The 285,181-nt window shown below is 46.5% G+C and overlaps 12 protein-coding genes, 1 long non-coding RNA gene and 1 other non-coding gene across 31 annotated transcripts; 4 read left to right on the top strand and 10 right to left on the bottom strand.

Moving 5' to 3' along the window:
• Positions 1-19,106: 19,106 nt before the first annotated feature.
• PSMC4 (proteasome 26S subunit, ATPase 4) lies at positions 19,107-27,727 on the top strand. The gene is made up of 11 exons (XM_006177933.3): positions 19,107-19,261; positions 20,182-20,280; positions 20,406-20,592; positions 22,021-22,167; positions 22,249-22,358; positions 22,462-22,555; positions 26,402-26,569; positions 26,649-26,725; positions 26,870-27,038; positions 27,252-27,307; positions 27,495-27,727. The coding sequence occupies exons 1-11, from the start codon at positions 19,226-19,228 to the stop codon at positions 27,606-27,608; spliced, it is 1,257 nt and encodes a 418-aa protein (XP_006177995.1). The 5' UTR covers positions 19,107-19,225; the 3' UTR covers positions 27,609-27,727.
• Positions 27,728-29,937: 2,210 nt separating this feature from the next.
• LOC116665700 lies at positions 29,938-33,349 on the bottom strand. 2 transcript variants are annotated; one of them, XR_004322340.1, is made up of 2 exons: positions 33,144-33,349; positions 29,938-30,735 (listed from the first exon to the last, which is right to left on the bottom strand). It is a non-coding gene; the product is annotated as an uncharacterized LOC116665700 (long non-coding RNA). The 2 variants fall into 2 exon arrangements; XR_004322341.1 differs by lacking the exon at positions 33,144-33,349 and adding an exon at positions 32,357-32,473.
• On the top strand, positions 32,382-45,948 carry ZNF546 (zinc finger protein 546). Of its 4 annotated transcripts, XM_032486036.1 has the most exons (7): positions 32,382-32,580; positions 33,305-33,379; positions 36,059-36,138; positions 36,687-36,774; positions 38,296-38,422; positions 39,532-39,627; positions 40,937-45,948. In XM_032486036.1, exons 4-7 carry the CDS (start codon positions 36,766-36,768, stop codon positions 43,051-43,053), a joined length of 2,349 nt encoding a protein of 782 aa, XP_032341927.1. In that variant the 5' UTR covers positions 32,382-32,580; positions 33,305-33,379; positions 36,059-36,138; positions 36,687-36,765; the 3' UTR covers positions 43,054-45,948. The 4 variants fall into 4 exon arrangements, with proteins under 4 accessions (XP_032341927.1, XP_014408995.1, XP_014408996.1 ...); XM_014553510.2 differs by lacking the exon at positions 36,059-36,138 and having other exon boundaries at positions 32,485-32,580; XM_014553509.2 differs by lacking the exons at positions 36,059-36,138; positions 36,687-36,774.
• TRNAT-GGU lies at positions 36,898-36,970 on the bottom strand. Its single transcript has one exon. It is a non-coding gene; the product is annotated as a tRNA-Thr (tRNA).
• A 12,149-nt stretch (positions 45,949-58,097) lies between the features above and the next one.
• Positions 58,098-67,422, bottom strand: ZNF780A (zinc finger protein 780A). Its single transcript, XM_032487403.1, is given in 4 exon segments — positions 58,098-58,543; positions 58,626-58,725; positions 58,808-59,666; positions 67,334-67,422. Coding segments are annotated over 4 exon segments (1,494 nt in total).
• A 57,112-nt stretch (positions 67,423-124,534) lies between these two features.
• On the top strand, positions 124,535-139,691 carry MAP3K10 (mitogen-activated protein kinase kinase kinase 10). The gene is made up of 10 exons (XM_032486035.1): positions 124,535-125,248; positions 128,801-128,981; positions 131,892-132,040; positions 132,497-132,672; positions 133,292-133,538; positions 135,080-135,196; positions 136,993-137,170; positions 137,282-137,394; positions 137,721-138,401; positions 139,193-139,691. The coding sequence occupies exons 1-10, from the start codon at positions 124,567-124,569 to the stop codon at positions 139,513-139,515; spliced, it is 2,847 nt and encodes a 948-aa protein (XP_032341926.1). The 5' UTR covers positions 124,535-124,566; the 3' UTR covers positions 139,516-139,691.
• A 280-nt stretch (positions 139,692-139,971) lies between these two features.
• On the bottom strand, positions 139,972-142,184 carry TTC9B (tetratricopeptide repeat domain 9B). The gene is made up of 3 exons (XM_006177931.3): positions 141,762-142,184; positions 141,021-141,203; positions 139,972-140,181 (listed from the first exon to the last, which is right to left on the bottom strand). The coding sequence occupies exons 1-3, from the start codon at positions 142,174-142,176 to the stop codon at positions 140,072-140,074; spliced, it is 708 nt and encodes a 235-aa protein (XP_006177993.1). The 5' UTR covers positions 142,177-142,184; the 3' UTR covers positions 139,972-140,071.
• A 2,399-nt stretch (positions 142,185-144,583) lies between these two features.
• CCNP (cyclin P) lies at positions 144,584-149,981 on the bottom strand. The gene is made up of 7 exons (XM_032487402.1): positions 149,955-149,981; positions 148,303-148,575; positions 146,788-146,877; positions 146,555-146,710; positions 145,804-145,962; positions 145,561-145,712; positions 144,584-144,823 (listed from the first exon to the last, which is right to left on the bottom strand). The coding sequence occupies exons 1-7, from the start codon at positions 149,979-149,981 to the stop codon at positions 144,658-144,660; spliced, it is 1,023 nt and encodes a 340-aa protein (XP_032343293.1). The 3' UTR covers positions 144,584-144,657.
• A 3,781-nt stretch (positions 149,982-153,762) lies between these two features.
• AKT2 (AKT serine/threonine kinase 2) lies at positions 153,763-198,940 on the bottom strand. 3 transcript variants are annotated; one of them, XM_032486033.1, is made up of 14 exons: positions 198,784-198,940; positions 180,302-180,431; positions 173,250-173,378; positions 171,714-171,825; positions 163,117-163,270; positions 162,527-162,658; positions 160,995-161,060; positions 159,878-159,946; positions 158,964-159,086; positions 157,781-157,909; positions 157,354-157,568; positions 156,805-156,892; positions 156,593-156,695; positions 153,763-155,464 (listed from the first exon to the last, which is right to left on the bottom strand). In XM_032486033.1, exons 2-14 carry the CDS (start codon positions 180,345-180,347, stop codon positions 155,385-155,387), a joined length of 1,446 nt encoding a protein of 481 aa, XP_032341924.1. In that variant the 5' UTR covers positions 180,348-180,431; positions 198,784-198,940; the 3' UTR covers positions 153,763-155,384. The 3 variants fall into 3 exon arrangements, with proteins under 3 accessions (XP_032341924.1, XP_006177988.1, XP_032341925.1); XM_006177926.3 differs by lacking the exon at positions 198,784-198,940 and adding an exon at positions 181,069-181,205; XM_032486034.1 differs by lacking the exon at positions 159,878-159,946.
• Positions 198,941-206,273: 7,333 nt separating this feature from the next.
• Positions 206,274-230,181, bottom strand: C9H19orf47 (chromosome 9 C19orf47 homolog). Of its 8 annotated transcripts, none has more exons than XM_032486031.1 (11): positions 230,054-230,181; positions 228,562-228,666; positions 226,083-226,134; positions 222,743-222,830; positions 222,516-222,630; positions 220,985-221,066; positions 220,250-220,405; positions 218,598-218,750; positions 217,389-217,459; positions 215,416-215,764; positions 206,274-206,749 (listed from the first exon to the last, which is right to left on the bottom strand). In XM_032486031.1, the coding sequence occupies exons 3-11, from the start codon at positions 226,099-226,101 to the stop codon at positions 206,694-206,696; spliced, it is 1,089 nt and encodes a 362-aa protein (XP_032341922.1). In that variant the 5' UTR covers positions 226,102-226,134; positions 228,562-228,666; positions 230,054-230,181; the 3' UTR covers positions 206,274-206,693. The 8 variants fall into 8 exon arrangements, with proteins under 8 accessions (XP_032341922.1, XP_032341920.1, XP_032341923.1 ...); XM_032486029.1 differs by lacking the exon at positions 206,274-206,749 and adding an exon at positions 213,351-214,758; XM_032486030.1 differs by lacking the exon at positions 206,274-206,749 and adding an exon at positions 214,484-214,758 and having other exon boundaries at positions 218,598-218,747; positions 220,268-220,405; positions 230,054-230,180.
• A 112-nt stretch (positions 230,182-230,293) lies between these two features.
• Positions 230,294-247,636, top strand: PLD3 (phospholipase D family member 3). Of its 3 annotated transcripts, XM_014553498.2 has the most exons (13): positions 230,295-230,451; positions 231,284-231,450; positions 240,232-240,323; positions 240,423-240,497; positions 240,586-240,728; positions 241,192-241,375; positions 242,728-242,848; positions 242,930-243,057; positions 244,159-244,359; positions 245,621-245,760; positions 246,343-246,508; positions 246,989-247,088; positions 247,180-247,636. In XM_014553498.2, exons 3-13 carry the CDS (start codon positions 240,297-240,299, stop codon positions 247,365-247,367), a joined length of 1,473 nt encoding a protein of 490 aa, XP_014408984.1. In that variant the 5' UTR covers positions 230,295-230,451; positions 231,284-231,450; positions 240,232-240,296; the 3' UTR covers positions 247,368-247,636. The 3 variants fall into 3 exon arrangements, with proteins under 3 accessions (XP_006177985.1, XP_014408984.1, XP_014408985.1); XM_006177923.3 differs by lacking the exon at positions 231,284-231,450 and having other exon boundaries at positions 230,294-230,451; XM_014553499.2 differs by lacking the exons at positions 230,295-230,451; positions 231,284-231,450 and adding an exon at positions 239,553-239,661.
• Positions 247,637-248,605: 969 nt separating this feature from the next.
• HIPK4 (homeodomain interacting protein kinase 4) lies at positions 248,606-254,715 on the bottom strand. The gene is given in 5 exon segments (XM_032486024.1): positions 248,606-248,785; positions 249,304-249,315; positions 249,317-250,150; positions 251,121-251,477; positions 253,964-254,715. Coding segments are annotated over 5 exon segments (1,848 nt in total). The 5' UTR covers positions 254,429-254,715.
• A 1,267-nt stretch (positions 254,716-255,982) lies between these two features.
• PRX (periaxin) lies at positions 255,983-276,394 on the bottom strand. Its single transcript, XM_032486023.1, is given in 10 exon segments — positions 255,983-257,902; positions 257,904-258,704; positions 258,706-259,257; positions 259,259-260,875; positions 261,485-261,681; positions 264,310-264,466; positions 266,558-266,683; positions 266,810-266,908; positions 266,992-267,035; positions 276,379-276,394. Coding segments are annotated over 7 exon segments (4,197 nt in total). The 5' UTR covers positions 266,585-266,683; positions 266,810-266,908; positions 266,992-267,035; positions 276,379-276,394; the 3' UTR covers positions 255,983-257,056.
• Positions 276,395-277,281: 887 nt separating this feature from the next.
• SERTAD1 (SERTA domain containing 1) lies at positions 277,282-280,108 on the bottom strand. 3 transcript variants are annotated; one of them, XM_006177921.3, is made up of 2 exons: positions 279,951-280,108; positions 277,282-278,333 (listed from the first exon to the last, which is right to left on the bottom strand). In XM_006177921.3, exon 2 carries the CDS (start codon positions 278,331-278,333, stop codon positions 277,617-277,619), a length of 717 nt encoding a protein of 238 aa, XP_006177983.2. In that variant the 5' UTR covers positions 279,951-280,108; the 3' UTR covers positions 277,282-277,616. The 3 variants fall into 3 exon arrangements, with proteins under 3 accessions (XP_006177983.2, XP_014408979.1, XP_032341913.1); XM_014553493.2 differs by having other exon boundaries at positions 279,960-280,105; XM_032486022.1 differs by lacking the exon at positions 279,951-280,108 and adding an exon at positions 279,603-279,835.
• Positions 280,109-285,181: the final 5,073 nt, after the last annotated feature.

Below are 285,181 nucleotides of genomic sequence, written 5' to 3'. Positions count from 1 at the left end.
CCCCTAGACACAGCTCTGCCCACCAGAGGGCCAGGACTAAGCTCCATCCAGCAGTGGGCCTGCATCGACCCCTCTTAACAGGAAACCTGTGCAAGCCTCTAATCTGGCCTCACTACCAGGGGACAGATACCAGAAATAAGAAAATAACAATCCCAAAGCCTGTGGGAGGAATTCACAAACACAGGCCAGATACTAACCTGGGATCTGCTGACCCTGGCCCTTGGGTGACAAGAGAGGAGTGCACTGCTGGGATGCATAGGACAAATGTCTCCCACAGAGGGCCACTTCTCCAAGGTCGAGAAATGTAACTACCAATCTAAAAATACAGATAGAAATTTAGACAATATGAGGCAGAGAGGAATATGTTCCAGGCCAAGGCACAAGATAAAATCCCAAGAAGAAATAAGTGATGAGGAGATAGGCAATCTATCCGAGAAAGAGTTTAGAGTAATGAAGGTGAAGATGTTCAGAGAATCTGGGAGGAGACTAGATGCACAGAGCGAAGTTTTTAGCAAAGAGCTAGATAATATAAAGAATACCCAAACAGAGTTGAAGAATACAATTACTGAAATGAATAATATACTAGAAGGAACCAAGAATAGACTAAATGAGGCAGAAGAATGGATCAGTGAGCTAGAAGACAGATTAGTGGAAATCACTAGCACACAACAGAAAAAAAAGAAAAAAGAATGAAAAGAAATGAGGATAGTTTAAGACACCTCTGGGACAACATGAAGTGCACTAATATTCACATTATAAGGGTCCCAGAAAGAGAAGAGAAAGGACCTGAGAAAATATTTGGCAAGATAATAGCTGAAAACCTTCCTAGCTTGGGAAAGGAAACAGTCACTCCAGTCCAGGAAGTGCAGAGAGCTCCAGACAGGATCAACCCAAAGAGGAACACACCAAGGCACATAGTAATCAAATTGACAAAAATTAATGATATGGAGAAATTATTGAAATCAGCAAGAGAAAAACAACAAACAACATACAAGGGAATTCCCAAAAGGTTATCAGCTGATTTTTCAGGAGAAAGTTTACAGGCCAGAAGGGAGTGGCACAATGTATTTAAAGTGATGAAAGGTTCTTGTTCAGATTTGATGGAGAAATAAAAGCCTCACAGACAAACAAAAGCTAAAAGAATTCAGCACCACCAAACCAGCTTTATAACAATAAAGGAACTCCTCTAGGTAAAAAAAGAAAAAGCCACAACTAGAAACATAAAAAGTAATCATGAGGGGGGAAGGTATGAATTCAGGGTATCCAAAATGCATCTGAAATTAAGAGTTCAGCAACTTAAAACAATCATGTGTATGTGTATGTGTGTGTGTGTGTGTGTGTGTGTGTGTGTGTATATATATATATATATATATATATATATATATATATACACACATATATAGACTTCTATACCAAAACCTCATGGTAACTGCAAACCAATGTAACTCTACAGTCATCAAATCACAAGAGAAGAGAACAGAAAGAAGAAAGAAAAAAAGGCTTACAAAAACAAATTGAAAACAATTAACAAAATGGCAATAAGAACATATGTATTGATAATTGCCTTAAAAGTAAATGGTTTAAACATTCCAACCAAAAGACATAGACTGGCTGAATGGATACAAAATAAAAGACCCATATATAAGCTGTCTACGAGAGACCCACTTCAAAGCTAAAGACACATATAGGAAAGTGAGGGGATGGGAAAAGACATTCCATGCCAATGGAAACCAAAGAAAGCTGGAGTAGTAATACTTATATCAGACAAAATAGATTTTAAAATAAAGACTGATACAAGAGACAACGAAACACACTACATAATGCTAAAGGGGTCAATCCAAGAAGATATAACAATCATAAATATGTATGCACTCAATATAGGAGCACCTCAATATATAAGGCAACTGTTAACAGACATAAAAGGAGACATCGGCAATAACACAGTAATAGTTGGGGAACTTAACACCCCACTTACATCAATGGACAGATCATACAGACAGAAAATCGATAAGGAAATACAGCCCTTACATGATGCATTAGACCAGATGGACTTAACTGATATTTATAGAGCACTCCATCTAAAAGCAGCAGAATACACATTCTTCTCAAGTGCACACAGAACATTCTCCAGAATCAATCACATGCTGGCCCACAAAGCAAGCCCTGGTAAATTTAAGAAAATTGAAATTATATTGAGTATCTTCTCCAACCATAATACTATGAGATTAGAAATCAATTACAAGAAAAAAAACTGCAAAAACCACAAACACGTGAAGGCTAAACAACATGCTACTAAACAACCAATGGATCACTGAAGAAATCAACTTTGAGACAAATGAAAATGAAAACACAATGATCCAAAACCTCTGGGATGCAGCAAAAGCAGTTCTAAGAAGGAAGTTTATAGCGATACAATCTTACCTCCGGAAACAAGAAAAATCTCAAACAAACCACCTAACCTGACACTTAAAGCAATTAGAGAAAGAAGAACAAACAAAACACAAAGTTAGTAGAAGGAAAGAAATTATAAAGACTACAGCAGAAATAAATGAAATAGATACTAACAAAAAATAGAAAAGATCAATGAAACTAAAAGCTGGTCTTTGAAAAGATAAACAAAATTGATAAATCTTTAGTCAGGGACTTATCAAGAAAAAAAGGGAGAGGGCCCAAATTAATAGAATCAGAAATGAAAAAGGAGAAGTTACAATCGACACCACAGAGATACAAGTGATCATAAGAGGCTACTATGATCAACTATATGCCAACACAAAGGACAACCTGGAAGAAATCAACAATTTCTTACAAAGGTACAATGTGCCAAGACTGAACCAGGAAGAAATAGAAAATATGAATAGAGCAATTACCAGTACTGAAATTGAATCTGTAATTTTAAAACTCCCAACAAACGGAAATCCAGGATTAGATGGCTTGACAGGCGAATTCTACCAATATTTAGAGAAGAGTTAACACCTATTCTTCTGAAACTGTTTCAAAAAATTGCAGAGGAAGAAACACTTCTAAACTCATTCTATAAGGTCACCATCACCCTGATATCAAAACCACACAGAGATATCACAAAAAAAGAAAATTACAGGCCAATATCACTTATGAATAATACATGCAAAAATCAACAAAATATTAGCAAATCTTCTTTATAAGATATGGTATATTTATACAATGGAATACTACTCAGCCATAAAAACTGACAACATAATGCCATTTGCAGCAACATGGATGCTCCTGGAGAATGTCATTCTAAGTGAAGTAAGCCAGAAAGAGAAAGAAAAATACCATATGAGATCACTCATATGTGGAATCTAAAAAACAAAAACAAAAACAAACAAACAAACAAAAACAAAGCGTAAATAAAGGACAGAAATAGACTCAGAGACAGAGAATACAGACTTGTGGTTACCGGGGGGTGGAGGGTGGGAAGGGATAGGCTGGGATTTCAAAATTGTAGAATAGACTACACTGTATAGCACAGGGAAATATACACAAAATGTTATGATAACTCACAGAGAAAAAAATGTGACAATGAGTGTGTATATGTCCATGAATAACTGAAAGATTGTGCTGAACACTGGAATTTGACACAACATTGTAAAATGATTATAAATCAATAAAAAATGTTAAAAAAATATTAGCAAATCTATTCCAACAATACTTTAAAAGGATTATACATACATCATGATCAAATGGGATTTATCCCAGTGATGCAAGGATTTTTCAATATCCACAGATCAGTCAATGTCATACATCACATTAACAAACTGAAGAATAAAAACTTTCTCTAACACTTAAACAAAAATAAACTCAAAATGGATTAAAGACCTAAATGTAAGACCAGATACTATAAAAACTCCTTGAGGAAAACATAGGCAAAACACTCTTTGATATAAATCATAGCAATATTTTTTTTTGAACCAGCTCCTAGAGTAATGGGAATAAAAGCAAAAATAAACAAATGGGACCTAATTAAACTTAAAAGGTTTCGCACAGCTAAGGATACCATCAACAAAATGAAAAGAAAAACCTACAGAACGGGAGAAAATATTTGCAAATAATGTGACTGATAAGGGACTAATTTCCAAAATATAAAAACAGCTCATACAGCTTAATATAAAAACAAACAAACAAACAAAAAACCACACACACACAAAACAAGCAACCCAATCAAAAAATAGGCAGAAAATCTAAACAGACATCTCTCCAGAGAAGACATCCAGATGGCAAACAGGCACATGAAAAGATCACTAACTGTGATCAACATCACTAATTGTTAGAGAAATGCAAATCATGACTACAATGAGGTATTGCCTCTCCAGCATTTGTCATTTGTGGACTTCAAATGAAGGCCATTCTGACTGGTGTGAGGTGATACCTCATTGTAGTTTTGATCTGCATTTCTCTGATAATTAGTGATATTGAGCATTTTTTCACGTGCCTATTGATCATTTGTATTTCTTCCGTGGAGAATTGCTTGTTAAGGTCTTCTGCCCATTTTTGGATTGGGTTATTTGTTTTTTTTCTTATTAAGTTGTATGAGCTGCTTATATATTCTGGAGATCAAACCTATGTCAGTTTCATCATTTGCAAAAATTTTCTCCCATTCTGTAGGTTGTTGTTTTGTTTTACTTATGGTTTCCTTTGCTATGCAGAAGCTTGTAAGTTTAATTAGGTCCTATTTGTTTATTCTTGCTTTTATTTCTATTGCTTGGGTAGACTGCCCTAGGAGAACATTTTTGAGATGTATGTGAGATAATGTTTTGCCTATATTTTCTACTAGGAGGTTTATTGTATCTTGTCTTATGTTTAAGTCTTTGATCCATTTTGAGTTTATTTTTGTGTATGGTGTAAGGGAGTGTTCTAGCTTCACTGATTTACATGCTGCTGTCCAGTATTCCCAACACCATGTGGGGAAAAGGGAACCCTCCTACACTGCTGGTGGGAATACAGTTTGGTGCAGCCACTGTGGAAAAGTACACAATATGGAGATTCCTCAAAAGACTAGGAATAGACTTACCATATGACCCAGGAATCCCGCTCCTGGGCATATATCCAGAAGGAACCCTACTTCAAAAAGACACCTGCACCCCAATGTTCATAGCAGCAGTATTTACAATAGCCAAGACATGGAAACAGCCTAAATGTCCATCAGCAGATGACTGGATAAAGAAGAAGTGGTATATTTATACAATGGAATACTATTCAGCCATAAAATGATAACATAATGCCATTTGCAGCAACATGGATGTTCCTGGAGAATGTCAATTCTAAGTGAAGTAAGCCAGAAACAGAAAGAAAAATACCATATGAGATCACTCATATGTGGAATCTTAAAAAAAAAGAACATAAATACAAAACAGAAACAGACTCATAGACATAGAATACAAACTTGTGGTTGCCAAGGGGGAGGGGGTGGGAAGGGACAGACTAGGAGTTCAAAATTTGTAGATACTGACAGGCATATGCAGAATAGATAAACAGGATATACTGTATAGCACAGGGAAATATATACAAGATCTTGTAGTAGCTCACAGTGAAAAAGAATGTGACAATGAATATATGTATGTTCATGTATAACTGAAAAATTGTGCTCTACACTGGAATTTAACACAACATTGTAAAATGACTATAACTCAATAAAAAAATGTTTCAAAAAATGAGGTATTGTCTCACATCAGTCAGCAGGGCCATCATTCAAAAGTCCACAAATGATAAATGCTGGAGAGGGTGTGGAGAAAAGGAGACACTCCCACACTGTTGGTGGGAACATAAATTGGTGCAGCCACTATGGAGGATAATATGGAGGTTCCTTAAAAAAGCTAAAAATAAACTTACCATATGGCCCAGCAATCTCACTCCTGGATGTATATCCAGAGAAAAATATAATTTGAAAAGCCACATGCACCCCAATGTTCACAGCAGTATTATTTACAATAGTCAAGACATGGAAACAACCTAAATGTCCATCAATAGATGACTGGATGGTAAAGAAGTTTTGGGATACAGACACACACACACACACACACACACACACACACACACACACACACACACAGTGGAATACTACTCAGCCATAAAAAAGAATAAAATAATGAAACATGGATGGACCTGGAGATCATCACTCTAAGTGAAGTAAGCCAGAAAGAGAAAGAAAAATACTATATATTATCACTTATATGTGGAATCTTAAAAAAGGACACAAATGAACTTATTTATAAAACAGAAACAGACTCACAGACACAGAGAACAAACTTATAGTTACCGGGGAGAAGTGGGTGGGAAGGGATAAATTGGGCATTCAAAATTTGCACCTCTTGAGGAGGAATGGAATTGTTAAGTGTCTCAATTGTGGTGGTAGTGTAATTGGTGTATACATCTATCAAAACTCATCAAATTGTTACATCTGAAATATGTGTCATTTACTGTACAGAAATTATTCCACAATAAAGTTATTTTTAAAAAAAGAGGTAAAAAAAACCCCAGTTTTACCAAAATTAATCTTTCCAGAGACATGAAAAGCCAGAATAAACCAATTCCCCTTTATATTACAGAACATTAGTTTTAATAAAATTACTTCATAAAGCAATATGACTGTAATAAAAAACTAATAGAAAGCTAATGCTAATGATATATATTACAATTGAAATCATTAAAATGAAATAACAATGAGTCTTAATTAAACCATTCGGTGACCTTAAAAAAAGATAGACTTGAGTATCTGACAGAGTTTTTCCTCAAAAAGAACAAAGTTAGCCTTCACTTTAAGGAAAATAACTGACAAATTAGTGACAAATGATAAAATCCAAGCCTTCAAGGGAAAAAAATGCATCTGTCACCATATGCTTAACAACTTCCTAAGGTTTTCTGATGAGATCAATGTAGAGACTTATGACTATGATTTTTTTGATATTATATAAGGAAATGTTTCAAAATTTTGGGAAAGTCGAATAACTCAGTGAACCAATATTTTCCAAATGTCTCATGCATGGTGTTAAAAAAGAAACAATGAATAGGTAAAAGATCTATTCAAAGTGCAAGATAGATCAACAGATTTTTAGAAGTTTGTTGATATGGTTTCAGACTCCACCTTGCAACTAACCTTTAAGAAACTACCATGTGTAGAGTTTTGCTGTAGTATTAAAAAAGAAGATTTGCATTTATCTAAAAAGACTGTTACTTATACCCCTATATTATAATTGCTTGTATATGTGAGGCCAGATTTTCTTCATATACTTCAACCAAAACACACTGAGTGCAGAAGCAGAAACAAGAATCCAATTGTTTTCTACTAAGCAGGACATTAAACATGTTTGAACAACTCAAAACAATGTCAATCTTCTTAGCAGATTTTTTGGTGTGTGTGTGTTTGCTTATGGTTCTCATTAGGATTGATTAAGCCTACTATATGTAATCTCTCACTGATTACAACTAAAAGCTCTGGCCAGAATACATAAAGCAACTATATGAGGCCACTGAAAAGTAATTGAGGGCAGGCAGATTGGGGAAGGAAGTCAACATCTAAAAATTACTATTAATACAACATTGTAAATTAATAATACTGCAATAAAAAAAGATTGCTGACATGGCAGTAAAGTTTCTGTGGTTTTTTTCCCCTCTTATATCTCCCTATTTTAAACAGATGGTGATCCAAATCCCAGACAATAAATAAATTAAAGCAGCAAATAAAGACAGAAAAATTCTGAGAAACTTTCCAGTCAGAGGACAGGGAAGGATCATCTATAAGCAGAGGACAGGGAAGGATCATCTATAAGACCGTGTGTGTGTGTGTGTGTGTGTGTGTGTGTGTGTGTGTGTGTGTGTGTGTGGCAGGTTGTGGGGAGGTTGTTGGGGAAGCCAATAGAGAAATTAAATGGAAAAAAAATCAAACCCAAAAGAAGGCAAAAGAGGGAAAGATAAGAACAAAATCCAGAGGGAACAAAGAGAAAAATTATAAAATGGTAGACTTAAGTCCAACTTATGAATAATTACATTACAAGTAAATGGTTTAAGCATACCAATTAAAAGGCAGAGATTGTCAAGTTAGATTAAAACTATATGCTATCTGACTTTAGGAGTGACTACAGCATCATGTCTGCCCTCTTCAGTCCACAACCAGTAAAACATCCATAACTCAACAAAGGTGCCTCTATCCAACACATTAGGATGCTGGAGAATTCCTCACATCTGTACATCTAAGGGTGAGTGGATTGGAACACATAGAGGAGGCAGAATGGGGGTGGGAATGGCAGAGGTGTTTCATGACCTGATCCCTGGAACTCGGTCATGGTGGTTGATCCTGCAGCCCCAGAGACCCCAGTAGTATCAGGAGAGGCAGTGGGCATGACCTCAGCCTCCTAGCTTCAGTAATGCCCACAGCCACATGGCACTATGCCACAGCAGCAGTAGCAGAAGGGCCTGTGACCCTGCCCATCTAGCTACAGAGGCACCCATAACTCCAGCTCCTGCCTTGCTCACAGCAGCAACCCTGGTCATAACAGACTCCTGCCACCCTGGCTCCCATGACACCCTGAGACAGAACCTGCCACCCAAGAGATCCCAGATATGGTGGAGGCACCCACCACCCCAGTGCCTCAAGTGGTGATGCCACCATCACTGGCAGCAGCAAGGCACCAACGACCCCAGAGGCACAAGTAGTGACAACTAGGGCACTGAGGGACTGACAGAGGCAGTAGAGGGTGGGAAGTACCCAATCCGGAATGTGTATAACCAGAGGTAGCACAGGTAAGAGAACCCAAAAGCTTGTGCCAGGGCGCCACCTACTGGAAAGCAAAAGAAAGGCCTCTAGTTGCTAACCTATTGAACCCAGAATCAAGGGGTTTTTTGCTTGTTTTTGTTTTTTTAAAGCTTTACCTAAAGAAGAAAATTGTTCACTACTCGAAATGCACCAGCTGAGTAACAACTTATAAAGCACCATGAAGAACCATGGTAACATGGTATCACAAAAAGAAAATGACAATTCTCCAGAAACCAAACTTAAAATCACAGAATATTGCAATCTGAGAGAATTCAATAGCTGTCATGAAGAAACTCAGTGAGCTCAGGAATAAAATTAATGAACAGAAGGAATACTTTATAAAAAGAGATTGAAACTTTAAAAACTAACCAAACAGAAAGTCTAGAACCAGAAGAACTCAATAAATGAGATGAAGAACCATTAGAAAGCATTGGAAATAGAATAGACCGTATGAAAGAGAGAATTAGTGAGCTTGAAGATAAAAATCTAGAAATGACATAGGTAGAAGAGAAATAATTAAGATATTTAAGGAGCTATTCGGGGTTTTGGGGTCTCTCCCATGTGTACATGTTCCTAAACTTTGTTTGATTTTCTCCTGTTAATCTGTCTCATGTTAATTTAATTCTTAGACCAGCCAGAAGAACCTAGAAAGGTAGAGGAATATTTCTTCCTTCCTGCTTGTCCCAGTTGGCAACAAGGATGGAATGCAACTTCACTGGCTGAACACTACTCATCCTAAGGCTACTGCAGTTAAGAAATCCTGGGATACCTAACAAAAGCCAACAAAAGGTAAGAATTCTTATTTTGTTAGTCAGTCTCCCAGATCTCTGCCTGAGAGAGGTTCTTTAGGAAACAAGAATGGTAAGAGTTTTTCTCTCTTTTAAAAATTAGATTCACAGGGGAAAATATTTGTAGAGCTAGCTCCTTGGACTCAGTGACTCTTGGTTTGAAATTTGGTAGGGTACTCTTGGTTTGCGGATCCTTTTCCTCCCTTTTTCTCCCATTGTTTCTCTTTGTCTCTGTCTTTTGTGTCCTTTGTCATAAGGAGGAAAACCATTGGTCTGACTAGGTGTTCCTTTTGTCTTGCTGTATGTCCCAAGAATCTCACTTGTTGACCAGTGAGAATATTCTCTCTGGTCTCTGCCATCCAGAAATTCCAGGTACCAACACACATTTGGTGGTCAGTTAAATAGACTGCATTTCCAAGCTGGGAGTGTTCTTTATCTAACTGTGTCAGCTCCCAAAGCAGTTTTTCATCAGGATCTCAGTCCATAAGGGGCCTCTCTGCATGTCAAATTTTGTTGTTTCTGCTTGTACAATGAAGGTCTTTGTTTACACTGTTTTGGGGAGTGCACTTTCTGGATCTTGTGAGGATTGCATCCTTTGAACTCTCTTGTGGGGACACCTCTTGTATCTTATTGGTTTGAGTTGCTATTAAGATGATGGATCCTATGAACTTGAAAATTTTCCAAATTGGTAAATTTTTAGAGAGTTCTTATCCTAAACAAGCGTATCTATTTAAATTGGTATGCAGAAGCCCCAAAAGGCTTCAAAATTCCAAAATAGATCCATTGAAGGATTTGTCATAGAGAGCTAATGAATGATTAAAGGTATAAAAAATACATAAAAGACCAACATAGCTTCTACTGCTCCCCTCTAGCAGAAATAAATGAAATAGGGACAAAAAAGACAATAGAAAAGGTCAATGAAATTAAGTGCTGATTCTTTGAAAAGATTTACAAAATTGACAAACCTTTAGTTAGACTCACTAAGAAAAAAAGAGAGAAGACTCTGATAAATAAAATCAGAAATAAAAGAGGAGAAATAACAATGGATACCACAGAAATACAAAGGCTTATAAGAAAATATTATGAACAGCTATACTCCAACAAATGGGACAACCTAGAAGAAATGGGTAAATTCTTAGAACAATACAATGTCCAAGACTGAATCATGAAGAAACAGAAAATATGACTAAACTGATTACTAGTAAGGAGGTAAAACAATAATCAAAAATCTCCCCAAAAAACAAAAGTCCAGGACCAAATGGCTTCACTGGTGAATCCAACCAAATATCTGAAGATTTAATATTTATCCTTCTCAAACTCTTCCAAAAAATTAAAGATAAAGGAATGCCTCCTAACTAATTTTATGAGGTCTGTATCACCTTGATATCAAAACCAGACAAGGACAATACAAAAAAAAAAAAAAAAAAAGAAAGAAAACCAAAGGCCAATATCTCTGATTTACATAGATGCAAAACTCCTCAAAAAATATTAGCAAACTGAATACAATAATACACGAAAAGGATCATACACCATGATCAAGTGAGATTTATCTTAGCAATGCAAGGATGGTTCAACATCAGCAAAATAAATCAATGTGATACAGCACATTAACAAAATGAAAGATAAAAATGGTATGATCATCTCAATAGATGCAGAAAAAGCATTTGACAAAGTTCAACACCTATTTATGACAAAAAGAAATATCAATAAAATGAAAGGAATGTACCTCAAGAGAATAAAGGCCATATATGACAAACCCACAACTATCATTCTCAGCGGTGAAAAACTGAAAACTATTCCTTTGAGATCAGAACAAGACAAGGATGTCCACTCTCATCACTCTTATTCAACATAGTATTGGAAGTCCTAACCAGAGAAATTAGGCGAAGAAAAAGAAAGAAGTCTAAATTGGTAAGAAAGAAGTAAAACTGTCACTATTCATGGATGACATAATAGAAGACTATAAAGACTCCACCAGAAAACTATTAGAAATAATAAATAAATATAGTAAACCTGCAGGGTACAAAATCAATATACAAAAAACAACTGTTTAATTTCTATACACTAACAATGGGCTAGCAGACAGAGAAATTAAGAAAACAATCCCATTTACAATTGCGGCTAAAAGAATAAAACACCTAGGAATAAATTTAACCAAGGAGGTGAAAGACTTGTATACTGAAAAATATAAGACATTGTTGAAAGAAATTGAGAAAGACACAAATAAATGGAAAGATACTCTGTGCTCATGAATTGGAAGAATGAACATTGTAAAAATTGTTCACATTAACTAAAGCAATCTATAGAGCTAATGTAATCCCTATCAAAATCCCAAGGACATTTTTCACAGAAGTGGAACAAAAAAAAAAAATCCTAAATTTTATATGGAACCGCAAGACCTTGAATAACCAAAGCAATCCTGAGAAAAAAAGAACAAAGATGGACACATCATACTCCCTGGTTTCAAATTATATTGCAAAGTTGTAGTAATCAGCACAGCACTGTATTGGCAGAAAAACAGACATATAGATCAATGGAAAAGAATTGAAAGCCTGGAAGTAAATTCACCCATATATGGACAATTAATTTACAACAAAGGAGCAAAGGACATATCGTGGAGAAAGTATAGTCTCTTCAATAAATGTTATTGGGAAAACTGGACATCCACATGCAAAAGAACAAAACTAGACCACTATCTCACACCATACAAAAATCAACTCAAAAGTGGACTAAAGACTTAAATGTAAGACTAGAAACCATAAAACTCCTGGAAGAAAACATAGGCAGTACGCTTTTTGACATTAGTTTTAGCAATATCTTTCTGGTTATGTCTCTTCAGGTAAGGGAAATTAGTAAGTGATTTTCACAAGGTCACAGGATAATATGCAAAAGTAAATCGTAATTCTATATACTAGGAACCAAAAATTGAAATAAAAAATTTAAATACCATTTAAGGATTATTAAAAATAGGAAATACATAGGGATAAATCTGACCAGACATGTACAACATCTGTACACTAAAAACTAAAAAACAGTACTGGGAGAAATTAAGAAATACCTAAATATAGTGGAAAAATATACCAAGTTCACAGGTTGGAAAATTTAATGCTAAGGTGTCAGTTTTCTCCAAATTAAATGTATAGAGCCAATGTGTTCCCAAATCCAATCCTGTAAGGATTTTTTTTTTTACAAAAATTGAAAAGCTGATTCCAAAATTCTTATAGAAATGCTAAGTACTTAAAATAGTCAAATAATTTTGAAAAAGAAGGATAAAATTGGAAGACTTCCACAACTAAACTTTCAAGATTTATAAAGCTAAGACAATGTGATTTTGGTGTCAAGATAGAAAAATAGATCAGGAGAACAAATAGTCCACAAATGGATCTAAATATGCATAGTCCACTGAATTTTGACCAAGTTTCAAAGCAATTCAGTGAGAAAAGAGTTTTTTCCAACAAATGGTGCTGGAACAACTGGGTATCTATATGCAAAAAGATGAACTTCGATCAATACTTTGTACCATATACTAAAAAAAAAACCCCTCAAAATGAATCATAGATCTAAATGTAAAATATGAAACTATAAAATTTTTAGAAGAAAACATAGAGGAAAAATCTTTGTGAATTTCCATTAGGCAAAGAGTTTTTAGATACAACACTGACAGAATGATCCATTTAAAAAATGGATAAAGTGGATTTAAAATCCAGAACATCTTCTCTTCAAAGATCCTATTCAGAGAATGAAAAGGGAAGCCACGTAATGGGAATATATTTGTAAATAAGATATCTGAAAAAGGGCTTTTTTTTTTTTTTGCACAAGATTCTGGGTCAGATATCACCTTTAAAAGTCAGTAAATATCTAATACTCCAATTAAAACACATTTTTACTTGTTACGTTGAAACGTGGGCCTACAACCTGATGCCTATAATTGTGAGATGCTAAGAAAATTAAATTTCAATTGCCCACTTTACTTTTCTTTCTTTTACTTAAGCATCACTTGTTATTGGGCATAAAAATAACTGCATTCCTTTGACAAAACTCATAGAATGTACAACATCAAGAATGAACCTTAATGTAAGCTATGGACTTTGGTTGATAATAATGTGTCCATGTTGGTTCATCGATTGTACCAAATATGCCACACTGATGAGGGATGTTGAGGATAGGGGAGTATAGATGTGGTGGGGGGAGGGCTGTGTGTGAACCCTCTGTATTTTCTGCTCAGTTCTACTATGAACCCGAAACTGCTCTAAAAAAATAAAGTCTATTAATAAAAAAACTGTTTTAAAAAGAATGTCAGGTATGGATGAGATCAAGTTACAGTTTTAGATTTTATGTTTAGCTTATTAATCTGGGAGCTAAGCAAACTAGAAGCAGAACAGGCTTTAAAATATCTGACTCACTATTATAAGTAATAACTGTTACCCAGCCCATTCCATTTACCTTTTCCTCAATGAAATTCTCTATAATAAAGAAGCACTCATATACTAAAACAAAAAACAAAAACCAAAACCTGCATTCCAATTGTTTCTGGAAAGCAAGACTGTTAATGGACAATTTAGGCTGACATGAAAAAAATTGTTTCTCTGTTGCTTTGTTGTATCATACTTATTCAGGAGAGTTAAAGTTTTGTCAGCCTCAAGATTAAGTGTTTTTAAGAATGTAAACATATATTTTTGTATTTTTATGGTAATTTTGCATACTACTTCTAAGAATTGTTGAGTGTCATGGACTGAATGTGTCTGTCCCAAAAGTCATATGTTGAAGCCCTAACCCCCAGCGTTACTCTATTTGGAGACAGGGTCTGTGAGGAGGTGTTAAGGTTAACGAGGGTGAGGTCTTAAGCCTGGGGCCTAGTGCTATGAGGATTGTGCCCTTATTAGAAGAGAGAGGGACACCAGAGCTCTCTTTTTCCATCCTGTGAGGACACAGTGAGAAGCAGCCATGTATAAGCCAGGAAGAGCATCCTCACCAAGATTCAAATTGGCCAGCACCTTCATCCTGAGCCTCCAGAGCCTCCAGAACAGTGAGGAATAAATTTCTGCTGTTTAAGCTACTCAGTCTGTGATATGTTACAATTACAGCCCAAGCAGGGTCCATAACCAGGATAAATAAGGAACTCTTGAAACTCAATAATAAGGAAATAAATAACACAATTAAAAATGGGCAAAAGATTTTAAGAGACACTCCACCAAAGAAGATATATGGGTTGTAAAAAAAAAAAAGGTTCAATACTATTAGTCATTAGATAAATTAAGATTAAAACCACTCCTATTAGGATGCCTAAAACTGAAAAGATAGATGAGAGGATCAGGGAGTATTTTGTGAGGATGTGGAGCAACCAGAACTCTCACACTGCTAATGGCAATGTAAATGGTACAGCCAGTTTGGAGACCAGTTGGGCAGTTCCTTAAGAAGTTAAACAGCCACCTACCACATGACCCATTTCACTCTTAGATATTTATCCAAGAGAAATAAAAGCACATGTCTGACTTGTACATGAAAGTTATTAGCAACTTTACTTGTAATAGCCAAAGACTGTCAATCAATACAGGGGAATACTCAGCAATAAAAAAGAATGCACTACTGATACATACAGTAACACGGATAAATCTAAGAATAATGCTGAGTGAAAGAATACATACTGTACGATTCCATTTACATAAAATTCTAAAAAGTGCAAATGAATGAGAGTTTTCTGGAATGGAGGCAAGGAGAGGGCAGGAGGCAGTACAAACAGACATGAAGAAACTTTTGAGGGTAATAGATATGTTCATTGTCTTGACTCTTGTGATGGTACTGTACATGTATGCCCAAACTTATCAAATTGTATACTTTGAATATGTGCAGTTTTTGGTATATCAATGGTACCTGTTTTTATAAAAGTCCTATTTTAAATAGCTTGAAAAAATGTAATAGGTATAAATCTACCAAAATATGTGCAGTATCTGTATACTGAAAGGGACAAACGCTAAAGAAGGAAATCAAAGAACTAAATAAATGGAGAGATATACTACTTTTATGGATGGAAAGACTCAATATTATTAAGATGCCAGTTCCCTCAGTATTTATCTATAGATTTAATGCAATCAAAATAAAAATCCCAGGAGTGGTTTAAAAAAATTGTGGCAGTGTGCATGTCTGTGTGTGTATATATATACACACACACATGGCTAGATATACGTATATAATGTATGTGTATACATACACGCACATATAAGAATGCATGTATAGAGAAAAGAGAATGGTAAAGCAAATGTGTTAAAATGTTAACATTTGGGGAGTCTGGGCAAAGAGTATGTATCATTCTTATAAGTTTTCTGTAACTGAAATTTCAAAATAAAAAGGGTTTTTGAAGGGTTTATAGTTTATTGCTTTGTCATCTTTCTCTTTTAGGTATTACTTATTTTGTGAACACATGGCATATCATTAAATATTCCACACCATTTTTTGAAACTGTGCAATAGCCTATAATGGATGGTTTTATTTAACCAATCAGTTATTGTCAGACATTTATATTTGCTTTCCCCTGCATTTAATACTTACATATCCTTTACTCCATATTCTTGCTGCCTTCTAAATGGTTCGGACCCCTCCCTCCACTTCTACCCTAGGAGTAAGTAAAGGTCTTCATTTCTGGGCCTTTGATAGTAATACTGGGGATAGGTGTCATCTATCTTCTGTATGAGGCCCACACGTGAGTTTTATTTGGCCTGCCTGGTGTTTTTAAGTGTTTGAATTTATTTTCAATACTTAGAAATTAGAAGACTTGACTTGAAAATCTGGATTCTTGACTTCTGTTGAAACATCAGATCTGGCAACAATGGGCCAGCACCCTTGGCATGGCTCTTGTGGCTGGAGTTGCGTTTCAGCCATTCTCTGTAGATGAGGAATAGGTTCTCTGCCACTCTAGCTCTCTTTCTTGACTTGTCTGCAGGCCCCTGAATGCACTTAGCCTCACGCAGGGCTATAAAGACACAGATTCAGGAACAGCCTCACTCAGAAAAGGAGCTGCTGGGGACTTTTGTTAGAAGGCAGCATAGCTGAGAGGAAGCCCTGGGCTTGAACCAGAGAGTTAAATTTTAGTCAGCTGGGCTGATCCTGGCTCTCATTTGCCCACTGTTAGATGACCAGATGTGTGGTTCTTAACTGGGAGGTGGAAGGGACGGGCATAATGATAGGGTGCAGGGAAAGGCGGGTCTAGCTTGCAAAAACTCCCTAATTGATCTGATGTCCTCCTTCTTGAGAACAACTAGCCCACCTGTCGAAGATCATCTGCAAATCCAAATGATAACTATCAGGTGAGGTTAAGAGCACAGGCTCTGGATTTGAATGCCAGTTTGACTATTTACTTGCTGTGTGATCTTTGGCAAGTGACCTCACCTTTCTAAGCCTGGTTTCTCATGTAGGTCCCGAGAAAGAAGGATGTAAGCCAACAGCTCCCACTTCAAATCCCACTTGAATCTGAGGTTAAATTATGATATGTGTAAAACACTTAAGCATACCTGGAACAAGGTAAGGACTCTGTATAAATGGGTACATTTACTACTCACTTCCTAAGGTTTTTGTGAAGATTAAATGAGATAGTGAGGTAAAATGTTTAGCAAATAACCAAGTACATAGTCAGTATTCAGAAAATGGCTGTTTATGACTATTCTCCATTAAGATTCCAAAGGGAAACATTGATTTACCATTGACAAAGGCTGCAGAGAGAATCTGGAGACAATTTGGGCTTGGGGGAATAAAGGCAAAGCTCTCACTTAGGTTAGAATCTGAAGTCTGGAAACTGGGAGAATAGGGAACAAGAGGCAGGGGGGCCGATAATGGATTCCACTTTAAGGTATAGGCTCTAAGGCTCAAGTAGAAATCCGGGATGCCTTTTGGGTGTTAGGTAGAGACCTGAAAGACAGAACTGAGAGTTGTCAACGCAGAGAAAAAAGGAAGGCGTTGTTGCCATTGTTTTCCCTTTTTTTGTGGAAATAAAGACACTGGGAACTTAAACAAGGAAGACAGGGACCAGATTTGATCCTGGGTTCCCCCTGCATAGGGCTGGGACTGAGCAGGAACCAATAATTCTCTTTGAGTTAGTGAAAGTGGCTTTCCCCTGTCTGAGAGTCAGTTTCCTCATCCGTAAAGTGAGGAAAAGCAAACCTACCCCTGAAGGTGTTGTAAGGATTCAGAGTTCATGGTTTGGAAATTGCCTGGCTAAAAGTAAGCGCACAAAAGGGTGCGACAACCCATCACACCCCCGAGAATGGAAAAAAAAATGTAAAGACAAAGAATATCAAATGTATGCTCAACTGGTGGGAGTGTAAGTTAGTAAGGTTTAACAGTGTCTGGTAAAGTTAAACACATAGCTGTCCTCTGACCAGCAATTCTGCTTTTGAGTGTATTTTTACGTTTACCAAAGAAATGTGCTAGAATATTCATAGCACCAGTATAGCCCCAAACTGGAAAATACTCAATTTTAGGCATATTCACACCACGCAAACCATATAGAAATGAAAGTGAAAGAACTATCCCTTACACACAGTATGAATCTCACAAACGTAATGTTAAGTAAAGGAAGCTAAATACTCAGTACACACTGTATGGGTCCATAGAGAGCTTAAAACAGACAAAAGTAATTCATGCTGTTAGAAATCAGGTAAGCGATAATTTCAGAGGGGATGAGGGTGGCAGAAAGAGTACGCGCGTAGGTTTTGAGGCCTGCTAATATTTGCTTTCTTATCTGACTATTGGTTATATGGGTGTGTTCACTTTGTGTAAATTCGTTGAACTGTACACTAATGATATGATATGAGTAAGTATGTATCTGTACTTGAATGAAAAGTTTACTTAACAAAACTGTAGCTGGTGCGATGAGCAGCAGTGTATCCCTGGGGGTCAGGCACAGGCTTTGGGGACAGACAGATGTGGGGCCCCGTGTTCTGGTTTCTTTCCCTTTAAGAGGGAACATAGTGTCTGTCAAGATTCAATGAGTTGAGCACGTAAGACAGGGCCTGGTATAGATCTGCAAGGTCTCCTGCATGACCCAGCTCCCAGCACCACTGCCTCACTTTCTCCATCCCTAGTGCGTGGCTTCTACTTGATTCCCGGTAATGGTGGGCTTGGGGCTCAGCACCCCCGGGATGGAGACAAGTAAGAAGTACTTCAGGGCAGCCCGGGTCTTCTCGCCCCCGCATGGGGGCAATTCTCTGCCGCAGCCCACGTGGAGACCCCCTAAAAGACCTGTTCTACGGAACCCAGCCCAAGGTATCTTCAGTCCCGCCAGTAAACAGGAAAGAGCACTTGGCCATCAGACTGAGATCTCTGAGAAATTCCTCAGTTGAAAGAACAATGAGGGCAGCACCGCCTGCTGGCGAGAACACGCGCGCTTGAGGATGCCCCGCGAGACGGCGCCACTGCGCGCTACTGCGCACGCGCGTCTCCCTCGGCCCTCCAACGCTCCCGCGAGGTACGGAGTGCGCAGGGGTGTATCTTAAGGGCGGGGCCCAGGACGCGGTCGCCCCTCCCTCCACCTTTCCGGCCCATCCGGCCCATCCAGCCCGCTCTCAGCGTTGTCTTAAACTACGTTTCCCAGAATCCACTCAGGCCCTGGCTTTCCGGTGGCGTCAGCGGAAGCGGTGACTGGATTAGGCCGGGCCACACAGAGGCCGGCTTGGTCACTATGGAGGAGATAGGCATCCTGGTGGAGAAAGCTCAGGTCTGGTGGGCCTGGCTCGTGGGGAGAGGGCGAAGCCTTCCTGAATGGGGTGCCGAGTGACCTCGGAGATCCAGGCCTGGATCTGGGTGATTTCGGAGGCCTCAGGGAAGAGCTTCGTGCCGTCCCGAGGCCTGGGCTGGGTGTCTGAGTGATGTTAGGAGGGCAGTAAGGCTTGGAAAGCGGGGCTTGGGAATGGATGACGTTAGAGGTGGTTTGGGACTGAATGATTTCAAGGTCTAACTGGGAGTGCTCAATGACATCGGTCGCCCCTCGGGATTGGGGATGGGTCGGGTAGTGAGTGATATATGGGACCCTGCCATGGGGCCCAGTGGTATCTGAGGCTGGGCTGGGGAGTTGACTGATAATCGGGGCTCAGCTGGTGTTGGAGGGCCAGGTAATATCTGTGGTCTGGCCGAGTGATGTTTGGGGCCTACCTGGGGAGATGCATGACATGAGGGCCTAATGTGAGTTGGAGTTCTGTGACATGAGGGGTCTTTTGGGGGTAATGGAGTAATGCCAGGGCTGTTTGAAGATATGGCAACTTCAGCAGTCAATTGAGAGAGCTGTATGACATTAGGAACCTGTTGAGGAGGGGTGGAGGGTATTGGGGTCTGGTAATGAGTTGATGACACATTTAGGCCCTAGTTGGGATTTGGGTGACATTGGGAACATGTTACAAGTAGCATATGATAACAAAAGATCTGTTTGGAAGGCTGGTTGACAGGGGCCTGTTAGGAGCTAGGAGACTTCAGGAACCTGTTTAGGGGGCTGAGAGGTTTACAGGATCTATTTAGGAAGCTGAATGATAGCAGGAGCCTGTTAGGGGCCAAGTGACTTCATGGTGAAGTGGGGAGAGGGATCTCAGATTCTTTCACGAGGGGACCCTCTTTTCCCAACCTGAGTTTCCCTCCTTACTCTAGGATGAGATCCCAGCCCTGTCTGTGTCACGGCCCCAGACTGGCCTGTCCTTCCTGGGGCCTGAGCCTGAGGACCTGGAGGACCTGTACAGCCGCTACAAGGTACATGCAGCCCCAGTACGGACCCTGCACAGGGCCTAGTATCCCATACTTCCTCTGCCTTCTACCACTCCCTGGCTCAGCAAGGCCTGGAGTCCATCCCCTACCTGTCCTCTCTCTGCTCACAGAAGCTGCAGCAAGAGCTAGAATTCCTGGAGGTGCAGGAGGAGTACATCAAGGATGAGCAAAAGAACCTAAAGAAGGAATTCCTCCATGCCCAGGAGGAGGTGAAGCGAATCCAGAGCATCCCACTGGTTATCGGGCAGTTTCTGGAGGCTGTGGATCAGAATACAGCCATCGTGGGCTCTACCACAGGTGTGTGGGAAAGAGGAGATGGGGGCGGGCTCATTCAGCCATCTGTTCACTCATCAGCTGTTAACTGTTTCCTGCCATGTGCCCGGAACTTACAGTGGCAAAGGATATAAGACAGTGTAATGGTGTTTTTCAGAACATTATGAGCCTGATGCAAAAGTGGAAATATATTTTATGTTCTCTCTCTTTCTCAGTGTGTATGTGTATATAACTTATATAATAAACCAGACGATAGTTGGCCTTACTATGTGTGACATGCCCTAATTAGTTTTCCATTCTGTTCTAGTCTGCTTTGTTTTAAACAATGTTCTGGTCATAATCTTCTAAATTGATTTCACAACTACTACTAGGTTGGGATCTACAAATTTGAAACTGTGGGTGAGGTGTTAAGAGACTGAGTTCTGGTGAGGACTCGATATACTGTAGCTACTTTTATTAATGTGGGTCTGGGCTCTACCTTCATGATGGCTGTTGTCCCTGTGTCTTGTCTGTCTTTTCCTGCTTCTGGCCTCTGCTCCTTTGGACCAAGCCATATTCTTGTAAAGCCTCTGGGGAAAGATGTGTGACTGGGCCTGGACTTGGACTGATGGTCTGGTGGTGAGGTAGTGAAGGGGGGCAGATATCTAAAATGAGGCCTGTGTCTTTGATCTGTAGGACTCAGGGGGACAGTGAGGCTATCCCTGAGATGGTGACATGGGCAGAAAAGTAAGTTTGCAGGGAGACAGTGAGGGCAGTGTGAGACACCACAAGGAGGTGTCTGAGAGGCTGCTGGACAGCCAGGTCTGAAGGTCAAGGGAGAAACTGAGGCTAGAAAGAGATGGGTGTCTCTTTTCAACATAAATGTTGAAAGTGGACTGGAGAGGTGAGACTGGAGGCTGGGTGAGCAAGGAGTCTGGTGCAGAGACCTAGCTGGGAGAGGATGGGGCTGAATCAGGGCAGGTCCCTGGGGAGGAGAGAGGGGATTGGTTGGAAAGATATTCAGGAGGCTGGTGGAAGGTCATAGTGACTGATGGGCTGTGGAGGGAAGTGGAGAAAGATCTAGGGGGAGGCTTAGGGCTCTGGCTGGTGACTGGGGACCTTGGTCCTCCCTGAGACAGAGACCCAGGGGAGCAGCACAAATAGGGGAAGGGTACTGAGAACAGAGTGAGACACAGTGAGTGAGACATACCCTAGGGACATCCTGGGAGATGAATTTCAGGAGGCTGCTGGTCACTCAGGGCCAGATCTCAGGGCTACAGACAGACGGGGAAGTTGTTAGCATGAATGTGGGGGATGGACTGGAGGAGGCAAGACTAGGGGCCAGAAGGGCCATTTGGGGTCTTAGTGAGCAATCTGGGTGGCCTGGAGGTGCAACTGTGAGGTCGGGGGAAGGGGACAGTTTTGAGGTTCTGGCACTTCTCACTTTCCCCCTCCCTTGTCCTCTTCGCAAAGGCTCCAACTACTACGTGCGCATCCTGAGCACCATTGATCGGGAGCTGCTCAAGCCCAACGCCTCGGTGGCCCTCCACAAGCACAGCAATGCCCTAGTGGATGTGCTGCCTCCTGAGGCTGACAGCAGCATCATGATGCTCACCTCAGGTGAGGGGGAGCCCAGGGCCAGGGAGGCCTGAAGGGACCCTGTGGGCCAGGCTGGGAGCCCCAGCTCTGCTCTCCCACCAGACCAGAAGCCAGACGTGATGTACGCGGACATCGGGGGCATGGACATCCAGAAGCAGGAGGTGCGGGAGGCCGTGGAGCTCCCGCTTACGCACTTCGAGCTCTACAAGCAGGTGCGGAGCTGGGGCTGGCAGGGAAGAGGGAGAGGCTGGCTCCACTGGGGCTCAGGTTGACAGACCCCTGGCTCATCCTTCTTTCCCCACCTCTGTGCTTCAGATCGGCATTGACCCTCCCCGAGGCGTCCTCATGTATGGCCCGCCTGGCTGCGGGAAGACCATGTTGGCAAAGGCTGTGGCTCATCATACGACAGGTGAGCCGCTTGGCTTCTCCCCCAAGCTCTGACCTTTGGGGCTTTTCTGACCTTGCTTTCAGCTCTCATCATCCTCCCCAGGAAGTGGCGTGGCCCAGTGGCAAGGGCTCTGGGGTCAAAGCCCCAATGTGCGTCTTACTAACTGGCTGTGCCTTACTGGGGAGGTGACTGCACTGTTGTGCCTCATCTAATAGGAGACTCCTTCACAGCATGATTGTGAGGAATTAATGAAATAATGCCATGTTTTTCCTACAGTAGCTCATGACCCATTAGTAATTATGAATTCAAATTCCTGGGTTGTGGGGAGGGTATAGCTCAGTGGTAGAGTGCATGCCTAGCATGTACAAGGTCCTAGGTTGAATCCCCAATACCTCCATTAAAAACAAACAAACAAACCTAATTACCTACCTCCAAAAAATTAAAAAAAAAAATCCTGGGTTGCAACCAGCATTTAAAAAAATGAGATAGAATAGAAAACCTCAGAGTCCACCCCACATAGTAAGAGCTCGTATTGTTTGTGAAACATAACACACACACATGCACACATGTATGCTGTGGTGGTTTATAAGTGTGCTTCTACTTGTAGGTTTCCAACAATGTGTCTGAAAATGTCTGAAAGTCACTGTGTGACTGCAAAGCCTAAGGACAGGGCTCTGCGCATCTTAAAATCTTAGCACACATAACCCAGGGAGCAGTAGAGAGCAGTGGGTTGAGCAGTGTGTTTTCTGGGCCAGGCTGCCTGGGTTTGAAATCTGGCCCCCATAAAACTGCTTATGTAAGTTAGTTTACGTAACTACTTGGCAAGTTAGCCTCTCTGTGACTCTCATTTCTTAATTTTCTGGATTATTCAGAGGATTTAATCAATATAGAGCTTCTAGAACCATACCTGGCAGGTAGTAAGTGGACCGTAAGTGTTAGCCATTGTCACGCTTATTCCTTTGCTTGAACTTCACTGAACTTCTGCTCTCCCAGGTGCTGGGATACAGTGATGAGTCAGACATGTCCCCTGCGTTGGAGACTCTCCCTGTGTGGCTGGGGAAAAAGGAAATAAACATGTAGAACTCAGTCATTCAGTTAATATTTATTGCACCTAATATGTACCAAGTTGTGTTCTGGGTGCAGAAGACATGGCAGTGAACAGAACAAAGTCTCCATTCCTCGTGGAGCTGATGTCTTAGTTGAGGAAGCACTTAAACAGATAAATAATTAGATTATATGTTGTGTGGTGCTAAATGCCCGAAGAGAACAACTAAGCAGGGCCGGGGGATAAGGAATTAACAGGGGTTGCAACTTGAAGTGCTGGTACTGGGGCTGGTCAGAGAAGACTTTTCTGAGGTGACATTTACATAAAGACCCAGAAGAACCCTTGAGGGAATAAGTCCCATGGACGTCTGGGGGTGGGAGTGTGTCAGGCTGAGGGACTCTGTGGTGTAAGGGCCTTGAGGCAGGAGTGTGCTTAGTTTTCCAAGAACAGTGAGGAGGCCCCTGCAGCTGAAGCCAAGTGAGCAAGGGGGTCATGGTTGGAGGTGAGCCCAAACGGGGACAGTCTGCAAAGTAGCAAATGCTCCAGGGAAGCAGGGAGGGTAGTGGGATTGCCCTAAGGAAGGCTGTCAGTCCATCCTGGGCCTCTCAGGTCGGGGTTCCCAGAGGAGGCGAGGCAAGAGGACTCTGTCAGGCACACAGTTGGGAGAGGGCATCCAAGACAGGGAATAGCCTGTGCAGAGGCCAGGGGGTGGGAAAGAACTCATTTGGGGAGCCCTGAGTTGACTGTGACTAAACTCCACAAGGGCAGGGATCTTGTGCATTTGTCATTTTTTCCCCAGTGCCCACCCAATAACCGCACTGTGGTTGGTGCTCAGAAAATAACTGTTGAATGGGCTGTGCAGGTCCAGGAGGCGAGGCTGAGGAGATCAGAAAGGGCGTGAACAGACATGGTCTTAGTGCTAATCCAAGAGACTTCATTTGATGTCCTGAGAGCAAGGTGGTTTTAGACAGGTAGGGTTCAATAGAAATATAGTTGACTCTTGAATAACAGGGGCTTGAACTGCAGGGGTCCACTCACATCGGGTTTTTTCACATGATCCCAAGTTGGATGGATCCACAGATGCAGAAGTGTAGCTATGAGGCCAGCTCTAACGTTATACCCGTTTCCTACTGCACAGAGGGTCGGCACCCCAAACCCGTGTTGTTCAAGGGCCAACTGTACACTGCAAGCTACACATATAATTTAAATTTTTAAAGTACTCATGTTTTAAAAAAACAGGTTAAAAGAAATAGGTGAACTTAGTCTAAAATAATTTTTTTATTTAACCAGCATACTCAAATATTATTTTGACACACAGCAGATACAAAATTTGAGTTTTCCTATAATTTTTTTAACATTTATCGAGTTATAGTCATTTTACAATGTTGTGTCAAATTCCAGTGTACAGCACAATTTTTCAGTTATACATGAACATATATATATTCATTGTCACATTTTTTTCGCTGTGAGTTACCATAAGATCTTGTATGTATTTCCCTGTGCTATACAGTATAATCTTGTTTATCTACTCTACATCCTGTAATTTTTTATTGCAGTAAAATATATATAACATGAAATTTACCATTTTAACCAACTTATAAACATTTATAAACAATGTTGTGCAACCACCACCTGCATCCATTTCCAGAACTTGTTCATCATCCCAAACTGAAATCCCATACCCATTAAACTAACTCCGTTTCTCCCTCCCTGCAGTCCTTGACGACATCTCTTCTACTTTCCGTCCATGAATTTGCCTGTTCTGGGTACCATATATGTGGATGAATCATACAGTATTTGTCTTTTTGTGACTGGCTTGTTTCACTTAGCATAGTGTCTTCAGGGCTCATCCATGTCATAGCATGTGTCAGAATTTATTTCCTTTTGAAGGCCAAATAATATTCCACTGTGTGTATACAGCACATTTTATCTACTCCATTCATTTGCTGATGGACAATTATTGAGATATATTACTTTTTTGGTCCTAAGACTTTTGAAATCTGGTGTATATTTCACATAGCACATCTCACTTTGGATCAGCCACATTTTGGTTGCTTAGTAGCTACATGTGGCCAGTGATCACCATATTAGAGACGGGCAGGGCTGTGACTTGCACAACTCCTAGTTTATGACATAAAACCACCAGGTCTACATAGTGGACTTTGTGTGTCCCTTCTCTATGGTAGCTGGAAGGAGGGTCCTGGAGGTTGCTCCCTGCAACATCCAGTCACTAACAAACAAGCTAAAATCTAAGAAGAATTAGAATGGAGAGGGAGGCTCAGAACAAACTTGTCTTCAACCCCATTGCCACTTGTTGATTATGTCCGAATAAGTACTTGTGTACTTGACTCTTGCATGATATTCAAAAGTGGGTCCTTATAGCAAATGGAACTGAGCTCTTGGTGAGGCAAGATGCTTTAGTGTATGGAAAATCTGCTTCTTATTGATTTTTCAAGCACTCTGGAAATCTACTTTTTTTTGTATGTTGGATTCCATGAATGTCTCTAGCTCTAGTTTTTTAGGCATATTGGAGCACAGACACATTTAAAAAAAAATCCTGATTTTTAAGTTCTGGGCAAAAAAATGACATAATTGTGGGCAGAATTTATTATTTGGGCTGCTGGGTCGCTGTGGGGTACAAGAGGGAGCTGGTCCTCCTGCCTGGATCTAAGACTCAGCCCAGGGCTTGAGAGAATGACCTGGCTCTTTGGAGTGGGTGTCCAAAGAAAGGGACATCCTCGGGGAGTTCTCAGTTTTGTTAAAGCAGCACCAGGCCCTGCAGGAGACCTGTCCTCATGTAACCCCTGTCATCCTGCCATCAGCTGCATTTATCCGGGTCGTGGGCTCGGAGTTTGTACAGAAGTACCTGGGCGAGGGCCCCCGCATGGTCCGGGACGTGTTCCGCCTGGCCAAGGAGAACGCGCCTGCCATCATCTTCATAGATGAGATTGATGCCATCGCCACCAAGAGATTCGATGCCCAGACTGGGGGTGAGTGATGCCCAAACAGGGCCTGGGGTCTTGGGCAAGCTTGCTGAGCTGCTGGCTGACCGTGTTACTCATTCACCAGCTGACAGGGAAGTTCAGAGAATCCTGCTGGAGCTACTGAATCAAATGGATGGATTTGACCAGAATGTCAATGTCAAGGTTTGGAGTTCAGGATGGGCAAGGGGAAGTGTGGTGTGAAAATCAGGGAAAGGTGGAGGCTGGCAGATGAGGAGGCAGGTACCACGATGGGATGGAGGGTATAGTGGGGACAGAGGTCTGAGCCGGCCTGTCCCCCAATGCCAGGTGATCATGGCCACAAACAGAGCAGACACCCTGGATCCTGCCCTGCTACGGCCAGGACGCCTTGACCGTAAAATTGAATTTCCACTCCCTGACCGCCGCCAGAAGAGACTGATTTTCTCCACTATCACCAGCAAGATGAATCTTTCTGAGGAGGTTGACTTGGAAGACTGTATCCTGCTCTAGAAGTGAGGGGAGGATCACAGCTGGGAATGGGGATTGGATCTTCATCTCCTCTGTCATCACCACCACCCAGATTGTGCAGGTGGGAGGCCAAGGTCCAGGGAGGAGTGGTGGTGACAAAAACACCCCAAGGATGACTTCTGGCTCCAGGCATTCACCGCATCCGATGCAGGGAGTGATTTCCTTAATTCACTTGCCACAGATGTGGCCCGACCAGATAAGATTTCAGGAGCTGATATTAACTCCATTTGTCAAGAGGTGAGTAATGTTTTCTCTCTGGATGGGGCAGAGGGTGTGAGAAGACCCTTCCTCCTTGAGACCACTCTGCTGCAATCCTTCTGTCCCTCCTTCCCTCCCTGGCTCTTGGGCTGAGTCTGTCTCTTCCTCCATCATCACTAGGGGCGGGGAGTGAAGGGAGTAGATTTTAACTCTCATTCCTCAACAGAGTGGAATGCTGGCTGTCCGTGAGAACCGCTACATTGTTCTGGCCAAGGACTTCGAGAAAGCATACAAGACGGTCATCAAGAAGGACGAACAGGAGCATGAGTTTTACAAGTGACCCCTCCCCTCACACCACAGGGGCCGAGGACTTCGCTCACCCCCAGCCTCTGTCCTCAAACCTAGTTTTCTTTTCTCTTTACCCAGGATTGATTTATTCAATAAACAGACAAGACTGAATCTGCGTAATTTCTTCTTAAAAGTTTAACTCCTTTGGAGAACCTGGGATCCTCTGCCCATCCTGTTCTCCTGGCAGATAAGCAGTTGACGTACAAGGCCTGGGTTACAGCTTGAGAGAGAAGCAAAGAATTCGAGCTAACTGACTTCACAAATTTGGGGAAAGGGGTGGAAAATGAACAGACTCCGACCCCTGACCATAAAATAAAGCCCCTGTACATCTATCTCCCCACCCCATTCCCTACAGGTAGAAGACCGTTAAGAGTCCTGGGCAGTTCCTGCCTTCTTCACACTCAGAGGGAGTATCAAGGACAGACAGCCCTGCAGAGTCTCCCAGAGCAGGGATGAGGGGGGAGGTTGATGCCTGGGGGTTCTGTGAATGTCTCTGCTCTTATCCATAGTCTTGTTGGGGCACAGATGCATTTGGTTGGACCAATTCTCACTTTCTCTTGAAATCTCCATTTAGACACTTCTCCCTCTGGGGAGCCTTTGCTGGTGCCGAGTCAGGAAGTAACCTTTCTGTGCTGCCCTGGCATCGTGCACACGTTCTGCTTGGCACTTCTTACGTCCCCGAGTGATTGCCTTCTCCAGACTAGAACCTCATGTGGAGTCGTCAGGGATTGTAGCTTGATCACAATTCAAGGCCCAGCACCTACATGTGGTAGGCATTCAGTTCATGTCCTTTGAACAAATATATAAATGTCACTATATATTTGGGTGTGAGATGGGAAGAAGGTATGAGGAAAAATAGTTGGGGAATCGTAGGTCCTTGAAGGGACGGGGTGATTCCTCAGTAGGTAAGCAGGTTGAGCAGAGAAGTTAATTCTTCCTTCCTCCTGGAACCTCACTAAAACCAGAGTAAGGTATAAATTCACAAGGACACTGGAGGAGAGAGGAGATGGCAGCAACACAATTTTGGAAGCAGGCTCACTGATGTAGCAGACCTGAGGAAGCGTGAACCTGAGCTACAGGGAAGCCCAGAAACAAACAGAGTCCCTTTCAGAAACCAGAGGAGCCAGGTTCTGAAGGTGAGGACTACCTGAAAGGCTATATAAAAACCAGGATTCATAATACATCAGTTGTGCAGGAAACAAATGAGCGGTTGTTACTCCAGGCCCTGTGACCTTTCTCCAACCTGGCTGAAGACCTCAGATTTACTCTGGAAAGGCTGGGCCAGCAATGTCTGGGCTGGAGGGCCTGGAGTATGGATGAGAGGAGTTGCCATGCTGAAGACGGAATGAAGTGAGAGCCCTGGGCAGGCAATTGAAGGATTCCTTCTGAGGAAACCAAGCAGCATGAGAGAAAAGAGAGGAAAGCAGGCTGTTAGGAGACATCTTTCGCATTCAGTAGCAGCTAATATCTAAAACTGGTGAGTGTACAAAAGCATATAATTTAGAAAGATGGAAGTAAATTTCAAAAGAAATGAGAGGATGGGAAGTCATTGCCTCTTGGAAGTAGACAGGGAACTACGGAGTGAGGGTGCCATGGGAATGCTTTTTGTTACACACCTTATACATAGTTGACCTTTCAAATTAGGTACTTAAAACAACAACAACAAAACTATAGGAGGAAAAAAAAGGATTTTGCAAGTCAGTTGGTATTTGGAAGGAGGAGGGTAAAGGAAGGAAATTGCTAAAGTGACAAAACATATCCTAAATATCAGCGATAAAGGGCAAAAAGTCTGGGAAGAGAACAGAACCATGTACCCCAGAAATGACAGCAGACCAGAGTGAGCCTAAAACTCTAACTGGCAAGAAGTAGCAGCCACTCACATTAGCTGGGAGAGGGGGTATTTGGTATATTTTGTGGGTTGCCTAGCAAACTTGTTTTTGCCTGTTCTTAGACAAAATTATTAAGTGGCCTCCCATCATTATGGTCTCAGAGTGACTTTGATGTTGGTGTTCTGTGAGACTGTTTATGTCCAACTGGAGAATAACATGGCCTAGCTGTGAGCACCAGGCCAGCTTTCAATACCAGTGAGGCCTACCTGTAAGTGTGAGGTGAGTTCCTGGATGTCAGGGGCTGCTTTTTTCTGTTCTCAATTACATGCTACTGTGTGAAGAGGGAAAAAGTAAAGCCAGTTTGCTGAACAGCCCAGGCACCAGTACATTTTGGAAGTGGAGTCTTTAAAGCAAGTGTTTCCCTGCCAAGGGAGACATGTATCCCTTTTCTCTGTTCCACTCTGCAAAGACAAGAGGAAGAAAAAACTTAAATATATGTAAATGTTTTTATTTGTTTTTAATTGTAAAAATAATACACATAAAAGTGCCCAAAATATAAATGTATGATGTAACAACTTATTATAAATAGAACACTTGTGTAAGCATCATCCAAAGAGCAGGCAGTAGGATTCCACTGAGAAGGAGATTCCTGCACAACTGTTTGCCCACAGGCAGTGATGATCCTTTGTGTGAATACATCTTCTGCAGTTACTGCCATGGTGAGTGAACCCCAGCTTGATACAGCAAAAGCTGGACACATGTCGATTGTTTCCCCAGGTTTCATGTATTCTTCAGTAACATTTCCTTTGAGGACAACCAGAATCTGTTAGCATATCTCAGATGAGACTACAATCTGTGTACTGCTACGTTGTTAAAAAGGACTCTGTTGATCAAAAATGACTCTGTACCAGTACAACAACATGACAAATGTCACCACTGTCTGCACAAACCAGAAGCCATGTCTGATGGCACAGACCACACCACAGCCATCCCAGGAGACTCAAACACCGTCTTCCATGTCAGCCTCAGAGGGAAAGGAAGATGATGAAGCAGAAGCAGCAGCCAGAAGAAGATGGTGCTCAACGCCATGATGACTGCATCACTTTTTTTTTACTTCTCCTTACAAATTATCCCTAAACATTACTTGGACATTTTGCCGTTTCTTCAGGATCTTAAGATATATATGTTGTCTTATGTGATAGGATTGGGGGCTCCAGTGGAACGCTCAGCACGCTGACTCCTGCTGAAGCAGGGACACAACAGGCCAGGCAGATGCTGGAACCCAGAGCCCTGAAAGGGAGAGCAGGGTTCTCCGCATAAGTGAGCTCGGTGACCTCCGCAAACCAGAACCTTCTTATTTTTATTTTTATATCAATCCATATAGACAATAGTGAATTCATACATTACAGCTAGTTTCAACCTACCATCACAAGGGTCACTCTAGTTCGCTCCTTTTCCATGTCTCTACTTCCCCGCTGACAGGGAGAAGCGGGCCTGCTCCCGCTGCCCTTCATATATTTACTAACTTGATAAGCACCTTCACCCCCATCGTGTATAACAGACTCCAATAACTCTGCCACCCCGCCCCCATGCTTTTTTCACCCTACTTGGGTTCTGACACTCATCGCCTCCTGTTCAACCAACATGAATGTTTCCAACACCCCCATTTAGGTTCCAACACCCAATACTGGACAGTACCCATTCCCAGAAGCCATCTTCACCCTGCTTGGGCTCTGAAATACCATTCAGAGCCTTCCTCCTGTGTGGACACCCTCCTTATCCTGGTTAGGCTGACACCATGATAGTCTTTTCCACCACTTGGAATGCCCCCTTAGTAAGCCTGGTCACCCTGCACCAAGCCATCCCTGCATGGACACCTTCCTCATCCTGCTCAAGCTCCAAGACTCTGCTCTGAGCCCACCTTATGGCTTTAGGACTGAATTCTTCAAAAAAGGAGAGGAAAAGCAAAATGTGTTATCATCTGACTTAAATTGTGGCCTATCCTACAGCACACTGCCTTCCCAAGCATAAAGCTATTTCCTCATTCAAGGTTCTCAAATTTATCTGCCAGGGACCCCTAACAGCACAGAAGAATGGAGAGGATTCCTTCATATTTTAAAAAAGTTACTATAATTTACATTTTTCTCCATGAAAAAATTCATCTTATTTCCTATAAAAAGGCAAAATTATTCGACAGATTGGAAATCTTTGGTCCAAATCTTGAAATAAAGCTGAAGCTGCAGGAAGATGCAACGTATTCTCATATGATAAGCCTATGGCTGCACACGATCACACATAGCACACACACCCAGTCATGAGGCCACTGGCACCCGTGATGTCCCACACGCATTCAGGATCACACAGATCCACCTTCACACGGCCTCGCTTGCACCTGGCAGCTCAACCACTCCAGTCACACAGCGCCCCGCACACGCCGCCCATCACACCCGAATCACCCGGGTCTCAGTCCCGCACAGCCACAATCTCCCACCGTGCCTCTCACCTCACTGCTCAGTCACGAATCACATTCCCAGGCTACTTTCTCTGGCCTCCCTCCAGTCAGGCGCCGCTGCAGGCACACACCGTCTCGCACCCAAAGAATTACACACACGCAGAAGCACGACTCACTCTCGGACAAAGAGGCGCGGTCGGTCCCGCAGCGCTCACACATACACACACGCTCACGAGGCCGGGGACCGAGGGCCACGCACCGTTCTCAACGGTACACCTGCAAAGCTCCCGCCGCAATCTAGGCGCAGGGACTCCCTCGGGGAAGAAACTGACAGAAGACACTTCGCACGCGCCCGGCCTCACGGTGGCACCCATGGGTGCACTGTGCGGGCCAGCCCTCTGGGGTCCGGCGAGGCGGCACAGCCCACACAGCCCCCGGCGGCCAGTTCTCTCAGCTTACCTTACTGCGCGTGTCCGCGGATCTGGCGGTGGGAGACGGCAGCAGCCGGGTCCGCGCGCGCCTGCGCCTGCGCACTCTGAGCACAAGCCCACCAGCCGTGGACTACATTTCCCAGAAGCCCCGGCGGTGTTAGTCTCGAACCCTGAGGGCCCCCAACCGTGCGTTCTGGGTGGCTCAGCCCCCGCCCGGGAGTTGGTGGAAGCCTGGGAAGAAGTCTGTGCTAGGTGAGCTGGAGCAGTACTCGTCTCGGGTAGGGATGGGATGGAGCTGCCATCCAAAGCGAGAAGCCCAGGGGGCATCGTGCCCGGAGCCTCAGGCCTGTGCGGGCAGGAGGAGCAGAGGAGGGGGATTGCGTGATAGGGAGTGTGTCAGGGTGTGTGTGTGTGTGTGTGTGTGTGTGTGTGTGTGTGTGTGTGTGCGCGCGCGCGCGCGCGCGCCCACGCTTGCCAGGACCGAGGCAGGCCTCCTGATGGTGGGCGCGGTTGTGTGGCTGAGGCTGGTGTTTGGCTCAGTGGTGGTGTCCCTAACCCACGTTCCTACTACCTTCCCTTCCCTCCCATCTCAGGTCCCAGTGTCTGCACAGAGCTATGTCCCCAAGAGGAAAGTCAAATGTTGAACCCTAGAATGAAGGTTCTCAGCAAGAAGGCAGAGTCCTGGTTTTGGGGTGGGACTTTTAGAGCTAGAAGTGTCTCCAACACAGACTCCTGGGACGAAATGATGGCAGGGCTCCCTACTTAGCGGCGCTGTGGGTGCTGCTACATTTTTCAGAACCTCAGTAGTCCCATACCTCTGATCCTCGGAATCTGCTGTGAATTCAAAGGCGGGTTCCAGCCTCCCTCTTCCATCTGGTTATATGTGCGAGGTCAGGACTGATGGGGCTCTGGAAGGGACATTCTCCGTCTGAGTCCCAAGAAAAGCCTGATGTCTCATGATTTTCTTCTACCCCAGTCCTGCCATTCTCCAAAAGAAGGATCCTGAGGAGGACAGAAAAATTGTTGTTGCACATCTAAAAGTACAGATCAGGTGAGTTTCTATTTCCTCTTTGTTCATAAGTGCATTTTTGTTTTTGAAACATGGAAACATTTGCTTTTATTTTCCTGAAATGTCCAGTGGCCTATTCTAGGCCTTCCTTTCCAGTGAGTGAGGGGTCAGGCAGGTGAATCCCTCTCTCATTCACTTTTTTGTAGTAATAAGAAATACTCATCCTGGAGTCTAAAGTTAAGCTTTGTTTTATTGAGATTAATATTTAGGTGGAATCACCTCATTCGTCTTCTCCAGAACCTCAGTTTAAAGCAATGCAGTATCAGAGGTGGTTTGACTGGTGTCAGTAAGTGAGTGACATGGGCATCTACTTTTTAAGGATTTAGAAACAGAAATGTGAATTCAGGTTTGAGCCCTGCCATCATGGGCAGGGATTTTTTCCAAGGAATCAATGGGTTTGGATTTACGTTTATAAAGAGTTTGTCAAAAGAAAAAAACACATGTATGAGTAAAGTAATATTCGTTGTGATGAACAATAATACTTAAATTTTATATGAATGTCATTTACTAATATTGGGGTTCAGAGACATTTTACAAGGGTTATATCCAAAGTGATACTTCAGTTGATTATTTAGTGGAGGAGAAAGAGAACGAAACACTGTTCTGTCTGCTTTGCCCAAATTTTATTTAGTTTGCAGATGCCCCTCACCTGACATGTCCGTTCAGAACAGAATCTTGTCAGTAAAAAGGTCTTATTGTTTTAAGAAGAATGTTCAAAAATTGGTAGGCTTTACTTATAATGGTCACATTGATTGCCTTACTATTCCCACACATGTCAAACTGAATGATTCAAGACTTTAAAATATTTTAAAATTGAGTATCAATTTATTGTATACTTAATTGGAATTAATGGTCATTTTTGGAAAAAAACAGTTACTCAGTTATATTACTTGAGGGACTTATTAAAAAGAAACTAAAACTAGCACCAGCATCATTATTAATATTTGGGGGAGGTTTATTTTAGCAAAATTTTTCTGTGCACCTGTGTATGTGCTTGTGTGTGGGTGTGTGTGTTTGTGTGCAGAATAGAAATTGTTCTAATTGAACATTTAAAGGACACAGACTATCCAATTCCTATTTAGAAAAATTATTTCTAACATAGTTTCTTTCTTTTCCTTTCTGGTGGGGGTCAGTTATCAGGTTTACTTATTTATCTTTTTAATTTATTTTTTTTTAAATGGCAGTACTGAGGATTGAACCCAGGACCTCGTGCATACTAGGCACTCTACCACTGAGCTATACCCTCCCCCGACCATAGGTACCTCCATGAATATAGGAAGAAGAGGAAAATGCGAATGAACCCCTCTAGTTTGATAAACCTTCCAAGTATTTACACCTCCAGATTTACACCATTTAGGGTTATGTAAATCAGTTAAGAGTAATTATTATGGCACAGTTGTCAAATAAGGTAGCCCTTCAGGATGACACTTTTCTAGATTTTTAAGGTTGCTTTCACAGGACATCACAATACCCTCCCCAGTCCACATATCTTTTAATGCAAGTAAAATTTGTAAGACAGATTTATAATAGTACAAAACAGAATAAGATGGTAATAACTATAAATATTCATGTACATCTTTACATAGGATGGGAGAATGAGATTGAATCTCTTATTAAAGTTCTCCATTTAAGGCATTATTAGGTTCTTTCTGTTAGTTTTATGTTGAAGAATGGTGTCTCGTCTTTGGTAGCTGCAGGGACAATGAGTGATTTCTTGGTTAGCTTTCTAAGAATTGTTTGGCTAATATTGTTAAAAATATTTGCATTTCCAAAATTGGCTCTAAAATATTTAAGATGTCCTTATAAAGAAGAGTGGGTTTGAGACTCAAATTTTACCATAAAAAAGAAAATAGAAAATAATTTTATCTAATAATATGTAATTCTTATTAAAATATAGGACATTACATGTCCTTTAATACTATCTAATTTAGTAATTATATGTCATTAAGTGGTATATATGTACTATCCCAATCTTCATGACAGCTGTAGGAGATAGGTGCTATTTTTACCCTTTGTTTATCAATCAATAAACTAACTGAAAAGTTAGTAGCTGTCAAAGATTCACATTCTACAAGTCTGACAGCAGAGTCTGTGTTATTAATGACATTATAATCCCTCCCATAGTTTTAGAGACTTCTTTAATTTGCCTGTATCAATAAGTAATTCATCATGATTGTCTTTCTCCAACAATAAATATGGACCAGTATAATCTGTATTAATAAGGCCTTAGAGTGCCATCACAACTGACTAGATTTATTTAACCTGTTGCCTCCTGTAGCTGTAGTTCTGTTAGAAATATAACCTCAGTTAGTTATTCTAACATCTTGTGCATGTATCTTAATGTGAGTTTATAGCCATTTCCTAAGAAAAAACTGCCTAAAAATGGAATTTTAGTCAAAGATCAGACATAAAGGCTCATAGTATGCTGAATCTTGTGATAGTAACTAGAGGAATACAAGCACTGAAAGCATCGTTACTGCCGTTAAGTTTCTTGTAATACAGCACATAATATAAAATCAGAATAGACTGAATAAGCATGAGATAGGAGGTAATAAAGCCATCTGGGGAAATTCAGGTCACATGCCTTGGGAGTTCATAGGAAGGAGATGTTATTTCTCTAGCTATCTCTGTCAGTTTTTGACCAAATTATTCTGAACTCAGGGGACCTCCGTGGCGATAAATGGATTTTATGCTGTATGCTTCATACCAGCTCTGTCCAGTAGAACTTTCTGTGATGATGGGTATGTTCTGTATCTACATTCTCCAAAATGGTAACTACTAGCCACATCAGCAACTAAAATGTGGCTGGTGCAACAGAGGAACTGAACTGAACTTTTAATTTTATTTCATTTAAAATTTGATTTGATTTAAATAGCCAAGTGTGGCTGTTGGCTATCATACTGGACTGCACAACTTCTTATCTTACAGTTTTTATTCTAATTATGTTAGACTCAAAGTGAGACTAATGGGACAGTTGCAGATCAACATCATCAGAAATTTGGGTGAACTAGAGACCCTTCTGCTAGAGTGCCTGGCCTGGCTGCATGCAGGAGGCCTCTGCACAAAAAGGCCTGTGTCTACACTGGTGCAGGTGGTTCCCTGTGGTATAGTGAGGACTTGGCTTCATCCAAACTCCCTCTTGTCTCTCCTGATTTGTATGTGGGGCACTGTGGGGATGGAAGTAGAAAGAAGGCAAAACAGGATGATATTAACTTGGATTATATTAACGTAAGTCATTTGGGGATTTCTGAGACACACCTGGTCACAAAGTCTCTTGTTCCTCCCTCAGCCCTGGCTTCTCTGTACTCTGTGCTTTTCCAGTGGAGAGAGCCCAAAGAGGACTAACAAGGTCTTGCAGGGCTATAACCATGGCCTATGTAAGTTCACATTTCTCCTCCTTGAAATGCTGTGGTTTTGAATTCATGTGATCATTTTCTTTTTTGGGGAGGGAGCGGGGGAAAGGTAATTAGGTTTGTTTGTTTGTTTGTTTGTTTATTTAATGGAGGTACTGGGGATTGAACCCAAGACCTTGTGCTTACCAAGCATGCGCTCTACCACTGAGCTATATCCTCCCCACCCCTTTGTGATCATTTTTATTATCCTGAGACTTCTTCCTAAGACAACCCTATTGCTGCAGCTGCTTGCTCGCTAGTTACCCCAATCACAGTGAAGGATGGTGTCACACAATCTAGTCTTCTCCTCGTTTGCCTCTCTTGTCTCTTCCTGTGTTCACTAATTCATCACCTCTCCAAGTACTCAGTCTCTCTCAGGAGCATTGATGGAGCTGTGATGGGTGAAGTTGCTTGAGTGAAATACTTGAATTTCCCTCGTTAGAGTCATGATTCCATGAAAGAGATGACAGTCCCATTAGACTTGAGACTTGCAGGTTGATAAGATGGAATTTCGTGTTGAGAGTTCTGCATGTGTGAAATCTCATTCCTTGAGAGGCTTATAGGACTAGATTGGAGTGTGATGGAGGGCCTGCTTGTGGGGATTTCAGGGATCTATCCAGGGGTACCCAGAGGAATGAACAACAGGACAAAGGTCACTTTTGTGAAGAGGTTGTGCTGGTCTCTGGTGACATCTTCATCAGCATCCTCCAGCTCCGGGTCAAGACAAGCATCCTGGGGGATGGTGGTGACAGCAGATAGGAGAACCCTCTAGATCCTGAGTGGGAAATGAAGAGAGGCTAACGTGTTTAGGGGAGCCCTCACACACTTTGTACAACCTAAATGCCTAAATGTGACAGAAAGATTCGTCTGACATAATCACAAGATAGATGATTAGCCAGATAGTAAATAAATTAACTAAAGGTTTTGTCACTTGTTTTTGTTTTTAACATTTTCTTATTGAGTAATAGTCATTTTACAATGCTGTGTGTCATTTGTTAAACAGGGAAAATGCTTATGACATTACATAATGATAAACCTGAATTTTGTTGAAATCAAATGTCAGTCAAGTCCTACTTTCTAGGCCACAGATTTTAGAGTGCTTTTGGGGAAAAACAATGCATTACTTCTTTTTAAAATAAAGTTTCTTGAAGGGAAAAGAGAATGGAACTCACGTTTATTCAGTGCTTAAAATGCAGGCATGTGATAGGCAATGTGCCTATTTATCTGAGTTAATTTCACTGGGAAACTTTGAAAACTACTTTATTCATTCCCAGAACCATGTTATCCCATGGTATACAGGACCTTTTGTTCATACCAAGAGTATCCTTTAAAAGCAGATAGCACTCCACTTTAGAAATAACTGATTTTCTTACTCTTCCCTGCATGTCACGAGCTTGAACCCCAGTTTACTGCTTGCTGTATTATTGCCTCTTTCCTGCAAAGTGGCTTTCCATCTTAAAAATACATTTAAAACAATGTTTACAATACATGGGTCTGTCATTTCAGATGTCCTTGGCATTCAAGGATGTGGCCATAGACCTCTCCCAGGAGGAGTGGGAGTGCCTGGACCATGATCAGAGGACTTTGTACAGGGATGTGATGTTGGAGAACTATAGCAACTTGGTCTCATTAGGTAAGGGTATCTGTGCAGATAAGTTACATCTGTTTTTTGGAATATCAGTTTTCTCCATTGTTGAATTTCAGAGCTCTAGCTGAACGTCTTTTAAAGTACAAGCTGAATGTCTGCCCCCTATTTCGAAAGAAATGGTTCCAACATTATTGGGTTGGAAATGGGCCCATGTGTTAAGCACCATCTTCCCCATCCTTCAGTGACCTTCACTCCTCTCTCTGGCCCTTCCTACAGTTGTCTCTTTTTCTTTTCTTCTTCTTCTTCTTCTTTTTTTTTTTTTTTTTGCTTAGGTTTGTCTCTTTTTCTAAATGATTCCCAGTCTACAACATTTTCAGAGAAGCCAGGTTTCATACAATGTGTATGCTCAGAATTCCTATAGCTGCTCTGTGTTCATGTCTGGCCCTTCTGCAGACAGATTAGCTAGTCTCAGGGTTCTGCATTTTTCGATCATCAAATGAGCCTCTACAGTTTATATAGTGGTGGACTGGGTTAACAACATCCATTTAAAACTCAAGCAAACACATCCCATCCTTAAAAGAGACATAGTCTCTTTAACCTACTTTGTGGTTGAAAATTCTAGTCTGAATTTTGCATTTTCTTTTGAAAGAATTCTAAGGAAGAAGTTGGAAGTATTTTAGGAAACAGTATTTTTCTTTTAATAAACTAATGAGAACAACAACCAAAATAATACTGCATGTTAGGCATCCTTGTAAGCCCTTACATATATTAATTCATGTAATTCTCACAAATGCCCTATGAAGTAGGTAGTATTTACATTTGATAAAAGCATAACACATGGAAGGAGTAACACCTAGTGGGTGACAGAAGACTTGAACCCAGGTCATGGGGCTCCAAGGTCTGTGTTCTCAACCTCTTTCTATACTGTCTTTAGACGCAGAGCAGACCTTTTCCCTCCCCTATCTGGCCTCTTTAGTCCTCTGATCATGAGTCCATCTAAATGTCAATATTCTTCAATGACCTTTTTCATTTTAAAATATACAATTCAGATCTACAGTTTAATATAAATGTAACCAATTCTAGATTAAGACATTTTTGAACTTACGTTTTCTTTGTTTGTTCTAAATCCTGTGACATTTCTTTCCTGTGAGTAGGATGTTCCACTCCTAAGCCAGACTTGATTACTTTATTGGAGCAAGAGAAAGAGCCCTGGATGGTAATGAGAGAAGGAACGAGAAGTTGGTACACAGGTGAGTGATGGCAAATCAGGCGAGGGGGATGTCGTCACACATTATAGCCCCCTGGGTCAGGGAGAGGCACGCCCCTGAGATGTTTGGAAAGCTCCTTTCAAAAGTCCAAGGCCTGTGGAGAGAAGGCCTGAAATGTGGGAAAACATTAATATCCTCCAACATGACCTCCCAAAGGCACTTCATCTTTACCCCCATCTGCCATGCTCCTTGTTTCTCTTCTGTTTCCCTCCCATTTCAAAGAGGGAATTGCCTTCTTTCTTCCCCATTAAAACCATTTTACCTTTGTTTCCAAGTCCTCTTTTATAGTTATACCTCTGTTCACTTCTCCATTGCCTATGATTATGTTATTCAACACTTATTTCCTATTTACTTGAAACCAGCACTGTGCTCAAGTCCAGGCACTATTGACACAGGTTTCTATTGTCACGGAGGTGTTGATATTGTAGGAAGGGAGCTAGGTAGTACAGATAAGTAAAGTAATATGTGATACTTTGTTTATCTGTGCTGATATGTTTGAATTTTATTCTAAGAGTAAAGAGAAACCTTAGGAAAAAGAATTAGGTACAGATTCTCAAAATGGTCTGCATCAAAATCATCTTATGAGAAAGATTAAAAATGCAGACATTCAGGACTTGATCCTATAGATTTTGATTCTGTTGGTCTGGGTCAGTGCCTGAAGAGCAGTATATGTAAGGAACTCGCCTACATCCACCCTAAGTAGGAGGACCACTGATTTAACTTGTTCCGCTAATCACTTATTTTACCTTCTTTTAGAGTCATATTATTTTCTGAAGTCTTATGCCTTCTTTCAAATTGCTCTACAATAATCTAGCGTTTTCTCAGTCAGATTCAGGCAAACTAAGGCCCATGGGCCAAACAGCTCACCATCTGCTTTTGTATGGCTCAGGGGCTAAAACCAGTTTTTACATTTTTACTGGATGAAAAAAAAAATCAAACAAATATTTTGTGACACATAAAAATTTTGTGAAATTCAAATTTGTGTCCATAAATAAAGTGGTATTACAACATAGCTACACTTATTCAATTACATTTTGTCTGTGACTGCCTTTGAGCTGTAACAGCATAGCTGAGTAATTGTAACAAACACCATGTGCCCTACGAAGGCTACAATTTTTACTCTCTGGCCCTTTACCGAAAAAAGTTTGCCGAACCCTGCTCTGAACCTTTACTTCTAATGTGTGTTGTTTTAGTTTGCCTTTCATTTCAACTATGAGATGCAATCCCTTATTCCACCTTCAATATAGAAAAATCCCATCACAGCATTTGTTCCTTTTTGCTTTTTTTTCAGACTTGGAGTCTAAGTATGTCACCAAGGAGTTATTTCCAGAAAAGGATATTTGTGAACTATATTTATCTCAGTTGCAGACAATGGACAAAAGTAAAACTTACACCCATGAGGACACCATTTTCAGAAGTGATTTGCAGTGTAAACATGAGTTGGAGAGACAAAAGGGACATCAAATGAAATGTGTTAGTCAAATGATAATCCAAAAACATACATCTCTTCCACTACATCAGAAGATTCATGCTAGAGAGAAATCATACGAATGTAAGGAATGTTGCAAGGCTTTTAGACAGCAGTCATACCTTATTCAACATCTGAGAATTCATACCGGTGAGAGACCCTATAAATGTCAGGAATGTGGGAAGGCCTTTTGTCGTGTGGGGGACCTTCGAGTACATCAGACAATTCATGGTGGAGAGAGACCCTATGAATGTAACAATTGTGGGAAGACCTTTAGACTTCATTACCACCTTACTGAACATCAGAGAATACATTCTGGTGTGAAACCCTATGAGTGTAAAGAATGTGGGAAGGCCTTTAGTCGTGTTCGAGACCTTAGAGTACATCAGACAATTCATGCTGGGGAGAGGCCTTATGAATGTAAAGAATGTGGGAAGGCCTTTAGACTTCATTATCAACTTACTGAACATCAGAGAATTCATACAGGTGAGAGGCCTTATGAATGTAAGATTTGTGGAAAGACCTTTAGGGTACAACGACATATTAGTCAACATCAGAAGATTCATACTGGTGTAAAACCCTATAAATGTAATGAGTGTGGGAAGGCCTTCAGTCATGGCTCATACCTTGTTCATCATCAGAAAATTCATACTGGTGACAAACCCTATGAATGTAAAGAATGTGGTAAGTCCTTTAGTTTTCATGCGGAACTTACTCGACATCATAGGATTCATACTGGTGAGAAACCCTATGAATGTAAGGAATGTGGAAAAGCCTTTCGTCTCCAAACAGAATTGACTCGGCATTGTAGAATTCATACTGGGGAGAAACCCTATGATTGTAAGGAATGTGGGAAGGCCTTTATTTGTGGCTATCAACTTACTTTACATCTTAGAGCTCATACCGGTGAGATTCCCTATGAATGCAAGGAATGTGGGAAAACCTTCAGTAGTCGGTATCATCTTACCCAACATTACAGAATTCATACTGGTGAGAAACCCTATGGATGTAAAGAATGCGGGAAGGCCTTTCGTCTTCAAGCAGAACTGACTCGACATCACAGGATTCATACTTGTGAGAAACCCTATGAATGTAAGGAATGTGGGAAGGCCTTTATTCGTAGCAATCAACTTATTTCACACCAGCGAATTCACAACAGTGAGAATACCTATGAATGCAAGGAGTGTGGGAAGACTTTTAGTCGTCGCTACAATCTCACTCAACATTATAAAGTTCATACTGGTGAAAAACCCTATGTATGTAAAGAATGTGGAAAGGCCTTTCGCTTTCAAACAGAAGTTACTCAGCATCACAGAATTCATACTGGTGAAAAACCCTACAAATGTCAGGAATGTGGGAAAGCCTTTATTCGTAGCAATCATCTTTCTCAACACCACAGAATTCATACTGGTGAGAAACCCTATGAATGTAAAGAATGTGGGAAGGCCTTTAGTCGTCACTATCACCTTACTCAACATCACAGAATCCATACCGGAGAGAAACCCTACACATGTAATGAATGTGGGGATGCTTTTATTTGTAGTTATCAACTTACCTTACATCAAAGAATTCACACTGGTGAGATTCCCTATGAATGTAAGGAATGTGGAAAGACTTTTAGTCGCCGGTATCACCTCACTCAACATTTTAGACTTCACACTGGTGAGAAACCTTATGGGTGTAAAGAATGCGGGAATGCCTTTCGTCTTCAAGCAGAACTTACTCGACATCACACAGTTCATACTGGTGAGAAACCCTATAAGTGTAAAGAATGTGGGAAAGCCTTTAGTGTTAATTCAGAACTCACACGACATCACAGAATTCACACTGGTGAGAAACCCTATAAATGTAAAGAATGTGGGAAAGCCTTTATTCGTAGTGATCAACTCACTTTACATCAGAGAAATCATATTAGTGAGGAAACCCTATGCATAATGTAAAAAGGATACAGTGGCCTTTAGAAAATGCCTTTTATAACAACAGTAAATACATATTTGATTTAAGAAAAATTTTGCTTGTTAGGGAACATGTGGGAATCCCTTTTGCTTCATGCTCAAAACTGAACTGAGAAATAGTTTTACACTATCTATCTATCTATCTATCTATCTATCTATCTATCTATCTATCTATATATCTATCTATCTAGATTTAAAGGGCTTGAAAAATTGTAGCATTACCCAGTCTTGGTTAACTTTTGCAGACTGATACTGGTACAGTGCACGCAAACCAAGATGAAGGATGTCCTCCCCCCAAAAAAACTGTTGTTGACCAATACTTTGATAAGAACAATGAAATTGGGTAACCATGAAAAATGAAATTGAAAGACAAACAGACGTACAAAATGAAAGTCCCAATTTTTTATGACTGGATTTAACAGACATAAATTAGTTCTGTTGTGTTTATGTAAATGTCTCTAAATGTTTGCTCTCAGTGTTTGTACCTTAACTCATGGCAGACCAGAAGCAAACAATCTGTGGACCAGCATCAGTACGTGGACCACACTTTATATAGCATTATAACAGAAAATAATTCTGTTAATGTAACAGATGTGGGGAAAGATGTTAGCCATAGCGTATCTTTACTGTAATTCTCATAATTCCACCTCTGCCTGTGTGGTATTGGCAAAACACTCCTCCCTTCTGTGCCTCAATTTTAAAGAGGTAACTAGAATATCTACCTAATAGTACTTTTGTTAAGGATGAAGTGTTAATAAAAAACAAAACCTATAGAAGAGAATGTGTTTATATGCATTATTTTTATCAATAGTGATATTAGGTAAATTCACGTGAGAGGATGACCCTATGAATGTAAAGAATTTGTAAAAACTGCCCGTTACCTTTTACTTCTTAAATGAATAATTATGGATAAAATCTAGTAACACAAACTTTCATTCCTAAAAACAGCACTCATTTCTGAAAACTAAGGTGAGAAAGAAATCTCCAGAACTGATGAATGTGGACATTAAGAGAGTAAAGCGTTTGAAGAATCAGGGAGAGCTGTAATGTTTTTTCTTTTATAAAAGAAACATGTAACATGTCCTTAAGCAGACATATTACAGTCTGCTTTTTCTGCCCCAAATTCATGATAAATTTGAAAGTAACAATGAAAAAGGCCACTGTCCACTTGGAAAAAAATAAAAGAATAGTACAATAAATGCTGGTATGCCTTCTCTAGATTCAGTTATTATTAATATGTTGTCATATTTGGTTTGCTTCTGTATATTTTTGATATATATTTGCTGTAGTATTTGATGGTAAATTATAGACATCATGACATTACACCTTTCTATATATATCATGCAACGCCTAAGAATAAAAGTTGTGTTCTACTTAATCACTATATAACTGCACACCTAAGGATATTAACAGCAATTCCACAATCCATAATATTACAGACAGATAACCAGTGCCTTAACCCAACATATCGGAAAGAGTGTCTCTGGGAACAGTAGTATTTAATGGTACTTAAAAAATGTTCTGTGCTCACGGACTTAGGAAGTTCTGAATACTAAAAGCCCTTCTAGGGGAAAAAAAATGCTTGTTTTCAGGCTATCAAAGGACTTGATCCCTACAATAAAGAAAATTTGTTGTTCTTTGTTTATCTTCTACTGTAACTCATACCTTACCAAGGAAGTCCCATTCACAATACCTAATACTGAAAATGCTGCCATAACCCCCCAAAAAGTGACCCCAACGGATGGACTGTCCAGATATCCTGGCAGATGCTTAGCTATGTTGAGAAAGGAAGTGCATGACATACTTCTCTGCTGCTCACATCTTCCTCTGCAGTCAGCTGCTTGCTAACCGAATGTAGGGCTGATACTTTTCTACAAAATTAAAACCCACTTGGTCCAGTTTTTTATATGAACAAAGCATAATGTATTTAAAACATCTTTTTTTTTTTTTAGTGTTTAGGTTTAGCAATTTTTCACTATTTCAGATATACTTCAGTGAATATCCTTGTCTGTGACCATTGGTTGGTGTGAGCTGGAATGTCTCTCATTCTATACATGTGGGAGTAGACTTGAGCATACATTTTATACTCTTTCCGTTATGTTAGATATTGCTGAATTGCTCATGGGTTACGTACACTTCCAGTTGTACTAGATATTGCCAGATAGTTCTCTTAGACTCCTATCAAATTGAGTATTCCAACATCCTCACCTTAGATATATGTTTTAATATATTTTTTCATAAATTTCAATTTTAATTGAGCGTATTTTTCAAACATGTTTCTTGGCCAATCATTATTTCTTTTCTTTGACTTTCCTATTCTTGACTTTCTCCATTATTTTTGTTCTTTTGTTTGTTTGTTTGCTTGTTTTCTAATTGACTTGAATGTCATTCTGGATACTTCATTTGCTATTTTGATGCAAATATTTTCTACATTTAATATAGCATTAGTTATGTAACCACTGAACACTCATTCTATTTTTATTGGACAGAATTTTAGGTTATAAGTTGTATAATCTACATATTAACAAATTTAAGTTATTTTTCAGTATTTATATTTGTTATACTGTTTACTCTTCTTGCAATAGCTTGAGAAAAGGTCAGATATTATGGTGATAGCAGTCATCAGTTTCTTCAAATTTAATGGAAATTTCCCAACATTTAATGATTTTCTACAGTGTTCACTCTGTGGATAAATTCTCTTTGTTGCCTCTACTAATCTCCTTCAATATATGTAGGGGACCAGAGGATACCTACTTTGGTTGGTAGTGACTGCTGAATTTTGCCCAAGACCATCTTGTTATCTGTTGGTATAATCTTATGATTTTCACTTTAAATTTACTGAAATATTGATTTGTTTATTAAATTTTAAACAATTCTTGTATATATTGTGATTTTTGTCATACTGCTGGAACCATTTGGTAATATATAGAATTTTTCTACCTATAATCATTTGTGAGACATTATTACAGTTTCCTTTTTCTTTTATTGGTAAGATTTTGGAATTATGATTAACTTCTTTAAAAAACAGAAGGAGCTTGTTTTTAAAATATAATGTGTTTTTGTATATTGGCTTTGTATTTTATGACCTTGCTATAAATTCACTTAGTTCTAGAAGGGTTCATTTTTTAAAAGATTACTTAGAGTTTTCTATAAACACAATCAAGACATATTTGAAGATAGTTCCTTTTTCATTTTCATTTTCTTTTACGTCCTCCACTTGCCTTATCACACTGGCTAGGACAGTGTTGCATAGAAGCACCCAGAGAGGACCTTGTTTCTGACTTTAGGAAAAAAGTATTCAATACCTTGGGAAATGTATGGTTATGCAGAGAGAAACTGGAAAGTTTTTTACAGTTTAGTATACCCACAGTTCCCTGGGGAGAATATAGCAGGTCATGCAGGATCATACTCTAGGGAAGCATCAGGGTCATACACAAGGCAGAGGGAGAGAGAACTGTGCATAAGCACCTTTATTGTGGTTTCTGTGGAAAAGAATGGACACAAGGTAAGGTAGTCATGCTTATGAATGCTACTTTGAATAATTTCAGTAAGCTCTGGGGACTACAGTCTGTCCTTAGTTGTCTAGTACCTGGCTTTAGGGCAATAAGGGCAAAAGGATAGTGGCCTAGAGTGTGAGAACCCAATAAGGGAAGTGGTTAGGGTGTGAGAATTCTACCAAACATTTAGAGAAGAGTTAACAATAACCCTTTTCAAACTATTTCAAGATATTGAGGAGGTAGAAATGCATCCAAACTCATTCTACAAGGCCAACATCACCCTAATACCAAAACCAGACAAAGATACCACCAAAAAACAAAAAGAAAATGACATCACTGATGAACAATATTACTGACGAACAGTTACAACAGATCCTCACCAAAATTAGCAAACCGAATTCAATAACATATTAAAAGAATCATACACCAGGATCAAGTGTGATTTATCCAAGGAATGTAAGGAAGGTTCAATATCTGCAAATCAGTAAATCTGTTACAATACATTAACAAGTTGAAAAATAAAGATCATAGGATCCTCTGAACAGATGCAGAAAAAGCTGTTCACAAAATTCAACATCCATCTATGATTAAAAAAAAAAAAAACTCTCAACAAAGTGGGTGTGAGGGGAACATACTTCAACATAATAAAAAGGCCAAAAAGACAAACCAACAGTCAGCATCATACTCTAATGGTGAAAAGCCAAAAGCATTTTCTCTAAGATCAGGAATAAAACAAGGATGCCCACTCTCACCACTTTTATTCAACATATATTAGAAGTTCTAGACATAGCAAGTGGACAAGAAAAATAAATAAAAGGAATTCAAATTGGAAACGAAGAAGAAAAACTGTCACTGTTTGCAGATGATGTGATACAATACATAGAAAATCCTCAAGATGCCACCAAAAATCTATTAGAACTAATAAATGAATTCAGTAAAATTTCAGGATACAGAAATCTGTTGCATTTCTATCTACTAATGTACTATCAGAAAGAGAAATTTGAAAACAATCCCAGTTACAACTACATCAAAAAGAAAAAATTCCTAGGAATAAATCTAACCAAGAAGATAAAAGACCTATACTCAGAAAACTATAAGACATTGCTGAAAGAAACTGAAGTTGACACAAACAAGTAGAAAGAAAATTGTTCTTCTCACGAATTGGAAAAATTACTGTTCTTAAAATCACCATACTCACCAGGCAATCTACAAATTCAATGAAATCCCTATCAAAATACCAATGGCATTTTTCACAGAATTGGAACAAATAATTCTGAAATTTGTATGTAAACACAAAAGACCCTGAATAGCTATAACAATCTCAAGGAAGAAGAATAAAGCCGGAGGTATAGCACTTCCTAATTTCAAACTATACTACAAAGCTACAGTATTGTACTGGCACAAAAACAGACACATAAATCAGTTGGACTGCATAGAGAACCCAGAAATGAACCCACACTTACATGGAAAATTAATCTACGACAAAGGAGGCAAGAATATATAATAGGAGAAAGACAGCCTCTTCAACAAATAATGCTGGGAAAACTGGACAGCTACATGTAAAAGACTGAAATTGGAACATTTTCTTATGTTCTAATTTCAACGAATACAAATACAAAAATAAACTCAAAATGTATTAAAGGCTTAAATGTAAGCCCTGAAACCATAAAACTCCTCAAATAGAACATAAGCGGAAGACTCTTTGACATAAATCATAGCAATATTTTTTGGACCTTTCTCCTAAGACAAAACAAACAAAAGAAAAAATAAACAAATGGGACCCAATTAGCTGAAAAGCTTTTGCACAGAAAAAGAAACCACTGATATAAAGACTATCTACTGGGGATTTTCTGGTCAAGATGGTGGAGTAGCAGGACCATGAGCTCGCCTCTCCTTGCAACTACAACAAAACTACAATTGACTGCTAAACAACCAATGAGGGGAAAAAGACTGGAACCTAGCAAAAAAAGATCTTCTTCAACTGAAAACATAAAGAGGGAACCACAGTGGGATAGTAGGAGGGGCGTGCTTGCAATATAATCAGGCCATTATCCCCCAAATGTGGGACCAACAAAGCTGAAAAATAATTAAGTCACAGAGGCCCTCCCACAGGAGTGAGAGCCCCACATCAGGCTCCCCAGCCTGGGGTTCTGGCAGTGGGAGGAGGAGACCCCAGGACATCTGGTTTTGAAGGCCAGTGGTGCTTAACTTCAGGAACCTCACGGGACAGAGACTTCATTCTTTTGGGAAATTTACACAGAATCTCACGTGCTCCAGGTCCAAGGGCAGAGGCAGTGATTTCATAGGAACCTGGGCCAGATCTGTCTGCTGGTTTTGCAAGGTTTCCTGAGGAGATAGGAGATGGCTGTGGCTCACCCAGGGTACATGAAAGCTGGTGGCAGATATTCCAAGTAAGTGTTCACCTACATGAGCTTTTCTGGAGGCTGACATCTTGATTGGATCATTACCACCAAGACCCAGTCCCACCCAACATCCTGTAGGCTTAAGTGCTGGGAAGCCTCAGGCCAAACAACATACTGGGTGGGAACACAGCCTCACTTGCCAGCAGATTTCTTGAGCCACAAACACCTCTAGACATGGCCTTACCCACCAGAGGTCTAGGACCAAGCTTTACCCAGCAGTGTGCAGGCACTGACTACTCCTGCCAGAAAACTGGCATAAGCCTCTAGTCCAGCTTCATCCACTAGGAGGAAGATACCAGAAATGAGGAAACAACAATCCCAAAGCCTTTGGAAGGAATCCACAAACACAGGTCAGACTCTACCCTGGGACTAGGCTAGACCCTGGCCCTTGGATGACAAGAGAGGAGTGTACTGCTGGGATGCATAGGATGTCTCCCACTGAGGTCCACTTCTCCAAGGTTGAGAAACATAACTAACCTACTTAAAAATACAAATAGAAAGATAGACAATATGAGGCAGCAAAGGAATATCTTCCAGGCAAAGGCATAAGATAAAATCCCAGAAAAAGAAATAAGTGATGAGGAGATAGGCAGTTTATCTGAGAAAGAGTTTAAAGTAATGATGGTGAAGATGTTCAGAGAACTCAAGAGGAGTACAGATGCACAGAGTGAAGTTTTAGCAAAGAGTTGGAAAATATAAAGAATATCCAAATAGAGTTGAAGAATAAAATCACTGAAATGAATAACACACTAGAAGGAACCAAGAATAGACTAAGTGAGGCAGAAGAATGGATCAGTGAGCTAGAAGGCAGATTAGTGGAAATCACTACTGCAGAACAGAAAAAAAGAAAAAAGAATGAAAAGAAATGAAGATAGTTGAAGAGAACTCTGGGACAACATGAAGTGCACTAATATTCGCATTACAGGGGTCTCAGAAAGAGAAAAGAGACAGAAAGGACCTGAGAAAATTTTCGAAGAGATAATTACTGAAAACTTCCCTAACTTGGGAAAGGAAAGGTCATCCAAGTCCAGGAAGTACAGAGAGTTCCATACAGGATCAACCCAAAGAGGAACACACCAAGGCACACAGTAATCAAATAGACAAAAATTAAGGATAAGGAATAAACATTAAAATCAGCAAGAGAAAAGCAACAAATAACATACAAGGGAACTTCCATAAGGTTATCAGCTGATTTTTCAGCAGAAACTCTACAGGCCAGAAGGGAGTGGCATAATACATTTAAAGTAATAAAAGGGAAAAACCTACAACCAAGAATACTCTACCTAGCAAGGCTCTCATTCAGATTTAATAGAGAAATCAAAAGCATCAAGAAATCAAAAACAGATAAGCAAAAGCCAAAAGAATACAGCACCACCAAACCAGCTTTAAAACAAATGTTAAAGGAGCTTCTCTAGTCATCAAACTGTGAGAAAAGAGAACAAAAAGAAGAGAGAAAGACCTACAAAAGGTTGCTTTGGCAATTTGGGGTCTTTTATGGTTACATATAAATTTTGGAATTATTTGTTCTAGTTCAGTGAAAAATGTGGTGGGTATTCTGACAGGGGTTGCATTGGATCTGTAGGTTGTTTTGGGTAGTACGGCCATTTTGATAATGTTGATTATTCCAGTCAGCACAAGATATCTTTCCATTTCTTTGTATCATTTTCAATTTCCTTCATCAGTGTTTTACAGTTTTCAGAGTATAGGTAACCCCCTTGGGTTAAGTTTATTTCTAGGTATTTTGTTGGTTTTGATGCAATGGAAATGTTTATGCCAGTTATAAAATTCTGGTTTTTGAATTAAAAAAAAGTGAATGTAGGGCTGCAAATGGCAAAATATCCTTCCTTCTTATGGACATGAGTTGTATTCCATTACATATATGTGCTATATCTTCTTTATCCATTCATCTATTGATGTGCACTTAAGATGCTTCCATATTTCGGCAATTATAAATAATGTTGCTTTTTTTTTTTTTTTAAAGAATCCTCTATCTTGCAAAACCGTCCTTCAAAAGTGAGGAAGAAATTAATACATTCTCAGGTAAACAAAAGCTGAAGGAGTTCATGACCAGTAGATCTACCCTGCAAGAATAGCTCATGGGAGTTCTGCCAGGTAAAATGAAGACACTGAACAATTAACTCAAATCCACAGAGAGAAACAAAGATCTCAATAAAGGTAAATATACAGACAATTATGAAAGCTAGTATATAATGGTTTATAGTTCTTTTTTTGCTTTCTGCATGATTTAAGACACATACACTTAAAGGAAAAAATTATTGGTATAAAAGCTAGTGAGGTGTGTCTGAGATTAAGCTTTCTGATTGCAGAGTAAGTGCCTGGCATAAGGCTTTTGATTGCTGAGGCATCTATTTCAAAGGACATTCATCTTGAATAAATATACTGTCAGCAGTTTGACACAACTACTAGCAAAACAACAAGATAAGGAATTAGGCTGCCCCACCCATGAAGTTCCCTCTTTCAAAAATTCCTGGGTAATCTAGATAACTGTCCACTTGAGTGAGCCTAATTCTCCCTTTCGGTGCCCTAATTTCTGCTCTTAGGCTTTATGTTAACCAACAAAGAGTGAACCTATGAAACCCTACACACTCCATCCTCAATCCCTAATAAAGGCAGAGCACTGGGTCTGCACTCTCTATATGCGATCTCACCATGTGGCCCTTGGACATGCCGTGCATCCTCTAGGACCTGTGAGTAATAAAACTGTTCTTCAAGGTTCCCTGATAGTTGTTGCTGAGGTGTGTACATAATAAGAACTACAAGCACCAGTCTAGTCACAACAGTAGCTCTAGTGGGGGAAATGTCTGTGAGGATTCACTACAAGTCATATGGGCTTCGACAAGTATCTCAGGTATTCTTAGCCAACAGTATCACTATCAATAGGCTGGGAATGACACAACATCTAGAATTATTGTAACTTTGGATTGTAACTTCGGATTGTAACTTCAAATCTTATTTTCTACATAATTTAAGAGACTAACGCATTTAAAAGAATACTAGCTTATGTTTTGGGGCACACAAGTATAAAGACATAATTATGTGACATTAGCAACTCAAAGGGGTGGAGCAGGGCTACAAAGGAGCAGATTTTTTTGTAGGTTAATGAAATTAAGCTGGTATAAATTCAAATTAGGATGTTAAATGTAATCCCTATGGTAGCTACAAAGAAAACACCTATAAACTATACATAAAAGGAAATGAGAAAGGAATTTAAACATTTCACTACAGAAAAAATCAACTAAACACAAAAGAAGACAGTAATACAGGAAGTGAGGGACAAAAAAGTTATAAGGCATATAGAAAGCAAATAGTACAATGACATAAGCAAGTCTCTACTTATCAACAATTACTTTAAATGTAAATGGATTAAACTCTTCAAATCAAAAGACAGGTATTGGCAGAATGGATTAAAAAACATGATCCAACTATATGCTTTTTATTAGAGACTCACTTGAGACCCAATGACACAAAGAGGCTGAAATTAAAAGGATAGAAAAAGATTTTCCATGTAAATAGTAAACAACAGAGAGCAGATGTGGCTATAGTAATATCAGAAAAAATAGACTTCAAATTTTAAAAAGTCACAAGAAACAAAGGACATTAATATATATTAATAAAAGGTTCAGTACAGAAAGAAGATATAACAATTACAAGCATTTATGCACCTAACAACAGAGCATCAAAATATATGAAACAAAAACTGACAGAACTGAAGGAAGAAACAGACAGCTCTATAATAATAGCTGAAGACTGCAATACCTTACTCACAATAATGGATAGAACAAGACAGAAGATAAGTAAGGAAACAGATGATTTAACACAATAAACCAACTAGATCTACCAGACATACAGAACAATCTGCCCAACAACAAAATACACATTCCTCTCAAGTGCACATGGGACATTTTCCAGGATACACTATATGTTAGGCCACAAATTAAGTCTCAATACATTTAACAAAACAGGTATTATACAAAGTATCTTTACTGACCACAACATGATAAAGCTAGATATTAGTAACAAAAAACTGGAAAATCCACAAAATTGTAGAAATTAACTCATTTTTAAACATCCAGTGGATCAAAGAAGATATTACAAGGAAATCATAAAATACTTAGGCATGAACAAAAACAAAAATACAACAGACCAAAACTTATGAAATGCAGCAAAAGTGATGCTAAGAGGAAAATTTATAACTAAAAACAATTACATTAAAAAAAAAAAACAAGAAAAATTTAAAATCAACAACCTAACTTTAAAACTAAAGGAATGAAAAAAAAGATGAACAAATTAAATCCAAAGCCAGAAGAAAGGAAATAATAAAGATTAATATAGATAAGAGAGAGATTTATTCCTAGGTGTTTTATTACTTTGGGTGCTATTTTAAAGGGGATTGTTTCTTTATTTTCTTTTTCTGTTGATTCATTGTTAGTGTAAAGAAATGCTACTGATTTTTGAGTGTTAATCTTGTAACCTGCTACCTTGCTGAATTGTTCAATCAGCTCTAGTAGTTTTTGTGTGGACCTTTTAGGGTTTTCTATATATAGTAACATGTCGCCAGCATATAGTGATACTTTTACCTCTTCTTTTCCAATTTGGATCCCTTTTATTTCTCTCTCTTGCCTGATTGCTGTGGCTGGGACTTCCAAGACTATGTTGAATAGGAGTGGTGATAGTGGGCATCTTATACACAGAAAACTATAAAACATTGATTAAGGAAATTAAAGAAGACTTTAAAAAATGGAAAGATATCCCATGCTCTTGGATTGGAAGAATCAATATTGTTAAAATGGTCACACTGCCCAAGGAAATCTACAGATCTAATGCCTATCAAATTACCCAGGACATATTTCACAGAACTAGAACAAATCATAATAAAATTTATATGGAACCACAAAAGACCTAGAATTGCCAAAGCATTACTGAAGAAAAAGAAAGAGGATGGAGGAATAACTCTCCCAGACTTCAGACAATACTGTAGAGCTACAGTCATCAAGACAGCATGGTATTGGTACAAAACCAGACATATGCACCAATGGAACAGAATAGAGAGCCCAGAAATGAACCCACAAACTTTTGGTCAACTCATCTTTGACAAAGGAGGCAAGAATATACAATGGAATAAAGACAGTCTCTTCAGCAAATGGTGTTGGGAAAACTGGACAGCAGCATGTAAAGCAATGAAGCTAGAACACTCCCTTACACCATACACAAAAATAAACTCAAAATGGATCAAAGACTTAAACATAAGACAAGATACAATAAGCCTCCTAGAAGAAAATATAGGCAAAACATTATCTGACATACATCTCAAAAATGTTCTCCTAGGGCAGTCTACCCAAGCAATAGAAATAAAAGCAAGAATAAGCAAATGGGACCTAATTAAACTTACAAACTTCTGCACAGCAAAGGAAACCATAAGTGAAACAAAACGACAACCTATGGAATGGGAGAAAATTTTTGCAAATGAAACCAACAAAGGCTTGATCTCGAGAATATATAAGCAGCTCATATAACTTAATAAGAAAAAAACAAACAACCCAATCCAAAAATGGGCAGAAGACCTAAACAAGCAATTCTCCAAGGAAGAAATACAAATGATCAACAGGCACATGAAAAAATGCTCAATATCACTAATCATCAGAGAAGTGCAAATCAAAACTACGATGAAGTATCGCCTCACACCAGTCAGAATGGCCATCATTCAAAAGTCTACAAATGACAAATGCTGGAGAGGCTGTGGAGAAAAGGGAACCCTCCTACACTGCTGGTGGGAATGCAGTTTGGTGCAGCCACTGTGGAAAACAGTATGGAGATTCCTCAAAAGACTAGGAATAGACTTACCATATGACCCAGGAATCCCGCTCCTGGGCATCAATCCAGAAGGAACCCTGCTTCAAAATGACCCCTGCACCCCAATGTTCATAGCAGCACTACTTACAATAGCTAAGACATGGAAACAGCCTAAATGTCCATCAACAGACTGGATAAAAAAGAAGTGGTATATTTATACAATGGAATACTATTCAGCCATAAAAATGACAACATAATGTCATTTGCAGCAACATGGATGTTCGTGGAGAATGTCATTCTAAGTGAAGTAAGCCAGAAAGAGAAAGAAAAATACCATATGACATCGCTCATATGCGGAATCTAAAAAAAAACCAAACAAACATAAAACCAAAACAGAAACAGACTCATAGACATAGAATACAAACTTGTGGTTGCCAAGGGGGCAAGGAGTGGGAAGGGATAGACTGGGATTTCAAAATGTAGAATAGATAAACAAGATTATACTGTATAGCACAGAGAAATATATACAAGATCTTATGGTAGCTCATAACGAAAAAAAATGTGACAATGAATATGCGTATGTTCATGTATAACTGAAAAATTGTGTTTTACACTGGAATTTGACACAACATTGTAAAATTATTGTAAATCAATAAAAATGTTAAATATATATATATATAGATAAGAGATAAACAAAACAGAATAGAAAAACAAAAGAGAAAATCAATAAAATCAAAGTTGGTTCTTTGAAAAGACCAACAAAATTTACAAATCTTTAGATATACTAAGAAAAAAAGAGAGACACTTCTAATTACTAAAATCAGAAGTGACTATGGGAACATTACAAGTGATTAATCAGATATAAAAAGGATTATAAGAGAGTATTATGAACAACTGTATGCCAACAAACTGGATAACCTAGGTGAAACAGACATATCCTAGAAACATACATTCTACCAAGATTGACTGTGGTCATAATTCATATGAAGAAATAGAAAATCTGAACAGACTAATAACAAGGAGATTGAATCAATAATAAAAATCTCCCTATAAAGAAAAGCCCTGGACCCGATGGTTTCACTGGTGAATTTAACCAAACACTTAAAGAAGAATTAATACCCATCCTGCTTGAACTCTCTCCCCCAAATTGAAAAGGAACATTCCCAAACTCATTTTACTAGGCCATCATTATACTGATACCAAAGTCAGATCAGTACACTACAAGAAAACTACAGGCCAATATTCCTGGTGAATACACATGTAAAAATTCTCAAAATACTAGCAAACCAAATTTATCAGCAAATTAAAAGTACCATATACCATGACCAAGTAAGATCTAGCCCTGGGATGCAATGATGTTTCAACATACACTGGGGATCAAGTACTGAATAATGACAAAACAAGGTTCTGGTCAAAAGAATCTTGGATTCCTGTATATACTTGAAGGATACAGATTTTTTACAGAATGCAGCTTCAGCCACATTCCATAAGTTCAATTATGTTGACATCTTAATGTCATTCATTCCTGAATAGTCTATTTCAATTTTTATTTCTGTTTGATCCAGGATTTAAATACACATGATTATAAATTTCCAGAGAGATGACAAAGTCTCTCCACACAAATTGCTTACCAACTGCAAACCACATCTTTACAATGGAGATCCAGAGCCATCATCTCAGTTTCACTAAGAATGGGATGGCCTGTCCTTAAATGTTTTCTGATGTGTTGCAGTATGACAAACATAACCTACAAAGTACTCTTCCCTCAAACATTTAATGTGAAACTAATGAAACCTCTAGACATAACTTCCTTTGTACAGAAAATAACAAAGGTCAGAGTAAGGCTAAATGACATTATAAAGAAACAAAAAAACCTAAGCACACAGTAGATAATTTTCCTGGATTTCTCAAAAAGTCAACATTATTTTTTAAAATGAAGAGAAATGTTCTAGACCAATGGCTCTCTAACAGTGGTGCCCATCAAAATCACCTGGAGAGCTAGTGAAATATTCAGAGGCTCAGAGTCACTGAGGTAGGATAAGGCCTGGACCTTTGTAGTTTACCAAGTTCCACAGGTGATTCTGATACCCAAGAAAATTTGAGAGTCACTGTTGCAGACGAAAAGAGGCTAATGAGAGCTAACAACCAAAAACAATGCAGAATCTGGAATTCATTCTCTCTAGAAAATAAACAGCTATAAAAAAGCATTTTAGACACCAATGAAGAAATCTGCATACAGAATAGTTATTATTGAATTATGGGTAATTTCCTTATGGGTAATTATGGTGCTATGGCTATATCTAAGACTGTCTTTATGTTTGGGAAATACATACTGATGTAATAAGGGGTACAGTATCATGATGTCTAAAACATATTCTCAATGGTACAACAAAAAATACACAGAAAAATAAAGATGTTAAATTGCTAACAACTTTGAATCTAGACAGGAGTATTTGGGTGTTTATTCTTTATGCGTAACAATTTTCATGATAAAGAGCTGGATAATACATGTGGATAGTTTTTATTTTTGCTGTTATTAAATTGTCTTTACTTCTGGACAGAGAACATAAATTACACATTTTCTGCCTGTTGAAACTTTTATAGGCAAATCATTTTAAAAACTCTCCCAGATTCTTCAACAGCTGTTATTTTCAACATTTTCCCATTCACAAAATCCACAGGGTTTCTTTCCAGCATTAACTTTTTGATGTAACTTAAGGAATGAGGCCTTACTGAGAATCCTCTCACGTTCTTTACCTTCCACTAGATTTTATCCAGTATAAGTTATTTAAAATTTAATTACAGATGAATGAATGTGGCTCTTCTAAACTACTCACAATAATACAATTTTCTCTCACATCAATAACAGTAATGCAAGTGAAACAACAAAGTAAAGCCATTCTTTATGAGTACAGGCATGTGCCAAATACTATTTCAAGGATCTCGTAAGTACTACAACACATTTATTCCCATAACTGTGCTACTAAGTACTCTTTATTGTTGCCATTTACCAATAGTGCAAAATGAGGATAAAACATCTAGCCTCATATCACACAGGCAGTGAAATGGCAATGATAATAAAGTATGTGCTTCAGGTAGACCTTTTCCTACATTTCTTCCAGTGAGTTTTTCTCTAGTGAATTTGAAGGCTTTTCCAAATTTATGAAATTAACATATCTAGTAAAATATATTTATGGTTAGTAAATTATGACTATGAAGGCTACCCTATATTCTCACTAGAGAATGTCTTTTCTGAACTCTAAGGTGTTTACTGTGACTGTAAGTCTTTTAACGTTACTTAATCTGACTTCTTACCAGTATGAATACTGCACTGTTGGGCAAACATCAGATCAGGATGAAAGGTGTTTCCACATCTTTTATAGTCATAGGATTTCTCACCAGTATGAATTCTCTGATGCTGAGTAAGTTGTTCATACCCAGTGAAGACTTGTCCATATTCCTTATATTCATAAGACTTCTGATGATTATGAATTTTCTGATGTTGAGTAAGCTGATCATTCATAGTAAAGGCTTTCTGGCATTCTTTACATTCATAGGGTTTCAGACCTGTACGAATTCTTTGATGGGCAATAAAAACTGAACTAAGTCTAAAAGCCTTACCACATTCCTTACATTTATAAGGTTTTTCACCACTATGAATTCTCGCATGTTGAACAAGGTTTGAAATAAAACTAAAGGTCTTTCCACATTCTTTACATTCATAGGATTTCATAGCAGTATGAACTCTCTGATGCACAGTAAAGACTTAACTAAGTCTAAAAGCTTTCCCACATTCCTTACATTCAGAGTTTCACACCAGTATGACTTCTCTGATGTACAGTAAGTTTGTAATTATTGCTAAAAGCCTTTTCACATTCCTTACCTTCACAGGGTTTCTCACCAGTATGAATTTTAACACGTTGAAGGTTTAAGCTATGACTAAAAGCCTTCCCACATTCCTTACACTGATATGGTCTCATTGGTATGAATTCTCTGATGTACTCTTATAAGGTCTCTACCATCAGTAAAGTATTTCCCACATTCCTTACATTCATAGGGGTTCTCACCAGTGTGATTTCTGTAATGTCTGAGAAACTGGTAATGGTGTTGAAAGGCCTTCCCACATTCCTTACAATCAAAGGGTTTCTCACCATTGTGAATTCTCTGATGCTGAACAAGGTTCAAGCCACAACTGAAGGCTTTCCCACATTCTTTGCATTCAAATGGTTTCTCATCAGTATGAATGTACTGATGTTGAGCCAGCTGTATCAGAAGACTAAAGGCCTTCCCACATTCCTTACATAAAAAGTGTTTCTCACTAGAATGCATTTTCTGATGCTGTATAAGGTTTGGACCATGATTAAAGCCTTTTCCACATTCATTACATTCATATGGTTTTACACCTGCATGAATACTCTGATGTTGAACAAGGTATGAATCATGATTAAAGGTCTTATCACATTCCTTATGCTTAAATGGCTTCTCGCCTATGTGAATGTTTTTATGATGATTAAGCTGGGTGGGAAGACTAAAAGCTTTCCCACATTCCTTACATTTAAAGGGTTTCTCACCAGTATGAAATTTCTGATGTTGCGTAAGTTATACATGAAGTCTAAAGTTCTTCCCACATTCCTCACATTCATATGGTTTCTCTCCCATATAAATACTCTGATGCTGCATAAGATTTGAACCATGACTAAAGTACTTCCCACATTCCTTACATTCATATGATTTATCTGTATTGTGAGTAAGAGAAGCATAATAAGTAGGCATTTTTTCATAGCTGCTTATCTTTTGACTGATGGATCCCTCTTGATGTCCCTGTTGTCTCTCAAATCTCCTTTTATATTTTGAGTTATTTCTAAAACTGAAGGCTTTGAGGCCAAGGGTTTTACTTACTTGCTTTATACCTTGTTCAAGCAAATTTATTTCATAAATCTCATTTTCTGGTGATAACTTCTCAGCTCCATAGTTTGACTCAAGATCTGAAAGAAAACACATATTTTCCTGTAACACACATACAAAATCCATTAAAGAATGGCTTAAACCTAAAATACTTTCAGAGAATTTGAAAAAAGGATTAAGAAGAGCTCTAATAACAAAGATAATTTATGTAAGATGGTGATGTTCACAATAGGGGAGCAGATTAATTTTGTGGAATTTAGCTGTTAATCAAAATCATTTCATAAACTTGTTACAGGTATTGATATTCAAGTAACTCAGATAAACAGAATAAGAACTTTTAGGAATAAATCTTGAGAAGCTGTATTTTTAACATCTCTATCAGATGATTCTGATGCAGATTAGTTTAAGAATCTGTATTTAAAATTGGTTTGAATGCTTCGTTTTTACTATAAAAATCCAAAACCTTTACCATGGATAATAAGAATTCATATCAAGCCACTGTGCCTTATGTCTTTCACGCTGCCTCTTTTTTGTACCTAGAACATGACACAACCTTTTTTCCATATCTTCATGCTTTGCTCAGACCGTTTCATCTCCCAAGAATCCTCTGGCCTGTGCTCTTTGTAAGAAACATCCTTCTTATCTTATAAGTCTCAGGGTAAATGTCTTCCTCAGAATAGCTGTACCTGCTGGGCCCTACCTAAATAAATCCCTGTCCTTTACTCTCTATTCTAGAGCTTCATTCCTTGCCTTCATAACTGTGTTTCAATTACATTTTCGTTCATTCATTCATTAACTCATTTCTTATTCTGCATATTGTCTTATCCCCAAATCCACAACGGCAGACACAATCCTAATGGCATTCATCACTGAATAATAAGTCCATAGCACATAATGTGCTAAATAGATTGGAGAATTACTGATAAATAAAGGAAATTAGGCTGACAGTAAAGGTTTATAATACAAAAAATAAGCTACTGGGAGAGGCTTATCATAATGAAAGAAAAAAAGACTGAAAAACAAATGAACACAGCAACAAGGACCAGGACGACAATAAAAAAAGTTCTGACATTAACATCATTAGCATCCCAGAAGAAGAGGCAAAATGTGCACAGCAGAAAAAAGTGTTGAAGAAAAGGGGCTAAAACCTTCCCGAGTTTGGCAAAACTCATAAACCTACAGACAAAAACCTCACTGCACCCCAAAGAGAATAAACCTAAAGAAATCCATACCCCTACTCATCATAATCAAACTGGTAAAAACTAAAGCAAAGGAAAAAAATACTTGAAAGCACCTTAAAAAACCCCAAACTCATTACCTATACAATATCCAAATAATGATTCAAATGACTCTAGGCTTCTCATCAGAAACCATGGGGGCCAAAGGGAAGTGGCACAACATTTTAAAGTGCTGAAAGAAAAATTCAACTCCAAATTCTATACCCTGAAAAAATACTGATCAGAAATGAAGATGAGATAAAGACATTTTTAGATGGTAGAAAACTTTGTCACCAACAGGCCTACTCTAAAAGACTTGCTAAAGGAAGTTCTTCAGACCAAAAGGAAATGATATCAGAAGAAAACGTGGAACACTAGGAATGAAGGAGAAGCAAAAGAAATGGTAAATATCTGAGTAAATTTAATAGACCATTTTTTTCTCTTGAGTTCTTTAGAGCATGTGCAATGGTTGAAAGAAAAACTGTATCATTGTGTGATGGGGCTTTCAATATATGTAGCTGTAATGCTACTATAGCATTCATATAAAACAAGAACAACATAAAGGGAACTATATATTGATATGTGATAACCACTGACTGAAAAAAGCAGGTTATAAAGCAACAATTTCAGTATGATCTCATTTTGCTCGACAGAAATAACTATATGTGTGTGTAAAGGTGTAGGAGGAGGGTGCTGAAGTAGTAATTACTAAAAAGTGTGATTGTTGGGGTTAAATTTTTAATTTGGACTAGTCTCTACCAGTTTTCTATAATGTACCTGTATTATGGCCATTATTATAAAGAGATATTAAATATTCTTATGCTCCTAACAAAATACAAAGGAAAATAGAGAGATCCATAAACTGAATGGGAGATTCTAACATACCTCTTTCAGTAATTTGCAAAAGTATGTATTTTTAAAAATTAAATAAACAAATTTACATAAAACACAAAACAAACCTGACACTACAAATACATGTTCCTTTTTCAATCACACACCACTTTATATAATTTGAACATACACTGCACTATAATATAAAGAAAGTCTCAACATACTTCAAAGGAGTAAAATCATATATTCTCTGATTGACCATAATATATTCATGCTATTATTAATTTATTTGGAAGTGGTTGATCAAAATTATAGTAATCTATACAGAGACAGGATATTATGTGATTCTTCACAGAATGCTATTGGAATTATGCATCCACCATGGAGTTTTCTGAACCAACTTAAGAGAAAATGTTTAAATCACACCAATTCAGAATGCCATGCTTTAAGAAAACTGGCCTGGATTTGACTGAAAAAAAAAAAGCCAAAGTAAAAGAAATAATAAAATAAAACAATTTTAAGGTACAAAAGTTCTTTAGATTAAAAAAGGACTAAAGAAACCTAACAATAAATCAATTCATGAACTTTGTTTTGACCCTGAATTGAAACATGCTCACATAAAACCAAAAATAATAGTAATAATAATAATAATAAAGAAAAAGGAAACAGGAGAAATTTAACTATCAACTATACTTTAGAACATAACCCTGAAAGAATAACTTTCCTAGATGTGATAATGACAGCTTGTTTAGTTTAATTAGGATAATGAAATTAATTAGGAATAATGAAAGGTTATTTAGGATAATGTCCTATTCTTAGGAGATGCAAGCTGAAGTATTTAAGTATCTGGTGTCATGACTTACTATCATATGGTTCAGCAAAAAAGGTTTAAATCATTTAGATACATAAGTACATACAGCAAATGTGGGAAAATGTCAGCAATTGGTGAATCTACATAATGGTTTTAAATGGAATTCAATTATTATTCTTTTAACTTTTCTCTAGGTTTGAACATTATCAATATAAAAACCTGGGAAATGAAAGAGTACTCTTGATTCAAAGAAATAATCATGAAAATTAGAAAATATATTGAGGGAAAATGAGGAGTTACTGGGTATGGGATTTCTTTTTGGGGTAAATGAAAATGTTTAAAAATTGATTACAGTGATAGATGCACAACTTTGTGAAAAACTATTTAATTGTACGCTTTAAATGGGTGAATTTTACAGTACGTGAATTGTATCTCAATTGTTATATTTAGAAAAAATAAGACTGCAAACTGTTATCAAGATACAAATACTCTGGGAATACTGTTCCTGTGACCACTTACTTCAGAGTCTAGAAGAGAAAAAAGTTCAAGCAACCAGACTGACTAGAGATACAATCACGCACACATACATTCGTACAGAATTAACACAAAATGAAGATTATTAACATGAGATTACAGTATATAATGGCTATTTATTTTGAAATGTAGATAGAGTAAAACTAGAAAAAATGGGAACTTGCAGGAAAAACTCAGGACTCTAATGAGTTCTTGTTTCTACTTACGGTTTTGTTTCTTTTATTTCCCAATCCTTGAACTAACACTAAGATGTCTATTTTTATCTGTTAGAATAATTTCTAGGAAAAATGTCTATAAGTCCATAAGCAATATCTTGTATGTGTCAATGACAGTCTCATTTGCTGCTTCTTTCATGTCTTCTTCACAAAGGTTTATTATGTTTCTGAACCTAACATTTTAGCTGCGATGTCCTCTTCACAACTGCTGAATCATCTTCTGTTAGGTCACTTTGCATCTAACATATTTAGAATTTCAAAGTAAGGTACAAATCCTACCACATTATTTTATTTAACTCTACAGAAATCCTATGGGCTTACTATAATTTGGTCAAAGTCTGGTGAATATAGACTAAAAAAAATGTCAATTTCCTGTAAACTCTCAAAGTATGATAGATGACTTTCTCTAATGGACTTTATAATAAATACTCTGCCATTCTTATTCAGATTTGATCTTCTTTGCTGGATAATAAGAAATTTAAATATGGTGGCAGTTTCTTTTTACTCATTACATCTTCCAAATATCACACTGCAAGTATCCACCATATTGCAGGTACCTGACCATCTTATGATTAACCCAAATTCCAATTCTAGGAATTTTCCATAGAAAACAGCTATGAAAGCACACATAATAAATGCACAAGAATGACCATCAGAGAATACTACATGATAACCAAAAATCAGAAACTTTAATATCTAATCAGCTGGCAGATAGTTAAATAAACTATGGTCTGCTATATGATGGCATATCAGGCCATTTTTCATTTATGATGTCCAAACAACTGATGAAGAAAAAAGTTAATGATGAATTACAAAGTGAGGCAAGCAGGATTTTAAAAGTATACCTAATTTCAGATATGGTACACTATCATTAGTAAAACAAACAAACAAATTTTGTTTTCGTATTCAGGATGTGAATCTGAACAAGGACAATTAGTAACTGCTCAGTGCCTGTTTCCTTATTAGGAAAATAAAAATAAGAGTAGCACAAAGGGTTGTCGGAAAGAAAAGTAAGAAAATGCAATTAAAATACATAACTACGTATTAGTAACTGCTTGTATGTATTATTATTATTGAGGATAAAGAAAGTCACATTTGTTAAAGAAACTTAATTCTACTATTTTCCTTTTTCTTATATGTCATATAGTAAAATATAGTATAAGGCCTGCTTTCCTCGAATGCTACACAAGAATATTCAGAGCCTTGCCTGGAGAATGCAATTCCTAAATAATAATATTAGCAAAAAGGGTTCTCACAGAGACTAGAGAAAAGGTGCCTTCTGGCACAGACGCTTCAGAGGGAGAGGCACTGACACTTTGCTCTTCTCTCCACAGACCCAGAAATGAATGAAAACTGTGACTGAATTGGATTCGTTTTTCAAACTGATTCTCACATATCCACACAGAAAATACAACTGGAAAAATATAAACCAAAACATCAATAATGACCATCTCTAGAGTGGGACTATAATACTAACTTTCTTCTTTTTAAGTTACTTAGTAAGAACAGCTCCACACTATTACATCATCAAAAATACACAATAAAGCTACTTCCAAGTTAAAAATAAGAACAGTTATCATGAAGTCAATACTTCCAACTATTAAAAAACTGAGCTTGTCACAAGGGTCATCAGAGAAATCAAAGTGACTTAAAGAAATAATATTAACCCATTCTAATATCCTTTAGTTGTATCTTACCAATATCATTAGACACTTTTATTATCAAGATTCTTCTGTGAAAGAATACAATGCAGTAAGTGGCATCTGCAGACTGAGTTAAGAAAATGCGTGAAATATATAGTATTTCAGTTCTCTTCTGCACTTAATAACCAATTAAAATATCATTTTGGATATCATCCTTACAGAATGCTTTATAAAACCCTCATTTAGTAAATAAGATTCAACTACAATGTAACATTTTCTTGAATACTATTGTTCATAACATGAATACTGCTTAACATTATATCAAATATTTTTTTCATGATTCCTTATAAACTTAATTTTATTAAGCATATAATATTCTACCACATGAGTCTAATGTGATTTGTTTAACTACTCAGTTTGTACAAGATCATTTTAAATGTCACCCCAGGTATCATAGTCTTTTGACTCTAGACTAAGATTTCTAAATCTTGGCATTACTGACATACTGAGCCCAACAGTTCTTTTTGGGGAGTTGGGGTGAGAGGGCTATTCTGTGCATTGCAGAATGTTTAGTAGCATCCCTGACTTCTACCCGCAGGATCCAAGTACCATTGCCCCCCAGTACAGCAACAAAAATTGTTTCTAAGTATTACCAAATGTCCCCTGGAGGGCAATCACCCCCGGTTGAGAACTACTAGATCACTGTCATGCACACTTTTGATATTCTCATGAAATTACTATATACTTTCTCTCCCCTCAAAACCCACATTTAAAATGTTCTAACCATGTCAATATACTATTTCAAGGGGTTTGTGGTCCCCTGAAACCATAAATAGAATCACAGGAACTCAGGTTAAGAATTTCTATTCTAAATCACTTGAGTATCTCACTCATTTTCTTAAAATGCAGGCAGCAATCACAATGTATCACATATTATTAATGTTCCTGTTGTGCAGAAAGTTGAGGGGAATATGCTAAAATCCCACTCCTGGGCATATATCAAGAGGAAACTCCAATTCAAAATGATACATGCAAAAAAAAATGATACATGCACCCCAATGTTCATAGCAGCACTATTTACAATAGCCAAGAAATGGAAGCAACCTAAATGGCCATCAACATATGACTGGATAAAGAAGTTGTGGTATACTTATACAATGGAATACTACTCAGTCATAAAAAAGAATAATGCTATTTGCAGCAACATGGATGGACCTGGAGATTGTCATACTAAGTGAAGCCAGAAAGAGAAAGAAAAATATTATTCATCACTTATATGTGGAATCTAAAAGAAAAAATGACACAAATTAGCATATTTACAAAACAGAAACAGACCCACAGACACAGAAAACAAACCTATGGTTACCAAGGGGAAGGTGGGGTGGAGGGATAAATAGAGGCCAGAATTTGCAGATACTAACTAATACATATAAAATTGGTATGTATTTTCTACTTTTTTCTAGATATATATTTTCTATACAATAAGGTCTTACCTTGTATAGAACAGGGACTGTATTTAATACCTTGTAATAGCATACAATGAAAAAAATATATACTGCTTTTCATATTATATATTATATATATTCCTTTTCACTATATATATAACTGAATCACTATGCTGTACACTAGAAATTAACACATTGTAAATCGATTATACCTCAATAAAAAAAATTTTTAATGGCCATACATAAAGAACAGCTAAAACTTACTATATGCCTGGCAATGCTCTAGGGGGCTTTACACATTTAACTTACCTAATGTTCATTACAAGCCTGAGATAGCTAGAAAGAGACAGAGCCATGATGCCAATCCAGATACTCTGGATCCACAGTCCCTATTCTTAACCACAGCACTGTACTCCTTCTCAAAAAGGCACATAAAAAAGAAGTCCAAAACATAAGTTGAGTTGCCAAACCTCAAAGGAGACCTGCACTACAAATTTAAACTGATGAGACTCCCTGGAAAAATCCTGCCTCCTACTAATACCAACTTCTGTGCTATTCCTTTCCCACTCCTGAGAGACTAACAGGCTGATTGAAATCATCTATCTCCATTCTTCATTTGCTTTGAAAAGTATGCCCTCAAAAAACAAGATATCTGATGTGGAATTCTGCCTAAACACTAATTTCCTCCTTACCAAATCAGGGTCTGAAACATAGCTTTAACATTCATCTCTGGCGGTTTATTTCCATATCATCTTAGAAAAAAATCAAGTGCACTGGAAGAGGTGAACGATTTGCCAAATGACTAAATTAACAGTTAAATGGAGAGATGAGGAATAATGGGGTACCACAATGGTGGGCTGCAAAACTTCTCATAACATCTATATTGAAAAAGTAAAAGCGCATTTCCCAAACAAAAACCAAGTATGAACTCACCCTTGACTTTCAGACGTGTAGCAATAAAACTCATCCTCTTTGGGGTTCTTTTGGATAATGGTACGACTGGAGCGGGAGAAGTCAAGCATGACTCCCTAGGCTTTTCTTGCAACCCAGACTAAATATGAAAGCACCTTCAGAGCCACACCTTCCCTCACATTGCACAAAATGGGACGGAAGTAAATAGAGGCATCGGTCCCTGAGTTCGCATCTGATTCCTGGGGACAGAGCTCTGAGAATGCTGTGGTTCTCAACGCATTGCTGTCCTCCTGGGGGACCCTCAGAGGCATTTCCAGCTCTTAAATTCCCGTCCCAGTTCCAGGTCTGTGCCTTCTTAAAAAAAACGTTTCATTCTAGGCTCAATATCTGACCTTCCTACTGGGGCCATTGCTCTCCTGCAGCCCCTGTGCCTGTGAGGGAAAAACAAAAGAGGGCCACGGGTCCCACTGACATTCACACAGCCACAGCAAAGCACGCCCAGTCTCCCCGCCACAGCAGCACGCGGGAACCCTGCACACCGCGTGTGGTGCACGATGTGCACTCTCACGCCCACACTCTGGTCGGCCACTTGGGAAGGCACGCTCCCCACCCCCGCCCCTCCTCTCCTCAGGGCTGCACGGCAGCACGGCAGCACTCTCCGTCATGCGTCAGTCATCGCCCCCGGCTCCTCCTCCTAAGCGCCCCTCTCTCCCAGCCACACTGACCGGTCTGTAGGACTGCAGAGGCCTCACACAGACACTAAGTTCTTCCTAGGACCTGAAGGCCTCACCTCACTAAGTCAACGACCATGGGGAGCAGAAGTGGGCCGCTAATTCAGCGCGGTGGCCACTGGGAAATACAGCCCGAGAGGACCGCCTCCCAAGCCTAGAACTGGGCTGGTCCGATTGATCCCAGCATGCAACTCGGGCCTGCCACGAATAGTGCGCAGGCGCAAGCTGCTACCACAGTGAGGCTCGCTTGTCTGAGAAGAGTTGCTCTTTCTTGAAGCATCGCCTAGCGTTGTTTTCTCTTAATGGAGAAAAAATGCACTTGAGCATAACCACTAAAGAAGAAAGAGCCTTATATATAGAAAGCCCTAAAAACTTCACCAAAAAACTGTTAAAATAAGCAGATTCAGTAAAGTTGCAGGGTACAAACATACAAAAATAAATTGTTTTTATCCATTTACAACAAACCATCTGAAAAAGAAATTAAGAAAACAATCCATTCTCAATAGCATCAAAAACAATAAAATACTTAGGAATAAATTTAGTCAAGTGTACACTAAAAACTAAAACACTGATGAAATAAATTGAAGAAGACACAAATAAATGGATAGATATTCCATGTTTATAAATTAGAATAATTAATATTGTTAAAATGTCCATACTACCCAAAGCAATTTACAAATTTGATGCAATCCCTGTCAAAATTCCAATGGCATTTTTCGTAAAAATAGAAAAAACAATCCTAAAATTGGTATGGAAAAACAAAAAATCCTGAATAGCCAAAGCAATTTTGGGCAAGAACAAAGCTGGAGGCATCACATTGCTGAGTTCAAATTATATGATAAAGCTACAGAAATCAAACTATAATACTGGCACAAAAACAGACATAATGGATTAGTAGAACAGAGAGCCCAGAAATGAATCCACACTTATATGGGCAATTAATCCATAACAAAGGAGGTGAGAATATACAGTGGGGAAAAGCTAGCCCTTTCAATAAATGGTGTTGGGAAAACTGGACAGCTACATGCAAAAGAATCGAACTGGACTGCTTTCTCACACCATATATGAAAATAAACTCAAAATGAATTAAAGACTTAAATATAAGACTGGAAACTGAAACTCCTAGAAGAAAATTCAATTAATAACAGTTTTCATCCTTCCTTTCCAACTTGTATGTCTTTTAGTTCTTTCTATCCTCTTATTTCAATGGCAAGGACCTTGAGTACAACGCTGAGTGGAGATTGTAATAGCAGACATGCTTGTTTTATCCTTAATGTTAGGGGATGCTTTTAACATTTCAATATTGAGTATGATGTCTTTTGTAGTTTTTTGTTTGTTTGTTTTGGGGGATATTCCTTAACAGACTCAGGAAATTACCCTCTAGTTCTACTTTGCTAAGAATTTTCATCATGAATGGGTCTTATATTTTGTCAAATGCTATTTATTTATTTAACATATCAAGATGATTGTATAATTTTTGTCTTTTTCTTTGTTAGTGGTAAAATGTACTAAATGTTAAAAAAAATTATTTCCTGGAATAAAACTCACTTGTTCATGATGTAGTATCTTTTTGTATGTCACTGGTTTTGATTTGCTAATAGTTTGTTAAAGATTTTTGCATTTGTGATTATGAAAGTTTGGTCTGTATTGTTTTCCTTAAATAGCCTCATTAGATTTTGGAAACAATTTTATTCTAGACTTACAAAAAAGTTAGGAAGTGTTCCCTTTTTATATTTTCTGTAGGAGTTTTTGCAAGATTGACACAATTTCTTCCATAATGTTTAGGCATAGGGTTTTCTTTATGATAAACTGTTTTTTTTTTCTTTTTTATATGATGAATTGTTAAACAGACCACTCACATTTTCAATTTCTTCTTCTGCTAAATTTGTCAGTTTTTTTACAATGAATTTGTCCATTCACCAGATTGTCCAATTTACCACCTTCACATTTTTCTTTTCTTTTTTTTTTAAACATTTTTTATTGAGTTGTAGTCATTTTACAATGTTGTGTCAAATTCCAGTGTAAAACACAATTTTTCAGTTATACATGAACATACGCATATTCATTGTCACATTTTTTTTCGTTATGAGCTACCATAAGATCTTGTATATATTTCTCTGTGCTATACAGTATAATCTTGTTTATCTATTCTACATTTTGAAATCCCAGTCTATCCCTTCCCACTCCTTGCCCCCTTGGCAACCACAAGTTTGTATTCTATGTCTATGAGTCTGTTTCTGTTTTGGTTTTATGTTTGTTTGGTTTTTTTTTTAGATTCCGCATATGAGCGATGTCATATGGTATTTTTCTTTCTCTTTCTGGCTTACTTCACTTAGAATGACATTCTCCACGAACATCCATGTTGCTGCAAATGACATTATGTTGTCATTTTTATGGCTGAATAGTATTCCATTGTATAAATATACCACTTCTTTTTTATCCAGTCTGTTGATGGACATTTAGGCTGTTTCCATGTCTTAGCTATTGTAAGTAGTGCTGCTATGAACATTGGGGTGCAGGGGTCATTTTGAAGCAGGGTTCCTTCTGGATTGATGCCCAGGAGCGGGATTCCTGGGTCATATGGTAAGTCTATTCCTAGTCTTTTGAGGAATCTCCATACTGTTTTCCACAGTGGCTGCACCAAACTGCATTCCCACCAGCAGTGTAGGAGGGTTCCCTTTTCTCCACAGCCTCTCCAGCATTTGTCATTTGTAGACTTTTGAATGATGGCCATTCTGACTGGTGTGAGGCGATACTTCATCGTAGTTTTGATTTGCACTTCTCTGATGATTAGTGATATTGAGCATTTTTTCATGTGCCTGTTGATCATTTGTATTTCTTCCTTGGAGAATTGCTTGTTTAGGTCTTCTGCCCATTTTTGGATTGGGTTGTTTGTTTTTTCTTATTAAGTCATATGAGCTGCTTATATATTCTCGAGATCAAGCCTTTGTTGGTTTCATTTGCAAAAATTTTCTCCCATTCCATAGGTTGTCGTTTTGTTTCACTTATGGTTTCCTTTGCTGTGCAGAAGTTTGTAAGTTTAATTAGGTCCCATTTGCTTATTCTTGCTTTTATTTCTATTGCTTGGGTAGACTGCCCTAGGAGAACATTTTTGAGATGTATGTCAGATAATGTTTTGCCTATATTTTCTTCTAGGAGGCTTATTGTATCTTGTCTTATGTTTAAGTCTTTGATCCATTTTGAGTTTATTTTTGTGTATGGTGTAAGGGAGTGTTCTAGCTTCATTGCTTTACATGCTGCTGTCCAGTTTTCCCAACACCATTTGCTGAAGAGACTGTCTTTATTCCATTGTATATTCTTGCCTCCTTTGTCAAAGATGAGTTGACCAAAAGTTTGTGGGTTCATTTCTGGGCTCTCTATTCTGTTCCATTGGTGCATATGTCTGGTTTTGTACCAATACCATGCTGTCTTGATGACTGTAGCTCTACAGTATTGTCTGAAGTCTGGGAGAGTTATTCCTCCATCCTCTTTCTTTTTCTTCAGTAATGCTTTGGCAATTCTAGGTCTTTTGTGGTTCCATATAAATTTTATTATGATTTGTCCTAGTTCTGTGAAATACGTCCTGGGTAATTTGATAGGGATTTCATTAAATCTGTAGATTTCCTTGGGCAGTGTGACCATTTTAACAATATTGATTCTTTCAATCCAGGAGTATGGAATATCTTTCCATTTTTTAAAGTCTTCTTTAATTTTCTTAATCAATGTTTTATAGTTTTCTTTGTGTAAGTCTTTCACCTCCTTGGTTAGATTTACTCCTAGGTATTTTATTACTTTGGGTGCTATTTTAAAGGGGATTATTTCTTTACTTTCTTTTTCTGTTGATTCATCGTTAGTGTAAAGAAATGCAACTGATTTTTGAACGTTAGTCTTGTAACCTGTAACCTTGCTGAATTCTTCAATTATTTCTAGTAGTTTTTGTGTGGACCTTTTAGGGTTTTCTATATATAGTATCATGTCATCTGCAACAGTGACACTTTTACCTCTTCTTTTCCAATTTGGATCCCTTTTATTTCTCTCTCTTGCCTGATTTCTGTGGCTAGGACTTCCAAGACTATGTTGAATAGGAGTGGTGACAGTGGGCAGCCTTGTCTTGTCCCAGACTTTAGTGGGAAGCTTTTGAGTTTTTCACCATTGAGTACTATGCTGGCTGTAGGTTTGTCATATATAGCTTTTATTATGTTGAGCTATGTTCCCTCTATACCCACTTTGGCGAGAGTTTGTATCATAAATGGGTGTTGAACTTTATCAAAAGATTTTTCTGCATCTATTGAGATGATCATGTGGTTTTTGTCCTTTCTCTTGCTGATGTGATGTATTACATTGATTGATTTGCATATGTTGAACCACCCTTGTGTCCCTGGGATGAACCCCACTTGATCATGATGTATAATCTTTTTTATGTGCTGTTGGATTCTATTTGCTAGTATTTTGGTAAGGATTTTTGCATCTATGTTCATCTGTGATATTGGCTTGTAATTCTCTTTTTTGGTGGTATCTTTGCCTGGTTTTGGTATCAGGGTGATGGTGGCTTCATAGAATGAGTTTGGGAGTATTCCCTCCTTTTCAGTCTTCTGGAAGAGTTTGAGAAGGACTGGTATGAGTTCTTCTTTGTATGTTTGGTAGAATTCCCTAGAGAAGCTGTCCAGTCCTAGACTTTTATTTGTAGGGAGGTTTTTTATTGCTAATTCTATTTCATTTCTAGTGATGTGGTTTGTTCAAGTGGTCAGTTTCTTCCTGATTCAGTCTTAGTGGACTGTATGTTTCCAGAAACTTGTCCATCTCCTCTAGGTTATCCATTTTGGTTCCATATAGTTTTTCATAATATTCTCGTATGATATTCTGTATTTCTATGTTATTTGTTGTAACTTCTCCATTTTCCTTTCTTATTTTGCTTATTTGTGCTCTCTCTTTTTTCTTCTTTGTGATTTTGGCCAGAGGTTTGTCAATTTTATTTACCCTTTCAAAAAACCAGCTTTTGGTTTGATTGATTTTTTCTATTTTTTTAAAATCTCTATTTTATTTATTTCCTCCCTGATCTTTACAATTTCCATTCTTCTGCTGACTTTTAGGTATTTTTGCTCTTCTTTTTCTAATTCTTTTAGCTGGTGGGTTAGATTGTTTACTTGAGATTGTTCTTCTTTTCTGATGAAGGCCTGTATCGCTATAAACTTCCCTCTTAGCACTGCCTTTGCTGCATCCCATAAATTTTGTGTGGTTGTTTTCACCTTCACATTTTTCATAGTAGCTAATTTATGTTTTATAAATTATGTTTGTAATATCTGTGTAATATGTGTTAATGCTTCATTTTTCATTCTTGATATTGCTAATTTGTGTTTTCATTCTTTTTGTTGGACTAATCAATTTCATAAATAACAGGATTTTTAACTTGGTTTTTCTCTTGCACATTTTTTCTATTTCACTGATTTCTGCTCTTTATTATTTCTTTCCTTCTAGTTTGTTTAGGCTTGATGGGATGATCATTTTCCAGTCTCATGAGATTTGGAAACTGAATTCTAAGTAGGAACATTTTTCATAGCCTGTAACTTATAATATGAAACTTAGGTTCTTTGATGTGAAAGAATTGAAAGCTGGCCTGAATTAGAAAATGAAAATTCGTTAGGAAGATATCACAGTAATTCAGGGCAAAAATAATGGGTTAGACGAATGTGGAAGTAACAGATATAGAGAAACTGATATAAGAAAGGTCATATTTTATAAATAAAGCCAAAGGCACTAGTGAATAAACTGGATTGTAAAAGAAAGAAAAGATCACTGAAATGTGTATTTTCCATGTGTCCCTCCAGATCTACTCTCCACCCATCTCTGCCTTGTTCTGTGCCTTCAAGGCTAATCATTATGGGCTCCATCAATAGGCTGGACCAGTTTAAGACTGGAGAGCAGGAAGAGTGAAACTGGATTGTATATATTCCCTGGCTCCCTCCCTACCTTATCAAAGTTGGCTTTGACCCCCCACCAAAGGTCACACATCTTATTTGAGGATCCCTATTTCCTCTGGGTCCAATAACTGCTCCTTGCTTTGCCTTTTCAAGCTTGGACACTATAATGGTTCCCTCATGATTGGAAGCCTCAGAAAACCATACTATGCTTTATTGTTTCACCTTAACCTGTCCACACATTTGTATATTGTCATTCTGTCAAATTCTCAGCAATCCTTTAAGACCTTCACTCACATAAGAAGTAATCAAGACTGATTTCTAAGGGATTTATTGGAAAAATGTATGGCTTCCTAGTGTCATTTGCTGAGATACAGGAGAAAGAGAAAATGGGTGAGGCTAGTAGAAAAAAATAATTCATTTTTAGATACATTACTATTAGACATCTGGGGGAGGGTATAGCTCAGTGGTAGAGTGCATGCCTAGCATGCTCAAGGTCCTGGGTTCAATCCCCAGTACTTCCATTAAAGATAAACAAATACATAAAAACATAGTCACCTCCCTCCCAAAATAAAAAAAAAAAATTTGTTAAAAATTAGAAATTCCATCAGATATCCAGTGAATAGCAAGTATTAAGCTGAAGAGAAAGATTACTGCAAGTGTTGTAAAATTCATTTACATATGGGAATGATTTGGATATTTTTTAAAGCCAAATAACCAGATGTGCACACACAAAGAGAATATGAAGCTACAGGCGAGGAGAACAGTCCCTGGTATAGTACAGAGTTAACAGATCTAGCTCAAAAGGAGTGGGTAGCAAAGTACAGTGGGAAATAGCCACCACTGGGGTAGGAAAGAACCCAGAGAAGGTGGCAATTTAGAAACTATGAAAACAAAGTGTATCAAGAATCAAAGAGTTGCCAGTTGTGTCATTTTGCTTCAACAGTAAATAATGTGAGGCCTGAGATCTGCAGATACTATCCGCAAACACAGCAGTCACTGATGATTTCTTAAGAGCAATTTTAGGGGGGAGGTATAGCTCAGTGGTGGGGTGTGTGCCTAGCACATACAAAGTCCTAAATTCAATCCCCAGTACCTTCATCAAATATAAAACAATCAATAAATCTCATTACCTGCCCCTCCAAAAATAAAAACCACAATGAAAAAAAAAATTTTTTAAGTGTTATTTTAGTGGAATGAGGAGGAAGAATGCTCAACTATAAGAGCATGAAGAGAGTCTAGTAAGTGACATGTGGAAACAATGACTACAAATTGCTATTTGAGAAATTTTAATATCCCAGAGTCTGACTTTTAGTTTCAACGAAACAAGTAGTTGTTCTTGGAATTATGAAAGTTATGCACTTACGGTCACATGGATTTACCCCACAACCACAGGGAAATACCCTATGATTCTTCTATTGTGGCTTACATAGTTTCCATACATCTAATTGATCTACCTCAGATATCTACCACGTGGGGGACCTGCAGAAGCTGGCACTCTGCCGTGGACTGCACACACACCTGGCCCAGCGCTAGGAGCCGAAGGAGGACACCGGGCAGGAGCCAGCGGGGCGAGTCAGCAGAGGAGCAGCCGCCTGGAGCCCGGGGCCCACACTGCCCTTCAGAGCATATGGCTACTGCTTCTCTGCTAAATTCTAAATATGGCGCCAATGTCACCTCTGCCAGCCCTAACCCAAAACCATTCAGGAGGGAAGTTCTTGGAAACATGGTTCCAGCTTAGCTAAATTGATACAGTATGACACTATCACCATCATTTGTTCCAAAAAAATAAATCTGATCATGTCATTCATCTGCTCAAAAACCTCTAGTGGTTCCCTTTCTCTTTTGGGATGAAAGTCAAAATAGTGACACTGCCTACAACACTTCACATAAGCTGGCACTTTTAACTCCTACTACTTGCTCCTCCCTGTGTCTCCCTGCAGCCACACTGGTCACCTAACATACAAGTAATGCTCCTTTCTCTGTCTTTCCTCTACTTGTCCCCTCTACCCTCTACATTCTTGCCACCAGCTCTGTGCCTTCATTCCTCCCTCAAGTCATTCTAGACTCTTCAAATATCACAGTTTCAGGGAGGGATCTCCTGACCAGATTATTTAAAACCAAACCAGCTGAGGCATTCCTGCTCCCCCGCCTTCCTATCCCTTACTTTTTACTTTCCAGCAGAGCACTTAACCATGAACTGAAATACTACAGTGTTACCTGTTCAACATTTTCTGCCACTCCCAGTAGAATGTAAGCTCCATAAGGACCATTATTTTTTTTCTAATATTATTTATTACTATATCCAAATTGCCTATAACAGTGACTGGCCTATAGTAGGGGATCATTGAATATTCTGGATAAAATGAAAAAATGAATTAATGAACTGAATGTATAGCTGTATGTTCTCCATCTGATCTTTAAATGAAGCTCACCACTCTCGAGTTCCCCTTTCTCTTATTTCAACCCTACCTAAGTTCCTATTACCAATATATGTTGTTGACAGCCAAGTGTGTATTTCCAAAGCAAACCTTCCATCTTTGTTCCACTCACATATACGTGTGCGTGAACTCTGATTAGACATGTGCATAATGCAGATGCCTTAGATGCCTTTTCAGCACTCCACGTGCTAAAAAGAATGTGCAATATCGTTAAACCCAAGCTACAATTCCCCTGGTTTCTTGATATCAAGAAATACCACCACAACCAATTCAGTTGCTCAAGTTTTAAGAGAATTGTAAGTTATTGTCCACACCAGCTTTAAACCACCCCTTATGACAGTCACTAAATTTAGTGCATGCTTCTAAGGAGGTGTGTCTCAAGTCCATGTGCTCCTCTTTTGTGTTTATTTTCATCATATTTATTAGAATCATCATCTTCTCTCATCTGGTTTGCTTCAAAAGTCTCCTAATTCTTTTTTTCAAGTTGACTCTTGCTCAATTCAATAAGCTATGTTCATAATTTTTAGGCAAACTGGATAATTTTTTAAATGCTCTCTTTCTCCTTGATAAAAAACCTTAAATCATTTTACCTCCTTGATAAAAGCCTGAAATGACTGTTGGGATTCATGGTACACATTCTTAACCTAACCTGTAAAACCCAGCAAACTGTCATCTGACCCTAACTCAGTAACCTCAGCTCATGCCGAATTCTCTTGTTCTTGGCACCTGAGGCACACGGGCTTTCTTTCAGTTCTTTGTATGTCCTATGTTCCTTCCTGCAAATGGCGTTCGAATGTGATTTCCATTTGCCAAGAACACCCGCAAAGCTGATGAACTCCTCCAAAATATTCAGGGAGTAGCCAAAGCTGCAGACACAAAGGGAAGCTTTCCAAGATCCTGAGATATACTATTCCGAATGCCTCATTGCAGCACCTGTACAACTACAATTACATAATTATTTGTGTAATTGTTTGTCCAATGTCTGGATTCCCCACAGATACCCTTGCTGTCCACCACTGTGTCTAAAACACGAGTGGTACAGAGAGGGTACTTCACAGAATGAGATGAATGGATGAATGAATATTGTGCAGTGCTGTCAGTAACTGGGTAAATTCTATAACTTCCTCAGCAGGAAAAGCAGAGGCTGGAGACATGGGTGTTACTTTTTAAGAGCAAAAAGGGACTGAAGGTTGGAAAACAAGATGCTAGGAGCACATTGGTGTTCACAAGCCACAACTGTAGATTGTCAAAAAGGTAAGTGTATATTTCAAAGGCAGAAGAGAGAGAATAAAATATGACAAAAGTGCTCACAAGTATCATGATGGATTTTGTGGCTCTAGCCTCTGGGGACATTTCTGGGGGTTGCCTAGTGCTATGAATGTATTGGACTTGCTGTTTGTGCCTGTGAAGAAAAAATATCATAGATCCACTGGCCCATATCATGAGTCCCAAACAAATAACATCAACACAGGAGTAAATAACTGAGCATATTGATTCTGTAATTGTGTTCATAAACAAACAGGAGCAATATCCAAAATTTAACTTCACACTGATGTTTCTGCTGTTCTTCTGTCCAATCATTCTCATGGGAACCATGACATTTATCAGCAAATGAAACAGCCAGCTCAGGATACATGGAGAATTGATATACTTCGGGGATTTGAATTTGAGTTCTGCCCACTTGGAGTTCATGGGGTTAATACTTAAGGCCTGGAAGCCACCCAAAAGACAGGTGGTGCTGAGGGAACTTCCCCAGGCCACTCTGTGAAAATAAAAGACAAGTTTACATCCTATATCATTTAGGAAATATTTCAATCCAAAGACTGCCATTGTTGGAGGGATTCCTCCACAAAGAAGGGTCAAAGTATTGACTAAAGCAAGATGGTTGATTATTTGCTCTAATGGTCTCAATCCATGCCTCCTTAAAAGACAGCAGATGTAATGACAAAGGAGTGAAACATTCCCCACAGTCCCTATTCCAGTCTGAGCGAGGATGACCATACCCATTGCCATGTCAACAGAAATCATTCTCTCGGGGGCTGAGGTATGATGATTTTGCTCAAATCCACAGAACCTGGGGAGAAACAGAACACATGTGTGAATTTCTTCAAGTCAAGTGAAATATGGTTCTCACCATAATTTCTTTAAAATCTCCTTTCTGGGACCCTAGTCTACTGTCATGCATAAAAATCCACCCCTAAAGTTTGTTTCTCTTAATCACCTAGTATATCTGTCATAATACTTATAACAACTGAAATTATCTCATTGGATTATCTTATTTTATTGAAGGATGACAATTTCCTCTGATAGAAACATGAGGGCCATGAAAGTAGGGATCTTGTCTACCTTGTTTTCAGTCCATGTCTAGGGTTGAGAACATTCCGTCACTAGTAAGCAGTCAACAAATATCTATTAGATGAATAAATGAATGGAGTCATTATTTTCATCTCAAAAGTTATTTTAATATGTCTTTTATGTTAATAGATTTCTTAACATGGAATGCAGATTCTCTACTTAATAATTTAAAAGAGTGCATTAAGCTCACTAATTGTGTTATTCAAAACTGCATATCCTTGCTTGGTTGGGAGGTTTTGTTTGTTTTTGTTTATGTAAAAGCGTGGTCTTCCTGAAAAACAGATGATCAAGGGTCTTATGCTGCACCGGATCCTATCAAATACTCTTTGTCCAAAGTTATCTTTCTATAAACCAGTTCAATCTTTGAATAGAACTTTTGAGTCAACCTAGACTGAATTGAGCAGTAAATCTTAATAAAAATACAACATAACAAAGATATTTTCCAAGACTATACATGGTTAATGTGACAGTGAACATTCAAGCAATCTCATTCCCTTAGGAAGAAAAGACTAACATGACCCCAGGCACACAGTTATTCAGTATTTTTCTAACTTGTCCAAAAACTTGGCAAGAAAAATTACTCCTCTTTGAAAACTAGATTACTTTCTGTGTTACATTCAAAGAACCAGCTGAAATACTTTAGAAGTAATAAGCTAGTAATTTGCCCAGATATTACACAAATATGCAAAATTTTAAAATAGACTGTGCATAAACACTTCAAAAATCTTAGGAATAAACTAGGTCAGTGATACGTTGGAAATATGAAAGTAAAAAAAAAATTAAATAGCGTAAAAGAAATCCTTAATGAGTGGAACTAAATTCCATGTTCTTGAATGGGAAGATATAACATGTTGTCAAGATTTGAAGTTTCCTCAAATGTGTAGATTCAAGTCAATATCAATCAAAATAGTAGATAACTTGGGGGGAACTAGGCAATTTGCCTTAAAATTTAACTATAATTGCAGAAGAAAATTCAATTCATTTTCCCCAATACTTTATTATCAAAATGTTCAAACATACAGAAACCAAGTCTTTTTTAAAAAATAATAATGATTAAGTGGACTGACCTACCCAATTTCTTAAAATTTAACACAGCAGTTAAAGTATATAGTACAAATGATAAACAGCCAATAGGCACATGAAAAAATGCTCAATATTGTTAATTATCAGAGAAATGTAAATCAAAACTACAATGAGGTATCACCTCACACCAGTCAGAATGGCCATCATTCAAAAATCCACAAATGACAAATGCTGGAGAGGCTGTGGAGAAAGGGGAACCCTCCTACACTGCTGGTGGGAATGCAGTTTGGTGCAGCCACTATGGAAAACAGTGTGGAGATTCCTCAAAAGACTAGGAATAGACTTACCATATGACCCAGGAATCCCACTCCTGGGCTTGTATCCAGAAGGAAATCTACTTCAGGATGACACCTGCACCCCAATGTTCATAGCAGCACTATTTACAATAGCCAAAACATGGAAACAGCTTAAATGTCCATCAACAGGTGACTGGATAAAGAAGATGTGGTATATTTATACAATGGAATACTACTCAGCCATAAAAACCGACAACATAATGCCATTTGCAGCAACATGGATGCTCCTGGGGAATGTCATTCTAAGCGAAGTAAGCCAGAAAGAGAAAGAAAAATACCATATGAGGTCGCTCATATGTGGAATCTAAAAAACAAAAACAAACAAACAAAAACAAAGCATAAATACAGGACAGAAATAGACTCATAGACAGAGAATACAGACTTGTGGTTGCCAGGGGGGTGGAGGGTGGGAAGGGATAGACTGGGATTTCAAAATTGTAGAATAGATAAACAAGATTACACTATATAGCACAGGGAAATATACACAAAATGTTATGATAACTCACAGAGAAAAAAAATGTGACAATGAGTGTGTATATGTCCATGAATAACTGAAAAATTGTGCTGAACACTGGAATTTGACACAACATTGTAAAATGATTATAAATCAATAAAAAATGTTAAAAAAAAAAGAAGTTGTGGTATATTTATACAATGGAATATTACTCAGCCATTAAAAAGAATACAATAATGCCATTTGCAGCAACATGGATAGATCTAGAGATTGTCATTCTAAGTAAGCCAGAAAGAGAAAGAAAAACACCATATGGTATCAATCATATGTGAGATCTAAAAGAAAAAAGAAGACACTAATGAACTTATCTACAAAACAGAAACAGACTCACAGACACAATAAGTAAACTATGGTTACCAGGGGGAAAAGGGCTGGGAAGGGATAAATTGAGAGTTCAAGATTTGCAAATATTAACTATTATATATAAAATAGATAAAAAACAAATTTCTTCTGTATAGTATAAGGAATTTATTCAATATCTTGTAGTAACCTATAATGAAAAAGAGTATGAAAATAATATATGTATGTATATGTATTTACATAGGAAACATTATGCTGTACACCAGAAATTGACACATTGTATGTAACTGACTATACTTCAGTAGAAATAAAGTATATGGTACATGTAAGAACAATCAAACACAATGGCTTAGAACGAAGTGTACAGAAAAATATTATAAATAGGAAATTCAACAAATGAGAAAATAACTGTTCAGTGTAAGAGATTGAAACTGGTGAGTGATTTGGAAAGTATAAAGTTGGACTGCCAAATCAAATCTTACAGACAAATAAATTTCAGGGCTGAAAAAAAAATCATCAAAAGAAGCAGGAGCCAGACACCTACACACAGAAAGAAACAGTAGCAGAGGTGCAACTGACCAAGAGAGTACCGTGGCCGATAATGAATCCTGTACAGTCTCTGTGCTTGAGCAAAAAGTGTGGCAAGGCCTCCCTCAAGTCTATTTACCTTGAGGTTTATCAAGATTTCATTAAATTATTAAATCCTTGTGAGCACTGACCCTGTACTGACCACTGTCCTGATCTGTCATATTTGCTTTCAAGATTTTTATGTTCCTCTGAAACAGAACAGAAGACAGGATCCACATCAGATGCCTGATTGTGAGACCAATATAATATCTCAGAACCAAGTCTTGGACCAAAGTATGCTATTTGGAATGAGAGACTATTCAGCTCTGAGAATATTCACTGGTAAACATACATCTTCTGTAATTGGGTTTGGCATTTATTTCAAGGTGTATTATTTTGATCTGAAGATCAAAATTTACAATAATATAATTCCCTAATGCACCAATTCTGATGAAAATTCAGACAATGTATTTACATCTTCATACAGTGGACACATAGAATTTTTCAGAGTAAACTAATTCCCCAAATTTAGTCTCACCCAGACGAGGTCCAGTGGAAACAAAAGACATAAACATTCATTTAAGATAGTCTGTGCACCAGGCCTATAATTTGCTCTATTACACATTTAATTCATCTTGACCCCATGCTTAGGGAATCTCAGACCAAGAAGGTTTAATCAAAGGACGCAGGTGAAAATTAGGACAGAACTAATGCAGAGGAAGACTGGAGATGACACTATAGGCACATGGATGAGAGGGAGAGAACCTCTGCAGGATCAGAGAACAGCCCTTCACCGGGGCTCTCTCAGGGACTCTTGTATATTCTCACGAAAAGGTGTTACTATCCAGACCTTGTGTAGATTCCCATTTTCAACTAGTCACTTCTTTTTTTCCCAGACAATTTCTAAGTCCAAAATAAAACTCCACTCACCTGAGTAACCTTTGTTCCAGGATGCTGGACCCAATGTTTACTTGATTTGTTGTGGGAGAGAAAAGCTGAACCCTGTTATAGTTTTGGTTTTCCTGACCTCATCTCTCTAGAGCTGTGATTATTATGTGTGTATTATTATGTTACTTTTAGCATCAATGACAGTGCCTCCAAGAAAAATCTCTAAACATTTTTTCTCAGCACTAATTATCTAAATTATAATTATAAGCGTTTAAAGCAACTATCCCAAGATGCTGTCAGAAGTAACTGGAAGAAAACATTTCTTCTGTACTCCCTATAGGGATGAGGTCAAATAATTGTGAAGCATAAAAAGTGAGACCTTAGAGAATAAACATATGACCTTGACTATGCTCTGAAAATCTCTGAGGGGTATATTTCCTGGAAGAGAATTCTTAGATTCCTAAATACCTTGATTAAATACCTATTAAAGATCTGGTAAGAAAAAAAGAGGCCTTCCCAAAGAAAGAGCGTGGGGGACATCTAAGTAAGGTAGCAGGTATTGACAGAGAATCCATTATAAAAGGTAAAATAGATAGGGCTGTGTGATGGAAAGTCAGCTTACTATGGACTCACAGTGCATGGGAGTGAGGAAATGGAGGGAGTACGATCATGCTCTCAATAAATGTAAGTGTAAAAGGGTAACTAGCACTTTATGAGGTAAAAGGAGACTTTAAATACTGATGGGTAAGAACTAGTAGATCAGGATTTGTTGAATTACGGTAAATATAAATTCAATACTCATGAGATCAAAGTCCATTATTAGCAAAATAAAAAAAGAGTGGGATCCATGCTCAAGAAATTAACCTTAGTTTTAAAAAGGGATCTATTACCAATTTAATATAAATTAGGGAAAAAGAATAGATGGAAAGGGAGGATTATTCTGAATTGTGGAAGGAAATGGAGGGATTTCTCAACAGATGGCTTCAGCTTCTTTATGATGCAGGAGACAAGCATATCTAGAAAGAGAGGGAGAAGATTAGAGATGAAGATAACTAAAAATATTTGAAAGCATAGCAATAGATAATGGCATAAAGAGTTGAGATATGAAACAGAAAAGATCTGTTGGGCAGAATCATAAGAGGAGTTCAGGTTATTAGCAATGAAATATTTACACTGACATCAATCTACCTAGTTGTGTATTCAGCTGCACAAAACTACCATAGTGTATCCATAGGGATAGAAATGGACACTACATTCAATTCATGCCGAGGTTTCTCCAGGTCAGGGTGATGGGATGAAATAAGAAAAGAATTAAGGCTATTGAAGGAGACTGAAAGGATTGACCAGAAAATTTCACAAAAGAGAGAAAGCAAGAAATATTGGTATAAATTGACATGACAGAAAAGTAAGAATATATATATTGGGCTCAAAAGGCAATGAGAGAGAATAGGGAGCTATGTAGAAAAAGAACTCCAGAAGTCTGCCTGGGGCTCCCTTGAGTCTTTGCTGAACACTAAGTTGTGCATGCATAGGGTGAAACTCCATAAAACTGCACATATACATACCAGGTAACTTTGAACTAAACAGTTTCCAGAGTTCATTCAAAGCTGGAAGGTATTCAAGATATGACCACCCAGAGAGCAGAATCTTCACTGATTACTTAGGGCATTCAACAGAGACACTAGAAGGGTTACACCTTAGTAGTTGGACTAAGTATCTCTATAAAAAGATTATTCAAACTCACTTAACAAAGCTTAAATGTAAGCTTTGAAAGAATCAAACTGAACCACAAGTAAATTAACTGCATATCAGAAAACAATCTAATACTTCTTTTTAAAAAGAAAATAAAAAATAAAACCCAGGCACTCAATGAAGTAAAATTGACAATGTCCTTCACCCAATTAAAAATTATTAGACAAGCCAAGAGACCAGAAAAATACGGCTATAAATAGGAGCAAAAATAGTCAATAAAACTGATCCATACGTTCTTTCTGTGTGTTGACTTAAGCATTAGTTGGGATTAATAATAGATTACTTGCTGGAGAAGAAAAAAATCAGTTAACTAGAAGAAATATCAATAGAAACTATCCAAAATGAAGCAAAATAGAGAAACAAAAAACTGAATCTTAAAAAAGTAACAGAGTTTCATTTATCTGTAAAATAATATTAAGTGGGCTAATATATACATAATTAAAATCCTAGAAGGAAAGGGGGAAATATATATACACATACACACACACACATATGTATATAATTTTCTAAGTTTGATGAAAACTATAAACTCACAGATCCAAGAACCACACTGAAGCTCATAAAAATTGAATCCCTGAAAACTAGAGTTAAACTTAAAATCTTAAAAGTGGCCAAAGAAAAACACATTTAGTAAAAGAGGAACAAAGATAAGAAATACTGATGATTTCTCATCAGAAATCATGCATGCATAGTATATCTTTACAGAGCTGAAAGAGAAAAAACTGTCAACCTAAAATTTTATACTCAAATAAAATATCCTTCTCAAGTGAATTTAAAATAATTTATCCAATGAACAAAAACAGAGAATGTATCACAGAGAACGCATCATCAACAGAACTTCACTATATGAAAAGTTAAAGGAATTTCTTCAAATGAAAGAAAAATAATACCAGATGGAAACCCAGACATACACAAATAAACAATAAGCACCAGAAGTGGGAAATATGTAGGTAAATGTAAACGTTTTAATCTTTGATTTCTTTAAAATATTATTTTTAAAATAAAAATTATAACAATTTATTTTGAGGTTTATAACATAGGTAGAAGTAAAATATATGACAATTGCATATGAATGAATGGAGGAATCGAAATAGCTTGTAGGGTTATCATATTATATGTGAAGTGGTCCAATATTATTTGATGGTAGACTATGATAAGTCATCTACTGTAAATCTTACAGCAGCAACAATAACAAAACAACAACAACTAATAAGCCAATAGAGGGGATAATAAGAAATCCTTTTAAAATACTCAATCCAAAAGGCAAAAAGGAGGGAAAATAATCAACAGAAGGGGAAAATAGAAAAAAAATTTTAAGGTAGATTTAAACAACAGTATCAATAATCAGATTATAAATGTTCCAAACACTCCATTAAAAAGTAAAGGTTGCTAGACTAGATAAAAAAAGGACCCAACCATTAGCTATACAAAGGAATTCATTTTTTAACTTCATAAAAAGATATAGAGAGCAATTCCACACCCATATGCAAAAAACAAACAAACAAACAAACAAACAAACAGTACTTGTACCCATACCTCACACATTATACAAATATTAACTCAAATTTGATCCTTGGACTAAATATATAAGTTAAAACTCTAAATGCACTAAGAGAAAATACTACTTCCCTGAGGTAGGTGTGGAGTTCTTAAATAGCACAAAAGAAGTACAAACCACAAAAGAAAAATTTGGACTTCATCAAAATGAAAGGCTTCTGTTCTTCAAAATTCACAATTAAGACAATAAAAAGGCAAATCACAGATGGGAATGAAATATTCACAATACTATATCTAACTGGTATACAGAATATATAAACAACTCTTGCAAATCTGTGAGAGTCCAAACAACTCAATTGAAAAATGAGCAAAACATCAGTCACTTTCCAGAGCAGATATATAAATGGCCAGTGAGCACTTGGAAAAGTATTCTACATCATCAGTCATCAGGAAAATACAAAGCCACAGTGAGATCCCACTATACAACCACTCAAATTGTTAAATTTAAAAGACAGATGAGAAGGAGTAACCGGACCTCTCAAATATTGCTGGCAGGAATGCAGAAGTTACAAGCACTTTGGAGGACAGCTCGGCAATATTTTATAATGTTAAACCTATACTTACCACACAACCCAACAGTTTCACTTCTAAGTATTTATCCAAGAAAAAAAAATGTATGTCTACACAAAGACTTATACATGACGTTCATAGCAGCTTTATTCATAATAGACAACAACCCAGGGAATAGACAAGCAAATTATGGTATAGTCACAGACTGGAACACTGTTCAGCAATGAACAATGATGTAATTGAATGGAATTCTGCTCAAGAATGGACAACTGATTCAATTACCACAGATAAATCTCAAAAACATTTTGCTGAATAAATAATCCAGGCACAAGAAGGTACATACTGTATGATCCCTTTTCTGTGAAATTCTAGAAAAGTCAAAGCTAATCTGCAGTGACCGAAAGCAGATCAGTGGTTGCCTAGTTGCTTGTAACTGGAGAAGGAGGTGGAACTGACTACAAAGGACCATGACAGAACATTTTGGGGTGATGGAATTATTTTATATCTTGATTGTAGTGATGACTGCATGGGTATATACATTGGTCAAAACTCAGTGACCTGTATACTGAGAGTGGTACATCTTACTATATATGAATTATACCACAATAAGGTTGATTTAAACAGAAAAAAATCAGAAGACATTCACGTTTGGGTAGGATGGAGTAGTTTGAAGCAAGTCAATGCTTCTGCTAAAAGCAACTGGAAAAGCCTTATCAAGTACTATAATCATATTTGAAAGGTATTAAAGAGCTGTGACAGCAGCAAGAGTTAAGGAAATAAAATTCCAGAGAGGGAAGAATCTTCAGACAAATGCTGAGGATACTCATGTCTCTCTAGGGTCCTTTGCCAATGTTGGGTATGGTCCAAAGGTGGTGAATCTGGGCCTCGTGCAGGGCCACTTCTGAAACATAGAGAAACCAGTAGAACTTCTGGAAGCTGTGTGAGGGTAGAGGGATCAACTGGAGATTTGAGAGGCTTCAAGAAACTGATTTCCTATTTAAGACATTTGCTGAATTGCAAAACTTGACCAGGCAGGAGACTAAATAACTAAACCAAAATCTCAGAAAACTGGAGTTGAATTTCTCATGGTATCAGGTACATAGAAGACAGTCCCATTACTCGGAGGGGCCTTGAGAAGAACAGGTGAGATGGGGAAGTTCTCTAGGGTGTGGTAAATTGCAACTGATGATAGACAGTGACTTTCTCTCTTGGATTACCTGCCAATCTAGACTCAGAAACAGGCTGAGAAACTGTGGTTTTTACTCCAGGCAAAAGTTTGCCTCCAGAATTCAAAAAGAAATCCAAGTGGCTTCTTCCTCAAGTTTCTGTATGAAATTTTTGCCTGGCCCAAGGCATCAACTCAGGCACAGCACACTCTGGCTGGGAAGCTGAAGCTGACCCCAAAGCCTTCCAGGGCTGAGGCAGTGTCAGGGCACAGCACACATGAAAAGAACCACCCCAGAGGGCACACATAGTACCCCTGGAAGCAGAGTTTACAATTGTTAGGGTGCCCTGAGCAGGACACGCATTGGTCAGGCAGAGGGGTTAACAGAGTCCCCTGTGTGGCCTCCTGCCCTGGGCCCTCCTGCTCCAGGGTTGCCAGTCCAGTCCTCACTTTCAGAGGGAATGCCCAGGCAGTCAGTTACCACAGTTTGCTTTTCCATTACGCCAGCTCATCTGCCTCATGAGTGTGGACGTCTAAAGATGTTTTGCATGGAACATGCAATAGTCAGGGCCACCTCCCATTGTCTCCTAATCAGCTGTCAGGTGTGTTCATAGGGTCCAATGTGAGAATTCAAAGCACATGAAGCACTTTGGAAAAAGAGCAGGGGTATTTTTCTTTAGGAAGGGAAAGTTTCCAGGAACAGTTTTGAAAAACAAAAGACCATTAATGCCCTCCCTTGCTCTCATGCTTTCCCCGGATGCTGGGATTTTGGAGGGTTTTTTCTCCTTCATTGATACAGAGTTAATGTGTCTCACTCCACAGTCAAAACATTACTTTTTTTTTTTTTTACTCCTTCCCTACTCTCACTCAGATCCTTCCTCTGGAAAAGTTGTGTGAAACAGAAACAAAAGTATTTTCATAGAAAAAAATTTTTATATAACTTAAACAGAATGACACATTTATGCAGCAATTGGTCAGGATAGAATCCTGAATTTTCAAAAATTTCAAAATTGGGTTACATATCCTCCTATCCCTTTACTCCTGACTATTTATTCAGTAAGTAATCTACAAAAGATCAATCCCTTTCTGAGATAAGTGCATTTAATAATCAAGCTGCCTTCCTTAGGGTCTTTGTACCAGAAGAAAGCTGAAAATGGTAGAGTTAGGCTATCAGTCTGTTGTTGCAAACTGCAACTAATCCAGAAAGCTGAACACAAGTGAACAGAAATGAGACATCCCCCAAGAGAGGGGTCAAAAGTTAGATCTGTCAGCAGTGGGTGGAGGGGTCACAGTTCTTGTGATGTCCTCCTCCAACATGCAGCTTTGGGGCAGGAATCACAAGTTCGGAAGTGATTACTCTGCATCAGAAATACAGAGCTGATCAGGAACCATTTCATTTAATTTCATTTTTCTATGGAAATACTAGGGATTAAACCCAGGACCCTCCTGCACGCTAAGCACACGATCTACCACCAAGCTATACCCACCGATCCACCACTGCTTGATCTTAATTTTAGATAGTCCTCTCAGAGAATAAGCCCTTTCCTGTGAGCACTTGTAAGTGACCCAGATGGTCCAGCCAGCATGCACAATGTTCTCACAGTTCTGGCTCCCACAGAGGGATGCCCTAAATCTGTAACACTCCTAGAGGCTGAATTCTATTTATTCAGCCATATCTGCCTTCAATTCAGCACAGCTTGTAGCAGGTTTTCACTTAGACACAGGACCAGGTTAAAAGGCTCTGTTGATTCAGATTTTTTAAAAGCCAGCAGGTTTTCTTCAGCAGCAGCAAAGACACTACAGGGCCAGACAGTCATGTTCCAGGCATGACTGACAAGGAAGATTTCCCTAAACCCTTTTTATATTGTCAAACTTTGAGTTCAAATTGATCCACTCAAAATGTGCACCTCAGGCCAGAAAACCATCAGCCTCCAAAAGTTGTCAGATATATGATCTCACAAGAGCTCATTAGCAAACTGAAAACTGCTGCTTAAAGCTCCAAAAGTGTACCTCCATATGGAGATTGCCTCTTTTTCCCTTAAATTCCAACAGGCAAAAATCATAGTAAAAATCATCACCTATGGAAATTTGTTTGGTTTCCAATACTCAGCAAATTTAAACCTAGTCCACCCATCAGTGGCAAAAAGGAATTTGTGTCCCTCAACACTTCTTTGCAGCTTTTTCTATAAGGATGATCCCTCTAGCATTTATGAAATTAAAATCATTTAACATTTTATATCAAAATTTTTCATACATCCATATACAAGAGTAACAAGACACAAAGCACTTAAAATATACCCCTTTTCTTTCTCATTGAAAGTTTACTCAAACCTCTAGAAGTACATGTAACATTTACAGGTTAATATTACAGCTTTCAGGAAAAAAATCATGGCTGGAATGCAAGTGGAGAAGGGGAAGAGAGGATTTAGGAGCCCTTTCTCCTCTTCCTGGAGGAGACAAAAACTAAAGGCATCACTCAGGCTGCATTTCCCCCCTCACTTCAGCCAGCATGGCCAAAAGCAGCCAGGGCATCCAGCAAGCCAACTGTCCTGGAGATGATCTATTTTTTCATATTACATAAGTAACTTTTACCTCTCATAACAGACTGCAGCTCAGTGCTGTTTCATACCATGGATGACTCCACAGTCACCCAGGAACCAAAGTTTCATCATGCTCCACCCTTTCATCTTCATTTCCTTTTCCCAAATAATGCTTTTGCTGAATTTCAGTGAGTCATGGGGGAATCTAACGAATCCCACTTCTGACACCAACTGTATCAGAGGTCCCCAAGACCACCACCCCTGGGTTCAACAATTCACTAAGAGGACACAGAGGATTAAGCATCTAGTCATACTCTTGGCTGTAATTTATTTTCCTCATTAAGGGATACAAAGGATACAAAGCAAAATTAGCAAAGGGAAAAGGTCTGCAGGAAACTACCTACAAGCTTATGAGTCTTCTACCAATAGAGCCACACAGAATGTGCATAATTCCTTCAGCAATGAGTTGTGTGATATACTGCACAGTAATAAAATGGATGAACTGCTGTTATATACAGCAAACTGAATGAGTATTCCACATACAATGTTAAGCAAATCCAAAAGAGTACATACTGAATGATATCACTTACATAAAGGTTAAACCCCAGCGAAACTCATCTAGGTTATTAGAAAATAAGATAAAGTTTACCTCTTAGAAGGAGGAAAGAGGTAGTACTGGAAGAGACACGAGGGGAGCTTTCTGAGATCCTGTTACTGTCCTATTCCTTGTTTGGGTGGTGGCTACATGGGTATACTCAGTTTAGAAAATGCATCAAGCTGTGCATTTATCAATCATGCATTCTTCTCTGTGTTACTTTTCTATTAAAAAGTTTCTTAAAAACAAAAAACTGTTAAAATTTCCATTATTTTTATTTTGTTATATTTTTCATCATGCAAAATTTTTGATATGCTGGTCATACATTTTTATTTTTATGAGAACGCTAATGAATTTACTGTACTTATAAGTAACTAAATATGAAAACTATACTATAGTTTCTAGTATCAGATCTAACTCCTCCAACTCAAAGACCTGTGATAACCTTCACAAGTGTAAATAAGAGGAAGTTCTGGCATAATTCTAAGTCTCCTTTTCTATGTCTTATACTGGGATTTTTCTACCAATTTGTGACAGGATGTCTCTATACACACCCACAAAACACACACACACACACACACACACACACACGGATTTTCTTTGTTTTACAAATGTAGTATTATATTATATACCCATCTTTTGATGTTGATATTCCCACAACACAACATAATGGTAATATCTCTACTTTGACTTGTATTTAACTCATTCTTTTATCTGTCTGCAAAGTATTTCATAAACTTGATGTACAATGATTAATTCAACCACTCATTAATGGTGATTATGATTGCTTTAGTGTTCTGCTTCTATAAACTCTGATATAATGAAAATCTTACACATATATCATTAAGTACTGACACTTCTGTCATACAGTAGACTCAGAATATTTCTGGATTGAAGGATATGTGTATTTTTTATTTCAATGTAAAATGCCAGATTGAAAATCTCAAATTTCTCTAACAAATCACACTGCCACCAGCAATATGTGAGAGGATCCTTTTCCCAGCATTCCAACCAGCACTCGCTCTATAAGTCACTTTCTGTTTTGCCAATGAATGGCTATACAACGATGATGTCTCATTTCTGCTTTAACTTCCATTTCCCTGGATACTAAAGACAGACCATTTATCGTATGTTCATTCACCTCTTGTGTTTTTTATTCTATAATTTATCTATTTATATCTTTTGCCCAATCTTCTACTTGGTTAGTATGCTTTTATTTGTACAACTATCTGCATTGTTTATGGTCATCACCTGCCATGTGATTTTTATTTTGTCAAATATATTAATATTGTAATATATGGACTTGAGCTTCCTTATCTTAGCTAAAGGGACCTGCCCATCACAAAATTGTATGTAAAATTTCTTCAGTTTTCTTCTGAGATCTTTACTGATTTTTTCTATCTGTAAATATTTTGACCATTTGGAGTTTTTCTGTACTGCATGATACAGGGATCATACTTTATTTTCTTCCAGTTATACCAGCAACATTTTAAAAATAAGTCATTCTCCTCCCAAATTCGAATACCATCTTTACGTGTGATAAAATCATATCTTTTTTAGGATCTATTTCTAATGTCCCTGATATGTCTGCCTAGTCACATGGCAGTGCTACACTATTTGCATTTCAATGGCTTTAAGGTGAGTTTAAATATCTAATAAGATTAACCTTCTCTCAGCTTTCTGTATTGTCATAATTTTCTTGCTTTTTATGAGACATCATTCTTCCATATAAGCTGTAAGATTATTTTACTCAATTAAAAAGTTCTTTGGGGATTTTAATTGGCACCATGTTGAATTTACAAATTATATGATTAAGTCATTAAGCTTCTTATTCAAAAGCATGACATGGCTTTACTTTTGTGCAGATTTTGTTTCATGTTCTCAGAAATTATTTCATAGAGTTCATTTCATGTGGGTCCTATAATGTCTCTTGTTTTGTTGCGGAAAAATGTGTTACAGCTTGGCATTACAACTCAGTTGTGATAGCAACATAGATCTGGGTGAGAGACCAAGAAGCACTTGGAGAGTTGGAGAACTCGGGTTTATTACGCCAGCACGGCCAGATAAGTTAACACTTCAAGCTCTGGACCCCGTCTGTAGGTTTACACAGGCCTTTTATAGGCTGCCCATTTTACACTTTGCAACATCATATGCAAATTAAGTATAACAGAAGTTGACCAAACAGGAACAAGCTTTGTAGAAATACACCAATCAGGAGTGAGAGAAATAACCAATCAGGAGTAAGAGAAATAACCAATCAGGAGTGAGCTCCATGCAAATGAAGTACTACAAATGGACCAATCAGAAGTTAGGGAAGTGGACCAATCAGAAGTGAGAGTAATAACCAATCAGGAGTGAAGGAAATAACCAATCAGAAATGAGCTCAGGGAACCAACAGAATTTTAAGGTAAGTTAGCCGCTTTAGAGGCAAAAAGTGAGATAGAGCCTCTGGGCCAGGGAACCAGACGGTGCTGGGAGGAAAGCAGTGGCCCTGGCTAGGGGTCCTGCTGGTCTTTTTATGGGGCTTCCTGCCTCAGTTTAACGTATTGAATTTTAAGTATTCTGCTGACCATTATTTCTTACTGCAGTTTATTTCATATTACTTTGCATTCTTTCAACACAAACCCACCAGGCACAAAGAACATGAAGAAATACTCTTCATGTCCACAAACAAGTATGCTTTTATCCACTTATGCCACTCAGGATAGGCTCAGTTATGCTGCAATAACAAATAGCTCCCAAAGTCATGGTGCTTTAACATAATACTAGTATATTTATTTGCTCATGCTACATGTCCACTATGGATCCACAGGAGGCTATATTCATTTTCATCACTAAAAGACCCAGTCTGATGGAGAGTCATCTCAAAACGTGTTTCCATGATCACTACAGCGATGGGGAAGGGAAGAAACAAATTACACATTGTCACTTCTCATATTTTATCGACCAAAGCATGTCAGTCGCTATGCCTAACAGGGTGTGAAGAAGGAGAAACTGAATAGTTAAAAAGCAGTCCAGATAACTACAATATTTTTCTGGAAGCATGTGACATTCTCATCTCTACTCTCATCACATTACACAGGGACAAGGATGCATATTAATATTTCTACATCATAAGAAAAATAATAGGAGTGGCATCAATATGAATGAGGAGTAAGGACTACCAAAACTTTTCTCCTCCATAAAATTAATGTGAAAATTTGCAAAAAGAAAAAATAGTTCAGAATCAGCCCTCTCAGAATTCTAGAAATTAATCAAAGACCTGCAGCAATATGGAGAGCATTTATTTATTCAAGAAAAATGGCCAGATCTCAGTAAGAACAGTGAGATTTGTAGCATTTCAACCTACCCTTGTCCCATCTCCTACTCGCCACCTACACAGTAGCCTTGAAAAACAACAGCCTTCATTCAGGGGGAAAACCAGCAGCCTTGCAATCACCAGAGGGAGCACAGCAGGGCTGGAGCGCTTATAAAGCCGCATTCACAAAGAGTTGTCATTATTCGACCTGCCTAGTGGGTCCCTGGAAGACCCTACTTGCAAGGCTGGCTGTATTTTACCTCACTTAGAGTTTTCTCAGTGAAAAAAGGGTTCTCACAGGAGGTGACATTTGTTTTAAAAAATATTACAGGCATATAGGCAATTGTTTAACTCCACGGTTGCCTGAAATTGTGGATAACAGTACAGGCAAACAATATACTAACCAAAAAGATTAAAAGGGAGTGCTGGAGAATGAGATGTCCATAGGAGCTCTGAAAATCTCTAACACATTCTGAGAAGCTTTCAATGCCATGAACATGCACTGAGTATGGGCATGCCCAAGGCTGTGTGCATGCTCAGGAAAGACCTGAGAAAGTCCTAAGCTTTCACCTTGTACTGACTTTAAGGCTCTGTGTAAGCAGAAAGTGAAGGCTAAGGCAGAGTTTTAAACTGCCTAACAGAGTTGAAAGCATGCCCCAAATACACACAGAGTCCCTCGGTAAAAACTGGAAGGCATATTGGTACCAGGCATTTCAGGAAATCTCTGTCCAATCATTAGCTGATCCATAAGCTAACTGAGCAGATATTTCAGGATCTACACACACCAAAGAGAACAGACTTTACAGAATTAGTTAAGAATAGTTGGAAAAAAATCACTAAACAAATAACTAATATAAAAAATGGCAACAAAAACAAACTTGAGGAAGAGGGCAGCATATGATTTCCAAAGTTACCCATTATAATAGTCAAAATGTTCAGTTTGCAACAAAAAATATTATAAGACATGCAAAGGAGTAAGAAAGTGTGGACTAGGGGAAATGTTAAGAAACTATTCAAAATATATATATACTAAAAAACACACAAGGAAATTAAAGTAGTACACTAGAAAAAATATATATTAACACAAAAGAAGGCAGTAATGGAAGGATAGACAAATGAAAAAAGACAAAAGGTATATAGAAAACAAATCAGAAAATGGCAGACATGAAGCCTACCTTTAGTAATTATAACAAATGCAAATGGATTAAACACTTCAATTAAAAGACACAGATTTGCAGAATGGATTTTTAAAAAATATGATGCAACTGTAAGTTGTCACAAAGAGACATACTTTAGATTCACAATACATATAGGCTGAAAGTAAAATAATGGAAATACATACAATGTAAACAGTAGCTAAAACATGCCTGGAGTGGCTATAATATCAGACAAAATAGGCTTTAGGACAAAAATCTTTTACTAGAGACCAAGAAGAATATTTTATAATAAAAGAATCAATCCATCCAGAAGACATAATATGAAAGATGCTCAACATCACTAATTATTAGAAAAATGCAAATCAAAACTACAATGAGATATCACCTCATACTGGTCAGAATGTTATCATCAAAAAGCCTACAAATAATAAACGCTGAAGAGGTTGTGGAGAAAAGGGAATCCTCCTACACAATTGGTAGGAATATGAGTTGGTGCAGCCACTATGGAAAACAGTATGAAGGTTCCTTTAAAAACTAAAAATAGAGCTACCATATGATCTAGCAATCCCACTCCTGGGTATATATCCAGAAAAAATGAAAACTCTATTTTGAAAAGATGCATGCACTCCAATGTGCATAGTGGCACTATTTATAATAGCCAAGACGTGAAAACAATCCAAGTGCCCATAAAGATGTGGAATATATGTACACAATGGAACATTACTCAGCCACAAAAAGAATGAAATATTGCCCTTTGCAGCAACATGGATGGACCTAGAGAATATTATCCTTAATGAAGTAAGTCAGAGAAAGACAAATACTATATGGTATCACTTACATGTGGAATCTAAAAATTATACAAATGAATCTATATAAAAAACAGAAAAAGACTCATTGATATAGGAAACAAACTTATGGTTACCAAAGGGGAGAGAGAGGGAGGGAGGGAGGGACACATTAGGAGTATGATATTAACACATACAAACTACTATACATCAAATAGATAGATAAGCAATGAGGATTTACTGTATAGCACAGGGAATTATATTCAATATCTTATAATAACCTATAATGGAATGTAATCTGAATAAAATAACTGAAACACTTTGCTGTACACCTGAAACTAACACAATATTATAAATCAATTATACTTCAATAAAAAGAAGACGTAACAATTATAAACATATATGACCTAACAAAAGAGCCCCAAAATACGTAAAGCAAAAACTAACAGAATTAAAAGAAGAAATAAACAATTCAACAATATTTGGACACTACAGCATCCTACTTTCAATAGTGAACAGAACAGCTAGACAGAAGATCAACAAGAAAACAGAAGATATGAATAACACAGTAAAACAACTAGACATAATAGACAACTATAAAACATGCCACCCACCAACAGCAGAGTACATGTTCTTCTCAAACATGCATGGGACAATCTCCAAGACAGAACCACTAGCTAGATCACAGAACAAACTTCAGTAAATATATAAGGATTCTAATCACACAAAACATGTTCTTCAACAACAGAATTAAATTAAAAATCAATGGCAGAAGGAAGTTTGGAAAATTCACAAAAATATGGAAATTAAACAACACACTCTTTATTAACCAATGAATTAAAGAGGGGAATTTAGTAAATACTTTGAGATGAATGAAAATGAAAACACAACATACAAAAATTTATGGGATACAGTGAAAGCAGTGCCCAGAAGAAAATTTTAAATGACTACATTTTTAAAATCTCAAATCAATAACCTAACCTTCCACCAAAGTCCATTCCTTCTCTATGATGGTTTCCTCTCCTGTTAAGTGGGATGGAAGCGGCCTCTAGGCACACATCATTGGGAAAGGTCCAGACCCAGACTGGGCATCCCTTCACTGCTTCCCAGTTCCAGCAAAGAGCCTGGGTTGAGTTGGATGCCATACACCAGCTGTAATGTGGCGGCAGAAGAACACACACTCCAAGCACTGCAAAGACTCAGGCCTGGTTAGAGGAGGGGAATTCTCTCCTGGACCACCCGGCCTAGAGCCTCAGGCTGGAAATCAGGTTGGCAGCCCTAAGTGTTAGCCCTCCTTACTAGTGACCTCGCTCTTGGGCTTTACCCCCTCTCAAACCCAGAGCCTAAGTGAAGGAAGGTGTTTATCTTGGAAGCTCTGCCATGCTTTTGTTTCTGATCCTTTTCCAGCTGCAGATGATTTGGGGCAAGAAAAAATCCTGTGTGTCTGCTAGCTGGTGTCCCTAGACAGTGACTTTTCCATCACTCAACAGCAGTCTCCTTTTGTAGAAAGTGATAATAGGGAGACACGCTGGGACTTGGGACCCTGGGCTGCAATGCTTGCAGGGCAATGAGCACCAGAATACAAAGAAACTATAAAGAGCTAAAAAAGAACTGTGTACATGCGCAGCTGGGGCCAGTTGTGAGAATAAGATACAAAAAGACCTAAAACCCAGCTGCTACTTTTGAGGTGTCAGGAGCAAAAGCAGGGTACCAGGAACAGAAGCAAGATACTGTGCATGGTCCCTGCACACAGCACCACCAAGGGGGTGGGCGGACCACCCAAACCACCCCTCCAGCCCCACACTTGTACCCGCCCCTACACTCACCCCATTTAAGGGACCAGCTGGGAGCAACAGGGAAGCTGTTACTTGTTTTCACCCCCTCCTGCTGCAGCACGAGCCGCAATAAAGCCTTGTCTGAATTTCTCGTCTGGCCTCTTATCAACTTCTATTGATTAAGAAGGCCAAGAACCCTGGTCGGTAACAATAGCGCCTGCCTGTTATGGTTATTACAAAGAATATCAGCTATTCTTGTTGGTGCAAACAACAAGAATAACCCGAATCAAATGGTTTAAAACAATAAGGGATTTATTTGGTTATCTCATTTATAAGCAGGCCATATGTAGGGCAGGCTCCACTATTTATAGTCAAAGCGGTCCCAGATGTATTTCTGTATGTCTTCCTTTTTATACAGAGTCGGGGGAAGGAATACACAAAAATAAGTTACCCACACTTTCATCTCTTTGTTAATTATGCAGAGCAAGAAGTGAATGTTTTCTGATCTCAATCCCTGGAGGGAATTCCTGCTTAGAATTTGTGGCTTATTTTTTCAGACATTTTTTTCCTACTCATCTACAGACATCTATGCGTGTTACAGAGAGAGAGACATGCAAGTATACTTTAACCAAAATAAAATCATGCTAATACATGTTGCTTTCCAAACTAGTTAGGATTTATCTAGGGCAGTGATTAAAAATTCATAATAATTTAGAATCCATTGGGTCAGAAAGCAGATTGGTGGTTGCCAGGGGCTGCGGGGAAGGAAAATTGGGAGAAAATGCTTAATGGATACCAGGTTCCCATTCAGAGTGATGAAAAAGTTCTTTTTTTTTTTTTTTATGGAGGTACTGGGGACTCAAGAATAAGTTCTAGAACCATCAGTGGTGATGGTTTATAACACTATAAATGTACTTGATGCCACTTTACAATGGTTAAATTGGTCACGGGTAAAATTTTATGTAATATGTATTTTACCACAATTTAAAAAAATGGTAGGCCCAAAAAGAACAGAGAGAAAAGGTAAATGGGCGAAGACAGACAGGCATAGGGTTAGGGGGAGGGTATAGCTCAGTGGTAGAGCACATGCTTAGCATGCACGAGGTCATGGGTTCAATCCCCAGTACCTCCATAGGAAAAAGAGAAAGTTAAAAAAAAAAAAAAAAAGACAGTTGTAGGGCAATAAAGAGGGAGGGGGACTGGGGAAAACTGAAAAAGTCAGGTTGGTGATCTCTACCCAGCTCTTTGAATTGGCACCATGGGGGAACGTGGGCCCAGTATTAACCAGATTTTAGAATTCTTCACAATTAGACAGAAGTGGGGCTTTCATGTGAAAAGGACCAATTTGGGTATGTGGCAAATAAATGAAGTATTTAGAAACAGTGTGGGCCTGCAGGTCCCCAACTTACAGCTTTGCTTTTTTTTTTTCCTTTTGTTTTATGAGGGGGAAGGTAGTTGGGTTTATTTCTTTATTTGGAGAAGAGGTACTAAGGACTGAACCCAGGACCTCACGCGTGCTAAGAATGCCCTCTACCACTTGAGCTATACCCTCTTCCCCTTCAACTTACAACTCTGGCAACAGATTACCCTGAAGGTTCGGCCAGCCTGCTCTAGGAGTGTGGTATACAGGGACAGGGACCAAGCGCAGGGAGGTGTCCTGCATGGGTGACACGCTCCTCCAGGGATATAGGTCAGCTCGCTGACTGTGGAAAAGGAAACCAGCCGCACATACACTGGAGGGCAGAATCCCTATGTCTGAGCCTCAGAATAGCACACCATTTCACATCCAGCTGGTTGTCAAAAATTTAAAAGACTTTCAATATCAGGTTTTAACCCATAGAATAAAACAAATGCCCATGGGCTCATGCTGATCTAAGTCAATAATCAAATAAGTAATGGGGAGAAAGGATGGCTCCTTTTTTCAACAGAATTTCAACTAATAAATGTAAAAGGAGAAAGGGACATGAAAAAATCACTGTTAGGCAAATGCCCCAGTAACAACTGTTCCAGACCAGATCCATCAATGGATGCTAAAGTTAGTAGGTACAATGTTGAGGAGAATCTAGATTTGTGTAGTCTGAAAAGTAGCTTCCCTAAGATACTTATTAATTGCAAAGAGAAAGACAGTACCTTTACAGTGGGGAAGTGCAGCACACAGTGCCTTAACCAACTGACCGAGGTCAACATTGCCTGTAATAAGATATACTGACATGTCTGATAGAATATGCACTGGGAAGGACACAACATGATTTGTGTGGTATTCCCGGCAAAAATGCCTAACTTTCTTTCAACCAGGAGAAACATCAGACAAACCCAAACTGAGGGACATTCTATAAAACCTCTGATCACTTCTCCTCAAAAGGGTCAAAGTCTTGAAAGACAAGGAAATGCAGAGGAACTGTCACAGACCACAGGAGGCTAAGGGCACCTGACAGCTAAATGCAGTGGGGGATCCTGGATTTGATCCTGGAACAGAAAAAGGACATCGACAGAAAAATTGTTAAAATTCAAATCAGGCTGGTAGTTAAGTTAATAATGTGGTACCAATGTTAATTTCCAGTTTTTGATCATTGTACTATAGTGTTAATATCAAGGGCATCAGGGTAAAGATACATGGGAATTCTGTACTACATGAACATTTTCTCTTAAGTCTAAAATTACCTAGTATTGCAGTTTCCACCTCGCTCTCTCTGGGTCCACTTGCTCTAGGAGGGGAAGCCAGAAGCATGTCATGAGGACACCATGGAGAGGGCCACATGGTGAGGAACTGAGACCTCCTGCCAACAGCCAGTATGGCCTTCCAGATGTGTGAATGAGCCACTTTGGAAGGGATCCCCCACCCCCAGTCAAGCCTTGGGATGAGTGAAGCCCTGGCAGTGAGGATGAGCCAGGGCTCTGAGCCAGAACCATCCAGATAAGCCACCCTGCAATACCTGACTCACAGAGTATGTGTGAGATGATAAATGTTTATTGCTTTGAGCAGCTTTTTTAGAGAAAATATTGCTGTTGTGAACAACGGCCACCAGATGGCGCCTGGATTCCAAAGATGCAAACAAAACGGCGGCCAACAGTATAAAGAGGTCAGTCTCTGAGATCACTTATAAATGTATCACAAGCCTAATAAAAATGTCATCGGGTATTTTTTTCCTAGAGCTAGACAACTTGACTATAAGGGTCATTTGGAAGTACAACAGGCAAAGATGGGGAAAAAACTGAAAAAGAAGGAGAAGGAGGAAAAAACAAGGGAATAGCTCTACCAGATATTAAAAAATAATATAAGGGGCAGGGTAGAGCTCAGTGGTAGAGCACATGCACGAGGTCCTGGGTTCAATTCCCAGTACCTCCACTAAAAAACTAATTAAATAAATATTCCTAATTACCACCTCCCAAATACATATATAACAATGTGTTATTGGTGCATCAATGAGTATACAGATCAAGGGAAGGATTAGAAAATCCATAAGTAGAAGCAATTACTTATGGAAATTTATGTGCTCATATAATAGTTTTTAATTTGGGAAGGGACTTTAGGGAAATTTTTAATTTAGTCGTGTTGAAGCAACTAGATAAATAAAAAGAAAAGCTTGAATCCATTCCTCGCATCGGTTACCAGACTAAATTCAAAGTGTATCAAAGACCTAAGTGGAAAATTACAACCTCACAAATAATAAAACATCCACGAGTCTCCTAATGACCCAGGAGTGGGGTAAACTTGCCAAACTGTTCATCAAAATCCAGAAGCAATGAAAGAGAATTTTGTTAAATGACCAAGCAAAAATGAAAACCTCTTGCAGGTTCGAAATGTTAGCCTACCATACGCAAACTAGAAACTACAGATGATAAAATGAAAAACAAATTTACAGTTATATCATAGACAAAGGGCTAGTATTCCTAAAATATAAAGAGCATCTAAAAACTGTGGCCAAAAAGACCAAGAAAACTATTGAAAGTGGGCAAGATCTATGAAGAGGAAGTTTACATAAAAAGGAATGCAAATGTCCCCTTCATATACAAAAATATGCTCAACCCTACTCATAATTTTTTAAAACCACAAATTCAAACCACACCAAGATCCTTTTTCTCACCTATCCAATTAGCAAAACTCCCAGCATTTGACAACACTCTGTCGGCAATGCTTTAGGAAAACAGGGGATCTCACACCTTGCAGGTAGAATGCAAAAGAGTAAACTCCATGGAGGAAGTGGGGGAGGGTATTGCTCAAGTGACAGAGCACATGCCTAGCATGCTCGAGGTCCTGGATTCTATCCCTGGTACCTCCACTGAAAAATCAAATAAATAAACCCAATTACCTCCCCCTTGCAAAAGAAAAGAAGAAAAAATTCCATGGAATGCTCCCTTTGACCCAGCAATCCCATGTCTGAGATACTATTGCAAAGACACACAGATGGAAAGATGAAATGCCCTAAGAACATGCCTCTTCATTGCAGCACTATTTGTAACAGCAAAAGCTGGAAACTATTGAAGCGGCCATGAATAGAGTGCTGGTTAAATCAACTGTGCTTCATCCACAAAAATAGAACACTCTACAGCTGTAAAAAGAAGTAAGATCTATTAGGAGTATACACATAAAGGGTGTGTGTGTGTGTGTGTGTGTGTGTGTGTGTGTGTGTGTGTAGTGACCTCCAAGATATAGTTAAGTGAAAAAAGCAAGGTGCAACTGGAATGCACAGTATGCTACCTTTTGTGGAATAAGGAGGCAAAAGGTCTCCCCTGGTTGTCTGGGACCTGGCCCTGGGGTGATTCGGGCAGATAGAGAGCGGCTGGAGTGTGCGAACCTGATAGAGGAGGTGAGGGGTTGGGGGGTGGGCTCTAGATTGGTTGGTTTGTATTTGGAAAGCATGTTCCTGGGTAAATTATTTGCTATCTGTAAGAACTGGCTAGTCCTGACAGGGGCAGTCCTGACAGGGTCAGCAAAGCCCCAGATGTCAAAGAGTCAGAATACAGGAGGGAAAAAGAGACCTGGTTAATACACCCCCTTGGCCTCACCACTGCGTCTAACCACTTTGAACCTCCCTCGGCCCTCACTTTCTGTAACTTCCCACCCAGCCAGCTCTCCTCCCACTAGCCTGCTTTTCCCTTCTTGGTGCGTCCTGGTCTCTAATCCTATGACACCTGGCTCGGGGTCCTCCTTCTCATGCTGCCTGCATCCTCAGGTAGGCTTATCCAGGCCCATGGCATTAGCTGACATCTAGATGCTGATCATTTCCAAATCTCACATTCAGACATCTCTCCTGAGCTCAGGAACCTATAGCCAACTGCTGATGGGATGTCCGCACCTGGGTATCTCTGTTGGAATCTGATCAAATCCAAAACCAAATCGGTCATCTCCACCATCATTCCCCCAACCCACCCCTCTTCCAATAGTGCCTGTATTTCGTGAATGGGCACCACAGTCCATCTGCAACCTAGGCTGGGAAACTGGGAGCTGTCCTAGACTCCTCCCTCCTCTCAAATAGTAACCAAGACCTTTTAAATATCTCCTATGTGTCACCTCTTCTCCACCTCACTCCCACCACTCTAGTTTGGACAGTTTCATCTTTAACTTGTATTATTGAAGTGGGCCCTGGATCAGACAGGGTCCAGTAAGGAAAGAGAAACCACACCAGTTACTTTAACAGAGAGAATTTAACATATAAACTATAATATAAAGAATTGCCAGCTTGGTATAAAGTAGTTATCAAGATAATTGAAAGAGAACTTTAAGGTAGGGATTCTTAAAGTTTAGCCAAATCGCCTGGAGGACCTGTTAAAAGGCAGACTCCAGAGTCTCTGACTGGTCTGGGATGGGGCCTGGAATTTTGCATTTCTAACAAGTTCCCGGCTGATGCTGACACTGCTGGTCTGGGGACCACACTCAGAACCACAGCTCTAAGACAGCACAGAAGTAGCAACTGTAGGAAGCAGGTGCCACACCTAGAGCTGGGGGACCAAAGAGGCAGAAGAAGGGGCACCAGCCAGCTGGTGCTGATGTTCCTGATGAAACTGGTTTTGCAAGTGTCAGAAAACTACAAACTGGATTCAGCAGCTGCTACAGGAAGGCAGTGCCGCTGCCGCCACCACCACCACCGCGAGAGCGAAGAAGTGTTGCTGGGGTAACACTTACAAGAACAGCAGGCAAGTCCCTTCTGCATAAGGTTCCAACCATCCTGAACAGAGGTTCCCAAGGAAGCAGAACTTTCAGTGCTAAAACTGGGGAAGTCCTGAGCCAACCAGGACAAGTTCATCACCCTCCTGCAGACTCCAACAAACCCCATTGCCGAGGTCTAACACAGAACCATCTGACAAAGCAGGAATTTCCCAGCCCAGCATCACAAAGCAAAGCCCAGAAGGGTGGGTTGGGAGCTCAGAAACAGCAGCTTCATCATCTGTGCTGACTCTCAATGATCTTCCTGGTCCTCTGCAACCCATCCTCAGGGCTGCCATCAGGAGAAATTTTATAAATAGGTATAATTGATCATTTCAAAGAAACAAATTTTTTTTGCCCAAAATTTCTCAACAGCTACCTGTGATATTGTGATTTAAAGTAAGAAGTATATATTTGGTCTTTGTCCCCTCTCCTGACACAGCATCTCTAAAACCCTGGAAAAACAATAAGAGTGACAAAAGTGAAATGAGTGTCTCTTATTATTCCTAATGAACCCCTTTCAAACATACCTCAGTTTAGAAAGCGAAGGGTTGGGAGCACGTTGCCAGGGAACCAATCACGTGATTAGAAGGTTGGAATTTGCAGCCTTACCCCTAGACCTCTGGGGAGGGGAGAGAGACAGAAGGTTGAGTTAATCACCAAATGCCAATGATTTGATAAATCGTTCCTAAGTAATGAAGCCTCCATAAAAATTTTTTAAATTTTTGAAAAACTAACTGAAAGGTTCCAAGAGCTTCCAGGCTGGTGAACACCTGTTGTTGGAGGTGCTGGGAGGGTGGCGTGCCGGGAGAAGGCACGGAAGCTCTACATCCCTCACCCCACACCTTGCCCTGTCTGTGCCTCTCTTCCATCCAGCTGTTCTAGAGTTGCATCTTTTTCTAATAAACCAGTCATCTAGTAAATAAACTGTTTTCCTGAGTTCTGTGAGCTGTTCTAGCAAATTATCGAACCTGAGGAGGGGCTTGGGAGACTCCCCAACTCGTAGTCAAGTCGGACAGAGGTTGCAGGTAACCTGGAGACCCCTTACTGGTGGGACTGAACCTGTAACCTGTGGGATCTCATGCTGACTCCAGGTAGGTAGTGTCAGAACTGAACTGAATTGTAAGACATCCACTTGGTGTCCCCAAAGACCTGGAGAATTTCTTGGTGTGGGAAAGACCACACTTTTGGTGACCAGCATTGAGAACAGAGTGGCAAGTAAAGGGAGAAATAGAGTTTTTCCTTTTCACTGCCTACCAGCCAATTAGGGTAAAATTCCTGCTTTTTAACACAGCATAAAAGGCTCTTCCAAAAAAATTTTTTTTGAAAAAGGCTCTTCAATGTTATCTTCAGTTATAGCCCAGTCTCATCTCCTTTCCCGAACTTTATGCTTCAGAAATATATAAATCTTTGAGTTTCTGAAAGCAAAACATATTCTCAAGTTGCTATCCTTTGAATACGCTATTCCCTCATCTGGATAAAAAGCACATAAACCCCTTTTTTAGAGGAAAACATAAGATCAGAATATATGCTTTCCCTTTAAGAATGGAAATTAGTTTTCAATCAATAAAGTGTTAGCTATATTTGAAGGCCAAAGACAATCTCAAAGCAAATGTATTTTTGAATTCTGCAGTATTTACTGTTCTCAAGCTTCTAACACCCAAGGAGAAAAAAGATAAGAACATCCCCAGTGCTAATGAAACTTGTTAGTTTTTCTTTCCTGTTAAAGATATTTATACTTGAATTCTTTTTAAGGCTTGAAACATTTTTAGACGAAATCCATAAATGAAAAGCAATGACTGCTGTAAAACTTAGGGATGGTTTATCATATCATATCAGATGATAAAAAAGATTTAGTAATCATTTACTAAGCTTGTTCTTAAATTCAAAGAATATTATGACCCTTATGTGGTTATATGGTTAAGACAGCACTTTTGCTTTTTTTTCTCTCTACTGTAATTCTTTTTTTTTTTTTTAAATCAGGCAACATGTGACCAGTCTTGTTTGGTTTTTCTCTAGCATAAATTCCCTTGTGAAGAAAGGCTATCGAGGCAAACTCTGGGCTATTTATAGGATCCCACTGGATTCAATACCTTCCTCCAGTGAATTGAGTTATAACTGTTTGCATGACTGTCTTTCCACTATGCTGACCCTCCTGTTAGGCAGTAACTGTGGGCTCTGGTCTTCAGACTCCAGATTTTTAGTCCTAGGGTGGACACTCATCAAACATTTGTTGCATGAATGTAACAGCACTTCTGACAAAACTGAATTCCAGTGCAGCCCCAGACGATAATTATTAACGCTGGACAAGTCTGTGGTTGCCCAAGTCTCTGATGACTTGCGGACGGAAAGCAGAGTGTAGCAGGCAGGAGTGAGCGCTCTGGAGTCAGAATGCTCTGTTTGGCAGCTGCCCACTCTGTGGACTTTGGCAAGTGACTGAACTGCCCAGGGCCTGCCTGCCTTTCATACAGAATAGGGATGGTAATGACGGTTCCTACCTCCTCTATCACAGTGAGGATTAAATGAGGTGATGCTTGTTAGGTCCAGAGCACAGTGCTTGAGACTTTAGAGCATAAATATTCACTGTTGGAATTATTTTCCTTGAAACGTGGTGAGTGGTGCTCACTTCACAGTGTTTTGTTTAAGGAGTAGTGTGTTCAGTGACTGGCAGTGATCTGGCACACAGCCAACACTCCTCCTTGTCTCCTTTACCTGTTATGGGCAGCTCTGTCTCCCTAAAAGGCACCTGGCTGAGCAGCTAGCTCTGCTACTTCTTGTGTATTGCCCAGAAAAAAGAAGTTCAAAGTCCTAAAGCAAGACCTGGCTTATGCCAGGAGAGCTAATGGAGTGGAGTTTAAGGGCAGCACCAAGGACTGGTGAGAGACAAGGTAGGTGTTAGTTTGCTGGGGCTGCCATAACAGAATGCCACAGACTGGGTAGCTTAGACAACAGCAATTTATTTCCTCACAGTTCTGGAGGTCAGAAGTCCAATGTCATGGTGCCGATAGGGTTGTTTTTATTGAGGCCTCTCTCCTGGGCTTGCAGACGGCCACCTTCTTGCTGCGTCCTCACGTAGCCTTTGCTCTGTGCACACGTGCCCTTGGCATCTCTTCCTTTTCTGATAAGGACACCAGTCCTACTGGATTAGAGTCCCAGGCCTGTGACTTCATTTAAACTGAACTACCTCCCTAAAGGCCCTATCTCCAAATTCAGTCACACTGGGTGGGGGGGTGGGTCAGGGCTTCAGTGTATGGATTTGAAGTGGGGCATGATTCAGTCTATAACAAGGTGATAAGGCAAGAGGTGACTAGGGACCAGAACTAGATCACAAAAGGCCTTGGGAGACGTGTTTGGGGGCTTTCTTCACCCACCCACCCATGGAGGTCTCCCAAAAATTGGCTCCATGAAGAGTCATCTTTCTGTCCTTTACCTTCCTGACAGGACTAAGCACTGAGTGCAGCTCAATGGTGCACTTTTCAACGTTGTCCAGACAAGAGTGGACCCAGTGGGAATCACCTGAGAGAAGCTGCCTGGAAAGCAAGCCAGCCTGGGAGGGGTTATGCAAATTAGATGCAAATAACCCATCTAGAGAGGCTTCCTTCTTTGGGTTAGTGGCCCAGGCAGGGCTTTTGAAAAACAGCCTAAATCTGAACAGAACAGTCCATTAATTCCTGTGTTTGACAAATCTGAGCACCCACTGTGGCAGGGGCTGTTCCAGGCTCTGGGGCCTTTGCAGAGTTTATGTTCCAGGCCTGCACTAGTCCAATATAATACTGTCAATATTAAGCACTTGACATACAGCTAGTCTGAATTGAGACGTGCTGAAGTATAAAATGCACACCCGATTTCAAAGACTTAATATAAAAGTTTCATAACATATAAATATCTATCAGTTTTATAGTAAATGCATGCTGAAATGACAATATGTTCAATGCACTGTATTAAATACAATATGTTATTAAAGTTAATTCCATCTATTTCTTTTTCCCCTTTTTCCCCCACAGAACTCCTAGAAATTTTGAAATTACATCTGTGACTCGCATCTGTGGCTCACATTCTATTTCTCTTGGACTGTGCTGGTCTATAGGCTCCACCTGGAGACTCTGTCTGATCAAGCTCATTCTAGTGGACATAGTTAGAGGAGACCTTAACTTGGACCACCTTTCTTAAGGATTAGGCAATTTGGGGCAAATGCCTCTATCTGATGATACCTGTTTTTATTTTGGGGGGGTGTTTTGGGGAGGAGGGGTAACTGGGTTTGTTTGTTTGTTTGTTTATTTTTAATTAACTTTTTTAAAGAGGAGGTATTGGGGATTGAACCCAGGACCTCGTGCATGCTAAGAATGTGCTCTGCCAACTGAGCTATACCCTCCCCCCAACGCCTGTTTTTAAATGAGCTGTAAGGACTGAGAAAAGGAGGCAAAGAAAGAGATGAGATCAGCACACAGCTGGGGAGACCAGAGAGGGACACAAAGAGTGTTCTTATGCCTGGGAGCACACTTCCAACTTGCCCTCTGTGGCAGGCAGAAAACTGACCCTCAATATATGTCCACGTCCTAATGCCCAGAACCTGTCGGTATATTAACTTACATGGAAAAACGGAGACTTTTATGATCAAGCTAAGGATGTTGAGGTGGGGAGAGTATCCTAAATTATCCAGGTGGACCAAATGCAATCACAACGGTCCCTGTAAGTGAAAGAGGGAGGCAGGAGAGCCAGAGGAGATGTGATGATGGAAAAAGTGGTTGGAGTGATGCCGTGCTGGCTCTGAAAGTGGAGGAAGGGGCCATGAGCCAAGGAATGCAGGTGGTCTCTAGGAGCTGGAAAAGGCAAGGAAATGGGTTCTCCCCTCAAGGCTTCAGAAGGAATGCAGCCCTGTGACATTTTGATTTTAGCCTAGTGAGAGTAATTTTAGACCTTTAACCTCTAGAACTGTGCAGTAGTAAATGTGTGTTGTTGTAAGCCACTAAGTTAGTGTAATTTGTCACAGCAGCTGGAGGAAACTAACACACTCCCTTGCCTGCTGGATATTTCTTTGAGTCACATTCCTCAGCAGCCAAGAGAGCCACTTCCTTCTAAGGTATAGTGGGGAAAGCCCTTGTTGGGTCTTCAATATACCCTGTGGATCTTTGGAGAAGCCACTTTTCCTCTAGACTAAGGTTGAGGAGCAAGGAGATTGAAAAACTGTGTGCAGTTCTAGTGGAGAGGAGTGGCATATTTGTCTGCACTGGGCATCAGCATAGATGTCATTTCTAAAATTAAGATGAAACAAGTATCAACGAATTGGATAGTTGTTCAATATGTTGAGTCCTTCACATGAGATAAATCATCTCATTTAATTCTGAGAACAGCCCTATGACTTAGATAACCATTACGATCCCATTTTAAAGCTAAGAAAACCAAGGCCAGAGATGCTGGGTAAGTTGCCCACAATGACAAAGACAGAAAAATATGAGTCAGGAGTCAAACCTAGGCTTACAGACTGTTGAGAATCACCCTTCACTGGTGGGAGAGACCATGATGAACAGGGTGGATCCATAAGTTTCATTCATTCATTCATTTATTCATCCATCTTCCAGGAATTTGGGCCCCTGTGCTTGGCATTCAGGGTAGAGTGATGAAACAACTCAGGCCAGACTCTTGCAGCATGGAAGTCATATTCTATCAGAAGGACACCAACAACTGAGAAGTAAGCCCATTATGATGAGGATGATGATGAACATTAAGAGAGTGAGGTGCACCTAAATATCCAACAACAGATGACCAGATAAAGAAGCCATGGTATATTTATACAATGGAATACTACTCATCTATAAAAAAGAATAAAACAATGCCATTTGCAGCAACATGGATAGACTTGGAGATCATCATTCTAAGTGAAGTAAGCCAGAAAGAGAAAGAAAAATACCACATGGTATCACTCATATGTGGAATCTAAAAAAAGAAAAAAGAAAACACTAAAGAACTCATCTATAAAACAGAAACAGATTCACGGACATAGTAAACAATCTTATGGTTATCAGTCGAAAAGGAGAGGTGGGAATGGATAAATTGGGAGTTAGAGATATGCAAATATTAACTATTATATATAAAATAAATAAACAAGTTTCTTCTGTATAGCACAGGGAACTATATTCAATATCTTGTAATAACCTATAATGAAAAAGAATATGAAAAGGAATATATGTATGTATATGTACCACTGAAACATGATGCTGTACACCAGAAATGGACACCTTGTAAACTGACTATACTTCAATTTAAAAAAGAAAAAAGAAAATAAAAAAAACTTTTTTAAAAAAGAGAGAAAGAGAGAGTGAGGTGACAGGGAGTGGATGGGCCTGGGAGGCTACTTTTTTTTTAAGTTCTTTTTTTTCCTTTTTTCCCCCTGGGGATTGAACCCAGGACCTTGTACATGCTAAGCTCGTGCTTTGCCACTGAGCTGTACCTTCCCCAAGGGAGGCTACTTTCTGAAGCACTATGTGGTTCTGAACTTGAGAGCCCTCTGTCCTCTAAGGGGTGTCATGACCAAACTCATCATGTTTCCTATCTTCTTTTTTCCTTGGTAACCCCCCCCAGAGATAAGCTCCTCTCATCATCCTAGGTTCTCTCCTCTCCATCATTCTGTGTTGTCTTTTGCTCTACCTACTCCTGACTCCCTCCATCCTTCCCAAACTCTTCCACTGTCACCCCTGTAAACCTTTCACTGAATGTTCCCTCCAACTCTTACCTTAACTAAAACCAGATCTTTCCCCAAAGATAACCCCCACAATCCTAACTGAAGGTTCTTCATCCCTCTACTCACCAAACACCTCAAGGTCTGGAGGAGGTGGGGAGCAGTCAGGATATGCTGTGGAAACAAATAATCCCAAATCCCTGTGACTCACATAAATGTAGAGTCACTCACACCCAGAGCAGGAGTGATCTGGGCTCTGCTCCACATATTCATTTGTGGACCTGGGCTGATGGGGCAGCCTCTGAAACACTGCCAATCTCCTGGCAGAGGAAAAAGAGATACGGATAGCCATGAGGTGGCTCTTTAAGCTTCAGCGCAGAAGAGATAGACATCACTGTGTTCACATTTCATTGGCTAAAGTGAGTCATATGGCTGAGCTTGGTATCAAGTGGGTATCTTTCAGGAGAGACGGCAAATACTGTATACAATAATACAATCTACCATCACTTGGCATCCCAATGCTGCTTCCAGATATTATTATGCCTTTTCTACACTCTTTAAAAATTTTTTTAAATCCTGCTTCCCCTTTAGAGACCTCCTAGAGTAACAGCTAGACCCTCTACTATCTTCTCTACTAGCTCTTCAGTCTCCCTAGAAATCTGAGAGTCACAACTTCTTGCTGCTCCCTCATTCCAGAGCAGATCCTTTAGAATGTTCCAGAGGTTCAAAATCTGTCACTTCTCTCAATCCCCACAGAAGCCCCCCTCCTCCAAGCCACATCATCTCTCACCTGTACTATTACAACAGCAACCTTCCCAGTCTTGCCCTACAATTCATTCATGATCTACCCAACAACGGGGATGGATCAAACCGTCACTCCCCTGCTTACTCATTCTGTAGCTTCCCATTGTCCTTGAGGGAGAGTCTAAAAGCCTCACCCTTTCCTAGAAAGCTCTTCCCAGCAGGCTGCCCCGTCCACCATCCCGTCACTCCGAAGTCCAGCCACATGGGGCTTCCTCGGTGTCAAGAACTGACACTGTAATTACTTTAGGGCTATCACAACCCTGTTCTCTTCGCCTGAAACTCTCTCCCTCCCCTGCCTCTTCATCTTTCAGGTTTCAGCTTCCTCACTGAGGCCTTCAGGTCTAGCTGGTTCTTTCTGCGCATGCGCTCCCGCAGCGCCCCCTACTGCCCCTTCCGACACACTCACTCCTGTCAGCGTTTGCTCAGTGCCCCTGCCGCCCATCCAGACTTGGAGCCACATGAAGGCAGGCACTGTCTCCTCAACACTTTTTCAATGACAATGAATTTGTGATACATGAAGGTTGGGGGAAGGGGATGATAAAGGTGAACAGAGGCAATTATTTTTGATTGAATTAGCCTCCCGAATTAATCAGGAGAGGTAGAAGAGGGCTGCGACACGGGCGCCCCCTCTGAATCATTTAGTCCTAAACTCCTTGAACATCACTCCCTTCCTGCATTTCCCACTGTGCTTCTAGACCTCACGAAATGCCTTCCTCACCCACATTTATTGAAAGAAATCTGGTTTCGTGCCTGAGAGGAGTGCTTCTGTCCCCCTTCCTCCTCCCTAACTCCTGCTGTTCTCACCTCTCCCCCAGTCCTCCTTCCCAGCACATCCCACAGGCCCTCCAAACCAAGTAGTCTGGAAAGTCTGAAGCGTCACCGACAAGTTGCCTGTCCTCAGATTCATTTTTGAACAGAAAGACTTGAATGACACCCTGAAAAAAAGAAACACGATGCATGAGTGAGACGCATCCTAGGCTGGGGTTTGTGAAGTCCGTCTGACAAACCAGGCTGTGCTACCGGCCTGATGGGACTGGCTTTGGAAAGGCCCTGGAGTCAAACCAGCATTCCTCCCTCTAGGCTAAGACGGTGTCTGAATTACAGCACTGGAGACAGCTTTAGGCTGCAGTAACAAAGTACCGCAGGCTGGGTGGCTTAAAGCAACAACAGAAATGTATTTCTCACAGTTCTGGAGGCTAGATGCCCAGGATCAAGGTATGGGCAGATTTAGCTTCTCCTGAGGCCTCTCTCCTTGGCCTACATATGACTGCCTTCTTGCCTCTGTGCACATGCATCCCTGGTATCTCTGTGTTTACATTTCCTCTTCTTATAAGGACACGGGTCATGAGTGAATTAGGACCCACCCTAAGGCCTCGTTTTAATTTAATCACCCCTTTAAAAGCCCTATCTCCAAATACTGTCATTTAGAGGTACTGAGGGTTAGGGCTTCAACATATGAATTTGGGGGTAGGGGTCGGGGAGACACAATTCAGCCCATAAAAGACATTCCTTGGTTTTAGGATATCAACAGTCCTTCAGTGTTCTCTGAATAAGAGAAGTAACTATTAGATTAATGAGTAATTGAATTTGTTGTCCATGAAAACTAGGGACAGGATATCATTAATTTAAAAATGAATAGGTACAATTAATTGTATGTAAACTAGCTCTATAATTTAATGAGAGCAGGGGAGGCCTGGGAACCAGACACTTCCTCTTGGTTGTGCCACTCTTGAAGGAAAGACAGTGGGCCTTAAGTATATCCTTGCAGACCAAAAACAAGAAAGCATGAATCCAGAAAAGTAGAGAGCTCTAGACTCAGAACTTTTCCTGCAGTTATCCGCATAAAACTTGGGTGTTAATGGGCCATCTTCAAAGAAGAAAAATCCTGGGACTTAAGCAGAGTAAGAGGAAAAACCAGAGACCTATACATAAAATTCTAGAACCTGAGGGCAAACCCTCAGTTGGTGCTTTTTAAAAAAAAAAAAAAAAAGCTCTCCCCCTGAAAAAGATATTAGGAATATATGTTTGTCTCTGCCTTTATGATGAGTAAAGCAAGTGAAAAATTCCCCCTGAGAATTCCTAACAATAAGCACATATTCCTGTGAATTTAGAGCCTAAATTTGTACTATCTGTATAGCCTGAAAGACCTCCAGACAAAATTTTATAGTGGTCCCACACTGGCAATTCCCACAAGGACATGGCATAAGCAAAAACTAACTCTATTCAGGGAAATTCATTTTAAAGCCCCAGACTTAAAAGAATTTCCACAGACAAAATCACAAGGAACATGAGTTCTACAAACCATGCAAGCAGAAGCAATAAACCTCAGAATCGGACTTACGATTGGTAAAAATGTTGGAATGATAAGGCACAGAATATAAAATAAATATATTAAATGTTTAAAGAAATCGAAGATGGTATTTTAAAAATACTGAAGGGAAAACAGACTCTCAAGATTGGAAAAGGAGATTTGCTTGAATAAGAAAAGCTAGAAATCGCAGACATGAAAATTTTAAAACCCAGTGGACAAATTAAGTAGATTATATTACAGCTGAAAGGAGAGGAAACTAGAACACACACATATATATGAAGAAATTACACAGGGTGCAGCACAGAAAGAAAAAAAATGGGTAAATGAATAATGGGCTAAGAAATATGGAATAGAGTGGGAAGGTCCAACAAACATCCAATTCGTGGTTTAAAAAAAAGATACTAGGAGGGAGAGAAGCACATTTGAAGAGATAATATCCAGGAATTTTCCAGAATTGATGAAAGATTATTCCTCAAATTCAGGAAATCCAATGAATCCCAAGCAGAATACTTTTTAAAAGACTCACACTAGATACATAGTAAGCCTTAGCACACCAAAGAGAAAAGCCAAAACATTACTTTATTTTTTTTTAGTGGAGGTACTGGGGATTGAACCCAGGACCTTCTGCATGCTAAGCCTGTGCTCTACCACTGAGCTATACCCACACCCCCAAAGCATTACTTTTTATTTCTCAACAGCAATGACAGAAACCAGAAGATAGTGGAACGAGATCTTCAAAGTGCTAAAATAAAGTAACTGTTACAGTAGAACCATATGCCCGGCAAAATATCTTTCAAGAACAAAAATAAAATTATTGTTTAGACAAACCAAAAACTAGGAATTGATTACCAGGATACTCTCCTCAAAAGAACTTCTAAAGCATATACTTCAGGAAGAAGGAAACTCATCCTAGAATGAAGATCTGAAACACAAAAAGGAATGATAAGGAAAAAAAAGTAAACAAAAATGAAAGGTAAACATATCAAAAATATCAAAATTCTATCAAAAGTACAGTAACAATGTCAAATTTTGGTGTTAAAAGAAGAACTAAAATTTTGAACAACTTACAAATGGAGGAGATTTTGTTGAAAATATATGATAATATTTTTAGAGTAACCACTTAAAAAAAAAAAGAAAGTTACTGTTAAACTTTCAATATAGCACAGAGGGGAAAATGGAAATGTTGGGAGGAGACAATCCAAAAAATGCCAGAAGCAGAAGAAGAATAATAGAAAAAGCAAAACAGGAATAGATAATATAACTGGAAGAATTCTGCATCTCCCTTCTTTAGAGAACAGATGAGAGCATCTTTGTTCAAGATTAGGTGAAATGTGATGTCTTATGGTTGTTAAATAGAAGTTCAAATATGCGTAGACAGACACTTACGGGTGCTGAGTAGTCAAAAGGGTAGATGGACTGTGTTGGTGACTAATCCATTGGTTCTTAGCCCAACCGACCCTTTTACACTCTGCTTTGTGGCGCTGAGGCCACCAGCTCCCTATTTGGTTCTGCTGAGACGGAGCACAAGAAAGAGAGACAAAAGGCTAGAAGGAGAAATTGTGTGCTTCTTCCTGTTTTACATCCTGTTCCTGACAGCATCACCCCAGCAACAGTCCTTCCCCTTGATGGCAGCAGTTGACTCCTGTTTCTTCCACATTCTGTCTCATTTTTCTCTCACTGACACACTAGGACCAGCTGTCCCCTTGTCAGAGGCCTGGGTCCTGGTTTTACAGGAGTATTCCTTCAACCTTCTAGATTCTAATAACCCCAACCTCTTCCCTTTGTTGCCCTGGTCCTAGGGGATGAAAGCTGATTTCTGCATCTATTATTTCTGTCTATATTAAGACAATATTCCCATTTTGTCATCTCAACATGTATTTCATCAATTCAACCAATTTCTTCTATTAAATTCTCTCTGTTAACATAACTCGTTCAGTTTCTGTTTTTCTGGCCAAATCCCAGTTGACACACTTTGTCTCCTGTAGCCATATGACTAATTTTTGGCCAGTGGGATATGAGCAGAAGTGGGCAACTTCATATCCTTAAAATGAAGCTAATTGATCTGTACTTCTGCATTCTGTCTTCTCACTGAGGGGAACACAGATTTGGTGACACTAAGAAGGCTTCAACCATGCGAGTCAGCATAGTGCTCAAAGCAGAGCAATAAGAAAGATTGCTTTGTACCTGAAGCTAATACAATATTGTAAATCAACTATACTTCAATTTAAAAAGAAAAGAAAAGAAAGGACCTGATGACTTCTTTGGGTGGGGCCACCTACATACTCAGGGATGTTTTGTGAAATAAATAAATGTCTTCTGAGGCATTATGTTCTGAACTCTTTATTATATCATAATTATCTACCCTAGTGTAGACAGCTCTAAAAAAACAAAAATACAGAAGCTCAAAACTTAAATAATATAATACAAATAACTCTTGAGTTAAAAAATAAAACATAAAAGAAATAAATCCTTATAACTGAATGGTAATAAAAGCACTACCAAAACAATGTTTCAAGAGTAATGTATTCTTTTGAAAATTTGTATCAACAGGTTGACAACAAATGGAGGAAGCCTCAGTTTAGGAACTTAAATGTGAAACAATAGAGAAAAATCCAAAAAATAAGAAGAAAAAGATTTAAGGCAGAAACTGATAAAGCAGAAAAATAGAGAAGATCAACAGCAATCAAAACTTGGCAATTTGAAACTCTAATAAGATAAACACTCTTCAAGCAAGACCAACAGAAGGAGGAGGGCATAGCTCAGTGATAGAGTGCATGCCTAGCATGCACAGGGTCCTGGGTTCAATCCCCAGTATCTGCTTCCATTAAATAAATAAATAAACAAACCTAATTACCTTCCTCCCTATAAAAAAAAAATGAGAAGTTTTTAAAAAGACTGACAGAAAAAAGAAAGAGGCAATTAAAAAATAAATATCTAAAAAGGGGAGAAACTATAGCTATAGATATTTTTAAATGATAAAATAAATTTTTGAAATATATAAACCAATACACTTGAAAACCTTGACAAAATGGACAAATTTCCACAAGAATAGAAAATACCAATACTGAAACAAGAAACAGTAAACTGAAGAGACCAACAACAATTAAAGAACCAGAAATGTAAGTTAAAAGAAGCCTCAGGAGGTTTAACAGGGGAATTCTACTAAACTTTCAAGGAACAAGGAACACTTGTGGTATACAGATTAATTATTACAGGGAAAAAAGAAGAAAAATTCACTTTACAAAACTGGTATATCCTTGATTCCTAAACTGAATAGTGACAATTTGGGAAATGAATATTAGAGACCCATTTTACTTTCTAAGTGTAAATACAATTTCTAAATAAAATATTAGGTAAGAAAATATAAAAATGTATGAAAAATAAAAATAAATCACCATTGAGGAGGTTTTAGTAAACATTAGAAACTGAACAATGTCATGCACTATATTATGGAATAAAGGAGGAAAGTCACATGGTCACCTTCATAGACTTAAAAAAAAACTGATAAAGGTCAACTTCTGTTTATGATAAAAGCTCTCAGAAAACTAGGGGTAGAAAGGAACTTCCATAATTTGATAAGGGCTATCTACCAAAAATCTATCATACACTTAACACAAAACCTTAAGCTCATTCCGTTCAAGATCAGGAAGAAGACACAGCTGAACACAATCCCTACTACTATTCATTCCTTGGGGTCCTGGCCATTGCAATGAATCATTATAAATATGTATATAAGTAATGGGATGAAGGATGACAAAATTGTCATTATTCGGATGTGATCTGGTATTCCATACAGAAACTCCAAACCATTAAAACTAATGAGAGTCAGCAAATTGGCCACATGAAATATCAAATTGGAAAAATGAACAGCATTTCTCTACATAATAGTAAACAACTAGAAACCCTAACAAAAAATAAGGTTCCATTCATAATGGTAACAAAAGTTTAAAAGTAATCTAGGATGGATAAATAAATAAATAAATAAATAAATAAATAAATAAATAAATAATCAATCGATTGATCAATTGATCGATCCATCAATCTAGGAATTCACCTGTCAATCCACAAAGCTGTTTTTGAAGAAAAAAAATTTAATGTTACTATAGGACATAAAAGTAATCTAACAAATGGGGAGATGAACCATGTTCATGAATGCAACAATTTAATATTATTAAGATGCTTCTGCTACCTAAATCAAGGTGTAAATTCAATGCAAGCCCAAATTCCAGAAAGTTTTTTTTTTAGAAACACAATAAATGTATTCAAAAGTACATGTGGGAGAATCAAGACTCACAAATAGACAAGAATGGCAAAAAAAAAAAAAAAAAGAAAGAAAGAAAGAAAGAAAAGAAAGAGAGAGAGAGAGAGGGAAAAAAGAATTTTCTGTATCAGATAAAATATACCAAAAAGCCAGAGTAAAGAAAACAAAGGTGGACTGGCACGTGAGCAGACAAACTAATCAAAGGAACAGAACAGAGAGGAAAGAAAGAGACACGTATACATAAAAGACCTTAAGATATTTCAGAATTAGCATCCCAATCAGAAGGGAAGAGATGGATTGTTAAAGAAAAGTATTGGGAAGCTGGCTCCTTATCAGGAGAAAAGAAAGGTTGGTTCCCTACCTCTCACCATAATACAGAAGTCAAATAAATGGATTAGAGACCTAAATATGACAGATACATCTTACAAAGACAGTATACTCATTTCATAGGGCTGCCAGAACAAAGTACCATAAACCGAGTGGCTTAAAACAACAGAAACATATTGTCTCACAGTTCCGGAGGCTAGAAGTCCAAAATCAAGGTGTCAGTGGGGCCATGCTCCCTCTGAAACCTTCAGGGGAATCCTTCCTTGCCTCTTCTTAGCTTTTGGTGATTTCTTGTCAATCTTTGGAGTTTCTCCATTTGCAGCTGCATAACTCCAACCTCAGCCATTCTCATCACATGGCGTTCTCCCTCTGTGTGTCTGTCTTCAAATCGCTGTCTTCTTATAAGGACATCAGTCATATTGGATTAGGGTTCACCCTCCTCCAGTATGACCTCATCTTTGTGGGGGGACTAGATTTGTTTATTTATTTTAGCGGAGCTACTGGGGATTGAACCCAGGGACTAGTGCTAAGCATGCACTCTACCACTTGAGCTATACCCTCCCCCCGCCAGTATGACTTCATCTTAATTTAATTAATTACATCTGCAACTACTCTATTTCCAAATAAGAGTGCATTCTGGAGTACGAGAGGTTAGGATTTCAACATATCTTTTGGGGAGAATACAATTCAATCCAGAATAGCTAGTAGAAAAATGCAGAATATCTTTATGATGTTGGAGTGAATAAAGATGCTTAAACCAAGAAAATGCAAACCATATAGTGAAAATGAGATGAATTTGACTATAATAAGATTAAAGATTTCTTCCAAATGAAGACATGATTGAAAAAATTAACCAATGAGTGACAAACTGAGAGAAGATATTTTCAGCTTCCAAAAATTGTGATTAATATATAGAATATACAACAAAATACTGCAAATATTTGAGAATAGGAATCCCAGTATAAAAAAGTGGGCAAAAGATATGAATAGGCGATTAACATAAAAGGAAATCTAAGTGGCTAAGAAGTCTGAAGAGACACTCAACCTCCTTCATAATCAGTTAGAAAATTACAACATATTTTTAATCCACCAGAGAGTCAAAATTAGAGGGAAACTAGTATTAGTGAGATATGTGGAATTTGGAACTATCATGAACCTTTGGCTGGCATAATTCCATATGTATATCCTATGATCCAGTAACCCCAATCTTGATATGTAATCCAGAGAAACTCTCACACAAGTTCCAAAGGATCCAAGTACAAGATTGTTGATTGAAATATTGTGTGAGTAGCAAAGAATTCAAGGCAATGTAGGTCTTCTTCATTAATAGGTGAGTAATTAAGGATGGCGAATAAACTGGAGTGCTATGAAGCAAACAGAAGCAATGAACTGCATGTACAAATACCAACATGGCATGCTCTTGAAACAATACTGAACAAAAAATGTAAAAGCAGAAATTTACTCACTACAATTTTTGTAAATTAAAAAAATATATATATAAAGCACTATACATCTTTTACAAATATAGACATATCCAAGAATCATAAATTAAACACAAATTAGAAAGTGTGTCTTTGAGGTGGAGGAAGAAATGCAGGTGGGAATGGGGATATGGAGAAAAAATAACAGAATAGAATAGCTTTACACAAACTATTGATAACTGTGTCAGAAATGAAACAGTATGGTAACAATTAGCTCTCAGAAAAACAACAACAAAAAAAAGAAGAATGAATGAATGAATGGGAAAAGAAGTGCCAAGGAAATGTTAAGAAAAAAGACACATTAAAAGCAAAAATCATTAGGAAGGACAACAAAGGATATTTCATACTGACAAAAGGAATAATTCACTGATGTCATACTAATATCACAAACCCTTGTGCACCTAACAGCATAACTTCAAAGTATACAAAGCAAAAACTGATACAGCTGAAAGGAGAAATGAACATAACCTCACTCATAATGGGAGATTTTATTACACCTCACAGAAGCCAATAGATCAAACAGGAAAAAAAGAGTAAGAATATAATAGTTAAAAACTAGATCATTAATAAACTTGTATAGTCAAATCTCTGATCCCAATAACTAGAATGTACATTCTTTAAAAGTACATACAGAACACTTCCAAAACAAAACAAAAAATACAGCATACTAACTCAAAAAGGAAATCTCAACAAATTTCTAAGAAGTTACATCATTCAGAATACATTCGCCAAATAAAATTAGAAATCAATCACTAAAAGATGACCCAGGAAAAATCCACATACCTAGATATTGAAAACTGAATTTCTAAATAATTTGGGAGTAAAGGGGGAGTGAAATTATGAGGTTTTTTTTTTTTTACTTTTATATTTTTGAGGGGGGAGAAAATTAGGTTTATTTTAAAATTATTTTTAGTGGAGGTAACAGGGATTGAACACAGGACCTTGTGCAAGCTAAGCATGCACTCTACCACTGAGCTATACCCTCCTCCCCCAAAATTATGGTTTTTTGGAACTGAATGACAATGAAAGCACTGCATATCAAAACCAGGGGTATACATAATAAAATAAACACTAACATGGAAAAAAAATGAAGTCAACAATTAAGGCAGAAACTAATTAAATAAAATAAATCCCCTCCCCAAAAAAGTAGGAGAGATTATCAGTAAAACAAAAAGCTGAGAGCTTTTAAAAGACTAATAAAACTATAAAATTTTTGGCAAGTTTGATCCAGAAAAATAAGGGAATGAACAAATAAATATCAGAAAAGCCAAAAGAAATATAACTCTGGACCCAAAAGATTCATAAGAAGTAATGTGCAGAAACTTATGCTAATGAATCTGAAATCCTAGATGAAATAGATATGCTTTAGGTAAACATAAATTACAAAAATTTATTCCAGGAGAAAGTAATAAATCTGAATAAACCAATATCCACAGAAGAGGATGAAATTGTAGTCAAAGACCTACCAAAAAGGCACCAAGCATGGATGATCTTACAGCCAAATTTTACCAGATGTTCAAAGAACAGATAACTCCAATATATCACAAACCATTCCAGATTACAGGAAAAGGTAGGTGGTTCCCCCAAATCATAGAACAGGGCGAGCATTCCCCTTATGTCAAAACCAGGCAAGGAAAGCACAAGAAATAAAACCACAAGCCAATTCCATTCATAAAAACAAACGCACAGCAACCCTAAATAAAATATTATTAAATCAAATCCAGCAATAGTGAAAGAGAGAAGGATGGTTCAGCATTAACAGATTAAGGCAGAAAAGTCATCTGATTACATCAATAAATGCATAAAAAAGCATCTGATAAAAGTCAACCTCTAATTTAAAAAAATCTTAGCAAATTAGGACTAAAGTTTGATAAAGGACTTCCACAAGAACTACTGAAAACATCACACTTAATGATGAAAACCTTAGGGGAATTCCTTTAAAAAGTCTAGAACAAGACAACGATTGTCCATTATCACCACTATCATTCAACATTGTACTGGAACTCTTAGCCAAAGGGGAAGGGGTGAGAAATGAGTTATAAAGATTGGAAAAACTAAACTAAAAAAAACTAAAGGCTTTTTTTTTTTTTCCAACAACGATGTCATCTAGCTAGAACAGTGTGGAGAATTATCTGTCAAGCTATTCTAGAACAAGTAAGAGTAAGTTCAACAAGTTAGCCAGATCCAAGATCAGCATTATAACCCCAACAGCAGTAACTGATTAGGAAAAAAAATAATAAAATCCCAGCCATAAGTAAATAAGTAAAAACAGTAAAGTTCCAGTGAACGGACCAAAGAAAGCAGGTACAAGATACCCCAGGACAAAATTATACCAAAGTCCAAGAATAAAAGACTCAATATTACAAAGTCATAGTCTCTCCAAATTAATTATTCATTACAATTCCAATCAAAATCCAAAGGATTTTTTATGGATTTGACAAATGCCATCCCACTCCCCATTTCCACTGCAGAGCCCACCAGGTTTAGAACCAAGTCAGATCCCTTTCCTCACCCAAGTCTAGGCACCAGCTTGGAGACCACCTGTTCTACCGCTCTCCTGTGTCTTTGACTTGCATCACCCCATAAGCAATTGGTAAACAGTAATGATATCAGCAAAGCACAATCATACTGGTTAATATGCAATTTTCTCTAGGAAGGGAATGTTTTGAAGCAATCTGGGGCAAGATTTCTCACAGTTAAAGAGGAAGCCTTAGTAATAAAAGATCTTAAGAGGAAAAGCTGCAACCCTACAGAAATGCATTCCTTTAGATCCACAGCGGATAGTTTAGTGATTTCAAAGACCGTAACGCTTGCTACAATGGTATGGTATGTAGCAAAGATGTGAACTCTGATGAAGAAACTGCAACGATATTTTCTCAAAATAACAGATTAGTGAAGAAGACTACACCTTGGATCCGAATTTTAATTTTGAAACAAATGGTCTCCATCAGAAGTTAATATTTCCAGACCATCATCTCCAAGGAAGAAGCACAAGCCCCAGCCTTTACGATTGCAAAGAAGGCACTGAAGTTACCGCCAAGCTCAAATGCCGGTGGAAATCTAAATGTCTAGTATTTCTATTAGAATCGTTATTGGCTTTGTAGCACTCTGATTATACAGTTGCATACTTCTTGAACAATCCGTCCTAATTCTATTTTTCCCATAAAATAAAGCCTTTTATTTTGAGTGCACTGTCTTGCACAACTCCAGGTTTTTCAGGAAAGCATGTATCGGGTTACAGCAGAAGCGCCTGTACTTAGAATAAAATGGGGCTTCTCGTTCAACAAGCATTCTTGACAGACCCTTAGTTTCCCTCACAAGTAGCCAGGAGAGCAGGTACCCACTTCCCTCCGAGTGTGGAACAACTTCTCAGGAGATCGTGCGGCAAGTGTCTGGAGTTTGGGCACCGGAGCCCATGGTGGTTCCCCTCTTCTCTCCTCGAACCAGACCCCCAGGCCACTCAGGAGAGGCTAGGTGAAAAGACCCAGAATTTTGCGGCTTACAAGCTTAAAGATCACGAGCAAGGCCGAACCTCTGCAGGGTTCAGTTTCCTTTCTTTAAATGGGAAGGCAGTGTTGTAAAAATCATGGTTGTCGTGGTGGCGGTTTGTAACTTTAAAATCTACCTTTGATTCTTGTTGTGCCATTTATAATTGTGACCTTGGACAAGTAACTACTTCTCTATGCGTCATCTGTAAAATGGGGACTTAGCGAGGATTTAATGATACCATGTGTGCAAAGCACTTAGCATAAGATGCACGTTAAGCCCCTGTTAATAAATTTGAAGTTTCCACTACGGAAGGCGGGGGATTCTAGAGTTCTGACTGAGGAGGCAGAGGAACCCAGAGCTGGTGGGGAAAGCAGACGTGGCTGTGATTTCCCTAGGGACACCACACACATCCTCCCAGCCCCGTTTTCCCCTTAGAGGCCTTACCGTCAGCCCGACCCCCCAGCCTGCTGGAGCCCGTGCCCGCGGTTTGGGGGCTGCCTCCCACAAGCGCGAGTCGGAGAACGGACTACACTTCCCGGCGTGCACCCCGGTCGGGGCCCCGAGGGGCAGTCCAGCCGCGGGGACCTCTTCCCGGCCGCGTTAGAGGTTCGGGGCAGTAACCACCATTCACGAAGCTCCTGTTTTTCGCTTTTCGAAGCGCGTCAGTCGCCATCAACCCCACCTTGGGCAGCGGCCCCCGCAGGGTCTGAGGAGCGCTGGGCCCTCTCCTTTCCTCTTCCAGGCGTCCAGCCCACCGCGTCCCAGGGAGGGCCCGAGGCCAGGCGTATCTCGCCGGGAGGATTCCTTCGGCCCCGTGCAGCCCTCACTTTGGCCCGAGGCCAGGTTCTGGAAGCTGAGGGAGTGGGCAAGGACCTCGAGGCCGCGCTGCCAGAGACTACAACTCCCAGGTGGCACAGCGGCGCGGCGGCAGCGAGCACGTCACTCAGGCACCGCCAGCGGCCCCGGGAAGCGGCGCGGGCGGGGGCAGGGGCTGGGGCTGAAGGGGAGACCGGTGCTGAGGATGGGGGCCACCCGGCCGCCCCGCGCTTGAGGAGGCCGAGGGGCGCGTCACCCCGTCCTGGGGCGGGCGCCCCCCGGGACCCGCCAGCCCCGCCCCGCCCGGCAGTCGTGGCCCGGGATGCGGAGCCGGGGGCCGCCGGTGGAGCTGCGCGGGGTGAGAGGCGCGGGGAAGGGGGCTGCCTGCTTCCCTCGCCCTCGTCCCCCACCGGCGGGCCCTGGCAGGAATTCGGCAGCCGCACCGCCAGGCCTTCTAAGCGCGCTGACGTATAGGGGGGACAGGTGAAACCCCCGCCCTACCCCCACCCCGCCCTGCTGGGACAGCTGAATCAGAGGGGACGACCCTGCCCTTTTAAAGAGGCTTTTTCTTGCTCCTGCGGAGGGCCTCCCAACCATGGCCTCCAGGAGCTCCCTAGCACCCGCAGGGACTGCGCCCCATCCTGGCCGCCGAGACCCGGCCTCTGCATCCCGCGGGCAGCCTGTGTGAAGCGGCCTCCCGCAGCCCCCGGCCCCTCCCCCATGGAGGAGGAGGAGGGGGCGGTGGCCAAGGAGTGGGGCACGACCCCCGGGGGGCCCGTCTGGACCGCGGTCTTCGACTACGAGGCAGCGGGCGACGAGGAGCTGACCCTGCGGAGGGGCGACCGCGTCCAGGTGCTTTCCCAGGACTGTGCCGTGTCGGGCGACGAGGGCTGGTGGACCGGGCAGCTACCCAGCGGCCGTGTGGGCGTCTTCCCCAGCAACTACGTGGCCCCCGGCACCCCCGCCGCCCCCGCTGGCCTCCAGCTGCCCCAGGAGATCCCCTTCCACGAGCTGCAGCTAGAGGAGATCATCGGTGTAGGGGGCTTTGGCAAGGTCTATCGGGCCCTGTGGCGCGGCGAGGAGGTGGCAGTCAAGGCCGCCCGGCTGGACCCTGAAAGGGACCCGGCAGTGACAGCAGAGCAGGTGCGCCAGGAGGCCCGGCTCTTCGGAGCCCTGCAGCACCCCAACATCATTGCCCTCAGGGGCGCCTGCCTCAGCCCCCCACACCTCTGCCTGGTGATGGAATATGCCAGGGGGGGCGCACTGAGCAGGGTGCTGGCAGGGCGCCGGGTGCCCCCTCACGTCCTGGTCAACTGGGCTGTGCAGGTGGCCCGGGGCATGAACTACCTACACAATGATGCCCCTGTGCCCATCATCCACCGGGACCTCAAGTCCATCAACAGTAAGTGGTGTCCTCCCCCAAATACTTGCTACCATAGAACCTTGTGAGGCTAAGCCTAGGTGGCGGGAAATGGGGACACCAGAAGACACTTCCTGGGGCAAGAAGGGGCAGCAGTATACCTTTAGGGCCAGGTGAGGCAGTCCTTGCCTGATTAAGGGAGGAAAAGGAGGCCCAGAAAGGTTGAAGGAATACCTGCCTCCTAGGCTACAGTCACAGTAGCTCAGTAAATATGTATCCATGGACTCTGTGACAAGCCTTGTGTTCCCTGCTGTGAGCAGGACAGATGCGGTGCCTGGCTTCATGGTGCTTACTGTCCAACCGCGCTTCCAGAGTCCACCAGGCAGATACAGAACCTGGCCTGTAGCCAGGGTCTCTCAACCTCAGCACTGTTGCCATTTGGGGCCAGATGACTGCAGGGGGCTGCCCCGTGTGATGTAAGTTATTTAGTAGCATCCTTGGCCTCTACCCACTAGAAGCCATTAACATTCCCCACCTTCCCATCCCCAACTATCGCAACCAAAAATGTCTCCATACTTTGCCAGATATCCTCTGGACGGCAAAATAGCCCCCAGTTGAGAACCACTTCTGGAGTACTTCTAGCCTCTACCCCAGCTCACCAAGACAAACTGGGACAGATGAGGGAGGAGGGGAAGGGGTGTGGCTTATGTAAAAGATTCCAGGCTGCCTGACCTATCATAGACTCTCCAAAGTTGATTGGTTGGTTGAATGTGGACTGGGGCCAGATGGAAGGCAAGGTTCCTCATGATGTCAACAAATATTAATTGAGCACCTATCAAGTAGAAGCCCAGCAGAGACCAAAACAGCCATGGTTTCTGCCCTTATGGCGCTCACAATCTAGGAATTTCATTCATTTTTCCAGATATTTCCCGAGCACCTGTTGTGTTCCAGACCCTGTCCTGACCCTTAGGATACAGCAGGGAAAAAATCCTATCTTCCTGGCTCTCCCGTCCTTCCTCTGCCCTGTCTCACGTCCTTTCACTTCTTCATTTATTTGTTCATTCTTTCATTTGGCATTTACTGGGCCAGATCATATCCTAAGCAAGAAAAGCCAGCATGTTCCCTGCCTTCACATGAAATGTGAGGGTTTCCTTTTTGCCCTCAACCCTCACATCTCCTCTATTTCTGATTTCTGTCAATTCCATGTCTTGAAATTTGTTTGACTCCATCCCACTGTGTCCACGTTAGTTGCTTTTCCCCACCACCAACAACCAGAAGCCCCTAGAACAGAGGGGCTGTTTCTTCCTTACCTCTCAGGCCTGGCATTCGTACACTCAACAGAGAGCTGCCAGGTGTCCTGGGTGGGCCAAGCCCTGTGCCAAGGATGGGGAATTGAACAAGACAGACACAGATGGTCCCCACTTTCATTGATGTTCATCATATTCTAACTCCCCTGAAATGCTGGGAAAATGGAGGCAGGACTGCCGACATACTCCTCTTGAAGGTTGGGATCCCTTCTTGGCCCTTCCTCACCCCTGCTGATTCACAGCCTGCAGGTGGGATATCAGGACATGCTCCCACACCCCCAAATTTTTCTGTAGCCAGTGTCACTTAGACAAAAGGTCAGTGGGGCTCTTAGCCGGGGCTTCCTGCTCAGGCAGGGAAACTGCTCCATGCCTGAGACAGAGGAATCAAGGTCTCCCCTAAGGAGCACCTCACTGATGTCATTCATTCATTGATTCATTCAACCAATAACTCTGAAGTGGAATTAGGCGTTCTAGGCACTGTCCTGGGTTCTGGGATTACAGATGTGAACAAGGCAAGATTCCCCCGCCTTATGGAAATTATATTCCAGTGAACAGAAATAGATGGTTAATATTTAAATAGATAAAATTTCAAAGAGCTTCAGGGGCTCTGAAGGAAATAAAGCAGATTAAGGATGGGGCAGAGGGAGCTCTTTAGATCAGATGGTCAGGGAAAGCAATATTTGAGCAGAGACCTCAACCCAGAAGACCCGCCTTACAGAGATCTGGGCAGGGCACAGGCCCTGAGGTGAGGATGAATTGTTAGAGGAGCAGCAAGGAGACCAGAGGTGTTGGAAGAGCTGGAGTGAGGCAGAGGTGGAAGAGACAGGGCAGAAAAGTAGACGGGCCAGATCATGTTAACCTCGGGGGCCATGGTGAAGACTCTGGGTATTTTATTCAATGTAGTGGAAGCCATTAGAAGATCTTGGGGTGACATAATCAGATATACATATTTTTAAGTCAATTGATTTAGGACCAGCCTAGGAGATACAGAAATAAAGTATAAGACCATGGGGTGTTCCCTCTGTCACAGGGTCACTCCACAAACAGGAGAGGTAAGGACCCAGAGAGGGAGGACTTCTAGGAGGTGGAGTCACATGCTAGAGGCTCAGGAGGCTTCCAGGAGGAGGGAGCATTTGAGTTGGGATTTTAAAAAGAGACAGGATTACCAACTGTGTTACCTTGGGCCATGGTCTGAGCTCTCTAACACTCAGTTTCTTCATCTGCCAAATGGGCATGACGAATAACTGCCTCATTGTTATTCTGACTGGAGAGATAGCCAGGCATGGTCAAACGCAAAGGTGGAGAAATAAGGAACAATTCTGATGATATCACACACTGATAATAATAGCTAATGCTTTTAGAGGGCCTACTATTGCTTCAGCCAAGAAATCTTATCTCCAACCCTATAAGGTAGATGCCATTATCGTCTCCATTAAACAGAAGAGAAATCTTAGTGTTAAAGTAAATTGTGTAAAGTTATGCAGCTTATAAGTGGCAGAGCTGGGATTCAAACCCAGGCAGGACACTGTACACTTTGGGGCCTCTGTTTGACAGAAGGTAGTAGAATATCATAGCAGTTAAGAGATTGGGCTCTGATGACAGATCTAGTTTGGGTCTTTGCCCCACCACTTTCTTAGCTGTGTGATCTTGGCCAAGTGACTCTGAGCCTTAGTTTGCTAGTCAATTAAATGGGTTGCTTGAGAGGCCTCTTAAGGCCTAGACTTGGAACTGGCACTCTTGTCACTTCTGCCTCATTTTATCAGCAAAGCCAGTCACATGGCCAACCCAGAGTAAAGGAAAGGGAGATACACTCTGCATCTTTCATGGAAAGAATTTTGAAGTCACGTGGCAAAGAATATGACACAGAAAGGAGGAGAATTGGGGGCTGTGAATCCAGCTATCCCCACAGCAGGTGACAAAAAGGAAGACCATCCCCTTCTGCTCATGGTTGGTAGTTGCCACTTCTGGGGTGGTTGGGAATTCAAGGCCAGGACCAAGGAGAACCAAGGCCTTGGCCTTTCACTTGACCTTTCACTGAGCTCCCTAGAGCCCAGGTTAGAGTCAGGAGGACAAGGAATCCAGGAGAAGTTCACTGAAGCCTGGGGCAGGGATGAGACCAGCGTGGAAGGGTTCATGGTATTTGAGGCCTGGAAAGGAGCTGGTAGAGGGGGGCCACCCAAGGCAGCAGGGGAAGAACAAGGAGGAGCTTCCCACTTAGGCGGGGGCAGGACACGCGAGTCTGCAGCCCCGCAGGCCAGGGTGACCCACCTTTCTTCCTCCCCTACAGTCCTCATCCTGGAGGCCATCGAGAACCACAACCTCGCAGACACGGTGCTCAAGATCACGGACTTCGGCCTCGCCCGCGAGTGGCACAAGACCACCAAAATGAGCGCCGCAGGGACTTACGCCTGGATGGCTCCGGAGGTTATCCGTCTCTCCCTCTTCTCCAAAAGCAGTGACGTCTGGAGGTGCTGACAGTGGGACCGGGGAGGCCTCCTGGAAATGGAGGCGGGAGGAAGGGGGAGAGGGCAGAGTGGGAGGGACAGTCACTGGCTGAAGCTGGAATCTGGCCTGGCAAAGAGGCCTGCCCAGTAGGTCAGACCGTCAGCCCGGCACCAAAGCAGGTGTCCCCTCTGCTAGCAGAAGTGAGCTGAGGAGGACTTGGATTACAGTTTAAAATTCCAAAGATTATAAAGATAGGCTGGCAGCACCCAAGGCCCCTCAAACACCATCAAGTATGCTGCCCCCCTCATCAAACAAGAGATTGAGATCTTTGGAGGCAACCATTCATTCATTCATTCATTCATTCATCCAACTGTGCTGGGAGGTAGGGATACAGCAGTATATAAAAACAGACTCATTTCCTGCCCACAAGGATGATACATATAAACATACATCATGCACAAGAAGCTGAAAGGGCTGTTTTTAAATTAAGAAAATTGTAAAATAATTTTTAACAGATAATAAGTTAATTCATCAGAAAAAGTATTAGATGGTCTTACAAACTAAGGGGTTGATCGAAAAGCACTCTTGAGGGCTGGTGGTGACCTCGGAGAAGGCTTTTCTGAGAAGTGATACTTGAGCTGAGTTCTGGATGACAAGAAGGAGCCAGCCATGCAAAGTTTGGTGGGGGAAAGTTTCCCAGGCAGAGGGTACAGCTTCCACAAAGGAGAGACTGAGGTGAGAACGAGCTTGGTGTGTTCCAGAAACAGCCACGAGACCTGCGTGGCTGGAGTGGAGCAGGCAGGGAAGGACATAGTAGGAAATGACATGGGAGAGAGAGCCAGAGGACCCTGCAGACGAGGGACCAGACTCCAGGTTTATTCTAAGTGTGTTGGAAAACCATTAGGGGTGTTTGTGAATGACATGTTCTGATTTAGCATCGCAAAGTCTCCCTCCACTGATAGGTTGTAGGGGGCAGGAGTTGGGGCAGGAGGCCAATGAGGAGGCTTTTCATCACCTGCGAGATCTGGTGGCAGCAGAAACTCAGCCTTCTACTGGGGGGAAGCCAAACCCAGATCAATCCCCAGCTGAGGCTCCAGATGGACCAGGCTGCACAGTCATGGTATTGGGGCAGATAGATCAGGCAGGAGGTCCCAACTAGAGCAGCGCAGCCCTTTTGGGGAGAGTTTAGGCTGGTTTCACATCAGCTGTTCATTTATGGTCCTAACATTTATGGAAACCATATTTTAGTGGCAAAGAACAAGAAACCCCCCCCCCAAAGGCTGATATTTTTGTGCTCATGTAAAGCCCAGGACTGAAATGGTGCCCCCAGTGTTAGGGATTCAGGGTCCTATGTTAGGATTTTTAACAGGGGTGTCATTGACATTGGGCAGGATAATTCTTCCTTGTGTGTACCTAGTGAGGTACTGTCCTGTACTTTTCAGAATGCTCTGTATCCATGGTTCCAAGCCACCAAGTGTAGATAGCACTCTTCAGTCATTGTGACAATCAAAACATCCCCACAGGTTTCCAGAGACGTGGGAGAGGTGGGGAGGGGGGTGTCTGGCCACCTCCAGTTACAAGCCACTGTTATTTTCCTCCACCTTGTATGGCCTTCATTCCCAGTTCACTTCATGGTCCAAAATGGCTGCTTGAGCTCCAGCTTTTATGTCTACATTCCTACCAGTAGGAAAGAGAAATGCCCCTTTAAGGATACTTCCTAGAAGTCAATTGCACACTACACACTCTCCTATATCCCACTGGCCAGAACCATTGTCATATAGGCATACTTAGCTGCAAAGGAGGATGGAAAATTATTTCAGGTAGCATTTGCCCAGCTCAGATATACCAGTGCTGTCACTGAGAAAGAAGTGGAGGCTGTCAGCATGAGGGCAGGGGTTGTGTCTATATGTTCCAGTATCTGGAACAGTGCTTGGCACACAGCAGACGCTTAATAAGTATATGTTGACTGAATGTGTGTGGGGATGAGTGGGGGGAGACACGGAGATCTTTTACGTGTTAGGCACTGCATAAAACAGTGATCAGGATCCAGAAGGAGCACAGTTTACTGGAGAAGATGGACATGCAGGTGACTGTGGTACAGTGATGCATGCTCTGGTATCGTGCAGCTATTAAGGATGCTGTTGTGGGCATCTGGCAGACCTGAGTCCAAGCGTGGCTTCATCACTTATGGGCTGTGAGACCTTAAACAAACAACTTAACCTCTCTGAGCCTGCACCTGCTCATTGGATAAAATGAGGGTCATATCAGTGCGATCTGCTTTACAGGACTATTGGGAGGCCTAACGCAGTGCTGGCCTGGCATAAGTGCTTTGTAAATGTTACTGTTAACTTGTTTTTAGAGGTAAGCGTGGAGGGTTCTATGGGAACATAGTAGAGAGGCCTCCAACCCAGCTTTGGAGGCTGTGGAATTAAGGAAGCCTTCCTGCCAGAGGGGGCACCTGAGTTGTGACTTAAAGGGCAGTTACACAAAGGAAAGGGTGTTCTCGACAAAGGGAACAGCATATGCAGAGGCCAGAGGTTAGGAAGAACAGGCTTTGTTCAACTGTTCAGTGTGGCTGCAAGATGACGCTTGGGTTGGTATGAGGGCTGAGAGTGTTTAGAGGCAAAGCTTCAGGGGTCAAGATCAGGGATAAGAAGGGTGGATTTGGCCAGTAGGCACAGGGAACCCACTGAAGGTTTTCAGGCAGGGGAGAGGGAAGAGAGGCAGAGCAACGGAGAGACATCAGAGAGCCAACTCCACCACATCTATTTGAGACCAGGCCGCTGGAGATCAAATCAGTTTTTTGTGGCCTCACTGGCCAGGGCTGGATGTTGGGAGGAGGGAGGCCCACCATGGGACTCGAGGCAGGGCTAGGGTGTAGGTGAGGATTGGGGTGGGCTGTGGCATCACCCCTACCTCTCCCCCACCTGCAGCTTCGGGGTACTGCTCTGGGAGCTGCTGACGGGTGAGGTCCCCTACCGTGAAATCGACGCCTTGGCCGTGGCATATGGCGTGGCTATGAACAAGCTGACGCTGCCCATCCCCTCCACGTGCCCCGAGCCCTTTGCCCGCCTACTGGAGGGTGAGCCAGGGCCCCGTGGAGAGGGTAGGCTCAGCTTGGGGTGGCAGGCGCCCTCAGGTCCAGACCTCACCCCTTCATACCCATCGATATCAGTGGGCCTGGGAGTGTGGGAGAAGCGGCTGGAACCCTTGGACCATGAACAGTCTCCCCAGTGCTTGGCTTCATGGCCTCCAGACCCTTGTTCTGGCCACACCCACAGCTCTTGAGGGCCACCTGTCAGGATTCACTGGCCCTGGGAGTCTTCCCTGATCCTTGATTCTGCCACCTCTTGGGGAGCAGGTCCCTGAGTTTCTCTCCTCAGAGTTTCACCAAGTGAAACACTGCCATGAATTTGGCTTTAATTCCTTCCCCTCAGCTCCATGGGAGCTATTTGTCCACAGTCCCTTGAAGTCCTTCCTCCACTGAGCAGGCTGAGGCCCCAGAGTGTGACCACTGACATTTCCACTCCCACCCCAGAATGCTGGGACCCAGACCCCCATGGGAGGCCAGATTTTGGCAGCATCTTGAAGCAACTTGAAGTCATCGAACAGTCAGCCCTGTTCCAGATGCCACTGGAGTCTTTCCACTCGCTGCAGGAAGACTGGAAGCTGGAGATTCAGCACATGTTCGATGACCTCCGGACTAAGGAGAAGGTAACCCCTGGACCGAGGGGGCAATGTGGGAGGGATGGAGCAAGATCCCTGAGTCCTGATACTTTAGACCGGGCAGAGTCCCTTCCCCTGAGCCCAGGATCTTTGGGTCCATGCAGGGCCAAGGGACCCTTTTTTGCATATTAAGAAAAGCTTCCTGTTTGCAGATTGATAAGAAAAAGGTACCCTGCACTGAAGTACTTACAAGTGACATTGCATGAGGTCTGGGATTGGCTTTAAAATACTACAGCAAAAATGACAGGGAGAGGGGAGAGAAAGAAGGTGATAACATGAAAAAAGACTTGCAAAGTATAGATAATTGTTGAAGTCAGATGATAGGTGGGTGGGGTGCACTTTCTCTCTCTGCTTTTGTGGATGTTTGAAGTTTTCCAAATTAGACTTAAAAAATTAAAAATTGAAAAGGGAAAATAAAAAGAAAAGCCACCTCTTTCTTTGGTCTAACACAGTCCCCTGACCTGTGAAGTGAGTTAGATTGTGCCCGGAACTTGCCCCACAGCAGGATGCCCCTGCGCAGAGCATCAGCCAGCCCCAGCAGCCCTGGATCCATCCCTGGGGAAGAGTAGCTCAGCCCCTCTCCCCAAGCCACCCCTTTCTTCTCCAGGAGCTCCGCAGCCGCGAGGAGGAGCTGCTGCGGGCAGCACAGGAGCAGCGCTTCCAGGAGGAGCAGCTGCGACGGCGGGAGCAGGAGCTGGCCGAGCGCGAGATGGACATCGTGGAGCGTGAGCTGCACCTACTCATGTGTCAGCTGAGCCAGGAGAAGCCCAGGGTCCGCAAACGCAAGGGCAACTTCAAGCGCAGCCGCCTGCTCAAGCTGCGGGAAGGAGGCAGCCACATCAGCCTCCCCTCCGGTACCCGCCCGCGTCCCCTGAGCATCCCCCAAGAGGCTGCTGGGAGCATCCCTAACCCAGGGGTTATCTCTTCTATTTATTTATTCATTCATCCATTCATTCATGCTTTTTTATTGCTAAATTTAAAGATGACAGAAAAACTATACAGCTTAATGAGTGAGTAGAGTCACTCCCACAAAAGCAGAGGGCCTATAGCCACCTCAGATGCCTCCACATGCCCCCTCAAACACATCCCCCTGCCACCCCAAGAGTAACCCCTGTCTTGACTTTTAGGGCAATCACTTCCTTACTTCTCCGTGTAGTTTTGTCTCCCAGCTATTTGTTTAATATCTTTTAATCTGCCTCTATTCCCTCCTTGCCAATAATTTTTTGAGGAACTGCTGCATTTATCCTGTAGCATTTCTCACAGTCTGGATTTTGCTGCTTGCATCTCCCCAGTATCTCTTAACATATCTCGCTGTGCCCTGAATTTCCTATAAATTGGTGTTAGGTCAAACCATGTGAAATTGCTGATGTTCGGCCATTTTTGACCTACAAAAACAGAAGTTTCACATGGACCAACCTAACAGTTGGATCTCAGGACTTAATAGGTTTCAAGTTCAGGTTTGATTTTTTTTTTGAAGACTGCTTTCTAGGTAATGTCACAAGGCATATTGTGCTGGTCGTTTCTCCCTTTGTGATGTTACAAGCCCCAGAGCAGTGCCCCAAACAGCACTGGCCAACAGAAATATAATTCGAGCCACATGTGTAATTATAAATTTTCTAGTAGTCACATTAAAAGAAGGGGGACAGGAAATAAGTGAAATTAACTTTAATAATATATTTCATTTAGCCCAATATACCCAAATGTTATGGTTTCACGTATAATCAGTACAAGAACAAAATTGTTAATGAGATTTTTTACCTTCTTTTTTTCACACTAAATCTTTGAAATCTAGTGTATGTTTTATATTTCTAGTGCATCTCAATCCAGGTGCTAAGTTTTCATCAAAAATACTTGACCTGAATTGAGATTTCATAAAATGTACAGTTGAAAAAGCAGATTCACTTACCCAAGTAGTTCCAAAGACACTTAAACGTTTCCAGTAACCAAACCGAGTATCCGTTTTTAAAGGTAAATTTAATTAGCTGCAATTAAACAAATAAAGGTAAAACCCTCCAGTTCCTCTGTGCACAAGCCACATGTGAAGCACTCAACTGCCGCATGTGGCAAATGGCCACTGTATTGGATACTCAAGCCTAGATCCTCAGAGCGGTAGTTCTCAAACCTGAGTGTACAGCCCCGGGAACTGGGGGACTGTTACACCAGGTTAGATTGCTGCACCTCACCCCCACAGTTCCTGATTCAGGGAGGGCCCAAGAATCTGCATTTCCAAGCAGTTTCCACTAGACATTGATGCTGCTGGTCTGGGACCACACTTGGAGAACCACCGCATTAAGGAATGCAAAATGGTGATATTCCTTCTGTCCTTCTACAAAGGGAACCGCTCTTTTGCTACCCATGGAACCGTGTACTTAGGAAAGCCTCTTTCCCTTTGCAGGCTTCGAACATAAGATCACAGTCCAGGCCTCTCCAACCCTGGACAAGCGGAAAGGATCCGATGGCGCCAGCCCCCCTGCAAGCCCCAGCATTATCCCCCGGCTGAGGGCCATTCGCTGTGAGTATCTCCCAAAGCCCTGACCAGTCAGTCGGTGAACAAACTTATCTGAGCACATACCTTGTACCAACCCAGAGCAACATCAGGGGATGAGACAGGCAGGGTCCCCTCCCTCATTCTCATCAGGAGAAACATAACAAACGAGTAAACAAGTTGGTAGGCAGGATAATTTCCTGTAGAGAGAAGCACTGTAAAGGAAATCAGGGAAGGGAATAAAACAGAATTGCTATTTTAACATCACAAGGAAGGCCTGTCAGAGAAGCTGAGGTTTGAGTGGGGACCCGCATGGTAAGAAGTGACATATGTGGAGATCTGAAGGAACAGTGTCCCTGGCAAAGGGAACAGCAAAAGCGAAGGCTCAGAGGTGGGAACAAGCATGGTGTTCGTCAGCCAGGAAAGCCGGCTTGGCTGGAGCAGAACACAGGGAGGGAGAGCAGTAGGTCTGTGGTCAAGGATTTGACAGGGCCCAGATCACACTGGGCCATAAGAGCCAGGATAAGGAGTCTGGATCTTATTTTAAATGTGATGGGGGAGTCTCTGGAGGGCTGTGAGCAAGGCAATGATAAGATAAAATCTACCTTTTCCCTCAGGCTGCTGTGAGGAGTAGGGATGGTAGGAGGTCAGGAGTAAAGGCGGGAGACAAGTGAGACGAGGGGTCTGAACCAGGGCAGGGGCCTGGGAGAGGGGAGGTGGCCAGTCAGCTGCGTGGCAGAGATGCGGGTGTCAGGGTTTGCTGATGAGTTGAAGGGCACTTGGCTGACTCCTTAGTTTCTTGTGCCACATTGTTCAGCCCTGTCCTCACCCCACACACCACTCCCCTATAGCACCTGCTTTGTACCAGGCCATTCTCCTGAGGGGACGCAAAGACAATGACCAACGGTGGCAGGTGGTACTAGTAGCAGGGTACATTCAGAGTGTGGCAGGAACAGAGGCAAGAGAGCAACTGACTCTAGCGAATAAATGGCTCCAGAGCTGGAGGCCTGAAGGGCAAGCAGGCAGGAGAAGGGACTGAAAGGGAACAGAATTCCATTGAAGGGAACCGCCTGTGCAAAGGATGGAGGTGTGAAAGCTGGGAACTGGAAGACACGGGGTCCCACCACAGCACTATTGCCCTCTACCCAAGTGTCCCATGCCATCTCTCACCTTCCTCTCCAGCACCAGCCACGTTGGCCTCCTGGCTGTTCTGTGAACACTCCAGGCATGTCCAGCTGCAGGGCCTTGGCATCTGCTGTTACCTCTGCCTGAAATGCTCCTCTCCTTTGTATCTATTTGACTCACTCCCTCACCTGCTTCAAATTCTTGCTCAAATTTCTCCTCACACATGAGGCCTTCCCTCACTCCCCAAACCCCCATCTTGCTTCATATTTCCCTCAGCACTTACCACCTTCTAGCTCCCTACCCACAGGACTTACCTAGTGTGATTCTTGTTGGCCGGCTGTCTTTACCCACTAAAATGTAAATCCCCTCAGGGCAGGGAGTTTTGTCTGCTTTGACCACTTCTGTCTTCACAGTACCTGCCCTGGGGCTTGGCACAAAGTAGGTGCTGTAAACATTTGAGAATGAATGGACAGCTGAAGGGTCAGGCTGTGAGGAGTGCAGGGCTGGGCCCTTGCCCTGGCAGCAGTGGGGAGCTCTGGGAGGAGGTAGAGCTGGGAAGAGTCAGGACTCAATTTAGAATCCAAGCTCCACTGGGCTTCCCGCTGGAGGGTGGAACCATTGTGGGAAGAGGAAGGCTGGGAGCTCAACGGGGACAGACTCTCCAAGACCCAGTAACCAAGTGGCTTCTCTTGGCCCAGTAACTCCTGTGGATGGTGGTGGCGGTAGCAGCAGTGGCAGCAGCAGTGGTGGCAGTGGGACATGGGGCCGCAGCAGTGGACCCCCAAAGAAGGAAGAACTGGTTGGGGTCAAGAAGAAGGGCCGGACCTGGGGGCCCAGCTCCACCTTGCAGAAGGAGCGGGCTGGAGGAGAGGAGAGGTACTGGCCACATGGAGCCCAGCCTTGTCCTGTCCCCTCCCCCAGGCCCTTGGCGGCCAGAAGGCTTATGACCCGACCCCACCCCCGCCTCATCTGTGGTGCCCTCTGCAGGCTGAAGGCCCTGGGGGAAGGAAGCAAACAGTGGTCATCGAGTGCCCCCAACCTGGGCAAATCCCCCAAACACACACCCATCGCCCCAGGCTTTGCCAGCCTCAATGAGATGGGTAAGAGGGTGAGGGCCCCTTTCAAAGGGAGAGGGAGGGGTGATCATTCCCCCAAGGTTGTGGGGAGAAAGCGGGATTTCACTGGGCCAGCCCGCAGGACGCATTCCTGGGCTCCAGACAGCCAGTCTCTGGGGGTCATTCCCAGGGCAGGAGGATTTGGGGGGAGAAAGATTTGAGAACCATGCTTAGTGGGACTTGGTGGTTTCGCTGTTGGAGGGGTCACTATGGGCAGCCCCGTACCTCCAAGTCCCCGGGGGCTGAGGGGCCAGGGGCGAGCCCCGGAGCCCAGTGAGTCGAGTCCAGTGACGGCCCTCTCCCGGTTGCAGAGGAGTTCTCGGAGGCGGACGGAGGCGGCAGCGTGTCCCCCTCTCCCTACAGCACCCCGTCCTACCTCACAGTGCCGCTGCCCGCCCAGCCCTCCCCGGGGGAGCGGGCGCCGTGGGAGCCCCCGCCGCCAGCCCGGCCCGGGCACGGCTCCCGGCGGCGCTGCGAGCTCGCGCTGCTGGGCTGCGCCACGCTGCTGGGCGCTGTGGGCCTGGGCGCCGACGTGGCCGAGGCGCGCGCGGCCGACTGCGAGGAGCAGCGGCGCTGGCTCGACGGCCTTTTCTTCCCCCGCGGGGGCCGCTTTCCGCGGGGCCTCAGCCCGCCAGGGCGCTCCCCGGGCCGCCGCGACGACGCGGCCCCCGGCCCGGGCCTGGCGCCCTCGGCCACCCTCGTGTCGCTGTCGTCCGTGTCCGACTGCAACTCCACGCGTTCGCTGCTGCGCTCCGACAGCGACGAGGCCGCGCCGGCCGCGCCCTCCCCGCCGCCCTCCCCACCTGCGCCCCCGCCCAGCACCAACCCCCTGGTGGACCTGGAGCTGGAGAGCTTCAAGAAGGACCCCCGTCAGTCGCTCACGCCCACTCACGTCACAGCCGCGCGCGCTGTGAGCCGCGGTCACCGCCGGACGCCCTCGGACGGCGCGCTGGGGCAGCGGGGGGCACCCGAGCCCACGGGCCCTGGCCCTGGTGAGTGAGGCTCCACGCGCCCAGGGCACAGAAAAATGCCCATCTCCCCTGTCCCCGCCGAGGACTAGTGTCCTAGCCCAGCAATGACCCCTTGGATGCCAAGGCAGCCTCCTCCGGCTTAGCATGGGGAAGAAGGGTCTGGGTCCCCGTGGCCCCCACTGTTTTGCGAGGCCTTGTGGGTCACCGGGTAACTGAGACACAGAATGCAGCAGAGGTGACAAATTCTAATGCCTACAAGGGCCAGGCAGGTGACATTAATGGCAACAGTAATTACTAGCGTTAACCCCCATGTGCCAGGCACTTTTCTCTGTACGTTTACTAACATGACAAAGATGATTAGAACAGAGAGGAGCTAAGTACCTCCCATCAGGCACTGTGCTACTTGTTTTACTGTTACTGTTATTATTTTATTTTATCGTCACCTATGTAGCGAGGTGCTGTCATCCCCAGTCACAGGTGGTGGCATGCCTAACGTGTCTCTGTGGGTCTTTGTGAACCTGGCCTAGTGGAGAAGAGGTGTGAGGGATGAGGGCTTTGTCTGGAGTGGCAACAAGGAAATGGGCTCTGAAAGATTAAGGATTGTGCCCAGAGTTGCACCCAGATGGGTGAGCAATTAGGAGAATCGGGGGGTGGCTAGGTAAAGGTCTAAACCCTGCTGGAAAGTGGGCCCAACAAAATCACCAGATCTTTTTCAAGAGAAGTCAGATTCCAGTTTTCATGTACATGCTCCTGGCTTTTAAATACCACCCTCTGGCCGACCCTACTCACCTCATTTCATCCTCTCTTACCAGGCCCTCGGGATCCCCTGGACTTTCCCCGTCTGCCTGACCCCCAGGCCTTGTTCCCCACCCGCCGACGGCCCCCCGAGTTCCCTGGCCGCCCCACCACCCTGACCTTCGCCCCAAGACCCCGGCCAGCTGCCAACCGTCCCCGCCTGGACCCCTGGAAACTGGTCTCCTTTGGCCAGACACTCAGCATTTCGCCTCCCAGCAGGCCAGACACTCCGGAGAGCCCTGGGCCCCCCAGCATGCAGCCCACGCTGCTTGACATGGACATGGAGGGGCAGAGCCAGGACTGCACAGTGCCCCTGTGTGGGGCCCACGGCTCCCGTTGAGGCCTGCCCACCACCGCCCGCCTGGGCAGCCATGAATGTAGCGCCCCAGGCCCCGCCCCAGCCCACCATGCCACAAGGCAGGGGAGGCCCTGGGCAGGATACTCACTCTATTTATTGGGGAAGGGGGGTGGGAGGGCACTTAATTTATTCCCTTGTACCCCGGGGGGGGGCCCTGTGCCCACCCTGTGGTTGGGGGGGAGGGTGGGCAGGGATACTCAGGGACAGGGCATCATGGGGAGATTCGGCACAAAATGCAGCATTAAAGGTAACCCCTACCCCCTACCAGGCATGGCTGTGTGTCTTTCCGTGGCCCAGGCCCTGATCCTAGGTCATCCCCGATGGGACACCCCCACCACCCCATGCTCCCTTACAGGCCTCTGGATTTCTGAGGTCCAAGGGGTGGAGCCCAGGCCCATGTCCCCTCCAGGGCCCCCATAAGAATACCACACAAAGAGGTTATGGTCACCAGTGACAAGTGCTTTACCAGTGAACACGAGTTGGGGGAAGTTACATGGTGAGTGGGGAGTGGGGTGGGGACTGTCCCCCCTGGTTAGCCTCAGCCAATGACATCCCGAGTCCTGGTCCCGGCCCCACTGTCTTCCCGCTGGAGGCTGCAACGGTTCATCTTCAGCTGAGTCAGCTGGATGTAGCGCAGGACATTGGTGTCTGCAGGGGAGTTGGGCAGGTCATTATCTGGGAGTCCTGGGGCAGCAGGTGATAACTGCATCACCTCGGTTCACACCTCATTGTCCCCAGCCTTCAGTGGCTCCCCTGCACAGCTGGTATTGCCAGAGCCCTTTTCCAGAAGCCCCAGCCAAACAAGCAGAGCACGGCGTGTCACACCTCTGCCAAGCTTGCATCTGCTCAGAGACTCCTGTCACACTTCTCACCCTCTAGTGACATCTGCACGAAGCCTGTTACTCATCAAACCACTTAGCAAAACTAATCTTGCCTCTGCTCGCACACCCTGTATCGTGCACCTGTTGTGTTCCCTCTTCATTGGCTTTTAATAGAGAACCAAGTTGGGTGTCTGCCCGCCCCCAACCTCCCACCACACACACACCCGTGATCTCCCGCAGGGCAAGGACAAGCCTCCAGCTCTGCCAAACCCCCACCACCACCAATTTCCTGGCATTCCCAGGAAACAAGTGAGTGAATAGGTGTGTGAATGGATTAGTGAGTGAGTAGATGAAAGAATCTGAGGGGAGGGTAAATGGAGTTAGGGGTGAGTGGCTAGGGAAGTGGCTGAGTAGGTGAACAGGAGGCATCAAGATGGGTTAATGGCAGAACAGATGAGAGGTGGTTGGATGAATGTTAGAGGAATGATAGGTGAATGGACATGAGTGAAAGGCAGGGGATTGGATGAGAGGGTGTGTAAGTTGTAGATGGGTGGAGAGTGGACGTGAGGTGAGTGGTACAGCACTCCCTGAAGCAGCTCTGCGCTGAACCTCCTGCCTTGTTTCCTCCGCCCTAGCCCTTTTCCCTGCTCCCAGCCCGCCCCTCACCTGTGGGCTCCCGGCTGCGGGCCTCCTGCAGGTAGCGCAAGGCGCGTGCATAGTCGCCCAGGTGGTAGAAGGCAATGCCGGCGCGGTAGGTAGCCTTGAAGTTGCCCTGCTGCTTCTCCAGCACCTTGAGACAGTACTCGCGCACCCGCTCATAGTTCACCAGCTCCGACTGCAGCAGACAGGCTGCGGAGGCACCAGGATCGGTGCTCTCAGAATCTGTCGACACCCTCAGACCTCACTTGACCGCGAGGAGCCTGGCCTTCAGACTACAGGGAACCCCCTACCCTTTTCCGTGGCTGAGCCCTGCCTAAGGGATTGCTCAGGCCACCCGGGGCCGCCAAGCTTCCGACCAATCAGGATAGAATAAATCTGCGCCACCGCTAGAGGGCGCGAAAAACACAGACAGGGGGCTCTCCAGTGCTTACTGGGAGGTGTCTATAGGGGAGAGTACTAAGGGCGATCTCAGAGGTGAGGGTTGGGTTCTTAAATGGCTTATCCAGGGTAAGTTTATCTCACCTGAGGTTCGCAGGTGACAGCCCAAAGTCCATTTCCTGCATCCCAGCTCCTTCCATCCCTAGACTCCCAAACCCTCTCCCTGATCAAGCTCTGAGTTCTCCCCACCACAGACGCCAGCCCTGGCCCCTTTAAGCCTCCAGCTACCCCCCGCAAGACTTGACGAGTGCCCCTCACTTCCTACCCCTGTCACATATGCACCCTCTTCTCCCCCCGACGGCCTCGTACCCGTGAGAGAGTCGTAACATTCCACCTCCGTGTTCTCCACCAGGCGCCGCTGCTCCTCGCTGAGGCGGGCTGGCCCCGGGCTGGTGGCGGGCCCGGAGGCGGGGGCGGGAAGGCCTCCAGGGCGGGCCCCTTGCGCTGCCTTCAGCTGCAGCAGTGCCCGATGATACTTGCCGATGGCTTCCCGGAACTTCTTCTCTCGGTAGCAGCGCTGGCCCTCTGCCTTAAACGCCACGGCGGCCCGCAGGCTGCTGTCGAGCGCTGCACCCAGACCCCCCGACGGCTCTGGGGCAGGACTGGACCGAGCCGACCCATGGCGGGGCCCAGGACCCGGCGGGGAAAGGGCGGGAGGCGGGCGCGGCGGAGGCTCAGGGGCAGCGCTGAGCATCAGCACCGGGGACAGCGCGCCGCGCTGCATTGTGGGAAACTCCTGCGGCCGCTGCTGCAGCTACCGCATCGCCCCCCGCGGGGCCGGTCCCCACCCTTTCTCCGCCCCCGCACCTCCAGCAGCCGACTCCGGCTGCCCTCTATGGGTCTAGAGAAACCCCTCAATACTTCCCCACTCTCTCCTCCAAATCTCTTCTTCCCACTCCCCTTACCCTCCACGCTCTCCTGCCTTCCCTTCTCTCCCATGCCCAAAGCCAACAAACCTTTCTAGAAAGAAAGAACAAGTCTGGGGAAAAGAGCAGGAAGATAATCTCGTGGAAAGCTGGTTTCAGCCAGCTAAGCATTTGGCATAGTGGATAAGAACACAGGCCATGGACTCAAGGTGCCCCAGATTCAAATCCCTGACTATTTTCTCACTAGTTACATGGGTTGGACAAATCACCGAAATTATCTGGAACTCTGTATCCTCATCAGTAACACAGGACTATGATAGCTACTTTGGAACCCATTCGTTTATCTCTGCAACAAACAAATACTGATGTTTCTGTGTTCATCTGGGCTGCACGATGCTGGGACATAGGAGAGACTGAGAGCCTCAGGCCCTACCGTCACTGGGTCCCTGGACAAGTGGGGAGACAGATCAATGATGCAACAGTGGGCCCCCAGAGTTGGCCAGCCTGAGAAGTCCAGGCAGAGGGGTCGGGGCTGGGATGGGGGAAGCGCAACAGGCTCTGAGGGCTTAGAGGAGGCCCCTGGCCTAGGAGAGGTGGTGAGTGAAGACTTCCTGGAGGCGGCGAGAACTGTACGAACTAGAGAGATCTGCTTCTGCCTTCACTGAGCTCAGTCTCTGGATAGGAAAAGCACCGGGAAAGCAGTCAAATGATAGCCCAGAGTAAGGAGCACAATAAGAAAAGTGTACAGAAAACACCTGAAAGGCTTCTGAAAGAAAAACTAATGGTGAATGATTATCCTTCAACCCTCCTTAGTCGCCTTCTCAGCTGTGGGACCTTGTCCAAGCGCCTTGATCTTGCTCCACCTTCCTTCTGTGTAACACGGAGATAACAAGCGAGCTAACTTCTGAGTAGCTGTAGGGACTGAATTATATTATGCGAGTAAAGCACGTAGCACAGTGCCTGGTACAGTAATAGGCAAACGACAACCGGTGCTTATCACCCCAAGACTGTGAGATATGTGATAATAAGTGCCTGACTCTGAGCCAGCATTCGCAAATAGTTGTTGAATGAATGAGTGAATGGGTAACTTAATGTGTTAGCAGCATTACCCGCAAGGCCATAGCTTGGGTCTCATTCACAAGCACCAAGACTATATTTCCCCCATCCCCGCCTCCTCCCACCACACATTCTTCCCCTGGAAGCCCCATGGCAGGTCCCACCCAACAGGCCCAAACCTGAACTTGACACCTTCCATCTCAACTGCAGCATCTGTTTCTATATTTTATTGTTCGTTGCTGAGTTTCTCCCTGACCCCTGATCCTCCAAACTTGAACACCTCAGTGGTGGAAATTTCTTCCTCTCTGCACCTCCAAACCCAGGCTTGGTTAAGAGTCTAATATTCCTGAGATTAGGTTCCAGAACAGCATCTGTCACCTTTCTGCACCTCGGGCGTGTTTTTGTTTTAATTAAAAACATGGAGACACACTGATTCATAACAATTACTTGCTGAGCACCTACTAAATGTCTAGGTGCTTAGGAGACAGTAGTACCTAACTCACAGTCCTGCTGGGATGCAATGCTAGCACTTTCACAACACCTACTAGGTATCAGACACGGTCCTAAAGATTTACGTTTATGTTAACTCACATCCTCATCACACCACCGCAAGGTCGGTGCTATAGTTATACCCATTGCCACTGTGGCACTCCAGAGGTTAAGTAAATTAGATTCCATTTAACAAAAGTGCGTGCTATCACAAATGGATGACCCTCACAGGGCAGCATTTGTGATGTGCTGGGCTTGTGCAACCATTAAACAGATTGAATTCGTTGCTAACATATAAAAGCAGAGAGATTTATAGAATCACAGATTGTCAGCTTCACGAAGTCTGAAAATCTGGCAACATCAAGGTAGCTTTCCTCATGAGTAGGCCGGGGATTCTCAAGTTTCTCACAGTCCCCCATTCCTCCTACCTTCCCTCCAACCCAAAGATCGAGGATCATTCAGCTTGTGTTGCAATCTTCCTTTCAGCATCTCGAACTCCCTCAAGCATTTGCGTTCGGGATCCCCGGTTTACCCCGCTGAGCGGCGCTTTTGGAAGCCCGCCAGTGCCCCCTGGCGGCGGAATACAGAATTCTCATCGCGTCTCCCAGTCGCCTTTAAGAGATTTGGTGAGGACATCCAATCAGGTGGACGAGACGCCAGAGAAGTGACCAATCAAAAGCGAGAGATGGGCCAGAATTCGACCAATGAGGACAGAGAGCGCACGGAATAAAAGAAACTCTTTTATTAAAGTGGGAGACGGACGCACACAGTATTTTTTGATGATGTCTCCAGGCTCAGGGAGGCCCGGGCAGCGGGTGGCGGAGCAGGCGGGCGGCGGCGAGGCTGGTGCCGTGGCGCTGGGGCCGCGCATACTTGAGGAAGATAGCGGCGCGGCCAGGAGCCGGGCCTCGGAGAGCGGCGCGGACCATACAAGGCTCGAGGGGGCTCAGCTCTGCCCCGCTGCGATAGGGAGACAGAGAAACTGAGGCAGCGGCAGGAGTAGCGGGGAACAGGAGAAAGCCTGTCCTCGGAGCTGGGAGCTCGAGGCTGAGAAGACAGGTTGACTCGGGTCCCCAAGGACTGCTCAGGAGCTCTCTGGAGGTGGGACACGCGGCCCATTATCTAGAGTGAATGATGGGCGCCGAGGAGGGGCAGACCCTCGATTCTCCCCGCAGGGTGCGGCTATGGGAGAGCCAGGACCCACGGAGAGAGAAGGAGTGAGACTCAGGATGGGCAAACAGCTTTATTCCAGAGGCACCAGCTGGAAGAAAAGACGATTCACCCTGCCCACCCCACCCTCCATCCCCGGTGGCATGGCTAACAAGAAGAAGGGCTCTAGGAGATAAAGGGCCACCACATTCGCAGCCAGATGGGGAGCTGGGGAATTAGAGGCTGGCAGACCTCTCATTGTCAAATCTGGAACGCACTTAGGATCTTCTCAGGCCCAGAAGATGCTCTATTTTTCACCCTAGGCCAAGGTTAAGGGTCCCCAAATCTGGACAAATACTCTATTCTCAGACAGCCCCAGAGAAAAGCAAGTGGGACCCTCCAGTCTAGAGAAACACCTCATTCTCTCCCACCCAGAAAACAACTCTCGCTCCTCCTCCCCTCCAGTTGTCTCATATACTCGGAGATGGTAAAGACGGCGACCAAGAAGTCAGGTCCCTGAAACCAGAGACCTTCCGCCGCGGCCATACCTGTAAATTGCCGGCTCGGGTCCGGAGCCTACCTCCTCGAGCACCCTGTGCGCCAGGCTCAGCGCCGCAGCTGCGCGGCGACCGGGCTCCCATACTGAGGCCTCAGCCTCCAGTAGAGACAGCTCCAGGAAGTAAGTGGCAAGTAGCAGCACCTGCCATTGCGGCGGGGAGCACATCAAGCCACGCCCCTAACCACGCGGGCCACGCCCCTAACCACGCGGGCCACGCCCCTGCCCCTCGCACCTGTGGGCTGCTCCGCGCCAGGGCAGCGAGTAGCCCGAGGCAAAGTAGCGGTCCTGGGTGGTGCAGCCGGAAATCCAAGCGGCTCAGGATGCGGCGCTCAGCGCGCAGAAGCTCAGCCCGCGAGAAGGAGCCAGCGCCCAGGAGGCAGAGGGAGGCAGACTGGGGATTGGGGGAAAAGAGGTGGGGTTGGACCCCAGCTCGTTACTCCCTGCCCTTGAATGCCTGGGATCGGTTCAGTTCCCTTGCTGGACCTCAGTTTCCTGGACTACAGAATGGGGTCATTGATTTGTTGTCTGAAAGTTGTGGAAAGCTTCAGAGACAGTCTTTGGAATCAGATAGACCTGGCCCTGGGTTTGAGTTCAAACCCTACCATCCACTCACTGTGTGTCATGGACATCCACTGAAGCTCTCTGAGACTCAGTTTCTTCATAAAATGGAGGTATTACTCCCTACTTCAGGCAGTTCCAGTAAGGCACTAAGTTTATGCATGTTAACTATAACTACTCAGGAAAGACTATACTATAACTATTCAAGAGTCCAAGTCCCAACTGCTTGACTTTTGACAAATGTCTTCCTCTCTCTGAGCCTCAGTCTCTTCCTCTGTTAAGGGGACACATTAGTAGCCTCTACCACGAACAGACAAGCTGGGATTCCAAGAGTAGATATAGCGCTTGCTTGGCACGCAATAGGCGTTTAATCCGTGAAGCAAAGAGGAAGGGCTCCACCCTCCCAAGCCCCACCCCGTAAGTACCTCGGGAAGCACGCACTCTTCCATTTTGCACGCCAAGAACAGGCAGGCCACGCCCAGCAGCTGCAAGCGGTGTAGGCGCACTCTGCCCGCGCACAGGTAGGAATCAAGCAGGTGCACGGCCAAGTAGAGTGTGTCCCCCTCCAGGCCCAGGTACTCCTGGGGAGGGGCACGGGTGACCAGTAAGGTTCTTGTTCGCGATACAGACCCAGCCCTGCCCCCTCCTCGGTACATACGTGCACCTGGACCAGCCAGTCCACCACTAGCGCCCGCATCTCCGGGGTCACGGTGCGAGGCAGGGCCCTCCGGGGCAGGGCGCGGCATACCTGGTGTGGGGTGAGGACGGCCTCATTCTCCACACCTGGGCCTCGGCTTCTCTCCCGAGCTCCAGCCCTGGGTGCAGCCATCTCCTCACACCAGTTGGATGTCGCACAAGTGTCACACCCAAGCAGGCCTCCAATGTCTCCTCCAAATGTGCTCCTCTTCTAAGTCCCCGTTTAGAACCCTAGACTTTGTTGTGAACGACTCCCTATCCATCTCTCCAGTCTGGCCACAGGACTTCCTGAGTATCTCCCCCTAGGTTCCTGGACTCCACTCTAGGTCACCAACCCTCAACCCATCCTCAGAGCACCCAGAAGGGTCTTTCTAAAGTAGAAATCTGACCAAGGAACTCCTCATCTTAAAACCCTTCCATGGCTTTCAGTACCCTTAGGAGAAAATCTTAATTCCTCTCAGAATACCTCAGGCCCTGGTGCAGCATCACCTGTTCCCTCTCTCCCCTCACAGTCCACACTCCAGCTACTGCAGGCTTCTTTCGGCCCTAGATTACATCAAGCTCGCTCCTACCTCAGGACCTTTGCATGTATGTATTTTTCCCTCCACCTGAAATGCTTATTCCCACTCCTTGCATTGCTGACTTAGTCATTGAAGTCTCAGCTAAAATTTCCCTTTTTCTTTACTTTCCCTTGCACCCCATCATCACTTTCTATGTTATCACTTTATTTTCCTCATAGATTTTTCAGTCTGGAGATACCCGGTGTCTCCTTGAATGTTTTGTCTGTTTGCCCCACTAGGCTGCTGGCACCACAAGGGCAGAGATTTCTGTCCAGATCACAGCTGTGTCTCGGTTCCTAACAGAGACACTGACCTGGGAGAGATGCTCACAAGATGTTTGTTAAATAAATGCACTCCTTCAGTATTTTTTCTGGCAGGCCTATCTCAGACAGGTATCTGTGGATTACCATGGCCTGTGTATTGGTTTTTGTGGCCCTTCTGAAACTATCACCTACATTTGTTGGTTTGTTTCCCCACAATGAGGACAGACTGTCTCATGTTGTTCAGCAGAGCATCTCCAGTGCCCAAAACATGCTCAGAAACATTTGTTAATAAATCGCTAAATATTTACTAAATGAGTAAATGTGAGGGACAAGTATGAGGGGCTATGCAATACCAAAAGAGGGGCTGCAAACAGCCTGGGGAGTCTGGCAAAGGGCCTTCCCAGCACGAGTAACCACGCAAGAAAAAAACAAGTCAAGAAGTTGTGGGGAGCGGTGGTGTAAGGACTGGGAAGTCAGTGGAGAGAGATGAGAACTGAGACTGGCGAGGTAGGAGTTCAGAAATGCTTGTTGAGTGAGCATCGGGTGAGCAGGACAGTTTTAGACTCTAACCCGAACCCCTGGGCTGCCTTCTTGGTGGCGCCAGAGTTGCCTACAGTCTCTGGTCCAGGAGCATCCCGCCCCGTATCCGCTCACCATGACTTCGGCGAAGATGTCCCCAGCGTACTCGCGTTCTCCCTCCAGCCCCAGCGCGGTCAGAGCCTCCTCCAGCCCTGGTGGCGCGCATGCGCCCCGGGGCCTCCCCGGGCGCCCTGGGGAGACTCTCGTGCCCTCAGGGGCGCTGTCAGGGACCGGGGTGCTTCGAGGTTCTGGGTCGAGGAAGGCAGCTGGACTCTGCAAGGAAGAGGAACTGGGGTCAGCACCTGGAAAGAGGCCTGAGCCGGAAAGTGGAACTCTGGCTCCTGAAACTCACCAGCATCCTCCAGGCTGGCTTCAAGGGCCAAGCCAAGCGCCCAACTCTCCGCTGGAGCAGAGGATCCGTGACAGGCGCTTTAAATGCGCCTGGGCGCATGCGCACTGAGCACGCCGCACCTGGCCAGGTGCATAGGCAGTGACGAATGTTCTACAGGCTAGCCCGGCCCCCTCCAAACCCTCTAGGTCAGACAGCTGGATCAAATCTTCGTCCTGCTACTTACTACATAATGAGAAGCAGCCCCTCTAAGCCTCACTTTCCTTAGCTATAAAGTAGGGATTTCAAAACTCATCTGACAAGAGTTGTCCCGAGGATTTCATAAGATTATATTTGTTAAATGTTCAGCATGGAGCTTAACACAGTAAAACCTCAAGGCATAGAAGTTATAAGTCACTTAACAAATACCGATGGAAGGCTTCTGTTCCTTGCAGTGGGTACTTAAGAATGAGCAAATCACCTGTAGTTGCTGCCTTTCCCCAAACCCACAGCCTACCATGGAGGTGGTGATTGGGACCAGTCACCAGCGACCTGCCTGGACTAGTGCAGCAGCCTCTTCATTGCTCTCCCAGTACCTATCTGCAGCCAGAAAGGATCTTGTGACACCTGAAAGTCATAGCACACTCTGCCTCTGTTCAGAATATCATGGCTCCCATGTCCCTCAGGTTGAAAGTCCAAGAGGCCCTATAGTACCTCCCTACCTAAACACGACTCCCATCCCCCTCCCTCATCCCTCTTTCATCACACTGGCCTGCTGGCTCATCCTCACCCACACAAGGCACACGACTACCTCAGGGCCTTTGTACTGGCTAGTCCCACTGCCCAAAACCTCAGAGAGCCCTCACTTCCCATAAAGTGTTTACTCAGATGTTACTTTCTCCATGAATAGTGCCGCCCTGAGCATTCCCTGTCCCCATTCTCTGCACTTATTCTCTCCTGAGCACTTACTGCCTTATTTACTCTTTCCTGACTAGAATGTGAACCCCATGAGGGCAAAGCTTACCTAGGTTTGGGTTTTGTTTTTTGTTTCTTTTTTCATTGCTGTATTCTCAGTGCCTAGAACAGGGCTTGTCATATAGTAAGTATTCAAATATTTGTTGAATGAATGAGTAAACAGGCTGGATGTAATCTAAAAATGATGACCTGGAAGGGCCTCTCTGATGATGTTGGTGATGAGGTGATGTTGAAACTGAAACCTGTAAGAGGAGGAGCCAGAAATGCAAAGAGAAGGGAGAATATTCCAGGTGGAGGGAACAGCATGAACAAAGGCCCTGAGGGAGGAAAGAACTTGCTATTTTCAGGCATGGAGATGTCAGTGAGGCTGGAAAAGAGGAGTGTGATGCTAGGCCAGTGGCTTCCTGTCATACTTGCTCCTTACCTTGGTCACAAGGTCCCTTTGGCCCATGGTTACCTCTCTAACCTTACTTCCTCCCACTCTCCCCCTCCCTCACCCCTGCTGGAGACACCCTGTCTTCTTTATGTACTCCAAAAACATCAGGCACCTGCCTGCCTCAGGACTTTTGCATTCGCTGTTCCCTTTGCCCGAACACCTGATGAGAACCTGAATATTTACATTCTCAGAGTATCTCTGCACAATACAGGCAGACCTCAGAGATGTTGCAGGTTTGGTTCCAGACCACCGCAGTAAAGCAGATATCGTAATAAAGTGAGTCACACAAATGTTTTGGTTTCCCAGTGCATATAAAAGTTGTTTACACTATACTGTAATCTGCTAAGTGTGCAACAACATTATGGCTAAAGAAACAATGTACACACCTTAATTTTAAAATATTTATTGCTGGGGGGAGCATATGGCTCAGTGGTAGAGCACATGCTTAGCATGCACAAAGTTCTGGGTTCAATCCCCAGACCTCCATTTAAAAATTTTTTTTAAATAAATAAACTTAATTACCTCCTCACTCCCCCCTGCAACAACAACAACAAAAAATACAAAAAAAAAAGCACGTTATTGCTAAAAATGTTAATCATCATCTGACAACCCAGGGTTGCCACAAAGCTTCAATTTGTAAAACATGCAGGATCTGTGGTGAACAATAAAGTGAAACACAAGACGAGATGTGCCTGTATCACACGACTACAAAGGGAAAGCAGTGACTTCACAGAGGGGAGACCTGACAGACGCCACCTTAACCAAGGATCAAAGTCACCACCAGGAACAGGACACTGTCTCAGGATGCACTGACAAGGGCACACTATTTCTGGGAACTCCTGTCAAAAATAGCTTCCACGTAACCAGAAGGAAGCATCAGGCAACAAACCCTGACTGAGGGACATTGTGCAAAATAACTGCCCTGGAAGCTTCAAACCTGACAACGTAAGGCAGTGTGTGAGCCTGGACTGAGTCTCTAGCCAGGACTTTTTTTTTTCTTTACTTCTTTTGTATACAGGGACATGAGTGTGACCATTAGGAAAATCTGATTAAGGTCCAAGAGAAAATCATTCCTTCAATGTCAACTTCCTGACTTTGATCACTGGACTGTGGTTATGGGAGAGAACGTTCTTGTTTTAGGACACACATATAAATATCAGGGTGGGGGGATAAAGTCAATGGAGAATATCATGGGGAAGCTGCATGAAGGGTAGATGAAAATTCTTTGTACTTTTTAGAAATAAGTGCTGGAGATTTATGGGAAGTCACATAGAGGACAGAGTTCTCATATACCTCACACCCAGGTCCCCTATTAACACCTTACATCAGTGTGGTACACTTGTCACGATTTAAGGAACCAGTAGGGATACAGTATTATCAAAGTCTGTGCTTTATTCAGATTCCCTGAGTTTTTACCTAATGTCCTTTCTCTAGCCCAGGATCCCACTCAGGACACATTACATTGAGTCCTCACGTCTCCTAAGGCTTCTCTTGGCTCTGACAGCTTCCCAGGCTCTCCTTATTTTGAACAACCTTGGCAGTTCCAAGAACTAGTGCTCAGATCTTTTGAATGTCCCTCAGTTGGAATTTGTCTGATGTCTGTTTTCCCTTTATCGGACCGAGAGTATGCATTTTAGGGAGATCACAGAGGTAAAGCATCATTCTAATCACCTCCTATCAAAGGCACATACTGCCGCCGTGACTCATCACTGTGATGTTGACCTTGATCACCTGGCTGAGGGAGCTCCACTTTCTCCGCTCTAGAGTTGCCTTCCCCCACTTCCCACACTGTCCTCTTTGGAAGCAAGTCACCCTGCAGCCCACACCAAAGGAGTGGGGGTTATGCTTCCCCTCCTTGAAGGCAGAGTATCTACAGAAATTACCTGAAATTCTGTACAAGTATGTCTGTTCTCACCATTTGTCATTTATTTCAGCACAAATCAGACTCATTTATTTTATACTTTGGACATAACCCAATACTATGCTATTTATCGTGTTGCTTTCAGCTGGCTCCTGTGTCCCTTCACATGCCCCCACCAGTGAGGATTTGATTTGGTTTGAGCAGGTCCTTCATTTTGAGCACAAGGTGCTCCAGCCTCATCTTACACGTTTCCTGCTCCAGGCCTAGAATTCGCTGTAGTCCTATTTTTGAAAGTTTCAAAGTTTTCTACAAGTCTGTAATTATTTCAAAATGAAACTTAAGTGTGTGAATCGCTACACACTTTTGGAAGGCTACCTGACATGTACTGAAATACAGCAACCCCAGAACATAAGCCACAAAATTGTAAAAGCACAAACACAGTAAAGATGGATTTTTCCCCTGTTGAGGTTTATCACAGGACTGCTGGGAGCAGCGAACTGGAAACCAAATGAATTCTTATCCAAAGAAGCAGCTGAATCAGCGGAGGCATATCTACCCCAAGAAAGCTTATGTAGCAGCTGGAAGCATGACAGCACGGTGTCCCCGATGAGCCCCCCAGATGTACCAATGACCCAACACAACCTATTAACATATGGATACTGGCAGGAGGGCGGTTAAGATGTGCGAGAGCAGAGCCTGGCGGCTTGGCATTGACTGGGAAGAAAGAGCTACAAAGAGGGGCAGCTTTTCACGAGGCCGTGTTTGCACAGAGGTGACATGAGGACTAGAATGACTGCTCAAGGCCTGGGTGGTTTTGATTTTCCTCCTTTACTTTGTTTGCATTACTCTTTACACACACTCAGAAAGCTTGTGAAACCATCTACATGCACATGGCAAGAGACAGACTAATCTACTCGAAATTTAACTTTCCTAATTGGTGAAATTGTATTATTAGAACTCTTCCCTCTAAAACTCCCTCTTGGGGGAACATTTCCGAAGTAAGAAGCACTACTACATGTACGTACCCATCCAGCAGAGGGCAGGAGCCTGCAGGAGCCCATCCCCAGACCCAGACAACCCCCGACAGACTGAGGGAGACTGAGCATGGGCTGCCTGCAGCACTGGTCACCTCCAGGGGCTGCAACTACAGGGAGGACTAAAGGCTTTTCTTTACAAGCCTCTCTGCTGTTCATGTGATCTCCAGGACATACTTTTGTAATTCAATAATCATAAAGACCATACGAAGTCAGGAAACAAACCAAAAAATTCCTTGAGTCTTGGCTGTAGGATCTGACTTTTCTGCTACCCTTACTTAAGATCTCAAAGACTCCACGCATGGGAGGCCCTACACCTTCTGGCAAAATCTGACAGTAAATTCACCTGTGCCTGGGAACTCCAGGATTAAAGGATCAGCTGCCAGAGGGTTCCCAGCGCTGAGGGCTGTAACCCAACCTGAGGGGCTCCCAGCTGACGGCCACCACAAACCCACTGATCCCTCAAGGGTCCTGTATTGGAACTGTAGGCCAGAAATGGGGAGAAGGAATATACAGGTAGTGCCCCCTCCTGGGCTCAGGGGCCACAGGAAATGGGTCCACTCCCTCCCACACTTTCTCCCAGGGCTCACTGACACCTCGACCCCCTTCCAGCCCTTTCCCTCCACCCTATCTTTTTGCCTAAGCAGCTTCTGAGAGGCTGGAATGGTCTGTGTTCACAGTACTCCCAGCCCAGGCCTGGGAACCTACCCCAAACTCTTCAGTAGCCTTCCCCCCCAGTACCCCCACCCCTCCAACCTGAGCTTGAGCACACCCCCACCTCCAGACGCCTCCTCCTCCAGCTTCCCCACCTCCTGGCTCAACATGCCCTGCAAAGGGAGTGATGGGAGCCGAAGGCAGCTAAGGCCGGGGCCAGACTCCAGAAGCAAGAAAATGCCCAGGGTGGTGGCCCTCAGTCTGAAATGAGTGTCTTTATTGCTTGTACCGTACAAATACAAGGAATGGGGAAAGGCGAGTGGGAAGGAGGAAGAATTGTCAGATTAACGACATACACACACAGAAAGGAAAAAGGACCCCACCCACTCAAGCCAACCCCCACCCCACCCCAGGATGTCTCTCTGTGAATTACCTAGCACAGGAGATGGGGTGGGGAGATCAAAACCAGAAAAACTAATTTCAAACGCCCAGAGATGTTGGGGGGCAGGGGACGACAGGGCAGCAAGTGGACCTCTGGTGTGGCTTCCCTGCTGGGCCAGAACCCCTCCCCTGGGGATGAAATGCTCAGGCCAGGGGTGGGGCTTGAGCCCACACATACCACACACACTTGAGGCCAGGACACACTTGCCCCCGCACACACATACCCAACACGCACGCACACACACACACACCATGTGCATCTGCTTCTCAGATGCACAGGAACGCCCACGGACACACAGTCCGAGGCACGTACACAAGTGCCCATGGCACTGACAAACGTTCACCTTAAGGCTGCAGAATGCGGGGCCCGGAGACGGGGAGGGGATGAGGTGGCCTGGAGCCTCCCTTCTCAGAGGCCCCCACCCTAGTACGTACCAGAGACACCCACCCCCACCCCCTCCTCGACCCAAGTCCACGGGGCCCAATACTGTCTCGGTGCGAGATGTGTAACAGCCGAGGCTGGCGCCCCTCCACCCCAGGCAGAGAGAAGGGGGAGATCCCGGCCCCCATCCTCAGACGGGGCCGGGGCCAGGCCCGGGGTCCAGCAGGAGGTAAGGCCGGCTGGAAGGAAGCCCTGGTAAGGCACGGGGCCAGTGGGCGGGGAGGTTAGCCGCCAAATGTTCCTCCTGCCTCATCCACAGGGTCAGGAGAGCAGCTTGGGGGGTAGGGGGGGCAGGGCCAGGAGGCAGTGCTCGTCCTCTGGGCCCCTCCTGGTTTCCCACATGGTAATTGGGCCCCATCCACGTGAGGGAGCCCTAAACCACCAATCCTGCACGCAGCTTCCAAAAGCCCACCCCATCCCCTCCCCCAGTCCCTGGACATTATTGCTTTTCTGCCCCCATGGGAGGAGGGGGCTGGACTGCCCCACGCCAGGCCTCTTGGAGCCTAACGATAGGGCAAAGAAGGCAGCACCAGGGCGCTGTCCACGGGGCAGCCCACAAGGGGGCAGCCTCTGACAGCAGCAACGCAGAGGCAGGCTGCCTCAGGGGCGCGGGCCAGAAAACTCAGGTAGGCCCCACAGCTCCACCCTTCACCCGTCAATGGGGCTTGTGTTGATTAAAAATCGGAATCTCTCCAACTGCCCAAAGGCCTGGTCCTAGGGCAGGCGGTGGAGAGTCTCCCCAATCCTGGTCTGGGCACAAAGGTGAGGGCAGGACAGGATCCTGGAGGCAGGGCTGCTGGGACCGCTGAGGTGAGTTTGGCAGAGGGCTGAAGAAAAAACTGGAAATGGGGGTAAGGAGGTGAGGGATGGGGACACAAACAAAAAAGCAAAATAAAAACTTAAAAAAAAAAAAAAAGAAAAAGCCCCCCGGCGGTGATGGCAGCCGTGCGTGCGTCCCGTGCGGCGTCGGCGGCGGGCGGCGCTGCTCACTCTCGGATGCTGGCCGAATAGGAGAACTGGGGGAAGTGGGTCCGCTGGTCCAGTTCGAGCGAGCCCAGGCTGTCATCTGCAGGGGTCGGTGGAGGCAGATTGGGGAGAACCGCCTGCAGAGGGCCCGGGCACCCCGCCCAGCCCCAGGAAGGACTGAGGGCAGACCACAGTGCACCCCGACTGGCAGGCCACCCAGGAGGGACAGAGGCTCAGCGACTTCCTCCCTGCCACAGCCCCTTGGCCACAGCCCCACCCCCAGGCCAGAGCCCTGGTCCACGGGCCCCACGGGGTGCTCACTCAGTCTCCTGGGTGTCCTCTGCCCCAGGCCACACCGCTGTCTAGCCCAGGCCCCTACAGCCCAGTCCCTTGGCCTGGCCTTCCACCCCAAAAAATCCTCCCTCCACACACAGCCGAGGGGGAGGACTCCCTAAAGCCCTGATATAGCCCTTCTCTCCCCTGCACAAAACCTTCCGTGGCTCCCCATGCAATGAATCTTCACTCCTCCCAGTAGCCCCCCAAATCCTCCTGCTATGGCCCCATGCCCTCAACCCTCCCTCACCTACTCTGACCTCAGCAATGCTCCCATGGTTCCTGACCCTACAATGCTTCTGTTCCTGCATGTCCCATTGCTATTCCTTCCACCAGGAATGTGTCTCAGCTGCATTTCTCCTCCAGGAAGCCCTCCCTGACCCACAGGCCAAGTCAGGCATTTCCTCTGGGCTTCTCCAGATCCCGAGCTCCAGGTCCACAGGCCTGACCACTCTGGGCAGTCACCCCACTGGACTTCAAGCTCCCCGAGGGCAGGGCCCAGGACTGTCTTGTCACTGCCGTGTCTCAGCACAGCCCAGCACTGGACGGGTGGGAACTAGAACGCAAACAGCTACAGAGTCAATAAACCCACCCAGCCCCAGAGACCTGGGCGATTTGGGAAGGTAACTATGCATCCGCAATCTCCATACTGGCAACTCCCCAAGTGTCTCCTGCCCAGACCCCACCTGAGTGCTGTGGCCAATGGCTCCTGGTGACCTTCACCAGGCCCGAAGGTGGGCCAACAGCAAAAGCCCTGGCAAGCACACTGCGAGGTAAACTGCCTAGACGTGGAGTGGGACCTGCAAACTTCCTTCTGGAGAACTGAGTGAGGAGTGGACCCCACCCCTCCAACGCCCAGCCAGGCCCACCAAGTGAGGGGGCCTCAGACACTCACAGCGGTCCGGGGGGGTGATCGTGATGGACTGGGCGGTGAACTCATCGTCAAAGTACCTTGTGTCAACCTCAGATGTGACCTGAGGTTTGAAGGGTGGCAGGAGCTGTGGAGGAGAGGAGCCCAGGCTCAGGACCCTGAGGAGGAGGCCTTGGCCAAGGTCACCCGTGAGTGGCTGGGCTCCTGCGTGGGGGCAGGCAGGCAGTGGCGCTCACCTTCTTCTGCACCACGTCCTGCCAGTTGACACTGAGGAAGAACCTGTGCTCCATGACCTCCTTGGCATCACTGGGCCCCCCGCCGAGCCTGGGCAGAGACGGCCATGAGAACCTGCCTCCCCAAGCAGTCGGATTCTGGGAGACGGGCTTTTGGTGCAGGCCTGGGCCTGCAATGTGTAGGCCCTGAACCACCTCTGATGATTCTGTCCCGGCCACAGACCAGCACTTCACAGAGGAGGAAACCAAGGCTCAGGGAAGGAGCCCACGTGCCCAGTATCAGAGCCAGGAGATTGCAACCTGGCTCCCTGGTCACTTCACATCCTAGGCGAGGCAAAGGGCCATCCTGTTCCTCAGTGTCCCCATACAACAAGGCAGTGTGGGCAGGGGGCTAAGGACAGGCCCGGCCGAGGGGAGCACTCCCCAGCTATGGGGACAACACACACCAAGCACTCCACGGGGTGAGGGCAGCTGGGGATGCCGCCCCTCAGGGCCAAGGGAACGGTGGCAGCAGGTGGCACTGGGTGGGGCGGGGCCGATGCCAGCCCTCACCTCTGCTTGGGGTCCTTCTTGAGCAGCCCCGCAAGCAGGGACTTGGCCTCGGGGCCGAGGGTGCGTGGGAAGCGGATCTCCTCCATGAGGATGAGCTCGAAGAGGCGCTCGTGGTCCTGGTTGTAGAAGGGCAGGCGGCCGCACATCATCTCGTACATGACCACGCCCAGCCCCCACCAGTCCACCGCCCGGCCATAGTCGTTGTCCTCCAGCACCTGAGTAGGGAGGGCAATGAGGGGCCGGGCCCACGGTCCCAGGGCCAAGGTGCTGAGGGGCCCCAGGGGGCATGGCCCTGCCTGGGGCTGGGAGGGCCACCTAAGGAATCTGAGCCCTGCGCGCAGAGGGAGTGGGTGGAGGAAACACACGGGTCTGAGGGGCCCCTCCTCCCTCGGCCCTACGTGGCCCTGCACCCTCCAGCCCCAGACACCTCAGGTGCCAGGTACTCAGGGGTCCCACAGAAGGTTTTCATGGTGGCCCCGTCACTGATGCCCTCTTTGCACAGGCCGAAGTCAGTGATCTTGATGTGGCCATCTTTGTCCAGCATGAGGTTTTCCAGCTGTAGGAAAAGTCAATGTGTCAGGAATACATCTTCCCAAGGCTTCCTGGTACCCCACTGAAGCCCCACACGTCCCTGCCCTTCCCTGGAGGGTGCTGTAGCCTGGAGTGGTAGCTATTATATCAGGGGCCAGAGGGCACACCCAGCACAGGGCTAGGCCTTCACCCTCTGAGATTCAGGAAGAGGCTGCCCTTCCCCGGGACCTGGAAGAAAGCAAGGCAGGGCAAGATGGGAGCCGGGTCCTGACCCACCTGCTTCCCTCACTGAGGGCTCCGGGTATAAGGAGTACTATCTTTCTTTCTTCTCTATTTTCTTAAACTTACACAAATGAGCAATTCAGTGGACCTTGTGTAACCTCCACCAGGTCAGGAAAGACCACCAGCACCCCTAAGAATCTGCCATGTGCCCCTTCCCTGTTCAGCCACTGCCCCCTCTCCAATAGAGCAAATTTCACTTCCCTGCTTTTCTTTACAGTCTCCCCCACCTCCACGTAGACACTGTGAACAACACGGATCTGTCCTGTCTGTTCTGGCTCTCCCCAGTGTTAGCCTGTGAGAGGCCTCTGGGCTACCATGTACGGCTGCAGTCTGTCCTCTTGAACTGCTGGGCAGAGTCCCACCGCGTGAATACACCACCCTTTTAGCTGTTTTCTGACAGTGGACACTCGGGCCGCTTCCAGTTGAGGGTTAGTGTCAACAGTGCTGCTAGGGGCACGTGTGTCCACATTTTGAGATGGACACAGGCACCTGTTCCCACGCACGCCCTCAGGCAGAACAGCTGGCTCACAGGGGGCGCCCGCACTTAGTGACGGTGGACTCCGCCAGGCTAAGCGCTGACAGCACTTCACACCCTCCAGCTGCACAGCCGCACCGCTCACAGGAGGCCTGGAAGGGCCCCATGCAGGGCTGCCTGAAGCAGAACCACACTGTGGGCCAGCGTGAGAGGATTAGCTCCCAGAAGGACAAGACAGACAGACTCTCCCTGCAGGGTGAAGCTCGGCAGACGGGCAGGGCGGGCGAGTCTAGCACGTGTCAGGAGGCGACGGCACGCTCACCTTGATGTCGCGGTACACCACGTCCCGTGAGTGCAGGTACTCCAGGGCCGAGACGATCTCCGCGCCGTAGAAGCGGGCCCGCTCCTCCGTGAAGACGCGCTCCCGGGACAGGTGGAAGAACAGCTGCCGGCAGAGGGGGGCGGGGAGGTGAGACACCCCAACCCGAGGACAGAAGGATGGGACCCTGCGGGCTGGCCCCGGCACCCAGCCCAATGACATGGTGACCTGCTCCATGAACCGGCAAGTGACAGCAAACAAGACCAAGCGAGGGCCAGTGAGTAGAGAAGAACTCACGAGTCCAAAAAATAAGGAAAACGAGCAAGGGATGGAGAGCGAAGGACAGGCATGAGGTGCCAAAGGGAGACAGCGTGAGGAGACAGCAAACGAGGGAGAGTCAGCAAGGAAGCAGAGGAGCAGGGTCACGAGCAAGTGACAATGAGCTGTGACACCAAATGAGACAGAAGCCAGTGAGTTGCACCTGTGTGGAGAGAGAAGGGTGTAAGGGATGAGGGGTGCGCGACAGCAAGTGGCTGATTTCTCCCCAGGAGACCTCGCCGAAAGGAGAGGACTGGGGTCTTGACCCACAGACGCCTTCTTTGGAGCCTTTAAGAACCCCCTTTGTAGTGCTGTCGGCCAACCACCCACACAGCCCCCTCTACAGCTCTGTACCCTGCCCACCAACTCACTAGCTGTGTGAATGCAGGCAAGCCACTTAACCTCTCTGAATCTGTTTCCTCACCTGCAATGTGGAGCTGATGATGCCTGCCTCAAGCGGAGGCGGGTGGACAGAATGAGATGACATCCAGGAAGTCTCCCTCTGCCCCCAAACCCCCTCTCACCCACAGTTCCTCTCAGCCTCCCCCACACCCAGGATGGAGACATCCAGGAGGGCAGGTGAGGTGGCGGCCGCTCACCTCACCGCCGTTGGCATACTCCATCACGAAGCACAGGCGGTCGTGGGTCTGGAAGGCATACTTCAGCGCCTGTGGGGAAGGTGGGCAGCCAGGGTAGGAGGTGGGAAGAAGGCGGACTCTTGACCCAGCCCCAGCCTCTCTGTCCTGGCCTGGGCCCTGGGAATCAGGCAGCCAGGATTCAAATGTCAGCTTCACCTCTTGTGACATGAGTGAGCGTGTGGCTCTGAGAACAAGGGAACAGGTTCCAGTGCCGAATGATCCCGCCCTCTGAGGCACAGCCAAGGGAGAGACCATGTTCTAAGCAACCAGAGCTGTTTCACATCTCTCTTCCTATTTTACACTCAAATGTATTAAACACACACACACACGCACACGCACATGCACTCACACGGTTTGCTGGCTGGGAGCTGGCAGTGGCTCGGGAGAAAACCCCAAAAACAGGATGGACAAGTGATCCACCAACAAACAAGCAGTTCTGAAACTGTGCTCTAAGGAGCCCTACAGAGAGTTCCTCAGAGGACCCTTAGGTGACCCTCTGCCTACAGCAACTTACTGCTCTGTCTTCTACACTGAAGAGTCTCTTAAGATTTCATTTGAACAAGTGTGGTGGCGCAGTAAGACACTTGGACAGTAAGTGAGCTAGAGAAACAACCCTTTAGCCATCCTCAACCTGGTCCATTCAGCTGTTGGCTGCTGGCCCTAATGGAGACTGTAGCTCAAAAAGATGTCCGCTCAGCCTGAGTTGCCAGGCAGCACAATTGTAATAGCTCTGCTTCTAGGATTACCTCTGAAAACATAAACAAAAAAATAATGCTCCCACTTGGACTAGCTGGGCTAAGCACCTCTAACTCGTAAAGATGGCAGTCGTGCTCTCCTGGGGCCATCAGATTACAATCTGACATCATCAATCGGCTGAGGCGTTGACATGAAGCCACCATCTATAAAGAAGCTGCTGCCCCTTGTGTCTTGGTTCAGGCCACCTGGGGAGCCCAGCAACACTGTGCCCCAGCCACCTGGCCAACATCAAGTCTGTGTTTCACAGTGGCAGGAGTCAGGCTCTCTCCCCGAGCTCTGTCCAAAGGGGCCAGGCCCTGCCTGAGATAAGAGGGCTACTCACAGTGAGGAACGGGTGCCTGGTGTTCTGGAGGACCCGGCTCTCGGTGACTGTGTGGGCGACTTCATCCTGCAGACAGAAGCTAAGTGAGGGGCTGGTGGGCAACACCATGTTGGCCAAACGCCCCCTGCCCTATACTGAGGGATGGGGGAGCAATGTCTTGGTGAAATCCAATTCTATTTCTGGTCAACACGCAGAGAGAATGGAAGGGGCAGAATGTTATCACTCGCAAGCGCTAATGAAATAATGGACCCAGACAAGGACAATCAGTGGGACGCTGATGAGGACTTTACAACGGAGGGTCAGGTTGTCACCAAAGGAGGCCAATTCTGACCTCCTAAGTGGGGGCAAGCAGACATTCTGAGACCTCTGAGGTGATGTTACAGGCTGTGGGAATCCCCATCTATAAACTTTCTTGCAGTAAGAAGGCCCTGGATCTAATTAGGACTCTAGGCTGCGAGCAGTGGTTCTCAGTGTGTGGTCCCCATACTGGCAGGGTTGCCTGGGAACTTGGAAAAATGTAAATTATTGAGCCCTTACTTGAATCAGAAACTTGGGGGGCAGCAGGGGCCAGCACCAGAGTCATGGGCCCTCCCAGGACTCTAACGTGGGCTAGTTTGGTATCTGAGTGCACAGCAGTCACTCAGGGAGCTGCTTAAAATCCTGAACCACCTGCAGTGCCCAGACACTGGCTCTCAGTGGGGCGAGTCTGTCTCCAAGGGATAATATAATAACGATAATAATGTCTAAGGACGTTTGTCACAACTCAGGGGAGGAGGGGTGCCCTGGGAGAAGCTACTAAAGTGCACGGGACAACCCCCACAGCAGAGAAATGGTCTGGCCCCAAGTGTCAGTGTTGAGGCTGAGAAACCCTGCCTTGGCCCGATGACATCAGGGGTTGTTAATTTTGTTGGATATGATCACGGTACCACGATTATAGTCTTTAAAATCATCATCTGTTAAAGACACATCTAAGAATGTATGGCTGAAATTATATGATGTCTAGAACAGGCTTTAAAATACTCCAGAACAAAAAAAAGGGAGTGCAGAGCTAATGAAACAAGATGGCCAAATGTTAGTACTTGTTGAAGCTGGATGATTGCTATGTGGGAGTCCATTATATTTCTTTTTCTTTAAAAATGTTTATGTACATCAGGCATTTTCCATTTTAAAAACTTTAAATAAGGAAAAAAGGGAATAGAATCCCACTCCTGGTCCAGGCACTGAGCCAAGCCCTGAGCCCTCACGGCCTCCCCACAGACCCTTTATCACCACAGGGACTTCCTTCAGGCCTGACAGCACCTGCTGGGTGCGACCTCAGTCAGACTCTCTACCCTCATCCCTGGTGCCCAGAGAGTGCAGGACTCAGCAGACAGGGCTGCCCTCTCTGGACCTCAGGCTCCCCTTCTCTGGAGAGTCACAGGACTGAGCCATGGGCTTGGCTAGGGGGAGACAGCAGTAGACACAGGTTAGTGTCTCAGCCTGGCGTGTGCCCCCAGCAGCGGCCAGCCGACAGCAGCCTGGGGAGGGCCTACCTTGGCGATGATAACCTCCTTCCGCAGGATCTTCATGGCATAGTAGCGGCCGGTGGCCTTTTCCCGCACCAGGATGACCTTGCCAAAGGTGCCCTTGCCCAGGAGTTTGAGATAGTCGAAGTCGTTCATGGTCTGCCCGGAATGGGGAGAGAGTGGGGTAGTCAGTGCCTGGCATATGGCCCATGGGAAGAAATTTTAACAAAGAAATATGAAAATCAAAAGACACTGTTGCCAAAGTGCTCAGGCATAAGCAGGAAGGGAGGCTCTGGGCAGCAATCGTTTGTTCTGAAGCGGCCTTCAGATCGAGGCCCTCCCACACTCGGCTCTCCCTCTCCCAGGCACAGGGCTCTGAGGTGGGGGTAGACGTGGCTTCATGTTCCTCCGAGATGAGGCTGCCTTTCACTTCATGGGCCCATAGCAGTGCTGGGGCATCTACAGCCTGGAATCACCCATCCTACAGGGCAGTCATGAAGTGCCCTGACTGGGCCCCTCTGAATGGAAATCAAGGGCAGCAGGGTCAGGGCTGGGGGGGGGGGTGCGCTAACAGACCGGCCGCCCCACCCCCTGGCCGCCTGCCCTCCCGCACTTACCACCTTGGCCCGAGCCTTGCTAACTGCCACCTCCATCTCCTCAGCCGCAGAAGAGTCGCTGGGGGAGCCACACTTGTAGTCCATGGGGTCCTCACCTGGGCCCCGCTGCTTGAGACTGTTGGCAACCATCTGGATGGCCCGCATCCACTCCTCCCTGTGGGGCATGTCCGGGGAGCTGTGAGTCCGGGGGAACCTGGGTCCTGGGAGGAAGGGCTGAGCCCCATGTCCCACAATGGCCAAGCAAACGACAAACAGCATCAGGCATTCTGCCATGATCAGTCTGATGTGGGGAGAGCTGGTGGGACCAGACTGAAATTTTACAGACCCTCTGGCTGTGGTGGGTGGCACAGGGCAAGACTGGAATAAGGAGAGACCATCTATGTCCCAGCAGGGGCCTGGCCTGAGGGCCACTTGAAGTCAGGCAGCAATTTCATGATTAGAGGGGAGACTGCCTTTCCTCACAGCCCCTTGAAAATGAGCCGCTGCCCTAAGCCTTGAACAAGGGAGAGACAGTGGTCCCTCCAAGTTTCTTGGAATGAATGACAAGCCTTTGTGCACGAGTGACCAGTATTTTGTACAACAAAACCAAGAGCAGAAGGAAGTACTCATTAGTCAAAGAAGCTGAAGATCGTACAAGGCAAGAGCTGACCGACAACGCTGCCCCGGAGGCCTGCCTGCTGGGAGGGTGGGCAGGGGTGTGAAAGAGATGGCGGGGGACAGGGAATTGGGTCCCAGCAGAGGGGAGCCAGCTTTCAGAACAATAAACTAGTTCTGTCACTCATGACTGAGAAATTGCTGGGAAAGATTTTCTTTTGATACTTGCCAATAGTTCTATCTGTAGAGAGGGAAAATGTATCTAGGAGAAATAAGTAAAAAAAAAGACCAGACACCAAAAAGAAAAAAAAAGGCTGAATGATACTAAACTGTCCACACATCCCCCATTAGGGAACCACCACACAATGTTAGGTGGCTCAACCCAGTATCTGTTGACCCACTTATGGATTTTGCTTATGTCTATAAAAGCCAGGTGACCGGTTCTTACTGAGCTCCAGGGCTTGCTGAACAAAGTGGCAACCAAGCCCATAGGCCCCAGTTCACACCCAGACGCTCTGCTTCTCAAAATGCCCTCACTCGTGTGAGATCACGCTTCCTAAGAAGGCGCGGGAGTACTGTCAGCACAAGTACCAAGGGCGGGCACAGAATCTGGGAGCCCATAAGCCATGTACGTCTGCCCATGAGGGCAAGGATTTCATCTACTCATACATAGTTCAACTCAGCACCTAGGCAGGTACGTGGTAGGTATCTGAGGATGACTTAGCAAGGCAGCCAAAGTCCTGAGTGGCCCTGGGTCCGGTGCACACCCAGACAGAGCACACCGAGGCCCGGTGCACGCCCAGGGCACACGGACACCCAGTGCAGACGGACACCCGGTGTACACCCAGACAGAGCAGCGCTGGCCTCTTCCCTTCCCTGACTCAGTGTCTCAGGCTGGCATTTCCCAACTTGTTTCACCCATACCCTCTTTGGAACAAATAATAACATAAATCCCTATCCCTACATTAATATTCCTGTTTCTCAAAAAATGGGGGCTGGGGGAGCATAGCCCATGATATGCTTTATCAGAGCATCACTGTCCTCTTAGAAAGTTTAAAATGCTGACTTTGGGTGTATGACCATGAATTTAAAAAAAAAAGTCAACCCCCTAAGACATGCTGAATATACAAAACAAATAAATAAGTATGTATATACCTCACACACAGAGATCCTGAGGGACTGTCATGAAAAAAGCAACCTGCAGACCAAGACGTGGAGCATGCTATCATCTCTGTTTACAAGGGGGGATAACACAGTCCATCAACAGTGGCCTGAATGAACGGGAGATGAGCTTCCACACCGCGGGAGGGAGCACCAGAAGCAGGCCTTGGGGCCTCTCTCGGCCACAGAGCTGGTGATGAGAGCTGGGGCTCAAACAGCAACTCCGCCACCTGAATGAGCTCAGGACTCCCAGCTCAACCCCCTCCTCGGTACGCTGGGGGCGCTGAGACGCTGGTGAGCTGCTGTGTGCAAAGCCTGCACCTGGACAAAGTGCTCGACTCAAAGAAGGGGTTCAAGACACTGGCGGGGCCGGTGGGGCCTGGACCCATCCCATCTGGAGCCAGAACCCACAGGGTTGCGGAAGCTGGTCCGGGTAACACTCCTGCTGCCTGACAAGCCCCTGATCCTGTTCCAACTGGACCGAGGTGGCAAGGTTGCAGCACTCAGAATTCCAGAGGAAAAGCAAGGGCCCCCATCCAGGACACTCCTCAAGGGTTTGCAACATGATGTCTGGGACAGAGGGGAGCTCCCACCCAGAGCTGGGGCTGACATGCCTTCCACCCCTCAAAGGAGAGTCCCAGGGGAAAGAGCCTACTGCCCCCCCCGCCAGGACAGGCTGAGAAAAATAACAGTTCCACAAACACCATCTCATTCCACGCTCCTCAAGAGGGTTAGTGGGGAGCGTGTTTCTGGCGTGGAAACTGAGGTGCACGGAGGTGGAGCCACGTGGGAGGTCACACAGCCATGAGTTGGCGGAGTGGAGACCCAGGCCCAGGCTCCACTCCTTTGGGCACCAAACCGCCACACCCTGATGAAAGCTGCAGCTTCCGCCTGGACCAGGCCCTGGAGGATCAAGCAGGGCGCTGCGGCAGGAAGGCTCAGGGAGCAACAGACACCATCCCATGGAGCCTAGGAGCCAGGCAAAGGAAAGCTGTCTCTTGGGAATCATGACCTGGACCACCTCTCCAAGAGGGCCTCCCCGATGAAACAGCAGCACAAATGCCCTCCTCCGGCACGCAGAGCACACTGTGGCCAGACTCGGATGGAAGTGTTTTACATGATGCAACTCCTAAGTCCTCCCCGCAACCCTGTGAAGTAGGTACTATAATTCACCTCATCCTACAGACAAGGAGACATGAGGCAGAGAGGGGCTGGCATCTGCCCAGTGATGGGCGGCAATCAGAGGCCTAGGGGCGCAAACCCAGCCACGCTCCCCTGGGCAGCACTGGGCAGGCTGCAATGCAGGCCCGGGAGCAGGGAGTTGGCCTGCAAACTGGCCGTGGGGCCCCAAGCGGCCTCACTCCTGGGGCCTCCGTCTGCCTCCCATGTCCCCTGGGCATGGCACAGTGGCTGAGAACAGACTCTGGAACTGGATGGCCTGGAGTGAATCCAAGCTCTGCCCCTTCCTAGAGACAACACTGGGCAGGCCATCTGACTTTCTGTGCCCTCAGTGGGCTGCCACGTGGAGCAGGGACCAAAGAACCGTAGAAGTCTGTAGTGAGACACCACACAGAAAATGCTGAGGGTAGTGCCTGGCACAGAGTAAACACCTCAAAGGGCTGTGCGAATGTCACCCAGCCAGCCAGCCAACTCATCCTGAGTGCCCTCCGTGCACCAGGACTTGTTCTGGGTACTGAGGGTGCAGCAGGGGACAAGCTCTGTTGGAGTTCCGGGCCTAACAGAGAAGACAAGTGTGCAAAAGCTCCAAGGCAGGGAATGGAAAGGAAGCCCCTTCTCAGAGGGTGGTCAGGGAAGGCCTCTCTAAGGAGGTGGCATGTAAGGCAGGACCTGGAAGATGTCCGTGGAACATGGTGCCAAGAACAGGCACTTGGCACATGGCTGTGAAATCAATGAAATGGAGGGAAGGAGGCAGCCCTCTGAAGTGCCAAAAGGGAAAAGAATCCGGACTGAGAGACCAGCACCTCGAAGGCCCTGAGGAGGGAGCCCAGGGTGTCTGTGGAAGGCACAGCAGGTGCCAGCATGGCTGGAGCTGACAGAGATGAGGGTAGGACAGAGGACTGGCCACAATGGGCTCCATGGGGCACTGTGTGAGGAATTTACGTCTTAATCCTTAACATCACAGGAAGTCGTGGAAGGGTGTACGCAGGGGGAGTCAGGATCCGATTTCTGCTTTAAGTCAGCAGCTGCCGTGTGGGGTACAGACTGGGAGTCAAGAGAGGAAGCACAAGGGGACTGTGGCAGTGAACGTGGCAGAGGTGCCGGTGGCAGAGGAGATGGAGGAGAGAAAAGGCACCAACAAGCACAATTCCATGGGGCGCCTGGGCCAGGTGCCTCCACATCTATTTCCTCTTTCGCTCCTCACGACAGTCCAGGGAACTGAGCTGCACTGAAAAGGGGCACAGTGGCTGGTCTGACTCCAGACCCTGGGCCCCAGCTCTGGGCTACCCTGCTGAGTAGGACCAACTGCACCTACAGGGGAGCTCAGTGACCTGGAGGTGGTGGGCCTGTCCTCATCGCAGCCTCAGGAATAACCGCTGACTGCTAGCCTGATGGTGGACGGGGACCTCTCTACCTAACCAGGGCCCTCCTCTGATCCAGAGGGGTGTTCACAGCTGGAGGGCAGCTGGGGTCCCTCTGTGTTCAGACACCCTCAGGTGGGCTGACTTGGCGATCCAGGCCCAGCCCTGGCTGGCAGGGAAACCTAGGCTCTTAAGATCTTCTTTTATTCTATAACTCTCTGTGCCTCAGTTTCACCACTGTGCCTGTTTAACAGGTGAGGAACTCCCTCCTAGAAATGCTGTGAAGATAAAATGAGCGAATATATGTAAAGACCTTAGGACAGGGTCTGGTTGAACAGAATACATTCTAATTATTCTTTTATTCATTCAACAAACATTTACTGAACACCTTATTATGTTCCTGGCACAAATAAATAAATTTAAAATGCGGGGGGAGGGTATAGCTCAAGTGGTAGAGTACATGCTTAGCATGCACAAGATCCTGGGTTCAGTCCCCAGTACCTCCTCTAAAAATAAATAAATAGACCTAATTACCTAATTACCACCCCCAATAAAAGTAAATAAAATGTCACACCTGGTAGGAAGGACAGGTGCTCTGAAGAGTAAAGCAGGGTAAGGCTAATAGTCACAGAAGGCAGGGCAGGACACTGAGAAGGTAGTATCTGAGCAGAGACCTCGCAAAGATAAGGAGAGAGTCATAATGATATCTAGGGGAAGAGGATTCTAAGTAAAGGGAACAGCAAGTGCAAAGGTCCGGAGGTAGGAAGTGTGCTTGGTATGTTTAAGGAACAGCATGGAGACCAGGGTAGCTAAAGTGAGGGAACTAGTGGTAGGAAATGATCCTGGAGAGGAGATCAGATCATGTAGGACTTTGTAGAAGAGGACATAGACTTTGGACTTTACTGCAAATGGGACTAAAAGTCACTCAGAATTCTAAGCAGAGAAATTACATGATAGGATTTACATTAAAAATATCACACTAAGTGATGCACTGTGAAGTATACCTGCCAAGACCATGGGTTTACAAATTTCTTCTGGAAAGGGCCAAACTGTAACTATTTCAGGCCTTGCAAGTCACATGGTCTCTATCACAACTACGCAGTTCTGCCACAAGACAGCAAAAGCAGCCGTAGATAATGTGTAATGAGCATGGTTGTGTTCCAATAAAACTTTATGTATAAAAATAGGGAACACAGGCCATAGTTCGCCAACGTTGCACCAGACCTAATTTCTGGTTTACAGGAAATGTAGGCACAGAGGAACAAATAAAACAGTGCCAAAAGACAACAATATGACTCATCCAGAGCGTGGAACATTCTACAAGACAATTAGCCTGACTTGTCAAAAAAAAAAAAAAAAAAATGTGGGGGTTGGGAGAGAGACAAAAGCTGAACTAAATTAAAATATGCCAGAAACAATGTGTATACCTTGGTTTTTCAACTCTTGGTCTGAAAAACAACATTTTGAAGACAACTGGAGAAATTCAAGTGTGGCATGGATCTGGAGGGGATGTTAATAAATATATATTATAAATATTCATCTCATGTGTGACAATGGCACTATGACTCTGTAGGAGAAAGTCCTTATTCTTAGGTGATGCTGGCTGATGTACTTACGAAGGAGGAAAGTGCCCCAAAGTGTGAATAGAAGTTCAAGAAGCATAAAATATAGCCAGAGGAGGCAAACGTGGCAGACGCCAAACTGCTGAGCCTAGGTGCAGGGCGTCTAGCTGTTCACTTGTTATCCTATTCTTTCCACTATTCTGTCTGTCTGAAACACCAAGTTGGCAGGGGGCAGGGAATGGCGGAATCGCAGTAGCTGCCCTGGGGAGAGCCAACTGGGGAGGGAAGGGGAGGCTACTGGGAGCCCAGCGAGCAGGCCGCTATAGCACCCAGCCAACGACCAGTCACCAGTGTGGCCCCTGTCGGCCCTCTGCCCACTCCTCCCCAGGTTCAGGCCTGAGCAGGGCAGTGAGGACAGCCAGGCGCAGAGCAGTCTCCCTCTTCCAGGTTTCTCTGCAGTTACGGTCAGGAATCTGGGGTTTGGTCTCAGAACAATCCCAGCAGATTTCTCTCCAGTGGCAACGGCAGGTGCTAAGAAAAGGAGGAAGGCAGGGGCTCTGCAGCCCCACTCCAGTCTTAGTAAAGGGATCCTCCCCACACCGCAGAGCACGGCATCCCACTAGAATGGAAACCAGAGCAGGTCTCTTGCGCTTTGCCAGCTCCCCACAGCTCCTGCTACAGGCTTGCAAAGTGTGTGCCAGGTATTGCTGAATCCAGTGCTTCCTGTTTATCATCCCCTGGAATCTTTCAGCAACCCTGTGACAAACCCCAATTGATTCACTGCTTGCCAAGCCCTGTGGGGACCTCCATTTGGAGTCAAGCACCTGCTGAGCTCGCCAGCTTCAAGGCCTCCAGTTCCCCTCTTCCAAGACCCCTGGCTATTGATTCTCTGTGATCTCTGAGATGACAAGCTGTCTCGCCTCCTGGCCTCTGCATACGCTGGTCCCTTTTCCTGAAGCTACCTCTTCTTCCTATCTCCGTGGCCAACTCCTATGCACTCCTCAAAACTGAGCTCAGCACCTAGACTCTATGCACCTTTTGATCTCAATTTGCTTTTACTGGCAGTCCATGTTTCCTGTGCCCAGTTTTCATCTGAGTAACACCTCAGCTGGCCTGACATGGTTATTGTGCTCCCCTATGGGACAAGAATATTTTTAACCTTGCAAAGGTATGTAATGATAATTACAGTATAGATTACAGCAATATGTCTTATGATACGGTTTTGCGTGTGTTCTAGATATGCACTGTCCACGAGGGTAGCAACTAGCTATGACTATTTAAATTTAAACTAATTAAATAAAATCCAAAGTTCCATTTCTCAGTCACATTAGCCACATTTCAAATGCTCAAAGGGCACATGTGACTAGTGGCTACCCTCTTGGACACCACAGGCATTGAACATTTCTGTTATGGCAGAAAACTTCTCTTGAACCACACTGTTTTAGGGTTCTCCAGAGGATCACCTGAATTCTCACCCCACAGAAAAACTAACAGAGTGTTCCTTAAAGTGAGGGCCTTCAAAGGGACAAAGTAGGGAAAAAATATCTGCTACTCATTACAAAGGGCTAAGCTCCCTAATATACAAAGAGCTTTGAGAAATAAATAAGAAAAAAAGCAATTACCCCAAAGAAAAATAGACAAAGGATATGAACAGACAGGTCAGAAAGGGAAACTCACATGGCACTTGAACACAGTGAAAGAACACCCAAACTCACCAAAGAAAAAAGACAGTTAAAAACACCTAAAGGTGCCATCTCCCACTGATCAGACTGGTAAAGACTTAAACATCTGAAAACACATGGCTGTGAAGACACTCTCAGACATGGCCTAATAGAAGCATTACTCAGAATTACAAATGCATATTCCCTGTGACCCAGCAATCCCACATCTAAGAATTCACTTTACAGATTTACCTGAACATATGTCAAACAAGATAAGCACAAGGTATCTCCCTGTGGCACTGCTTCTAATGAGCCCCAAAGGCTGGAAACAATCCCAGTCATCATTAATAAAGAACTGCTCAACAAACTCGGGGACACAGATGTGCAGCTGTTAAAAAGAAAGAAAAAAAAAAGCGCAGCAGCAGCAGCAGCTCCATGTATACTGAAGCAGAGAGAGTCCCCAAGATACAGTTAGTGAAAAACAAATTCAGAACAGTCTGTGTACAATGCCACCTTTTGTGTAAAGGGAAGAACAAAGGCAGGAGGGCACAGAAGTCTCTATGGGAACGAGCCTGTCTGTGCCCACTGGGAAGAAGCTGCTGTAGGACACACAAGAACAGCAGTGAACCTGGGGTGGGGTGGGGGCGTGTGGAGCAGAAGTGAGAGTGAAGCTTTCATTAGACACCTCCTCATGCTGTTTGATTTTTGAACTAGGTGGATCTATATCTCTTCTGACTATTAAATTGATCTAAATCTGACTCTCTGGACCGCCCAGCTCAAAATCAGTAGAGATGCTCATAAAAATGCAGCTCCCTGACCCTTTGCAGACCTCCTCCAATCAGGGGCCCTAAAGTGGCCCAAACACCTCATTGTGAACAAGCCCCACTGTGATTCCAACACATCCTCCAGTGTGAGGAAACAGAGGGGGTCTGCAGACTGAGACCCCTGCTCTTCCTAGCTCACAGAAGGGCTGAATGGGAAACTCCTAAGCAGGGCCAGGAGAATCTGTCCATCTGTGCCCCTTCTCACACAGGGCCTGGCCCCTCTCAAAGGGCAGCCACACAGAGGCCCAGACTTGCCTCTCATCCGGAGAGTCTACATGGAAGGTCCTCTCAATGACTGTGGTCCACTGCAGGCAGCGTATGACAAAGGTGTTGGGCCGTGGTCTCTCGGTCTTCATCAGCTGGCATTCTGCAGAAGACGGGTGAGAGCAGGGAGGGTGAGGGGCAGCCCTGCCAGCCTGCAGCCCACATTCCCCCAGCCTCCTCCTGTGTGCCAGCCCCATGACACTTTAGTGACCCAGGCATCCCTGGCCTTGCCCCTACAGGGCTCAAGGTCCTGTGTGTGTGTAAGGGGGACAGCCTACCAGTGATGGCTCAGTGGTCAGGGCTGTGATGGGGTGCAGGGTGAGCTCAAGAGGCAGCCAACCCAGTTCAGGGGCTCAGGAGGGTTTCCCAGAGGAAGGGGCATCTCTGCACTGAGCCATGAAGGCAGAAGGGTACATTGTGCACAGAAGCCGAGAGGTGAGGGAGGTCCAGCATACTTAGGGAACAGCAAATCTGGTGTGAGGAAGGGAGAAGAGAGAGATAGGCGGCAGAGGTGAGCAGGGGCAGCTTGCAGGGCTCAGGGGCATGGTGAGGAATCTGCACTTTGTCCTGAGAACAGCAGGGGGCCACAGAAGGCTTTAAATAGGGGAGGGATATAAACAGATTTAGACAGATTCCTCTGGCTGCTGAGTGGAGGGTGAGAGAGAATGGAGGCTGGAGCCCAGGGAGGAGGCTGAGGTTACACCAGAGTGGGGCAGGGGAAGGGAGGGAAAGGCAGGCAGGCAGGCCACAGGAGAGGTGGGGAGAGGCATCTAGGATGAGGGGGCAACCGGGCCCTCCCTGAGAAGAAGACAGGGAGAAGACTGGGGAGGAAAAGGGGACTCTGGGACATCGTGGGTATCCCACATGGGACACAGAGGATACAGGATACCCAGGGAGAAACATGCAGGAAGCCACTCAGGACAGGTGGGGAGTTCAGGCGGGAAGCCATGTCTGGGAACAGCCAAGCTGGGGTCACCACACACGGGAAAGCAACCAGGACAAGGCTTTAGGCAGGACAGAGAGGGCAGCGGGGCTGGATTCCAGAGCAAGCAGATGGGGGTGTCCTTGAAAGGTGAGGCTGGAGAAGAGCCTAGAGCAGGGAGCCAGTGGGGAGAAGACAGTGGCCTGGGCTACAGAGTGGCAGGGGAGATGACTGTCAAAGGACAAGGATATGGTGACCAATCAGGTCAGCAGGGAAGGAAGGTGGCAGGGGTCGAGGGCAGGATTGTAGTACTGTGAGGCCCAGGCCAGGGCTTTGTGCCTGACAAACTTTCACTGGTCAGAGTCCAGCCAGAAGGCACCACTTCGGGTAGCACAGAGTTGGGGACGGAAGGCTGGGTGATGCGCTAGCCTCTCTCTTTCCAGTACAGCCCCCTGGGCCCAGGTGACACAGAGGTGGAGCAAGGGAGGGGTGGGAAACAGATCTGAGGGCAAACAGGCCCAGACAGGCCCACAGCCCAAGAACGATCAAGCCCCATGTGCCCCCAAGACCTGCCAGTTGCTCTCTGAGCCCACCTAGAGACCCACCTGCAACAGAGAAGTTGTTTAAGGGGGGCAGAGTCTGGTCGGGGGCTTCGGGCCGCTCCTTGTATCCAATGAAGGAGCCATCGCTCTTCAGCAGGAAGTACCGGGGCCTCCAGGTCTTGATGTATTCACCTGAACCGAGCCAGGGCAGGAGGGAGAGGTCAGGGCAGTCATCCAGCGTGACAGTGCCTCACAAGGGGCGCCACGCTGGGAGGAGGACGGACAAGAGGGTGGGCAGGAGAGTGCATCTCCCAGAGAAGCCCTTGAAGTGGCCCCTGCTGACGCAGGCTGGGCCCAGTGATCCAGAGGTCAGATCTGGCAGGAAGGCGCCTGCCGCATTGTCCCAGGGCACCAGCTGCCTCAGAGTGTGGCCAGGGAGCCATCCTTGCCAGCGCATGGCCCTGTCCCAGGGGAGGCCCAGGCTTCCAAACACACACGCCCTGTGGCCCTCTAAGGCCAAGTCCCATGGGTTGGTATTCACCGGTACAGCTGGGCAGGTGGATCAAATGTCAAAACACTGTGCCAGGCGGGGTGTCACTGCTGCGGTGCCCTCCGAGTGCTCCCTGAGCCCTTCCATTTGTTCTGACCATGAACATCCAAGAGCCCTGAACACACACACACACACACACACACACACACAAGATGGTGAAATATATCCACACAAAAATGTATGCATAAAAGTCCGCAGCAATAGTATTCATAACAGTAAGGCGGGGAAACTCAAAAGCCCATCAACCAATGAATGGATACACAAGACGGGGCATATCTATACAATGGAATATTATTCAGTCACATAAAGAAATGAAGTACGAATTCACACCACAAGGTGGATGAACCATAACTTAAACTAAGTGGAAGAAGCCTGTCACAATGTCCACAAATTATATGATTCCATTTATATAACATGTCCAGACTAGGCAAACCTATAGAGATGAAAAGTAGATCAGTGGTTGCCTAGGGCTGAGGGGTGGGGGGAGTCTGGGAGGAGACTGGGGGGGTACAATAGCCAAGGTGGAGGCCAGGCTCCTTTCAGGGTAGTGAGAATGTTCTGAAAGGGGTTGGGTGATGGATACATAACTCTGAAGATACTAAAAGCCACTGAGCTACAAATGGCTAAATTGCATGGTATGTGAATTATATCTCAAGCTGCTAAAAAAAAAATAAATAAAATGGTAAATATAAAGCAAACATAAAGCACCCAGGCTCGCGAGGGCCCAGCACACCAATAAATAAATAATGCTCTTTATCATCAGCCCACTGGGCAAGCAAGGAGTGTGCCAGACCCTCACTCGTGGCTCACGGGGAGGCAGGATGGCAGGGTGGGCGCCAGTAAGTCACCTCACTTCTCTAAGTCTTTGTTTCCTCTTATGAGGATACCCATTAATTGATGATTAACTCCACCTCTAGTGGAGCTCTGTGCCAGGCACTGTCCTAAGTATTTTACAGGTTTTAACTTATTAAGTTCTCTCAAATGTAAGATACTAAATGATCCGATATATATAAAGTTCAAAAACTAGCAAATCCTCCAATGCAACAGCACAATAAAAGGATTACACACCATAACCAAGTGGCTTTTATCCCAGGACTGCAAGGGTGGTTCAAATCTATGAAAATCAATCAATGCAATACACATCCATAGAATGAAAGAAAAAATAACAAGATCATCTCAACTGATGTAGAAAAAGCATTCGACAAAACCCAACACCCTTTCATGATAAAAAGTACTCAGCAAGCTAGGAATAGAAGGGAATTTCCTCCACAGGGTAAACAGCATCTACGAAAAACCCACAGTTAACGTTATACTCAATGAAAAAGACTCAAAGCCTTCCCTTAAGATCAGGAACAAGACAAAGATGTCCACTGTCACCACTGCTGTTAAACACGGTAAAGGAAGTTCTAGCCAGAGAAAAAGAAAAAGAGACAAACAGCATCCAAGTGAAAAGGAATAAACAAAACCATCTTTATTTGCAGATAACATGATCCTGTATATAGAAAATCACAAAAAATCCACAGAACAATTCTAGAGCTAACAAATCCAGCAAGATCAACACACAAAAATATGTTGTTTCTATAATCAGCAATGAATAATCAAAAAAGGAAATTAAGAATACAATTCCATTTACAATAGCACAAGGAGGAAAAGGTTTACATCCTAAAAACTACATAATGCTGCTGAAACAAATTAAGGACCTAAACAAATGCAAAGACATCCTGTGTTCATGGACTGGAAGACTTGATATTAAGATTGCAATACCACTGAAAGCAGTCTACAGATTCAACACATCCCCTATCAAATTCCAACAGCTTTTTTTGCAGTTGAGGAAAAGATCAATCCAAATAATTTACACAGAATTCAAATTTCACATGGCAACTGGTTCCAACAGCCAAGCAATTTTGAAAAAGAAGAACAAAGTAAAAGGACTTATACTTCCTGATTTTGAAGCTTACTACACAGTAATCAAATTAGTGTGGTGTAAGGACAGACATGTAAGACCAATGGAACAGAACTGAGAATGAAAAAATAAACCTACACACCTATGCTCAACTGATTTTTCAACAGTACCAAAACCATTCCATGGGGGGAGACCAGTCTCTTCAACAAACGGTGCTGCAACAACTGGATATTCACCCGCAAAAGCAGAGACATGGACCCCTACCTCACATGATATAAAAAATTAACTCAAAATGGATCTACCTAAATATAAGAGCTAAAACAATAAAACTCTTAGAAGAACACACTGGGGTAAATCTTCATGACCCTGGATTTGGCAGCAGATTCTTAGTACAAGCAACAAAATAAAAAAAAAATAAAAAAAAAAATAAAGTGGACTCATTGAAATAAAAAAGTTTTGTGCAAACGATGTTATTAAGAAAATTAAAAGACAACAAACAGAATGGACAAAAATATTTGTAAATCATATATCTGATAAGAGTTTAGTATTCAGAGTATGTAAAAAACTCTTACAACTCAGCAACACAAAGACAGTCTGATTAAAAAAGGGTGAAGGACTTAAATAGACATTTCTCCAAAAATACGCAAATGGCCAGCAAGCATATGAAAAGATGCTCAACATCATTAGTCATAAAGGAAATGCAAGTCAAAACCATAACACTTAACATCCACTAGGGTGGCTTTTATTCCAAAAAGAAAAAAAAAAAAAACTGAAAGAAAAAGAACGGGTGTTGGTGAAGGTGTGGAGAAACTGAAATCCTTGTGCACTGCTGGTGAGAATGTAAAATAGTGCAACCCTGTGGAAGTTTGGTGCTGCCTCAAAAAGTTAAATATAGAATATGCTGTAGATTATGCATATAGAATTATGACCCAGATTATATATTCATATAAATATTGTATTTATTATCTAATTACATAGAATATATTAGATTCCACACAGAGAATATACTACCTAGCAATTTTACTTTTAGGTGTGTATCCAAAAAAACCTGAAAACAAGTATTCAAATACTTGTCCACAAATGTTCATAGCAGCACTATTTATAACAGCCAAAAGGTAAAAATAACTCAAATGTCCATCAACAGATACATGGATAAACAAAACATAGTATACTCATACGATGGAATATTTTTTGGCCATAGAAAGGAATGAATGAATTATATGCTACAACATAGATCAACCTTAAAAACATTATGCTAAGTGAAAGAAACCAGACACAAAGGGCCACACACTGCTTATTTCACTTATATGAAACGCCCAAAATAAGTAAATCCATAAAGACAGAAAACAAATTGGTGGTTGCCAGGGGCTGGGAGGAGGGTGAATGGGAACTGACCACTTAACGAGTACAGGGTTTCCTTTTAGGCTGATAATAATGTTTTGTAATTAGACTAAGGCAGTGGTTACACAACACTGTGAATGTACTAAAGGCAGCTGAATTGTGCACTTTAAAACAGTTAATTTTGTGTTATGTAAATTTTACCTCAATTTTTAAAAGCAAAGCAAAACTTGAAAACTTCACCTATGCTATTGGAGGTTAGGAGAACGGTTACCACTTGGGGGAGGCAAAGGGGCTTCTGGGGACTGACTTATTCTATTTCTTGATCTTAACACAGGCTTTAAAGTGAGCTTATGATTCAGACAATTACCTGTGGTGTTTTATATGTTGGTAACAATCTAAGAAAAAAAAAAAGAAACCTAAAGGAAAAATGTCCTCACAACAATCTCATTTCTAGAGATGAGGAAACAGAGGCACAGAGAGGTTCCATTAGTGGCCTGAGGCTCACAGCTGTTAACTGGGAGAGCCAGGGCTGGAACCCAGGTTTGCGCTGTCCAGAGTCCATGCTCGGGACCACTATGCTGTACACCTCTAAACTGGCAGATGGGGCCTGGCCTGGTGGGGCCTGGCAGAGGGTATACTGAGGCTGTGTCAGAAAGGGGAGCACACCTGACATGACAGACCCGCCCCTGGAGCAGATCTCACTGAGAGACAAGCAGCCTGTGAGCCGGGCGCTGGTCCAGGAAGGAGGTGGAGGGCTCAAGCTCGAACCTCGGCGCTGCCACCTCCTGGCTGAAACCTTGGGCAAGTCGGTCTTCCTGCCGAGCTTCAGCTTCTGGCCTGCAAGACGGTGCCCATATCACAGGGCAGTAATGGAAACGCAACAAAACCAGGCCTGCCTAGAACAGAGCCCCGTGCCTGGCACAGAGTGGGCACACGGTAAACCAGAGCTGCTGTTATTTTAGGAGTGGGGTGCGGTAGCACAGATGTCCAAAGAGCCACCCTGCCTGCCCACCTCTGCCAGCTGCTGCTCAGAATGACAGGCACTGGGTTCTGCAGAGTGACGCACACGCACGTGTGTCGGGATGGTGCAAACCCAAGGCAAGTGGCTATCTCAGTAGTTTGTCTGGTCCACATAGATGAACAGAGACACTGAAGGACTGGCGGGGGCTGGTCCACTTAATGCCATCAGCAACCCTAGACCAGAGACAAAGCCCTGCCCCAGCCACAGTTCTCCGGCCACCTCCAGAGCTCTCACCCCAGCCTAGGGAGCCCGAGACCTGGCACACCCTGACACACATGCACCACCACCCTCACAAACCCGATCATTCACCCAACAATCAGTTATTGAGCACCTGCTGCATGCCAAGCACTTTTTTAGGGCACTGGGGATATCTCAGTGAACGAGCCAGACAAAAACCCTGCCCTCATGAAGCTGACAATTTCCAGCAGCCTGGGTTGTTAACCCATTTTACAAATGTAAAACCAAGGCTCAGAAAGGTGACAGAGTTTGCCCACAGTCACACTGAGAGGAAGTGGCAGAGCCAAGTTAGAACCTCGGCACCTGCCAAGGTTCAGAAAGCTCCATCAATAACCCCAAACTCAAGGCTCAAGTTGGGCGAGTAGGCCAAGGTGCCATGAATGTCATCCTGCCTGGAAAGGACAGCAGGAAACAGGTCTCCCCGGCTCAGTCTGATGGGGGAAGCCTGGCCTGGGAAGCCGCCTCTGTCTCTCATCCCTGCTCCGTGTCTGCGGGCTGGGACAGGGCAGGAATGGGCAGGCACATCTCCCAGTTCCCACAGGGCCAGCCCATCAGCCTCCTCGCCTCCTTCAAACATGCCTGACCCACTCCCCTCTACGGACTCACGGGCTGTCCCCTTCGTCCTTGCCCCAGTTAACTGTGGAACTCACTCCTTTGCCTCCTTCAGATCTTTATTGAAACACCTCCTTCTCAGCAAGGCCCTCCCTGACCATCCTGTTTACAACAGCTCCCCCAGCCCGCCTCACACCCCTCACTCCTCACATTGCTGGATTTTTCCCCATGGGCACTCACCACCACTGGACACGCTTGTCTACTCAGCTGCCACCTGCCCTCCCCATAAAGGTAAGACATCAACACAACGATGGGGACTTCTGCCTGTTTGGTTCCCTGCTGTCTCCCCAGTGTCTAGAACAGTGCCTGGAACACAGTAGCTGCTCAGTAAATGTCTGCCGAGTGACTGAAAGGACAGAGAGTGGCTACCCCCAGGCCTGGGACCCCATCCCCAGGCGAAGGTCCGCGGAAGCCAGGGCAGTCGGCCCCCTTCACTCCCTGACGCCTGGACAAGCTGACTCTCAGTACGTGCTTCTTTCCAGCCGTCCCTGCACATGGCAGTGAGGCCGTCAAGTGTGGCGGTGTGGGACAGGGGCCTTGGGCCTCAGGTCTAGTCTCTTAGTCTCTTCCCTGTAAATGACTTTACTTCTCAGCCGCACACCAGCACAACCAGATCTGGACACACACTGGCTCACGACAGCCTGGAGAGTTAAAGCTCTCTCTGTGCCGCCAGGGCCCAATGGTTCGATGCTGCATTGCCGCTCTGCCCACCTCCTCCAGCCCGCCCTCACTCACTCTGCTGCAGCCTCACTGGCCAACTCTCCATGCAGGTACATTCCTACCTCTGACCTTGCTGTCCCATTTGCTGGGACGCCCCTGCCAGCTCTCTGTGTGGCTCACTTCCTCACCTCCTCCAGGCCTCTGTTCACTGCACCCTCCTCAGGGCCGCTTCCCCTGACCACCCCATTTCACTCCCGCCCCTTCCCTCTCACAGCTCTCACCACCTCACATATGTCTGTTCATCTATTTATTGTCTGTCCCCACCCCACAATGGATCACAAACTCCATGAGGGCACCAGAGTGTCCCCAGAGCCTGGGGCGGCCTGGCACACCACACATGTTCCAGGAGTATTTGCTGAATCAATAAATGCTGTGTTACTTCAGTTAAGGGACTTCTCTGAGCCTCCATTTCTTCATCTATAAAATGGGGCCAGGAATGAGATCACTAATGCAGAGGCAGAACTGGAGGCCTGGCCTGGGAGCTCCTGCAGGGGGTCCAGCTGGGCCTGGGCCTGGAGACTCAGGCCCAGACACAGCCCCAGCTCCTCTGCCCAGACCACTCTCAAACACTTCATGAAACCGGTGAGTGAGGAGCTACTGGCCTAGGGCAGGCAGGCAGGGCTCGGAATACTGGCTCCTCAGATGGGAAAGACCCTGTAGCTCTGCCTCAGGAGGAGAGCCAGGCCAGGAGGGGGAAACATGCGATCCCGTGGGCAAAAGCAGCCCCTTACCGCGCTTGTGGAGCCAGCCTTCTTTGATGACAGACACCTCGTTCATGGTGGCAGCGTGACACGCTGTCACCTAGTTTGGGACAGCTCAGGGCAGCAGGACATGCAGGAGGCACGGTGGACAGAGCACGGTCTGCAAGACAAGAGAGGAGCCATCAGAGTGGGAGGGGTATTCGATCCCAGACAGCCTGCCTCTGGCCCCTATGATGGGGTAGAGCCAGCAAGGGTGGGGAGAGATCTGCCCTCGGGGCCAGTCTGAGGGGGGGAGACGTGGCCGTGTCCCCGGGGACCCCAATCCTGGGGGAAAAGGACACGACCCTGCCTTCAGAGCCCTAATCTGGCAGGAGCAGAGCTTCCTGGCCTGTGTCCAGGCCAGGCCCTGCACGTCGAGCACCCATGAACAGAGGCAGCCCCCTCCACCCACCTTCATTTCTGACAGGGGGAAGGCAAGGGAGCAGTGCTCCACCCCCCGCGTCACTCCCGTGCCCCAATGCTGAGGTAACCTGGGATGAATCACCTCAGGGAGTGCTCGAAGCCACCAGAAACTGCCTGCCACCCCCGATCACACACACACAGACATACTCCTTCTCTCACTCATCTCCTTTCCAAACCAAGGAGCCACCAACCTGCCACCTTTAACAAACCAAGTCCCCCTACCCCCTGCACCAGGCTACCCCATGTCACTCCCTCGGCCTCAGTCCACTCGTCCCGACAGATGACAGAGGAAACAAAGTTCGGAACTCCCGATCTTGAACAAGAAAGCCACCTACTGTGTATGTGCTTATCTGGGGTCTAGGAGCCGGTCCTGGGGGCTCGACCAAGGCCCTCGTCCCTTCCCCGAGACCTCTGCTTCTGTCCTCAGGGACCAGCAGCCGACAGACTGACAGACGCCGAGGCCGCTGCTTCGTCTCAGGTTCCCGGGGCGGAGGGGAGAAGGGGGGAGGCAGCCACCAGCTGGGCCTCTACCTGGAGCCACAGGCCTGGACAGGGGCCATAGAGCCCAAGGCGCCTTTTGCCTTTCCTGGCTTGGGGTTATTTGCGGACAGCAGGTCAGCAGCTATGGTGGCCCCCAGAGAAGTGGCAGCTGGCTCTGGGGACACCGTGGGCATCAGCTTTCTCTCGTGCCCCAGGGGAGCTGGTGGGCCGGACGCACTACTGCCTGGCATGTGACTGTGGCAAGCTGCCCAGGCCCTGGGCAGAGGGGAGGGAGATAAATGGGAGGAAGAGAAGCGGAGGAAGAGAAGATGGACAGTGACAGGGAAGTAAACAGCAGGGTGAGAAATCACATTCTGGACTCTGAGCAGCAAAGGCAGGGCCCAACAGGGCTCCCTCCCCCAGCAGGCATGGCCAGCACCCCAGGGGCTCATATACACAGATGGAACACACCCAGGACCACCACCAGTTTCTTGGATCCTACATGACCCCCAGTCTGTGCTTCAGTCTCTAATGTGACCAGGGTCTCCATTCCGGCCTCCCGATGATATGGCTCAGGTCCAGCACTGCCCTCTCCCATGAGGACTCGCTCCACATCCTCCCTGGCCTCCCACCCTCCAATCTGTCTCCCATTCAGCAGCTAGAGGGACTCTCACACCTGACCTGTGGCTTCCCACTGCCATGGGATTCCTCAGCTTGGGATTCCAGGCCCCTTAGGACCTGGCCTCTGCCGACCCGCACTCCAGCTGCCTCCCATCACTGCTCAACCACCAGCTTCCTGACTGCCTGGCCTCCTGACCACCTCTTCCACCCTCCCCCCACCCTTTTCCCTTTCCCTCCCCTCCCCTCCCACCCTGGCTTTCTCCCTGGGCTCCCAGCCTCTGCTCTCAACCCCCATACTCCATCTCAATCTGACCCAGTCCCTCCCTGTTCAAAACCCTTCCATGGCTCCCCAGTGTGCTCAGAACACAGAACAAAGTCCTTTCCACCACAAGAAGGCCCTGAATAAGCTGAGGCACCTAGAAAGCCCTCTAGAAAGGCTAATGACCACGATGATGATCATTACACCAGCCACTACCCACCTCTCCAACCCCTCCTCCCTCTACTCTCTGCCAGGCTTCTGTCACTCAGGCCCTTCCCTCTGGCCTCATCCCCAGTACCCTCTGTGAGTTCTCCCTCCTCCTCAAGGTCTTAGCTGAATCAATGCCTCCTCCAGGAGGCCCTCCTGACCTCAGAGGTTGCGTTGAGTGTTCTCTGTACCTCTCCTTGGCCAACTCTCCCCACACCTATAAATGCTAATTCCTATTAGCACCTGTAAGTACACCAGCCCTGTGTCCGGCTCTGTGTTGAATGCACAATGAACCAACCCAAGTCATCCCAACAGATCCCCAGTCCAGGACTAGACACAGCTGCAGAAACATTTCTAGAATCTATTAACACCACCAATATTTTTTTTGACTATGTTCTAAACTCCAGACTCTGTCCCGGGTGCCAGAGACAGAGCATCCTAAGACACAGCCCCTGCCTTCATGAAGCTCACACTCCAGTGGGGGAGGTGGACGATGCACAAATACAAGTGCAACAGCATCAGGTGGTGGTGAAGAAGCAGCAAGCGGGGAAGAAGACAGCAGGCAAGGAGCGCTGTTAGCTGTGTGGTACAGGGGACATGTGAGCTGACACCTGAATTAACTCACGGAGTGAAACTTGCTGACATTAGGAAACAAATTTTAGGCCGGGCGGACAGCAAGTGCAAACCTCCCAAGGCAGGAAGGAGCTTGGGGAGTGTGGAGAACTGCCCAGGCCCGGTGTGGCTACAGGGTAAGGAGCCGGGCTGGGGTGGATGGGGAGAGCACGCAGGGCCTGGTGGCAGGTGTGGTGGGCAGTTACGGAATTAGGGAACTCCTCTCCAACACAGGGGCCCATGCTGCACTTTCCCCTGGTACGAGCTCAGTTCAGAATGGGCCTGGGTTCCCAAACAGGGCTGGGGTAGGGAACCCAGAGTCCAAAGGACAGGTGGATATGGAAGGCAAGGACAGCAGCCTGGTGTCCAATCTCAGCTCTCTCCTCCCCTGACCCCTCTCTCCCAGGCAACTTCATCTCTCAGAGCCTCCAAGATTAGCAGCACCAGGGCTGTCAGTAGCACTAAAGCACCCACTGTGTGGCTACTGCCTGGCCCCCAGTGGACACCCAAACATGTGGCTGCCACGATCGGAGAGAGGAGTGAAGGTAGCCAGGTGTGGTCAAGAGTGGTCAGGGCTGCAGAGTCCAAGAGCCAATGCCAGCTGGGTGGCCTTGAGTGGGCCGGTGCTCCCACAGAGTCTCTCCTGTCCGCTCTCAGCCACCCCACCAGAGGGCTGGGGCCCTGACCATGACCGTGACCGTGCCCAGGGGAGGGCAGAGGCTCTGAGAGGGGAGGCATTTACCTTGGGTTTCCCAGCTGAGGGGTAGTGGAGGCCCTGGCTGCTACTCAACACACCAGAGCCACTTTTTACATTCTAACTCTGGGGACTAAAAAGCCAGCAGCAGTTTGGGTGAGGACAGGGGGAGGGACTGGGAGATCCCCTGCATCCTGCCGGGATCCTGATCCCGGGATCCTGCATGTCCTCCCACTGAGGGTGGCGCCTCCGCTGAGGTGTCTGTGACGCAGGCCTGCAGTGATGAAACACCATCACTGCAGCCAAGAAGATGGCCTGCTCCCGTGGGAGCTGCCGCTGGAGGACACCCAGGCAGGAGGACACAGACCTGCTTCTGGAAGTGGGTGTCAGCCCACAGGGGCCTGCCTGGCCGCCTACCTGCAGGCACCACATCCCACAGTCGGGAATGCCTGCATGGCCCCACCCCACTCACTGCTTCCTAGGGTGCCTGGGCCTCAATCGGCAGAGGGTCTGAGCAGGAGCTGTAGCTGTTGGCTAGGGGTTAGCCAGCTGGGAGGCAAGGTGAAAAGCGCAAGGGCACCTCACAGGAGAGGACACCCTCACAACCAAGAACGCACATAGCCTCATTCATTACGGAAATGCAAACTGAAACCATCCACCAGAATGGCTAAAATTTTTTAAACTGACGATGCCAAGTGTTGTCAAAAAAGTAAAGGAATTGCTACTGGTGGGGGTATAAAATGGTTCAAACCACTATGGGAACTCGCTGGGCAACAGGAATTAAAAACTCAATATATCCCTCCCCAACGGCCCAACGGTTCCACAGCCCCCCAACAGAAATGAGCATATCTGTTCACCAAAAGACACATGCTAGCATGTTCACAGCAGCAATACTCACAGCAACCTCAGAACTGGAAACAGACCAGGTGTCTACCCAGAGGAGAACAGATAAACAACCTAAGGTAAATTCACACAGCGCAACACCACTCAGCAATAAAAAGGAAAGAACTACTGATACCTGCCCCAGGGATGAAGTGTAAAAACCTGAAGTGGAGCGAAAGAAGCCAGACGTAAAACAACACATCAAGTATGAGTCCACAGACAGCAAGTTCAGAATAGGCAGCACGACACTGTTTCTCACTCATAAAACTGCGCAGAAAATCACGGAAGCAAATGTCCAAAATTCAGGAGAGTTGTTACATTCGGGAGCAACAGAGGAGTGGGGTTTCTAGGAGCAGACAATATTCTATTGTGACCACACAGAATTACAGCTTTACAGTTGTTACACTATACTGTGTAAAATATGTTGAACATATTTTTCAGTATTTTTTGACAAAAGAAGTATCATTAAAAAAGAACCTGGGTGTAGCAGTCTAGAAGATACAGAGAGCTGAAATCAGGCTTCCTGGCTTCCAGGGCACCCCCAAACCCCCAAGACTGGCTTGCCTGGATTTTCACCTCAAGGCCAGTCACCAGTGAATAAAGAGGAGGAATCTGAGGTCCGAAGGATCCAAATTTCAACCCCAGGCGCTGCTGCTTCTTGGCTGTGTGACTGCAGGCAAGTGACACTCTGTGCGCCTGAGTGCTCCCATCTGTACACGATCCGGCTGGAGGAGGGACCCGCAGCCCTAGAGGGAGCAGGGCCCCAGGCTTCCAGCCCTGTAGCCCATGGTGGGCAGGGCTGGAGTTTTGGTGAGAACATGTAATAGAGAGGAAAGCTGACGGGGAATGAAGATCACCACCCGCAGTGGTCAGCTCAGGGCAGGGAGGGCGAGGGGACTGGAGAGGGGTCCCTAAGGGGGCTCTGACCGCACTGGCAAGGTTTTATTTTTTAAATAGTTGCTGAGTACATGGGTATCACTTACTCACTCTTTCATTCTGCCTCAAACATCCTAATAAGTTACTATTTTTCTAAATTTTAGCCCTTTCTATTCCCATCTGTCTGCCTCGGGGATCCCGTTTCTTGATGATTTCCAAACTGTAGCTCCCTCCGAAGCTTCACCTCACACTGCTGGGGTCACTCACGTCCATCAGAAGTGACTGACAGGACAATGCAGGGCCAAGAGGAGAGAGGCCCTCGCATGACTGCCTCGTCCTAGCCAGCAGCCCTGAGTAGGGACTGGGTGGGAAAGGGTCCTTTCAAACCTCTTTCTTCATCTGTAAAATCAGTGTTGTCGTGGTTCCTGCTGCTAAGAAGGGTGGTGTGGCCTAGCGCTTCTGTCCTCGCCCCTCCTACAATCCAGGACCTTGTGGCCACCTGAGTCCGAGCCCCTTCCTCCTCTGCTCAAACCCTCCCTTGGCCCTATCTCACCCAGAGTAAAAGTAGCCAAAGTCCTTACAGGAGCCCCAGGACCCTATGAGGTCTGCTCTATCCCCCCTCATCACTTCTCCAAACACACACTATGGCACTGGTGCCTCTGACACACAGGGACACCCCTACCTCAGGGCCCTTACACATGCTGCCCCCTCACTTGGAACTCGCTTCTCTGAGTATCCATAGGGACCCGCCCCACTTTCTTCAGCCTCTGCTCACATGTCTCTTTCTCTGCAAAGCCTCCCTACCCTCCCTGGTCAACAGTGCAGCTAGCTGATGTCCTCTTATCCTTTACTTTTATTCCTAAGTGCTTATCATCACAGACACAAGTGTATCTATTTACTTGTTCATCAGTTTACTGTCGACTTGTGCTGGGTTCACAGTGGGCACTTAATATTTGTGGAATAAATATAAGAGTGAAGCCCTGGGCCCAGAACAGGCTCAAAATAAGTTAAATTCCTTTCCTTGCCACTTGTCAAGTCCTTTCTCTCTCACCTCCTCTCCCTGACCTGCTTTCTATGCCAGACAGCACAGATGGGATAAGGGAAGCAAGAGGGGGAGGTGGAAGCTCTGTGTCTCCTGGAGCTGCAGACAGTGAGGGGGCTCCTTCCTGACACCTTGACCCCCTGGGAGTCTCTGTCATCTACTCTCTAATCTGCACCTCACCTACAGCTCCCAGAGGAGGACTTGCTCAGGAGAGAAATTCAGACACAACAGGAACCTGGCATTTGCCAGGCAGCGCCTGCCCGTGGGACCTTGGAAGGAAAGGCACACAGGGCAAGTGGAGAGAAACGTCTCCCTCGTTTGTCCGCAGCCCTGCGAACCGATCCTGCGTTCTGTGAGGGCGCTTCAGCGAACGCGATAAAGCGGAAAAAGCACACGTCCTTGGAGGAGTTTCTCTTGTAGAACAAGCTTATGCCTGTGCATAAGGTTCTCAGGCGGGGTTTCTCAACCTCAGCACTAGTGACATTTGGGGCTGGATAACTCTTGTTGTGGGGGCTGTTCTGTGCACTGTAGGAGGTTTTAGCAGCATCCTTGGTACGTCTCTACTGGCTAAAACCAACAGCACACCCTCCCCCAGAGTTGTGACCATCAAAAATGTCTTCAGATATGACCAAATGTCCCCTGGGTGTCAAGCCATCCCCTGGGTGAGAACCACTACTCTGAGAGTATTGTTGCTGGACTAATGAAACCCTGGAAGCAATCCAAATGCCCACAACAGGGGCCTAGTACGGTCACAACGGTCAACGGGATACCAGTGCTAAAAAGAGTCAGTGCCCATACAGCACTTGGTACATGCCTGGCACACCTAAGTGCTTTACCGGGGAATTCAACCCTCACAGCAACCTTTGTGGCAGGTGCTCTGATCATCTCCACTTTAATGAAGAAACTAAGTCACGAGCGTGAAAAGACCTGTCGCATCACCAGCTCAGGAAGTTTGGAGCTGGACTGGGACCACATGCACCATGCAGCCCGTGGAGTCGGGCAGACCTGGATTCAGGTCCCCGTGCCTCGGATGCACAGCCTCCCGGGTCTCAGCTTCCTTCTCTGTGCAAGCGGGGTGACAGAAGTGCCCTCACCACCACAGGCGCACGCACGGGAGGAGCCCAGCACAGCGCCCGGCCCTTGGAGGAGGGCCACCCACCAGACAGAACATAACGCAGTCGTCCCAAGTGTGAGAACCAACCTGGACGGGCCATCAGCATTCAGCGTGCTCACGGCACTCCTCATCGCCTCACTTCTGAGGTGCTGCTTTCTTCACAGATTGACGTTCCTGAGACTGACATGCATCTCACAACCCACAGATAAACTTCACCTGCAGCATCCTTTTCAGAAAAGTGGTTATAGGATCAACGAATGGAGATTACAGGGAACAGTTTTCGGCTGGAGGACACAAGGCATGTTAAATGCCATGTGCAGAGAAGGAACTGTGCCAAAGAGACAACAGAGGCAGAAACTTAATGGGAGCAGGAGTCAAGGTGGCCTCAAGAACCAAATGCATTTCAACCTCAGCTCTGCCACTTGCTGTGTGACCAGGCAAATCGCTTCCCCTTTCTCTACCACGGTTTCCTCATAACAACGGGACAGAGCTCCCAAGCTGCTGTGAGGATTAAATGAGTTCATCCACATAAAGTCCTCTGAACAGAGCCCAATCCGGCAACTACTCAACACCGACCTGGAGTTATCATCTCCTCTGAAGGGGGAGACATGGGGACCGTCACTTCCTACGTTACACTTTTCTCTAACATGAATTTTTACCTATTCTACCTCGTTGCTAAGAAAGAGGCATTAAAGACCCTTTTTTTTTTTCTTCTCTTGAACACCACACGCTCCCCGCAACTGCCCCATCTGCCTACTTGGAGCAGGTAGGACAGGAGACAGGCTGAAGACGTGGATGGGCTGTGAATGATGCTGGGACAAGAATAAGCACCAGAGTAGGTTTTCTCTCTTGCCACCACCCACACCGCCCGTCTCCTCGCCATCCAGGGCCTTACAGCACCCCCAGAAATCATGTCGAACGTCTCAGTCTGCTGGGCCGCAGACGCCAAATACTCTGAGAACCCCATGCCATAGCCAGAGGGACCGTCCAAACACAGCACTGGCCCTGTCCATCCCCTGCTTGGGGGTCACGTCACAGGCCCCTGTGGAGACTGCAAAGGCACACCTGAGGTGGCCCCTGCCTGTCCTCCAGCCTCACTGGTCAGCACACTCTCCCCCTCACTTTCCCCTTTTCTCCTTGCTCTCTCTCACCCCAGAGCCTTCGCACATGCTTGTCCCTCATCTGGGGGACCATCTTCACCTGCTAAACCCTCGTTTCCTTAGGAAAGCCTGCCCTGACTACACCCTGCCCCATGAGTCACAGGCCTTCAGAGCTCGGCTTTTCTCCCCCCACAGCACTTACCGCAACTGTCACTTGTACAAATATCTGGGTAATGGTGCCTCCCCCATGGGACTAGGCGCTCCACAAGGCAGGGACAGGGTCTCTCCTAGTCCCCAGTCTGTCCCTGGCCCTACCCAGCACAGGGCCAGGCCCAGAGCTTTCATTAATTCAGAATGGGGGTGGCAAACAGAACCACAGCTTTTGAGCTCAGAGTTCTGCCAACTGAAGGGAAACAAAAAACTCTGCATTCATTCATTCCACAAACACGGAACCCGTGCTGTGTCAGCACTGCTCTGGTCACAGGGAGACAGCAATGACCAAACCAGAACTCCCTGCCCTGGGGGAGTTTACAGAGGGGTGGGGCAGGAGGAGGGTGGACAGGCATTAACACAAGTAAATTAAATAAATAGGTAAATTACACAGCACGTCAGAATCTGACAAATGTTATGGAAGAAAGAAGCAGAGAGAGGACTGAGTGTGTAGGAAAGGGTGAAAATCTCTGGTTTTATATACGGTGGTCAGAGAGGGGCTCACTAAGATGGTGGCACCTGAGCAGGACCTGAAAGAGACAAGGCAGCCCCATGGAGACCTGAGGGAGGGCAGCCTAGGCCGAGGAAGAACAGTGCCAAAGCATGGCCTGCGAGAGACACTGTCAGGTGGTACAGAGGGGAGTGAGGCACAGGCAGCTACCCAGGAAGCTGGGGGCCTGGCTGGGCAGGGCCTGGATGTCCACTGGAAGGGCTGAGGCTATTTCTTGGAGAGAAATGGGAACTGTCGGCTTGAGAGGGGTGCAGTGTGCAGAATCCTCTGGCCCCAGTGAGGCAGCGGCTGGGATCAGTCTTCTCTTCCAGGAACTGTCTCCCAGAAGAAGCCCTGTGCGCTGGCCTGACACTCCACCACCTGGCTCACTTGGGGACCACGAGGACTCATACTTCACAGACGGGGAAAACCAGGGACAGGAAGGCGGGGCAGCTAGGACACAGCCAAGGAGGCTGGATAATGCTGTCCCAGCCTGAACCTTCTCCACCTCCCTCTGGCCTCGCTCCCAAGAAACCTAGCCCCATCCCACATCCCTGCCAGCCCTCCCTTATCACCCTTGATGCCTTGCAGACCTGGGCTGCTCACACACACACACACACACACATGCACACGGGGCCCCTGCAGTCTGGTGTAGGGGGTCCTCCCTCACATCACAGATAATGGTATGGTGGCTCCATACCATTATCACCATCATCCACCTGGAAATGAGGAGAGGCCTGGTGGCGTGAGTCCCCACCTTATCCCTAGGACACCCTGGAGCCAACAAGCAGGGTCCTAACCAGGGCCAATATTTACTGGGTGCTCACAATGTGCCAGGCCTGGATTCATATCAGTAATCCTCAAAGCAACCCTGTGAGGTAGATGCAATTATTATCCCCATTCTTCAGAGCAGGAAACTGAGACCCAGAGAGAACAAATCTCATGCCCAAGATTATACTGCAGGTGACTACAGGAGATGGCTGATATAGACAAGAGAACTTTCTGAAATGACAAAAACGTGGCTACTGGCGCTAGTCCAACTAAAGAACTGAATTTTCACTTCAATTTCAATTAATTAAAATCTAAATAGCCACACATAGCTAGTGCCTAGCATATTGGAGGTGCAGCTCTATAAAACTTCTGGTAATGAAGCACTGGGAGCCTCAAGGTAGGGGTTGGGTGGGGTCGGGTTGAGGCGAGCACCATGGATGTTCACAGGCCCAAGAAGCTGGATCATACTGGCCTGATGAGGAGACGCTCCCATGATACACCATCTCTCCTGAGCCCTGGCTCTCACCCCAGAGCCAAAACAGGGCTCTGAGGCCCATACTCACACCTGGAGTCCAGGATGATTCAAATCCCAACTAACACCCGGCTGCAAGGGTCTCTTCTCTGAATCCTTGTCTATAAAACAGGATCCTAATAATGATCTGACCAGGCACTTACTTACACTTCAAAAGATGCTTTTTTTTGGACAACCCAAGGTCATTGTGGAGATCCAATGAGATGTGCTTCAAGCACAGCTAGGGATGAGGCCGGCGCTTTAGAAGACAGGCAGCAACTACACAGAGGGGAACTCCAAAGTCAAGGGCCACCCTGAGCCTAAGTCAGAGCTATGGAAATAGCAGCTACCCTAATACTGTCACTAGCTGGTTAAAAGGAATCATCCACACAGGGAACTATATTCAATATCTTGTAATAACCTTTAATTAAAAAAAAGAATCATAAAAATGATTCATAACATGTCCATAGTAACTTCTTGAAAATATTATCTAAATGAAAACACACAGCTAAAAAAGCAGACAACGCTCAGATGCTACCCTAAAACACATGCTTAACACCCCGCTGCCACCCCTCCCCCCAGGTTCTTGAACACAAGTTTGAGAAGCGCAGGGACCCCAGACCTGGGCCCTGCCACCCTCTTCTCTCTTCCATCCCTCTCCCCAGCTCCACCAAAGTGGCCTACTCTCAATGTCATAGTGAGACCACCAGCTCCACCAAAGTGACCTACTCTCATCATGGTATCTCCCGCCCAGGGCCTTTACCCGAGCTGTACCCCTGCCTGGCCCATTCCTTCTGGCATTTCATATCACGGCTTGAATGCCTCACCTCAGGAGACTTCCCCAAGACCCAGTTAGATCTCTGTTCCCCTATCCAGAGCACTGGTGAGGTAAATGCAAGTCCTCTGTTTCCTCCACTAGACTAGGTGCTGCTCCCTGGCGTCCAGAACTATGCACAGCACATAGCAGATACTCAATACGTTATTTGGTGAAAGAATGGAATATATACAAATGACGAGAAACAGCCAAGGGCTGGCTCCGGGAGCCATTCAGAAATCAGACCCCAAGGCGGGGGGTGGGGGTGGGGGGGCAGGCGGGCGGGCAGGGGAGTGCCTTCCACCCTCATCCCTTCCCCTAGCCTCTGGGGAAGGATGGGGCTGGCCAACGCCAGGGTTCCACAGGCATTAGGGGGTGGAGAGGGGCAGCCACACCCCATCTCCCAAGCAGGCATCGAACGGATCTAATCTAGTCATTTCTGGGACAACTAAGGCCTACTTTGTGCCAGCTCTATCTAGAAGAGAAAGCAAAAAAGATTAGAACAACGGTAACCATCTCAGAAACAGTGGCCATGGCACTGCTCAGAGGCAAAAGAGCCAGTCTTTTTTTGTGTTGTTTTTTTGGTGGGGGGAGGCAGTGGGGAGAGGTAATTAGGTTGGTTGGTTTATTTTAATGTAGGCACTGGGGACTGAACCCAGGACCTCAAGCACGCTAGGCAAGCCCTCTACCACTGAGCTATACTCTCCACTCAGAAGGGCCAGTCTTAAAAAGGCAGGCTTGACCCCAGATAGAGTTCAAATTTCATGTCTGTCACCTACCAATACTTTAACTTCGGTTAAATCCAATAACCTGCCCTGGGCCTTCATTTCCTCGCCTGTGAAATGGGGAGAAGAGCTGCACCGCACTCCCAGCTTGTGGCGGGACTGGCGGGAGCAGGCACTAAGCCCCGCGGTGGCACCTGGCACAGACAGTCCGCTCTGCCAGCTCTCAACCACAACACAGGCTTTCCGCACAGCGCTCTGAACCTCGGTTTTCTATCCACAAAATGGGGTGATGCTGCCTACCTCACAGGCTGCTGTGTGTCCGAGGGAGTGTGCGCAGAAGGCTCAGTGTCTGGCCAAGCAGGAGCTCTGCGATGGGCATGATGGATATTCCCGTCCTGTGTCCTCCCCAGCAGGAACCTCCGCTAATCAGCCTGCCACTGCCTCCCTGCCAACCAACAAGCCCAGGCCGGCTGCATTCAGAGCCCCTTCTCTGCTCTCAGGTGCCCAGCTGACAATCTTCAGCAGCAGCAGCAGCAGAAGCAGCAGCAGCAGCAGCTCAGATCCGTCGAACACCTTCCCTAGAGGCCCCGTGCCAAGCACTTTCTGACACGTTAGCTCCCTGAATCCTCCCTACAGCCCCTCTCAGCAGGTATGTTCCCATACCAGCTGAGCAAAAAGCATCTCAGAGAGATGAAATGAGGCCCCCAGGGTTGCATGGCAACCACGGGAGGAACCAGGAGCAGGGTTCACACCCAGGTTGGCTGCCCCCAGCCCAGATCACTATACGATAACCCACCAGACAATGAACACCTTGAAGCCAGGCTGGAAAGGCCTAGAGAAGTGGGCAAGGGAGTGGCAGCCACCGCAGTCTGTTCAAAAAGGGCCCACGAGGTGGCAAACCAAGGCAGCCTTGGATTTCTGGCCTCACCCTTAGAAACAACATCTGCGGACAAGCTTCCTGGGCAGGACAGCTGGGCTTGAGGAACTTTCTGCAGGAACCTTTGACATGTAGTCTCCCCTCAGCCAGCCCCAGCTTGCTGTCCCCTGTTTCTGCACCCAGAGCAGCAGAGTCCTGACGTGGGTGCAGAATTGGTGGTGGGTCCTGCCCCCAAGGGGCCAGGTTGAGCTTCCCCTCCACCGCCCCTCCCACCCCTGCTCCCTCATTTCTTCCCTCCCTCCTGGTCCTGCTCCCAGGGCTGTCTCCCCAAGCTGGGCCTCTTGCTGCTTGGCTGGTTGTCCAGAAGAGCCTGCCACGGAACCACCCTACCGTGCAGCCCAGGCCTGGTGGTTGAGAGCCTTCCACCGAGAGCTCTTGGGAAGTTGAAGAGAGGCCCAAGGAGGGGAGTCCCTGGGTCCCCAGAGGCTTGGAGATCAACTGCAAAAGACATTCCTCTCCATCCCCCCATCCCAAGGGATTTCCGGAGGCCAGAGGAGGTTTATTCTGAGCGGTTCCGTTCCTTCCAGGCAGACACCTCAGAATGAGCACTAAGTCTTAAGTTCCAGGCTCAGGTATGGGATTAAAAGTCACCCTCACCCATGGTTACCAAGTACCTTCCTGGGCTGGGGGGACTCCATTCTGCCCAAATTCAGAGCCTGTCAGTGTTGGAAAACCCAGCACAGATTACTGAGACTCCAGGTCTCAGTTCTCACCCCTGGTAAGTGGGAATCAGAACTAATTCCTCTTCAGCCTGAGGGGTCTACACTCAAGTCCTCCCATGGCTCTTCTTTGCACACCAGTCCCTACCTACGTGTCACCTCCTCCAGGAGGCCCTCCCTGATGATCCCAGCTAAAACACAGCATCCCTACTCTCCTTCCCATGATTCTCATTCATTTTGCCTTTGTAACATCAATCACAACCTGACGTCCTATCATAGGTTTGTTTGCTGAGTACCTGCCTCCACTAGAAGGTAGGCCCACAAGGCCCAGACTTCCAAGTTCTAGAGCAATGCCAAGAATGTTGCAGGCCTTCAGGCACATAAGCTGAGTGGAAGGCAGAATCAGCAAGTGGTTTTTATCAGGTATTATTGCTATTCTGTGCTGTTATCTGATGTTAGCCCAGCTGTTTGGTTGGGAGGGGTGGACAGAAAATCAGCCCATTGAGCCTCCCCCATCTGTCCCTAAAGGGAACAGCCATGGGCCCTGGGGAACACGGTGTGAAAACCACAGAGTAGGGAGGCAACTATCAGGCCTTCGCTGTTTCTACAGCAAAGATTCTACTCAAGGGGGAAGTGGGAGGCATGTGAAACTCCCTGACTGGCTCTAAAATCTACCCCCACCCCAGGAAGACGCCTGAGAACCTCTCTTATGGCAAAAGGCATCTTCTAAAACCCAAATCTGATCAAGCCGCTCCTCTAGATGGTCTACAAGGCTGAGTAACTCAGCCCCTGCCGGCCCTCAGCCCCTGGCCTCCCCCCCACCCCTTCCATCGTTCGCCCTGCCAGGCCACACAGGCCTCCCTGCAGCCAGTCCCTGCACCTCACCAAGCTCAGTCCTCACTGTGATTTTTGCATTGTGGTTCCCTGCCATGCCCCAAGGCCGTTCCTTCTCCTTTAGGTCACCTTGTCAATCTGGGATCAGTTCAGAGGCCTTCCCAACGGCCCATCACCTCCCTTCAACCTGCCCCTGTTTATTCACTGGACTTAGGGTTTGTCTCCCTCAGCTCCACGGGGGTAGGGCCTTTGTCAAGTGCACCGCTGTATCCCCAGCACCTGCAGCAATGCCAGGCATGCAACAGGTGTTCAATAAACAGTGGTAGATGAATGAAAAGCTTTCCTCAGCTCTGCAGTGTCTACGGAATCAAAGCCACACTTCCTGCCCAGGCTCACGAGGCTCTGGGCAGCCTGGCCCCTGACTCTCACGAGCATTTCTGCTACCCTCCCTACTCGAGACCACTCTTCTGCTTCAAAGCCTTCAAAAGGGCTGTTCTCACCTGGGTCCAGGCCGTTACTATCACTCCTGGAGCTATGGTGGAGAGTCAATAAAGTACATACAGGAAAATGGTCTAGTAGTGCCTGACATCTGGAAAAGGGCTAGAATTTTGACCTTGGGAGGGGCTCCAGGCAGCAACTGCGCAGAAGAGGGAGAGGGCCTGGGGGCCGCATTTGCAGTCTCTCATTATGTATGTCCCCCACCCCTCAAGACTCCAGAGCACTGCCCCCCCCCACACCCCCATTTCCTCATCTGGAAAATGGAGATGTTAATTTCAGCCCTGCCCTCAACTTGGTGTTACCTGATAAGGCTCTGTAACCTGGCAAGGGCCTTTTAAATCCTAGCAGAAATAATAAGAATTACCATTACTAAGACATCCTGAAGTCTCATCATGTGTCAAGCACTCTGCTTAAATGAGAACAGGAAATGTTTACTGCAGGCCTGCACAGTTACAAATGTGGTTAATTTCCACAAAGTAACTCATTTAGCCTTCACAATAACTTATCAAGAGGGAATTGTCATCTTCCCATGACACAAATGATGAAACAGCTCAGAAGAGTTGAGGAACTTGCTCAAGGTCACACAGGCAGTGAGCTGTAGGGGTGGATTTGAACCCTGTGCTCTGAATCACTTCAGCACAGCTCTTTACCAAGGTTAGAAGCCAGGACACCAGATTCCTGGAGGCTGGCTGGGGGGCTGGATTCCAGGATGCTGGACAGGGCTGAGGGTGGGGGATGAGGAAGGATAGATGCCCTCGGACTGCCAATTGAGCAGTACCAAGCACCATTCTAGCAGCTTCTCTTGGACTAACTCATTTAATCCTCACAACAGCCCAAGATGTGTGCCATTCTGAGCCTACTGCACAAAGGTGAACACTGTGGCCCAAGCCAGGACATGGAAGTACCAGAACTTGCACAAGTGTCCACTACACCATCATTGTGCAGGGACTTCAAACACAGTCCCCTGGTAGCTATGTCACCCCCTGCATGTCTCATGTCTCGCCTGCTGTCTCCTCCCAGCTCCCAGCAGACACTCTGCCCTGGGTTAAAAGGTGCCCTGGCTCAACTCTGAGGAGGGACCAAGTTTTATCAGCAAGCCCAGAACTGCTGGACTGGCTGTCGGCAGAGGTGCTCGATGCAGCCCTAGGCTCCAAGGGTGAGGGGAAGAAAACACCCCAGGGTTCAGCTGGCAAGGTCCAGGGCAGGAGCTTTGAGGTGACAGAGACCGACACCAGCTTGGGACCTGGTGAACAAAGAGTTCAAACTGCAGCCTGGCCCCCTAGGGTCTGACAGACCTAGGACAAAGCAATTCCTCCTCTGAGTCCCAATTTCTGACTCTGAGAAATGAACAGAAACATCATACCCACCCCTGGGTGCCACTCAACCACCATTCTAGTTACATGTTGACAAGAGGTTCACTCTGAGGCCAAACCAGGCCAGGGGTTCACATTCCAACTCTACCACTTCTGGCTTTAAGATGTGGGCAAATCATTTCATTTCATAGCAAGCATCTCCGTTTCCTCATCTGAAAAATGGGCAGCACACTTCTACCTAGCTCATAGGAGTCTCAAAAATGGGCATAACCACACCTACCCCATGGGCGTGTTTTGAGATTTAAATGAGGTCACGTGTGTAAAAGGCCTGTCACGTGCCTGCCATACGGTGAATGTTCAATAAATGCTGGCTATTCACTAGCTCTGAAATGATTTGCTGCTCTGGGACTCGGTTTCCCCTTCTTAATGGAGATCATGACGACAGTACCCACAGCTCTAGGATGTGCGTATTCAACAAGTTAATCCATAGGAAGTCTTCTGAACAGCATGTGGCACATAGAATGCACTCAATAAACATTAGCCATCGATCTCATGATTATTGTTTTTACTGATGGTGTTAACCTCATCAGGCAAACTCGCTAAAAGCTGGCAGACCAGAGGCACAAACCCCTAGTGCAGAAAAATTCTGCAGAGCCACCATGGCCTCATAGAACTCAGGGACCATTCTCTCCAGCAACCACAACCCATGAAAGCCAGTCAGCTTGGAAGCTGATGGTGTGGACCAGAAACGACTGTCTGCCCCCTTTGACCACATCACCAGCCCACATTAGCTGGGTCAATCAGGGACTGTGGCCAGCCCTCCAGCAACTCCAGACCCAGGGCAAAGGTTATGGAGCAAGCCAAGGTCACAAACTGGCCTGGGGAGCAGGGGTAGTGGCCTCATGTCTGGGGCTAGATGCTCCAAGAACCCACCCAGTAACCACAATGAGAAACAAGACCCAGGAGGGCTTGGCTGCCCCAAGTCCTTCAGAGCAGCCTTCCTGGGTCAGTGTGGCCCAGGGGCACCCCCAAGTCCCCTTGGCCTATGCAGAGAGGAACAGCTGGGAAAACAGCACTCAGCCTCACTGCCGCTTAATGGTGAAGCCAACTGTTATCGCCTGGTGGGGAGCGTAAACATGACAGGCGCTGGACTGCCAACCAAGGAGACACAAACATGTATCTGGCCTCATGGCCAGGATGGAGGGGCCTGGGTTGGTGCCTGGCCCTTTTGCACCCTCCACCAACCATGATCAGGCCAGGGTTCCTGATGCTTCTGTGAGAGGAGAGTAAACAAGGTTGAAAGGCAGACCATGGAGGACCTAATTATATGCAGGCCTCTCTGAACACAAGCGGCCCCCAAATGAGAGGAAAGGGGTCCTCAAAATCCCAAGGATAAAGACGTTCCCAGCCACCCTGTTCTCAGGGAGAGGTGTCCTTCCAAACACTCCTTCCTCCCAAGTCTTAAGCAGGTCCAAGTGCACAGCTCCTCAAAACCAAGTTCGGTATCCCCTTCCCTCCCTAATATGGAGCCGAAAGCTCAGAAAACTTCAGTGGCTTCTAAGACGTCTCCCCACCCCAAAACCACGGCAAGAATTTACCGCAGAGATGTCCCACACACCTTAAAATAAGGCCTAATAATATGAAAAGGGTAGACAGCAGTCCGACTGACCACCCAGTTACCCCCAAAGTCAGTAAGTTCAATAAAGGCTGATTCCACTCCAGCTCAGCGTAGACCCCCAAGCTCCACCCACCAAACACAGGAGACAGAACCCCTCTCCTCATCACAGCGCTCCCAAAGTATTCCCCTGGACCCCCACTTGGGCCTGTCCCCCCGCCCCGCGCCATGCCTCAGGATTACAAACTTCACAACCCTTCCCCTTTGATACAGCGAGGCTCTACGTTCTAAGGATGGCTCCCCCCCAGGACCTCAGTGGTACAACCCAGAGGGCGCTACCCCGGCCACACTTGGTTCAGCTCCCTCCCCAGAAGCCCCCACCTCCCTAAACAAGCTCTAGGAGCTGTTTCCACAGCCCCGTATAGGTACAGCCCCCTACACTTAGTAAGGCGCTCCCCTTCAAAGGCTTAGCTCTCGCACACCAGGCGCGCTCTCCCCTCCCACCCCACTGGCTCAACCCCTAGCCCGCACACGCTGGGGTCGCATCCCCGCACTTTGATATGCGCCCCCTGCCGCTTCAGTGGTACAGCCCGCCGCCCCCGCCCCCTCAGGGCCAGTCCTACCGCCCCCGAGCAGCCACCCCCACTCAGTCCCGGAAGGGGGGGCTCGAGGACCACGGTCCCTACCCGGCAGGCACCGGTGGTACGGCCCAGCGCGGCACTGCGGGGGGTCCGGACGCGACCATCGCGGGGGGGGGCGCTCGGGGACACGCGCTGGCGCACTCACCTGTCACCGGCGGCCGCTCAGCCTCTCTGGCGGGGTTCTACTCCTGCCCATCGCCACGCTGCGCTTGATCCCGCTCCCTGTGCTTCCTGGCGGCGGCGGCGGCAGAGGCAGCAGCGGCAACGCCTTCGCCAAGCCAGGCCCAACGGCTCGCGCGGCGCGGCCCCCCCCGCCCCCTCCCCCCAGCCCCCGCTTACCACCCCCTCCCACCCTCTAGACGGAAATACCGCCTTCTCCCGCCACAAACAGGAACTGACGTAAAAAAGCGAGATGGGCTTTGGAGAGCGCTTAGAGCGCAAGCGCAAGGAAGGGGAGGCGGTGGACTCAGCCGGGCGCCTGCGTACCTTAGGCAAGTTCAAGCCGGTGCGGGCAAGGGATGTACCCCGCGCAGGCGCCAGACGGAAAGAAGAGATAGGATCGCGCAGGCGCGGTAGGATTCTGACGCCCGCTTTCCCTGGAGGCTAGCCGCTGTGATCTTTCCCGGCAGCCCCTGGTCCTTATTTACATACGCTTTGATCTCTTTTTACTCTGCTCTCGGCTTTCGTCCCGGTTCAGAGGCTCTTAAAGAGCCCTGGAGCTGCCATTAGGAAGGGTTTCTTTCTCATTGTATCCCCTCATAGCTAAGCATAGACTCTGAAGCCACACCAACCCAGCTTTACATTTCCTTGCTGGTGACTGTGGGCAGAAAGCTTGGTTTTCTGTGCCTCAGTAGCCATACCTGCAAAATGGAAGCAAACGTGGCTGCGTAGCTGGGCTGTTGGACTATTTTGTATAAACAGAACGATTTATATCAATTAGACGTGCTATGGCTCCAAAATATTAATACCATCTGCTCCTCATATGTCTGCAATTAAATATGGGATATAACTTTTACAGGGCAACTTGGGCCTTCAAAGGCCTTAAAATCGCCCTGTAAAAAAAGAGCTTTGCATAGATCCTGGCCCGTTTACTAACTAGTGTGTTAGACCTCTGTGAGACATCTTGCTCCCAGTCCCTTCTCTCTCATAGGTTGGGTGGGGCTCCCCACCTTCTGATATTCCAGTAATGCCACACGGCTTGGCAAGTATGTATTGGTTAGTGCATACTTCTAGAAGGTCTGGCTGGGACTTGAAGAACACTGGGTCCACTTTAGTCTCAGGCAAGTCCTGCTCAGGGGCGGTAGTTTCCCAAGAGGTAAGCCTAACGCTGGAACTAGCCCTTGCTAATGGGTCTCCAGCTTGGAACGCCCAGCTTTGTGTTCCTAATTCCTGGTCCTCCCACATCACAGTGTTGATAACTCTAAGCTATTCCTTCTCCCCGCCCTACAGCCCTGACCATTTTGGTCTCTCATTGCCTGGTGACAGGTCTATCTCCTCCACTGCACAGAGAGCCCCAGAAGGGAAAAACCCAAAACTGTCTCAGTCATCACCGGGTACCTAACACTGCCCAGCAAAAGTCCTGGCACAGAGTGGGCTTTTGAGGAATATCTGCTTCAAGAACTAGCCTTTCTGGAACCCTCCTATACTGCTGGTGGGAATGTAAGCTGGTGCAGCCACTATGAAGGACAGTATAGAGGTTCCTTAAAAAACTAAAAATAGACTTACCATATGATCCAACAATCCTACTCCTGGGCATATAATCTGAAAAAATTATAATTCGAAAAGACACATGCACCCCAATATTCACAGCAGCACTATTTACAATAGCCAAGACGTGGAAGCAAGCTAAATGTCCATAAATGGATAAAGAGTACATGGTATATATTACTCATCCATAAAAAAGAATATAATAATGCCATTTGCAGCAACACAGATGGACATAGAGATTAGCATACTAAGTAAGTCAGACAAAAACAAATATCATATGATGTCCCTTTTATGTGGAATCTTAAAAAAAATAAAATAAAATTTTATTTACAAACCAGAAATAGACTCACAGACATAGAAAACAAACTGTGGTAACCAGGGGAGAAAGGGGAGGGGGATAAATTAGGACTTTGGGATTAACAGATACACACTACTATATATAAAACAGATAAACAACAAGGACCTACTGTATAGCCCAGGGAACTATATTCAATTTCTTGTAATGAGGTGTAATGGAAAAGAAACTGAAAAAATATATATGTGTGTATGTATATGTATAACTGAATCACGTTGCTGTACACCTGAAACGTAAATCGACTACACTTCAATAAAAAGTAAGACTACACACACACACACACACACACACACACACACCACACACACAGAATTAGCCCTTCTGCTCTAATCCAGACTCAAAGTGACTTACTCATAGCCCTACCTCTCAGTCTTCCTGGGCTAACTTGAGTCCCTGCCCCTCTGGGGCACACGACGGATTATAACACACAGAGATCTCACCGAAAGGTCCCATGTGCTTGTGCATGAACTTACTGGGGCACTAGTACTCAAGGGTAATGCCTTCAAACTATTTTAAGACCCAGTACATACAGATGTACACATAGAGCCTAATGAAACAAAATATCACCAATTACTATTTACCCTTAAGTGTCATATTTAACTTTTTTTTTTCAGTGCTGTTTGAGACCCTGCTGAACTGATTTTTTGACCCTTGCAGTTTGAAAAACACTAGTCTGGGATTGAACAACACTCACTGGCCTTGGAATTAGGCCCTAGGTCTCATCATGCCTTTCTTGTGTCCTTGTGAAAATCTCTTCACTTCTCTAAGCCTGCCTTTCCTCATTGCAAAAAAGTATCAACAGAAATATTTAGTAATTGTTACAGGCCAGGTTCTGTTCTCAACATTGTCCCACCAATGTTATCCTGTTGCTGTCAATGCAGCTTTGAAGGTCAGGTGCAACAGTGTCTTCAGGGACTTGCTCAAGGTCCCAGGACAAGTTAGGTGTCGAGGCGGGATTTGAACTCAGGAAATCTGATACAAGAGCCTGTGCTTGGAATTAAGATCATGCTGGAAAATGGAAAGTAATGGCTCTACTTCTGTCCCTTGTGCTGCTTTGGCCAACCACTTAATTATCGTCTGGGGGCCTCAGTCTCTTAATTTCCACTTCAAGGGTGATTGAAGAGAAAATTCCCTAAAACCCCAAATTGTTCTCTACCCTCTAATCTATTCTGTGAACTTCCTGCCTGTAACTATAAATATGAGCTGCACAGGCACTTTGCTGGGGAAAAGGGCCTGTAGCTTCTCATCTGAAGTCTGCTCCAAGGCCTCTTGATTCAGAAACAATGATGAAGAATCCTACCCTGAGGGATGGAGAGAGCATCTCCTCAAAGTCCCCCTTTGTCCCCAAGGAGCGGAAACCATCCCCTAGAGTCCATTTCAACCCTTCTCAGAGACTGGGCTCTCGATGGTAATTAGGCAAAATGCCTAGACCAGCCTTGAAGAACCTCTTGGTAGCCCAAATGGGGAGGCTTCCACTCTGCCCTGTAAGGTCTGGGGGTGAGGGGGTCTCTCCCTGGCGGTGATGGCCATGGGGGAGGGGACCCTCCCTGCTACCTGGGTAATCAGGAAGTCCAAGCAGGAAGACTCAGTTTGCCCCCTTTCTTCATCCTAAGCAGAGCATTCTCAGGGGAGAAAGTCCATAGTGTTGATCAGATTCTCAAAAAAGTCGGGAACTCTTAAAAAAAAAAAGTTTTAATTTGAAAGAGTTTCCCACATTATACAGAAATGTTGAAATAATATCTTTGAGTCCCCAGACAGAAGTTACTAAGCCCCACCCTAGATGCTACTGTGTTGGAAAGATCCTTTTAGAGTCATTTTAAGTGTTTAGCAGAAGGACAGATAAGCCTCAGGGATTCTGTAAATGTTGGCTCCAATTTCCTTTTTATAAAATGTTTTATCTTTCACAAATTCTAATAGAAGATACCATGCATCATGCACATTCAACTTCTTAACACATTGACCATTTCCAAAATGTTTAAGTGGTCGCGCTAGGCTAAACGCGCTTTCGTGCAGACCTTGGGATAAAGCTTTTTATTCTCTGAGACTGAACACCTTATTGATCTGCTCTGATCACATAGGTGGCTTTCCATCACGTGAAATAAAAGCCAAAGGCCTCACCATGGCCTTCAGGGACCTGTGTAACCTGCCCCTGCCTGTCTTTCTACCTTTATCTCAAGCTATTCTTGCCCTTGACCACCATGTCCTAGACACACTAACCTCTTCTCTGCCCCACCAAAAAGACAAGCTCATTCCCAACTCGGGGCCTTTGGACTTGCTGTTCCTTTTGCCTGGACCCCTCTGGTCCTGATCTTTGCATGACTGACTCCTTCTTGTCTTTCAGAACTCAGTTCAGATCTCACCTCTTTAGAGAGACTTCCCCTGTCCACCCAAAATGCAAAAATCCCATGCTGTCACTTCTTAGCATATTTGAGTTTCCTACTTAAGCACTTAACACTAAAGAACATTTTTGTTGTTTATTTGCTATCTTCCCCCAAAATCACAACATGAATCTGCCCATAAAGGCAAGCCTCATCTTGGGCACCACTATATTCCTGGCCTTTATAACAAAGCCTAACACATAGTTGGGAGTTGGGGATCACTAGATAATTTGTTGACTGAATGTGGTTTTGATTAGGAAGTTTAAAGCTCTGTACTGGGGTGAATTTTACTTCAGGTCTGAACTTGTCTACTCACAAAAAAGTTGAACAAATAATAATAATAATCTCTTAACCTTTATTGAAGAATTCCCACATATCAGGCACAGTGCTGGGAACTATATCCATGACCTGAATATGTTCCTGCAAGCAGAAGTCTCTGTAAGGCTTATTTTGTAGAAGTAAACACAGATTCAGAGAGGTGAAGTCTCTTGCAAGATATCACATAGCCAGAATATTGTGGTACCCAAATCCATTTCCAAAGCTGTCTGAGGCCAAGCAAGTGTGCTTTACCCACAGCACTGGACTTCACCTGCAGCAGTCCAGATTTGAGATGCAGCAAAATATCATTTTATGCTGAAGTATGTGGAATTGAATATGAGAAATACTTAAAACATAGCTTCCCACATTATTAAGAAAAACTGAGATAATACGAATATCACCATTTTTAGGTCAAGAAGGGAATCATTTCACAGCTGCTGGAAGGAAAGATTTATAAACTCTATTCATGCTATTGCCACAAGATGGCGCCACGGAGCTGGCCATCCCTGCTGGAACTCAGCTGACTTGCCTGCATTTGGCCATTTTGGAGCAAGTTGGATCTTTGGGCTGTTACTGAAACATTCACAGTTTGAAAGGAAACTCTGACAGGACACCTAAATGCAACACATGATCGGAACTGGATTCTGAGCCAGGGGAAAAAATGGCAATAACAAACGTTATTGGGACAACTGATGAAGTTGGAATGTGAACTGGGATTTAGATAAGAGGAGTGTATCCATGTCAAATTTCATGGTTTAAATAGTCGTACCATGCTCAGGAAACAAAATGTTTTTATTCTTAGGAAATACACACTGAAGTACCACGAGGTAAAGGGGCATGATGTTCAACTTAACTCTCAAATAGTTCAAAAACACATGTGTATGTATGTGTATATGTATGTGGGTGTGCTTATGGAGAGGGGGAGGAGAGAAGAGGGACCCATAAGACAAATGAAACAAACGGTTGGCAAATCTGGATAAAGAGTATACAGGAACCCCTTGTACTATTCTTGCTACTTTGCTGTAAGTTTATAATTATATTAAAATAGTTACCGCTCCCCCCAGTGCTCTTTCTTTGTAGCCAATGAGAATGTCATTAAAAGGTTCTTTAAGTGGTGGTACTAATGCTGATGCTGAAAATCTTCCCTGAAAATCATTAATTTCAGAGATAAATTAGAACACCACACTGTACTAGGCATTGTTTTAAGCCCTTCATGTGAATTGACTCATTTCATCCTCACAATCATCCTGTGAGGTAGATGCTACTATTACTCCCAATTTAGTGAAGAGGAAACTGAGGCACAGAGAGGTTAAGTAACTTACCTAAGATCACACAGCTACAGAGCTCAAGCTCTTAATCTCAACAGACCATCAGGAAGGTCAAAAGATGGCCAGGATATGCTATGTTGGTCATTTAGGGAGCAAGCACTGTATTACATGTGAGGGAGCAGCAGGGAGAGTATAGCTCAGTGGTAGAGTATGTGCTTAGCATGCACAAGGTCCTGGGTTCAATCCCCAGGACCTCTGTTTAAAGTAATAATAATAATAATAATAATAATAATAATAATAATAATAATAATAATAATAATAATAATAATAATAATAATAATAATAATTACCTGTCCCCCAGAAAACAAAAACAAACCAAAAAATACCAAAAAATTTTTTTAATGTGAGGGAGCAGAAAAGGCAGCTTTAGGGGAAAACTTTGGAACAATGAATGTGGGTTTTTATGTGCTCTGAACCCCTGCCTCAACCCGACTTTCAAGTCCATATAAGTCAGTCATGAATTATGCAAGATTTAGCCAAAGTAAAATAGGCAAATAAAATGGCTGCTGATGCTGATGTCACTGGACCTGCTAGCTGATAACACTGGAGGAAAAATTAGAGTGTTCCTCAAACAAATCTGATTATTCTCAATATTTACTGTAAAAATACACAAATGGCATAAATTTGAACTTATAAAAGCTAGGTAAATTCCCTTTGCCCCTGCAGTTTAACTCCTAGATGTTCACCCTACAAATATGTTCACACACGAGCACAGAGCAGGGGATGCAAGAGGCGCCGTTTGTGATTTAAAAAAAAAAAGATTTGGAAACCACCTAAGTGTCCACAATAAGGGACCAGTTCAAAGGTACATCCACACAAGGAATGTTATGCAGTTACTTTAAAAGGAAGCTCTTTCCAAATAAGGACAGGAAAAGATGTTTATAGATCATTAGCTATCAGGGAAGTGCGAATCAAAACCACAATAATAAGACGCCATTTCACACCCACTAGGATGGCAATAATCAAGAAGACAGATAATAAAGTGTCGCGAAGGACAAAGAGAAACCAGAACCCTCATACACTGCTGGTAGGGAAGTAAAATGGTACAGCCACTTTGGAAAACATTCCAGCATTTCTTCAAATGGTTAAAAATAGAATTAACTTACGACCCAACAATTCTACTCCTAGGTAGATACCCAAAAGAATTGAAAACATGTATCTATACAAAAACTTGTACACAAATATTCACAGCAGCATTATCCGTAACAGCCCCAAAATGGAAAGAACCCAAATGTCCAGCAACTGGCTAAACAAAATGTGATATATCCATAGAATGCAATATTAGTCATCAATAAAAAGAAATGAAGTACAGCTAGTTGCTACATCAGGAACCTTGAAAACATGCTAAGTGAAAGGAACCAGACCCAAAAGCCCAAATTGTGTGATTCCATTTATCTGAAATGTCAGGGAGCAGGGTATAGCTCAGTGGTAGAGTGCATGCCTAGTGTGCACAAGGTCCTAGGTTCAATCCCCAGTACCGTACATCCATTAAAAATAAATAAATAAACCTAATTACCTCCCCTTCAGCAAAAAACAAAAACAAAAAAGACCACAGTGAACATTTATTTGAAATGTCCAGAAAAGGGAAATCTATAGAGAAAGAAAGCAAATTATTGGTTGCCAAGGGCCTGGAGCTGGGGGCAGAGTATGGGAGGACTTGGGGATTGATGCTTAAGGAGTGTGGGCATTTTTCTGCAGGGTAATGAAAATTTTCTAAAACTGTGGTGATGGATGCACATGTCTTTAACTAAAAGCCATTGAATTGTGCACTTTAAATGGGTGATCTGGTAAATTGGTATGTGAATTATATCTCAATAAAGTGGGATTTTTTAAAAAGCTCTTTATGTATTGATATGAAATAATCTCCAGGATATAGTAAATTTAAAAAAGCAAAGTGCAAAACTAACATACATGCTTCCATCTGAGTGGGAAAATATTTTTATAAATGAAATATTTCTGGAAGGACACATCAAACCACGGTAACACTGATCGCTCCTGGAGAGGGGCCTGGATGGCTGAGGGATCCTGAGTAGGAGAGAGAATTATTTTTTAATGGTTAATAGGTGCCCCCCAAAAGCATTAAGATTAACACAATGAAAACCTGTGTGCCCACCATTCAGCTTTAAAAACCACGACCATCCTGTTGAAGGTGCACCTCCCCCATCAGACCCCATCCCACCCCTGAAGGGCTCCACTGTCCTCCGTTTGGAGTTTCTCATTCCCATGCACTTTATACATCTACACTTATCTGCACCTATAGTATCTATAACCAACATGCACTATTTTGCATATTTTATAACTACACATATTCTTCTGTAATCTGCTTTTATCACTCAATATTTTGCTTTATTCATATTGAAACATGCACCTTTAGTTCATTTCCACTGAAGTATAATACTCCACATCCAATACATAAGATAATACATCCAATACTGATGTGTAATTTTCCAAGATGGCCATAAAACCATCTCTCATCCCATTCACTCTTCATACGGTGAGACACTGACATTCCCGTCATTGAGAGGTAGGGCCTATGTTCCCTCCCTTTGCATCTGGGTGGGCTAGTGACTGTGGAAGAAGTGAAGCAAGGTGACTTCCAATGCTAGGTTAGAAAAGGCAATGCAGTTTTCCCTGGCTCCCTTGAGAAGCTTGCTCTTGGAATCCAGCCGCCATGTTGTAAGGAAGCCCAGGCCACATGGAGAAGCCATGTGCAGGCATTCTGGCTGACAGCCCAAACTGAGGTCTTAGCCAAGTGTCAGTATTGGTTAACCACCAGACAACTGAGGCTGCTTTCAAGAGGACACCAGTCCTAGCCAAGATCTTACAGCAAGCACCTGAGCACCCCCAAGTTATAACAGTCTAATCGAGCACAGTCAACCCCCAGAACCATAAGAGATAATGGTTACTGATTTAAGCCACTACGTTTTGAGGTGGTTCATTATGCATTAGATGATGAGAACACCTATGGCACAATCTGTCCTTTCTCCAGCTGATGGTATTGGGTTGCTCCTAAGTTTATGCTGTTACAACAGTGATTCTATGAACATTCTTATACATGTCCTATGTGCACATGTAAGTTTCTCCAGAAGGGTTATTGCTGGGTTGGAGAGTATGTCATCTTCAGTTACACCACAGCCTATGAAGCTATATTCCAAAATGGTGATACCAACAAACATTCCAACAGCAGTATATATACTCCTATTACTGCAAATCTTCCCCAACTTTAATTTTCTTTGCCAATCTACTGGGAACAACGCAGTCTTAGTATATATGTATCCTTTTGTACCTTACAATTTTGTATTGTTTGCATGAATTAATTCAAAATAAACATTAAATGTATTCTAAGAAATTACTGCTTTTCTGTTTTAAGCATGTTTTATATATTGGAGTTCCATATTAAGGTGACATTTTTTAAAAGGAGGTATTGCTCCAGTAGCAACAAATACATCTTGTGCCTAGACCTTGGTTTCTAACACCATTTTACAGTGAAAGGAACTGGAGCTTCTTGTACAGGACAAGCCTGAAGTCTTTGTAGTGCCAGAAAGTAAGGAAATGTTAAGAAAACAAATTTTTAAAACCCTAAATCAACCCCACAATAATGAAAGTCTGTCAAAGGGACACAGGAGCCAACTGAAAGAGCGCCCAATGGCCAAAGCTGGAATAATGTAACCAACAAAATAAATACAGTATTGGATTCCAACCCGAAGTACAAAATAAATATCCATGAATTGGGGGAGGAGGGCATAGTTTAGTGGTAGAGTGCGTGCTTAGCATGCATGATGCCCTGGGTTCAATTCCTGGGACCTCCACTAAAAATAATAAATAAATAAACCTAACTACCTCCCCCTGACAAAATTTTAAAAAATCCATGAGTCCATACTGATAAAAATAAATGATTAAATAAGGTAATGAATAGAAAGAAGAGACAAATCTCCCTTGCAGAATAATTCTCAGTAATTTACATCAGTACCTTGCCCTCAAGAAGGTGGAGTATAAGGACCCCACGCCTCAGGGGACTGACTTCTTTTCAAAGCGTCCCATATGGAAAGGGAAGAAGAAGTTTAACCTGACAGTAGAGAAACCTGACAGAGGATGACCAAGCCAGGTGATCAAGGGTAACATAAAAGCGATAAATCACGTCAACAGCATGCACCCTAGATACGATGTAATAAAATGGTACTTTCCCTATGAGCTCTTCCTCTGAAAAACATATAACCCCAGTCTAATAGTGAGACAAACATCAGACATCACAATTTGAGGTACATCCTATAATATACTTCAGCATATTTCAAAACTTTCGAGGTCATCTAAGACAAGTCTGGGAAACTGCCATAGCCAAGAGGAGTCCACGGAGACACGACAACCCCTTATTTGTGGACATAAACGTTTGGCAACATAATGCTGTCAAATTTGACAACATAAATCTAATACAGTATCCTGGAATAGAAAAAGGTATTAAAACTAAGGAAGTCTGAATCAGTTATGGGCTCAAGTTAATACAAATGTACCAGCAATGGTTTGTTAATTGTAACAGATGGGTCATATTAATGTAACATGTTAGTAACTGTGAATAACAGGGGAAACTGGATATGAGATATAGGAGAACTCTGTACCAAGCATATTTCTTGATTTTTCTATAAATCTAAAAAATAGCCTGTTATCAACCGAAAGAGGAACATGCCAAAGTACACAGTAGTCAAACTGACAAAAATTAAGGATAAGGAGAATATATTAAAATCAGCAAGAAAAAAGCAACAAATAATATACAGGGGAACTCCCATACCGCTATCAGTTGATTTTTCAGCAGAAATTATACAGGCCAGAGGGAAATGCATAATATATTTAAAATGATAAAAGGCAAAACCTTACAACCGAGAATACTCTATCCAGCAAGGCTCTCGTTCAGATTTGATAGAGAAATCAAAAGCTTCACAGATAAACAAAAGCTAAGAGAATTCAGCACCACCAAATCAGCTTTATAACAAATGTTAAAGAAACTTCTCTAGGTATCCAACCACAAGAGACCAAAAAGAAGAAAGGGGAAAAAAAGACCTACAAAAGATTGCTTTGGCAATTCAGGGTCTTTTATGGTTCCATATAAATTTTGGAATTGTTTGTTCTAGTTCCATGGAACATGTGAGTATTTTGACAGGGGTTGCATTGGATCTGTAGATTGCTTTGGGTAGTGTGGCCATTTTGATAAAGTTGAGTCTTCCAATCCAAGAGCACAAGATATCTTTCCATTTATTTGTATTATCTTCAATTTCCTTCATCTGTATTTTACAGTTTTCAGAGTAGAGGTAAGTTTATTTCTAGGTATTGTATTACTTTTGATGCAATGGAAATGTTTATGCCAGTGATAAAACTCTGGTTTTTGAAATGCCCTGCCCCCTAAAAAGTGAATGAAAGACTGCAAATGGCAAAATATCCTTTTTTGTGGGTGAGCTGTATTCCATTGCATATATGTGCTACATCTTCTTTATCCATTCATCTATTGATGTGCACTTAGGATGCTTCCATGTCTTGGCAATTATAAATGGTGCCACTGTTAATAGCCAGGTGTATGTATCTTTTTGAATTAATGTTTTTGTTTTTCTTAGGTTTATGCCAAGGAGTGGAATTGCTGGGCTGTATGGTGGTTCTGTTTTTGGGTTTTTGAGAAACTTCCATATTGCTTTCCATAGTGGCTGCACCAACTTACACTCCCACCAACACTGTACAAGGGTTCCCTTTTCTCCACATCCCTGCCAACATCTGTTATTTGTGTTCTTTTTGATGATGGCCATTCTGACAGGTGTGAGATGATATCTCACTGTGATTCTGATTTGCATTTCCCTGATATTAGTGATGTTGAGCAACTTTTCATGTTCCTGTTGGCCATCTGCATTTCCTCTTTTGGAAAAATATCTTTCAGTTCTTCAGACCGTATTTTAAATGGGCTGTTTTTTTTGGTTTGCTTTTTAATTGAAGTACAGTTGATTTAAAATGTTGTAATAGTTTCTGGTGTACAGCATGGGTGGACTTGGAAGGCATTAAGCTAAGTGAAATAAGTCACAGAGAAAGACAAATACTATATCACTTACATGGGGAATCTAAAAAAATACAACAAACTAGTGAATATAACAGAAAAGAAACAGACTCACAGATGTAGAGAAGGAACTAGTAGTTACCGGTGGGGAAGGGAAGGGGGAGGGGCAAGATGGAGGTGGAGGATTAAGAGGTACAAACTATCAGGTATAAAATAAGCTTCAAGGATGTGCTGTACAACATGGGGAATAGAGCCAATATTTTACAATAACTACAAATGGAGTATAACCTTTAAAAATTGTGACTCACTATATTGTGTACCTGTAACACAGAATATTGTACATCAACTATACTTCAATTTAAAAAAATATGATATTGTAAAATAAATAAAGTTAAAAAAGAAAATAGCCTGTTACTAAAAAAAAAAAAAAGGAGGCATTGCCTAATTGGAGAAATTTGCGAGGGTCCAGTTTGCAGTTCACAAAGCAGGTAAAATTCCATATAGGTTAAGAGTAAGGCCTTCAAAAGCAGGTCTGTAAGAGCAGCACTCACAAAACTAAGGTTTGATTCCCAAAGGAGGGGTCAAGGTGGCTGCCACCCAACTCCTGGCCCGTCTGAGCGGCACCAGGCTCGGGTACTGGAGGAAGGGGCAGTGAGGTTGGCCTGGCCCCAGGCTGCCTGTCACAGCCACTGCAAGTTCCCATCTTGCTTTAACATCCACTGGTATGAGCTACCAGAGGGGGTGATGTGTCCATCCAAAGAGAATCACCCGCCTGGGCTGGCCCAGATCGGGCTCTGCGATTTAGCAGGAGCCCTGGGCTCACTGCACTTCCACTTCCACGTGTTTCTGGGATGAGAATAGGAAGTTCCTGCCTTTCGTGGTATTGCCCTCAACCTGAGGACTCGACAAGTCCATCAACTTAGCACAGCACATATTTTATACTTCTTGGCACTCAGGTGGTGGTCAGTATTAACCCTTAGCACCCCCTGACACCTCCTCCAGCAGTCTCCAATTAGAAGAGCCCAGCTGCTCTTAATTCCTTTCTGGGATGGGGTGATGTATGCATAAGTAAGTCATCTAAAGAATGCCAATCATCTTGGGGGAGAGCCTAGTTCAGATCTGCTATTGACCCAGTATCAGCATTTGCACTGAGGTGATATAATCAGGGTTCTTCAAGTTCACCTGAGTGGACCCCACATGTGAACAAGGTTATCCACTGCAGCATGACTTGTAATAGCAAGGAACTGGAAACAACCTCAATTCCCTTCCAAAAAGGACTGGTTAAGTAAGCCAGGCCGTTAATATGCGTGTGTGCTCGTGTATGTGTACCACGTGCTCCTCCAGTTGTATGTATGCATGCGTGTCTGTGTGTACGCACACACACAAACACGCCTCTGAAGGGTTACTCAAGACACTGGTAACATTGGTGGCCTCTGAGGAAAGGACGGGGGAACTAGGAGACTTAGGAAGAGACTTCTCACCATGAAGCCCTTTGTATCTTTGCATTTTGAACCATGTGTGTGTACTATTTATGCTCAAAAATGTTTCATAGAACCAGAGAAAAAACAATGCACCCCTGTGGTTCACAGCTGTTGGGGCTGGTTTGGGGGAACCACCAAATCAAATGGGTGGGACACTGGGGCTCTGGAGAGGCTGAGAGGCCGAGGAGGTGTCCGGCTCCGGTCTGTCTGGCAGACGGTGGCTGGATGCACATGACTCTTAAGGCCTGATGCCTTCCGGAGCTGCAAATGCTCCCCAGGGTAAGTGGGTGGGGCAGAGTAACACATACACATAGATGACTCTAGAAAATCCAAAACCACTATCCTAGGACCCCACCCTCCCCTCTCCTAAAGGGCCCTGTTTCAAATCAGCAACTGAGGCAGTGCAGGACAGGGGTTAAGGGACGAGGATCTCGGTCACCTCCCTGATGTCAAACCCAGTGCGGCCACTCACCAACTGGTGAGGCCTTCAGTTTACTCCCCTCTGAGCCTCTGGAGAGAGCAAGCAACAAGACTTACCTCGTAACAGGTAAGCTGCTCATGATAAGTGAGCCATACATGTTTTTGTAACATTTTAGGCCCAATTACACATCAAGAAATTACCCTGTGCTCATAAACTTAGTAACTGGAACTCTTCTAGTTAATTCTGGCAGTTGCTAAAATTATCCATGACGTGGAACTTGAAATTACTAGGGGGAGAGAAAGAGTTGATCAGCAAGGAAAGCGTGTATGGGTATGAGCGCCTCTTTGTGGCCCTGATGTAAACGGGCAGCCTCTGGAACCAACTTCGCCATCACTTGCTGTCCTGAGATTTCAACCTCAAGGAGTCCCACGAGGGTATGGCCTGGGCCGTCACCGGGAGCAGGGTCTGCAGCTGCTCTCTCTACCACTGTCCCTTATACTGAAGTCCGGCCCCTCACAGCGCAGGCCCAGAGCTTGGGACACTGGCTGACACACAGTAGCCTCCCAACACAATGTTACTGAAAAACTAAGTGGATGGTCACTTTGAGGGGACAAAAACAAGTCTGGAGATGGATGATATGGTGAAGGTTATACAACAATATGAATGTACTAAAGGCCACTGAACAGGACACTTAAAAATAGTTCAAATGGTAAATTTTATGTTACATCTATTTCACCACAATGAAAAAAAAAATGGATGAAGTCTAACCTCATCTTTACCTGCCATTAGCAACCCCCCTGCAAGCCCCTGACCACTCCTTCGCAATCTCCTTATCAGATCCTGTTCTCTATATGGGAAAAGGGCCCAACTCCCTTCCAGGCCCCCTCCTCTCTCTACGCCCTTTCCCAGTTGGTTATCACCAGGCCCTTGATGCTCTTCCCTGAGCACTCCCTGAAGCCGGCCTAGGTGGCCCCTGAGCACCAGTGGCCTGCTCAGCTCAGTCAACACGCTGAACACTGAGCGCCCTCCTGCCCCTACCCTGTCTCCCAGCCTCCCCAGCCTCCTGTTTCCACAAACAGAACCCTCCTCTAGATGCTCAAGTCCCCCATCCAGGTGTGATCCACACCCCCATCTTCCCCACGCCCCAGTGTCCAGTCCATCCTCATGGAGAACCCTGCTCCCCCTCCTCCGAAGCGCACCTGAGGTCCACCCACTCTCCTCCCCGCTCCACCACCTCACCCCACGCTGCCTCCCTGCTCCCGCCCCTGCCCTCCCAACAATTTGTCCTCCTCACAGTGGCCCAAGCGATCTTCATAAAAGGCAACTCACATCATCACTTTCCCGCTTCACACCCTCCCAAACTCCTCAATGCTCGTGGGAGGAAGTCCAGATCCCACAGGCCATGCTGGTCTTCTCTCTGGTCTTTGTCCCACCTCAGGGCCTTTGCCCCTGCTGTTTCCTCGGCCTGAACACTCATCTCTTGAACTTCACGTAGCTCAGCCTACAAGTAACCTCCTCTGAAAAGCCTTCTTACCCACAACATCCAGAGGCCCTGGTCACTTTCCCTCATACCTCTGATTCTTTGGGCAGCGTGATAACTTTACTGCCCATCTCCCTGGCTAGAGAGGTCAGCCCCGCGGGCACGGGTTTGTCTGCCTTGCTCACGGATGGATTCCCAGCTCCTGGAAAAGGTCTGGAAAAGCCCTCATGTGTGTGGTGAGCCTGACCCTCAGAGACAGAGCTCACTGCTGTGTGGGCGCCCCCGCCCACACTGTGCTTTGTGTGAGACACAAGCCTGTGACTCACCCTGAAGGAGGGGAGGGAAACAGTTTGAAAGTCACAAAAATATATTAAAACAGCTGTTTTCTTCTTTTTTGGCGCTGACCTCCCTTCTCAGTGCCCCTGACCCACCACCCGCCACAGCCTTTCAGGGAAAAAGATGCCTGAGCAGGTGCCCCAGCCACAGCCCGGGGTCTGGGGAGGTCCCTCCAGCCTGGGAGTGAGGGCGGCTAACAGTCTCTACAGGCTCGACGCCACCGCCGACGGGGCCGCTGGGAGGCCGGAGGTGCAGGAGGGTCAGGCAGGACGCAGCGGACAGTCGGGCCTTGCCACGGGGACAGAAAACAGAAAAGAAATGAACAGAGTGAAGAGAGGAAGAGACAGAAGTTAAAGCAGTGGGGGGGGGAGGGAGGGGAGGGAAGGGAGGAGTCAGCGGGGCGGGGAACGAGGGAGCCCCTCCAGGTGACACTCACTCTGGGTGACAGGGAGGCCTGGGGTTTGAGGCAGCAGATGCTGCTGAGGGAGGAAGGGGGATGGAGGAGAGGAAAAGGGCACTTGGCACTTGGAGAGGTAGACAGGTGAGTACTGCCAAGGCCATGGTCAGAGAGGAGGGAACAGAGGACAGGAGAGAAGGGAAAGTCCCAGAGTGGCAAGGCCAGGCCACGATGACCACCTCAGACTCAGAAAAACTGGGTGAATCCCCAGAAAGCTCGGGCCAGCACAATGTCTGAGGGAGACAAGCAGTGTCATCCAGAAGCCGGCAGAGAGGGGTGGTGCACCCTCGCTGAAGACTCTGACAGAGCCAGGAGTCTGGGCGGGGCCTGTGCCCTGCCCTTGGGCTAGAAGGTCCTGTGGCCCAGTCTTTTGAACACGCTCACAGAGCCCGTGTGGTCCATCTGGGCACCAAGGCCCTCGCTGGAGCTGCTCCCCCGGGGCCCCACCAGAGTCCTCTTAATGGTGACCTTGACCTCAGCCGACTTACTCTTGGTGCTCGTGACCTGGCTGTCCTGGGCCTCGGGCACAAGGGCAGTCTTGCCCAGTCTCTGGATGACGCTGACTTTGGATAGGGCCTCCGGCTTCCTCTCAAGCCCAGGTCGTGAGGAAAGGGCCAGGCGCCGCAGTGTTGGGGCAGCGACCGTTGTCGCCGAGCTTGTGGCCTTGGCTTTGACAGTTAGTGCGGGCTGGGGACTGGCTTTGGCTGGGGTCCGGCCTAGCTTCTTCAGGACCCCAGCATACTGTAGGACAGAGCTGCTGCTGTCATTGTCACTGTCCCAAGCCAGATCCTCGTCCGTCTCTGGGGTCGCCCCCAGGCGGCTAAAGACTCCTGTGGGCTGTGGAGGTCAGAGATAGGACAAGTGAGTCACTTAGTCACTCAACAAGCATTCATGGAGAACTCCCTCATGGATGCCTGGCCTCACAGAGCTCACAGTTGGGAAAAACACCTGTTGGTGGCATGCTAGACAGTGGTGAGAGCCATGAGAGGGCAAGTCCAGGGAGCTAGGGGAGCCAAGAGGAGGCCCCTGCCTTGCCTAAAGTTCGGGGAAGGCTCCCTGGAGAAGGAACACCTGAGGTGAGATCTGAAAGTTGACTGGAAGTGAGTGGGATAAAGAGGGGAGGAGGCAGGGAGGAGATAGGGAAGAGTGTTTGGGAGGGTCTACAAGTAAACATGAGAGCAAAGATAAATTTGGTCATTCACTCGACAGACAGACATTTTCTGAGCCCCCACTCAACACCTGGCCCTATGTTGGGCAGTGCTGGGGACCCAGTGGTGCAAGAAAGGCCCAGCCCTGCTCTTGGGCACCCACAATCCAGTGAGGAAGACAGACATGATGTCGGAAATGACATGAGTAATTCTCTAATAACAATAGTGCTGTGTTCTCTGGAGCACAGCAGGGGACAGGGAAGCTTTCTCTGAGGCCTCAGCATTTAAGTCAGGCCCTCGAGGCTGAATTAGTAAAGAGTGCCCTCCAAGTCTCAAGTCAGGAATAGGAATTGTATTTACAGCACCCTCACCGTGTGCCAAGCTCTTTCCATGGCTGCATCTTCAAGCCACGTGACCCGAATGTTATTCTCACGCTCATGGTGAGATTGAGGAAATGAGAAAAGGCCAGAGTGGATGAGCCCTGGTGAGCAAGGAAGGAAATGCAGCTGGGGGCTCTGCCAAAATTAATCAGAGGTGCCATTTGAATATGCTGACCGTGCACGTGATCTCACTCAGTCCTCACGACCACCCTGTGAGGTGGGTCCAATACAGAGCAGGAAACTGAGGGACAAAGGGCTTAAGTGACATGGTAAAGGCCACGCAGGCAGGCAGTAGCAGAGCCAGATTAACACCAGGCAGCGGGCTCAGGCCATGTCTCCCAACCACACGTCGTGCCTGGGGCCTGAGGGTCTGCAAGCAGAGACAGGAAGAGAGGGTCTCATCCTGAGCACAGTGAAAAGCCTCTGAAGGGTTTCTGGTGGGCAAGGCCGGGGAGGGGCCTGTCCTGCGGGCGCACATGTTGCTGCTGTGGGAGAGGGACTGGAGGGGTTCACAGGAGCTGTGAAGGGACCAGCGAAGAGGCCCCGCCCCATCAGTACAGAGAGAGGGGGCAGAGCAGGAAGAGACACATGGCGGCATCAGAATCACGACTGCCTGGGATGGGGTCAGTGGGGCACCCAAGACAGGGCCCAGGGAAGGGTTTGTTTTGGAGGAAGACGCTGAGGCCAGTTTGGGACGAGGTGGTGGGAGGGGTCCAAGGGTGGTGTCCAGGAATCTGCCAGACCCCGGGGGGCTGGAAGTTGGGAGAGAGGTCAGGGTAGCAGACAGACAGGGAAGTCGCCAGTACAAAGAAGGGCACTGGGCCTGGAAAGTGGGGTAAGACATGGTGAGATGTGTATGGGAAGCGTCAGGAACAACTCCCAGGGGAGACAAGAATGTGAGAGTCCCGAGTGGCTCCCCCATTTCCAACTTACCTTATTCCCCGTTGTGGTGTCTGCCTTGGTCTCGGCGCCAAGGCGGTCAAACACGGATGTCCTGTGGAGACCTGGGAGGGAAGAGAGGCCATCAGCCAGCACCTTCTGGGCGGCCCATGTGTACCCAGGCCCAGCGGAGCACCAGGCAGACAGGGAGGGGACAACATGGCAAGCTCAGACCCCAGGCAGCTCTGGTCCAAGCAGGCACAGACTGGGCCGAGTTAGGTTCTGTGCCTGTGATGTTGGCTAACGGCAACCTTAACCCACACACTTTTGGCTGGTGTCAAATGTGAGAAGTCAACTCAAATTGACACTTCTAGTCCTCACACCTTAGTACAAATTCATGAAGTGTGTGCAGGAAGACTTCTTAGTCCCTACTGGTTCCTTTCACTCTTTCTTGGGTCATAGCCTCTAAGAGAACCTGATGGAATCCTCCCTAAATTACAGCCTAAATAGCCATCAACAGGAGAATGTTTACTAAATTATGATACAGAAGTACTATGCAAATATTAAATGACCATTAAAAATAATGAAGCAGATTAACATGCACTAATGTGAAAATATCTCAGTTAAAAAGTTGTAGAAAAATACATGTAGGATGATGCTATTGGAGCTTAAAAAGGAAAGAAATGCCCAGCTATATGTGTAAACATACAAATCGGTGCATTTAAGTTCGTAAGTGCTGGTCTGTAAAGGTTAACGATATGTGTGGGATATGGGAGTGAGGGGGGAGTTTATTTTTCCTTCTTAAGCATCTGCTGATGTTTTTCCATGAGAACATGTGCAATGTTCTAAGAGGAACATTGTAAGGAAGACCACCTCTGCATTACCAAACATGAAGCCCAGCTATGGACTGAGTCTACCGGACCCCTCTGGCTCAAAAAGACAGTTCCCACTGTTTTGGGCACCTGCCCTCTACCAGGCTCAGTCACTCACTTAACAGGCAGGCCAGCACTGAATCCACGCCACTTCCCCTCCGGGAGGAGGCACCGGAGGAGCCCTGCTAAGCTAACTACAGGGTGAGAGGGTAGAGGTGGTGATGCATCCCCCTCCTCTGCAGTCACCTTTGCTGTCCCCTGGGTCCAAGGTCCCCTGGATCCCATCAGAGCCTGCATCTCAGCCAGTGCCTGTAGGACGTGACCAACCCTGCAAGATGCAGCAAAAGGGAAGCACAGTCTGCCCCCAAGCAAGCCTCTGCCAGGCCCGTACCTTTCGCTGCCTGCTGCTGCTCCAGGATCTTGCGGGTCCGGGGGGTGGTGCCTTTGGGCATGTTGATAATGTACTTCCCCTCCATCTCAGCAGTGACCCGGCGCCGCTTGGTAGGAACAGTCAGGCTCTCCTCCTCTCTGCGGGCCAGGGCTGCTGGGGGAGGAGGGGATGGTGAGCATCTTCTGGGATGGAACATTCTCCTGGGGTAGGGGCTGGATGCCCTGCAGAGGGCACACATCTGCCTTTATCTCCATGTGTTTGTATGACTGGAATCCCTTATCTTCCCAACCACCCCATGGCCACTGACTGACCACTGAGAAACTCAGGGGTGTGGGCACAGCGGAGTCGCAGAAGGCTGTGGCGGGCCTCCCAGGCTCTCTGTGGGTCTGTCCCTGCTCGCCTCCCAGCCCAGCCAGAATCCCCTCAGATGGGGAAACTGCTGGGCAGTGGAAAGGCCATTTAGAGAGTGGTTTCACAGGTGTAATCACTTAAAAAAAATTAATCGAGCTATATACTTACAATTTGTGCATAAGGAAATTACACCTCAATTAAAAATAAATCTCAAATGCGCTGAGGGGTAAGAGAGCCAGTCCCTCCCAGGCTCCCCATCTTTTCCATACTTTAGAAATGAATCTTAACTTTCTTGCTCATGGCACACAAATGGACAGGTCAGAAGGAGAATGACGCACTTTCAGACACATGTGGCAGAAAAGGAGCACGTGTGATGGAGGTGGACAGGGCTAGGCGGGGCTGGGCGTCAGGATAGCCCAGTCCCCTCCCCAGGCCTCAGTTTCCATCTGTGCCAAGATCATTGCTGTGGGGACGCATCCAACAAAAACAGGAGTGTGTGACGGACAGAAGGAGGGCTTGGAAGCCCAAAGGCCAGAGTCCCATTCCCAGCTTACAAGCTGAGACCTGGAGGAGGAACAGCGGCCAAGCTTGGAAAAATCTGCAGAGAAAGAAGGCTTCCGGAGAAGGGACCATCTGGGCAAAGGCCTCACGATGGGAAGGAGCCTGGAGGGGACCTGAGGCAGCGAGCAAGCCTGAATCCCCACGATGCAAGGCCCAGTAGGGCCATGTGGGAAGATGATTTTATTAATGGAACAATAGGAGGCCCTGGAGAGTTCCAGACAAAGGTGTGAAAGGATTAGATTAGAGGTTGTAAAAGATCCCTCTGGCTGCTAAGAGGAAAGGTAGCTTCTTTACCTTTGACCCCAGGCATCAAGCACAGGGCCGGGCACCAGTGCGGGGCTCAATGAACATCTGTTAAAAAAGACTGAACCACCCATAGTCAACAATACTTTACTGTACACTTACCATTTTGTAAAGAGGGTGGATCTCATGTTAAGTGTTCTTACCACAAAAAAATAAAATTTAAAAATACAAAAAGACTGACCCAGCCACTGAGTGAGAACCGCAGTGCACCCTCACTGCTTGAAGACACCACCTCACGTGCTTCTGATTGTCCTCTGGGGAGGGCAGCACCAGCCCCATTCTACAGATGTGGAGAGGGAGGCCCACAGAGGTGCAGTGACCTGACCAAAGCTGAACGCTGTGGATACCTCGTGGCCTTCAAAGCACCTTGCAAGGTTGGGAATATGTCCCCCAGATACCGTCTGCCAACCCACATTCACCTCCAGCTCCCCACCAACCTGCCCGAGTCCTCTCACCGGCGGCCTTGGCACTCTTTGCTGCCATCTTGTTGGACACAGTGACAGAGATCTTGGAGGCACTGGTGTCCGGCCGCCTGGGGGGAGTGCCGGGTGGGGAGTCGCGGTTCAGACTGTTGGTGATCATTCGGGAGGCGGCTGTAGGGAGGAAAGAGGAGTCCAGCGGGGAAGGAATAGCCCACCACTCCCTGCCCTGGGGGCCTCTCCAGAGGCCCAGACCAGGTTGGTTCCCATCACACTTCACCCATCAGTTACCCATCCCTGCACAGAGCTCTTCCCTCCCCTCCCCATAGGCTGCCGGTCTCCAGGATCCTCTTGGCCCAGCAAGTACAGATCTCCTCAGGGTACTTGCTGTTCATCTGTCTGGCGTGTGGTCCCCCAGTACCAACGGGCTTGCTCTGTCTCTTCACTCAGATCTCCTCTCCAACGGCATCTCCTCAGGGAAAACTTCCCTGACCCCCACCTTGATCTTAACCACTTCTACCCTCCGCTGGTGCTTTCTTTTTCTTCAGGCCGTTATTACTGCTTGACATTAAATTACATTTGTTTGTTTACTGGCAGCCTCTCCCACAAGAATGCAAGCCCCATGAGGAGACACTGTCTGTTTATTGCTGTGTTCCCAGTCCCCGCCACGGCCTCTGGCACTTTGTAGCTGTGTCCCCTTCACCGCTAGCATGTTCCAATGAAGGAAAGGAGGCCTGAACAGATGGCACTCACCGCTAGCCGTGCCTCGGCGAATCTCGCCTGGGAGGGGGCTGGGGCTGCAGGGCACTGACTCAGTGGCAGCTTTGCACATGTCCTGCCAAAAAAAAAAAAGGGGGGGGGGTGCCCGGGTTACCATGGGGGCAGGGGCATGAGCTGAGGGAAGAGAGGACCCAGAAATCTGAGCAAAACTTGGGAGGCAGGGGGGAAATCAGAGCTGAGCTGTTTGAGAAGAGATTTCAAAACCTTTCACTCCTCACCATAAAAAGCATCAGACAAACCCAAACGGAAAGACATGCTACAGAACAGCTGACCGGTACTCTCAAAACTGTAAAGGTCACCCCAAACCTGGGAAAACTAGGAAACCACCCCAAATCAAAAGAGACTAAGGAGACATGAGAAGTAAATGCAACGTGATGTCCTGGAACGGAAAAAGGACATTAGTAGAAAAACTGATGCAATCCAAATAGTCTATAGTTTAGTTCATAATATAGTGTTTATAGCATTTACAGTTTTGACAAATGTACCCTGGCTATGTAAGGCGTCAACATTAGGGGAAGCTGGGTGAAGGAAATACAGAAACTTTCTGTACTACTGTTTGGACTTTTCGAGAAATCCAAAATGGTTCTCCAATTTAAAAGCTTAAAGAGAAGAAAGAATTTTACTCAGGAACCTCCAAGATAACTCAGAAAATGTCCCTGGCTTGAGAAAGCCCTCACTGCGGGGTCTTGTCCTGGATGATGGATGATGAAGGCCTGTCCCTGCGATGGAAGAAGCTACAAAAATTGATGAGAACAACCCCAGCAGCCACCATCTGGTAAAGCAGAATGCTTGAGAGTGCAGCTCTGGGGCAAGTTTCCTCCTCAGTCAAGTGGAAGGAGGAGTAAATGAGCTAATATGGCAAAGGATGGAGACAGGCCCTGGCAGGCCGTGGCAAAGGCCTGTAAGTGCTAGCAGTCATAACTAAAAAAGCTCTTCACTCCAGGCCTGGCACTTGGTGCCACATACACTACCAGGCAGACGGCCACAGCTACCCTACACGGCAGGGTGTGTGAAAAGCCTGTTTCAGAGACTCGGGGAAGTGGAATTGCTAGTCTAAGGTCACTGTAAGTGGAGGGGCCACGAATGGAACAACCACGTTGTTGATCAAGTTACCAACTGGGTCCCGCACAGGAAGCTCCTGTTCTGGGGACAGACAAGAGTCCTGGTCAGTGTAATTATTATGAAAAAGATGAGAACTAGTAATAATAATAATGCTTACAGACAGCCTTTCCTGAGGCCCTGCTGTTTGCACTGTCCTAGATCTTTGTTTTAACTTAATACTTAACACCACCCTGCAAAATAGGTTTGTCTATGTGCATTCTACAGGTGGAGCAAGTAAGGCTCTGAGAGGTTAGGCAATGTACCCAGTGTCACACAGCAATAGTGAAGCCAGCCTTGGAACTCAGGTCTCCCTGCCTTTGCTTCCAAGCCTCCCATTGGCTCTGCCACTGCCGCTCCATCCCACCCCAGACCCAGGGACAGGGGTGTCGAGCAGAGCACCCACCTGGCGGTGCACCACTTTGGCATGCTTGAGGATGGCGATGATGTCACCCACCACAGTCACCCCGAGCTCGTTCATGATTTCTTTGTTGAGATCTAGCAGCATGCTCTTCTGGATCCTGCAGGGGAGGGTCTGTGGTGAGGCCACAAGTGGGCCAGGTGAGTGAGCCAGCCAGCTCCCCGTCTCCCCTCCTTTCCCCAGGTTCAGCCCCGTCCCCTCAGTGGCCTTACCTGTTATCCACAAACATCACGGCGTAATTGACAGCAGGTCCTGGAGGAATGCCGGCTTCCTTAAAGAACTGGATCCACTCAGAAGTGGCTGGCGGGGGGGGGGGGGTGGACAGGGCTCATTACTCACATTATTCTCATTAGAGAACAGCAGCAGCAAAACCACAAGAGCAGCAGCTCCCACAAATTAAATGCTTGTCCAATGCCAGGCTCTGGGCTGAGTGCTTCCCATGCACAGTGGAACTAAGCCAGCCTGACGATCCAGTGGGTTAAGCAGTGTGGATGCCCCCCACTTAGCCAGTGAGGAAACTGAGGTGAGGAAAGGTTGAACAACTCGACCCAGGCCACACTGCTAACAAGAAGCAGACTCCCCCAGCCCTGGTGCCTCCGGACTGCCCTTCTCCTGACAGCTCTGCCCTGCCCTTGGGCGTGACCTGCAGTGATCATCCCCAACGTGGGAACAATGACTGGTTTGGGGTAGCCAGGACTCTGGGTTCTCCGCCCCAGTCCCCATCAGCAGGCGCAGGCACCACAGGGTAAGGATCCACAGGTGGAGGGAAAGGAGGGTCGCACAGCCGGCCCTTGGCATCAGCAAGCCCCCTCCCCAACCCCACAGGAGCAGGCTGGCCTCTGAGTTGGGGGCATGGAGTTACGAGTACAGCCTTTCGAGCTTGGGTTCAAATCCTGGCTCTGCCAACTCCCGACTGAGGGCCTTTGGGCAAGGTATCACTCAGAGCTTCAATTTCCTCAGCTGTAAATTTGGGATAATACGTTCAACATGTGGGAACTGAGCACTTGGCACATGCCAGGTCCTGTTTGGGGCACTAGGGATACCACAGGGCACAAGACAGAGTCCCCTCCCTCATGGAGCTGGCATCCTAGTGATAACTGCAGCGCCGTCCTCGGTCATTGCGTGGACTAAAGAGAGAGTCCACATAAAGGGCTTAAAAGGCACCTGGCCCGGAGGTTGTCCTCAACCCACTGCAGCTATTATTATCATTGTTATTGTTATTATTATTCTTGGCCTCTCAGGTGTGACCTTCAAACTGACCCTAACCTATCAGGGCAAGTGTTAGATAAGATTATTGGTTCCAAGTAAAATTTTTTTTCACATTTTAATACCTCTGAAACTAGGATTACCGCACAATTGATGGTGTGCTGCAGTTTAACTGCCAACATTTTTTTTTCTTTCTCTTGATACGTAACAGTACATTCAACAGTCCATGTTACTTTAGATAATTAGAAATTTGGTATTCCTATGCCCATTTTGCTGATAAGACAACTAAGGCTCAGAGCAGGGAGAGACACGCTCTGGGTGAGGCGCTGCATGGGTGGCGGTGCAGGGCTCAGGCACGTCCTCTTCCGAGGAGGACCCTGCCCCGCCGGCCACTGGTCTGACTCCATGGGCCTGAGACAAGTGAGGAGCTAATGCCCTCAGGACTTCCTCTACCAGCCCAGAGGAAAGGGGGGCCTTTTCTACTTTGCCCAGGTACTATCCACCTGTCAAGACGAGGAGCCCTGGGTTTCATTAGCCAAAAGCAGGATCCTCTGTCTAAGTATCGAAAACTATCACATAATTGTTCCATTTATGTGACATGTCCAGAAAAGGTAAACCTGTAGCAATCTGTAGGGACAGAAAGTAGATTAGCGGTTGCCAGGAACTGGGTGGGAGGGCAGTGAGGAGAGAGTGGGTATGCAGGTTTTGCGGGGAGTGATGAAAATGTTTCAAAACTGATTGTGGTGATGGTTGCATAACTCTGTGAACACAGAGTATAAAAACCACTGAATTGTACACTTTAGTGAATTGTATGAAATGTGAATTGTACCTGAATTAAACTCTTATTAAGGGGAATAAAAGCACCACATAGGTTGGGGGTAGCTAGCTGCCTGCAGCAAAGTCATGGAACTGCAGAAGTCCCCATGTCCTGCCCTCACCATCATGTCATGTCCTACTAAGGAGGAAAATATGCTGCCCAGTAAATGATCATAAGCACCAGCTGTAAGATGCAACCCCCACCCTTTCAGACATATTAATATGAGCCACAGTGTGTGTCTTGGCCTCAGTGAGGTGTGTTTTGCTGCAGACACCAGGAGAAATGCACCAAAATATTCACAGCAGCTTGTCTGCAACAGCCACAAACTAGAAACAATGCAACAGCCCCTGACAGTAGCATCGATAAATAAATCTGTATCAGTATCACAGAGCAGTGCAAAGGAAGGAACCACAGCTACACACAGCACTATAGACGACTCTCAGACATCGCTCAGAGTAATGGAAGCCAGAGACACAAAAGAACACACGGCGTGATTTCATTCATGTAAGTTCAAAACCAAATCTATAGAATAGGAACGTTTTCATTAGTGGTACAACAATAAAGAAAGGTAAGGAGAGATTATCACAAAGATAAAATAGTGGTTTATTCCATCTGGAGAAGGGAGGGGGTCGGGATTGGGGTGGAGCCCTCAGTGGAGGCAGGCAATATTCTGTTTCTTGACCTGGATGGTTAGAGGAGGACTGCACTTTTAAAAACTTTTTATTGAACTATAATGTACACACACAAAAGTACACACAAGTTGATAGATTTTCATAAACCAACACACCCATGTAACCAGTACCCAGATCAAGAAACAAAATATTTCCAACATCCCAGAAGCAGCCCCCTCCCCCCACACCACCTCACATTCCCTAAGTCGTCACTTCTCCCTGCCTCGCAAGGGCCAGCAACACCTTCTAGCAGTATAGATTGGTTTTGCCTGTTTCTGTTCTTTATATAAGTGGAATTGTAAAGGAAGTACTCAGATGTTTGCTTTTCAATTGCTCTTATGACCACACAAATATGTTTTCTGTGCTTTTCTATATGTACAAATCTCCAAACATTTAAAAGCTACCAGCTAACCTCTGTGGTTTGGCAATCCCAAAATACAGAGTTTAAAGACAATGTGATGGTTAAGGCTCATGAGATTAATAACAGCTAACACTTGCTGAGAACTATGCCGAAGATTTTACATACCATAACCTCCTTTCTCCTTACAACATCCCAGGATGTAGGGAGTGTTAGTATCTCCATTTCACAGGTAAGAAAACTGAGGCTCTGAGAGGCCATGTTGGAGATCTACTGGACTTTAGAACTCAAGTTCTTTATAGCCAAAATACGCTGTCAGGAGGCCAAGATACCGAGAGGAGACGGGTAGGCCCTGAGCAGGCCCTGGCCCTGCCTCCACGTTCCTTAGAGCACAGCTGTTCCTGCCAGTGACCCAGCCTTCCCTCCCCTCCCCTGTGCCCCCCACCAGGTCATGCCTCATAAAGGGCAGTGGGGAGAGGGGACCCGGAGAGAAGACTCACCCATTGTCACTGAGACCATTGTCTCCCTGGCCGTGACGCTGTTCCCTGGAGCCTGGAAGAGAGAACAAGGGGAGAGTGCCTATGAGTTGCCGCCGGCGAAGTGTCTGTCCCTCTCTCGCTGCCTGTCTGTCTGCCTGCCAGAGGAGAGTTCCTGGGCTGGGGGCTCACCGCCCAGGAATAGCCTGGAACAGCTGCCAGGAAGTCAGCCTGGGGCAGAGCTGCCACCACAACTATCACTTCTGCCTGGGACAAGGCCCAGGGACAGCGAACGTCCACAGCGCCAGTCCCACACACCTCCAACGTCTCTGGCTGGGATAAGGGAGGGACAGAAAAAGGACATCCCCTGCCCGAGACTTTAACCATAAAAAGCCATTCATTCATCTGTTCAAAAACCACTTCCTGAGAACCTACTGTGTGTGAGGCACTGCTCCAGGAGCCAGGAATTTTGAGGTGAACAAAAACCCAGAGCTTGGCACCTAGTGGGGACCCAGGAAAGGGGGAGACAGACAGTCAACAAGCAAAACACTGGACAGTATCAATATCATGTGACAGAAAGCCCTGAGCATCAGGGAGGAAACACGGAGGGCCCGGGAGGGAGGGCTGGCCATTCCCAATGGACGGTCAGGGAAGAGCTCTCTAAAGTGACGTTTAGGGACCCAAAGGCGGTGGAGGGGTGAGCAGTGCAATTTTATAGAGAAAGAGTGTTCCGGGAGAAGGTACAGCAAGTCCAGTGCCCTGAGCCAGGAGAGCATCTGGCACGTCTGCGGGGCGGCAGGCAGCCTGCGGGGCGGCGGTGGAGAGACTGGGGAGGTGGATGAGAGCAGCCGAGGGCAGAGAGGTGGGGCACCAGTCAGGAGGGTCCCCAGAGAAGAAATGGAAAACCAGTTTTCACCGAGATGAGATCAGCGGGTACCAGAAAGCTGATAAAGACATATTAGCATCAACGGCGATGTTCTCCTAGGCGTGAACAGCAGTGTTGAATGAGAACTCAAAGAAATCATTTCCTCACCTGATGATTCGACGCTATCTGACTCCAGGACTACCTGGCCCACACTTCCCACCCTAGCCCTCCTCCTTCTCTCCTCCTCTGGTCCTCATCCTTCACTCAGCTCCCTTCTGTCTGCTCCAGCCCCCAATTCTGATCCTTCTCGTCCAGCCTGCCTCCACCTCCTCTCCAGGGCAAAGAAGGCCCCTGGCCAGCCCCTATCTACTTACCATCACCCACAATCTGCCCCTTCCCACCCCACACCCCCATTTGATGGTATAACAGAGATGGTAAAAGAGTAAGGACTCTGGAACCAGACTTGCAGAGTTCAAATCTGGCTCCACCACCTACTAGCTGTGTGATCTTGGCAAGTTACTTCACCAGTTAGGCCTCAGTGTCCCCATCTGTAAACTGGGATGATACACACAACTTACCTTAGAGGACTGCTGTGAGGGCTGCATGAGCTTCTATGTACAAAGCACTGGAGAGAGCCTGGTGTGTACTAAGTACTCTACAAGTGCTGGCTCTTCTTCCCTGCCAGGCCTCCCTCCGCAGCCTTCCCACTAGCACCCAAGGGCTTCACCTGCCTCCCACTTTTCACACAGAAAGCCACCTGTGCCTGGAATGCTTCCTCCTCCTGTCCTCCTGGCAAGCTCTCCTTCATTCTGCTTGACTGCCACCTGCTTTGTGAAGCTTTCCCAAAGTCCCCAGATGTGAGACTCTCTCCTCCACTCTCAACGAGGGTGATGAACATGACCACAGACATCACCCCACCCTGTACATGGCTCCAGAGATCCCCTTTCCCTTCTGGATTTTACCAGTGGACAAAGACAACACAACCAGCACCTCTCAAAGAGCAAGGGAGGGAGGGGCTTCAGTAAATCAGACAGAACAATGACACCTCACATACCAAGCACTCGCTGTGTGCCAGGACCAGCATCAGGCATCATGCTGGTGCCTCACAACCTCCCTGTGTGTGAGGACTATAATTAGCCCCATTTTAATCAATGAAAAAAACCGACTCATTGTGGTTCAGTCATTTGCCAAATGCCACATCTAGCAAGCAGCTTTACTAGGATTCAAAAACAAGTTCTCCCTGATTCCAATGCCCATGCAGTAGCTCCTGCCGAATGTTTATGTGCCAGGCACTGAGTACGTACATATCTCAGTGACTCCTCACAACCACCCGCCATAAAAAGTAAAAATGCTATCCACGTTACAGAGGAGAGTAGCAGGCCCAAGGTCACACAGCAAGTAACTGCAGAGCCAGGATTTGAACCTAAGTCAGTCCAATGGCTACAATTAACACTGGTCAAGAGATTACTATGAGCCGGGCACTATGGTCTGTCTTCACAAAGTCTCAGTTAATACTTATGGGGTGGGTGGGTATAGCTCAGTGGTAGAGCACATGCTTAGCATGCACGAGGTCCTAGGTTCAATCCTCAGTAAACATTAAAAAAATTAATAAATAAAACTTATTTAAAAAATACTTACTAGAAGCCTTTAAGTCCTGGAATCTTCCCACTATAGCTGCAGAATTCCCTGCTGGATTCAATTTCCTCTCTCCATCATTAAAAGCCCATCTCCAGTGCTGAATTTCTGAATAGTGGAAATTGTATAACATTAATAATAGAAAAATGACAGCTCCCAAAATCCAAGTAATTATCATGGACCCTTAGAAGGCTTGACCCCAAATGGTGATTTTACCACTTCCTAACCCTGACTCTGCAGCAAGTGGCTTAACCTTTCTGGATCTCATTCTCTTTAACTATAAAATAAGAATGATAGGAGTTACTGTACATCAACTATACTCCAATTAAAAAAAATGCTAGGTGTATCTATTCTTAAAGTGCTTAGTGGGATTAAATGAGTTCATAAATGCCAAGCCCTCAGAACAATGCTCAACCCATTATGTATATGTGCATTAAATAAAATAAATGTATCTTCAGTGAGTTAGGGAAAGGGTAGACTGGCAACTGAGTTGATGTTAGTCATGGGCAAAATGTGAACTGAGAACAGAGGGTAACTTAACAGGATCCATGGTATCTGACAACATGGCATCACATAATACAAGTTATTCCCTTTTCAATTCTTTCAGTTTCTGTCTACAATATAATAGACCGTTCTGCTTCCGTTCTTGGAGTTCAGTTTAAGTTTCCCTTCTTCTCATAGCCAGCAATGTAGTTTTCCATTAGGGTACCAATACAAATATTCTTTCTCAAATGAATTAACTGAAGGAAAATGCATCAGTGGTTTGAAAGAAAAAGGAGAACCTAATACTATGGGATTTGGTAAAACTGGTCAAATAGTGGCAGGATGTCGATTTGCCTAACTCCAGATTCCAAGTTTTTCCTGTTCCTGTCCCTGAGCTTCCTCCTCCTCTCTACCTCTCTGTCTACACCAATGACTCTCAGAATCATTATTATAGGCCCAATCTATTAAGCTCCTACTCAATACTGTGCCAGGCCCTGTGTTAAAGACTTTACACGTACACTTCATCAGCATCCTCACAATGACTCTGCTATTGGGACTATTAGCCCTCATTGTATAGGAAAACGAGGTTCTAATAGGCGAAGGCATAGGTCCACTGCCACAAAGTGGAGCTAGGAGTTGAACTTAAATCTGTTGGCCCCCAATTTCATGCTCCCACACCCAGATCTTCCACATCAAGCGCAAACATCATCATCAATACTAACAATAACAGTATAGTAACTAAGTGAGCAGTGTGCCAGGTGCTGTGCTAGGGGCTCCAACATGCACGAGCTGACTTCTCACTCCAACCCATAAAGATGATGTTATAGTCAGAAGATGATGCTATAGTCAGATTCTGACCCCCATTCTACAGAGGAGGAAACTGAGGTTCAAAGAAAGAAGTCACTCGTCCAGAGCCGCACAGAAGCGCCAGGACTGACTTTGGAACCCCGGATGCCATTCATCCCCACCTCATCCAGCCCAGTCCCACCAACGTCCCGGACCCGCGCCTCACCTGGCCCTCCGGGCCCGCGCCCACTCGCGCCGCCCGCCCAGTTTCCCGGCGGCGCCAACTGTCAGACCCTCCTCCCTCGGCCCGGCAGCCCGCCCCGGAAGCACCGCCCTCGCCGCCGGAAGCCGGGCTGACATGTCGCCCGCGGCCGCTCTAGCCCGCAGGAGAGCCACCAGCGAGAGCGCAGCCGTAACCCTCATGTGACCGCCTGCAGTCTCCCAGGCGCTTCCCTCCGCCCCGCGCTGGCGAGGAGCGCGGCCAATAAAGAAGGCAGTTGCCTGGCCCCCGCCAGCCGCAGTCCGTCCTGAGTGCGCCTGCGCGCGGCGGGGGCGGTCGGGCGGGGCTCCAGCCTAGAAGGTGCACGCAGGGCTGGGTCCCGGAGTGGGAGCCGTGGAGCGCAGGTAATGTGCGGTCTGGGGGTGCGGCGCCTCGGCTGCCCTCCTCGTGTTGTCCTTCGTCTATAATGTATCTCTCCTCTTACATCGTCCTCTGGCCTTTTATGTCGCCATTCCTCCCCTTATGTTGCATCTCGCTTAAATGGTTACCACTCCCCTTATGTCGCCATCACCCTCCTTAAGTCGCTATCAACCCTCTTAACAAGATTTCGTTCCCTTTAAGCCCTCATTGCCACCAAATGTCGCAACCGCCGCACTTTAAGTCGTCGCCTTCTCATGTCGCCTGCACCCCTCTTGTATTACTGTTACTCCTTTATGAAGTCTTCACTTCTCATGAATTGTCATCATACCCTCGTGTCACCTTCGCACTCCTCCTGTCACCATCTCCTTAAATCGAACTCATGCTTCCCGTATGTCATCCTCACCCCATATGTCTCCTTCCCTCCCTGTCACCTTTGCTCCTCTGGTGGTTACTGTCGGTGCCTAATGCATCTAGTTTTCCTCATAAGGAGCCACCCTGCTTTACATTTGTTTTTCTTCCCTTCATGTCTTCATCATTTCCCAGTGTCACCTCACATACTGGCCACCATACCGGGTACTACAGCTGTTACCCAGGGTGTGCCTTGACCACCTAATCAAACCTTTGCAATCTCAGCTTCCTTATTTGTAAAGTGCACCCAAGGACACCTATGTCAGGGATGAGTGTGAGGATTCAGTGAGCTTATTCTTGTGATATGCCCGGCTTGATGTGGCGATTTGGGCTAATATTATCAACCATCTCACCCTCATCCAGTCACCTTCATCACCTCCTCATTGTCACTCTCCCCCTTCCCCCTAGCTGCCCTCATCATTCCCGTGGTGTCATCACACTCCCCGTATCCTGACATGCTCTGTCATGGCAGCCTACCCACGCTGCCCCACGTCACGATCTCCATGTTGTCCCCACCTCTGCCACGTCACCACACCTGAGGGGGTGGCCCATCAGCCATCACGAACCTTGCTCACGTAAATACTTAATGCCTATCTCTTTATCTTGTTGGATTCAGTGAATCCCCACCCCCCAAACTGAGAGCATTTAGCCATGGCAGGAGTCAAGGAGGGCATGGTGAGGGGAAGACTATAGGTAGCTTAGGCCCAGCCTTCCCTTGAGTTGTAGAATTGGGGGTACAGAGAGATGAGGCAGGTCTCACCACACCTTAGTCAAACCTCAGCAACGCTGAATCCCCATGTGGAAAGGTAAGTATCTTAGTCACTCACCTTGCCTTAACATGGCAGTGGAGGATAGTCATTAGCCACGTGTGCTTGGGGCCTGGAACAGTCTGATTCCAATCTTGGTTCTAGCATTTAGTACTTAAACAGTTGCATGACCTTGGGCAGAGGTGGCTTAAGGTTCCTGTGCCTCAGTTGCTACATGTGCAACCTGGGAATGAAAACGCAAGTTCTTTATTCAGCAAATATTTATTAAGCATGATCTACATGTTCAACCCTGTGCTGGGCATTGGAGACATATCAGTGAACAAAACAGAGGTCCATAGGGGGACAGTATAGCTCAGTGGTGGAGCAGATGCTTAGCATGCATGAGGTCCTGGGTTCAATCCCTAGTACCTACTTTAAAAAATAAATAACCTAATTACCTCCCCCCCAAAACAAACAAAATTGTTTTAAAAAATTAAATATATATTAAAAAAAAGATCCCTTGCCTCATGGAGTTTACATTCTAGCCTGGGTAGGAGACAATAAGCAAACAGGTAAGTAGATCATATGATGTGTTAGAAGGGACGTGGGGAATGCAGAGGTTGTAGTTTTAAGTAGGGTGGTCAGGGAAGGTTTTCTGAGATGGTGACATTTGAACAAAGACTTGAAGGAGGGGAGAGTGACATGGCTATCTGGGGGAAGAGCATTCTAGCAGAGAGAACAGCGGATGAAAAGGCCCTGTAGTAGGAGAATGCATGGAATATTTAAGGAATAGCAAGGAGGCCGGTGAGGGTGGAGAGGGGTGGGCGATGAGGTTAGAGGAGGGATGGGGCAGATCCTCTGGGGTCTCATGGGCTGTAGAGAAGACTTTGGCTTTATTCTGAGTATGGTGGGAGGATTTGGAGGAGAAAAGGGACATGATCTGATGTGACGTGATATGACCTGAAGCAGCAGCAGCAGCAGCAGCAGCTGGAGAACTTCTACCAAGAATGGATTGGCAAGAGCAGCCTGGTTGGAAGGAGAGCCAGAGTCCTCTTCTTAAAGCTGCCCTCATATATCCTTTATATTTGGAGAAAGCCTTAAACGTCCCTCTCAAAGATTCGGAAGGGGAGGGGATGTTCATAGAGGTTTTGAGAGACCAGAGCCACCACTGGGTTCAGCCACTATAGGGGAGGGAGGGAGGGTGCCACAAATCTACAGATGTTCAACAACAGAAGAGGCATCTTGTCTACACCCGGGACCCTAAGGCAGCTTGGGCTTAAATCCTGGCTCCGCCATTTCCTGGCTATGTCCCTTTGTGCCAGTGACTTAACCTCTCTGAGTCTTTAGTTCCTTTATCTGTTCAATGGGGCTAAAAAAATACTGTTGTGAGAATTGAATATATCAAATGTTTTGAGCAGTGCCTCCTTCAATAAACATAAAGAGCCCTACCCTTTCTACCACATCCTGTCTTTTCACAGGCTCAGGCCTCCCTCAGGGTGGCAAGGAGAAGACATTCTGCCTTACTTTGTGTTCATGAAATGGTTCCACAGTGTAGCATCCTGAAACAGAACTGAGCTCTGGGTTCAAATTCCCTGCCAACAAATGACCTGAGCAGTGATTGTCCCTGAAAAACAGGGATAATGATGCTTGTTTGCCCCAGATGTGTTGTTATTTTTGAAGTAACATCAACCATTTTCAATTCTGATGCAACTCTTCCCTTCCCCTGTTTTATTTTTCTCCAAGGCATATACTGTATGTTTCACTCATTTATCTGTTGTCTCACTTCCTCAAAGGAATTTCTTCCTTCCCGGGGATTTTTTTTGTTTTTTTCTGTTTTGTGCTGTACCTCCATTTGCCAGACAGGGCTTGTCAGCAATAGTCACTGAATAAATACTAGTTGAAATGAATACATAAATGAATGGGCCACTGAGCATCTGCCATGTACTGTCCCTGCACTGCGTGTTACTGGGGACTCGGCAGTGACTGAGCCGGCCCTGCCCTCATGGGTTTCACAGTTCAGTGGGAGAAATGGACCCATTACCAGGCAGTGACAGCCCAGTGTGGTCAGAGCCAGGCTGGGGGCAGCATAGGCAGAGGGATCTGGGCTGGGATGCAGAAGCCCAGGAGACTGCCAGAGGCCAAAGAGAGTGCCTGTGTCAGCCAGGGGGTCAGGGAGGGCTTCCTAAAGGAGGTGGTACACAAGAGGATAGGAATGAGCAACATGAAGAGGAGAAAAAGCTATGCTAGGCAGGAGGGGCAGCTGTGAGTGGGTTTGGTGGTAAAAGTGTGGTTTCAGTTCAAGGAACCGAAAGATATTAAATATGGCCGGGCCATCAAGGATGGTAAGAGAATAAGCCCAACAGGTTATTAAGGGAAGATCATTTGGGGCCCTGGGAGCCGCAGTGAGGAGCTGAGACTTTATCCTGTGGATACTGGGGGGCCACAGGGAGGTTTTGAGCAGAGTCAGACTTGGATAGAGAGGAATTGGAAGGGTTGAGTGAAGCCTGGGGGCCAAGGGTGTTGACTGGAGTGAGGACTCAGGTGGGAGAGGCCAGACTGAAGCTGTGGATGGGAGAGAAAGAGGGTGGGTGGGAGAAACTTGGGGAAGCCAAATGGATAAGTTAGTTATGAGGCATCCAGGACAAGGCCCAGGACTCCAGGGGAGTCAGGGCTTTCTGGAGGAGGTAACACACAGGCTAAGACCTGAAGAATGGGTAGGACAGCTGTCCTTTAAATGGGGAGCTGTGGGGAGGAGCAGGTTTGGGAGAGATGCTAAGGGCAGTTGAAGACATGGGTATAAGGGGCTTAGGGATAGCCGGGGGGAGGTATCTAGGAGGCCATAGACTTCCAGAGCTGGAGTTTGGGGGAGAGTTGAGAGTCGGAGACAACTTTGGAGTCAGAAAGGAGAACTGAAGCTGTAATGATGGGGCAGGTCTGCAGGGGCCTGTCCATATAGGGCCTAAGACGGACATGGTAAGATGGTTGCACTTTGTCCCAAAGGCAATGGGGAGCCACAGAGGGGTTTTAAGTAAGGGTGGGACAGCTTAGATTTTAGAGTTCCAATTTAGAAATTGTCACCATTCATGATGGAGTGTTTTTGTTATTTTTGTTTTTTACTTAATTAACTTTTTCAGACCAAGCATCTTCTCTTCCTCGAAAGGACATTTAGAAATAAAGGGGTCCTTTGAAATAAAGGTTCTACTGCTAAAAAGAAAACAAAGTTTACAAAACCAGTGCTCTGTTCTGTTTCCTGTAGACTTGACCACAGGCAATTGATTGTTCAGTCCAAAGGGGTCTGTGCAATCAAGTGAAAATCAGCTCCTTTAAACACAAGAACATTTCTGTTTTGGGCCATACGGAAGGTCCAAGGGTTTGTAAATGTTTCCTGAGGTGCGGCCTGTCCAGTGCTTCCTGTGTGCTGCAGCAGTTAATTGGCCCCACACCCTCCTTTGCACTCCAGATGGCTTGAATGAACCTTGAATTGACTTTGAATTTTACTGTCAGGCTGAGATGCCATTACCTGCACCTATCCTATTGCTCTGGGGTCAGAACACAAGCCACTTATCATTGTGTATGAATCAAGTGTCACTGGATCTGGAGAGACATCTAAGGAGGGCTTTCTGCTGCTTCATTTCTTCTGTTTTCAATAAACATTTATTGAGTGGTTACAATGTACTGGGGTGGGGTGGAGGAATAAATTAGACATAGACTTAGGTTTTCAAGGGACACATACAAGTCTATCTGTGATAGAAGTGTGTACAGGGTACTAGGGGACACACCTCACCTGCCAGCTTGTACCAGGCGTTTACTGTGCTACCTGCCTGCCGTGGATGGTTTCATTGACGCTTCCTTGCAAATGTGAGGTTGGTATTTTAGTTTCCCCATTGTTCTGAGAATGGAAGTGAGGCTCAGAGAAGGGAGCCTCTTCTCCCAGGAACACACAGAGCTGAGAGCTGAACCCAGGGCTTTGGGACTGCCAGACCCTCCCCCTTAAACCATTCAGAGATCCCCCAGCCACTGCTCCCCAGATGCTCCCCAGACGGGTGTAAGATGATCCTCCTTTTATAGATGAGGCCAGCAGGGCTCAAATAAGTAAAGCCCCATATGTGAGGTTACTCAGTAAGAAATTGACAGAGGTGGGATTTGAACCCAGGACTCTCCACTCCAAAGTGCTGCTGTGGAACAGGGGTCAAATATCCTACCCCCACCCCCACCAGAGGCAGAGTGTTCAGGGAGCTGTGACCTAACACGTGTCTCAAAAGCCCAGTGGGTTTTGCTTCCTCCTTTTTCTGTGGACTGTGGTGTCACACCCCAAGTCAGCAGGGCACAAGCCAAGGGGACAGGGCATAAGGACCAGCCTGGACATTGCACTGGAGCCCTGGAGTGGGTTCCCAGGAACTGAGATGAGCAGAGAATGCCAGCCAGGCTCTGTGCGCGGCTGCCCGTGCCCACCTTCCATTTCATCCTGTCCACTCCCCCTAGGGAGCTGGGGTTGAGGGTGCTGGATACTTCTCCAGCTGAGGCCACAGTCCTTTTTGGAGACTGGGATGTTGGGGAGGGGGCCCCCAACTTTTAAAGATAGTAAGTGAAGGCCTATAATAAAAAGCAACCATCTTGCCTGGGCAAGGGTGGGGAGGATGGAGGCAGAGGGAACCATGCCTTTTTTTCTTTTGGGCTTATAGTATCCTTCACACAATCATCTATTGAGGACCTCCTGCATGCTCATTCTATGCACTTGATAGGTATTAATTCCTTTAGTTTGAAGGAGCCATTTGGATAGATTTTAGACATTTCAGATTTTACATATTCAAACACATAAAAATGTATTTACTATTTAAAAATATATATATTTCTGACCTTTTCCCCAAACTTAACTCCTCACTCTTCCCCAAATCAGCTGTTGGTGTCTCCATCCTTGCAGATGCTTAGATCAGAACCCTTGGAGGCCTCCTGGCCTCCTTTCTTCACTTGGAATCTGTGTCCAGTCTGATTAGAAATCCCATCAGCTCCACCTTCAGAATGCAACCCAGACTCTACTCTTCTCCCCTTGGTTGCCCACCCCCTAGTCCTGTCCACCCTTTCTCCTCTGTCCTCTCGTGCCCCTGCACACATGCACACAGCCCCCAGTCTGTTCCTGACACAGCCAGGGGGAGCCTGCAAACGCTTGTGTTAGTTTCCGGGGGCTGCTGTAACAAAGTACCACAAACTGGGTGGCTCAGAAAGACAGATTTATTCTCTCACAGTTCTGGAGGCCAGAAATCCAAAATCAAGGTGTTAGCAGGGCCATGCTCCCTCCAGAGGCTTTAGAGGAGATTCTATTCCCTGCCTCTCCCAGATTCTGGTGGCTCCAGGCATACATGGGTTTGCAGCCGTGTCATTCCAATCTCTGCTTCCCTAGTCACATGGTCTTCACTTCTGCCTCTTTTATAGAAACTTGCCTTTGGATTTAGGGCCCACTCAGATAATCCAGAATAATCTCATCTCCATATCCTTGATTTAATTACGTCTTCAAAGACCCTTTTTCTAAATAAGGTCACATTTATAAGTGCCAGGAGTGATAATCACATCTGACATAACCTTTTTTGAGGCCACCACATTCCCTCCTCTGCTCAGAGCCTGCACGATGGCCCCTATCCTTCTTGCCACAGTCCAGGTAGCCCTACATGATCCGGTTCTGTCACCTCTCTGACTACCTCCTCTCTTTCCCTGCCCCCCACCTCACCATTCCACTACCAACACACTGGCTTCCTTGCTCTTTCCAGTCTTTATTAGGCATACTCCCGCCTGAGGGCCTTTGCATTGGCTGTTCCGCTGCTTAGATCATTCTTTCCTGAGAGTTTCATGTAGCTCCCTTCCTCCCCTCGAATTTTTTTCCTCAGGTATCCCCTTCTCAGTGAGGCCTTCCTTGACCTCCTTATTTAGAATTGCAAGCAATCCCAACCCTACCCTGACCCTTGTCCCTCTTCCCTGAGTCTCGGTAGCGTTCATTACCTTCTAACATTTAGTTGATTTCCTAACTTCTTTCTTTCTGTCTTACTTCATGTCTGTTTTGTTCACAGTGATAACCCGAGTACTTAAACAATACCTGCTGCACAGGTACTCAATAAATGTATGCAAAATGAATGAACAGCCTTGTGAAGAGTAGGCACTACTGTTACCATACCCATTTTACAGATGGGAAAGCCAAGGCACAGATGCATTGTCACTTCTCTGAGGTCAGTCACATACAGACTGAGGCTCATTAAAATCAGGCATCTGGCTCTGGAAGCCGCAGTTTTAACTGCCTCACCAGCGTAATCCAATCCACACCACCTCTCCAGTCCTAGCTTTCTTTTTAAATACCTTAAGTAGATTGCTTTGATAAAAATATAACAAGTCAAAATTAAACCCATCTTTACAGACCTGTCATCACTGCACAATTTGAGAGGCAAAAGGTCGCTAACAAATTGAATGAAATCCGTCTATTTTCTTCCTATTTTTGGTTTATTAGTGGCCATCCCAGTTCCCAGGAATCCTTGTGTCCAGTCCCAACCCTCACAGTTTTGTTTTTATCTTAGCTTCCCTAATGTTCCATCATCTGCTGTTCCAACCCTATATTCTTAAAACATTTTTCACCAAGGCTTTCACAAATAGATAAATAAAAGGCAGACTTGTTTTCCCACCCCACGCCCCCACCCCAACATTGCGGTCAGCCACATCTAAGACATCTTCTGCTTCCCTTGGTGACCTCTGGAGTTCCAGATAACCTCAGTCTGTTGCTATTTCTTGCTGGATCCATTTGACCCATCCTCATTTGGCGGGCTCCCTGCAATGAGAGAAGTGGACCTAGGGGGTATCTTCTGCCCTTGACAATCTGGGATCAGACGTTGCGGGGGGAGGGGTTTCCAAATTATCCTTTCAGATCTAGGCTGGATATTGCGGTAAGGGGAGAACCTAGCTCCCTTTTGGAATTTTCTTTTTTCCTTCTTTCTTTAAATCACGTTAATGCATGCGCGTGATTGATCCTTAAATGTGACAAAACCTGGGACGTGCAACACCTGTGTTCACTTTATAATTATTTTTTATCGTGCGCAGAGATGTTTTCTCTACTTTTCTGTAAGTCGTTTATATTTCACAAGTTTAAAAAAAGGAAAGCGGCGTACAATAAAAAGCAATCTTGACCCACTCCCAAATCCCGCTGCCAAGGCAACCACTTCTGACGCTGTTGCTTCTCTCAATAATAATCCTTTTCTGCATTTGTCTGTTGACTTACTGCCTGGATGTGCGGAAGGGATCTTGCCCCTCTTTCACTGAGAGAGGTGGTTTGGGAGGAGTCCTCCAGTTTATTTCTCCAGCTGTGGCCTTAAACCCGGCTTCGGAGATGGGAGGTGGGAAACCCTCCTTATCCCTCCAGCGAGAGCCTGGATTTAAGAAACAAAAGTTCAAAAATCCCTATCAAAATGTCAGTTGGCTTTTTTTTTTTTTTTAAATCAAATACTGACTGCAATTCAAACAGACTCCAATGGAACACCCACCATCTCCTTCCCTGACCCGGCTCTTCCCCTCCCTTAGTGTGGGCTGTGTCCTCTAAACTGATTTTATCGCTACATCTCTACATCACGTTATTACGCCTTGATCATTCCATTGTATTTTATCATTTTTAAAATCATTAATCTTATTTATGTATTTATTTCTGACTAGTTAATACATGCCTATGGTACAAAAGTCCACAAGATTTGTGGACGAGAAAAGATGTGGGGTTTTCTCTCTTTACCTGTGGCCTCCCTAACCCACATGCGGGTCTCTAGAGTGGAGTGTAGCAAAGCCGATCGCTCAGCCATATACTCTCCCCCTTCCCCGGCCGGATTGGCTGGACCATATGTGGAGGGCCAGGCCCCCCTTCTGCCTGCAGTGAGCCCGGACTGGCAGGCTTACTGCGCAGACTCCCCGCTGCAGTGGGCGGAGCCCCCTCGGGCCCCGTCCCCTCCTCCCTCCCGCCCCTGCTCAGCCTGTTGGGGCAGAAGCTGGGGCCCCGTGGAGGTAGCAGCTGCCGCCTACCGAGTAAGGCCGATGCCCCTTTGGGGTAGGGTAAGGGAGGATGACTGGGCGATGGGCTGAGGGCTGGCGCGGAGGCCCCGATGATCCTGGGCTCCTGGCCTGAGCTGTCTGGTGGGCACCTGAGAGTAGAGGCAGAGGAGCCACCTGGAAAATGACTTCTGGGTAATCCCAGGGCTGGAAAAAGCCAGGCACAAAGATTTGGGACTCTGCTGACCCAATCCGGAGCTGTCACTTTGGAAATGTATAGGTTAGAGCTCAGAGAAGGGAAGGTGCTAATGGGGAGCAGTGTGGACGCTAATGAGGGGCAGGGTGGGCGCACTAAAGTAGGGCTGGGGGGCACTGCAGAGGGAAGGGAGGAAAGCAGAGGGGTTGGACCTTGAGGAATTTCGAAATCTCTGCTGACCAGCAGTCAGCTTCCTCCTTTAGGGGTGACAGGCACAGTGCCAGTGGCCCCCGTGATCACAGACAAGGCGACCCAATGAGTGTTGTGAGCCCAAGACTGATCTGCTTTCTATGATGTCCCCCAAAAGCCTAGAACACCCCCACACATTGCCAGCTTTTGTTCCCCTGCAGTTTGGAGACCCTGACACACCCACTTTCCCACCTGGGCTCTGCGAATCCTCTAGCTGCCTGGCAAGATGAAGCCTAAACTGATGTACCAGGAGGTAGGTGGATGGGGGACCTCGGGGGAGGGGCTGGGCCCAGTGGAGGGAGGGGGTCCTGCTGAACTGCCCTGTCACCCCCCTACCATCCTGATCCCCCAGCTGAAGGTGCCTGCTGAGGAGCCCGCCAACGAACTTCCCATGAATGAGATCGAGGCTTGGAAGGCTGCAGAGAAGGTAGGAGCCCACTGCCACCCTCACTCTGTCTCAGACATGGGCTGGGCTGCCCGCCTTGGGCTGACTGATCACCTCCTCCTCCCCACAGAAAGCCCGTTGGGTCCTGCTGGTCCTCATCCTGGCAGTTGTGGGCTTCGGTGCCCTGATGACTCAGCTGTTTCTATGGGAATACGGCGACTTGCATCTCTTCGGGCCCAATCAGCGCCCAGCCCCTTGCTATGACCCTTGCGAGTAAGTGGCAGCAGAGGGTGGGAGCAGGGAGCCTCGAATGGTGGGCGGAGGAGCACTGCCAAACTGAGGACCTGTCAACACGCAATAAGCAGGGCCTGCACCCAGTAGTCAAGACAGAGTGAGGAGATCACAGACTTCCAAGTAGACCATCGTCACAGGTTCTTCCCTCCATGCTCACCCGCTTCCCCCACACTGTTGCCATGGCAGCGACAGCATCATCTTTTGTCAGTGAACAGAAAGGCACACACAGACACACATGGCATCTTCCATCCACATCTGTGGACACATGCACACACATGGACATCCACATACGCACCTCTGAAAAGACAAAGACACAGACATGCAGAGAATCTTGAGTATAGGCACACACAAATATACACAGTCTTCCATACTCCTTGGGGAGACAAGTGAGCACTCACATTCCAGCCCCCTATGGCTGATTCTGCCTCCCCCCACCCCCCAGAGCAGTGCTGGTGGAGAGCATTCCCGAGGGCCTAGACTTCCCCAATGCCTCCACGGGCAACCCATCCACCAGCCAGGCCTGGCTGGGCCTGCTCGCCGGTGCCCACAGCAGCCTGGACATCGCCTCCTTCTACTGGACCCTCACCAACAATGACACCCACACTCAGGAGCCCTCTGCCCAGCAGGTACCTGGCAACCTGGGCCCTGGCTGGCAGCAGGGGGTGGTGGGAGGCAATGGAGTGGGGGCAAAGGGGGTTCCCCTGAAGCTCAGGGGACAGGTGGGCATGTCTCACACAACAAGCTGGACACAGGTGTTTGGGAGCAACTGTCTTCACATGGCCCTCTGGATGGGGGTGTTTTGTCATGGTCATCTGGAGGCCTCTGAATGTCAGGGTGTGGGTTTGGTTACAAGGGATTAGGCTGACAGATATCACTTGCCCATAAGTCACCCCAGTCCTGTCACTCAAAGAAATGGAAATATGGAGTGAGTACCAGCCCAGTCTCAAGCCAGGCTGCCACTTCCCAGCTGTGTGACCTTGGGCAAGTCACCTCACCTCTCTGGCTTCAGTCTGCTCATCTGTAGAATGGGGCCAATACCTAGCACCCACCTCTTATAAGGATGAAACAAGCCAATCCCTGCAAATTATAGCACAGTGCCTGACAGAGCCAGCCCTTTATAAGCATTTGCTATTATAGCCTTGTTAGGGCCTGGAAACTTAAACATAATACTTCAGGATTTGAAAAGGAACAGCCTGGGTAGTTGGATAAGTCCTTCATTAAAAAGCACAGTGAATCTATCCCCTTTCCCTGCTGCCTCTCTTTGTCAGAGGTAGGCTTCAATTAATTAAAATTGTGGGGCTCTTTAAGCATTGCCTGAAAAAAATATAAACCAGTTAAAAATTATCTGAGTGCCCATACCTTGCTGGTTCCTACCGGAGTGGTTCAAAGCGCAAAGCACAGACACAGGAGGCAGACGGTCTGAGTTCAAATCCTGCTTCACTTTTGGTTTCGTCAATGCTCAGTTGCCTCATCTGCACCTTAAGATATACTCAGACCTGCCTCATCAGTGAGGGTGGTGAGAATTCAATGAGTTCAGATGTGAAGAAGCTTAGAAGCGGGGCCCGGCTCAGAGTTGAAACCCGGGAATCATTGGCTGTTACTATGATTGTTATTGGCATCAGCAAGCCTCACCCATATCTTCCCAGACCCCTAGTCTGCGCTGTGCCGCCAGCATCCTGTAATGGGCCCAGAAGCCCCGTGGTGTCAGGCATTGATGCTTCCAAGTCAGGATCTTGGGAAGGTCCTGTGAAGGGCAGGAGTAGCAGGGAGATTCTAGCAGGGTTCAGAGCAGCCAGTTATTAAAACAGATAAAGAAAGATTTTAATACCTTAACCTGCAAAGCCTTCCCTAAGTATACTGGCTAATATAAAGCCTGATCAGTCCTGGAAGCCAAATCTCAACACAACTCCATGGGGGTGTGGCATGGGATTGGAGAGCTGGCTGGTCCAGCCCCTCAGAGGCTCTCCCCTCCCTGCAGGGTGAGGAGGTCCTCCGGCAGCTACAGGCCCTGGCACCCCGGGGTGTGAAGGTCCGCATTACCGTGAGCAAGCCCAACGGGCCTCAGCCCCAGGCGGACCTGCAGGCGCTGCTGCAAAGCGGTGAGCTAGGGGACAGCTGGGGTTGGGCTGGGCCTGGGGCTGCTCAAGCCAGTCCCTGACCACCACCCCTGTCGGTTGCAGGTGCCCAGGTCCGCATGGTGGACATGCAGAAGCTGACCCATGGCGTCCTGCACACCAAGTTCTGGGTGGTGGACCAGACCCACTTCTACCTCGGCAGTGCCAACATGGACTGGCGCTCCCTGACCCAGGTCTGCCTGCACCCTACCCACCTGCCCTCCTAGGCTTCTGCCTGCCCCAGCCTCCAACTGCATCCCACTTTAACCCCAGAGTCCTCTCCATCTAGCCTCTGCAATGGCTTCCTTCCCACCTCCTGCCAGGCCTCACCAATCCAGTCCTCCACTGCCCTCCCCCTGTTCATGGAAGCCCCTCAGTGGCAACTACCAGCCCGTCTACAGGCCATTCAAAGCTCTGCCCACCTATTTGACCTTCATTATTCCCTCCCTGAGTGCCTTCTCTAAGCCCAGCCCTGTTCTGATCCTGGAACATGGCAGTAACAGATGTACCTCTTGGAGCTCCCAGTACAGAGACAGGCTTCTCACAGGCAGTGTCCTCCCAGAAGGGTCAAGACTGGAATGGAGGAAGCCCAAGCACGGGGGTTTAGGGCCAGGTTGGGGGACCCAACCTGGGGTATCAAGGAAAGTCTCCCAGAGGAGGCGACAACTAATCTGATACCTAGAGGATCTGCAAGAATTAGCAGAAGACAGGAGAGGGGTACAGCTTAGGCAATGATTATTTGCTCAACAAATATTTCCCAAGCCCCTAATCTCACCAGCTCTGCAGAGTGCATGCTGAAGATACAGTTGTGGCTGAGACATCCCCGGTGCCTGTCCTCCTAGTCAGTCAATGGGGAGATAGGTTTGTCACCAGAAAGAGTGATGAGGGAAGCCCAAGGGACCCTGAGAGCCTCCAGGAATGCCTGACACAGTCTGGACAGTCAAGGCAGGATTCCTGGAGGAGGAAACTACCAGCTAAGACCTAAGACTGGGTAGGAAATCAGCAGAAGGTAGAAGCAACAGCATGTGCAAAGGTTCAGGCAACCTGGAGCTTCAGAATAACTGAATGATGGTCACCAAAACTGGACTCAAGACTTCAGTCTTGGTCAAGTTCATGTCTATACCAGGACTCTAGTTGGGAGAAAGGGGGAGCTAAGGGGCAGAAAGAGGGGAGACGGACAGATAGAGGGGTGAGGGACAGGAAGGGAGACCGGGGAGGGAGGGGGAGTATCTGCAAGTGTCTGTGCCACCTGTGAGTCCTGGGCCACCAGCCCCCTCAGCACTGTCCTCCCTCAGGTCAAGGAGCTGGGCGTGGTCATGTACAACTGCAGCTGCCTAGCTCGAGACCTGACCAAGATCTTCGAGGCCTACTGGTTCCTGGGCCAGGCGGGCAGCTCCATCCCATCAACCTGGCCCCGGCCTTATGACACCCGCTACAATCAAGAGACACCCATGGAAATCTGCCTCAACGGAACCCCTGCTCTGGCCTACCTGGCAGTGAGTCCGAGGGAAGAGGGACCCGTCACACCTCGGCCACATGCCCTCAGTCATGGCCTCCATCTAGCCCTTCTCAGTAATTTGGTGGGAATGGGAGGGTCCTGACCACTAGCCATCATTCCTGCCCACTCAGGGGCCTGGACTATGTCCCAGCATCTCTAGGCCTTGGTCTCATCTAGGAAGTGGGTATCATAATATTTACAATCTTTTAGGACTAATGAGGAGAGTCCGTGCAGGGTTGAGCCCTTGGTGTAAGCTACCTATGGCTCTTTCCATTTAAATCAATTTAAATAAAAAGTGGATAAAACTTCAGTTCTCCAGTCACACTAGCCACATTTCAAGGGCTCAGTAGCCACACGCAGCAAGTGGCTGCCATATTGGGCGGGCAGATAGAGAACATTTCCATCACTGTGGAAAGTTCTATTGGACAATGCCGACCGTCGCCTGTGGCACTCTGGACAAGGCAGTGCTGTTTTTAGCTGTTGATATTTTCACTAATTGGGGTGGCCAACCTGTGTCCCCTTCGGTTCTCCTGAGCAAGTCACCTGGCCAACCCCAGCATCATGGTGGAAGGCCACACTAAGGCACAGATGCAGGGATGACTCATTGGGGTCCTTTGCTCCAGTGGTCTCCCACGGGGGATGAAAGGTTCCCCCATTACCACTTCTGCTTTCAGAGCTTGAGTTTGCTCATCTTTCGTGAGGATGGAGGGAGCTACGTGAAGAGCCTGGTGTGGGTGGGCACGTGAGAAGTGCCATCAGGGTGAACTGTGAGCAAGTCAGGGACAAAAGTGACTAGAACAGAGCTCCTCAAACCTGAGCATGCATTAGAATCACCAGAACGGCTTGTTAAAACCCAGATTCCTGGGCCCCACCCCAGCACCTTGATTCCCTGTGCCATGTGCAGCAAGGCCCAAGAATCTGCGTTTCTAACAAGTTCCCAGGTGATGCTGTTGCTGCCAGATCAGGGACCTCATGTTGAGAATCGCTGGGTTAAAGCATAAGTTCTGGAACCAGACACCCTAGGTACAAATCCTGTCTCCATCTATCAGCTGTGCGATCTTAGACAAGTCACTTACCCTCTCTGCGCCTCCATTTTCTCACCTCTGTAAGGGACGTGCTAATTATCTCTCCCCTTCATGGAGGCTGAGCATTCAGTGAGACCCACAGGACCTGGCTCATGACGAGCTGTCTATAACTGGAGTCCACTGTGACGGCACCCCTGGCAGGACACGTGTCTTGACTGTCCCTTCATCCCCCAGAGTGCGCCTCCACCACTGTGTCCGAGTGGCCGCACCCCAGACTTGAAGGCCCTGCTCAACGTGGTGGATAATGCCCGGAGTTTCATCTACATCGCGGTCATGAACTACCTGCCCACCATGGAGTTCTCCCACCCGCGCAGGTACTGCTGGGCGCGTGAACAGGGCTTGGGGAAGGGAGCCACTGCAAGTGAAAGAGGAGCTGGGAGAAGGGGTGATGGGGCCCAGAAAGCAGGCAGGGGGCCAAGGCCAGAGGACAGACAGAGGGGGAACCATGGCAAGAGGCAGAGGAGACAGGTGACAGGGAGAGTGGGTCTGGATGCTTGAGATAGGGCAAAGGGGACAGAGAAAAGGATGAGAATATTGGGGGTGGGGTGGGGGACTGGAGTCTTAAGGCAGAGGATGCAGGATGTGGGATTTCTGGAGGTAGGGGCAGGAGTTTAAGCTGGAAATGTGATGAGGGGCTTGGGAGATGGGACTAAGTATTCAGGTTTGGGGCGGCAGGGTTGGGCTCTGTGATCTGGGACGGGAAGTGGGGATGACTGGGCTCTGGGGGCTCAGAGCAGGTAGTCTGGAGTCAGCAGACAAGATGATGGGAAGATTGGGCTTGCAGCAGCAGGACTGGGAGCCAGAGATGGGGTGGTCTTGGAGCCTGGGGATTCCCAGGCCTGGCTCCCTAAAGCTGAGGTGAGGCCTCCTCCTTGGCCCGCACTCCCTTCCCTAAGGTTCTGGCCTGCCATTGACGATGGGCTGCGGCGGGCTGCCTACGAGCGGGGCGTCAAGGTGCGCCTGCTCATCAGCTGCTGGGGACACTCCGAGCCATCCATGAGGGCCTTTCTGCTGTCCCTGGCTGCCCTGCGTGACAACCACACCCACTCTGACATCCAGGTGGTAAGCACCTACCCTAGATCCACCCCTCAGCCCCTGTGCAGGGCAGTACTGAGGACACAGCTCTCGTGGTGCTCACCTGTCACCCAGAGTGGTCTATGCCTGGTTGGGGGGCACCACGGATCGGGGCCAGGATTGAGGGCGTGGGCAGAGGGGTCAGGGCCGGGTTTGGGGAGCCCAGGGGAAGCACCTGCCCAAGTTAAGGTGTCATGGAAGACTTTCTGGAAAAGGAGACATTGGATGTAAGACCTGGGGAAGGAAGACTTTCTGGAAAAGGAGCCATTCTAAAGGGAAGAGGTGGCATATGAGGCAACCATGTCCTCCCCGTCAGTCGGTGTTTACTGAGCACCCACTCCACCTGGCCCTGTTCCTGCCCTCAAGGCCCCATGGGAAGCAGCCAAGTCCTCAGTCCTGAAGATCTGGTTCCACGCCCCCTAGACCCTGGGCTCTCTAACCCACCCTGCATCTCCCCCTTCCCCTCAGAAACTCTTTGTGGTCCCTGCGGACGAGGCCCAGGCTCGAATCCCTTATGCCCGTGTCAACCACAACAAGTACATGGTTACTGAACGTGCCACCTACATCGGTGAGTGTTCTGAGGGCCGCCGGGGAGACAGAAGGGGGTCCAGGCACCGCCAGAGGCCCTGACTCTCTGCCCCCACACCCCTGCCCCATAGGAACCTCCAACTGGTCCGGCAGCTACTTCACTGAGACGGCGGGCACCTCGCTGCTGGTGACGCAGAACGGGCGGGGCGGCCTGCGCAGCCAGCTGGAGGCGGTTTTCCTGAGGGACTGGGACTCCCCTTACAGCCATGACCTCGATACCTCAGCCGACAGCGTGGGCAACGCCTGTCGTCTGCTCTGAGGCCCGGTCCAGCGGACAGTCCCCGTCCCTGTGCCCCTGCTTCTGTCTGCCCCATTGTGGCTCTAACAGGCTCCCCCCCTGCTCTCCAACCTCTACCTCCGCCCCCACTGGCCTGACGCTGTGGCCCCAGAGGACCCAGCCGAGCTGGGGGAGGGGTTAGCCCCCGAAGAAGTGGGGGTGCATGCTGGGCCCGGCCCCCTGGCCCACCCCACTTTCAAGGGCAAAGAGGGCCCAAGGTCATAATAAGAAGTAAATAACTTATCTGTACAGCCTGTGCCTGACTGAGTGGTGTGAGGTAGGGTGTCTGGGTAGGGGACAGCTGGCATGGGCCTCTGGTGGGGACATCTTCCTGTGCACTGAGCCCTCAGCATGTGTCTGGTATGTGCTGAGCCCTCAGTAGGTGACCAGTGTGGACTGGCAAGTGCTGAGCCCTCGGCCTGTATGTGCTGAGCATGCGCGTGTGACCTCGTATAACCAGAATGAGGCAGCGTGTGCTGCACGCTCAGCATGTTCCCAGCCAGATGAGCACGTGCTGAGCCACTGCATTATCCCCAGGGTGGACTCGCATGTCTGGACACTAGAGCATGTACCGAGCGTGAAATGTACACCTGCCAAGTGAATTTACACTTCGCATGTCCCAAGCATGGATGAGTGCATGCCAAGCCTGTAACCTTTGGCAGACACAGGCCAACAGATGATGAGAATTTGGCGTCTGGCTAAACCTGGCACCTGCTGAACACCAAGAATGTTCTGAGGGTGGATTCTTGTGTGCCAGGCACTGAGCTTCTTTAGGGGATGGGTCAGTGCGCCAAGCACAGCCTCCAGCCTGAGCCACTGGCAGGCTGGGGGCAGCATTGGAGAGCAGGGCCTGGACCCCAGCCTGAACCGCACCCCAACACCAGTCCAGGCCTCAGGCAGGGAGGACAGGCATGAGGCAGAACTGCTAAACAGTTCTTTATTGAAATAAACAGAGGCAGCAGGGCCAAGAGCGTGCTCAGAGCCAGCGGGGTACAGCCCCCTTCCTGTGTCCCTCTGGCCAAGGGGGCCAGGGGCCAGACCCCAAAACCCTCCTGTGTTCGGGGTGTGTGTGCAGGCGTGCGCCGTGGGTGGGGGAGTGGGGAATTTCTTGATAACTATCTTTCTGTAAGAATAATTTGTCGGTTCAGGGGATGGCTTTGACAAGGGGATGCCAGCCCCACTAGCACAGCCCCCAATAATGGGCAGGGGTGGGGTCACCATCAGTGGTGCCCGCCGACGTGCTGCAGAAAGCTAGTGGCCCGGGGCGGACAGTGTGGGTGGGTGTGGCGTGGTGGGAGCCCCTGAGCCCGTGGCCCCCTGATGCCCTCCAGGGTCCACTCTGGCTCATTCAGCCATTCCCCGGAACAGCTGCTGGGGTCGAAGAGCTCAGGGCCTGGCCTCTGTTGGGGAGAAGAGACGGGCATCAGCCAAGAAGTGCCCCTCACCCCAACCCCCACCTGCCCTGAGGAACAACCAGCCTGCCCCTCATGGACTCCTTCTGGTCCCAACTGCATCCTTGTCACTTCCTGAGGACAATTTTGTACATGCTGAACCCTCATCCATTTTGGAGGCTTAAATGATGTGTGCTGAGACCTTCCTCTGTCCTGAAGGTGTGTTTGCTGAGGGTCTGTCATGTCTTCCTGAGGGTGGGTGAGCTGTGATGGGCTTGTTGGGAGTACTAGGGCTTTATCACTTCCTGTCTGTGGACTGCTGTGTTCTGAGTTCTTACACAGCCTGAATACGGATTAGTGTTTGCTGAGCTTCCTTACATCCTGAGGGCGGACCTCAGATGCTGGACCCTGCAGCAGGCCATCCAGTTGTGTGGGAGGCAAGGCTGGTTTTACTGTGCTCTGATCCTAGAGCTCTGGGGAGGCCCTGATCCCAGAACCACCTGCACCCTGGCTGCCGCCCAGCTCACCTCAATTTCCAGTGGTCATGTCCTTGATGTCTGGCCCATCCCCCTCCCGCTGCGGGATGGCGGGCGGCTCAGCGGAGGCCCCTAGGTGCTCTCCTTCAGCCCAGCCACTGCCCCGGCCTGGTGTGTCATCCTCAGGAGAGGCCTGGCTCAGCCGGATCAGGTTGCTGAAGTTGGAGTCGGACTTGGAGCCTGCAGGTGGCTTGCGGGCTTTGTGGCGGCCTGCCAGGCGGCTGCCGTAGAAGGCCAGGATGGGCTCGGGACCGGGGTCAGACACCCGACAGCCAGCGGCAGCTGCCTTGAGTGGGACCAGCATGTCGGGGACCACATCGGCACGGGTCTCGCCCCACAGCCCACACCCCGCCTCCTGCAGACTCAGGTCGTCCAGCTGATTGATGGCCCTTTGCATGCCTGGTGCCTTCTGGTGGAAAAAAGGCCCGCTGCCCCCCGCACTGCCCAGGCCCACAGCCTCCTCCTCCTCGGCCAGTCGGTAGTAGGGGGGCCCGTCTTCTGCAGCAGCCACCACCGACGTGGGTGGCTTGCCCTCCACCTGCAGAGAGAGGCGGCAGCCGCGCAGTGAGAGCTGGTAGTAGCGGGTGGTCTCGTGGGCGCTGCGCAGCTGCTGCATGGACACGAAGGGGTGGCGCAGGGCTGCGCTGGGGCTGATGCGCTCGTGCGACTCCCATGTCAGCATGCGCTTAATCAGCTCCACCATGCTCTTGAGGTCGGCATGCTCCGCCAGCACCTCCCGGTCCGGGAAGGTCAGCCGACTGGCTGCCCCGCCGCCATTCACTGTCTCAATCTGGTCCAGTGACTTGAGCATGTACTTGCGGCGCTCCAGCGGGCGCACCTGGTGGGACGTAGGGGGGGGCAGGGGTTGACACCGAGTCCAAGCCTTGGGCCCCAGGCACCCCTGCTGTGGGGCCCACTTATGACCCTCCCACCCCAGCTTCCAGTCTGCCCTCCAGTCTGGCCCAGAGCTCTCTTGTGGCTATGAAGTCCACACACCGGAACCCTGACTTCCAGTGCTGCCCATGATCTGACTTGGCAGCTCTCTTGCTGCTGGGAGGACCATACCTGCTCACTAACACTAGACACCCTCTAGTCTAATCCACAGCCCTCCTACTGCTGCAGGAAGGACAGCTGACTGTAATCGTTTGTTTTACTGTGCCCTGATCCTACAGCTCTGGGGAGGCCCTAATCCCAGCACCACCTACACCCTGGCCACCCTCCGGCTCACCTCTCTCTCTGCTCTCACTGGCCCAAGTTTCACACCTTGCCCCAGACCTCCAGTCCCCACCCCCCCCGCCAGGCCGTGGGTCCGGTCCCGAACAGCGGCTAGTAGAAGGGCTGCCCTAACCCTCTAGTCCTCCTTGGAATCAATTCCAGACCCCTCTTGCTTCTGCATCTGATCCCAGCCCTTGAGCCTCCCAGGAGTCAAGCCCAGACCATCTTTGCCAAATTGTTTGACAACCACTGGCCCAGGAGTTATCAGAGGAGCTGCCATGTACTTTCAGTCCCATCTGTGGTCTCACCCAGACTCCTCTCTTGCTCCCATGGCTGGCCCAAACTTCCAGTCCTCTCTGCTGTCTCACCCAGACTCTTGCCACACAAGTTTGATGACCATAGCCACAGAGGTGGCAGACAGGCTGCCCTGACTTCCAGTCTTACCTGGGGTCTCACTCAGAGCCCTCTTGCTGTGACAACCCCCGCAGCTGACCCCCAAGCTCCTGGTCCTCTCTGAGATCTAGCCTAGATTTTTTTTCTTGATGTGGCAGCCCCAACACTGACTGCCCTCCTCGCCCCCCCTTCCCCCCTACCTTGGTCTCAGCCAGGTAGTCAGCCGAGGACTTAAGCTGCCAGGGGTTAGTGGCATCAAGGTGGGGATTGCGCTTGAAGAAGTGGTGGGCCTTGCGGGCTGCGTGCAGCAGGTGGGGCTTGGGCAGGCCCTGGGTCTCACAGATGTAGCGCACCTGGTCGTACTCATTGTTGCCCGGGTAGAGGGGCCAGCCCAGGTGCAGCTCAGCCATGATGCAGCCCAGCGACCACACGTCCACCTTCTCACAGAAGGGCAGCCCCAGCAGAATCTCAGGGGCTCGGTAGAAGCGTGACTGGATGTACGGCTCCTTCACATAGCGCACCTCACTGAATATACTGGCCGAGCCAAAGTCGATCACCTGAGCAGTGGGGAGGGAGGCACATGGGCCAGGAGGGCCGATCTGAGTCTCCCTTGGCATCTCTCGCCAGGGTCTTCCTTCATCAGCCATCTGACTGTCACTGCGTCTGTGAGTCTTATCTCTTGTTAATGCTCCTGTCCATCTCCTCCAGCCCTTGTCTCTGGTTTGCGTGTTTGTCTCTCTGTCTCTGTTTCTCTCCACTAGAACTTACACCCATTAGGGTCAGGAATCCTCTCTCCTCTCTCACCTCACACTTTGGCCATCAGCCAATCTTGCTGATTCCTCCTGCTGTTCTGCCCACTCTGCATCCTATCCATGGCCCCACCCTGATCCTGTCCTCTCATCCCCCTCCTGGACTAATGTAGGGGCCTCCTTGCCGGTTTCCCTGTTTCTCCCCTCCACCCCCACCTTCCAGTTTGCCCCTCACATGCAGCCCGAGGGTCCCTGTGACCACCTGAGTCAGACAACCTCCCTCCCCTGCGCAGAATCTTCCTGTGGCTTTACCACATCCTGTGATAAAAGTCTTCACCCAGGCCCACAAGCCTCCAACAATCTGCCCGGTCCCCTTGCCACCCTCACCCTCTCCCACCTTCCCCCTCACTCACCCAGCTCCAGCCTCATGGGCCTCTCGCTATTCCCTGAACAAGCCAGACACATTCCCAGCTCAGGGCCTTTGCACTGGCTGTTCCCTCTGCCTGGAATGCTCTTCCTCCAGATGTCCACATGGCTCCCTCTCTCACCTCAACTCTTTACTCAAATGTCACCTTCTCAGGGAAGTCTTTGCTAACCATCCTATCAAAAACAGCACAGCCCACCCTTTCTATCCACCCTGCTGGCCCTCTGCTTTTCTCCATAGCACTTAACGCCATTTCACATACTATATGCTACCTTTGTATGGAGTTCATTGTTTCTCTACTCAACTTGGACATCAGTCCCATGAGGGCAGGGATTTTGTCTGTTCACTGCTGCATCCCTAGATACCTGAAAGAGCGCCTGGCACACAGCAGGGGCTCAGGAAAGAGTGAATGAATGGGCTTTTTTACCCCATCATGCTCTTTCTTTCTGTGTCTTCTTTGTCTCTCTCTTTTCTTTCTTTGCCTCTTCATCACTTGTCTGTCTCCCATCTCTCAGTCTCTCTCTCCATCTCTGTGTCACCTCCCTGAAGCCCAGGTTCTATTCTGTCTTCATCATCAAGCACTTAGTGACACCCCACACTGGCCCTTGGCACATACAGGTGCTGATGAACACCTGTTGCACTAACGTGGTGAATGCCTGGAAGGTCCTTGTCTCTCCCGATGCCTCTCGGGGGAGCAATCTGCCATTTTCACTCTGAATCTCTGTGATCCTGTCTCAGTCCCTCCCTCGGGATCCCTCCTGGAATTTCTCTGCTTCTGATTCAGCCATCCCTCACCTTCTGTGTACAGAAGGCAGTGTGACAAAATGGTTATTAACCTGGACTCTGAACACAGACAGCTGAGGCCTGAATCTTAGAGAGCTTGAATGACCTGATCACTCAGTCCATTTTCATGGAATTCCTTCATTCATCCCACAAATGCAGCCAGGAGACCAGTGCTGGCCAGGTGTCATGGATCTGTCCTGTCTGTCTCCTGCTGTGTTTGTGAGAATCTCTGCTTCACTGGGTCTCTGTCCCTCCATCTACTGGGGCAGAATGATCTCCCTTTTCCTGTCTCAGTATCTCCCTGTATCTCTGCCATTCATTTAGCACTGACTACACAACAGCACTAGGCTGGGAGATGCTGAGGAAACAGTGGTGACCTAAATGCTCCTGGCCCTGCCCTCACTATGCCCCTAGTTCAGACCCATCACCAGATAGTAACAAACCCAAAAGCAGACAGAGGGGTCAGAGCCGGGATCGGGGAACCTAGGGACTTGTGACAGCACCGAGGAGGTGCCTGTGTGCCCAGCACAGGGTCAGGCCCAGAGCATGCATTCGGAAAAGGTTTGTTGATGAACAAACTCAGGATGAAGCCGCCATCCTTCCAGTCGCTTAGGACAGCAGGCTTTCATCCTCCCTCAAGCCCTCTCCTCCTCTCTCACGCTTCACATAAGATTTACCAGCAAGTCTTGTTCCAAAATCTACCCAGAACTCACCCACATCTCCTCTTCTCACTACCCTGTCACTGGTCCCACCCACCCATGTCTCCCACCTGGCCCACTTCTCAGTCACCCCTCACTGTCTTTCTGCTCCTGCCCCTTACGGGGGTCTTAGCTGAGCTAAGACCTGACAAGGATGGGGAGACCTCAGGTCTTGGAGGGAGACGATGTCAGAATTGGGATAGAGAGATGCGGAGGATTTCAGAGCCAGGAGGTGGGGAGAGGCATCAAGGCCAGGGAGGGAGACCTCAGGGCTGGGAGACAAGTGAGGGACAAGGGAGACTTCAGCGTCAGGAGAGCATCCAGGGCTGGGGGAATCTGGGAGAGGACAGGAACAAGGGACACTGCCACACCTGGGCAGTCGCACTCACCTTGACCCTGAAGGGGCAGCGGGTCTGGTCTACCAGCATGATGTTCTCAGGCTTGAGATCGGCGTGGATGATGGCCAGCTCCTTGAGCCGGGCCAGGGCTCTGAGCACCTGCAAGGTGACCGTGCGGATGTGACGGGCGGGGAGGGGTGCGAAGTTGTTCTCCTTCTGGAATTCGAAAAGGTTTTGCTCCAGCAGCTCGAAGACCAGGTAGAACTTGAGGGCGTCGTGGAAGAAATCAAGGAAGCGGATGATGTGGGCCTCCTCCGGGTCCAGGCCCCTCATGCAGCGCAGCAGCTTCAGCTCGTTCTTGATGATGCGGCTGCGGTAGGCGTCGTTCTTCAGGATCTTGATGGCCACCATCTCGCCAGTACTTCGCCTCCAGCCCTTGGCCACCTCCCCGAAGGTGCCCTTGCCCAACACCTCAATGATGTCGTAGCAGTCAGTCTCCGACTGGATGGTGGCCATGGTGCCCCTGTCGCTGGACACTGCCCTGCCACCACCCCTGCCCCACGGGCTCTGCCTCCGGAGCCTCCTGCCCCGACGCTGGCCCTGAGGCTCCCCCAGTGGGGGAAAGAGAACTGCGCTCGTCCCTAGCCCTGTGAGGTTCACCCCTGCCTCCCTGGCAACCCCCAGACCTCTGGGCCACACAGCGAGTCTGCCAGGGGCTGCACCCCTCCCCCCGAAGCCCTCCTGGCTTGGGACGAGGGGCCCCAGGCCCCCCCAAATGGGTTCCAGTGTTGCTGAGTGGCTCTGGTTCTGTTGTTGGAGACCCTCAGCCCACGCTGGAATGGGGGGTGGGGTGGCAAGTAGTGCCCCCTCCCCCATCCAGGGGCGGAACACTGGAGAGGCTGGGCAGGTGAAGGAGAGGAGAGTCTGATTGTGGACCTAGGGCAGAGAGGAATGGGACATTCCCAAACAGGTGGGGAGAGGCTGTCTTCCCGAGCTAGAGGATTTGTGTGTGTGTCTCTGCTCAGAAAACACTTGCCTCTGCCTGTGGCTGCCATGGGGTAGGTCTGACTGATATGGGACCAGGTTGCAAAAGGTCTTGAATGCCAGGCAAAGGAGCTTGGACTTTGTTCTGAGGGCAGTGGGGAGCCACAGAAGGACTTTGAGCAAGGGAGGGCAGGGTCAGATTGGAGCATCAAAGCTACTGTGTGAAGAAAAGTGGATTCGAGGAGGCAAGAGTGGAGGCCCAGAGCTTGCAGCAGGCTCAGGTGGGAGAAGTTGGCGGAGGTGGGGGAAGAGGCAGGTGGACGAGACACTCAGGAGGCCAGGAAGACAGGCCCTGCAACTGGCAGGTATGGGGGAAAAGAGGGAGCTGTGCAGGATAAGGCTCTGGCCTGGGTAACGATGGGATGGTTTCTTGAGACGTGAATAGGAATGGGGAGCAGTTTGGGGAAGAGGATGTTAGGAAATTTACATTGAAACATTTAAACACATGTTGAGGCCTTTAGAAGTCTTATCTGATCCTTACAACATACATCTTAAAATTGCCATTTTATTTTTTTTAATATTGCCATTTTATAGAAGAGAAAAGAGGCAAAAAAATGTTTAAATGCCTAAATCACCTAGCTGGGTGCCAGAGGCAGGTTTTGACGCTGAGCAGTCTGGCTTTAGAGCCAAGCTCTGAACCACCACCCCATACAACCTCCTAGTATCCAGGAGACATCAGGGGGTGTGTGCAGAGGCCACTGGATGCCCCTGTGGACCCAGGAGGGAATTTGGGAACTGTCAGCACAGAAATGAGGTCTGGGAGCCATGGGGAGGGTGACATGACCCAGGGAGGGTGTGGGTGTGGAGGGCCTGGGAGGAGCCCTGAGGGCCTAAGGGGTGTGAGGGGGAGAGAGGAGGGAAGAGAGAGAAGAGAGAGTTTTGGAAGGAGGAAGGAGCCCTGAGAAGTCAGGACACATGAGAGAGAAGCCCTGAGAGCTCATCGAGCCCACGGACTGATCAGCGGTGGTGAGAGGAAAAGCCCAAATGCTGGGAGCCTGGGCAGAGGGTGGACACGAGGAATGTAGGTCACTCCTGCCATGTTTGGTAGGGATAAAGAGGAACATGTGGTGCAGGAGTGACCCAAGGGGGGCCGGCTTGAAGGGAGAAGGTGCTGGAGTAAGTGGGGCATCTGTGACCTCTCAGGGCACAGCCCTCCACCCTTTAGAGCGGGAAGGTGGAGATGTGATGAGGAGTGGAGGGGAAGCTATCAGGGGCCTCAGAGGAGATGTGGGACTAGAGAGCTTGTCTAGGGCATCTCAGAGAGACATGGGGGATGCTGGGGCTTAGATTCTGAGTGGGGATGGGTCCCTGGGGACTGAGTCCCAGCCCCAATAGGAGCTGCAGACCCTGGGACTTAGTCCCAAAAGGCAGCCGGGGGTCTGGGGTGGAGGTTCTGACCCCGTGATCCTGGAGAGGGGATCAGGAGGGGCCTTCCTGGGTGGGGCTGGGGTGAACCGGGCAGTCCAACCAGCCAGACAGGAAAGGGATGGGCCAGAATGCAGAAGTGCTCTTGGAGGTGACGAGGCGGCCAGCAGAGGGCAGGTACGGAGCAATTGTATGCCGCTCTCTTAGGGATCCTGGGGTAATCCTGGCAGGAGTGGGTCACCCATGACAGGCAGAGTCCCGGGCAGAGGGGTCCTACAGCTGTGCTCTGCTGGGGAACTTCCCGGCTCAGAGGACCCCGTGGGAATCCTGAAGGGCTAGGGCAGTCCCTCCCACCAGGCCCAGCCCAGGGCCTCCTTGATTCTCCTCAGACCAGGGGTGACCTGCTTCCCTGTGCACAGGATCCCCTCAGGCCAAGTCCCCCCTCCTTAGGGACTCTCTCTGCACTCGCCCCCCCCACCCCCTCCACTGTCCCGTCCCCCCAGTAAACACACTCACAGAGGAGACCTGACCCAACGCTACCTCTGGATTATTTTATTCACATGGTTTGGCAAGATACAGGCAGTCCTGCCAACGAGCTGGGCATGGCCTCCTCGCCCTGCCCTGGTCAGTCGCCCACCTCCCAGCCCTCTGAGGGTTAGTGCTAGTTATCTCACACACAAAACAAGGGGTCGGGGTGGGGGAAACAGGAGGGGAGCCTCCCTCTGCCCAGGGCTTTCAGATGACTGCTGTCTGAGCCCCCTCCATCCTCGTGGGGCCTGGAGGCCCTGTCTCCGAAAACCCCACGCTGGGCATCCGGACCCTGAATCCACCCTCTTCCTGGTCCCCGCTCCCGCTGTGGGTCTTGGGGCTTAGGGACACCCGGGGGAAGCGGAACTTGGGTGACTTCTCCCCACCAGGGGACTTGGGGGCTGCCTCGCCCTCCTGTCCCCGAGATGCCTTGGAAGTGGTAGCCAGGCCCACGCGGGGCAATCGGACTCGGACGCGGCCTCGACGCCCCGAGGCCCCTTCCCCACCACCTTCCTCTTCCTCCTCCTCGGGACTGGGGGAGCCTTCCCTGGTGACTGCCTCACTCTGGCTGAAGCCCACACGGGGCAGCCTGAGTTTCGGGCTCTTGGCCTTCTCACCCTCCTCAACCCCCTCCTTGGCCCAAGCCAGGCCAAATCGGGGCAGTCGCACCTTGAGTTTGTGTCCGGCATCCCCCTCACCCTCTGCCACCTGGTACTCGGCATGGCTGCCCACTGCAGGCGGTGAGATCTCCACGTCGGGCAGTGAGAGGTGGAAGGTACGCTCGGCCCCTGGGGGCTGGTCCCCAGGCCCCCCTCCCCCAGCCCCAGCTTTAGCCCCCAGTGTGGGCATCTTCAGCCTCAGCCCACCCTCACCTGTGGCTGCCTCACCCACCTGCGCCTCTCGGTTCAGTCCCACATCCAGCTCAAGCTGGGGCACTGTCACAGCGGGCATCTTGAAGACACCCTCGCCCACCAATAGTTCACCACCTGCCCCCTGGGCTCCAGGTAGAGACAAGGTCACCTGAGGCACCTGGACCTTGAAGCCTGCTGTGCCCTTCTGCTGGAGGGGCTGTACTTTCGGCCTGCTGCCCTGGGGTGGTACCTAAGCCAACATCCCCAAAGCCAGTCAGCTCCACCTGGGGCAGGGAGATGCCCAGCGGCATTCTCAGTCCCCCATCCTGGCCCTCAGTGCCCACCTGCCTGGTTGTGGACACCTGCAGGCCTGATAGCCGTCCTCCACTGACAGCTACACCCTCTTCTGCCCCCCCTTCCTCCTGGGCCCCCAGGGTGACCAATTCCACCTCAGGGATCTTAAGCTGCCCAGCCGTGGACTCTGGCTTTTCCCCAGGGCTGACACGCCCACCTGGGATTTCCGCTTCCTTCCCTCGAGCCAGCCCAAAGGAGGGCATCTTCAGTTTGGGCATCTTCACCCTCCCATCCCAACCTCTGCCCTTGCCCTCCAACTCAGCCACCCCTGGCACTAGTTCTCCTGCCTCGGTGTCCCGGCCTCTGACCCCAAACTTGGGCAGGGCAAACCTGGGCCCCTTGAGCTTGACATCGGCCCCTGCCACCTCCACCTTGCCAGTGGGCAGATGGGCATCCAGGCTGACCTGTGGGATGGACAGATCGAGGGCAGGCAGCAGGCCTGCCTCCCCTGTCCCTTTGGCCTCTGCCTCGGTTCCCACCTTAGCCTTGGGGAGTGAGATGGAGAACTTGGACACCTTCTTGGCAGCTCTTCCAGCCCCCTCTGCCTCTGCCTTGGTCACCTTTGGCCCCGAGAGTCCAAACTTGGGCAGGGAGAACTTGGAGGAGTGCTTGACTTTCATCTCCATGACCTCTACTGGCCCTTCCTCAAGCCTCCACTGTGGGCATCTGTGGAGTGACAATCTCAACAGATGGCAACCGGAAAGCAATTTCGCTGACCCCTGCTGCCACCCCAGGGGCCTCTGCCCTCTCCACCTTGCCCACTTCGGCTACTGGGACCTGCCTCTCCAGGCTGAGGGCACCTGGCAGATCTAGTTCCACTGAGGGCAGTGTGAGAGAGGGGACACTCACACGAGCCTCACTGTCCACTTCTGGCTGTAAACAGGGAAGTGTCACCAGCTTCCCTGAGACCTCAGCCCCTGCCTCACCTGGCTTGCCTCTCGGTGGGGACCCTGCTCTCCCTAGCTTGGGCATGGTCATCTTGGGCATCTTGAAGCCAAATTCCATCCCCTCTGCCTGCTCTGCCCTGGCAGCTTTAAGCTGCACCTCTGGAGGCTTGGGCAGCTTCACCTCGGGTGCCTTCGGCAGCTGCACATCTGGGACCTTCGGCGCCTGCACTTCCGGCAATCGCATCTCTGACACCTTTGGGAGCTGCACTTCTGGGAGGTGTACATCCGGCACGACCATCTCGGGCACCTTGGGGAGTTCTGATCTCCGGAAGCTTCATCTCAGGGAGTTTCATCTCTGAGACTTTTGGCAGCTGCACCTCTGGGAGTCGCACTTCTGGCACAGCCACCTCGGGTACCTTCGGGAGTTTCACCTCAGGGAGTTTCATCTCAGGAACTTTCGGGAGCTGCACTTCTGGGAGATGCACATCCGGCACGGCCATCTCGGGAACCGTCGGGAGTTTCATCTCTGAGACTTTTGGCAGCTGCACCTCCGGGAGTCGCACCTCTGGCACAGCCATCTCGGGCACTTTAGGCAGTTTCATCTCCGGCACTTTTGGGAGCTGCACTTCTGGGAGCTGCACATCCGGCACAGCCATCTCAGGCACCTTCGGGAGCTTCATTTCAGGGAATTTCATCTCGGGCACTTTTGGCAGTTTCATCTCCGGGACTTTCGGGAGCTGCACTTCTGGGAGCTGCACATCAGGTACAGCCATCTCCGGCACCTTTGGAAGTTTCACCTCAGGCACCTTCGGGAGTTTCATCTCAGGAACTTTTGGCAGCTGCACCTCTGGGAGCCTCACATCCGGCACAGCCATCTCCGGCACCTTTGGGAGTTTCATCTCTGACACTTTTGGGAGCTCCACCTCTGGGAGTCGCACATCTGGAAGGGCTGCTTCTGGCATTTTTGGGAGCTTGACGTCCGGGGCCTTGGGGAGCTTCACCTCAGGTCCCTTGGGCACCTTGACCTCAGGCGGTGAGACCCCAATGCCAAAGGATGGCATCTTGATGGTGGGCAACTTCAGCTTGCTCTCAACGGCTTCAGGTGCAGTGGGCCGGGGTTCCAGGAGAGAAAGCCCAAAGGTGGGCATTCGAAGTTTTGGCCCCTTCACCCTGGCCTCGGGGCTGGGCTTGGCCACCTTGGCCTCAGCAACTTCCTTTGCTCGAGCCCCAAAGCGGGGGAAACTGAGGCGGGGCATCTTAAGGGCCACCTCAGGAGCCTCTGCTCGGGCCTCCACCTCTGCACCAGGCAAGGCCAGGTCCACCCTCACTGTAGGAGCCGCCACATCCAGGGTGGGCACTGTCACTGCCACAGCCCCTTCCCGGGTCTCCAGGCAGGGAAGTGTGGGCAGAGCCGGTAGCGAGGGCAAGGTGGGCAGCTCCACTTGGGGGATCTGGATCCCTGCAGCTGCAAGCTCCACGGCAGGTGCAGCCGGGGCTCCTAGCCCAAGGGTTGGCAAGTGGAGGGCAAAGCCGCTGACTGCCTCTGCTGCGGGGGCTGAGACCTGGGGGACACCCACCTCGGCACCTGGGAGCCGGGGCGCAACCAACTCCACCTGGGGAGCTGTGAAACGTGCTCCTGCTGCCACCTCAGCCTCTGCTTTGGCCTTCCTTGGGGGAGGAGCGGCGGCGGCCAGCCGAGCTGCCTGGGCCTCTTCGGCCACTTCTCGGACACGCAGCCGAGGCAGCTGGAGGCGCCGGCGGGTGGGGGCAGCTGGGACAGGACCCTTGACAGCCTCAGCTTTGAGGCCTCGACGCAGACGGGAGAACTTGGGAAAGGAGAATTCGACGTCAACAGGGGCCAGGTCTGCAGGGGCCCCCAGGGCCCCGGGCATCACCATCTTCTTCTTCTTCACAGGGGACAGACTCTGGATGTTCTGGGGAGAGAGGAGAGAGGCGGGAGGCGGTGGGACAGTGGGAGGCCTGGGGTGGACAGGGGGAGCCCCACGTGGTATTGTACCATGCTGGGGGTGTGCTGGATTGAGCATCTTGTCCCCCAAACACCATCCCCCACTTTCTGCCTGTCATTTCACCATTACTGCCCCTAGAAGGCAAAGACTTTCCTTTAGAATCTAACAATCAACAGCAGTGTAGAAACTGGAACCCAAGACTTCTAGCTCCTCATCCAGGATTTCCCCCCATACCCTCATTTTAGAGAGAGGGAAACTGAGGCCCAAGAAGGGAAAGTAACGTGTCCAGGGTCACTCAGTAGTAAGAGAGCAGCACTCAGGCTTGAATCTGGCCTCTCTGGTCCAGAGTCCCCTGATTCAGGACCCCTGGTGAGGGTTCTGATCTGGGCTGAGTGGGTCCCCCTCCCCAGGGAGGAGTTTAGGAACAAAGAAGAGGAGGCAGAGGGTGGGATTAGCACTAGGTTAGTGACAAGACAGAGGGCAAGGCTGGCCCACGGTGTGGGGCAGTGGGGCTCACGGCGCAGAGACGGGATTGCTGGGGCAGTCCAGGGCCAGGACCGGGCTAAGCACGCGTACCAGCTTGGCCACCTTGGCCCGAGGGCCCTTGATCTCGTAGCCGGCCACGGTCCCAGGCCGCAGCGCCAGATCCCCAGTGGGCACAGTGCGCTTCAGGCAGAAGGAAACCTTGTAAGGTTCGGCGCATTGCAGCAGGCGTAGTGCGTCCTCGTACTTGAAGTTGTCGAAGAACACGCGGGCGCTCAGCAGCTGGTCCCCTGCAGGCCAGGTGGAGGTGGGCAGGGCGTGGGCATCTCTTGGCTCCGCCCAGGCCTGGTTCCGCCCCCACTTCCCTGGAGCCAGTACAGCGAGGCACCGCCCAAAGATTTGGCCCCGCCTATACCCGAGCACAGGATTGAGATTCAAAGTTCCTCCCTGTTTGAGGTTCTGACACTTAAGAATAAAACCACGCCCCATTGCCTTAGCCCCGCCTCCTTCACAGACCCTTCAGGCCACGCCCCTCCCCTTCTCACTCCCCTCCCCTATCCTCACATTTCTGATACTAACTTAGCTTGTTTCATTGAGAACAGAATCAGAAGATAACTTCCAGGGAGGAGGGTATAGCTCAATGGTAGAGCGCATGCTTAGCATTCACAAGGTCTTGGGTTCAATCCCAGTACCTCCATCAAAAGTAAATAAGTAAACCTAATTACCTCACCCCACAAAAAGATAACTTCCAGAAGCTCCCACCCCATTATTCACCCCCCTGTTCCTGTGGCTATTTACTCCACTCTCCACTTGTTCCTAGGGATCAACTGCCCCCACTTCTAGCTAGGGGTCAATCCCTCCACTACCTTCTCAGGGACATACTCCAGCAATTCTTCCTTCTCTCTCCACATTATCAATTTATTATTCTCTTCTACGACATGCCATTCTTTCTTGTTCTCTCTCCCATAAGAAAGGTTGTGTGGACCTCACTCCTCCTGGAGCTCCTGCCTCATTTATCTGTCCACCTTAATGGCAAAATGCATTGAGTTGTCCAGCTGCAGTGTTTCCACTTCTCTAATCACATCTCTGACACTCCCTCCCAGAGCCTTGAACTGCTCCTCTCAAGTTCCCATGCAGTGACCTCTGTGTAACTAAGTCCCATGGTCAAGTCCCAGATTTCATCTGCTTGAACCTCTACTTGAGACCCAGCTTCACTTTCTCTCCATCACTTGCTTGGCTTGGCTTTCAGGGTGTCACACCCCCTGGAATCTCCCTGGAGGTTCCTTCTCAGCTTCCTGGGATGGTTCTTCTGCATCTCCCAGACCAGCTTAAAGACACAGTCCCAGAGCTTTGGCCTTGGCCCTCTTCTTTTCTCCATCTACATGCTACACTCATCCCTTTGGGAAGCTCATCCAGATTCAGAAGTTTAAAGATTATAAATATGCTGACAACTCCCAAGTGTACATCTCCAGCGCACCACTCCCCCCTCCATCCTAGACTCACATATTCAACTATCCCTCTACATTTCCACCTTGGTGTCCACCTGTCATTTGACAGACCCAAACTGTACTCCTGGTCTTCCTTGACCCCTCTCTGTCCATTACACCCCATATCTATTCTTGGAACTCTCTTCCTTCAAATTACATCCAGAATCCAAATCTTCTCTTCACCTCCAGTAATACTGTTCTGGCCTCAAGCATCACCATCTCTTACCTGGATAATCACAGTAGCCTCTTTGTTGGTCACCCTGTTGCACATCCTGCCCCACAACAGTCAACTTCTAATACAACAGTTCAACACAGTCAGTTCATGTCGTTTCTCCGCTCACAAACCTCCCAGACTAAAATTGAAAGTTCTCACCATGATAAAGCCCTCTAAAAACTGCTCTTTCTCTTATCTCTCTGGCCTCATATCATATGCTACTCTTCTACTAACTCTATTCCATCCATATTGGCTTCTTTGCTGTTATTCCAACAAGCCAGGCACACTCCCATCTTGGGGCAGTTGTGCTAGCATCTGTTCTTCCAGATAGACACACGGCTCATTCCTTTACCTCCTATGCCTTTCTGCCCTTCCTGGCTCATCCTATTTGAAAATGCAGCTTCTGGGGGAGGTTACAGCTCAGTAACAGAGTGCATGCTTAGCATGTACGAAGTCCTGGATTCAATCTTCAGTACCTCCATTAAAAAAAAAACCTAATCACATCCAACACCCCCAAATAAAAACGCTTTAAAAAATGCAGCTTCCATCCTGGCATCTGTAAGCATATACTGCTTTTTAATTTACTATGTATTATGTATTTTACATATTTTGCTTAAATATGTCTCTCCCCACTAGAATGTAAGCTCCATAAGTGCAGAGAGTGTTGTCTGTTTTGTTCACTGCAGTAGCCCAAGCACCCAGAATAATATCTAGAAATAGAAGGCACTTAGTAAATAGTTATGAATGAATAAATCATATCAGCCTCATCCATGTTACCTAAAACGTCCCTTACTAAGTTCTCCTCCCCACCCCCTCCAGGTTGTTAACTCCGCCTCTATTCTTCAGCCCCAACAACAAAACAATAACTAGCACTTAACACGGCGTTTACCATGTACCACTTAGCTACTAGCTGTGTTTTCAAATACTGACTCATTTAATCCACATAATAACCCTATGAGGTAAGTACTAGAATTGCTCACATTTTAGAGATGAGAAAACCGAGGCATAGAAAGATCACAAGATAGTAAAATGCAGATCTGGGAGTCAAACTGAGACAACCTCCAGAGCCCCTGCTGAGAGCAACCACAAAGCTGACACAAAGCCCTGCCCCAAGCCCTTAATCCCGCCTCCTGATCCCCGGCTGCGCTCTCGACCCAGGGCAGATTCCTAACCCCGCCCCCGCAGGAATCCCCCGCCCCATGCCCCGCCCCGCCCACCTTCCTGTAGGCTGAGGCTCCTGGCGGCGGGCGAGTCCTCGCGCAGGTCGCGGATGAAGATTCCTTCTTTGCCCCCGCCAGCTACGTTGATGCCGCTGACTCCAGTCTGCGCCTCCGTCTCCACGATGATCTCCACCAATTCTGCCCGCCTCAGCTCCTGTGGAGGGTGGCGGGGGATCGCCATGGGGCTCTAGGGCCCGACCTCGCCCAGAACCCGCCATCGCAATTAAAAGCCGCTCTTAAACGGGTCCTCAGGGCGCAGGCTCCTCGGCGCGGCTCAAACTGGTCGTGCGGGCCCGCCCTTTCCGCCATCTCCCCTTTAAAAGGGCGCGAGGGCTACTCGTTCACTGAGACCTCGGAAGAGTTCAACGGCTTTGCGAACCCACACTTTGGGGAGCATCCTAGGGCTGCTGTTGGGAGGGGCGGGGCGAGGGGCAGTGTCGTAAAGGAGGGACGAGGTAGGGAGGCCAGAGGGAACCTGAGTTGTGACTGAGAGGTGGGCCTGATAGTGAGGGCGAAGCTGTGCTTTCCAAGGGGGCGTGGCCATATCGAGAGGGCGGGGTTAGGATTTGGAGAGCACAGGTGAATGGAGGAGGACAGTGGCCAGTGAGGAGCGGCCAAAGAGGGGTATGGCTAGAGTGAATCCATGGAGGTACTGAGGGGGCCCATAGCCTTAAGGACCGGACTGAAAGGAGATACCGAGAGGGGCTTTAATAGTAGAACAGGAGTGGGATTGAGGATTGGGTCCCGAAGAAAGGGCTGACCATTAAGTGGTGCGGTATGGAGGGGTAGGGGTGGGGCTGGCCTCCTTGAAGGCTTGAATGTGTGTGAGACTGTGCCCTTTTGTGGACTCTCTGACCCCAAGACCTGCATAACGCCCATGGGACAGGGAATCCAGTGGAGAGGGGTGCGTGGGTAATGAGTGGTGGACCAGCAGACGTGGTATTCCTGGTATTTACTGTAAATGGTGCTGACCTGGCCCTGGTCCAGCAGCACACTGTGGGGTCTGCATCCTGGCTTCCCAGGAGAGTCAGTGAAAGACCTCAGTTCTACAGCCATCTAGGAACCCAACCTGCTGCGTGCCTCTGGGGGAGAACTTTGCCCTCTCTGGTCCTGCTTTCCTATTGTAAAGTTGGGTAACGTGGGTGTATACAAGGAGTCTCTGATTGTGAGCTGAGACCTGAAGCAACAGGGATGCTATGGGATGCTGTAATGGGCAGTGCATTGAGGCTGGCACAGACTGAGGTTGAGCTAAGGTCTTGGAGAGGGGAAAGTGGGTTTGGTCAGATGCCCCACAGCTGTGGCCCCAGGACTAGAGAGAGTTGGGCAGAGCATGGTGAGAAGGAGTAGAAAGAGCTGCGGTAGGGGCAGCAGGGGAAGCATGAGTGTCAGCACTGGTCTTAGGCCCTAGGCTAAGCATTTTATGTGTGCCATCTCATTTCATCCTCCCCACAGCTTGGGCAATCACAGGGAGGACATAAAGGTCCAGAAAAGTGAAATGACTTGCCTAATGCCACACAGTAATTTAAACAGTGGGGCCTCAACCTCAGGTCTGTGACCTCAGAAACCATAGGCTGTCCTGTAGGCAGTGACCTCCTTGTACTTTACCCCCTGCTTGCCACCCCTCAGCCTCAGCTTGGCTCCTGTAAAAGTAGACCCACTGTGTGCCTGGAGTCTAGTAGGATGCAATCAATGCTAGTGTTTTATCTCCATAATAGTGAAAGCTGCTAACATTCAAGGAAGTTTCCTAGGTACCAGTCCCTGTGCCAATGACAGAGTGTGAGTCTTCAACACCCTCAGAGCTGGGGACCATTGCCCATTTCACCGATGGGGAAACTGAGGGTTAGAAAGATCAAGTCATCTGTTCAAGGCTGCACAGCTGAAGTGGTAGGGTTGGGATTTAAGCCCATGGGTCCAAAGCCCATGTCTTTAACCCCTACACCATCCTGCTTCTTCTGATGAATGGTTTCCACTCTATTTTCTTTAGCTTCTTATTAATAAAATTCCATTATGCTCACTGAATTAGCTTCTTTGAATCTTATTCTGTGCCAGGTACTATGTTAAATACTTTACATTTTTAATTTTTCCCCCTCACAGTGACCCAGAAAATAGGCCCTGTTGCTATTTCCATTTCACAGATGGGGAGACTGAGGCACAGAGAAGTCAGGAAGTATCTCCTTGCTTCCCCGGCCTGTGCCCTCCACCAAGGTCCCACAAGGCCCCCTTGCAGTACATGTAGGGTGCTCACCTCAGCACTCCGGCTCCTGGCCTCCATGGCACTGCTGGGAGTCACCTGGGCCCCAGGCTCCTGCTTCCTCTCTCCCTTCTGCTGCAGGACCAGCTTCAGTTCTGCATGGAGCAGCTGCCTCTGAGCCTGCAGGGGCAGGGATGAAGGCTTGAGGCCAGGAGAGCATGAGGGGAAAAGGCCAGGCTTCAAGGGAGAGGTCATGGTGGGTATGAGAAAGGGAGAAGGGCCCCCCCATCCCAGCTGTCCTCTCACCGCTGCCTGGGCACCAGCACCCCCTCCTAACCGGAGCCCAGCCTGGGATGCCGCACAGTCGTCTGTGGGCCTGGTGCCCTTCCTCTGGGGTCTTGCTGCCTGCCAGGGAGAGACCAGGTCGTGAGGCTCCAGGTGGGCCCGGGAGGGGTAGGGAGGGGCATGTGGCACCAGCCAGTGCTCACCTCAGGGTCACCTCCAGCTCCTTGGGCCTCCTGGATCCCGGGCTCTAAGAAGAATAATGTGAGCATTACTGTCAGCTGACCCCGCTGCTGGCTTCCTGAGTGCCTGACCCTTCCTGCACTCTGTCAGTGCTCTATCCCTATAGCGCATGTAGGGAAACGGAGGCTCAGAAGACCTTTATCCAAGGTGACACGGCTGGACCACAAACCTCATAGCCAGAACTGACTCCTAGGCCTGTCTGACAGCAAGCCCCAACACCAACAACCTCGGCTGACCCAGGGGGCCAAATTCACTATGAAATCATTATAATCACTGCCATGTACTCCCTGTGAGCAAAACACCTCACCTCTCTGTGCCTCAGTTTCCTCATCTATAAAGTGGGGAGGCGAAAGAGGGTAGAGCTCAGTGGTAGAAGGCATGTTTAACAAGCACAGGGTCCTGAGTTCAATCCCCAGTACTTCTACTAACAAACAAACAAAAGAAAACTCGAATGAATGGATGGATGGATGTATGGATGAATGAATGAACGAATAAATAAATAAATAAATAAATAAATAAATAAATAAATAAATAAATAAATAAATAAATAAAAAGGGGAGAATGAGAGCACCCACCTTACTGTGCTGCTCGGAGGGCCAAGTGCATCTGTAAATATAAAGGGCCAGGCACAGGGCAGGCGCTTCGTAACTGCTTGATACGATTATTACTAAGAACATCCTGTGGTGCTGATCTTGTGTCGAACATCCCACAAAGGTCATGGCATGTGGTCCTCAGAACACCCTTGTGAGGTCAATACCACAATTGAGCCCATTACAGAGACACCTGAGGCTACAAGAAGGGCAGTCACTTGCCTGGGTCACAAATGGCCAAGCCAGGACTTGAACTTGTCTGAAAGCTCCAGCCACTTACATGGATAATAATATCTAATGTGCATTGAGTGGTGACTCTTTGCCAGTCCTGTGCTAAGACTTTCAATTTCCACCCCAACGCAGAAAACCCTAGCCCCTCAGAGAGGCCAAGAACCTTGCTCAAGGTCACACAGCATAGAGAGAAGGAGGCAGAGCTGGATTCGGGTTCAGCCCCTCCAACAGGTCCTTCTGGGGGAAAGAGAATGGAGACTGTCTCTCTCCGCTACCTACTTCCTGGTCTCTGGCCTTGTCCTCCCGGCCCCCACGGGGCATGCCAACCCGCCAACCCCGAATCCACAGAGAAAGGTCAGGCCTCACGCGGCACATTCCCTCAAACAATGGCCCATCTGCTGTGCCCAGTCACATTCCGCCGCTGCCCACCCATCCCCGGCTGCACAATGGCCCTTCATAGCCCACCATGGGCCAGGAAAGAGGACACAGGGACCCCCTCAATGCTCCAGCCATACCCACTCCACTAGTTGCCTGCCCCCCACCATTGTCAGAGGGTGCCTCTCTGGCTCTCCTAGCGGTCCTGGTCTTCGTGTCCTTCCCTGGCCTCCTCTATGAGCCCCCAGCCCCTCCATATAGGGTTGGCTCCCACATCTGGGGTATTTCCTCTGAACTGGGCCCTATGCTGGCACCATTAAGCCCCAAAATCACAATGGATGTGGTGGCTGTTTTAGGGTTGGAAATAGGCTCAGAGAGGGGAGGTGACCTGTCTGGGATTACACAGCTAGGACCCATGCCCTTGACCCCAACTTTGCACCTTAACTTGCTTTGGCGGCTTTGAGCACTGCAGGAGCCCCAAACAGCAAAATAGCCAGGGCAGGAGTTGGGCTGGGCAGAAGGTGCCATAAACAGGCATTTTTAGAGGGACCTCCTTGGTGCCAACCTGAGGCCAGGTGGCACTTTATAGATGTGGCCTCATAGTACCCCATTTTACTGATGAGTAAATGAAGGTTCAGAGTATCACAGTGACCGAGTCAGGACTTGAACCTAGGTCTGAAAAGCTGAGTCCCTGGCACAGTGTAGCATCCTGAGCTGGGGGTGAGAGAAGTCTGGTACTTGTAGGAGTTGGTGGAGGTGCAGGGGAGGATTTCCTGGGCCACAAGCTCCCTGTTCCAGGACAGGCCAGAGAGGGTCACACCCAGAGGGTGGCACAGGAAGTCTAACCCGGGGTGGGGGCAAGAGAGAGTGACCTCCTTCTTCATCCCTGCCCGGGACAGCTGCCCAGCCCAGGTTATATTTAGCCCAACTGTGCCCTTCCTGAGAGACGTACCCAGCTCCTGGGGTGGAGTCGGGTGGGGTGGGGTGGGGGCAGCTTCGGAAGGAAGCCCCCCGCCCCGAACCCCGGGAACTCTGTGTTCCCAGCTCTGCCTGTCCCACTAGGCAGGGGAAGGAGGGGTGGGGAGAGGTGCCCAGGGTGGGGGATGGTTCCTGATTTGTTTTAGAGGAAGATCTAATGGGGCCTCCCTGGTGAATCAAGGCCAGGCGGGACCCTCCAGAGCCCAACAGCCTATTTCTTGGCTCTGTCCTGGTATATTCCTGAGCTTCCAGAATTCTGAAAGTCCCCATTTCTTGAGCACTTACTATGTGCAAAGATCCTTCCCTGTCTTGACTCATTAAACACTTAAACACCTCTCTGGGGAGGGCACAACTTAGATGCCTGCTTAAGATGTCACCCACACCCTTCAGGATGTCTGCGGTGAAGGGTTGTCATTTGTGCCTTGGGCCCTTCAGCAGAGCTCAGCCTGCTGAGGACTCCCCCAACTTTGCCTCACTGCACTGTCTTTCCCCCATGGCTGGCGCCAACCTCATTTAGGAATTCTCCCCACTCAGAGCCTCAGCCCCCGAATCACCAGTGATCTGGTGCTCTTAGTGATGGGAGGGGGTGTTGATCTGACTCATCTGGGCCCCTAGACATGATCTGAGGAGGGGGAGGTTTTTGGCAGTGGCCTCCAGCTGCCTCAGTGAGTCCCTTCTTCAGCACTTCTCAAGTGTGAATACTCAGGCAAGATATTTAACTTCTCAGTGTCTCAGTTTCTTCATCTGTAAAATGGAGCCAACAAGAGTGGCTTTGAGGATTTGAGAGATAATAGCAGGTGCTTAGAATATTCCCAGTATATAGTAAGTGCTCAAGTAATAGGAAGTAATCTCTGACAGCAAGAGTCGGGGGGTCTATGCATCTCAAAGTGTCTCATGCCCAGCCTTTGCTCACAGTGGCCCCACTTTCTCCTCTACCCAAGAGGACCTTTGTGTGAGGGACAAAATCCAGCTCGAGCACCAGCCTCCTACCAATAGAATCAGCGTTGTCTCCCCAGCACTTTAGTCCACAGATCAAAAAAAGCCTGTCCCACCGTAGGCATCCTGCCCCAGCTCTCTCCAAGCAGCAACCACTTAGTCTCGCATCAGCCCTGTGAGGTAGCCTCCATCAGCCCATTTTATAGATGGGAAAGCAAAGGCACAAAGGGTGAAGGATCTTGCCCAAGGCTACATAGTCAGAAAGAGAAGAATGTTGGGATTTGAATCCAGGGTCTGGCTCCAAAGTCTGTGCCTTTAACTCCTACCCAACTCTGCCTCCTGAGCCCCAGGCAGCCTCCCAGCACCTCCCAGGATCCTGGGTCTCATTTCAGCGGCTTCTCAGCCTGGCCAGGAAGGGAACTGGCCAGCTGATCTCTTACCACTGGGCCTCCAGACACCTCGAGAGCTCCCCGTCCGTCTGCTCAGCCCCAGCCCCAGGCTGGGGGGGAAAAGGAACGGGGAGGGGGAGGAGGGGGAGACCCCAGCCATTGGCTGCCGAGGCATGACATCACCAGGGAGTGGGTGGTGGGGAAACAAACATCCCCCTCTCCTAGCTACATCCACTCGCAAGAGGGTGGGAGCCACAGAAGAGAAGCTGAGACAGCCGCTGCTCCTGTGCCTGGGCTGAGACCTCCACCAGGAACCCCACACTCCTGGGATCTGCACTTGCAGGTGCCACTTCGAGACTCACCCCACCAGCACTATCTCCTTGTTTCCAGACCCAGGTGTGGCCCTACTGGTTCCTGGGGCCCCTAAAATAAACTCCTTCCACTCCCTCTCCCCATCAGTTTGGGTTCAAATCCCAGCTCAGCCATGTCCTAGCTGTGTGACCTTCGGCAAGTCACAGCATCTTTCTGGGTCTGTTTTTTCATTTCTAAAACAGGGAGGGTAAAAGTGCCCACCTCATGGGTTTGTTGTGAAGATAAAATGAGTTAAGAGGCTAAAATCTTTAAAAAGCACCTGGCACAGAGTGAATGCTACTCATACTATTTTGTATTATTCACACAAATTAGAGAGCCAGCTAGACTTGTCAGAGGACTTTTGGCCTGAGTGAGACTGGGCACAGAGGAGCCCCACTTCTCTGTTTAATGAAGTTGCATTTTGGGGGACACCTATCACATACTAAATACTGTGCTGGGCCCCCAAAGCTCGGCTCTGGGAATTAAGGATGCAAGAGAGAAAGATTATGTCCAGTTTTTAGCTACACAGACAGAAGGTGGTGGAGCTGGGGTCCAACTCCAGTTCTGTTGGACCCCAGAGACCCTGCAACACTCTTCTGTCCCCTTCATATAACAGATAAGGAGGCTCAGAGAGGGTAATGACACCCAAGGACTCCCATAGCACGTAATTGGTAGCACCAGGATTTGAACCCAGACCTGCCCAACTCCCAAACCAAGGCCACCAGGCCTCACCCTGATCCCCTGGCCCCCAGCCCCCAGCCTGCCCTGACTCACCAGACCCCGGGGGGCGGCACAGGGAGCACAAGTACCCCCACATGCCCCTCACACCCGCCAGGCCGCTGCCTCGGATGCTCCTGGCTCTCTGAGTCGGGGCCTGGGGCCGGGGCTGGGATGAGGTTGGGGATTACCCCCAAAATGCACGTCAGCAGCTTCTGCCCCATTGTCTAGCCTGGTGCAGCCACCAGGCCCTCACCTCAGTCGGCACCCTCGCCCCTCACATCCGCTCTGCTGGCCCCTCTGCGGCCCCCTCCCCATCCCCCTCCTGAGCATTTGGGGCCTACTCCCGAGGGCACAGGGGACCAGGAACTAGTTGGCAGGATCCCAGAATGCTAGGGGACTCCTCCCTTCTCTCTGAAATGCCCCCTGCCCACTCTCAGCCACCGGGGAAGGCAGGAATGTGCTGAGCTCTGGAAACTGCCTTCCAGGACTGGCAGCCAGCAAGGGCTGGGGTGTGGCCGGAGCCCAGCCAGAACCCTCCTCCTGGGAGGGGTGGAAGGGACAGTGTGGTCAGGGCAGCTGATGGGCCTGAGGAGAACTTCCCCCTATTGTAGGCTCTCTCTCTCTCTCTCATTCATTGATTGATTCAAACATTCATCTGTTCATTTATTCATTCAACATTCACAGGCCCTTGATGGCAGGCCTTTGGCTGGGCACTGGGGACACTGACAGAGCTAAATCAGTATGGGGGGGCAGGTTCAGGACAGGATTTCTGGAGGAGATGACATCTGAAGTCAAACTGGAGAGCTGAGGAGGAAGGAGCTGGGTACAAACGCAGGGAAGAGGCTTCCAGGAGGGGGTGGGGGGGAGGTACAAGGGCAAAGTATCAGAGCACAGAGAGGGAGCAGTACTTCATCCAGTGTCAGCAAACAGTTAATGAGCACCTGGATGGTGCTGGGGACACAATGTGACCAAGATAGCCCGGGGCTGCTTTTACAGACTTCACAGTCCAACAGGGAGCCAGACTCAGAGTGGCCAGGTTTGTGATGGGGGAATCTCAGGCAGAGAGGTCAGGACCTTGCTGGGGAAGCCCAGGAAAGGTAGCTGCTTCAACTGAGGAAGGGAGGTCGGGGAAGGCTTCCTGGAGGAGGGGACATGTGAGCTGAGAATTGAGTGGCCCACAGGAACCAGGCAAGCGAAGAGGGAGTAGAACAGCTTTATGGGCAGAAGGGACAGCCTGTGCAAAGGATCTGAATCCAGACAGAGCTCAGCACATAGGAAATTTCCATGAGCTGAGAACTGTGTCCTTGCTCGTGGCTGTGTCCCTAGGGCCACAAATGCCCCTTCCTTTGTATCTCCTCATTTATACATTTATTCACCAGTTATTCACAGACACCTCCGCTGTAATCATCCCTGGGCTGGGCAGTGCTGGGGACACAGCAGTGACTGTGACGGTGCCTTCACAGAACTCACAGTCCAAGGGGGGTCAGACGTTAAAGAAGCGACCAACAAAACGAGAGTGTAATTACACACTGAGCTAAGAGCTATGAGAAACAGAACCAGATCTATAAGAGGGGCCTGGCACGTTGATATTATCAGAAAGAGCAAGGAGGGCTTCTTGGAGGAGGTAACATTTGAGCTGGCACCTGAAGGATACATAAGAGTTCATGCTGGTGGTGGATAAATGAGAGTAGGTTGCAGGGTGAGGAGAAGCTGTGGGGAGGGCCATAGTCAGCAAGGCCCTGAGGAGGGGCTGAGACTTTGTCCTGAGAGCCTTGGGTACTTCCAGGAGGGACAATCAGATCTGAGTTTTAAGTATTTGAGGGGGAAAGAGTCTGACTACAGGCGAGGCTAGAGCCGGGAGGAAAATTCACCCCTCCCTGCTCAGGGTCCAACAGACAAGGAGGCTGTTACAGGCTCTCCTGTCTCTCTCCGTGTATCAGAGGACAGATATCCTTGCTGGTTCCCAGTCTTTGGGGACAAGCATTCAGTCTTTTGTCAGGAAGTAAGATGTTAACTGTACATTTTTTGTAGCTGCCCTCTAGCAGGTGCAGGAAGCTTCCTTTCCGAGTTTGCTGTGAGCTTTCTGTGGTGAATGATGTGTTTCCCTCTCTGTCTCTGTGTCTCTGTGTCCTTATTCCTTGTCTCTCTCTCTGTCTGTGTCTCTGTCTCATTCTCTCTGTGTCTGTTTCTCTCTTTTTCTGTCTGTCTCTCTCTCTCTTGCTTGTCCTCACCCTAGGGGGTGTGGCCATGGGAAGCTGAGTTTAGGGGGTGGCACCAGTGTCCCGGTTCCGGCCAAAGCCACCTCAATAAACACAGGACATCCTGCAGGGCTGGGGAAGGAGATGGAAAGCTCTCCTCAGGGACCACCCTCTCCCCACCCAGTCGGAGCCGGGCAGGAACCGGCTTCCACCCAGTGCAGCCCAGGGAAACTGGTATCTCCCTCACCCCTGTCCTTTACACCTGTTCCTGCCCCCTGTCCTCTCTACTGAGCTCCCGGTCCCAGGGGCCCAGCAGCCTACATGCCTTCCCCTGGGTGTCCCCCCAGCCCCTGGCACCCACTGTGTCCCTTTCTGGCCTCGGTGTCAACCCCAGACCTGCTCCTCTTCCAGGCCACCATCCCAACATGGCCCCACCATCCCCAAGCTCCCTGGCTAGAGCCCTGGGTCTTGTCCTAGGCCCCTCCTCCACTGCACCTCATCACCCCACAGCCTGTCCTCTCCAGCATCTCTCATGTCCCCTCCACTCTTCAAGGCTGCTCTGTCCCTCCCTGGCCTCCCCTCTGGGCTCCTGGCCTCCAGTCTCACCCTCTCACCACCACATCCACATGGCAGCCAGAGAGACCCATTTACTTCTAGATTCCTTTACCCTACTGCCTTCAGAGGAAAGTCCCCATCCTTGTGTGCCCTGGCCCCTGCCAACCCCTCCAGCTCCATCACTTCCCTTACTGCAGTTTCTCTCTTTCCAATCAAACCCAGCAGCTTACAGATCCCTGAAAAGATTGTAGGATCCCTCACTTCCTAACTCTTGCACCTGCTGTTCCCTCTGCCTAGAACACTCTCCCCTCAGAACAACAACCCTCTGAGGTGGATACTGTTACTGTCCCAGCTTACAGATGAGGACCCTGAGGCCCAGAGAAATTAAGTATCTGGCCAAGAGTCACACAGCCACAGAATGGCAAAGCAGAGGTTCAAATGCAGGTGGTCTGGCTTTCAACACAATCTCTCTTTATTGAGTCAATAATCATTGACTAAGTGTCATTAGGTTTCCGCACCAGGACTGCAGACCGCAGGTGTTCAGTAAATGTTCACTGAATGAGTGAATGGGACAGGGGCGGAAGGTGAGGGTTCAGATCCCCGAGGACCAGGATAAACTCTGAGAGCCCAGAGCAGGGGAGAGATGTGGTCAGATTTGCCTTTGGGTAGGTACCCATGATTCTTTGCTGAATGAGGGAAGGAAAGGAGGAAGGAGGGAGAAGACCAAGGACATCTCTCCCAGGTGATGGAGGAGAGAAGTGTTTGTGTGATGGTCCCTGTGAATGCCCATGGAGAGGAGCTAGCCTGGCGAGTGTCGTAATGGGAACACAGAGAGGCTCTGTGAAAAGCAGTAGCAGCACCAGGGCTGGCAGCTCAGTTAGGAATGGTGTGGGCCCTGGAATCTGCTGGCTGAGGTAGCCTGGCCTCCTGGGGTTGAGCCTGAGGGCGGAGGGGCACACCAGAGCCAGGGAGCCTGCACAATTGTCCCGGGGGTCAGACATGAGGAAAATGGGGCAGGTCTTCAGGCACTGGCTGTTCATAAACCTAAGGGCACTGGTGGTGGTGGGGAACCAGTGCTGATCAAGCCCATATGGTGCTTTTGTGCAAAAGGCATGCCCCTTCCCCAAGGCACTTGACCTCCATCTGCTGGGAAACTGTTGTAATAAATATGGAAATGCATGATGCCTAAGACGTGTGGTAGTCCCCTAAATACGGAGCCTATGCGCAGTGCACAAGCCCTGCAACTGTACGCAGAGGTTCTGGGAAAAGGGGAACATTGCTGGCCCAACAGGCACAGGGGCAGATGGGAGCGTCGTTGACAGATGGGTAAGCTGTCTGCTTCAATAGGTATCACAGGTTATCCTCCAGTTTGGCACCCAGAGACATCAGAAACAGGTCTTCAGGGTGTTATGAACAGAAGGCATTGTTGAGCCCACACAGGGGACTCCTTGACCACTGGTCAGATCTCTAGGGACTCTAAGACGATGGCATGACAGACCCCAAGACTAGACACCAGGGGGCATTGCTGAGCTCAGCCCAAACTCCCAAGGTCCGGGTCTGGGTCAAAATCGAGTCTGAGTCCCATTGCCCAGCGTCTGGAGTCACTAGGTTTTGGAATCAGGCACCCAGAAGCCCCTCAGCCTGGGCACCAGCTCCCTTTGGGCCATTTTCACTCCCCTCCCCGGGCCACCTCAGCCACTTCCAGAAATGGGCACGACTTCCTCTGCTCCTCCAGGAAGCTTCATTCTGCCCGCCCCTTCCAGGCCCGAGGGGCTGGCCGCAGTTGCCCGCCTTCCCCCGCCCCCGCTCCCCCCTCCCCAGTTCCACCCCGGCTTCAGCCTCCCTGAAGCTTCCGGCCAGAGTGGAGGCGCCGGGGCCCCACAATTTTTATGTCCCTTTGCCGGGGTTTCCCGCATTCGAGGCCCCGCCAGTCCCTCAGGTCACCCACCGTCTGAACCTCTTCTCCTCCCTCTAACCCCCCTCCCCCGCGAGGCAGCGTTCACCGTGCCCCTCCCCCCGCCCAGTACCTCGGGCTCTGCCCTGCCCCCACGGCCGCCAGGAAGGACGCCGCCTGGGTCCCGTGCCAGGCCTCTGAGTGTGCGGCCCCTCCCTGCCGGGCCAGGAATGCGGCTGGACGGCGGGGGCGGCGCAGACACCCGGCGCTCAGGCCGGCCCCATCACCCAGGCTGTCAGGCAGGTGGCCCCAGCTCGCTGGGGCCTAAGTTTCTTCTAGAAGGAAAGCAGGATCGCCTGCCTTTCCATCAGGCCACCAAACTTGGTGGCTTTATTTCGGAATCAGCCTCTAAGCTGCCTTATCCCTTGCCTGCCCAAAGAGAGATTTGAGGCCCGGAGTGGATTTTATTTTTTAAAACTTGCTGGAGTCTCCCTTTTTTCACCATTTTCCTGGAGAGCTAGCTCTCAGTGCTCCTTGGAGAGACTCCATCTTGCCTTCAGCTTTGTGCTTTTATTTCCGGCTCATTCTGAATTCAAGCTCCCTTTTGCCTCCACACCCAGCTCCCAAGACACAGGTACACCCCAGGCAAGGACTAGATTTCATTTTTAAAAAGTGGCCTGTGGCTTCTCCTCCACCACCACCACCACCACTATGTATACACACAGGCACATCAGGGAAACCTGGTTGAGTGTATGCCGGGGGTTTTCTAGAGGACCAGTTACCAGACCTAACTGGACTGCTTCTCAGACCAAAAAGCAGTAAAGTTTGAAACCTATCTCAAGTGATGACCTCTTGCAGCCTCAACTTTCTCAACAATAAAATGGGGATAATAATAATGTCCATCTTCTTAAGAGGATTAAATGAATTAACACACATCAAATGCTTAGAGCCACGCTGGATGCACAGTACCCGGTGGATAAATGTTAGAGGTTATTATATCACCCTCACCTTAGCCCAGAAACAGCAATACACAGACTTGAGACGTCCCAGGACTGGCTTTAATTTCAAAAAACTGGTTGGGGTCTCTCCGTACATCAGGAAAAGTGTATACCAGGCTATGACCCCCAGGGATTCAGCACTGGGCCTGGTCCAATCCCATTCCAGCCACCAGGCCCTGTCATTTCATCATGAGGGCCAATCCCAGACTGCCCCCATCAGCCAGAGACAAGAGGTCGGAGGTGAAATTGCCCAGGACTGGATTCTTTCTCTCCAAAGCCCCTCTCTAGGGAAGCTAGCTATGTCTTTCCAAGGAGAGTTGCTCCAGCCATCAGGCTCAGTTTGGACAGAAGATCAACATCCCAGCCCTGGGGGTCAGCGCCCCGGCCCTGGTGGCCGCTCCAGTGCCTGTGTGCCCACCAGCACGTCCATGAGGTAGTCCAGCTCGGCCTCATCCAGCTCTGGAGCTTCCTCCTTGCCTGGCCCATCCTCAGGGCTGGATTTGTGGCCCTCAGAGACTGGTGCCCAAAATTCACTGTCATACATGGAGGTGTCAATGTCCTCGAATAGGCCCTCAAGCCCATCGTCCAGCAGACAGCCAGTGGCTGGGCCCAGCAGGTCCAAGGCACCCAGGCTGGGTGGGGCTGCCCCACTGGGGCGGCCTGGCGGCCCCTCGTCTACCAAGGGTTGGGGGGCCTGGCTCAGGCCCTCAATATGGCTGAGGTCCTCCAGGAGGCTGGCCATGGAGGCTGAGAGGGCGGCGTCCGAGCTGGCCAGCAGATTATCAGCTATGCCAGGGGCTGTAGGTGGGCTGGGCGCAGGCGGCAGGGCAGCTGCTGGTGCCATGGATGCCTGGATTCGCCGCAGTGTGTTCACTACCAGCACCAGGTGCCGCAGGTCTGGCTCACTCTGCCGCAGGCTGTGGTGGAGCTTGAGCACTGAAAGGTCAAAGAGGGAACTGGAGGCCACAGCCGGGGGTGCTTGTGCCACTGCTGGGTGGCCAGGTTCCAGCCACCAGGCGTCAACTGCCAGGGCTTCCTTCTCCTCCTCCTCCTCCTCCCGCTTGCGCTTCAGGCCCTTGCTCAGCATCATCTGTGGGGAGGGAGAAGTCATTCAGTTATGGAAAGCCAATGTGAAGTTCTCATGCCTGTGTGATCTTGGGCAAATCACTTAGCCTCTCTGAGCCTAGGCTTTCTTAGGGAAACTTTGAGAGCTGAATGATAATTGTATCTATTTCATAAAGTTGTTTTAAGGAATAAATGAGATAATATACAAAAAGCACTTTACAATGGTGTCTGGCACATAGCAATTACTCCTATGAATAAGTATTATTCATAATAACTATGATTATTTATTTCTTCAATGAACCATGTGAAATGTCCAATATTTAACCTTTTTTTAACCTACAAAAGCAGCTGTTTCATATGGTTTAATCTAATATTTATTGACTGTCTAATTGTATCAGACAATAAATAAATAAACAAATACAGGAAATGTACAGATGGTGCTAGGAAGATACTAAAAGGTTCTGGAGAGTCGTTAGGGAAGGCTCCTCTGAGGAGGTGACATTTGAAATGAGCCCTCAAGTACGAGAAGGAATCAGCCCTGGAGGAACCGGGGGGAGGCATTCTGGGAATAAAGAACGACGGCAAAGGCAAAGAGACCTAGAGGCTGGATGAGCTTGAACTGAAAAAAGACTCCATGGTCAGTGCGCAGAGCGACACAGTATGGGGTGAGGGGGCAAGTTTGAGAGTAGGCAGAGGCAAGGAACTTGGATTTTAAGCAGGAAGGAATGCGGTGTTGTGGACTGGTTAGGTTTCCAGAATATCCCCTTGGCTGTTACGAGGAAGTGGGGAAGGTTGTTGGGAAGGTGGGGAGTCCATTCTGAGGCTACTGCACTCTGGGGTGGGCGATGGTGGAGACTTGGGAGTATAAAATAGTAGTGGACGTGGAAGGAAGTTGGATTTTAGGATTTATTTGCGAAGCAGAGTGGACAGAGCTTGCCGGAAAATCCTGATGGGCACGGAGGTCAATGAGAGAAGTTTGAGGACCCACTTTTCCCGGGGAGGGTGCCCCTGGCCCAATCTGCTTTTTAAAAAACAGACAGCCTGCAGGGTACAGTACCTAGACCCTTGCCCAGTAGGACATTTGGAGTGACCCTTCACACTACTCAAAACTGGGTCTCCCCTCCTTCCTAGCCGACCCGGGAGTCCGGAACCACAGGAATTCAGCCCCCACCCCCGACTCCGCCCCCTGGTCCCGGCGCCCCCTAGCGGCGCCAGGCCGTCTTTCCCCCGGGGATTCCGGCTCCTCAAACCCAGGGACCCTTTACACTGCCCGGCGGGACGCGGTCGTTCTTGCCTGCCGCTCGGGAACTTGAGGGCCGGGATCCCCGGAGGGCTGTTCTGCCCTCTTGGCCTCCGCTCACTTCCGGAAGGCAGTGGAGGCGACTCCTCCCGAAGCGGCTGCGGCGGCGGCGGGGGCGGGTGAGTCACGCAGCCGGAGCCAGGGAGCCGGCGCCTCCGCCCCCTTCCCCGGCTGCGGTGTGATTCACCCGGCCCGGCCGGGGCGGGCGGCACATAGAGGCCCGCGCGTCTCGATCCCGGGCAGCCCTGGCGCGCACCTGCCGGACCCGGGGATCGAACCTGCTAAAGGACCCCGTGGCCAGTACCTCTACTTTCCCCAGGCCTCTTCCCTTCATTTACATACCCAGCTCACCAGTTGCCAATCAGAACGAAGAGGGAGCCACCCGCAGCCAATCAGGAAGCGGTGGCGGCAGCATTGCTCGCTCACTCTCCTTCAGCAACCGGCACCTGGGTCGAGAGACGCAGTTCTGACTTCGGCGCACGACTCCAGGCTCCTGACTCCCTTTAGCTACCGCCCACTTTCGTGGTGGCTCCGCCCTCCACCCAGGGATTGGTCCTAGACGGTGATGGGCGGGGCCTATAGGGGGCCGTTTCGAAGAGAGAAGTTGGCTTCAGGGCGCATGTCCCGGAGACTTAGCGAGGGGGAGAAAGTAGAGTAACTATTTGTCCTGTGGGATAGTGGCGGGGTGGGGTTTTTGTCTCTCGAGGCGCGGGCCCCTTACACCTGCCTACGCACCTGCCAAACCCAGCACTGAACTTCGTACGAATCCAGCGCCAACAGAGGCCTACACTCTAGGCCAGATAGGCCTAGGTTCAAATTCTGACTCGATGTGTGACCTTGGAAAAATGTTTGACATCTTTGAGCCACACAAAGCATGTTAAATGGGATCTTTTTAGCCTACTTCTTGACAGTTAGGAAAATTAAAATAAGGTCGTATCAGATTCAGCAAATGCTGGGCGGTTGGACTCAATCTTGGTTACAAGTGGGACTAGGAGGGTGGGGGTGGGATGCCACTGGAGTCCCATCCTGGGCTCCATTTCCTGAGTAGCTGTGTGACCCTGGGCAAGTGTTTTAATCCCTTAGGAGGGTCTCAGTTTCCTTACCTTTAAAAGAAGAGAAACAGCGTCTGGCTCAGAAGATTGTTTTGAGGATTAACTAGAACAATTCGTACAAAGTACTCAGAATGGTGTGTAACATATCCTTTTGTTAGTAGTAGTGGCTGTTGTGGTAATAGCACAGGCTCTTAGTTCAAGGGCAGACATGCAGGGTGGGCTGCAGGCAGACGGGAATTTAATACTTGTCCCATAAACTGACAATGGGACTTACCTGCAAGTAGCTCATCTGCTAACTCCTCTGGTGCTTTGGGAAGAACTGTTTGTGAATAAAGCTCTGGACCAAAGTAAGCTAGCAGAAATGCTAACCAGACTTGCTGAGTCAGGCAGCCATTATCAATGGATGCTCAACCCTTAGGGTGAAAAGTTAGTGGGGAACAGAATCTTGATAGCTTCCAAAGCATCAATGCATAGATGACTTGCTAACTGCAAAGAGGGAAATGTCCTTTTATGATGTGGAAATGTGGTGCTCACCACCTTAACCATGTAGTGAAACTTTGTATCCACAGTAGTGGGATACCCTGACACTGGGTAGCACCTGATACAAATGCATTAGGAAGTACAAACATTCCTGGTGGAGCCTCCATGTTAAATTGCATGAATTGAGTCTCATCAAGTGTCTAGACCCAACCTCAGCTTATAGGGAACAGAGTAACAAATTAAACACAAGCACAATCAGACAAATACAGAACATGAGATATCTACAGCACAACTGTGTTGTTCTAACCAAAAATTCAATTTCAAGAAGACACAGGAAGGGATTGCTAGGGTTGAGGAGGGGAGAGGATGTTGCAGAATAAAAGATACTGTAAAATTTAATTATTAAACCAAATAGGCATGTGAATCTGCATTAGATCCTGATTTTGGGGGAAAAACTTCTATACAAGATATTCTTGGGGAAATTTGAATATAGACTGGATAGTAGATGATATTATGGAATTTTTGTTTCTCTTAGATGTGATATAGTTTTGTGGTTTGTAGGTGAGTGTCCATCTTAAGAAATGCCTGCTGAGCTATTATATTAGGGGTAAAGTGTCAAGATGTCTGCACTTTACTCTCCAATAGTTCAGCAAAAGAAAAAATGTGCATATACACATATACATATGCAATTAAAGGAAACTTAAAATGTTAACAATTAAACATAGGTGGGAGAGTATTCAAATCTTTTCTATGTGCTTGAAATTTTTCATAATAAAAAGAGGGTCAAATGCTAAGTAGAACCAGGCTCCTGCTAGGCAAATTCACATAATTTCCCTCATACCCTATCTTTTTGGCCTGGGAAAAGGGAGGCTCACAGTCTCCCAGTGGCTCTTTCCAGGTCATACAGGGAAGAAGAACTCACAGAAGTCTGAGGAATTCAACATGTATTTATTGAGCCTACTATGTCCCGGGCACAGTTGCAGACAATGAGGGCACAGCACTGCATTTGCCTCATGGAGTCTCTCTCCTCACAGATCAGGGGAGAGAGGCGGAAAGAGAAAAGAAACATGAAAACAAATGAATCAAGCAATTTCTATGGGCCAGGCACTGTTTAGGCACTGAAGATATAGCAGTAAAATTATAAACAAAAATCCCTAATGTGAGGAGGTGGACAATAAACTTAATAAAGCAATTATTTAGTATCTTAGAAGGTGACAAGTGAAAAGGAAAAGCAGAGCCGGAGGAGAGTGATGAAAGGGTGTGCACTTTGGACAGGGAGCTGGTGGGGATCGAGGGGTCTCTGAAGAGGTGACATTGAGTAGAAACCTGATGAAATGGGAGTGGTAGTAAAGCTCTGTAAAAAGAGTGTTCCAACCAGAAGGAGGTATCAGTGCAAAGGCCCTGAGGCTCAGGGTGCTACCTGTCTTTGACCCACAGCAAGGCCAACGTAGCCGGACTGTATGCTGCAGGGGAGGAGGTCGGAGAAGTTTCTAGGACCTTTGGAGCACCCTACGGACCTTTGTTTTTCATTCTGAGTAGGATGAGGAATCCCTGGAAGATGAATAAATGAGGCAGATAATTTCTGCTTCTGTTCAGCGACTTGAAGAAAACAAATAGGACGGGAAAACAGAGAGGTCAGGGGAGAGGTACCTGTAGCTAGGGTGGTCCGGGAGAGCTTCCCAGAGGAGGTGACATTGGAGTTGGGACCTGAAAGTGGAGAAGGAGCCAGGAATTCAAAGGGCTGGGGGAAGGGACAAAGAGAGAGCCCGGGCTTCGGGAAATGAAACCAGAAGCGAAGCCACCGGCCTGGCAGGCCGGGGGAGGAGCCTCCGCCAGCTGGGGAGGGAGGGGGTTCGGGGAGCGCCCCTCCCGCAGCCGCCCGCCCCACCCGGCCCCTGGGGAGGGAGGAGGCGCCGGCTGGGCTCCCGGGTCGGCAGCCTGCCTGCCAGCTCGGGGCGGAGGGTGAGCAGGTGGGAGGGACCGAGGTGGCCAAGGCCCATCCCCCACCACGGGACGGCGGGGGAAGGCAGGTTGGGGAACGTGGACTCTGACCTCAGGACCCGGTTTCCTCTGCGGGGCCAGCCTTTCTACTTCTCTCGCCAGTTCCCTGACTTCTCTCTCTGGGCCTCTCTGAACCTCAGTTTGATCATCTGGAAAGTAGGGGTGCATCTCATACTGGCCTCACTGATACTAACAGGCTCGGCGATCCCGCTTCTCTCCTGTATCTTTAGGGCAAAGAGAGCCTATGTAAAAGTGACTCAGGTCTCCTTCCTCCACTGCTCAACACCCTCCCAAGCCTCTCATTTCACTCAGGGTAAAGCTCAAGTCCTCCCTGTGGGACTCCCGCAAGACACTACATGATTTGTCTCCCTCAACTCTTTCACCCTATCTCCTAGGACTCTTCCCCTTGCTCCCTTTACTCCAGCCACACAGACCTCCGAAGGGTCCCTCAGACATTCCACTCATCCTCAGACCACCGGGCCTTTGCACTGGCTGTTCCTGCTGTGGGGATTGTTTCCCCACAGATTCACACGTCTCACCTCTCACTTCCTTCCAGTCTTTCTCAAATGTCATCTTGTCAGGGAGACCTTCTCTGGCCATCCATCTAGATAGTGACACCCCCATCACTTTCCTGCTTTCTTTTTCTCCACACCATTTATCACCACTTGACAGACTGTACACTTTACTGTCTATTTTAGTAAACAGTACACACTCGTGTTTATTTCAGCCTTCTCCCACTGTGATACTTTCCAAGAGCAGGGACTCTGTTTTGTTCATGCACCTGGGAGAGTGCCAGGTCCACAGTAGGCACTCATTTTGAGCAATTATTGGAATCCTTGGTGTGCAGCAGGCACCCTCTTACACACTTTGCATGCTTGCTCAGTGACGCAGGTATTACTCCAGGTCTTGAGGGTGGGACATGGTGCGTTTGAAGAACGGCAGAGGATGGTGTGAGGAAGATGAATTCAGAAAGGTGGGATGGAGGGTTGGCCATTGCAAGGTTGGGAGTTCATCTTCTCAACAACAACAGCAAAAAAAAATTGTTTTTAGTGCCCCCCTCATTGGTCCCAAGCATAGTTCTATGCACTACAACATGACCCTCTCAGAGATTCCAGCAGACCAGGAGGCTAACCATAAAGAGGTCATAAATAATTTGAGATTGGTAAGAAAATCAAACAATGTGAAGTGGGATTGGGGAGAGGCACCTCAACACGTTGAGCCAGGAAGGGCAGGGAAGACCTGAGAAGGGGACATTTGGATTGGTGAAACTATGGAGAAAGTGTCCTTTGGGCAGTTAAGAGCAAGTACAAAGGCCTTGGGGTTAACTGGAGTCACATGAGGAAGGAGAGAATTGAGATTACACTGGGGAAGTTAGGAGCAAGATTGCCAGGCCTCACAGGCCTTGGTGAAGTTGGGGTTTTTATTCAGAGTGTGAGAAGTCACCAGATGTTTTAAGTGGGAGGAAGACATGATCGAATGGGCATCCACACTGAAATATGGACCTCATGTGCCTTAAGATCTCCTTGACCACCTCCTCCTCTCTCTCCAGATTGGCACCCACCTGTTAGTTACCTAGCCGATTTTAGATTTAGAGGCAATGCTCCTTTCAGGGTGAGAATTTTGCTTCGAGCCAGAAAGCAAAGGCAAAACTCCCTCTCCTTTCCCTGTCTGTGGGCTACACCCAGGTATGGTTCCTCCTTACAATCCTTCCAGAAAAGTCCCTAATGCTGTGTAAACTTACCTGCTACCATGTCTTCAAAGGTCTTTGTGGGGGCCTAGCCACTGCAGCAGCGTATCATAGCGCATCTTCCCTGGCCTCCTGTCTTTCCCCCTCACTCTCACCACCCTGGGCTTATACCTCCTAATCATCTGAAACATTAACTTAGCTGGGCTCTGCTTCTTAGCCAACAGTTTTCTAGAAAGATCTGCTTTTAATTCTGGGGGTCTTTGGGCACTTTTTCTCCTCTGGGCCTCAGCAACACATTTCATACAATGAAAGATTTGACTTTTTAAGTGCCAGAGCCCCCCCTTTTTTTTGAA

The sequence above is a fragment of the Camelus ferus genome, chromosome 9 (genome assembly GCF_009834535.1).
Source record: "Camelus ferus isolate YT-003-E chromosome 9, BCGSAC_Cfer_1.0, whole genome shotgun sequence".
NCBI lineage: Eukaryota > Metazoa > Chordata > Mammalia > Artiodactyla > Camelidae > Camelus > Camelus ferus.
This window is presented reverse-complemented; position numbering and strand designations above follow the sequence as displayed.

What these genes read in the sequence shown, in the direction of transcription:
- PSMC4 (XM_006177933.3), top strand. Translation starts at nt 19,226, where the DNA reads ATGGAGGAGATAGGCATCCTGGTGGAGAAAGCTCAG. An exon ending in ACTTCGAGCTCTACAAGCAG is followed by an intron (nt 22,359 to 22,461) that starts GTGCGGAGCTGG and finishes TCTGTGCTTCAG; the next exon opens with ATCGGCATTGACCCTCCCCG. An exon ending in TGTGGCTCATCATACGACAG is followed by an intron (nt 22,556 to 26,401) that starts GTGAGCCGCTTG and finishes TCCTGCCATCAG; the next exon opens with CTGCATTTATCCGGGTCGTG.
- ZNF546 (XM_006177932.3), top strand. Translation starts at nt 33,285, where the DNA reads ATGATTTTCTTCTACCCCAGTCCTGCCATTCTCCAAAAGAAGGATCCT. An exon ending in CATCTAAAAGTACAGATCAG is followed by an intron (nt 33,380 to 36,686) that starts GTGAGTTTCTAT and finishes TTCCTCCCTCAG; the next exon opens with CCCTGGCTTCTCTGTACTCT. An exon ending in AACGAGAAGTTGGTACACAG is followed by an intron (nt 39,628 to 40,936) that starts GTGAGTGATGGC and finishes CTTTTTTTTCAG; the next exon opens with ACTTGGAGTCTAAGTATGTC.
- MAP3K10 (XM_032486035.1), top strand. Translation starts at nt 124,567, where the DNA reads ATGGAGGAGGAGGAGGGGGCGGTGGCCAAGGAGTGGGGCACGACCCCC. An exon ending in CCACATCAGCCTCCCCTCCG is followed by an intron (nt 133,539 to 135,079) that starts GTACCCGCCCGC and finishes TTCCCTTTGCAG; the next exon opens with GCTTCGAACATAAGATCACA. An exon ending in TGCCAGCCTCAATGAGATGG is followed by an intron (nt 137,395 to 137,720) that starts GTAAGAGGGTGA and finishes TCCCGGTTGCAG; the next exon opens with AGGAGTTCTCGGAGGCGGAC.
- TTC9B (XM_006177931.3), bottom strand. Translation starts at nt 142,176, where the DNA reads ATGCAGCGCGGCGCGCTGTCCCCGGTGCTGATGCTCAGCGCTGCCCCT. An exon ending in ATGTTACGACTCTCTCACGG is followed by an intron (nt 141,204 to 141,761) that starts GTACGAGGCCGT and finishes GTGCCTCCGCAG; the next exon opens with CCTGTCTGCTGCAGTCGGAG. An exon ending in CCGCAGCCGGGAGCCCACAG is followed by an intron (nt 140,182 to 141,020) that starts GTGAGGGGCGGG and finishes ACTCCCCTGCAG; the next exon opens with ACACCAATGTCCTGCGCTAC.
- CCNP (XM_032487402.1), bottom strand. Translation starts at nt 149,981, where the DNA reads ATGGGCCAAAGGGACCTTGTGACCAAG. An exon ending in AAAGGGACCTTGTGACCAAG is followed by an intron (nt 148,576 to 149,954) that starts GTAAGGAGCAAG and finishes GGATGCTGGTGA; the next exon opens with GTTTCAGGAGCCAGAGTTCC. An exon ending in TGGCGCGGAGCAGCCCACAG is followed by an intron (nt 145,713 to 145,803) that starts GTGCGAGGGGCA and finishes CCGCAATGGCAG; the next exon opens with GTGCTGCTACTTGCCACTTA.
- AKT2 (XM_032486033.1), bottom strand. Translation starts at nt 180,347, where the DNA reads ATGAACGAGGTGTCTGTCATCAAAGAAGGCTGGCTCCACAAGCGCG. An exon ending in AGGACGTGGTGCAGAAGAAG is followed by an intron (nt 156,696 to 156,804) that starts GTGAGCGCCACT and finishes TCTCCTCCACAG; the next exon opens with CTCCTGCCACCCTTCAAACC. An exon ending in GATCACCCCCCCGGACCGCT is followed by an intron (nt 155,465 to 156,592) that starts GTGAGTGTCTGA and finishes CGACCCCTGCAG; the next exon opens with ATGACAGCCTGGGCTCGCTC.
- C9H19orf47 (XM_032486025.1), bottom strand. An exon ending in CCAAAGTGGTGCACCGCCAG is followed by an intron (nt 221,067 to 222,515) that starts GTGGGTGCTCTG and finishes TTTTTTTGGCAG; the next exon opens with GACATGTGCAAAGCTGCCAC. An exon ending in ACACCACAACGGGGAATAAG is followed by an intron (nt 215,765 to 217,388) that starts GTAAGTTGGAAA and finishes TGACCTCCACAG; the next exon opens with CCCACAGGAGTCTTTAGCCG.
- PLD3 (XM_006177923.3), top strand. Translation starts at nt 240,297, where the DNA reads ATGAAGCCTAAACTGATGTACCAGGAG. An exon ending in CTGCTCTGGCCTACCTGGCA is followed by an intron (nt 244,360 to 245,620) that starts GTGAGTCCGAGG and finishes TTCATCCCCCAG; the next exon opens with AGTGCGCCTCCACCACTGTG. An exon ending in GAGTTCTCCCACCCGCGCAG is followed by an intron (nt 245,761 to 246,342) that starts GTACTGCTGGGC and finishes CCCTTCCCTAAG; the next exon opens with GTTCTGGCCTGCCATTGACG.
- SERTAD1 (XM_006177921.3), bottom strand. Translation starts at nt 278,333, where the DNA reads ATGATGCTGAGCAAGGGCCTGAAGCGCAAGCGGGAGGAGGAGGAGGAG.